Raw genomic sequence first — 288,358 nt, forward strand, 5'->3', positions numbered from 1 at the left:
TCAGTGAAATAGCTGAATCCGTGAGAACCAAAATTGAATAAGATCTGCAACAGAATTTCAGGGCAATGTTTGGAGAGTTTGAAAAGGAATCTAACTGATTTTGTACGACGATTTGCAACCATTGACGAGACATTAGTCCACCAGCCACCACTATATGCTAGAAACAAAACAGCAGTCGAAGAAGTGTATAGAAGCCGGGGACCTACTCGAAAAAAAAATCCAAATAAATTGTTTCTATTATATCTGCACGAAAGATTATGGCCCGTGTTTTTTTTTTTTGGGATGTGAAACGGATCGTGTTTTTTGATTATCTCAAAAAGGGTTAAACAGTAACCCGACAATACTACACTAACCTTCTTGATAAACTGGATACCAGAATTCGCGAAAAGAGTTCTGGTTCCCGAAACTAAAAACAATTGTATCTGGGAAACGATTAAGGGCCAATGAAAAAGTGAAAAGGACCATAAATGAATATTTTGAAAGTCCTCCAGACTCTCACTTCCGGGAAGCAATTTTACTGTTGGAGAAACGCTTAACTAAGTGTGTTGAGGTCCAAGCATGTTGTGTCGAAAAATAAAACCCTTTTTAACTGAAAAAAACACTATCTTGCATTGAAACACAAAGTTAGAGACTGTAAATAAAAATGTAAAATGTACATAATAGTGCACTTTTCTGTTTATGGGGAGCACATTTAATAAAAAAAAAGAATACTTTTTATTTAGATATTTAGAAATGTTCTAATAATTTGTGTGTAATTTGAATGTACTATCTGACAAGTTGAACCCTTTAAACTTTGTTATTTTCTTTTTTTTTTTAGAATGTAAACGGCTTCATTTTTTAAAACACACATAAACATCGTGTACAATTATTCCTACAGTGTGTATAATATAATGTATTAAAAAGCTGATTATAAAACACGACAAACACGACAACACCGATAATAATAAATCGACAAATCATTATCAGTGTTAGTTTAGAGAAGAGATCAAAAATGCAGCTAATAAGCTGAAATTTAACATCAAATACCAACAAGACGATTGACAAAGATGATCTGCGTCACAATTCGTATGTAATATTATTCATATGATCACGAGTCTTGCGCGGTGTAAATGTTGGCAAATGATGATTGAACGTCGACGATTGCTTACTGCTTCGATTGTTTCCATTGCATGGACGATGAGAGAATGATGTACTGTAGGGAACATTCGAACTGCGACCCCCGCCAAAACATCGCATTGCAGCACAAATCAGTGTGCACCAGCGCCATGATGAGAATGTGTAGAAGCCATGAGGATTATTTGATAGCAGATGATGTCGACTATTGTGCAGAGTTGAATTGTAATTCGAACGGAAACTACTATCACTGCTATCATTTCCACTGCTGTCATTGTTGCTATTGATCAAATTCATGCGAAAATAATTGCCATTGTAGTAGCGTGACTCATCGACATCATTATCAGCGGGAGCGCCGGTCTCATTATCGAAATTTCGATCAATCGAAACTGCTGGAGTGATAATCATGAATTGACTGTACTTAGTGCGATACGATCGATTTGTTCCATTGGAAACAGATGATGATCGATTTTTATTGACAGATGATGATGTTGCTACTCCGCTACTGAAACCGTTCAAAAGCGTTTGGTTGGTATCTACGGACGAAAAGGAAGTCGATGATGACAGGGACGCATCACCAGCAGAGGCGGCGGTGGCGGCAACTGTGTGTGGCGATTGTGATGTTGATGCTTGGACAGTGGGCGGCTGTGGTTGTTGTTTTTGTGTGGATGATGATTGTTGCTGCTGTTGCTGCTGCTGTGACTGTTGTTGATTTGCTGGTGATGAAGTTGGCGTCGAGCCGACAGATGGCATCCATCATCTTGATGATTCCTCGTTTCCGCTACTACTGTCTTCAGGTTTGACAATTTGATATGTTATCAAATATTCTGGATAAGCCTTTAAATATTTAACAACATAAACATTTTGTAAAAGTTAATTAATTTATATAGCTTACTTGTTCTCCACGGTATACTACATATTCCGCAAAGTGTAAGCCTCCAGCAGATGGACGACCTATGACAGAATGATGACCTGGTGGTGCGTGGGCCATTTTCATTGCACTATATTGAAGGAATGATTTCCCGAGAGCTACGCGACACAGAAGCAATTGTCTGCAAATGAAATAAAAAAATTTATAAGTTTATTCAGGAACTTCAATTTCACATTGTGTGTAAGATAATGGAATCAAAGCGAATAATATTCCATTGTGCCCAAAAAATATAATCGTGTTTTTCTAAAAACCAATTGATACTTTTCGTCATTATTTAATAATTAAATTTTAATGGTTTTAAATGATCTTTAGTCCAAATAACGAGCCCAGACACATTATTTAGAGTGAAAAAACTGTTTTTTTTCTCTGTTTATGTTTTTCTTCTTATTGATTTAAAAAGTTAAAGGTAACTAAAAAAAATAGAAATAGTTCGAAATTTTTGTGTGAACATTTTTCTTATTTTTTAGTTTGAGTACGAATTTTTCAAAAATGTTTTAAAACAGCTTTAAAAAAAAAGCAATTTGAAAGAAAAAGTTGTTGGCCCTAAGTAAGATTTCCATATTTAACCAAAATAAATAGTAAATTTTCTTACCTAAAAAGGTGCTATCATTTTAAATTTGACTAAGTTACAGCTGAGCTGTTTCATTGTTTAGTTTTGAAGTGAAATGTATATTTTATTACTATGTACTTAATTTTCGTTAAAATCGACTTTTGGATAAATTCGGGTTTTTAACGTCGTTGTGAGTGTAATCTTTTTGAAAGAAAAAGCCCCTTTTTTTAATCAAAATAACATTTATTTAAATCTTTTTTCTCATTTACCATCTAAGAATATATTTGTTTCGGTTAGAAAAGTTTCCATTTCTTTTTCATTGCATCTAATATACCCAAAAAAAAGCGGTCCCGGACATGGTCATAACTCAAAAACTGAAAATCAAATGGCTTAAAATCACATAAAAGTTAATTATTTTTGAGTATTTCTTTTCTTAACACTACATAATATACACAATACTCTTTATTAATTGGTACATCTCTTACAAAAAAATTAAGTTTTGTTATTTTTCATACATTGATAAAAGTTGTCCCAAGAAAAATGACGCATAATACCAACATTTATTAATGTATCAATATTTAAATCATCTAACGTACAAAAGGGTGCTGCAAGCAGTTTTTAAATATATTTTATATAGATTTGTCATTCTATTGTCATTTGTATTTTTACTCAGTATCTTATCTAAGTATGGCTGTAATAAACAATTTTATCAAAAAGTTAAAACAAAAACAAAAGAAAAAATTACTTATGGCCTAAGTGTTTCGGAGGTGCATAAAAGCATTTTTTTGTAGAAATCGGTCTCTGCCCCAAGAAATAAAGTTATATTTGATTTATTTAAGACCTACTATCTTAGTATAATAATATATCATTCACATTGATACTATTTCTAGACCTCTAAAGTCGTTTTGAACAGATCACCACTATTTCGAGGAACGTTTTTCTAGTACTAATTTTTGGGGTTTTACGATAAATTGAAAAATATACATTTTTGTGCTCTGCCCGTTCATGAAATTTGTATCATAAAACAAAGTTGATTTTTTAAGAATTCGGTCATCGAAATTTCCCACCTTCATGATTTTGACCCTTTCATTTCGCTACAAAATTAATTAACAGTTCCAATTTTTATAAAAAACTCAATTTCTTTTATTATTTGAGAACAACATCCGGAAAAAATTTTTGTGGCACTGGTTTGTTATTTTAAAAACTTTCTCTGTTATTGCAGTTTTCAAAAAAGTATAAAAGTTTTTCAAGTCGAAGTTCGAAGGAAAGATAATTACAATTTGAATTCAAACAGCGTTTTTCAAGGCAAATAAACACATATTTTCAAACTTTTATTGTTTTTTTTTTTGCTCTGAAAAAGACTGTTTTGGTGTTTTTTTTTAACTATTATTTGTATTGATATATCTTTGGCCCCGGATACTAAGAGGGTAAGTCACAAAATTGACCATTGTCAGTTTAGATAACGAGTTTCATCAATAAGCTAAAATAGGCTGGTTCACAAACGTTAGGGACTAAAAAGTTAGTCAAGATTCGGGTATCTAGTAGCTGATTTTTGGGAAGTTGACTGGAAAGTTAGTCAAGAAGAATGTCCCCAACTCGTTTTACACCTTTTTCTAAATTTCCGTTCCATAAATGTTGTTGACTAAATATTTAGTCTCTAATGTTTCCCGAATGTGCCCAATATAAAATAAATTATTTAAAATATCAAATTATTGTCATAAACAGAGTTAGACTAGTTTTAGACGTATTAAATTCCAGTACCACGTTGTGAATTGAGATTACACAACCAGTTTTGTAATTCATGAAAAGATTTTGCAAAAAGAAAACAAAGGTACATTCAAACAAGGGTTTATATACCGATTCTATTAACCTCACTTCTTTAAAACTCACCTTGGACATACGTAGCATGATTTATCTTTATGCGATGGACATCCAATACCTCCGCCGATTCCATAAACATACTGATTACTTTTAGAACTATGTTCAGCAAAATATATGCCAGCTCCAAACATACCGCCAATATAAGCGTGTCTTTCATCAAAACCCTTTTGAACAATGGCATTAATAAACGGACTTCCATGGAAGAGCATTCGTTCGTTGGCTTGCAAAGAGTTTTCTTCGGAAACTTCTTGTCGCCTATGCACATATCTTTCCCAAAGTTTACGATTCTGTACTTTTTGTACCTTTAAATACAAAATTTAAATGAAAAATCCTTTTTTCGAAAAGTTACAAGTATACCCTAATAATGTTGTATCGAAGGAAATACCCTCCAGCTTGTCCATTATCTCTATGCTCGCGAATAGTAGCCTGCATTTCCTCTTCGACCGCAACAAATTCCTTGTCGTCTGGAAGTAAGTCTACTAAAAGTGTTCCTGGATTCAAGTTATTTCCGATTCCTTAAAATAAAAAAAATATATACAATATCAAATAATATTATTATGTATGCGTTATTAAATCCCTTACCGGTTGTCGATCGAAGTTGAGCAATGCCCTTTAGAATTTTATGTCTAAATCCATAAGCAGAAACTCCTACTTGTTTTAAGTCTTCATGTCCCATCTCAGCCAAAATTTCCAACGTTATTTGTTCCCTCTCAAACAATTCAATCAAATGATCAAGTTGTTGGCTTGCCAGGAAACTAGCCACGTTCGTAATCGAATCTGGATCACTCACTTCCTCACACATATCTGCTTGTGCGTTTGATTCTGCTCCCTGAGCTGGACTCATTCGTGTCGACATTAACGGAACTGGTACACTCAGAGTCATCGAGGCGCCTGATGGCAGTGTTACAGTTTCAGTGGTTGGTGAGAGGACAGCACATGCAGGAGGGACACTACTTGGGGCAGGTGAAGGTGAATTGCTAATTAATGATGTTTGCGAAGTGCTCAGTGTGGAATTTGCAGCCAACGACGTTGTCATAGCGTCTTGAAGCAAGCACTTGACATCATCTGCAGTTGCCAGTTCTATCGGAGTTTGACCTTCCTGATTTTTCATATACGAATCTGCACCGTGAGCTAAAAGTAAAGCACAAAGTTGCGTTCGTCCTTTCTGAGCGGCTTCATGCAATGGTGTGAAGCCCCACTTATCAGTTGCATTCACTACAGTCTTATGTTTTATCAACAACGCAGCTATGTCTAGATGACCGTAGGAGGATGCATTGTGCAGAGGAATTAATCCTCCTTTATCTTGGGCATTTACATCGGCGCCATTTTCAAGCAAATATTCAGCCACTTCATAGTTATTATAACCTGCAGCCAAATGCAATGGAGTCGAGTTGCGTCCTTGTGCGTCACGGCAGTTTATAGTCTCGGGAGTAACTAGTCTTTGCACCCGCGCGAGGTTACCCTTTTTGGCAGCATCCAACAGAGCAGAATTACCACGTAGAAGCTCGGCAACATCATGGTCAGATTCTTTGACCAAATCTGAAGGCGTCGCTCCATCACGATTCTTTTTGCTCGGATCTGCGCCATGTTTCAAAAGCAATTTGACTATGTCGTATTTTCCTTTGGCAGCAGCTTCATGCAAAGGAGTAAACTTCCAAAGGTCTGCCACATTCACATTGGCGCCATGTTTAACTAGCAACTCGGTCACTTCGAAATGACCATAAGAGCATGCATTGTGCAGTGGAACTAGGCCGCCCTTGTCAGCGGCATGAACCTCAGCTCCATGCTCTAACAAGAATTCTACAACTGGAACTCGATTGAAGCCCGCAGCAAAATGCAAAGGTGTAGAATGTCGGCCATCCAAATCACGACAGTTGACTGTGTGTGGGTTGGCGAGAACGATTCTCCTAACGGTATCTAAATCACCAGCTTTAGCGGCTTCTAGCAAATGAGTTTCAGTGTCTGGAGGATCTTTTAAGATCTTCAATACACTTTCTGATGCTAATTGTGCAGCTGTATAGCCTTCTAACGAAATAATACTTGTGTCAATAGAATAAGATAACAACAAGCGACAAGCTTGCTCATCGCGAGCACTCTTGTGCAACGCTGTCTGTCCAAGGCCATCCAGAGCATTAACCTTGGCTCCATTTTTAAGCAACGTATCCATAACATCGTAATGCAAATGTTCGGCAGTCAGATGGAGTGGTGTAAGGAATGCTTTGTTCTTTTCGTTAAGCAGAGCTCCCTTGCGAATTAGAATCTCTGCAACCTAAAAAAAATATATATAAAATTTAGGCTTATTTAAAAAATAAAGTTTATATCAACTTACTTGTTTTCTTTTCGGGTCTACAGAAACTCCAGAAGCATGCAACGGTGTATCTCCAGAATAGGGATGCACAAAGTTTACTGTCTCCGAGGTGAGGAATTTCTTCAGCCTTGGAATATCGGCTTTTTTGCAGGCATCTAAAACACAGTGGCCTTTGTACTCGTCTAAAATTTAATAAGATTAGAAATACACAGCTGAAAAAATTACGATCTAACTTACGAGTTATACGATCTCTAAGCTCTCTTGTTGGAGCCGAGTCTATTGCTGATTTGTTATGGCAGTTTAAAAGTGTTGGATCGGCACCTTTACTTAGTAACAAGCTACAAACTTCTACTCTACTCTTGGATGCAGCCTCATGCAAAGGTGTGAAAGCCCATAAATCATTGGCATTTACATTGGCACCGGCTTTGATTAAAAGTTTGGTCACTTCAAAATGCCCATACGAACACGCATTATGGAGAGGCACTAAGCCTCCTTTATCTTTTGCATGCACATCTGCCCCATTGGCTAGTAGAATCTCAACTATTGCTATGCGATTGTAACCAGCTGCTAGATGTAATGGTGTCGAACGGCGTCCATCACTTGCATGGCAGTTCACATTTAATGGTGTCAGAAGAGCCAATAAACGATCTTCGGCTCCAGATCGGGCAGCTTCTAAGAGCTCATCTTTTCGATACTCTCCTGTTAATACTGGCCTTGTATTCTCGTCAGCCAGTTCCATTGGGGTTTTTTGTTCGGAATTGCGAATATTAGGATTGGCACCATGTTGTAACAATGCAATGCAGACATCTACTTTACCCTTACTTGCAGCTTCGTGTAATGGAGTGTAGTTCCAATTGTCTGTGGTGTTGGGACTAGCTCCGGCTTTTAAAAGTAAGCGTACAACTTCTGCATGACCAAAGGAGCAAGCATTATGGAGTGGATGAAGACCTCCTTCATCGCAAGCTTGAATGGATGCACCATTGTTGAGAAGGTATTCAACAACTTCTCGGCGACCATATCCTAGAATAACAAAATTAATTGAGTTTTTTTTTTTTTTTTGGTAAAAATAGATACCTAAAAGTTATGAAATAAAAAATGCGGAAATAAAAAAAAAAAAATCAAAACCATGCCTGTCTGCATAGTAAATATTGAGTTTCCTTTCTTTGTAAAAAAAAATAACATATCTAAAAAGTTCAAAAGTACGTGAAAAACTTTGGAGAAAGTAAAACACAAAGCTTGATCCGTTGAATATGTCTGAAACAGTAGAGCACCGAGTGTAAAAGTCTTATTTCATGAGTGTGTAAGGTAGCACCGAAACGTAGCAGTAATTGACTATTTGATGAATAGAATTGCTTATCTAAACATTGTAAAGAACAACCTGTAAGAAATTTCCAGAAATTTTGGAAGAAAAGGTTATAAGCTTTCAGGCAAGACGTTTTTACATTGAACAGGTCCATTTCTTCCTATGCAAGGAATAACGACTCTTCATTATTCAATTTTTAAATGTATGACTGTAGTATTTTTGAACCCCATCTTGTTGATAATATGATGCACTAAGTTAATTCGATTAAATACCCTGGATTGGATCTGGTAAATCATTTTGCAACTACTCCATCAATCAAAATTCGCAATTAAAATAAAAAATCCCAAAAAACGGGATTTAATCTTCATACAAAATCAAGGAGGGGACCCTTAATATTTGTTGTAACTGCATTTAAAATTCATATTATCTTAAAGAAAAAAATAATAAATGTTTTATTCTTAGCATTTCAAGACTAAAACTTAAAAAAAACATCTTTTGAAGATTACAACTGGTAGAAATTTTCCAAGTATCTTAAAATGTATGAGTTTTCTGGTAAACTTGTTAAACACTTTTTTGTTTATTATTATTTTCCTTATAAGGAAAAATTAATAAAAATCTATGTTAATCACACATTTGTCAAAGAAAATTGGCGTCAAATTAAAAAAATTATCCTGGTCAAGGAAAAATGAACAGCATCCATGCTTCCTAGTGGTTTCAGCATGAAACCACCTATTAATTATTTTTTTATTTTTTGTTGCAATAATTAAAAATTTGAAAATTAGTGCATGAGCTATTGCATTATGAGTACTACGACAACAAAAAATTTAATTACTTAAGGGGGGGAATCCCTCCAGACGACACCTTTTTCACTATTTTTTTATGAAAAACTGAAAGCACTTATTGAAATTTGGAAAAAGACAAGATATTACTGACATTATCAAGAATTGAAAAAAAAAATTTTTTAAATGAAAAAATAACAAAATGGCGGCTCTGGAGCCTTTCAAAGTTGACGCCTCCAGTTTGCGCCGTGCAATGTACAGGTCCAGGAAATCATCTTAAATCAAAAAGGAAATTTTTTCCGTTAGATGATATTAGTACGCATTGCATGAACCTAAATTTATTTTTTTTAAATGAAAAATAAAAATTAGAAATCAAAAAAACGAAAAAAAACATGTTTTTTTTACAAAGAAGTATAAAAAAAAATATTTACTGTACAAATTTTATTCAACTTTTAGGTTCATGTTGTGGCCAATGATTTAAGGAGTAATTTGCTTTAAATTTCAAGTCGATAGCTTCATTAGTTTTTGAGTTACATTGCACAGCGCGGAAAAAAACTAGTTTCGAAAAAAATGCGTTTAAAGTTTTCGTTTTCGTACTATGGTAGGTTCGGAGCGCATTGGTTTCGGGACTATATAGGCACTTTTGAGGCTTCATTTAAGGCTAAGACCACTGAAAATAGTTTCTTCGGTTGATAAATAAATTTATTACGCAAAAAAAAAAATGCAAAAATAAAAAATTCCGGAGGGATTTCCCCCCTTAACAAAAGTTTATATTTAGTTAAAAAAAATGCAGAATTTGTGAGGGTTTTCTCAATTTATTGTTCAGGTAGCCTTAAGCTTAGAGGTACAAAATAACGGTAACACTGAAAGAGAATGATTATAATGGTTCTAAAATCTATGGAATATGAAAACATGTTTTTAATTAGAAAATTTGCTTTTCCAATCTAAATACTAGTTTAATAAGAGTTTTTGGTAAAACACATTGGTTTTTAGGTGCATTTTTATCTTTTGGTTTTTTTTTTTACTAAAAAATGGACTTCACCTTTTGTAGTCTGAGCTCAAAACATTCCTTATACAATGCAATTACTAGTACAATCATTATTTTTTCGTTTTGGTGTGTAATTAGAAAATATCAAAACTTTTTCTCAAGATTTTTGTAATTTTTTCGTGAAAAAAATTAAAAAAAAGTTACTCCGGGAACAAAAGGTTAAAATGTATATCTGGCCAACCAAAAAAGATATCAACATTTTGTAAACGCACCTTCAAGGCAAAATATTTTCTCTAAAAATAAAGAGCTTTACTAAGTTATTACCATTATTATTAACATAGAAATTATCATTAACATGAGGAAAGGTGGACGAAAGTTATTGTTTTCTTAAATCTTCGGTAAAAGGTATCAACGTTGAATATAGATTGTTGCTGTAAAACAATTTTTCTCTTAGAATTTACCCAAAATCACCTTCTTAAATTTCCCTTATCTTATAGCGGAACACCCATTTTCGATTTTATTCTAAGTTTCGTTACCTATAAAAATTATGTTCTATTTTGTATTAATTTATGAATTACTTATATGTTAATTTCGTGTTTTGTGTTTTTAAATATTTTTTTTTTTTTTGAAATATTTCTATTTTTTTATGGTTCCACACAATATAATAAAAAAAAATGTATAAAAAAAAGTAATTTGATTACTGGATTACTTACTTACTTACTGAAGAAGGTATTGGATTTAGAAAGATTAAAACACAATTCCTAAGTTTTGGTTTTGATGAAAGCGATTTTTACTCAAACAAGTAAGCGAATAAAGCGATAAAAAATTCTATTTTCATTTAAAAAAAAAAACAACGAAAGAGTTTTTAAGCAATTTCTAACAATTTTTGAAGTTAAAAAAAAATCTATTATTTGATAATTTTTTTGGACAGTTCGTTGAATATACCTACAAAAACGGCATAATTTCATATATCGTCGCTGTAGTTCTAATACCTCGTAACCCAAAAAAGGCGATTTTGGACTAATGATGCAATTATATTGTTAAACAAAATCCGGATGTAATAGAAAAGACCCTGTTTGCCTAACCTCGATATTGTCAGAGCGTCGCTTAATCAAAACCAGATCATTTGTATTGATTCTCATACATTTCATACTTAGTTTTTTGCCTCTCCTGAAAAATAGACTTTTCTGGGTTACGAGGTATTAGAACTACAGCGACTATATACCGCGAAAATATGAATTTTTTGAAAAAAAAAAAACATTTTTTTAACATTTGGCAGTTTCATGTGAGAAATTTAACTGAGAGTAGATTTTCTTTCCCAGGAACCTTTCTCCCTATTGGGAATCTCCATCGGAATTTTGTTTTTAGGAAAGACATACCATCAACTTAACAAACCATGACCTTCGAACATATACTCGTACCTTCCAGAATTTTAGCAACTCTAATTTAGATTGTATTTGGTGAATAAGGTAAAACAATTAAAATGTTTAATAGTGCAATTTTTATATGAGGTGATGGGGAAGAGCGTTCTAAAAGATAAAACAATTTTTTAGAGACTATGCGAAGAATTTTAAGAGACAGATGCAATCCACTTGTTTTGTCAGATGCAACGAAAGTTGGGAGTATATTCTAAACGATCGAATTTTCTAGCCTTGTAAAGTTAAACACTTTTGAATAACACCGACAAAATTTATTCAAGATTCTTGTTTCTTAATTTTTAAAAATAAGAATAAAAATTAAAAAAATGCAAGCCAGAATTTTAAATCAAAATATAAAATAAGACACAGACATCAACCTTGCAAAAGTAAATAATAGCTCTCATATGCTATTAAAGGGTGATTTTTTAGTGTGATCAACCGATTCGATGTTTTTAGACTTTTTTAATTGGCAATTTTAAATCACCCGTCTACGCAGATAAGCCAGCGTCACTTGTACCCTTAGAAGAAAACTTTACACCTGTTATGAGTAAGATAACAGACAAGATGTTCTAAAAAGTGACTTAAAAATTGCATTTCTCCTATGCACACCTTCAAGCGTAGTCAGCAATTAAATTAAATAATCTTCAGGAAACAAATGGCCAACATGTATTTATCAACTCAAATAAATTGAAATGGGACCACACTGCAGCCACCAGCTTTCCAATACAAAAAGAATTATAAAAATTGGTTCACTCAGTCCAAAGTTATGAGGTAACAAACACAAAAAAAAAAGGAAAAATACAGACGAATTGAATACCTCCTCCTTTTTGGAAGCCGGTAAATTATACCTAATTTTTTTTATTTTTGAAAATTAAAAACAACACACTTTTTACTAAAAAATAAAAGGAAACAAATATTAAACAGTATATAGCAATATTTACCCGGGCAGGGAATTTCTAAAACAGAAACAAATGCCACTTTGAAAACAAATTAAAGTGCAACACTTTCCACAAAAATTGTAACAACTTTTTGTATTATCTACTCAATGTCATAGAAAGAACTGTCAACCAGTTAATGGTTATAACTTCTCGAAGCAAATTGATATTATCCATCATGACTCAACACAACGACTTCTGTAATTCCAAAAATAAAAAAAAAAATAATAAACCATTTTACTGAAAACAATTTCACTTTTACTTAAAATCTATAAAATATTCTTAGCTTTTGCTCCAAGTTATCATGTTGACAGTGAATAAAATCGAAACTTTTACACCAAATGCATGTAGAATAATAAACACTTTGTGTTAACTTAAGTAGGCCAGACGCTTGGTTGGTTCGCAATTAGCTGTGCTCTGTGCTTGTTGATTGTCTTTTACTGTCCACCATTGCAGCAATAGATTTCACTTAACGTCTTATATCTGTGAGAGATTTTTTCCTTTTAACATAGAACATATCCATACTTAACAAATCACACAAACTAACTAATTTGGTCAAATTATTTTGTGATCTTGTAAAAAAGTTTCATTCATGTGAGCAATGGATAATATTGATTTTTTTTTACACATGTTTTACACTTATAAGTTTAATGTGTTTTCATTTATAAATTTTTTCATAATATTCTCGCATTAAAGGGGTTTTTGGTACCCTTAAAATGTATTAAAGGCAGAGTGAGCTTTATGAAAGGAGAGAAGGGTTTAAGAGGAGGAGCCGATGCATATTTGTTTTGAAATTCGGAACATTTAAATGGGATAGAAACACTGAGGCGGGTAATGCATTCTACATTATCGAAGTACTACTAAAAAAAGAATTTCTATATTTGACGGCACGTGTTTCAGGGCAGGAATGCAGCTGGCTATTTCATTTGGAACATTTTCTTAAGTAAAATCTATAGAACAAAGACAGTCATGATACATTACGACAGTGCTCAATAGAAGAACTTAATTGTGTCTGTCTAAATAGTTTAAAAACTTCAGATTTAAAAAATTACAGTTAGATCAGAAGCGGTAACAAATGTCTCACATCTTCTTAGGAAACCTAATCATTTCGCATCGTTTTTAGCGAAATTTAATATGTGCTCATTCCACAGAAGGTGGTTTGTAATGGACATATTTAGGATCGAAAACTGAACATTTTCCTCGATGTAAGTTCCACTCATGAACAGTTACAAAGATCATTTTAACGATAGTAAGGAGCATTGTATTTTAAAAACATTAAATACTACGCGGTTTCTTACTCTCAATCGGCATTCAAGATAAGAATTTAATGATCTTATCATATTTCGCCGTTGAAGTTTCACATTGGAAAGACATGTGTTGGAATCCACAAACCAATGTGAAAAGCTGAGAATACTATAATCACTATTATCAGAGAGTAGATCAATAATTAAAATGTGGAAGAGAATCGGAGACAAAACGGAGCTCTGGGGCACACCAGCGTTTATATTATGGTCTTCAGACTTGAATCCATTCAATTGGATCTGTATTAAACCATTCGAAAAGATATTTCTTATCATACGAAGAAACTTGATGACAAAATCTATCAAAAGTCTTATGAAATATCAAGCGCAATAATCTTAACTTCTCTTAGACGATGTCAAGATTTGTTTCACTTTTCGGTGAGATAAAACATCAGATCACCAGTGGACGTATTGATACGAAAGCCGTTCATTAAGAATCTTTCATCAATATACTGGAATTAATCAGAGTTTCCATGACCTTGGAAAGAAGGGACGTAAGTGCAATTGGTCGGTAGTCAGAGGGGAAAAAATATTCGCCTTTTTAATGGAAAAACTGAAAGCTGTTTCAATATACTTGGGTAGAGCCCAGTCCTCTTGGATTTGCGTATGTCAAGGTCTTTCCGGACTCTTGCACTCAAACCATAGTAACCAGTTAAGGTTGCTGAGGAATTGAGACAGCCCCTGCTGGCTTTCTCTTATTGTCAAACAGTTTTCCTTTGTGTTTTTTTCATTAAATAAACTAATATGACACGAGAAATAAGCGGATAAGACATAATGGTCTGATGTGCAGTGTATTTATCAGAGTCAGAGGTAAGAAACAAATGTATTGTGTTTTCGGTTCAACTATTAACGTCCGAAATCCGAGTTGGCTTGTCAACATAGCTTCCTTCGGATGTTGTCTGGCCAGAATAGCGAAGCCACGAAGAATGACAACGCCCACAATGACGATTGCAGTCCGGGGGTAAAGGGAAACAATCCTTTGAATGTAGTCGGACAGCGCATCAATTTCGTTAGAAGTTAAACAATATGTAAATATGTGTTCCTTCAAGCATAAAAGGGTAAAAAATATTTTACTCCGGAGTAATTTTAGTTGGTACTCCATATTTATTTCAGTTTTTAGTCATGGACCTGCACGTACACTTAAATATTTGACATTTTGTTTAAGCATTGATTTTTTGTTGTTTATTTTGAGTTTTTTTTCATATGACACACACACAGTCAAAAATCATTTCCTTGCGTTCAACCCAGACCACATCTGAATGAGATCTAAATTTTGAGAAGTTCTGAATAGTCAGATACAAAGTTAGGTGGCATTTAGTACCTAACGTTTATTAATATTTAGTTACGATTTTCAGGTGGAAATTTTTATTTGAAAACTCTGATGGGTAACTTTTAGTTAGTTAGTTAGTTTGGATAGTTTGTTGAACCCGATCAATCTACTTTCATTGGGAAGGATTAGAAACGTTAGGGAAAAGTCTATTTTAGTCTTTATTTCATCGAACAAAGTTACAATGCTTTAGTGATTACTCGATAACAAAATAATAATAAAAATAAGATAATATACAAAATCAATAATGAAGAAAAAAAACAAAACATAAATAATAAATATAATATTAAACATTTCCACCACTAAGGTTTCTCAAAATAACGAGTAAATTATTTTTAAATGAAAATCTACCAAGACAAAATTCGATCATATCGCAAACAGAATTGGATTCTTTTAAACACCTGGTCAATGGTTCATTAGCAGCATAATTTGTTCTGTGGAATGGAATGTTAAACAAATTTTGGTTTCTAAGCATCCTCGCAGGAACATTGAAGTTAATTAAGCCCAAAATTTCCGAACAATTAATATGATTAGTTAAAACATCACGAATAAACATAACTCCAGAGAACTTTCTACGAATATTAAGAGGCAAGATTCCAAATAATTTACACCTTGTTTCATAGGAAGGCATATCAATGTACCAATGAAGCCTTTTTACTAATACCCTTGTAAATTTTTTAATTTTCTCAATTCTAAAAGAGTGAACTTCGTACAAAGGGCTTTAAATAGTATTGCAATATTCAAGAGTAGATCTAACAAACGCAAAAAAAAGACATTTCAATGTGTGAGGATCACAGAATTCCTTTGAATTGCGCAAGATAAATTCTAACATAGAATTACCTTTGACAACTAAAAAGTCTATGTGTTTTAAGAAATCAAGTTTTTGATCAAAAATTACCCCTAGATCTTTTTTTAAAGGTTACTATAGATAGAAAGGTATTATTCTAATATAGGAAAAATTAATTGATGTACGTTTTCGGCAAAACGTTATACTTTGACATTTAGCAATATTAAGGTGCAAGGAGTTAACCCAACACCAATTCGATAATTTTTGAAGATCTTCTTGCAGCAATATGCAATCATGTTCAGATTTTATACACCGAAAGATTTTCAAATCGTCTGCGTCATTAGACATCTAGAATTTAAAAAAAAACATTGGGAATGTCATTGATTAATAACAAGAAAAAAAGTGGACCGAGATGGCTTCCTTGTGGAACACCCGAGGTAACATTGATGAAAGAAAGTTATTAATACGAACAAACTGAATCCGACCCTTTAAATATGCCCGTTTCCAGTTCAGTAAATTAGAATGAAAACCAATTTTATTCAACTTCATAAGTAATATATCATGGTTCACCCTATCAAAAGCTTTGGAAAAGTCTGTGCATACAACATCGCATTGGAGACCTTTTTCAAGCCCGTTTAAAATGGTGTTTGAAAAAATTGTTAGGTTGGTGCTGGTAGATCTACCAGCAATAAACCCATGTTGACAGGGAGAGATAACATGTTTTACCATTGTACTTAGTTTTTCATAAACCAATTTTTCTCAAATTTTTTTGGAACGGTAGAGATCTTGCAAATAAGGTGGTAGTTTGAAACTTCCTGCCTATTTCCTGATTTATAAATTGGTGTAATGGTAGAACGCTTCCATGTACTTAAAAATTCACCACTTTCGAGAGATCGATTAAAAATTATTTGTAAAAGAACAGCAAATACTATTGAACATTTCACATACCTTCTCTTTAGAAAATTCATTGAAGTAATATTTTAGTCAAATGTTGGTTATGGGGTATCTGATTGGTTAGTCTAACGAAAAAAAAAAAAAAAAAACAATTTATTTATTGGAAAGTTGACTGAAAAGTTAGTCAAGAAGAATTTCAGTTACTCGTTTTACACAGCTTACTAAATTAGCTTTCAGAAAATATGGTTGACTAAATAGTTTGTCCCTAATGTTTCATGAACGGGTCCATTTGCGTTCCATCACTCCAGAAAAAAAGTCAAATTCGGAGTATACCTACTGCCCATAATCTCGTAAAGGCCCTAACTACATTTTTCTTAATTCTGGGGTCGAATCACGGCACACGATTACGATCAAACGTTAACGCTTTGACATATTGCTGTCTCTATTTAATCAGTAGAAAAAGATAGGGACACATAGTGACCATACGTTAACGAACGTATGCTGTAATCCGACCCCTGAGTTATAGAGGGAAACAGTAAATCTAATATCGCAATTTGCATATAAAAATGAAAAAAATCAAATGTATATTTTGAGTTTTCTGACGTATTTAACAAGACCTAGACTAAAACATTGCCCTAACTCCAAATATGCAAAAAAATCAAAATCGAAAGTTTTGTAGTTAGGGTCTTTACGAGATTATGGTACTCCTCAGTGGAGTGAATGAAAACGACATTTAGGCCCAATTTATTGACTCTCCATTAAACTTAAATCGCCATTAAAAAAGGGAATTTTAAAATTAAAAACAAAATTCGTTTAATTCAGTCTTTGTTAAGGATTTTTTTTTTAAGTTTGACATCATTAACTAATTGAACATTAAATTTAAAAGCCCTTTTAGTTAAAAAGCCAAATTCAACCTTTAGGCGAAGTAGATGAGAAAAATCTTAAATGAAGTGTTGTCTATTTAACCCTGATACGTCATACCCATAGAAAAAAATTTCTTGCGAGTCGTAGTCATTTTAAATTGTACCTTATTTGTGAAATAAGTACCTATGAATAAATACCTATGTCCCTACAAAAATATTCTATTCTGGACTATTATAAATACATAATTTTTGTTTTTGTTTTAATGATTTCTTAGCTTATTTCACGAACAAATTTTTTTCAAATAAAATAATAATGACATAATTACTGAAATGACATTTGACGCTAACGGAGAGTGAAAAAATAGAAATCCTTTTTAAAACCTCCATTTGCTCTAAAAAATTATTAGGGATTTTTGTAGTTGTAGTTCACATTGTTTGAATGTTTTCCACATGCACTGTGGCATATACTTACTATTTTCTTAAACCGCAAGAGTAGGTAGGGATCAAGTTCATACAATATGGCCATATTTCACATTATTTTAAAGTATTTTAATACAATACGAAACAACCTCGTTTATTTGCTTAAACTGATTTATGTTTGCGAACAAGGACTCTGGATATACGGCTTTGTTCAAATTTGCAACTGCAAATAAAAATTAAAAGTTTTTATAAAATATTAAATTTTGAAAAAAAAATCTTTTCGTACCATTTTTGTATACTTTTCTTTATTTTTAATTAAAACATTTTTGTTATCTAAAATTTAAACGATATTTATAAATAAAATGTTAAAATAAACTCAAAAGGTAAAAGGGCATATTTTGATCGCAAATGCAAGAAAATGTGGTTTTGGGATAGTTCCAATGATTTTTCTATTTCACCATTTGAAATAAAATACATATTTGGTTCTAAGATTCTAAAACTAGAAGAATGTAGCTTTTACATGCTTTTTATTTTGTCATGATATAGTCAAGCTATGCATTCGTACAAAAAAAAAGTTGAGATAACAATCAGACATGGGATTACTATAGCCCTGTTCCACTGGAGGTGGTAGTCTGCTAATAGTAGATTTTTTGTTTAATCTAGTACTATCATCTACCTACTCATGCTCTTCTTCCCGAGTGGATACGATTTGTATTGAATTCGTTGAAAGTGCGTTCCATTGAAAATCGCTAGTTAACTATTAGTAGTACTTTGCCACCTCCCAAAGGAACAGCTAAATGGATCTACCGAGTAACATCAAACTTGGTATGTAGCATTTTTTTGCAGAATCTCCATAGGGGTTTTTAGAACTAATTTTTTTTTTATCAAAAATAACGATACCTGTCATAAACCAATTTAGGAAATGTTTAATTTTCTCGAAAACGGTACCAGTGATTTTGTTTAAAAAAATTATATAATAGTTTTTGGGCAATCATGGACATTTCTTAAAATTATTATTAACCTACCGTAGAACCGTGCCAAACTACCAATTTAATTTCAACGAATTTTTTATACAAAAGCATTTATATAGTTTAGATATAAAACAGAAAGAAAATTTGGGAAAATAATAGTTTTTGGATTAGTAATTTCTACAAAATTGCATACCAATTTTATTTTTGAATTTTGTTTTTTTTAAATTTATAAGGTTCCAACGATTTTGAAATTTTTTTTTTTTCTAAAAATCTATCTAAGTAGAAAAAATCAAATCGAATTGGTACTTGTTTTGGAGCTATCACGAATTTTCCTTTGTTCCTTAAACTTTTTGGGCTAGTGTATAAAAACAACTCAGGTTAAAAGCTAATGCTCGGTTAAATTTTATGGTTATGAAACTAAAGTATTAAATTTAGCCGAGCTTTAGCCTTTAATCTGAGTATTAAATTGTTTATATTGGTTGATAGAAATATGTATAATTCAGTTAAATATTTAAGTGAACCTTTAATTTGATTACACTGGTCTGCAAAATTTAACTATTTTTTTCTCCTTCAAATAACTTTTTGATATTATGAAAGATTAGATTTTCTTAAATCTAAATCTGGTTTCAGAAAAATTCTATCAGGTACCATTTTTGTAAAAATGATTTTTGAAAAATGTGGGTAGTTTCTAAAAAATCATCCTTTTAGATTCATTTGAACTTGTATAAAATTAAAACTACTTGTCGCATTGAGCTCAAATTTGAAGTACTTATTCCTCATAATATGGCAGGACAAAAATTAAAAAATTACGATTTTTCAAAAAAGTAGTCACAAAAAAGTCTCTTTATAAGGGTGAAAATATTTTTTTTTTTCGGAATTGTGAATACAATATTCGAATTCCTCGGAATATTCTACATTAATTTCATGCTTGATTCTCTATAAAATATTGTGACCGAAAAAAGTTCTAGCGACATGAAAAAGCATAAACCAAATTCGCACCCGTGTGCCTATCACGTCAAAAAAAAAAGAGGTGTGCCTACAGAGGGATATGTAAAGAAAACCATAATAAAATACATTAAACAAAATTTTTACGTGTTTTGTAATTTTATATACTATTTTTCTAATTATAAATATCTTATTCACTAAACCGCCTTGTAATGCTTTTTTTTCTCCTAGAAACAAAAGTATACTTGTCTTATAGTATTTGATGTGATGAGTTAGAATCCGAAGTCAAAAAAAATTCTATCACGTCAGGATTCTGAGATATTCGCATTAAAGTATTTTGAAAATCTCAAAAAAAACTACTATATCTTAAAAATCAGAGCTGACCGAAATTTTTTGAGTTCGGACTCAAAATCAGCACATCAAAAACTATAAGAAAAGTATACTTTTGTTTCTAGGGAGAAAGATATATAATTTTTAGGTTATCAGTTTCTTTATGGTAAGATATGCCAAACCTACTAAACTTACTTAAATTAAGATATCTCGGAGAAGAAAAGAGATATTGAGAAGATTGAAACTGAATTTGAAAGAAAAAAATAAGTTCTTTTATAAACTATAACAATTTTAATTGAAAAAGATTACATTATGCCAAAATATTTCTTCGAAAACATCGAAAAAATGGGTTTTTGAGATTTTCCAACGGGAATATCTAAAAAACATGATGTGCTAGGTCAATTCTGACTTCGGATTCGGAATCAGTATAGAAAAATCTTCTAGAAAAGTATAGTTTTATGTAAAGGAGGATTTCCTTGCAGACCAGTGTTATTGGTAAGGCTCGTAGAAAATCAAATTTACTAATGATAAGCTTTGGTGAATTATAGTAATAATAGCCTAATAGTAAGTGAATGTACAGTGCGGTTTACATGGTTAGACGCACCAATTTTCGTTTACATAAATTTCATTTTTTTTGTGTGTGTGCAAGAATAACCAAAAAAATTGTATTTATTAGAATGGTTATTTAGTTCTTAATAGAAAAACAAAAAGAATTAGTGGGTGAGTGGAAGTTAACGGTACTTTTTAGTCCTTCTTGTCCTTGATGTAAGAAAAAGGGCAGCTTTTTTCGGTTCACATGATTAGACGCACACCTTAAATTAGTTAGTTTGGCGAGATCTATTGCACTGATTTGATTAAATTTGGAAGATTAAACATCAAGAAGTTAATTTTTAGTGATTTTCATTCAAAATCTGTTAACAAAATTTCTGAGCGCGAAAGAATAAGGGATAAATGACGCGTTGGATTCCAAAGGTCTTTCCATTAGCCCCATTGCCAAAAAAAAATAGGATGAAGTGACTATTTCGAGAGAAATTATTTAAAAACAGTGCCTCCTACGAAAAAAACTTCAAAGGAGGAACAATAGAAGCTTTAACACCCCAGGAAAAATGAAAATTTATGAAAAAAGCGTCGAAAACAGCTCTATCCCGAGCAAAATTAAAGAAAAAGCTAGGCTAACGGGAAGAACATCAACTTTTCGGTGATTTTTTTTTAATGCTGAACATCCTAGATTAAAATAATCAGTGCAATAGATCTCGCCAAACTAACTAATTTAAGGTGTGCGTCCAATCATGTGAACCGAAAAAAGCTGCCCTTTTTCTTACATCAAGGACAAGAAGGACTAAAAAGTACCGTTAACTTCCACTCACCCACTAATTCTTTTTGTTTTTCTATTAAGAACTAAATAACCATTCTAATAAATACAATTTTTTTGGTTATTCTTGCACACACACAAAAAAAAATGAAATTTATGTAAACGAAAATTGGTGCGTCTAACCAAGTGAACCGCACTGTACATATAAGCGTGGTCGAATGTTCGGTATTCGACCGAATCATTATTTGCAGCATCTCTAGTTGGTGCCGTTAAAAAATTTCAAATTTCCCTCCTTGGAATCAAAAATAAACAAAAAGTTTGAGCCAAAACGACTTATTGGTTTGAGCTCTTACCTCATTTAAATTATTACATTGAGTTTTTCTTAACGTTTTTCTTTTTTTCTTTAAGGGCCATTAGCTGAAACGAACCTTAAATAATTCATGTTGAACATAAATTTTAAGGCTCTATTTTAACTTCGGCGTAAACTGTCACATAAGGATTTATGTTGTAATTAAATGCTTAAGTTTCGATTCAGCAAAAAAAGACTCTAATTGTTACGCATTTCATAATATTCCAAAACAAAATATAATATAAAAAAATAGCAATCTCTGTGGGGATACGAACTCAGAAAGCAAAATTAAACAGCAATCACCTTGTCACCTACGCTAATAGGACTATTGAAACAAGGGTAACTTTCATGCCCTATAAGCTATAACGTGCCTAGGATATACAACAATAATATTTAATTTTGTTCAAATTCTCGTCGTTAATAAAAAATTTCTTGTTTTTAGTTTCGAGTTACTATGGATACATTTATAATGTCAACTAACTTTTCAATATTTTTGTTTGATATTTGTGTAATTTTGTATGTATGAGTAAAATTTCCTTATTTTATTTTTTCATTTATAGGATGTCGATGTGTCGATACGATTTATTTTTGTTTGATATTTGTTTTATGTTTTATGTGTGAGTAAAATTTCCTTATTTTTTTTTCTACTATAGGATGTCGACGTGTTGATACAATTTATTTTTATTTGATATTTGTTTTGTTACGTTTGTATTTGTGAAATTTCCTTTTTTAAAAACAAATTTTTGGAAAAATAATTTTCTAAGACAAGCCCCATTCTCTCTGGGGATTTTTTAGTACATCTGATTGCCGAAAAAAATAAAATTCTGTAGCGCTAGAAACTATCGGTGTCACTTCTATATATAATTATTCAATGGTTTTACGGCTCCAAAATACTTACGGGACTCTTATGTTTTTTGTATTGTTTTTCCTTCCTTCAAATCTTCAAATTTAAAAACATTTGATTTGACAAATATCTGCTTTTGACAGTTTTATTTTTCAAAAACTAAAAAAATCCCTAGGATATTTTTAATGGAGTTTTAAATTTAAAGTTTCCATTAATTGTAAAGACTTTAACTAATGTAGAGTGAATTAAATGAATTTTTAATGACGTATACTTTAGTTTAACGACGCTGTTAACTAAAACGATAAATTTCAAATTTTAATGGAGGCTCAATAAATTGGCCCTTAGTTAATTAGCTTAAGATCTCTTCGTAGCATTGCACTTGAACCACCACATTCATCCAAATTTATGTCGCTTCATAGCGAAAATAATAACATTTATTGCTTAAATTGCAAAATTAATAACGAGGTTGTATAAATCAAAGGCTATCTAGAAAGTCAAATGCTGTTAATTTCGTAATTAGACTTCAATACTTTAACCTTAGGTATTTGCTTTTTATTTTATTTACGAATGACCTTAAAAGACACAAAAATATTTTCTTTGTCACATTCGTTCATACCTACTTTGGAAAATTCATTGAAGTAATAATTTTTACAAGACAAAAAAAAAGAGAATGACTAACAATCAATTCAAAACAAATCAAGTGGAACAAATTAACTGGTCTTGATACTCATATTCCTGTAAAACCCCCTAAACTTATCTTCTTTTTTTTTCGATAAAAAAATAATTCTATTTTTAATTTTAATATACTTATAATATAATAGAAAGAAATCAAAAGATCAAAAAGACTACATGAAACCCTTTTGTCCATGTCATCAAAATAAAAAAAATATAAACAATATAAAAAAAAGAAAAAAAAAATACAAAATCTTACCAGCTGCAAAGTGCAATGGCGTGGACTTCCTTCCAGCCGTGTCTCTGGCATTAACAGTCTGCGAAGTGATCAATTTCTTCACTTTTGTTATGTCGCCCGTTTTGCAAGCTTCAAATAGCTCTCTGAGTGGATCATTTGCCATGGCAGCGTCCAAATTAACATTCAATATAGTCCGATTACGACTGGACATAATTTCTTCTTCTTCTTCCTGTTCTTTTTTGCAATTTAATTTAAATCTTTCTTTCTCTCTCCCTTAATTTTCTCAGTCCCTATTTATTATAGCCACACTATTTTTTGTGTGGCTGGTTAATAGTCTTTAATGCGTTTGGTGTAGCTACTAGCTACTTCCTCTATTTTGAGTGCAAAAACAAATGCAGTGTACACAACAATCAAGTACACATGAGCAAAAACAAAAAAAAAACACACAAACTACACGAATATTTTATATATTTTCAAAAGGCAGCACACAGTCGTCGAGAGTCGATTGAGGGGCGGTTTGGGTGGCAATGGGCGGGTGCTGAGCTGAGTGCAACCAGAGCGAAAGAAATTTTATAAAAATTGCATTTTTTTTCTATACTTTCGCACATCTATGATGAATCACACACGCATTTTTCTAATGAAGAAAAAAACTGAAAAAAAAAATTCTTTCCAAAAAAGAGAACAACTGGCCAACAGCAGCAACTACTTTGATGGTTCACATTGGAGTTGGCAACAACAGCACCAGCAACAGAAACAGTGTTGTAGTAAGGGAAGAGTATTTTTTCTTTGTGGCCATTACGTTATTTTTCACTCCATATCACTATATTTTTTTCTTATACGTTGGTTGGACATTTTTACAATGAAAAATGTAACAATTTTATTGTATTTGAACTCGTTAGGATTGTATTATTACACTTGTGATATATATATTTTTGGTAATAGAAATAAATATTTTGTAAAATAATTGGAATTGGAAAATTTTTCTAGAGATAAAAAATTTTCAAAGTAGAAATTTTTTTTATGGAACCTATGGAAGAAGAAAAAACCTTGGATATGTGTGCAAAGAAAACACTGATTTTTTGACATTTTGTTCTGTTCGTTTTTGTTATCAATGGTGAATATGGTGGAATCTGGAATGATGGAAATTGGTATTACTTTAAAGTGATGCCAAATTTCGATAGATTAATGGATTCACTTAATTTATAAAAAAAAAAAAAGAGTGTGTGTACACATGTACACGCGACTGAAGTTATACTTCTCATTCAGTATATGTAAATGAATTTCATTTGATATTTTTAATTTCTATTATTAAGTAATTAATCCACACTTAGTTTTTTTACATTTTTATCAAGCGAACAATAAATTAATTCTTTCATCCTCCTTGCGTCCATGTAGTTTTCCATTTATTCTGTGAAATTTACTCATGTTGTGCGGTTCAGAACGTACGGTATGGTTAACGAAAGTAAATGAATTGCGCATAAAATGTGCGATATGGTAATTTTATAAGAATTGTGTGTGCTTCAGCACTAGTAGTAGCAAAATGGAACTTGCAGGGTTGCTACAAAGCTCAAAAGTTAGCTGAGCTCAGCTCAAATTTTGAGCTAGCTCACATTTGAGCTATGTACCATAGCTCAGCTCATTTGAGCTGAGCTGAAAGTGAGCTGAGCTGATGGTTGAGCTGAGCTGTTGGGTGAGCTGAACTGTCGGTGAGCTGAGCTGTTGGGTGAGCTAAGGTAAAGTGAGCTGAGCTGAGCTGTGATGGGTGAGGGGATACATTGATTTTTATTTGGAAAGTATAATGAAATATGAAGATATTTTAAACTTTTATAAAACACCATAGCTTAAGATGTTTGGTTCTAGTTATTAATGGAATAAATATATTTCTATTTTTTTACTAAAAAATATTTCTTTTTTTATCATAAAAAAAATTCCGGTACAATCCGGTTTTTCGACTTTTTTCAAAATTCCGAGAAAATCGCGTTTGAAAGTTGGGGTAAATTTTTTTTTCGAAAAATCCCCGAATCTTTGAACGCTCCTGGAAGCTAAACCGCTTGAGAGCAATTTTTGGGAGTGATGCCAAATGATAGCTTGTGCCATGGGCCTACGCTTTGCAAATTATCAGATTTTTAAGAAATCGCCTTCCATGTTAAACCACCACATCATCATTGTATATATATTTCTATAGTACTATCATGAAGTCGAATTTAGTTTTTCTTCATGTCGCCACTTTTTTGAGGTGGCGCTCAGTGTGTTTTTTTCATACAAATTCTGCTTTTTTAAGTCACCACTAGAGTTCCTAAGATCGTTTTACTTCATGATAGTACTATGGAAATATATATACAATGCACATCATGCCTTTTTTTCCAGAATCGTGCCTATTTTTTTTTACTTTTAAGTTCTCCCGGTTTGAGAACGCGTGGACCTACAGGGATGGGAGCTATACCCATCCCATATCCATAGGTTAGAGTCCCCGCTACCTTTTGGCATCAAAAAAATTGTTTTCATTTTCTTCAAAATTCCGAGATATAGGCGTTCGAACGCTTTGATCTAGAGACAGGGGAGTGGTGCAATATGAAAGCTTATATTCTCAGGTACCCGATAGTGGTATAATCCGGTTTTTCGATTTTTTTCAAAATTCCGAGAAAATCGCCTTTGAAAGTTGGGGTAAAATTTTTTTTCGAAAAATCCCCGAATCTTTGAACGCTCCTAGAAGCTAAACCGCTTGAGAGCAATTTTTGGAAATGATGCCAAATGATAGCTTGTGTCATGGGCCTACGCTATGTGCCATGTCAGATTTTTAAAAAATCGCCTTCCATGTTAAACCGCCACATCATGCCTATTTTTTCAGAATCGTGCCTACTTTTTTTTTACTTTTAAGTTCTCCCGGTTTGAGAACGCGTGGACCTACAGGGATGAGAGTTGTACCCAAATGTAGGTTAGAGTCCCCGCTACCTTTTGGCATCAAAATTTTTTTTTTCATTTTCTTCAAAATTCCGAGATATAGGCGTTGGAAGTTGGGGGCGCTCACTTTCAGCTCAGCTCACTTTCAGCTCAGCTCAATTGAGCTGAGCTATGGTACCTAGCTCAAAAGTGAGCTAGCTCAAATTTGAGCTGAGCTGTGAGCTGAGCTGACATGGAAATTACCACATGCAACTTACCACACGCAACTTGCCACATACAACTTGCCACACGCAACTTGCCACATGCAGCTTGCCACATGCAACTTGCCACAAAAAACTTGCCACTTACAACTTGCCACATGAAACATGTAACTTGCAACGTGTTGTGTGTTTTATGTTTGCCGTACTGCGGCTTACTGCATTTTTAAATACTAAAGTACTGCCTACTCTAAAGGTGAAACGACAGCCCTGCTACGCGTCATAATCCCTTTGACATTCTTGTCAAAAAGTAAATTTTCATACTCACCCTCCCATAAGAAGTATAACTTCAAAAATTTATTGAGATGTTAAATGAGATTATGTATTTTGTAATTGATTTCATTTTGAATGTCAAATCATATACCTACCTAGAAAATTATTTTTATATTAGACATTTACTTTTTTTTTATTTGCGAAAAAAGGGCATGTGTGTGTGAATTGGGCTTTTAAGACAAACGTCAGTGTCGAAGAAAAGAAACAAAATAGAGAAAAAAAAAACTTTTGACATTTCAATTCCGTATAAGTATAATTGTATATGCTTGTGCATGCATGTGTTTATGTATTATGCATGTATGCGTTTTTTTCCTCCGAATTGATTTGATTTGATTGGTTGGTTTTTTCTTGTACTTCTTTAATAAACAGTTATGATAGAAAGGAAAAAGACAAAGACAGATTGCTTAAAAGCCCAATTCAGAGATAACCAAAAGAGATGAGAAACTTCTGACGTCATACGGGTTTGCCTACAAGCTCCGGCAGACATTTTTGGATAAGTATGTGTGAAAAATCGGATATTTTTGGCTAAGTATACGTAAAAACACTGTGATTACATTGTGTGTGTTTTTCACATTTATTCACGAATACAAAAGAAATTACAACAACACGAAATAAACAAATGGGGTTTGGGGGGTAAAACGTACGAAAGTTTCCCATCTCCTTTGTGTATCTCTGGCATAATTGGGTTAAATATTTAGCCGAAATAAAATTAAAATAAGTGTGCTGAATATAAAATTTATCTAGCATATTGGCGATTGGAGCATATACTAATACTACTAGCATCGTAGTTTCAACAACTTAGAACTAATTTAACAAGTCGGATGTTTACATTTTGTATTTCTAAAAATGGCGCCCGTGTCAAAAGTCTAAACAAAAAAAAAAAATTAAAATTTCGGATGCTAACTTCTTCCGTCCTGTTAAATTAGTTTTCGTTTTGACCACCGGTAGCGCATTTCAACTTTACCAATCGCCAATAGAGAAAATTTTTGGTTCAAAATTTAGTTGTGCTATTGCATATAAAAACTTCGTTTCGTTTCTGCTGCGTAGGCTTTTTACATGGTATAAAAAGAGAAGGTATATGATCATTAGAAAAAACTCTGTATCGAGAACTGTCAAAACTTAAAAATGGCTACTTAAGGTTTTGACAGCTGCCCATTGAAATTGTTGTTGTAAACAAATTTGTCTTGGAAATTGTTGTTGCTTTTCACTTTGCCAAATATTAAACGTCAAAACCTTATTACCCCATTTTGTAAGATGGCGGCTCTAATTATCATACCTTGTCTTTTTATACCATGGGCTTTTTACTTTCAATAGCGTTTACCGTTTAATAGCCTGTTTTTTCAAGAGCACAAATGAGAATATTTCACAAACTACTTCATTTCGAATGTCAAATCGTAAAAAAAAAATTAATTTGAAATTTGAACTGACCTAATTTGCTAAATTATCTCATTTGGGCTGTAGGCTGCAGTGATAACATGCTTTAATACGCAGTTGAAGCAAAACGAAATTTTCATATACAAATAGCAAAACGAAACCTTGAACACAAAATGATTTTAATCTCTAAATGAAGTACCATAATCCACTTGATTTTGCAATATTTTTTTTGGAAATTGTTCGAGTAGTTTAAAAATAAATTTTTTTTGTATACAAAAATTTTCGAAAATTTAATGAAATTTTAAAGGAATTATTTTCCACTTTTTTAAACAAAATTTCAAGTAAATTCATAAATCCGCTTTGCAAAAAACTGATTTGTCAAAAAAATATTTGAAATTGTATACAAAAATTTTCGAAAATTTAAAGAAATTTTAAAGGAATTATTTTCCACATTTTTAAACAAAATTTCAAATAAATTCATTAATGCCCTTTGCAAAAACTGATTTTGAAAAAAAAAAAAATATTTGAAATAGGTATTTCAAAATTGTATAAAAAGTCGAAAATTGATCTTTTTTTTGAAAATGTTTTCTTTATTTTTAAATTAAAGATAAAAATGTGTTTGTTCAAAGATTTTAGCTAAAATTGGTTAAGTGGTTAACGAGAAAGTCAGAAATCAAATGTCCATTTGAAATTAAGAAAATCGAAGAATTTGCAAATACGGTACAAGAGTGGGCCAAATAACAATATATGGGACACATAGACATCCGGGGTTTCCGAAAAAATAAACCGAGACAGACTATTAAAGTACGGGACAGTGCCGGGAAATCCGGGACGGATATGGTCACCGTATCCATAAGGCAAGATGAGTTTAGTGTCAAAAAAAGTACAAAAAGTGGATTTCACCAAAGTTGACTTAAAGAAAAAATGGAAGTACCTATATTGAGGAAAATTGAAGTAGGTAGATTTCAAAAAATATATTTTTCTACACAGAGAAAAATAGACCACATAAAATAGAATAAAAACTATAAGATTTCTCTATGGTTTTCATCCAAGAAATAAACCTTGTTAAAAACAATCGGGTTTTCCTTATTGTTTTAAAATCTGCAATTGTAGGGTTTTGCCAAGAAAAAAAAACGATGACCAGGTCGGGGATCGAACTGAAGACTTTAAATCATTAGTCGTGCACCATCTGAACCAACCTGGTATACAGATATTGATCGTGCCAAGTTAAAAACAAAAATTAAGTTTGGACTCAAATTTTAAGAAGATTTTCTCTATAAAAATAATAAGAATTCTCCTTAAAAAAAACCTTCTTATTAGTTGATTTTAATAAGATTTGCCTTATAAAACAATAAGGCAATCTGTTCGTTTTTAGGTGGTCATATTTATAAAACAAGATGTCGTATAGTTACAGATGGCAAGATGTCGAAGTGTGACAGTGCGAGTACAAGTTTCAAGTCGTGTGGGTACAAAAATGGGGACTTTTGTTTGAAAAGAATTAAACACTGTTGTTTGTTTAATTCTCTTTCAACAAAAGTATCTATTTTCGAGGAAAACCAGTGTCAAATCATACAATTATTTTTCAGGGTGTTGCTTCAAATAAAAGTAAGAAATTAAATAATTATTATTAATTGCTCAAATTTATTAACTAATTTTTCAGTGAACAGAGAGTGCATCAAAGCTGCCAAATTCCGCGAGCCCTTTGGCCTATCAGCATATTTCGTTCGAACCATTACTTTTGAGACATATTACGTATAAAAAACGATTCTTGATAAAAAAAATTCAATATATTTTTTAATTTTTAGTGTTTTTTTCTTTATATAATTTCCCCTCCCGTAAGCGGAGGGAGACATATCATCCCCCTCTCCCGGTAAAAAAAATGCATTGTATATAGTCCCATAGCCCCTCAAAACATCTGACTATTTATATAGTCACAAATAACTATTTAAATAGTTCATCTTTCTCCCTAGAAAAAAAGTATACTTTTCTGATGGATTTTAGTGTGCTGATATTGAATCTGAACTCAAAAAATTTCGGTCAGCTCTGGTTTTTGAGATATACCTACATTATGTAGTAGTATTTTTTGGGATTTTCTAAAAAAAAACTTGATTCTGTGATCCTTTAATGCGTACATATATCTCAAAATCCTGTCGTGACTCTGAAAATCAAAAACTATTAGAAAACTTTTCTAAGAAAAGTATACTTTTGATCCTAATAGGAGAAACAAATCTGAAGCTTTACAAGGCAGTTTATCGAATGGTTTATCACAAATAAGATATTTCTAAATAGAAAAATAGTATATTAAATTACAAAACACGTAAAAATTTTGTTTAATGTACATATTTGATTGTAGTTTTTTCATGTGGAGTTTACTAAAAACTGCAGGATCTCGATATTTTTGCTGTTTTTGTAAATTAGTATCTTAAAATGTGTTTAAACTTTTCTTAATAAATTTGGTGTCATGTGACAGATCATGTCATGAGAAATAAGTCCTCCAAATTTGAGCTTAATAAGAATAATAGTTTTACTTTTGTACAAGGTCAACCGAATCTAAAAGGGTTATTTTCTACAAACTATTCATATTTTTAAAAAATCATTTAAAAAAATGGTACGTTCTAGAATTTTTCTGAAACCAGATTTAGATTCAGGAAAGTCAAATACAGTTGAAACTCGATTATCCGGGATTCGATTAACCGGAACGCTCTATTATCCGTGATAAAAATATTTGACATTTTTTCTCGACAAGAAAGACAATGTATTTATTTAAACTCTATTGCCCGTTATAAACTCTACTCTATCCGTAAAATGAGAACAAGACCGAACATATTCCTTCACTTCAATTCAGCACATGCAAAAAGAAGTAACGGGATATCATGGTATAAAAAGAGAAGGTATGATCATTAGAAAAAACTCAGTATCGAGAACTGTCAAAACTTATGGCTACTTAAGGTTTTGACAGCCCAGCCCATTGAAATTGTTGTTGTAAACAAATTTGTCTTGGAAATTGTTGTTGCTTTTGACTTTGCCAAATGCCAAACGTCAAAACCTTATTACCCCATTTTGTAAGATGGCGGCTCTAAAAATCATACCTTGTCTTTTTATACCATGACGGGATATGTGTTGTTGTTTGTTTTTTTACGAGAATCTCATGTTAGTTTTAGTTTTTTTTTTTTAATTTTTTTAATAAAAACTTAAATGCACATACATCTTTCTTTTAGAAAAAAAAGTTCTATTATTCGGTATTTTCGATTATCCGTAATGGGCTCGGTCCCGACCATCCCGGTTAATCGAGTTTCAACTGTATTTCATAATTTCAAAAAATTATTTGAAGGAGAAAAAAAGATAAATTTTGCAGACCAGTGTTATTAAAATAATCACAAATAATAACTATTTTTTTACTACCTATTTAAAATAGTTAAAAATAACTATTTTTTTCTCTGTATGTAGATTTCGATATTTTGGTGTGAAGAAGGTAGTACATTTTAATTTCATTTGAAAAAAAGTAGGAGATCAATTAAGGTAAAGTGAAAAAAGGAGTAGATCTACTTCAGTTAAAGTAAAGTGGTACCACTGGTCCACATTTCTACAGCCAAATTTGGTAAAGTTTATTTGTATAAGGGTTGTGAAAAATAGTTTTTTGTAATGCATTTGTTTTCCATTACAAATTAGAAAAAAAAATATTTATTTATAATAACAAATGATTGCATTAAAAAAGAATATTTATTGTAACTGAAAAAAAATTGCATTAAAAAAAAATTTATTGCAACTGAAAAGTATTTGCATTAAAAAAGTATTTATTGCAAATAAAAAAAAATTGCATTGAAAAAAATGTTTTGCAACTGAAAAATATTTGAATTGAAAATAAAATTTTTATTGCAAAAAAAAAATTTTTTTTTAATTCAATGCAAAATGTTTGCATTGAATATTTTTTTTTTAATATTCGTCGAATTTCTTACAATCTTGGATATTGGACCATATTATATTATGGGTAATTGAAACAGGTTATGTAGGGGAGAGTGGGGCAGTTTTGAACACTTTTTGCTTTTGCAACTGCTAGAAAGATATTTATTCGATTTATTGATCTGTTAAGTTTACTTATATGAAGCAGTGATATTGAACTTCGATTTTAAATTATATCTGGTTATTTTAGCATATTATTTATATTTAATTTTAATTTTTAACCAATATTAGATCTTATGTTCAAAAGTGCCCCATGGAAGGGGCAGTTTTGAACATCAGTATTAATTTCGTTGTAGTGAATAAATAATACTTAACTTTTAATTAGTTTTTTAATAAGAACATACAAAAACTCCAAATTGATTATTATATCATATTCAATTAACCAACAAATAATAAAAACTCAGAAAATATAACATTAAAATTTAAACTATAGTTATCAGTTTATCACATTTATAAGTTCAAAAGAAAAACAAAAACCAAGAAAAATTCATTTAAAATACATATTAGAAAAATGGTATTCATACCATTTATGCTTCTCAGAGTAAAATAGATTTATTTTCAATATATATAGATATATTTCTGGACATTAAATCCAAATGTTAACTAAGCGGATTTTCTTCATGTACCAGGAGCATTAACTGGTGTAGGTAGCTTGACTTTAATTTCTATAACGCTTAAGCGGTATATAATCGAGTTCTCATCGAGAACAGTCTAGCAGAACTTGAAGAATTCAGGCATTTTTTTAAAACTTCAATTATGTTGTACATATTCCCATTTCTTCTTTAATTTTGCCCACAAATGCTAGTTTCATTATTTATTTTTATAAGAACATTACGATTTATTAAATAAAACACATTCAAGTGTCCTTAAAATGTCTGATACAAACTGCTCGGGGCGGTTTTGAACATGTTCAAAAGTGCCCCACCATACTTGTTCAAAACTGCCCCCACTGTGTCAACGACATAAAATGTTGAATAAATATTTAACATTAATATATTCATTCAAAAATTCACCGTCAATTAATTTAAAATTCATTAACCATTAACAAAAATTGTATTACGTTTTAAAATCACGTACCAATTTTTTTTTAAACTCTTACAACTAAAAAACTGAAATAATGCAAAACCACTATAAAAATCACCTTCCACCTATAAATCTGAAAGTCAGCCGAGATAACGATGGAAAGTCGTTGACATTTATGGATATCGTGTTGACGGGTTCAAATATCGAAATACTTCTAAAAAAGATTGATATACAAAAATTTTATATGCAGTGTTCAAATGTGCCCCGTGTTCAAAACTGCCCCACTCTCCCCTAGACAGTACACATAATAAGGTAATATCTTCTGAACGTTGTCAAAATTTGTTTGTCAAAAATGTAACAGCTGTAAACAGGAAAATGTCATTTGAAAAAATTATAAATTGAAAAATAACAAATTTTCTTAGTGGTGCGCTTGGTTTTTCAGTTTTTGTGCGTTTTTCCACGGTATTTTAAAACAATTAAGAATGCGACCAATTTCAGTTTGGAAGATATTAACTTTTTATGTGTACTGTGGGTTATGTATGGTCAAATAGAAAAAATCATAAGAAATTCGGTGAATATTACAAAAAAAAAATATTTAATGTACAAATTTTACATTGATTTTTTTTTTCAATGCAGAAAATTTTTTATTTGAAAATATTTTTAAGTTGCAATAACAAACTGTTTAATGCAATTTTTTTTTTACTTGCAACAAATATTTTTTTAATGCAAATACTTTTCAGTTGCAATAATTTTTTTTTGTATCCAATTTTTTTTCTTTTTTAATGCAAACATTTTTTATTTGAAATAAATAAAAAAAACTCTTCAGTTTAAATAAAAAAATCTTTTAATGCAAATTTTGTTCAGTAGCATTAAATATTTTTTTAATGCAATTTTTTTATTTGCAATAGTTGGTATTTTAACAACCCTGATTTCAAAAGTGGGCTTTTGTAATTTAATATCTTGCTTAGAACGTGAATTTCGAATACAAAATGTTTGTGGTATTAGCCCAGGGAAATTAGTAATTTAAATCGCATTTTTCGCGGGACAAAATTTTTTTCATGGAATGTGTTCGGGTGGTTGTCCTTATCATAAAAGTCAATTTGTTGGCATAATTGAGGGTTGGGAACAGCCGCCATCTTGGAAAAGAGATTGGTATCGTTTTTATTGAATAGCTCCATTGTTATTCATTTTAACAAAAAATGACAAAGGTAAGACTTATTAACAATAAAATTATCTAAGAAATGATATACAAAACAATTCCGTGAGTTGATTAAATAAAATTTTATAGTTGGTCAAAGTGCGGGTTTGTATCGCAAGGTTGGGACAAAATGACATTTTTTCATATATCTGACGAACTTTTGATTTGTTTGGATAATTCTTCAAGAATGGATTGTAGTACTTATAATTACCTATAAAATGAGCCCACAATCGTTATTGTCACCATCGTATTGTAGAAGTAATCTAACTCCGAATCTCTCCATGTACTAGTCAAAAGTAAGAAAAAAGCTGTTTTTTTGCAAGTAGGCCGAGAAAATTTTGGGAGTAGAGGTATAACCAAAATATAAGTACGCAGTTTTGCAGCCATACGCGTGTTAATGTCGATTTCAAAGGTCTGACAACTCTAATTTTGTGCTTTATACGGTTTTTGGGGGGTTAAATAACGTAAGTTTTCCAGTTAATGTGAATGGGATAAATTTATACTATTTGAAATTATAAATATACAAGCTGATGCTCTATTATTTTTCCTAAATCTGAACACCCCAATCTTGAGGATGTGACCAATAGAACTATATATAAGCCGTTTATACGATTATGTTTTAGAAACTTTTTTTGTTTAGATTTTTGTTTGTTTATTTGAATTGAAAAGCCTGATATGGTTAGTTAAAAAAGCTTATATCGTGAGTTCTATTAACCCCATAGCTGAGATTGAGGTGTCCAGATTTAGGAAAAATAATAGAGCATCAGCTTGTATATTTATAATTTCAAATAGTATAAATTTAGCCCATTCACATTAACTGGAAAACTTACGTTATTTAACCCCCCAAAAACCGTATAAAGCACAAAATTAGAGTTGTCAGACCTTTGAAATCGACATTAACACGCGTATGGCTGCAAAACTGCGTACTTATATTTTGGTTAAACCTCTACTCCCAAAATTTTCTCGGCCTACTAGCAAAAAAACAGCTTTTTTCTTACTTTTGACTAGTACATGGAGAGTTTCGGAGTTAGATTACTTCTACAATACGATGGTGACAATAACGATTGTGGGCTCATTTTATAGGTAATTATAAGTACTACAATTCATTCTTGAAGAATTATCCAAACAAATCAAAAGTTCGTCAGATATATGAAAAAATGTCATTTTGTCCCAACCTTGCGATACAAACCCGCACTTTGACCAACTATAAAATTTTATTTAATCAACTCACGGAATTGTTTTGTATATCATTTCTTAGATAATTTTATTGTTAATAAGTCTTACCATTGTCATTTTTTGTTAAAATGAATAACAATGGAGCTATTCAATAAAAACGATACCAATCTCTTTTCCAAGATGGCGGCTGTTCCCAACCTCCAATTATGCCAACAAATTGACTTTTATGATAAGGACAACCACCCGAACACATTTCATGAAAAAAATGTTGTCCCGCGAAAAATGCGATTTCATGCCCATATTTTGACTAATTTCCCTGAGCTATATTGCTATTTTCTGGAAAAACGCCTCTAACGATGTTGACAAAATTTTGCTCACGTCATATGAAAAAATGCGTTTTCGTAAAAAACATTTGTTAGTCTTTTCGAGTCTTTTCGTATATCAGCCAAATTCGCTTTATACAAAGATATTTCCTATAACCTTTCATTAACTGTTTCTAAAAAAGAGTTTCTCAAAGGTATAATGCACAAATTTCAAATGGAACTATTTTCTCATTTCTATTTTCAATGCGTTACATATTGCTCATATTGTTCTTCAGATGAAGAGGTAATACTTTTTTTTTGCCTATATTTGAAGGAGATTGGGACCTCCTTTTAATGAACAAAATAGAAATTCAAATGAAACACAAATAAGAACAAAACCGTATTTTTACAGCTTTTTTTTTGTATATATCAGTTGAGTTTACCTTTAATAACAACACAAAACAAGACAATCAGAAATGTATATATTCTCTATTAAGAGAAAGACCGAAAATACAAAAAACAAAAAGTTACGAAAGTGCTATTTTGTCATCACCTTAAAACTACCGATAGTTATAGAAAGGACGAATATTTTTCTCATTCACGGAATTCTTAATTTAAAGAAAACCAGTGTTTTCTTTAGCCGTTACTACTTACCTCTGTTATTTCTAATCCTGTTCCGCCTTATTAAAAAAATATTCATCGTTTCATAAACTTTTTTAGAGTGGTCGTTTCGGGTCTTATTCCATTCAGCATTGTAAAGTACTTAAAAATATTGTCCGCAAGGCCCGATTGTATAAAGCTGAATTTTCTAACTCCTCCCTTACATAACTAAACTATACGGTTTTGAAAAAGGCTAACCCAACAAAAAAAGAGCACGTATACGCCTAAAAAAAACTCTGGCCTAAGATGCTACTACAACACCCTTATCAAAATTAAAAAAACACTTGTACTCAACAATTGAGCAAATTATTTATCTTTTCGTCATCGTCATAGTTAATAAATAGTTAATAAATGAGCACAAAATTTTTAAATATTTCTTCGTGCATTTTATTACGTAATTATTTTAAAGTTACAAAACTGTTTTGTTTGTATAATTTTAGTCGCCAATCAAATTTAGTTTACAAAACAATAATTTCGATTAAAAACTTTCTTTTTTAATACATAGTATTCAAAAAGTTAAACAAAGCAAAAATAAATTAGATATCTAACCTCACTGGTATCTACTTCAAAAACAACAAAAAAAAAACGGAGGAATTTTTCTTTTTGATGATGGGTTTTCCACAAATATTAATTTCAAAAAAACTACAAAGCCATTCAAAAACTTTATACACCTAGATAAAAATACGATAAAACGATGCGAAGGGCAATGTGGATAGCTTGAGGGTGTCTTCCCTTATTTAAATTCAATATAAGGGTGCATGAGCCATGACCCGTACGCTTGAAACATTCCCTTATCCAGGCACTCCGATGCTGACTTGTTCAATTGTAAGTTATGAGCACGCACTTGACGGCGAATTTTCTACTAAACCTTTGTAATCTTTATTTTTTTTTTATTAATTCCATCTCTCAAACATTTTGACTTTTAACCATTATGGGTTTTTTTATTTTTCTAAAGGATGAATTTTTGATATTAGGTAGAAAACTTTTTTAACCAATCCTTGTGGGTTAAGGATGGAAATCTAAAATTGTATAGGTATTCTGCGATGGTATTTATGATGAATTCGGGTTGCTCTTGTTGTTCTATAATATTCATGATATTCCATCAGTTTGACTTTAGTTATAGTTATGTGATGTGCTTTGTATATAAAAGTAACCGAAATAATGTCAATCTAATATCTAAATATTTATACATTTCCATTACAATATAAAAGTTGGTCTGTGGCTAAGGAAAGGAGGTAAATTACGCGAGGGGGCGCCGCCGGGCGGGAAAGAGGAAACGGTTCCAAGCGAAACTTTTATGGCGCTCGTTCTTGCGGGCTTAAATATATTATTTTATGTTGTTGATGGTAATTCCTACTCACAAAAGATCTGTGGAATTTCAGGAATTTCAATTAATTCCCATAATTCCCCTTCCAAAGAGGGGAAGGTCTATGGCTTTTTACTGGGTACTGGCGCTGGCTTCTGGTTCTGGTGTGTATAAAGTTGGTGCTGTTCTGTTGGCATATTATAAACAGAACACAATTTATGTTTTTATACGTTGTGAACTTTCTATAGATGCGGCTGCCTCCTCAGGAAAAATACAGGACCTAGCACCATTACAATGTGCGCTCTCATTTTTTGGCAAGGATAACAGCTCTAACAGCACATCACATGGATGCTTTGGGCCACAGGGGTGGTTGGTGATTTCAATTATTTACACTTAGTTTACAAAATGTTACAACGTTGTTGGCAAAACGATTACGAACATAATTTATTGGCTAAGGATGAGAATGAAAATGACGCCAAGAATAGAAAGAGGAAGCTTATTTAAATTGCACTTGTGTGTTTGGTTCGGGGGATATAATGTATATTCATATAATACCTAACAAGAAATTAGCTTCTAGAAAAGTGAACGATTATATTGAGGGAGGGGTTGAGGTTTTGAAGTGCATCTTTGGAAAGAAAAGATTTAGTGTTGTCTTATTTATGTTAAATATAATTTAAAATAAAAAGAAAAGGTGCCTTTAACTAAAATATGCTGTAAATTAGAACATTGTGTAAATATAGAAAATAAGTCTCATAATTTAGCATGAAATCTTTCATTTAGTCTGTCTGTTTTTTTAATTAGCTAGACCCTAATTGTGAAATCGAAAAAAAAAACGTCAAAAGCAATGTCTTAAAAATGGTCCTAGTCTAAATATTTTTTAGGTCATGAAAGTTCAATGTTTGAAGGGTTTTATAGCTTTGCCGACGATAGAATCTAACTATGTATTTTTACCGGTTTTTCACAAAAGCATACAACAATTTTGTTTAATATGAAAATGAAAACGATTTTATATTTTTCAGCCATTGTTCATTTTTGTTAAAAAGACATCCTTTGTTTTTCGCAGGAAGCTGACATTTTCATATGATTTAATGCATTAAAAATGAGTAGGGGAAAGGTGCGAACAGTGAGACACCTTTTTTTTTAAATTGGTATATCTTAGAATGTCTTCAAGATAGCTTAACCAAACTTTGAAGTCAGTTTAAGACATATTTTATCTTAATGTTGCAAAAAAATTTGTAGTTAAAAAATGAATGAGAGCATCACATTGGACTAAATGTCTAAAATGTAGAAAAAGTCAAAGCGTCTCACTGTTTGCAAGGGGTGCGATCAGTGAGACAATCAAAGGTGAAACAAATTAACGAAACTGTCAAATAATTAGGTAATTGACAAGTATATAATTAATTAATTTATGTTACTCTAACCCATTTTTTTTTCAAAAAAAGCCAAAAAAAAAAACAAAAAAAAAAACTCTACGAAATCATATTGAAATCATGTTAAAATAAAAGATTTTTTTTTAAATATTTTGTTCTTTTTCGTCGGCTACAGGTCTGATTTGAATATATATTTTTATATATTATTTATATATTCAAATCAGACCTGTAGCCGACGAAAAAGAACAAAATATTTTAATAAAGAAAGGTCACGAAATAAGGAAGAATTGATTTTTTTTAAATATATGTCTCAATGTTTGCTTTTTAAAAATAATGTCTCACTGTTTACTTTTTGTCATTTTTCGGAAAAATATAAAATTACAAAAAACGGAAAGGAATTCTAAGTACATTGTTCGCACCTTTCCCGTTATCATAGAAGTATCATACGGGCTCAAAAAAGAGTAAATACAAAATTTTCAATATTGGAAAGAATTCAACTAACTGAGTTTGAATCGGTCAGTGTTAAGGCAACGTTAGGGAACTGAATTTTGGTCTTGTGTCTCATTTGAGTGGGAAATAGGTCCCAAAAATAAAAATTAGGTGTTATGTCCCTGCGCATGCAATGCAATTTTTGAAGGATACAACTTCAATTTGCTTAATCACAATACGTTTGGAAAGTTGAACAATGGACATGGAGGCAGAGTATGCAGACGATGTGACGAGCGATTTGCCCAACGCTGTTTGACAAAAACCGTGACTTACGCATACACAGGAAAATAATACAATCCTAAATAAAAAATAAAATGATACTTCATAATCGACTCTAGCGAGGTTGAAATTTTTCGGATTTCATACTAGTACTAGATTTCATACCTGTCAGAAACACACCTCATAGTATGAAATCGGAGAATTTTCCGCTCCGACGCCGAAGCGACGGATACCTCGCTAAGACCGTATATTTTACTAACGATTTAACTCCAGTTGTAAGATCAGCTGCATTCCATTGTTTTGAAAGAATTCATTTCTGTTAATCCTTTTGAGCCTAGCGTTACTCTCATAAAACATTATTTAAAAATTCTTAAAAAATATTCCATTAAATAATTTTTTAGGTTTTGATGAATTAATTGAAAGATACTAGATACTGTCTAGTTACTGGGATTAATACAAAAAGTTAGTCAAACATCATACTTTTAATTGTTTTTTTTTAATCGAAAAAGGGACTGAAATGCACATTTTTTTTGCTAAAAGTTTTTTTTATATGGTCATAATTTTGAAAAATATAAATATAAACAAAATATTTTCTCATTTGTTTGGTTTTTTTTGGTGGCCATCATAGACAGTGTGTGTATCTAACTTAAATGGAACATGAGAGATGAGAGTAACACATTAGTTTTGCTAATTATTATTTTGGAAAATAACTTTTTGCTAGAATAATGACTTCTAAGAAATAACAAAATGACACCAAGTGACCATGATTCACAAAGATTTATACTATATTTTCTGAAAATATCAAATTTTAATTTTTGGAACGATATAGGTTTTTTTGAAGCCAAAGTTGAGCATTTTCCAAAAACATAAATTTTCAAATTAAGTAAGTTTTTCTTAGAAGACATTTTTCTAGGGCAATGATAATTATTTCATGGTATCGGAAGGGTTCATACTTTAATTAAAAAAAAAAAATTAATCCTGGATTTGTATACCGTATTAACGCAGAGCGCAGGTGAAAATCGTAAAATTGAAGAAAAATTGTGAACATTTCAGATGGTAACCATTTTGTTTGTAATTGTTCTGGTTCAGTTTTATTTTTTTACATGAAATACACACCTTTCAAAAAAAAGTATCAACCATTTCAATGGTTGGTAAAAAGCTACAACCCGTTACGCACCAGTGTGAAATTGATCGAATTTTTTACTTCGGATGGGTACTGATCAGAAACTAAACAGTCAAAAAAATAAATCGTGGTGGTAGTACCTCAAAGATTAACCTCAATTTTTTTTTATTATAATTAAAAATCATGCCGCACACCATATTTGTTGATTTCATATGGAATGACTCTATTCGTACTTCTTAGTGGTAATGTGTTTGACACGATAATACTGAAAAAATAACAAAAAAAAATGTTTAAATATTGATATTAATAGTGTGGTTTCGAAAGGGTTAAGGAGACAGGGTATTTAATTTTATATATTAATTTTTTTAACCGAATTCATAAAATTGAGGAAGCTATGTGTATTTTTATACTTTACTTATGAATGTTTTATAGCAATGTTGTGGAAACTTTTAATCGCTTACCATATACAACCCACGTTTTCAATTCTCAGGTTTTCGAATTTTGTAAATATAATTTACGAGGCAACACTGCAGATTTGTTTTCAAGTTTGTTAATATTTTTGAAGTGAAAACTTCTTTAGTATCGTAGTGATTTGAAACAAGATGAAACGAAAACGCGACACGACTTCAACTTGTTATAACTTTTTTGTTTTAATAGATAGATGAATGAAATTTGTACTGTAAATAGGTAATTAAATAAATTATAACTGTACAAAACTTCAATTAATTTCATATTCAAAATTCGGAGATAACGGTAAAAAGATGTTCTTTTCCAACACACGTTATATCTTTTGATCTAGTGCACATACAAATTAGATTTAACTTTAATACGCTTGTTGATAACATAACCTTTTATTTGGTATATCACACATAACGTTACGTGCTCCACAAGTTACACAATCTTAAATTGAAAAAAATTTAAAAATACCTCAAAACACCTGTGGAGATCTGTTGGCGATGACCAGCCACCAGTGTAGGAAGTACCGTAATCTCAGTCTGGAAATTCGACATGGTTGACTTTAAAAAATTCTAACTTCTCTTGTTGACATCTTTGAAATAAGATTTATGAATCATTATACAAGGTGAAACAATAAGCTTTCACATGGTATAAAACTTTTCAGAGGTTGTCAAACAAAAAAATTGATTTAATAGCATGAGAACATAAAAATAAATGTTTTTTTTTGCTTTTTGGATGAAATTTCATCGAGTTTAAAAAATTCTAGCTCTGTTTGTAGATGTTTCATACACCTGATCGATATATACATTTTGAGCTAAGACAATAAGCTTTCAGATGGTATAACATTTTGTATAGGTTGTTAGAGAAAAAATGCATTTAATAGCGTGAGAAGACAAAAATACGTAATTTTTTCGCGTTTTTTGATGGAAATTGATCGAGTTCAAAAAATTCTAGCTCTTTTTGTAGATGTCTCATAGACCTAATCGATATATATATATTTTGAGCTTAGACAATAAGCTTTTAGATGATATAAAATTTATATAGGTTGTCATTTAAAAAAACATGGATTTGAAGGTGATAGAATAAAAGTAGGTAGATTTTTTCTATTTTTTTTTTTGCAAGAAAAATGATTTCTTAAGGTTTCACTTCTACCACGTGTGAATTGCACACATGATTTTTTTTTTATTTTACAGTTACCCCGTTTTCTTCGCTTCGCGTTTTTCCCTTCAAAGTGTTCAAAAGAAGTGAACAATTGAAATCCAATAAGTTGCAATTCAATTTTTTTTTAAATGTTTCAATTTCAATCAGTTTTTTAAAGGTCCAAAAGTGATTGTTATGGTTAAGCGTTAAAGGCTAGACTCAAAGCTAATAAATTAAGTTCTTTGACGATAGCTACCATAGTATGCGTGAAAAACGGACGCTTTTGGCTAAGTATACGTGAAAACACTGTGGTTACACTGTGTGTATTTTTCAAATTTTATTCTCGAATACAAAAGAAATTACAACAACACGAAATAAACAAATGGGTTTTGGGGGGTAAAACGTACGAAAGTTTCCCATCTCCTTTGTGTATCTTTGCTAATTACTTAACATAAAGCAAGAGGGTCATTCCTTATTTATGTTCATTACTCAAAAAAGACGAAAAAACGTCGGATGCATTTTAGGCAAAGCGCTTTTGATTCTGAACAAAATGCAATATTCCAATCTATCTTAACATGACTATGACTTATTTATTTTCTTAAGAACCTTTTCTTATAGGTCTTTACTTTTCCTACCCATTTTCGGAAATGTTGCTTAAACGGGACCTGAATTCTCCTTTCTTCAACGCAGGGCCGGTTTTAGGGGGGGGGGCAGCCTGGGCCGTCGCCCAGGGGCGCAAGAATTGAGGGGCGCCGCAGGCGCCCCGAACTTTTACAAAAGTTATATAAATAACGAAGTCTTTCCAATCGATGTTTTATTCATTTTTACTTTCACAAAGGCGCTCCAATTTTTTCTATTTTACATTTTCAACAGCGCTCGTTTTGTTTGTCCTAAACTTTTTGAAGAATGAAGGCGCCCCCCCAATTTTGGGTTAATTTGTTTGGCTTCCGGAAGGACAATGGTGTCCAAAATCTTCTTTGAAGAACAAGGCGCCCCAATTTTTTTGAAAGACTTAGGCAATCCTAATATTCACAGAAGGGAGACGGACAGAATCCCGAAATTAAAAATCCAGAAAGCCCAAAATCCAGAAAACCCTAAATCCCGGAAACCCAAAAACTCGAAACCCCAAAATTCCGAAAACCCAGAATCCCAAAATCCCGAAAAACCAAAATCCCGAAAACCCAAAATCCAGCCAAAAATTGACAGCTTCTCCATTTCTCATAAGAACTACGTTCGTGTGTGAGAATAAAAAAATAGGTCTGTTCGTTGTTCTCCCCTCCAGGGCACTCTAAATCATGTCAATTAACTGTCAAAAAAATCAGAGTTTCTCGGGTTTTAACTTTTCATCGAACACCTCAGAGCTTTAGTTTAGCGAACATCGAATTTATTATCTCTTGGACAACGAATTCGGAGCCACCCAGAGTGCCCTAGAGCTCGCAACGAGCAAACCTAATACTTCTAAATGTATGTCGTTTTCGATTGGCCGTCCGGAAGCGTCCGGAATCATTCAGAAGCCTGCTGCAAGTTTTTTTTTCTCCTAGTGAAAAAACAAAAAAAAATTATTTGATTTTTCACCAATACAGATATTAAATTTCAGAATTGAGTGGAAGCGATTCAAACTTTTTTATTGGGTTTCAGAATGAGTGAATCATTGAGTGATTCCAATCGAAAACGATATTAATGTACCTAGTTGAAAAAGTTTTTGAAAAATTATTGTTCAAATAAAACCAACTGTACCTAGTCTTTAAATGTGTTTTAACAAAAAAGTCAGATATAAAGGTAAACTTGTCAATTGAGCCTAAATGACATGATTATTTAATTTTTTTTTTTTTAGTTAACCTTATGTACTTTAATAAACTGCACATTGTTAATAAATGCATTAACAAGTATATGAGAGGTAAGACATAATCTGCTATTGCTTTTTTTCGTGATTTTAAAAAATTGTTTTAAAATGAATTTTTTTTGAGAGGCGCCACTTGCAATCTTGCCCAGGGGCGCCGGTAGTACTTAAGCCGGCACTGCTTCAACGAGTACCTAAATAGATTTTTTTTTCTAGATCTCTCATTAAAACATACAGCGTAGAATTTAATAATATAACTTGAACTAATATCTGTCCGGTCCGACGGCAAATAAACAACTCTTATTATCAATACGTTTGAAAGAAATCTGATTTGTAAAGCCTTCAGTATATTCTGGTTGAAAATTCGATTAGCAACGCTCAAAATTAAATACCGTGAAACCCTAATCGTAATCCACATTTATTCAACAAAAAAAAAAAGAGAAAAATCCACCTGCATTATTATCCTGGTAATTCTTGAATCAGCTTATAAACAAACCACCCCCAAAGATTAGACATGGATATCAATTGGCTTGGAACAAATTAATGTCAAACATATTGAAATTCATTCCGAATTACATGCCTCGTATTCGTAATATTACATTTTAGTAGCTAGCTACTACCCTTGTACACAAAATTACGTTGACAATATTAAGTACACATAAGGGTCAACATAAAAGCGGATCTAGGCATCCTAATATCAACCACTTCTTGTGGAAGGGTGAGTTAATTTGTTTTCCAATCGCAATTTTATTTATTCATTTACTTTTATTTCACAACCCCTGCACAAACAGCATCACTAGAAAAGAGCTGTGAACACGTGTTTGCTTTGTAATAAAATTGCTAGTTTACGATTTATGACCGTGAATTCACTTATTACTGGCGCTATGTCACTTCAAAGATCACAGACATTCCTCGGCTGGCGACAAACGGTTACACTCGTTTGTACTTTTGATTTTCAATATAAAGCCACTTAAACAAAATGAAATAACATTTTTTTGAAGCATTATAAAATGCTTATCATTTTGTTTTTTTTTGCTTTTTAATATTAATTTATGTATGTGTTTTGTATAAAGGATAAAACCTATACAATGCAAATCGAGAAAAAGGATACAGAAGGACGGTATATTTAAATGTACTTATTTGACTTCCGTCATTTTTCGGTACATTTTGAATTCATTAGTTGCAATAAGCCTATCATTGTCCTGCATCCACAAACGGATATCTGCCATGGTAACCTGGACATCCATGTCCAAATGTCCATCCACAGTATGTAGACATTGGTCAGATTGTCCAATGGTTTTTCTCCTACTTCTCATTTATATGTCCTCTTTTGCGAAACCGAAAGAACTTAATCCAATTTAGTCGGATTAAAAATTGATACATTTTAATTGTGTTGTTTGTTTAATGAACCGGGGTCAGACAGAAAAAATACATAAACCATCAAATGAATTCATCATACTCCTACACAATTTGCAAAACATACTGGCGTATATAAATTTAATTGGACAAAAGGTTTTAATTATTTATTTTGAGTAGATTTACATCTATATGTGTACATTGTACACTGTACAATGTATATCTACATACATGTTACAATGTAACATTGTTACATGTATGTTTGCAATATATCATTTTTGTCAAACGAACTGTTTAACGTTGTAAACGTTTTGTTTACGGAAATGGAAAAACTAAAATAGTGGTTTTCAGTATAAAAAAATGGTTTTCTTCATACCTTTCCTCTTCTTCGAAATCAAGTTATATATACTTTTTTTGAACAAAATTATGGGTGTTTCATTAGACAGAAAAATTAATTTTAAAATATACCGCATGCAATTATTGAAATTATTTTTTTTTGTTTTTAGCAGGCACAGTTAGTTAAACATTAAAAGACTGTGATGATCGAAAAACGCATTTTCATAGGAATGAACGATTCTTATTGCATTAAAATAATCTTGTCTCTATTTGGGACTATTTGGAAAATATTAATGATAACACTGTGCTACAAAATAAAAAAAAAAATACACCCGAGAAATTATGTAGTGTAGGCTGTTCGTATGGTCGAATAATGCATAAAAATATTTTTGTTATATTTTTGGAACCCTCCATTTTTTTTTTATTTACAAAAAACCATTTTTACAGACTTTACCATGTAATCTACCAATATCTCAATCATTTTTTTAACAATTCTCAACATGTTATATGTTTTTGGAAAGAGGATTTCCAGACCTTTTGAATGGTGTATAGAAATCTAATTTTTTATATAACAATGAATTGAATATGCATTTTAAATATACATGCTATGCTTATTTGTGAATAAAAATGTATGTTTTTTTAATTTTTTGGCATTAAACGTGTAAAAAGCGATTTTTGAAAAAGTCTGAAAAAAATGATTTTTTTAGCAAGCTAAATCTCTAAAATTATAACAACTAAAAATGTGAAAAATGCTCACTTGATAGCTACACTTATTAAATTTGAGCCTGTAAAGTTTTAAATTTTTTAAACGAATGGTTTGGCTGGAATTTAAAATTGATCGAACAAGGTCCAAGAAACCCCGTGTTATTCCCATAAGAAACTTCAACCGCTTGGCGGCACGGGTTAGAATTAAGTTAGAGATTTGAAACTTGGGGAATATTTTTTTTAGTTAATTTCCAACCATATAAGATCCTAGGAGCATAGAAATTCTTATTATTTTAAAATAACAAACCCTATTGTGCACCTTGCAATTCACATCATGAAAAGCCACATTTTCTATTTACGAAAAAGTAGCATAGATTCCTCAGTTTTGTGCCTAAATGTATATTCTTTCAGAATATAACTTTACTTTATTATTTTGTTTGTTTTATTTTGCAAAAAAAATTGGGTAAAGTTGAAAATATTGAGAAAAAAATCACTTTTTCAAGATTTATGGGATAAAAACCTACACTTAATTTGTATAAACAATAGACTTCTATACACTATTCAAAAGGTCTGGAAATCCTCTTTCCAAAAACATATTACATGTTGAGAATTGTTAAAAAAATGATTGAGATATTGGTAGATTACATCGTAAAGTCTGTATGGTTTTTTGTAAATAAAAAAAAAATGGAGGGTTCCAAAAATATAACAAAAATATTTGTATGCATTATTCGACCACACGAACAGCCTACACTATGTAATTCATCGGTTGTATTTTCAGTGTCGCACCGTGTAATTGGTACTCATTGTGACTTGAAATTTGATGCATTGTAAAATTTAGTTTTAAGGCATTTGATATTAAGGCTATACATATTTTATTTAGAGTCATTTTTTCTATTTTGAATCAACTCTGAGTTATGTAGTTCATTCTTTAAATTAATTTACTTCAAACTACTTCTAAAAATTTTGTCCATAAAAGGATGGATGCAGAAATGCCTTAAAACTGGCAAAAAGTTTGCTTTTTGGGATTAGAAACAAGGATCAAAAGAGTCTATAAAATAATAGGGTGGAAGTGGAAGGGTATTATTTCGCGAAATAGTAGGAGGGGGGGAAAATTACAACTATAGTGAAAAAATTATTTGTGGAATATATCTAATAATATGACACATGTTTTGAAGGTATTTTTTTGATGCTGAATCTAACGACATAAAAATAAAGTCAATACGATTACTCTAAGAAAAGTTATTGTCAATTAAAAACAAGAGTGCTTGTTTTTTTCTTCAACAGGTAAAATAGAGCCGAAATCCATGTGGGAAACATAATACACTTATGAAATTCGGGATGAAGGTTTTAGATAAAGCAGGGACAAGGGATCCATAAAGTTCTTAAAAATATTTTTGGTGGAAGGGTGTTTTTTGAGGGGTTGAGTTATGTGTGAGAAAGGTTTCATAACAACTGAAATAAATTTTGTTAGTTTTTTAAACCTGGTGAAAAAATTTCATTTGTTATAGGACGAACAATTTAAGGAGACCACAAAATTATCTTGAGTGAAAGGATGTTGTTTTAAGAAATGATGAAGTGCAGAATTAGTACGACGAAAACTGGGACAAAAATGACATTAGATTCAGCTTAAAAAAATACCTTAAAAACATGTGTCATATATGATTAGGTTTCTCAAACACCCTTTCAACCCATTTTTTTTTTAAGACTCTTTTGATAATTGGTTCTTATCCCAAAAGCAAACTTTTTGTCAAGTTTCATGAGGGTAACCTTTTTCTTTTTTTTATTTTTGTACTATTTTACCTGTAGGTACTACCTACCAATAGTTGAGTTAACATGTTCATTTGAGCTAGAAATATGAGTTGTAAACATTTTTTTTCTAAAATTCAGGTGTTATTTATTTTGTCTTATTTCTATAAAAATCTATATTTGCAAGTTCTTATAAAGATTGCAATTTCTTGAATCATATAAGCAAGGACGTGTAAATTTGTTTTAATTTTAAAGGAAACCAAGTAGGTATGTACTGATATTTTGTATGTTAAACATAACAAGTTACTTAACATTTTTCAAAAACAAAAAAAAAAAGGATTAAAATCTGGAGCATTCCTCTTTGTACCTACCCCTACAGATTTTCTAATTGATGGGAATTTCTTGAAAACAAAATACCTACGTAGAACAAAATGAAAGGAATTTGTGTAAAATTCAGCTCAAATGAGGTAATTATTTTAACCCTCGTCATTGCGAACAATTTCATTTACTTAACTAACAAAAGGGTTGGTTGATGGCACAGGCCATTTTCATAAGAATTGAGATGTATAAATTCGAGGTAGAGTTAATGTCAAGCTCAAGATGCTTAACACATCATGATCATAATGTTGTTAAGCACAAATTAAGAAAACTATTAGATGGCATATAGAAAATAGAAGATGTTGTGCCTACGTTGAAGTGGAACATTTATTGATTTATTCATTCATTTATTTACTCACCTGTTGTTATACATACATATATGGTAATTTATTAATTGTTATTTATTTGATTACTTGTTGTCTCTGTAAAATGTGCAATTTAGTTTTAATGAAAAAATATTATAAAATTCAGCTACAATAAAATATATACAATTTATTGAAGAAGAAATAATATAAAGAATTGTTTTAGGTAAATGAATTTAGACAGTGCGAGGCATATTTTTTACATGGGGAGTGAATTAAGAGAAGGCCTTATTTCAGTTTTTCATGTTTTACATTTTTTCAATGAAATTGAAAACTACACATGTTGCCTTCAATGGAAACTGCTAAAACGCCATATATTTCTTATTTACAAAATGGAAAATGAACCTTGAAAAACTGATTTTCATACAAGCCGGACATAATTTTCTCACAATTTTTTGCGATTTCTGAATAATTGTAATATGACCAAAATGGTAAAGCTAGTTTTCTCAAAAAGTCTCTAACGATTTTGATTTTAAAAATACGTTGACTTTCGCTATGTCCTGTTGGAATAAAATAAAATGCAGGACTGCGGTCTCACGTACTTTCTGTTATCGTAAAAGTAACTCTAATGTTAAAGCTTTTCATTGAACAAAATAAAGGAAAATATGATATTTTTAAGTATAAAAAAAAATAAAATCTGTTTTTATAATTAATTAAACATCATTTTAAATGATCTTTTACACGAAACCAAGTCATTTGATTTCTTGCATAAAAATGAATTTTAGAAAAAAATTTCGAAAATTTTAAATTTTAAAAAATTAATTTTTTATAGGTATACCTATGTATAAATTTTTTTTAACATTTTTCAAAAAATAAAAAAATGGTTTGTCATTTTTAAGAAAATTTTATAAAAACATAAAAACGAAGTTTCGATAAAATTGATTTTTCAAAAAAAAAATTAACTTTTCTATTTCCGTTATATGACAGGTACCGTCAGTTTTGGTCCTAAAAAAACTTTCAATTTGTCCTCTAGGGAATCACCCGAAACTGTTGACTACCAAGTTTGAAGAAAATCGCTCCATTAGTTTATGCTGCAGCTAAAAGTACTTACAGACGGACAGACAGATAGAACTGCCGGACCCACTTTTTTGGCACTCTCCATCATCGTAATGTAAAATTGTTATCTCGAGTTCGATTTTTTTTTTCGGAATTCTTAACTTGCCCTATAGTTACGGTGACCATATTTCTGGAAGTGGAACCCGGGACAGATAAAAAATTCGTTGGATCGTTTTGAAAATATTGATTTTTCAAAAAAATTAAATTTTTTTAAATGAGTTTTCATAATTTTTCTTTATTTTGATATCAAGATTTCCTAAAGTATTTTATGGGAGCGTTTTTGTTGAAATCATTTAAGTCGTTTACGAAGTCAGAAATCAAGAAAATGGTTTTATAATAATGTCTGTTAATAACTTCTAAAAAAATATATTTTTTTAATCAAAATCGGGAGAGCTGTTTTTTAACATATTAATTTTATTTTAAATGATTTTGAAATTTTATGATCTTTAACACAACTTTTAACATGTTCTTTATTCGAAAACATTTTACCTAGTGTAGCAACTGACAAACAGAAGCTGGAACTTCATAATTGACGAACATTAAAAAAAAACTAAAGCCTACTCTAGATGCTAAACGAAAACTCTCATACAAAACCAGCACAAAATGTTGCTTTTCGTTGCACAGTACGCAGCTTACGTAACGAAATTCTTACCTGTGCTAGAATATATGTGTCACTCCCATTTATTTGTCCAGGCAATTCTTCTTGCAGCGAAAGTTTTTTGACTTTGGAGACTTAAAACAATTTTCGTTTTGCTTCAGCTGCGTACTATGCTTAATGCTTTATCCGAAAAATTAGAAAAATTTTAATTTGCAGCCACTGTTTTCTTGTTTTCCGTACAAAGTATTTAAAATATTGAATACAAAAATCAGAGAATGTCCAAATACGGGACAATCACGGGACAAATAACAAAATACGGGACGCTTATACGTCCCGGGTTTCTTAAATAAAAACCAGGGACAAGCTGGAGAAATACGGGACAGTCCCGGGTAAACCGGGACGGATGGTCACCGTACCTATAGTACACATCGGAAATAAAAACTTTGTTTGAATTGTTACTAAGGGTACATGCCAAAGTACCTTCATCTTGATTTCTGACTGTGGTAATTGACGTGTTTTTTTTTTCAACGTAGTTGTCTTTTGTACAAAATTGCTTCGCTTACCTTAGTTTTGAAATTAGGGAAAAATTTAAAAAAAAAACTTTCAATTTTTTTTTGAAAACGGACCCATGAGTTTTTTTTAAGTTTTGTTTTTATGTGTCGATTAATATAAAAAAATTATAAATTTAAGAATACGGCTTCAATTTATTATTTTTTTTCTAAGAATTCTTTATTATACAAGATATTAAATGCAATGCTGTCCTTGAAGATCTAACATACTTATAAAGATACGTGTTTTATAAAATGAATTAAAAAATATATATGAATGTTTACATAAAAAGCATGACATTTTAAGCAACTTTTACCAGAATACCATATAAGGTTTTTTTCTCAGTCTAATAGAAACAAAGTTGGTTTAAGAACGAAAAGTAGTAGTTAGTTTTTACTTTGCCTATGTAGAATAAGGTTCACTGTATTTATTATTTATTTATTTATTAATAAATAATTAAATGAAGAAAAAATTTAAATTAATCAAATAAATGCAATTATATAAAAGGCAAGTAAAAACTAAGTTTCTCAATTTTTATAAAAATATAAAAAATATTATACACGTTGGATTTGAATTTTTTAAATAAAACCTATCTGAAAAAAAAAAAAAATATCTTGCAATCGTGGCAGCCCTACGACCTGCGACCTGAACACTCCTGGTAAGACAACCCTATGTAAATGTGTTCTCAATAAAGGTAAACATTGGGGAAATTCTATTAATTTTTTTTTTTTTATTAATTTTTCGATTAAAAATAAGTTTGAAAAAATTACGTATTTTTTTTTAATAAAATAAACGCGCACTAAAAGGGTTAATGTACCCTTAATATGGTGAACACAGTACAAGCATTAGGAAAATAGGGAGGGGTTTTAAAGGAGATTAAAAAAGTTAATACAAATTTTAAAGCTTTGAAAATTTGAATACAGCTTCTTTTTTTGTAAAAAACTACAGTCTAGAACAGAAATGACCAAACAAATTTGGTCATTTCCGTTTTTTAAATCATTTTAGTTTCAATTTCAAAGATTAAATTTTTTGTGAAAAAATCGATCTACAATTTGAAAGTCGATCTAATTACATTTATATAATTATTGGATTGTTGAGTGAAATTAGATTTACTCGTGTTTTTTTTTATGTTGGTTGCTTGATCAATGGATTCTTATTTGAAAGATAATTTAGTAGGTTTTCTTTTGGAATGTTGAAAATTAAATTCTTTTATGGGTAAGCGTTCGGGTAACTCGGGTTAATACATCTTGATTTTTTTTCAGTAGTCCCAATAATTTGCTTTTAATTTTGTTTAAACAATTTTTTGTTTTAAACACAATTTTGCTGTTTAATTCATGCTTGGGTCTCAAGAAAATATAAATCTCTTTCTAAAAAGATAAATTACTTTTGGGGCTGGACGAATGGAGAAATATCCTAAAATCTTGGTTTCAGAATTGTTTCGAGAAATTCTTACAAGACAGTTTTTTCGTAATAAATGTATATAAGATGCTGAAAAAAAGCAATTTAAGTGCCGGTTTGTTGACACTCGATTATCTTTTAATCAAGGATTATTCCATACAAAAATCCTTGATTAAAAGATAATCGAGTGTCAACAAACCGGCCCTAAGACTAACACAAGTAATAACTAACACAAGAATAACGGATTTTTTGAAAATGATAAATAACACGGTGTTACAAAAATGAGGTTTTAAAATATACGCGGGCGGAGACCTATCAGGTTTTGTTGAGCTAGTCGCACTGAATACGAAACGGTATTTGAAAATCCCCTAACACCCCCAAAATCTGGAGTTACGGGCAAAAAACGGTTTTTTGGACCTTCACCCATTGAAAAAATTCTAGCTTCGACAATTTTTTACCCATATTCGATTTTTTTACAGTTTCTGATAGAAGATAAATATACCTTTTTAACAATGTATAAAACATGTAACTCGGTTAAACCACTTAGAATTTATAAGATGTCAAAGTTCAAAAATTCAATTTTTTATGTCATTTGCCCAACTTCGGCATCAATTTAAAGTATATGTTTTCAAAACAACATGCTATTTAAAAAATATATTCTAAAACTATATCTATTTCCCAATCGATCGAGGTATTTTTTATGAAAATCACTTCAAAATTGGCTTAGAAAAAAAAATTTTTCGATTTCAACCCAGATACAGAAATTCGAACTTTTAGGTATAGAACAAAAATGTTGTTTCGGCACGTAGTAAGATAAGTTGGGCGCCAGGATTTGATTAAAGGTTTTTGTAGAGGAGCTCAATACAAACATTTTTTTCTTTGGGAGGGGGGTCTATCTCCCCCCGTTTAGGTGGGAGGGGCATTTTTCTAAAAAAAATTATCAAAATAAAAAAAAATTATTAAAAAACAACGGCAACACTTACAGTAATAAATGATACCATTTCCAAAAGGCAAAATTGTGCATTTGGTTCTAATTTCTAAATCAATATAATATTACCAATAGTTTTTGAAATAATCGATTTCAAAGTTAAAAATAGGCGAAAAAAAATTTGTAAAAACTCATTTTATACTATTTTTGTCCAGACTGTGAATTTTAGTAAATAAATTACTTAGACAGAAAACTGCCTCAATTAATTCCTTATCGAACAGTGAAAACTATATGTTTCTATGTCTTCTAGTTTTTGAGAAAATTGAAAAATAAAAACAAATAAAAACAAAAAATATTTTGAAAAAAGAAAAATCTGATAAAATAATTTTTCAATTTTCTCAAAAACTAGAAGACATAGAAACATATAGTTTTCACTGTTCGATAAGGAATTAATTGAGGCAGTTTTCTGTCTAAGTAATTTATTTACTAAAATTCACAGTCTGGACAAAAATAGTATAAAATGAGTTTTTACAAATTTTTTTTCGCCTATTTTTAACTTTGAAATCGATTATTTCAAAAACTATTGGTAATATTATATTGATTTAGAAATTAGAACCAAATGCACAATTTTGCCTTTTGGAAATGGTATCATTTATTACTGTAAGTGTTGCCGTTGTTTTTTAATAATTTTTTTTTATTTTGATAATTTTTTTTTAGAAAAATGCCCCTCCCACCTAAACGGGGGGAGATAGACCCCCCTCCCAAAGAAAAAAAATGTTTGTATTGAGCTCCTCTACAAAAACCTTTAATCAAATCCTGGCGCCCAACTTATCTTACTACGTGCCGAAACAACATTTTTGTTCTATACCTAAAAGTTCGAATTTCTGTATCTGGGTTGAAATCGAAAAATTTTTTTTTCTAAGCCAATTTTGAAGTGATTTTCATAAAAAATACCTCGATCGATTGGGAAATAGATATAGTTTTAGAATATATTTTTTAAATAGCATGTTGTTTTGAAAACATATACTTTAAATTGATGCCGAAGTTGGGCAAATGACAAAAAAAATTGAATTTTTGAACTTTGACATCTTATAAATTCTAAGTGGTTTAACCGAGTTACATGTTTTATACATTGTTAAAAAGGTATATTTATCTTCTATCAGAAACTGTAAAAAAATCGAAAATGGGTAACAAATTGTCGAAGCTAGAATTTTTTCAATGGGTGAAGGTCCAAAAAACCGTTTTTTGCCCGTAACTCCAGATTTTGGGGGTGTTAGGGGATTTTCAAATACCGTTTCGTATTCAGTGCGACTAGCTCTACAAAACCTGATAGGTCTCCGCCCGCGTATATTTTAAAACCTCATTTTTGTAACACCGTGTAATTGATAATGGTTTCTTCACTGGGTTCATAATCATATCCAACCTGTTATGATTTCGACATTTCTATATTTAATATCTTAAAAACCGCAAGGTAAAACATCATACAAAAATTTTAAAAGTGACTCCATTTTGTAAGTGCATGACAAAGTCATCATCTCAATATAGTTATGGGGGTGCAATACCATTCCATAACCAAAAACCCATCTACCCCGTGCTAGTGTATCTACTGCATAATAATGTTCCCGAGTAGACTGCTTTTTACACAGCTCTCTTTTGTCAAGGGGATTGATTTATCCCTGCTTCCTTCAACCATTTTGCCAAAATACCGAAAGTCAGACAGCCGGAGTATGCTTAAAGAGGACGGAATTTTTACGTTGTAATCCGTAAAAGAAACGCATGCGTTCATAATATTCTCTATCCCCCCACATCCCATCTTCCTCTCTTGTTATCTTTGGTCTTTGTAATCGTTTACATATACTCGAACATATTTGTATATTTTCCGCCCTTTTTATTCCATAATAAAATTATTATTATGTATTGAAGTTCAGTGGATTTAATATGTATATCAAAAAAACATTGGGTTGGGTGGATGTAATAATAATTTTGTGGTTTATATTTGGTTTTATGAAATATTAAACCAATAAAGATGGAAATCAAATTAAGTGCCCAATTGAAAGGGAGGTAGGTATACATGATTTATAGAATATATAAACAAAATTAAAAGAAGCATATAAATACATAAAGCTTAAAAAATAACATTGAAGGTAAAAATGGGAGTAGGAATTATGCTTTATATACCAAATAATTTGGCTCAAATAAATAAAAAACTCAATAGAGTAGGGAGCTCTCAAATAAGATGGTAATTATCTTTTAAAACAAGTGACTGTTTTTGGGGTATAACCTGTTAACAAACTTCTTATGACCATGAACTGGGGCCCTATTTTGTAAAACGATCATCGTTGAAAATACTTCGCTATCACAATAATCGTTTTATTTCAAAGATACTCTTTACTTTAAGCCGGCTATGTGAAGTTGGCACCCCCAAATGGTATTTTTTCTTCAAACCTGTCTGGTTCGATCACCCAAGGTTAGCCCAGGATAGTCCAAGGTTTTGTCTTTCGGTAGCCCTTCCTTAGTTTTAAAATTATAACGGAATTATTTTTTTTTCACCTCAAAAATCACATAAAATAATTTTTTTTTATTCAGTGTAAAAATTGTTGGTTTTTCACTGTGGTTCGTTTGCCCAACGTTACCCCAGGATAACCCAACTTTTTTTTCTATATTTCACTATTTTTTCAAAAGATACAACAAAAATCTTTTTTTTCATATCAGAAACCGAAAAAATTGTGATTTTTTTCCTGTGAAAAAAATCGTTAGTTTAAAATCGTGTTTTTTTTGCCCAAGGTTAGCCCAGGATAGCCCAACTTTTATTTTCGCCATCCTACGCTTGGTTTAAAAATTACAGAAGAATTAGTTTTTATTCACCACACAAAAAAGTACGTATACACCACAGTGACCGTTTTAAAATTTATAAGTCAGCTATTACACGAAGCCTCAAGAGTCTTGACTCTTTTTTCGAATTTTCTTTTGATAATCATTCTGTGAGGCACGTACTATTTATTACACGATGCCTCTTTCTTCTTGACTAAAATTTGACATTTTTCTATTTATTTGAAATTTGTTGTTGTTATCTTTATGGGTATTGCACCAAGAAGCAAAAAGAAATGAAAGGGAATGTTGAAAAAAGAAAAAGTGGAACAAGAAACGTCAAAAAAGAGTCTCAGAATTTCGACCCACGACTCTCCGGTCGGATAATTTTTTGTTTCATCTTTTTTCTCTTTAGCACTCATTATGTTTGAAAAGAGGCACGTCTCTTGAGGCTTCGTGTAATAGCTGATTAATTAAGAAAAATTAAATAAGACTGGTATTTGCATGGGGCCTCAAATGTTATTTATTTGACTTAGAATGTTTACTTGATTAAATGTAGTCCATATAACATCCCTATTAAGAAGCTAAAATCTTAAGTTGATTTGATTCATTTCACTTTAAAAACCACAACATACAAATATTTTTCAAGTATTAAATTCATTGATTTTTTTTTGGTTTGCCATATAAGCAACTAGAAAAGCTACATTCTTAGTAAAATCTATTCATACATTTTCCAAAAGAGAAATTAATATAAAATGGTATGAAGTGACTTTTTTTTCAGTGCACGAATAGAACTTTTTAGACCTTTTTAAACTAACTTTGGTAATTCCAACAAATTACATCACTTTTTTTTGTTGGCTCACCCTTAGTTCAAAAATTATGACAAAAAAAATTTTTTCAAACTACCAACCTCTTAAAAATCAAAATTTGTTTTTGAAAAATATTTGTACGTTGTGGTTTTTAAGGTGAATTGAAACAAATCAACTTAAAGTCGGCCTCATAAGGAAATCTCGTAACTCCCAAACTCAAAATTTTACAGGAAATACAAAAGAGGAGAGAAACAACAGAGAATTTAAGTCTATTTAGAGTTTTAGGAATGACTTCAAATTTTCTGGGTTACTCCGCTGACATATTTGCTAAAAAATGGCATTCAAAAGTCATTTCCGACACAAGTTGGAGTTACTGGAGTTACGAGGTTTCCTTTTAAGGCAGACGTTTATCTTCTTAATAGGAATGTATGGACTACATTCAATCAAGTACAAATTCTAAGTCAAATAAATAACATTTGAGGCGCAATGCAAATACCAGTGGATTTAATTTTTTTTAATTATAAATGATATATAAACAATATCAAAATCATTTAAAATAAATTTAAAATGTTTAAAACAGCTCTCACGATTTTAATTAAAAAAATATATTTTTAGAAGTTATTAACAGTACCTACTTATTATAAAACCGCTTTCTTGATTTCGTAAACGACTTGAATCACTTCAACGAAAATGCTCCTATAAAATCATTTAAGAAATCTTGTCATAAAAATAAGTAAAGGAAAAATTATGAAAACTCATTTTAAAAAATTTGTTTGTATTTATTTTTTTGGAAAATCAATGTTTTCAAAACGATCCAACAAATTTTTTATCTGTCCCGGGTTTCGCTTCAACAAATATGGTCACCGTAGATATGGGCTATCCTGGGCTAACCTTGGGCAAACAAACCACGGTTACTAACGATTTTTTCACAAGAAAACAATCTTTTCGGTTTCTGGTATGAAAAAAAGTTTTTTGTTGTATCTTTTGAAAAAATAGTGAAATAAAGAAAAATAAAGTTGGACTATCCTGGGCTAACGTTGGGTAAACAAACCAAATTAAACTTTTTTTGCAACGAGAACCTAAATATACTTTTCTAGTGGTTATATATTACCGTTATAAAATCAAAAAAAAAGGTTTTTTATAACGGTCATATTTCAATAACGGAGGCTAATAGTATTTTTCTGATTGCGGATTCGAGTTTAGAAACAAAAAAACTCAATTCTGTGACCAGTGACTTAAACTATAGATTAAGTTTAGTTTTTCTTTGGCTTATTAACTTAAACTTTAGATATCTCGAGCAATAAAAGAGATATCGTGAAAATTTAAACAGTTTTTGAAAGAAGAATATCTGTTCTTATAATCAACGTTACAAATTTGTTTATAATGAATTACCCCACATAAAAACAGAACTTCGAAAACAGCCAAAAGGACGTTTTTTAGCATTTTATAACGGTAATATTTCAAAAACGGAGGCCAATCAAATTTTTCTGACTTCATATTCGAGTTCAGCACATTAAAAACCTCTAGCAAAGTATAAATCTTGGTTCTTGTGCCATTGGTTCCAAGTATGCCATTTGATTTCTTGTATAAAAAAAAAAAGAATTTTTAGAAAAAAAAATTGAAAATCGTTAGAGTCGGTGTTTTAAGAACTAATTTTGTAACTATGAAAATTTTCTAACATTTTTCAAAAAAAAATTGCTATGCCATTTTAAAGAAAACATTATTTAACACATGAATTTGTTAAGATTCATCAAACCGTTTTCAAAAAATTAAATTTTTATGTAACGATTACTTCAACGTTTTTGTATAAAAATTTTAATTGAAGCCGCTCTAGTCGTTTACGAGAAATTCATGAATGAAAAAAACCGTTCTATTTCATAAGATGGTTCTTATGTGTATTAATACACACACAAATTTTAATCAAAATTCTTAGAGCCGTTTTTGAAAAAAAAGTAACTTTTCTATTTCCGTTATATATAACAGGTATCGTTAGTTTTGGTCCTAAAAAATAATTAAATTTGTCCTCTAGGGAATCACCCAAAACTGTTTACTACCAAGTTTGAAGAAAACCGCTCCAGTAGTTTAGGCTGTAGCTCGAGGATACATACAGACAGACAGACGAACAGACAGACAGAATTGCCGGACCCACTTTTTTGGCACTCTCCATCATCGTAATGTCATGTAAAATTGTTATCTCGAGTTTGATTTTTTTTTTCCGAATCCTAAACTTGCCCTATAGTGCTATAGTACCTATATCGCAAGTAAAAACGAGTTTGAAGTAAATCGACTCATCATGTAGCCCCTTATACATTAATTGCGGGACCCAATTTTTCGCATTCAATATTCATAATGTCATGTTTGATTTGATTTTGATTTGATTTTGATTTGAATTTTTTTACGGATGAACAACATGTTCTTGTAGGCACATAAAAGATTTAAATAAAAAATAAAGTTTTAAGAACGTAATCCATTTTTGTCGTAGTTCATAAATATCGTAATTAGAAAATAGTCAATAAAATAAACTGTTCTAACCTTTTCCACTATTATAAAATTATACACCTCAACTGTCAACTCAAATCGTCAACGCAAACTTAAAAATGCCACACAAATAGATACAAGCATTTCCTGATGCGATTGTTTCATAGTAATATCGTTAGATTTGATTGCTTTATTTCACTTTTCAATTTAAAACCATCCAGGAGGGTCCTTAATAAGTTTTCTATTTATAAGTATATATATTCAGCATGGCAACCATTTCTAAATGAATTTATTTATTTTGATGTTTCGCGAACCATCAAATTTCAATTAAAATCTCAAAATTGCTCCAGAAAAACAAATAATTTTCTAATTAGTTTGCTTTTTCAAATGCAAATATTATCTACATATACATATAGTTACGAACCTTTATCTAGTACATATTTTTAGAAAGTGGATATAAACGAAATACGCTTCACGTCAAACTGGAGAGCCATACCAATCCCCAGAATCATCTCTTCCCTTTTCAAATATTTTCAAATATTTTGTACATCAATCAAAGTTAGCCCAACATGCAAATGCAAATATGTGTTTTTCATTTGCATCCTCGAATAGGTGCGGGTAAGCACTACTATATGAGGTTCACCTCGAAGTGGGTTCCACTTTAGATTTACCCATATTCAAATAGGTAGATATATGTGTTTTTGGTAGGGTTTATGTTTCTAATGGTCACTTTCACAATGAATATCTTAACTAAGTTCTTAAATTTGAGCTTAAGAATCCAGTTCACATTGTTCTTTTAAACATTAATTTTTTTTAGGAAACATAATTATGTAGGTACTATTTTCGAAATAGTAACGAACTAATGAATACCAGAGTTATTCGGGTCAAAGTTATGAATATCCGAAGTTATGAAAAACCATAGCTATGAACGCCAAAGCTATAAATCGTGGTTTTTGGGTTGAGTTGAGACAAGAAAAAAAATTAATGGAATTAATGCGAAGCAAAACCCACTTCCAAATGATGACATAGGCATAAAATTCGGCATGAACTTTTTAAAGGCAGAAAAAACGTTGTGCAAAAAGTACGGAAACACCATGTTAAAATAATTGCAGATCTAAAAAAATTAGGTTAAAATATTTCGATGTTCATTGGCATCAAGAATACAAAAAAAGTCCATAAGTAGTAGGGTGTGTCAAAATGCTAAAGTATGGAATTTTCAAATGTAATAGCTTTTTAAAGTTGCATTACTCATCAAAAATAAATCCTGCGTTCACAGTTTTCATTTTAATAAATATCTTTGGCTAGCTCAAAATATAGGAAGAAAACGAAGAAATTTGAATTTTTAGAAATTTTTTTTAATTGCGCTGTTTGAATACAAAAACAAATATATTAAATATATATCTTTATAAGAAAAAACTTTTAAGCTTATATTTGTTGGAATTGAACACTTAGTAAAGAAGCTGCGAAATAATATGCGAAGAAAAAAAATCATTTTTTCATATAAAATCGTTTTTTTCCTAACAACTTCAACCGATTTGAGCGAGCCAAAGACGAACGATATTATAATTTTTTTTTCCATATTATTAAACCTTAGACCCTAATAAAACTTTTCACCACTATCAAAATTAGGGTACTTTTTTTCGGCCATACAAAAGTGACACACCCTAATAAGTAGGTATATTTTATAATTTTATCACTCTCAAAAGAATTCCAAAATTGAAAAAGAAGTGAGAAACAGGGACCCAGGAACTAAACACTAAACACAAACATTTTTATCTGATTCGAAACAGGCTATAAGCATAAAATTGGTTTTGGCTTAAACCTACATTGTGAAACTGGCCATTAGTAATTTTGCATTCATCTATTTTATAAATGAATTGGTGTTGAACTCTTGTTGGAAATTTGTTTAGGTTTAATGTTAAACAATGTGGGATATATGGTCTCTTATTGTATTCAACCATTGAAGGTATTTATAGTTTTGTTCTTCACTCGAAAGCAATATAGGTAGATACTATTTTAATTGCAAAACATAAATGAAAATTATTATTAATTCATTGCACAATGATTTGATTTGCATTTTTGAAGCCAATGAGAAGCGGTAAAACTCTGGATGTGTTTTGGTAAAATTTTTAATATTGTTTGTGGTTCTGTTTAGACAACTAATCGTAGAAATTAATTAAAATATTCTAAAAACTAGTTGTAGAGATAGCTCAAAAAGGTTTTTATATTTAAATATAATACTTTCCTAATTTTACATAGAAACATGGTACCTGTACTGTACCTCTATAGAAAAAGACATTAGTAGTTACTAGTTGAACCAAAAATTTAATTAATTCATTTAATTATTTTGTCTTTATTCCCAAACGTAGGTATTAACACTAGGTGCCTATGGATATGCAGAAATTTCAATAAAATGTTCTAGTTTTTTAATACTCCCACGCCTCTCCCCCCCCCCCCCCTCCCCAGATACCGCACGCGCACGGTCCATTTTCACCGAGTACGAAGTCATTTGCGGATGATTATCGTATCGGAACTTCTTAGTGTTTTTTGAAGGTAGTTGACCTATTTTCTTCGTTTTTAGGAGTTGTATTGTTTAATATGGTTACAAAAATAGTTGGACGCAAAAAAATATCCTCGAACTGCTTTTTGAGACCCGATCCATATCTAAACTACAGCCGTATCATCATCTAAAAATTTTTGGTAGCCGAACCACCGGCCACCGAAGCACAGCCGCACGCAGAGTCCGGTTGCAGTTTTCCGAAAAACAGCTAATGTTCAGCTGTGGTTCCCCGCGGGTGGCGGTAAAAAAAATATTATTTTATAAAAATTCAATTTCCATTTTTACCCGGCACATAATGACTCACATTATTTTCTTGCATAATAAAAGATCAACTCGAAACAAAACAGAAAGAACACTTGTTAAAAAAATTAAAATTTTGGACACCAAGTTGTGTTAAAGTTTAGTTATATTATTAGATTTCAGCCCGTAAAACTAGAAAAGAATACTAGAAAAGCGTATAAGAAGTTTCATATTTCGCGAGTTTTCTTATGGTTGTTGATTCACTAACAACTTTATAATCTCGCCAAATTTGTTTCGTAGTTTTTCATTTTGCATTAAATATCAATTTATTGCTTTGCTAAAATTTATTTCGCTTACCATTTATTGTCAAAAAAAAATCAATATTTAATGGTAATAAACTTTCATTTAGTAGCTCAGACTTATTGTGTACGAATGGGTCACTATGGTGTATGCGTAATATTTTTTTGTCTACAGAAAAACTTAAAAGATTTTTGCGTTTGAAATTTTGTTTGCACATGCCAAAAATGAGGCTATAAAACACCATATATTTTCTAATTTTTGATTTTCTATCTATGTAAAATAATGGAAAATCTATTTTTTTGGAAGTATTATTTTTGTAAAAAAAGTTATTTGAAAAGAAATCTGTCGAAAGACTATTTATTTTTAGGCGATTTTTATTTTTTATTTTTTGGTATGCAAGATTATATTTATAATGTATTTTAGAGATATTTTACAAATCAAACAATGGAAAAATATAAGGTAATACAAATTAACATACAAACACTAGATTTCTTGAAAACTATCATCTTAGTCCGGGGTAATGAATAATAAACTCATTATTTTTGTAGAATATTGTTCTTGCAGATCTTTTTGGTTGCTTAAAAGCTTTAATGAAGAAATAAGTGGATCCGATGAGGTTGAACTCACGCTGATACAAAGTTTTGGGCATTGATGGAGTGCAGATAATGTTTTTTGGTGACGTTAAAGAGTTAACGCGTTGACCGTGTAATCCCAGCTTTAGGCAAAGTTATTTTTAAGAACTTGTCTGTATAGTTATAACGTACGTTATCATATCTCCTAAGTAACTTCTAAGTTGAACTTATTTCTTTTTTTTTAAGCACCTGCATACATATTAATAAAAAGTCATTAAATTATGAAACATTACTTAGGCAGGAACCTATGCAATGCCCTGGCCTAGGGTACCTACATCTATAGCATATTTGCACTCATTTTGCATACAAAACAATATTTATATAAAGAATTCCAACAACAACAACAAAAAAACTCACTATACCTATACGAACAATAATGTACAAGTTTCCCTTTTTTGAAATGTAGAATGAAATGATATCTCTCTTAGTATGAGAAGAGAGCCCCAGAAAATATTTTGAAAAAAAAATCCATAAGCCCCCCTAACTTAAATGGCTGCCTTATGCACACCAACACAACAAAAAGCCATCATCATCCCAAGTTTGTATGCAAACATAAACGAGTGAAAAAGAGAACGAAAATCTGAAGTTGCGGTAAAATAATACTACTACAACTTTATTTTTTGAGGGAGGAAAAACCTCAATTCGAAATAAAACACACAATGAAATGAACAAAGAATTCTCCAACACCACTACAAAAAAAACAACCTCCCACAAGCAGGTTGATAAAGTCTATAATAATATGCTCTCATATTGGCCCCTTTCTTTCTTCTTGATGGGTTTCCGTTTCAGTGTCAAAACCAATACAAGCACAGAAACGCGCACAATCACGCCGCTGGCTGCCAGGCAGACATATTAGCCTCATCGCTCCTCTCATACTAACAGATCTCGTTTTGGAGAGCTAAATCAAGAGCTAAGCTAAGCACCCCTAATTTTTGTGGGTACATTAGCACTAATGATGATTGAAATGTGCGTGCCATACGAACACCACCCACTTCCCACTTCACATACTATGACGGGGTGTGTGTGTACCTCAGAAAGAGCAAGGGAGGAATGGTGGTTGATATTTTATTCTGCCAGGATTGTTGCTCCTTATTTGGGGGTGGATTGGTGGAAATGTGTCTACGGGATACATTTAATAGAACTATTGCCCAATATACTCTCCAAGGGAGTTTTGTAGGTTAAACCATTTTGTTTTCAACCCTAGTCCTTAAACGTACCACCAACATTACGAGCGCGAGCATAGAGCACTATTACCATCAGTACCTTTAGTGAGGGTGATTTTGTAAGTGGGTGTTGCATTGACTGCTGCGGAACCCGGTTTCATTGTTTAGTTGTGATTTTTTGGGCAATCGACGGAGATGGTTAAATTTAGAGATCCGAAATATTTTCCGTTCAGTTGCGGAAGGTGATGGTAGAGGTGTAGTATTGTGTGTTGGTGTAGTGTTTTTGTTAGAAAGGTATAACGACAAAGATGAAGATGACACAACAATGATGTGCTGCATATCAGTTTTTTTTTGTTTTTGTGTGAAATCATAAATACATAAGGAAAATATTTTTCTCCCTGTACATAAAGGATATTAATATTCATCTGTTTTGTCGCGATTTTCATTATTTCCGTTTCAGTCAACAAGCGGATTTGCTGATGTGAACACACGTTAACGGTCGTGAAATAAAATCGTGAATATAAATTAACTTTTATCTCTTTACCTTGAAAAAAATAAAAGTGATATAAGAGTGATTTGTGGAATATTTTTGAAAATAGTGTAAATTAAAACCGGAACAATAAAACTACATCAAAAGGATAGAAATAAGGATTTATATAAATCAGAAAAACATAATAAACAATTTTTTGGAATACTTAACAACCAAAAGGAGAAACACGTTATAGTTGGATAAACTGTATGTACCTACCTGCATAAATTTATTTTCTTGTAAAAGTCCAGCCTCCTCCTCCAGCTCCATTAGGATACAAAAATGTTATTTTTAATTTTATCATACCTATGGATTTTAACTAGGAATAGGCTGTAGTGAAAATGTCTATAAGGTTTGAATGAAAATTAGTTTATCCTGAGTTTCACGTGGAAATTTTTCCATTCGAAATATTTTTTGTGATTTTACCCCGAAGGGAATTTAAATTTTCCGCTAAACTAGTTTCTTATTTACCACCAAAGTTTTAGAGAGAAAAATTCTGTCGGATATATCGCATATTACCTGAAAATAGTTCCAAATCCGGGAGTTTTCCGAACAGGAACAACTTTTCGCCCGGAACTCATAATTGGGAAAAAGTGAAACTTTTTTTTTCGGGTGGAATCTTGTTCACGTGAAACTCACGATAGTTATATATATTACTGTGTTTGTCTTTATTTAACATATCACTTTATACATTGATCGAAACCTCTATGTTTAAAATTGGGAAAGAAAAAGGAACATTTTAAGAACTATCCTATTCTTCGACTTTTACAATGTCTGGTTTTATTGAGCAAAGAAGTTGCATCAAATTTTGCTTGCCAAAAACTGTTACCTTCTCTAATGAGGCTTTATCTAGAACACGATTACCTTATGAATGGTATTCAATTTTCAAAGAGGGTCGAGAAAAGCGATTAGTATAGAGGGCCGCTACACTGAGGGAAAAAATAAATTGAATTTGAAACGTCGTTGTTTCAAAGATGAACTACTTTGATTTATGTGACTTTAAGATACGAAACCATCAAAAATTAACCTTTTTTCCACGTTGATTTTTAAATGTTCATTGATTTCATGTTGTTTTATGGTGGCTTTTCTCTCAGTGTAGGAAAAAACAAGCAAGTCAATCAAATCCGAGAGTTGATGGTCAGAAATAGTCGAGGTCCTACTGAACACAAAGATCGCTGAAGACAATTTTGAAAAAACATATTGTGTCTGAGAAAAGTCAAACCTCGTTCAAAATTAGCTCAATTATATAGATTTATAGCCCCGCACACTATACAGTCTTTCTATTGGCCGATGGTTGAGTCGGGTTGTACTGTAAAAGTGCGCACAGTCAGCTGACTAAATAGTGGAAGTAAAGACTAAAGACCTAAAGTTCGAAGAATTTATAAGAAATTAGCAGAATTAAAAAGGCTTTAGAAATAGTTTTAAATTTACGATTCTTATTTGAAAGGATTTTATTTTTCTGTTTATTTATTGACACTGACTGGACGACAAGAAGATGGACATTTTGTTCAGTAAATGACTGCAAATGTTTTTTTAAAATTTCGAATAGGGTGCGTGTTCTAACATCAATTTGTTATTTAGATGAATTGCTTTTGTCCTCGTACACTATGGCGTATACGTGCTTTTTGGTATAATCCAGTCAAATAAGGGTTTAACCTCGGAATGAATGTTAGTAGAAATTTTTTTTGCTCAATATCTTCCTTTTGCCATTCTATAACATATCTCAAAAGTCTAGAAAAATCTCATGTCCGCTTGTCGCGATTTCAAGGTCAAATCGTGAAATGGAGATTTTCAAAATTAGCAAAAATAGGCTATGGTATTATATACACATATGATACATGATTTCAAGGTATTTTTTAATGCTGATTCCAAAAAATCTAAAATCAAGACAATCTGACGTCTCTGGAAAAAGTTATACCTGTTTTTCATCTGTCAACTCATATTATTATAACAGTTGCAAACTTACTGCCGAAAAACCCTTAAAAGTTATGGTAGATGAACCAAATTTTGCATGAAGATTTTAGAATCCATCATTATTAAAAATCAAAACAATCCATTACAAAAAATATATATACCTACGAAATAATTGTATTTTTTAATGGAGGGGCAAATTTTAGGATATGGACTAAAGAAGATTCTTGTTCATCTTAGGAATAAATGCTAATAGGCTAATTTTTTCATTTTAATCTTTGTTTGGATATTCTTTAACTACCCTCAAAAATCTAAAAAAATCTCATGTCCGCAAGTCCTAATTTTCTTGGTTTGAAAATAAGGTGCAGATTTTAAAAAATTAATAAGAAAAGTTTAAATTTTTATATGTATACCAACATAAGCGACATGATTTAAAGGTATTTTTTAACACTTATTCCAACAAAACTCACAAACAAGTCAACTTGACCATCCCTGAAAAGTAATGCACCTTATTCATGTTGATCTGACACAAATATCTAAAGTGTAGTTTTTCAATTTTTTAAAATCTGCACCTTATTTTCAAACCAAGAAAATTAGGACTTGCGGACATGAGATTTTTTTAGATTTTTGAGGGTAGTTAATGAATATCCAAACAAAGATTAAAATGAAAAAATTAGCCTATTAGCACTTATTCCTAAGATGAACAAGAATCTTCTTTAGTGCATATCCTAAAATTTGCCCCTCCATCAAAAAATACCATTATTTTGTAGGTATATATATTTTTTGTAATGGATTGTTTTGATTTTTAATAATGATGGATTCTAAAATCTTCATGCAAAATTTGGTTCATCTACCATAACTTTTAAGGGTTTTTCGGCAGTAAGTTTGCAACTGTTATAATAATATGAGTTGACAGATGAAAAACAGGTATAACTTTTTCCAGAGACGTCAGATTGTCTTGATTTTAGATTTTTTGGAATCAGCATTAAAAAATACCTTGAAATCATGTATCATATGTGTATATAATACCATAGCCTATTTTTGCTAATTTTGAAAATCTGCATTTCGCGATTTGACCTTGAAATCGCGACAAGCGGACATGAGATTTTTCTAGACTTTTGAGATATGTTATAGAATGGCAAAAGGAAGATATTGAGCAAAAAAAATTTCTACTAACATTCATTCCGAGATTTACCCCTTTTTTCTCCTTATTTGACTGTATTAGTAAGCTTTTTTTTAAATCGCATCTGTAAGACTATAAGAAAAGAAGACGGTTCTGGTCATATGGCACAATATTTTTAATGCTTCGTAGAACGAGACCCAAAATTACCACTCTTAAACAGTTTATAATACTCTTTATGAAAAAATGAAAATTTTTTGGGTAGGGATGAGTGGCATTAGAAGTAACAAGGATAAAAAGTAAAAGCTAAGATAAACAGACTTCCTCTTAGAATAAAGAATTCCGTGAAAGATAAAAATACGTTTTTTCCATTGCTGCCAGCAGATCTTCAATTTGAAATGAGACGATAGTAAAGGACGTTCTAAGAATGTGGGCAAGAAAAACACTTTTATAACAAAACAAACAACCTTGACCAAAAACTGTTCCAAGCACGAACAAAACAGGCAATACAAAATGTTAGTCTCAAAAGTACACCCTTTTAACAAAGATAATGAAATAAACGATTTTGGTTCTGAACTCTATCATATTCAAATTGTATACCTAAACATTTTTCAAAAGCAATATTCTTAAAAAATTGGTTGGTATTTTGAAACTTATAATTTAGTATTACGGCTACATAAACGCATCCTTATAGACGAGATTGTCGTGGAAATCGTTTAGTAATTTATTTTGGAAACAAAATTATCTAGGACAAGCCCCACTCTCTTTTGGAATTTTTTAAGTAGATACGCCTGATTTCCGAAAATAATAAATTCTAAGAAAAGCTATTTATTAAAATTTCCTTTTGCTTGACACCTCTACGATTTTTAAGACTCCAATATCTTCAAACCAAAATATATATATTTTTGACATTAAATATCACCACCTCAACAACGAATCACTTTACAAGAAAAATCAATGATATATTAAAAATTTCTATTTAATTTTTATTTATGTTTTTATGGTATTTCTAATAGTTCCTATGGCTTTAACTGAACGAAATTAAAGTGGGACCACATTGCAGCCACCAGCTTTCCAATACAAAAAGAATTATCAAAATTGGTTCACTCAGTCCAAAGTTATGAGGTAACAAACAAACAAAAAAATACAGGCGAATTGAATACCTCCTCCTTTTTGGAAGTCGGTAAAAAGAAATAAAGTTATATTGTTAGAAAATGTGTTTCATACATTTCAGATCAATGAAGAAAACATATAATGTTACGTTTTTTTATAAAATGTACCGCTATTTTTTTAGCTATGGCCGATCAAATTAAATTAAAGCTTAATTTTTTAAGTGAAAGGTATTTAAAATAAGTTTCAAAAACATACATTTTTTTTCATCGAACAGTTCGTCTGTACTATCTTCAGTAACTTATGTGATAAAATATAGCTGTTCTATTCTTTTTTTACAATTGTAAGTGACCTACTTCTTATAACTATAACACAATAATTTTAAATAGTGAGATAGTCTGATGGTAAAGCACTCGCTTAGGGACCCAAGATTTGTAGGATCGTTCTCAGTGCCCTCTAGTTTTTTTAATTAAAATCTCTTTACATAAAAATAAGAAGATTTTCCTCTTAAATTAAGTGTTTTTTTTTTTTTTTCAATAAACACATTCAAGAAAATTAGAAGATTTTTCTGCACAATTTAAGACGGAATTTTTCTTGGAAAAAATCATGCAGAAGTCCGCTTAATATAACACAGAATCCGCTTGTTTTTAAGTATGATCTTTTTCTCCGTGTAACAAAGAAAGTTGAAATACAAAAGTCGTCCAAAAACCGATTAGGTACCTTAGAATTTATTTGAACGGCTCAAAACTATGAGGTTTTTTTTTTTTTAAATAGTTGTACACTAAGGATAGCTTTTTTAATATTTGCGCTAACTATTCTTGAAAAGAAGGCTTAACTTACATGTTTTTGTGCATGTTACTGATTTTTTTCTTTAATTTGGCTGTATAAAAATAATCATAGACTTATGGCCCATATCTAGGCCCTGGTCAGAGCTTTTAAAATCTTTAAATTATGATAATTAACTATATTAAATTCATTACAAAATACTTACACCATTATTAAAATAATGTTTTTAATTGACTTCATTTAAATGTTTTTACTTAAGTGAAATAATTTTGCTTCCAACACCTCAACGTCTAAAGTATTCTTCATTCAAATCCTAACCTTAGTTTAGGTATTTTATATTTTAATTTATAATTTCCATTTAACTCCTTCTTTTTAACATGAAAGTTTCATTCTATTCACCATGTCATCGACTTTCCAGAGTAAATTTAAACCATTCATTGAGTGAAATACTATACAATATACCTTTTGCTTATACTTGTCAACTGGTAAAGCACAATATCAACTACCTCATGAACACAATATTATGTAATGCTATGAATGCGGCACAAAACCATTCACCTCATAATGTACAGCCTTATATGTGGACTGAAATATATCTACATACACTTAATACATTATGAATGGTAAATCTACCCTCTTTGAATAACTCACGTTTTAAATAGAAGGAAATGCTTAAAATTACTTAAAGTTGTCATCTAGACTAACACTCTGAATATCCTGGAATTAAATGACATTTTGTCTTATTTGAAAGGATCGAAGAATTTAATGAAAATGCCCTTAGTAAGTAAATCAAAAGCTAAAGAACTTCTATGATGGATTCAAACTAATTATATCCACTTCAAGAGTGCAGAGCTTCACGAAGTGCATTCCGTTGCACTTTCACAGAAAGTTTCACGTCAAATTAGATGGTCACCATCATCATGATTTAAGTCTAATGACTTCCTTTGAGTTTAAAAGGAGGGCATGCCCGACGGCCCGCGGAACAAACTGTGATGCAGTGAATATGAAGTTGATTCTTTTGAAGTTTCTGCTGTGTAAAACAATAAAACACTCTATATGCAAAGAAAGACTTTTCATTAAGGAAGAGCCTATTGAGTGCGTAAACCATTAAGAGTGGCATCAATTACACACAAGTAGTTGAAGTCTCCATTACCACCAAGTCGAATGATGAACCCAACACAGGTCTGTCTTTTGTTAGGAATTCTTCTTGCTTGCATTTTATGTTTCGTATGGATGCGCGCCGGTACTTTTTTGAACTCCACTTACATCTAATCCTTCATTCATATACATATGCTTAACAAACTAAATGACAATATTTTCTTTTCTTTTTATTGCAGAATCTGGAACAGGTGTTGACCGCAATTAAAAAATTTAAATCGCATCAGTCCGTATGAGTGAGTGAGCAGTGTAAGACAGAATAATATTATAATGCTGCAAAATCCTTCAAAATACCATCCGAATCCTTTATCGCACTTTTTGGCCTTACATAATCCTACGACAGTGCAAAATGCACAACAACAACACCAGCACCCACACATGACCCATAATCAGCATGTGATAAGCAATTCGCCGCACTTGGATACAAATACGTCCTTGGATGTTGGTAAATCCTTTACTATAGCAGCTATATTGGGATTACAGAAGAGTGCAATTGACAATAGCCGCAAGGACTATAACAGCGTCATGAATTTATCAATAAGCAATTCCAGTCATACGAATCACCTGCATCAGCCAAAAAATGTTCATTCGGAAAACAGTATGAATGTTCAAATGAATAATAGTGCAAGTGTACATAAATACGAGTGTGATACTATGAATTCAGTGAATAGTGTAGTTAATAGATATTTGCCACAGTCATCAGTTGCGGAAACGAATGAAGCAGTTCAAAATGGAGCAGGACACATGCGGCTGAATGCATTTGGTCATCATGCAGCTGCTGCGGCAGCTGCCTCTGTGGCTGCGGCGGCAGCAGCCGCTAATGCTCCATCCGCTCTGCAAAGTCTCCAGCAATTGCATCAACATCACGCTCAGCAACAAGCTAATTTAGGCTTTCAGCGGGAGAAAATGAAAAGTGGTAAGTTTCTTATATCAAAAATGACTAAGGTTTTAAAATTTGAGGGGTCATTCATTTACATACAGAATACATAGAACAAAAAACGATTTAAACGACAGAAAAAAATGTAAGATTTTCCCCTAATCAAATCTAAAGATCACGGGTGAAATCCTCTTTCATTGAAGAATAAATAACTATTGTACGAGAGCAAGAACTTTTTCTTTTCGTTCAATATTTTCGAAACACTCGTTTTACAACATCGGATAGGGTAAAGTATGAAAAGCAAGGTATAGACTAGACATTACTCTCAACTACATACGTTCATATTAATTTCCCAATTATTTTCTTTAAAAAAAAATACAACTTAGAAGTAACAGGCTATAATCCTTCTTAGAGGGAGGTCAACTCCTCAGGTATTTATAACCTGTCCTATCAGTTTGTATCAACCCAATTAATCCAGCCAAATAAGGGTTTAACCTCGGAATGAATGTTAGTAGACATTTTTTTTGCTCAATATCTTCCTATTGCCATTTTATAACATATCTCAAAAGTCTAGAAAAATCTCATGTCCGCTTGTAGCGATTTCAAGGTCAAATCGCGAAATGGAGATTTTCAAAATTAGCAAAAATAGGCTATGAGAATCTGAGAATTGCGAGTTGGAACGTTGGGAGTATGACAGGTCGAAGCTTCGAGCTGGAAGAGATGATGATAAGAAGGCGAGTAGACATCTTGTGTGTCCAAGAAACGAAATGGCGTAACACGGGAAATAGGGCTCGTTTCTTGGATACAAGGACAAAAAATTACAAGATGTTCTACTATGGAACGGAAAAGGGTAAGAACGGAATCGGAATCATCCTTACAAAAGACCTCTTAGGCAGCATATTATCCATTTCGAAATCCAGTGACCGTTTGATGTCCCTTAAATTGGTGATTAAAGGAAAGTTGTGGAATATTGTCACTGCATATGCTCCCCAAATTGGATGTGAGCAGGTGGAAAAAGATGCATTTTGGCTTGATTTTCACAACCTACTTAAGGACATCCCAAAGGAAGAGTTTTTGTTCGTGGGCGGAGATTTAAATGGACATGTCGGGAAAAGAAACGAAGACTATGAAGATTGCCATGGAGGCCTCGGATACGGCACTAGGAACTCTCCTGGTGAAAACATCCTGAGCTCGTGCAAAACATATGGTCTTATCGTACTAAATACCATGTTCATCAAACAAAGCCGACACCTGCTCACTTACAGCAGTGGTGGAAATGAGACCCAGATTGATTACCATTTGGTATCTAGTTTCATGAAACCTCGGGTCAAGGATTGTAAAGTGATACTGGGAGAAGCGATCGCCCACCAACACCGTCTCCTACTGACAGAATTTTTTATGGAGACAGTGAACGACAACAAACGGACAAAGACTTTTGGGAAGATCAAATGGTATAATCTGGATAAGGAAAAAGGCGAAGCTTTTATTTCGAATATGCAAAACTATCTGTATAACAACACCAACATTTTTCGAAATGAAGAGAGTACAGCACAAAGTATGTGGGACCTCCTACAGCGAACTTGCATAGAAAAAGCCAAAACACTGTTAGGGGTTTCAAAAGGACACAACCAACAAGGCAAAGAAACATGGTGGTGGAATGATGAAGCTAAAGCAGTTGTAAGTAAAAAGAAAATGGCTTTCAAAGCTTGGTCGAAGTGCCCCTCTAATAATACAGAGCAAAAGTCACGCCTCGAAGTGGAATACAGAAACTGCAAGAAAGAAGCGAAGAAGATATGTGCCCAAATTCAAGCCAAGAATACGGAAGACCTATATCGGGAGCTAGATGAAATTTCTACCCCGACTGCTGGTGCTATTCAAGAGCTACGACAAAACGTGAATAAGGGCGCAACCATTTTCAAAATAGCCGCTCAAAGAAGAAGAAATGCTCAGGAGATCTGTTCGCCGAAGTTTATTAACAATGCTCAAGGCCAACTACTTGTGGAAAACGACGAAATCCTCCACAGGTGGCGACAGTACTGTGACGAACTTCTAAATGAACAATTTCCAAGGCTACACTTTCCAATAGCTTCACCTAACTTAAGCGAAGTATCCGATGTCACAGTCGAAGAAGTTAGTGAGGCTGTAAAATACTCCAAAAAGGGAAAAGCTGTTGGGCCAGACGAAATACCCTCAGAGTTTTGGAAAAAGATGGGAGACATCGGGTCTAGATGGCTCATGGTTCTTGTTTCCAAGCTTATACGAGGTGATCGAATGCCTAATCAATGGAGGGAAAGTTACCTTCTTCCAATATACAAAGGAAAGGGTGATACTCGAAGCTGTGATAATTACCGTTCGATTAAGCTGATGTCACACACCATGAAGATCGTTGAGCGAGTCTTGGGTAGCCGACTGCGAAAAATAATAAGGCTATCTGATGACCAGTGCGGGTTTGTTGCGGGTAAATCAACCACAGATGCAATCCAGAGTATAAGAATCATTATGGAAAAACATCGAGATTCCTTGGAGGATTTGCATGTGGTATTGGTTGATTTTGAAAAAGCATTCGATCGACAACCACGAGATCTGATATGGGTGGCCCTCAGACAACGAGGAGTTCCGGAAACCTATGTGCGGATAATTATGGACATGTATGATGGAGCAGTAACTAAAGTAAGATGTGCAGCTGGAGTCACCGAAGAATTCGAAATCACAGTAGGTGTACACCAGGGAAGCGTCTTGAGTCCTCTGCTCTTTATTACCGTTCTTGATTACCTGCTTGAAGGCAAAGTGACGGACCCAAAAGTGCATCAGTTATTCTTTGCTGACGATGGAGCCATCATAAGTGAAGACCCGATATCCCTGCAACGAGCACTTGATGTATGGGTGGATGTTCTAGAAGGTAGTGGGTACCGCATAAGCGCGAAAAAGACAGAATACCTATGCTGCCCATTTTCTGATCCACACAGGCCTATTCCTGACATTTATTTGAATGGTGTAGTGCTTCCCAAGTGTGAAAAGTTTAAATATCTGGGGTCTATGATAAATAACGAAGGTACTTGTGATGACGATATCAATCATCGCGTAAGCGTAGGGTGGATGAAGTGGCGGGAAAATTCTGCCATCTTCTGTGATCGAAAAATGCCCCCTAAGCTGAAAGGAAGACTCTACACCGCAGTTGTGCGTCCAGCACTCACATACGGTTCACAATGTTGGACAATGTACAAAAAGTATGAGAGTAAAGGCCCCAACCCATAGAATCCGTTGCGTCCGTTCCGTCAATCCATCCGTTGAAGTTGAAGGATGGGACAGAAAGGGGTGACCCATAGAATACGTCGTATGACGGATTTCTTTTTGACAGCTCACTTCAAATTCCAAGGTGTGTTCGATATTTTATCGCTGAATGTGCACTAAGGAAGCTCTGATGGAAGAAATTTTTAACTATTATTGTTGTTCTTTTTTTTAATAAAATAAAATGCACGACTAGATTTCCTGTAGGTACATGCTCTTCAGTTAAAAACAATTTTTTATAACAAATTATGAGTTGTAGGTATGAATTTGGCATAGTAAAATTGAACTCTACAACAGAATTTGAGTATTTAATTGATATAATTTATTAGATATACCATTAAATGTTACTTTTATTAAATTTTCTTCACAAATATACAATTAAAGTTCACAATTCAAAAAATCGGAGAAGAAAAGAACACAGTTCTTAGTTCTGAAATTCCCCGGTGTGCACTCAGAAACAGAAAATCGAACTGATCTATTGTTGACAACCAATGTCAAAGGATACGACGGATGAAAAAGTAGAAAGTTGGGCTACTTCTTCCGTCGAATCCGTCCGTCTACGTCCGATCCGTCGCTTATGGGTCGCTTCCCATAAGAACGTGTGTATTTTATCGAGCTGTCAGTTGAAAACTTCGACGGAACGGACGCAACGGATTCTATGGGTTGGGCCCTTAAGTTAACGGCAGCTGAGATGAAGATGCTTCGTATGACAGCAGGAGTAACAAAGCTTGATAGAATTAGAAGTACGAAGATCCGAGGAAGCCTTCATGTTAAAAACACCATCTCCCAAAAAATTGAACACGACCGACTCAGTTGGTATTGCCATGTTCAAAGGAGAGATCCTGAGAACCCCGTCAAAAAAGCAATATCATACAACGTTCCAACACGAAATAGAAAGAAAGGTAGGCCTAAAAACTCCTGGTACAAGCAAATGCAAAACCACCAGCATTCAGTTGGCCTTAGAAATGGAACAATACAAAACCGGGAGGCTTGCCGCCGATTTCTGAGGTCAACCCGGCGAACCCCACAGGCGGATCACTAGTGTGAAGCAGTTACGTGGGATAGTTATGATCCCCTCGACATCGAGATCATAACAGCGCCGAGAAAAAGGAAGAAGCAAAAATAGGCTATGGTATTATATACACATATGATACATGATTTCAAGGTATTTTTTAATGCTGATTCCAAAAAATCTAAAATCAAGGCAATCTGACGTCTCTGAAAAAGTTATACCTGTTTTTCATCTGTCAACCCATATTATTATAACAGTTGCTAACTTACTACCGAAAAACCCTTAAAAGTTATGGTAGCGGAACCAAATTTTGCATGAAGGTTTTAAGATACATTATCATTCAGAATCAAAACAATGCAATGCAAAAAACATTCATATCTATGACAAAATGGTATTTTTTGAGAAAAGGGGAAATTTTGGGATGTGCACTAAAAAACATCCAGGTACAATCTTGGAATTAGTGCTAATAGGCTAATTTTTTGGTTTCTATGTTTGTTTGGATATTCTATAATTTATGTCAAAAATCTAAAAAAAATCTCATGTCCGCAAGTTCTAATTTTCCAGGTTAAACTAAGTTAGGTGCAGATTTAAAAAATATAATAAGAAAACTTTAGATTCTTATATGTATACCAACATAACCCATATCATTTCAAGGTATTTTTTAAAGCTGATTCCAACAAAACCCACAAACAAATCAATATGACCATCCCTGAAAAGTAATGTAGTTATTCATGTTGATCGGACACAAAAATCTGCACCTTATCTTCAAACCAAGAAAATTAAGACTTGCGGACATGAGATTTTTTTAGATTTTTGAGGGTAATAAAAGAATATCCAAACACAGATTAAAATGAAAAAATTAGCCTATTAGCACTTATTCCTAAGATGAACAAGAATCTTCTTTAGTGCATATCCTAAAATTTGCCCCACCTTCAAAAAATACCATTATTTCGTAGGTAGGGTAGAAGGGGGAGCATTTGCCAATGGGGTACCTTTGCCAGCCCAGGTTATTTTCCAAACCAAGAGAATATTAAATACCGAAAAATCATTTTCTGTTGTACATTTATGATTGAAAACTTCCCACAAAGTTTGACAGCTTTTGGCTGGACACGAAATAAATTAGACGCTTGTGTTAGTTTTTTAATGTTGAGAACCAAAATATGAAGGTACATAAGCGTCGTAAATTTTTAGTATTTGTCTTGTTAAATTACTTTTTCATACAAATATCTTTTGAAAATTATGTGTACTATGCTGTGTAGAAGTGATTTTTTTACTGTTTAACTTATAAAAAAGTTATAAGTAAATTTTTGAAAGATTAGCTTGTGGGGTGCATTTGCCATTTGTTTTTGGGTAGGTTTTGCTCTGGCGAATGCACCCCATGGGGTACATTTGCCAGAAGCTAGCTTCCTCAAAAGAGGATGACAGAATTCTAAAAAAATCAATCCCTTCTTCGTATTTTCAGCTAAAAAAAAGTTTTGTTTGTTATTATTGGTTTTATTTATATTAACTTTGATATTTAGGTAACTGGCAATCCCTCCCCACCCCCGTGGCAAAGCCTCCCACCTGGGGAGGCTTTGCCACATCACTTTTCGTTTTTTTGAAAAAATTATTAAAAATAGAAATAATTAATATATCAAGATGAAAAAAATATTTAAGTAAAGATAATTAAGTCAATAATAATATCAGATATAAAAAAATTAAAAGAAACGTAAGAACTTTGCGTTAAGTCAATTATCCTAAATCCTGGCAAATCCTCCCCCTTCTACCCTATATATATTTTTTGTAATGGATTGTTTTGATTTTGAATAATGATGGATTCTAAAATCTTCATGCAAAATTTGGTTCATCTACCATAACTTTTAAGGGTTTTTCGGCAGTAAGTTTGCAACTGTTATAATAATATGAGTTGACAGATGAAAAACAGGTATAACTTTTTCCAGAGACGTCAGATTGTCTTGATTTTAGATTTTTTGGAATCAGCATTAAAAAATACCTTGAAATCATGTATCATATGTGTATATAATACCATAGCCTATTTTTGCTAATTTTGAAAATCTCCATTTCGCGATTTGACCTTGAAATCGCGACAAGCGGACATGAGATTTTTCTAGACTTTTGAGATATGTTATAGAATGGCAAAAGGAAGATATTGAGCAAAAAAAAATTCTACTAACATTCATTCCGAGATTTACCCCTTTTTTCTCCTTATTTGACTGTATTAAATGTTTTTTTTCGCATATATGTATGTATGTAGGTACGTACATTAAACATTAATTTTTCGCACAAATTCACGGTTTAACCGCAATCTAGGATTTCTGTTTTTGTGAAATATAAGACAATACGACCGATATTCTTTCAGCGCTCATAAACTTGTTAAGTTTTCGAAGTTTATCTTATGAGTGAACAACTTAATATTCACTATTATTCCTTGATGAAGGCTTATAAAAGACGATTCGTTTTCTGTCTTAAATTTGGAAGCTTGTTTTTGCTTTTAATTTTTCAATACAAGTTTTTAATATTTTAAAAATTAGTAGAATTTAGAATTTACGAGTAGTACAGGTAAAATAGGCATTTAAAAACAAAAATTGTCACACTCATGAAACTTGGCAAAAAGTTTATTTTTGGGATAAGAACCAAGTACAAAAAAAAGTCTAAAAAAAAAAGTTGGGTGGAAGGGTGTTTTTTCGCGGAAAAGAGGGAGGGGTGAAGGTCAAAAATATACTGAAAAATATTGTTTGTCGAATATAATCATATGACACATGTTTTCAAGGTAAAAATAAAGTCAATACGATTGCTCTAAGAAAAGTTATTGTCAATTAAAAACAAGGGTGCTTGTTTTTTTACTTCAACAGGTAAAATATATCCGAAACCCATGTGAAAAACATGCTACACTGATAAAATTCGGGATGAAGGTTTTAGATAAAGCAGGGAAAAAGGATTCATTAAGTTCTTAAAATTATTTTTAGTGAAAGGGTGTTTTTTTGATGGGTTTAGTTGTGTGTGGAAAAGGTATCATAACAGCTAACTTACATTTTATTAATTTTTAAAACTTGGTGAAAAAGTTTTGGTTGGTATAAGAATCAAGAATTTTTAAAGTGTATAAAATTATCTTAAGTGAAAGGGTGTTTTTTTTAAAGATATGACGAAATTCGGAATTAGTACCACAAAAACTGGGAAAAAATTGTTACACCAATGAAAATTGGAAAAAATGTTTCGTTTATAACAGAAACCAAGAATCCAAACAGTCTATACAAATATTTTAGGTCAAAGGGTGTTTTTTTTGGAAATAGAGAAAATCCTATAAAAAGTGATAAGTCCTATAAAAAGATAAGTGATATAAAAATATCATGGTCAAAAGGATATTTTTTTTTGTGGAAACAAAAATGATGGATCACCCTAATGAAATTTGGTAAAAACATGCAATTTGGGATAGAAAGCAAGAATAAAGAGTTTTCATAAAAAAAAATTATATGAAAGGGTGTTTATTTCGAAGAGACAGCAAAATCTGTAATTTGTCGCAAAAAGCCAACTTAGAACAACTTAGACACTTAGTCTGTAGTTGAATAAATAAATAAATAAATAAATAAATAAATGCAAGTATTTATATAAATTCGATTAGGGTGTGTTAGCATCCAAGCCAAAGTTGTAATTCATATTATTTGCACGTTATCTACATACACTGTGGTGTATACGTACTTTTTTAACGCATATGAAATAGTAGGGGAAGAGAAGACAGTTGATAAAGCTAGAAAAATTAAATTGTTTTCCTTGTAACTAAAAAACCCGGTCTGTGTTACAACTTTCCCCATATGCGGGTTAAGTTGTAACAGGAGGGTAAGCTTTGTTTCACCTTTCTTAAATCATGTCACTATATTATACTTCGATTACTCCCAAATTAAATTTAAGTTATTTAATCCAACTTTTTATTCTTCTCAAAAGAAAGTCCTTTTACCTTGGATAGTTAAATAAACTCTTTTGGTTCTAAATTTTCCCATTTCCAAAATGTTCACACATAAAAACCCAATTTCCAAAACAAATCATCGACCCAATTTTTGTACCTATGTACATTTGTTTTTTTTTTTTTTTTTTTTTTAATTCACAAATGGGGTTTTGGAAGATTTAAAATTTAATATTAAACTCAAGAATGTCCAATGTACTATTTTGTACTGATATTTAAGCCAAATAATTATTTCCAAATTAAATATTATTTCCAAAATCGGGTGAGAATAGACTGAGAAAAAACAGGTAAGGCCACTTCAATCTGTTGAAAATTGACCGACGCAACTAGAAATTTTGCAATGGCGGAGGTCGAAAAAAAAATACTTTACATCAACGCCAACATTAAGATTTTGGAGGTTGTAATGAAATTTGTACTTACATTTCGTAGTCAGTGGAACAAGCCCTATAAAACCTGAAAGGGTCTGTCTGAGTATATTTTTTAGTGTTAAATAGAGTAATGGTTTAAAGATAAAATTAGAATTGGCTCACAATATTAACTGTTTATAAAAGTACATCGAACAAATTTTGGATGTTTTTCGTAACCGAGTAACATTGGAAAACTCAACCCAAATTCAAACACGTACCAAAATTTGTTCATAATTTTTGGGCCAACGAGACAAAAAACCTCAATATGCCTTCGTATATTAATACCCATAACTTCCGAATTACTCTAGATACGTCTCTTGTTTATGTTTTATAATCCATATTAAATCTTTAAAACGAATTTTTAAAGATTTTCTCGATTTTTGGACCTCAAATATCTATTCAACGATTAGATAAACGAAAAAAGTGTATACGGCCTTTTTTGTAGAGCGTTCAATTTCCTACAAGAATATGAAAAGAAATTTGCTAAAAAGTCAATTAATAAAAAAATTATTTTTTTTTAGTAGAAGCTTGATGTAAAAATGGAAAATTGCAAAGCGGAGGACCTTCCTATTAATATAAAGAGCTCATATTTGGTGTGTATATTCTAGAGGTGTTTAGCAATCGATTTTTCGGAGTACCAAATCAAAAAAAGAATTTCGATTTTTTTTTACCCACCCTAATAAATAATTATTATTTCTATCTTCGCAATCTATTATATTTAGCTTATTGACTATACTAAAGTTAAATACTATTCAAATTCTTAAAACAAGTACATTAATTCTCTCTGTCTCTAACACTATTTAAAACACTTGAATTTTCGTTTCCTTTCAGAAAGCATTGGCAAGAAGTCCACATTGAAAAACAAACGAGTGCGCACAATATTCACACCCGAACAACTAGAAAGACTAGAGGCCGAATTCGAACGACAACAGTACATGGTGGGGCCAGAGCGACTGTATTTGGCGCACACCCTTCAATTGACTGAAGCCCAAGTGAAAGTGTGGTTCCAAAATAGAAGGATAAAATGGAGAAAACATCATTTAGAAATCACCCAACAGCGGTTGGCACTCCTTCGGCAGACACAAATGCCTACGGGAAACGAGGATGAAATCAAAAATAATTGCGAGGAAATAAGACAAATAGGAAGCAATCGACAACCATCTGAATCTGATCTTTCGGTTTGCAATGATTCAATGGATGGTGAGAGTGTAGCTGAAGGAGATGATTCATAAACGAATAAGCTCTTTCACGCTACAATAATACTTCAAATAAAAAGCATTTTTCGGCATTGATAAGCACAATTTCAAATAAGCACAGGGTGTAATTTAATTTTAAATAGAAAAAAAAAACTATTAATTGTACATAAATGATATAAAATATAAGTTATAATTTAAAGGAATAGGATACTAATATACTTAATAAAAAAATAAATAGTTGCATTTCTTCTTATTTCATTACGACCGACACTTTTATTAATAAAAATAATTTGAAGCTTTTTCCAACAATCAAAACAAAATACTTGTAGTAAAATAAAATAATTAAATATAGAAATGACACCGAGAAAAAATCAGCTAGCAATGAGATGTAGCGCGCTACAGTCGCTTTACAGGATCTTGAAAATTAACAGACTTCTATGTTTTTGCACTTAGGTCTAAAAAGGTGGGGCCGATTTTGTTGCACCCGCGATCGCACTTTGAACCTTCCTAGTGACGATTTACTTATTTAATTTAAATTTTATTGCTAAATAAAAAATAAACAGGTTTAAATGTACCCTTTCAAGATATAGTTTAATTAAAATATCTTTGTATTTGTTTCTAAATAAACTTTGAATGAGTATAAATGTTGCACCCGCGATAATGGAACTGCCCATGTATGTATACAAATTTTGTAACATTTTTCAAAAAAAATTGGTATGCTATTTTAAAGAAATAATTTATTTACACTGAAAAACAAGATTTATAAATATTTCACTGACCCGTTTTTAAAAAATTGATTTAAAAAAAATGAAGTATTTTTTAAAAATCCAAAAATTAGTTTTTTTTTATTTTCTTAAATTTTGATATTACGATTACTCAAATGCTTTTATATAAAAATTTTCGTTGAAATCGAGAATCGTAAGTCGTGTACGAGATGTTCAGAAACAAAAAAAAAACTTCTATGGCAGGTTAATAACGGTTCATAAAATATTTTTTTGTTTGTAACATTACACCCAAAAATTTAAATCAAAATCTTTAGAGCCGTTTTTGAAAAAAAAATTACTTTTCTATTTCCGTTAGTTTTGGTCCTTAAATAAAATTTCAATTCCTACTCTAGGGAATCACCCAAAGCTGAAGTTTGAAGAAAATCGCCACAGTAGTTCAGGCAGTAGTTTAGAATTGCCAGACCTACTTTTTTGGCATTCTCCATCATCGTAATATCTGATTGTTATGTCGTGTTTGATTTTTTTTTTAGAATCCTAAGCTTAACCAATAGTACCTACATATATACAGGTTTGTATTTGTTTATTTTTTGGTTTTTGTAATATTAAAAAAAAAGCAGAATTTACGAGGCTGAAGAAATAATGTAAAATTTTTGATTCTTTTTAATGGATTTTGTTTTTCTATTTATTTATTAACACCTATAGGTACGACAAGAAGATGAACATTTTGTTTTGTGTTTATTGAATTTCGTTTAGGGTAGTGTGTAAACATCCAGGCCAATGTTGCAATTCACATTATTTGATCGTTGTCAACGTCCACTGTGGCGTGTACGTAATCTTTTTAAATGGATTTTTTTAAACCGCATATCAAAGACTAGTTGGGAGAAGACGGTTGATCAAGCTAAAAAATATAGGTGCATACAATCTGGCCATATGACAGATTATTTTAAAGTATTTTTTAATGTTGCATGGAATGATAACCGAAACGACCACTAAGTAGGCGTGAGTGGGATTAGAAGTTAAAGGAGTAAGAAGTAATCGCTGAAAAAAAAAAAAACAGTGCTCCTTTTAGAATAAGAATTGCGTTCGCATTTGGTCCATTTCCTTCAGTTGCAAATGAGACTTTAGTAAAGAAAAACAAAACAAATCAATCTTTTACCTTTTTTGTATTTTTGGTTTGGAGAAGAGATAGGTTTTGTCATGCATTTGAGTGTGTTCATGTGAGGAACGTCTGAATTTTGTTTTTTTTGTAAACTTAAGATTTTTAGTGCAAAGTTATAAGAAGTTAATTAGTTAAATTTATGTGGGTACTTCTTTTATTTTAAGTGGAGTGATTGAATATGATTCAATTTTAAATTCAAGTGACCTCAACTCCAAAGCGTTTCGCCAAGGTACGACAGCTTCTAACTGATTAGCCTACTTTCGTACCTGGGCCAAGATAATATGACAAATCTGAAAAAAAGATTTGTCTGGAAAATCAATTTATAGCTTAAAATACAGAATCTTCATAGCATGTTCCGAGGTGGGTTCATGTTCTCTACGATTGATGAACTTTCAAGCCATTTATGTCTCATTTTAATCGATGCTGGTTTTTTTCTCAATATATTTTTGGATAGGTATCTTATTTCATGGCAACATGGAAACAAAACAAAGTGGAAAATAAATGCTTATGTTGAGCTGCCCGGTACCCGAGGGAAAATTAAATGAGATTTGAGTTCCTATAGTAACTTTGTCTGCATTTTTTATATGTAATACTCCTGATCAAAACTGGGTTCGAATTACGGCATACGATTCCAATCATACGTTATCGTTTTGACTATTGCTGTCTCTATTTAATCATAAGAAAAAGATAAAGACATATAGCGTCAGAACGTATGCAATGATTCGACCCCTGTTCATACGCTCAAAGTACAAAAATGGGCAGTTTTCGGGATACCAAGAACAGAAAGTTTAAAAAATGGGATACTTTCATCTCATAATGGATGGAAAAAATGCTTTTATTGTTTGTGAATTTGTTGAATGTGTAAATCCAAATCCGAGATCTCTTGAATCCTTTTACTTAGGGTCAAGGACATTTTATCGTCGAATTTGGAAATATGTAAGAAACCTCAAAATAATCTGTAACTTGCTTTTGGAGTGACTTTAACAATCACCGAAGTCTATTCATGAATAATTTTGATCAGTAATACAATTTATTAATTTAAAGAGTTATAGATATTTTATGAAAATATCAAATAGTTATGTAGACCAATAACATCCAATGGAAAATTAAATATGTAAAAGAAATGTTTGAAAAGCTGAGGTTGCTGATGCGAATGAACCACAAAATTGCACTTTTCGCGTTTTGATCAAATAAGAACAACCTCCGTATTCTTCATTTGGTAATAAAAACATATATTTAGAGCAACTCTACAATAAACGGATCAATGTTTAAAAACTCAAATTACTCAAACTTCAAAAGCTTTTTTCTGGCAAACTATCATTCAAAACATTACCCCTTTTTACCCGACGGCAAAGAATTATCACACTGATGCAGTACACGAATTCTCGAAATGTCTGATATAAAAAAGATCTTCTCCCATGACAAGTACTAGCTACATACAATTTGTGATTTATCTTCGGTTTTGTTTGAGTTACAATTTTTCTGTTAAGTCCGCAAACACCTATGTTCTAAGGTATTTGAAAACACCAGCTTTGCCTTTGGGGAATATTTTCCTTCCACACAAAAAGTATTACATTGTTAATACAATAATTCCATTTTTGCTCTTTTTCTTTTAAATAAAAGATACTATTTTTCATGAAATGTTCCCGCATCTGATCAGGTTGGACATTTGTACAAATTTTACCCCTTCTCCTTTTGTAGTATATTTTTTTATTCGTAGCTTATAAGCCGAATACAATTTGACTGTATTAAAACCATAAAACAAATACAAAATAATAAACAATTGATTAAAAAATAAAACTGATCTTTACTATAAAATAATATTCGAAATTATACAAAAATTTTAAAATGATAAAATAAAATAAAAATTATTTATTCTCCGCACTTACAGCCGCTGTCTGAGGAGTTGCAATAATAATTTTCAAATTTTTATCTGGAAATTCAAATTCCAATTTGTCATTTATCTCATTGTTAGGTTTTAATGAATTCTGGAATGTTTCAATCATCCGCAGCACCAAATCATCTGTAATCATAACTTGTATCCAATAGCCCACAACTCCAAAAGGAAAATCCTTAGTTACCGCCGAACCTGTAACTGATTCTGCCACAAAAGTCAGAGCCAAATTTTGTGATTTAAATGTAAAATGTCTTCCATGTCGAATGCGATCTTTAATCGATAGTAGAAGGAACTTGGCTGCATAGGGAGCTAGTGTAATTTCAATTCCATCTAAAGGAATACAATTCGGAGCATTTGGCTGATAATCAACAGGGCATGATTTTTGCAATGAATTACAAATCGACATTGATTGTAAGAACTCATTGCCTTCTCTAATCGGATCACTTTGTGGCTTATTATTCTCATGCGATAGACATTGTTCGTTTAAGCTCTCCGAGTCTATCTCTTCTTTAAAGTTTTGCTTAGGGATTTCACGAAATGTGAAATCAGCATTAACTCCCGCCAAATCCGAACCCTGTTTTTCTAAATCATCAAGAAGACTTAACAAGGTTTCGGGAAACAGCTCAAAGACGCTTTGTGAACGACTCATATCGGTGACAAGGAAATCACCACCAGTTTTGGTGTCTTGCATTAAAAAGTTTAAAACCCCTTTACCATTCCAACGGGAAGCCTGTTCGATTTCTTCCTCGGTCACTCCAACAACCTGACAGAACTCAACTGTTCCAAATGGCGACTCCAGAGGACCAAGTTGAGCATCTTGTGCCATTAATATATTTTGAATAATGGAATTGGAGCCGTCTAAAGCTTTTCGCCAAGGTACATTGTCACCAGCATAAAATCTATTTCCAGTTTGGAAACAATACCTGGCTAAAGCTTGTAAAAGATTTGCTGGCCACGTTGGTGGACGATCTTGTTTTTCATCGCCAGAAGGGTTGGGAGTTTTCAAAAGACGAAAAGTCAACTCAAAACCAATTCCAGATGCACGAACTCCATCGACAGCAGGTTCGACAACATGGACACGACCATCGCCATGAAGATCACTCAAACCGAAGCTAATGTAGTGCCAGTGGGCGGGAATGCCTCGTTCGGGGTCACCTTTGTTTAGATACATGCTTATGTAGTCTAAAGGATCTTGACCACCGAGCCAGTATTTGAGGACAGTGGTTACTTGTAGTGGATTTGGTTGATCGGGGTAGACAGCCAGACAATGGTTGATTAGAGCTTTTAAACCGGGTGGAGGCTCAGCCCGAACAGTTGTAATAGGATTTGTAGTCATTTGTATTGTGGTATTATATTTAATAAACAGAAAATAAATTAATTAAATAAAAAATAAAATAAAATTTTGGAGCAAACCAAAATAAACGTAAACAAAATACAAAAGCAAAATGACAAAAGCAAAATGGATGCGTTCGAATTTTTATCCCAAGCTAGTCGAAAAGGTGCCTTCGCATTTTTAGCGTTAAGGGCCCTATTATACTAAAGCGATATAAGCGAAAATGAAGCGATTTTTGAATTTATACTTCCTTTGCAGCGTTGGAGTATGAAAATTCACTATACACACAATCATGTGTACTGTGATGAAAATTTACTTTTTTGACAAGAATGTCAAAAGGATTAACTATAGTTATCTTATTTCGTTTTCTATTGACGAATCTCAGAATGAGATTTGTGAATTTGACAGCTGATAGGGGGGGTGGGGGGGGTTGAAGAGGGGAAATAGTGGACAAATCTCAGATTTCATGATCTATTTGCGTCTTGAGATTCAAAAAAATGACAAAAAAATGAATCTGAGATTCAAGAATCTGATTCTGGATTTTTATCAAGATTCACGCATACAAACACACGCACTTTCACACACACTCCTCTGTTTGACATTTGTCTGAACATTTTTTGTTGTTGTTTTATTTTTTTATACGCACAGATTTCGCACACAATTACAAAACTAGATTTCATATTCTATTTGCAGTGGAAAATCTGAGAATTTTACACAAAAATCTCAAAAGTCAAGAGAAAACGACATTAGCAACATCTTGTTCTGATGATTGTAAAACTGTTTTGTTTGTTTTGAGCTGAAGAGAATGCGTCACTCGGTGACAGATGGTGGCAAATATGAGAAGTCGCTCATCGGCAACAGATTGCAGTCGCTTGTAGCTCAGAGATTAGCTCAAAATTTGAACTTTTTTCAACTTCGTAGCGCAACGAGTTTGACGTTTCTACGAGCTAGGGGCAGTTGTACAAATATTTAATCCGTCAATCCGTGGGTCAGTAACTTTTATCTTCTCAAATCGGTGTTAAAGGTGCAGTTTGGCACTGGTTCCAGGTCCATTTATGTTAAAATAACTTAAGTCATGCTTGAACCAGACTTGATCCACAGCTAATCCACCGAAATCGATGAGGTAAATTCCTGAACCGAGGCTGACCCCCGTTTGTACAACTGGCCCTTAAAGTTTAATTATTTTCATTTGCTAAAAAAAAACAAAAAACAATTTAAATAAAAACATAACTAGCACTGAAATTTAAGGATTTATTTCTATACGAATTTTTTTTAATATGTAATCTGACAGTCACACTGCATTTTCTTTGTTCACGATTTTGCAGAATGAATTTTTGACATCATACCTTTAACATATTTTAATGTTTGTCATTTTTCTCAAGTGATTCAGGAGAACTATTTGCTAAAAAAAATTAAATAAAAACGAGCACTGCCCTACGAACAATTTTGCTTCTATAATACTTTACAGGAGCAACAATTGCATTTGTAAAGCTTTATAGAACAAAAATTGTTTGTCGGGTGAACTTTTCATCGAAAGAAAAAACGACTTTTTAAAGCCTTTAGTGCCAGGAGTTTAACTCGCCGATTTCGGTGGATTAAGCCTAGTACGCAGATCGCGCTAAAATTTATCTTTCATACAAATTTCCTCCAAAGATAAATTTTAGCGAGGATTTTTAGCCAGGTAGTACGCAGTTCACGCGCTAAATTCGAATTCTCATCTACTACTTTTGCAAAAAGTCTCCACTCAATTTAGCTCGCGAAATAATGCTCAGCGCATTTTTTCACAGATAAATTTTGACATTTTTGTGGTTGTTGTTGTTGCTGCAAGGAATAAGAGGCAAAAAAAACCTTGGAATATATAAAAGAAGAGGAATAAAACAAAATGAGAACGTAAAAAAGGTATTCTGCAGGTAAAAAAAATATGTAATGTAATATTGAATGTAAGCTGGTATAAGTAAATGAAACTGTGATTCAGCCGTTATTTTTAAATTTAAATTTATCTTGGCTTTTAGCTAACACGTGTAGAGATAAAAATTGTCGAGATAAAATTTAGTTTAGCGCGATCTGCGTACTGGGCTTTAGCAGTGGATCAACTTTGGTTCAAGAATGGATACTTTTTGCAAAATAAAAATAATGATGCAGAAATCTTATTTTTTGGTTTAAAAACAAATAAAGCTAAAAAGATATAAACAATTTTTACTTTTCTAAATTTCCCACTTTTTAGCTCTTTGTAGTTATGTCCTTAACTACAACCGGCCATTTTTTGATAAAAGTCAAAAAGTGAAAATTTTCAAACTCATTTTGTGACTCCAACCACAAAATTAAAAATAATGATGCAGAAAGCTTATTTTTTCGTTTAAAAAACAATTTTTGTAGTTTTTTTCCAAAAACAAATTGCGCAAGAAAGAAAGAAAAAATTTTACTTATGTAAATTTCCCACTTTTGCACTTTTTAGGTCATCTGACGACCATTCCCAAATGATTATCCCAACAAAGAATGAACTTGCTCAATGCTTTTACTTGTGACTCATGTAAATGCTGATTGCAGAAATCTATAATTGGAAATTTCAAGTAGTAAACCGCAACCAACTTCACCCGTTTTGCCAACAAAACTGTCAAAATTCACTGCTTCTGTCAAATATACTGTCGTTTCGCAAAAAAGCTTTTACTTTTGTCTTTACCATAAAATATATTTGGCAAAAGAAAAACCAATTGGGTTGATTTTTCATTAAAAATTTAAATAATTTCTAAACTAAAAAATGGAACCCTATGATGTTGTAGTAAATCAACCTGTCGTAATTGATAATGTAAGTTAAAAAAAAACCCTACGTTATTTCTCTTAAAAATAAAATCTAGGTGGAGTTATTAAAGAAAAAAAAACCAAAACCGTTTACAAGAAAGGAAAAAAAGGTTTAACATCCACAAAAAATGACATCACCAAACGGTTTGCGTCTAACTATAAGCTAAAAAAATCTTTTTCATAAAATAGTATTTTTTATTAAGAAAATATAATTTTTTTTTATTTCCTTCGGGAGCTTACAATTTTGATAAAATTGAAACAAAAATGTAAATTTACTGCAAAAAGTTTCTACTTGCACCTTCCACTTTTCGTGACGTCTGTGCTCAATGAATAGATTACCGGAAAATGTTTGATGACGCATCGTGTTGGTCGCATTAAATTTGTTTCGTTGGGGTTCTCCTTTCGATCTCCACAATTCCCTTGAACTAGAAAGTCGAATTTTTGAAGCTTTTGGTAAGGGTCCCGATAGAAATCCCTTTGATTTTGACAATTAATATAAAAACTATCGATTTCTTCATCACGTTTGTAATCAACTATGGCCAAATTGATCTTTGGTGTAAAATCCAAAATTTTGTTACGTTGTTTTCGGGAGCTTTTGGATACCAAAAGCATATCCACCTGAGGAATGTTTGTCGTTTTTATCATATTTTTAATTTATTATTTTCTACGATCAAAGAAAAACAATTTATAATTTATTGAAATTTCACAGGGTTCTGGGGTAATTAAAGCTGGTTTTGCCGGTGAGCATATTCCGAAATGTCGCTTTCCAAATTAGTAAGTAATTGCACAAGTATGCGGACAGATGGTTAGTGAGTAGATTATGTAATTTTATTTGTTTTTTTTTTTAGTATCGGAAGACCTAAACATGTACGAGTTATGGCCGGTGCTCTTGAAGGTGATATATTTGTTGGGCCAAAAGCAGAAGAGCATCGAGGCCTGCTAAGCATAAGATATCCAATGGAACATGGTATTGTTACAGATTGGAATGATATGGAAAGAATTTGGAGCTATATTTATAGTAAAGTAAGTAAAATTAGAAGACAACATTTATCTCATTAAATAAAACGGTGTTACAAAAATGAGGTTTCAAAATATACGCGGGCGGAGACCTATCAGGTTTTGTAGAGCTAGTCGCACTGAATACGAAACGGAATTTGAAAATCCCCTAACACCCCCAAATTCTGAAGTTACGGGCAAAAAACGGTTTTTTGGACCTTCACCCATTGAACAAATTCTAGCTTCGACAATTTTTTACCCATTTTCGATTTTTTTACAGTTTCTGATAGAAGATAAATATATACTAATAATATATATTCACAGTCTAGACAAAAATAGTATAAAATGAGTTTAAAAAAATTTTTGTTCGCCTATTTTTATTTTTGAAATCGATTATTTCAAAAACTATTGGTTATGTTATATTGATTTAAAAATTAGAATCAAATGTACAATTTTTCCTTTCGGAAATGGTATCATTTATTACTGTAAGTGTTGCCGTTGTTTTTTTATATTTTTTTTTTATTTTGATAATTTTTTTTTAGAAAACTGACCGTCCCACCTAAACAGGGGGAGATAGACCCCCCTTCCAAAGAAAAAAATGTTTGTACTGAGCTCCTCTATAAAAACCCGTTATCAAATCCTGGCGCCAAGGTTATCCTACTACGTGCCGAAACAACATTTTTGTTCTATACCTTAAAGTTCGAATTTCTGTATCTGGGTTGAAATCGAAAATTTTTTTTTTTTCTAAGCCAATTTAGGAGTGATTTTCATAAAAAATAACTCGATTGATTGGGAAATAGATATACACTCCTGCTCAAATTTAACGCACATCCTATTTATTTTAAAGTTAAGTCCTGCTATTACTTTATGCCACAGCATCATGGTTATTTTCTCAAATGAGACAATAGTGATCTTAAATTAAAGTTATGGAATAATATGTTTGTCGGGAAGATTTGGGGAGAGATTTGCTGAAGTCTGTCTGTTAACCCGCGAGCCTTTTAAAGAAGAGTCATAAAATTTCATGGAGTTAAATCTGCTTTACAACACCTACGGAGTTAGCGAGCCTTTCTAGACCTAAGTTAAGTACCCAAAAATACTTGACTGATGCCCTCGAACAGCATATGGTTCCAATCACCCCTAGATTTGGTCCACAGTTTAGTCTGATGCACGATAATGCATGCTAGAATAGTTTGAGAATATCTTCAAGATTTTAATATTCCAGCTTCGGATTAACCACACAGAAATCTGGATTTGAATTCAATAGAACATGTGTAGGAAATATTGAAAAGATGCATTCGCGACCGAAATCCACCTCCAAGCAGTCTTGATCAACTGAAAACTTCAGTGAAAGAAGTGTTAAAACAAAACCTTCAAAAGTTAATTAGTGGAATGGACAAACGACTCCAGGTTGTCATATGCGCTAGAGGAGACTATACCAAGTATTGCATACAATTATGGGAAAGAACCGTCACCCGCTTCCATTCTTTTTAAATTTTTCTTCTTAAAAATAAAAATTATTTTATAATCAGTTTTCAGACCTTGAATTGTTAAATTTGGTTTATCTTTTTTTTGGTTGATAATACTGTTGCAGTTTAGCATTTTTTCGACTTGCTAACCAATAACAAAACAGAAAAAAATGCACCAAAGAATTTTAAAGCCTTTTAAAATAAGATGCAGGGGTATAACTTCAGACGAAAAATGTGTGCGTTAATTTTGAGCAGGAGTTTAGTTTATGAATATATTTTTTAAATAGCATGTTGTTTTGAAAACATATACTTTAAATTGATGCCGAAGTTGGGAAAATGACGAAAAAAATGGAATTTTTGAACTTTGACAGCTTATAAATTCTAAGTGGTTTAACCGAGTTACATGTTTTATACATTGTTAAAAAGGTATATTTATCTTCTATCAGAAACTGTAAAAATCGAAAATAAGTAAAAAATTGTCGAAGCTAGAATTTGTTCAATGGGTGAAGGTCCAAAAAACCGTTTTTTGCCCGTAACTTCAGATTTTGGGGGTGTTAGGGGATTTTCAAATACCGTTTCGTATTCAGTGCGACTAGCTCTATAAAACCTGATAGGTCTCCGCCCGCGTGTATTTTGAGTGTTACACCGTGTAATAAATAATCTATTTGTTTGAGATGCATAACGATAAAATTGAGAAAGGGCAAATTTGTATAGAACATGAACTCTACGTGGCCAGGAATAAATTCGTTATTTTTTTATCTAGATAATTCTTGCATATATTGTGCAGAAGTTTTGTCCTTGTGACGTACCTACTTCACAAACGGATAGTATGCATTTTTGCATTAAACACTTAAAATATCGATTGTCTCAATGTTGTAGCCTTAAAGTGTGAAATATAATGATCTATCATTTTTCCTAAGTCTGAAGACCTTCATCTTGAATATCCAACAAATAGAAACCAAAATAATATGCTTTTTAAAACAACAATTTCGAGTCTATATTTTGAGAGTTTTGCTATTAAATTTTTTGTTAGTTTGAATCATTTAAAAACTTGAACTTGCGTAGTTGGTGCCTTAAATGAGCTATATGAGTTCTATTGGTAAGAATAGAAGATTAATGACTTCAGGTTCAGAAAAAATTACAGAGTATCATATTTTATATGGAGGGCTCAAAGCTGAAGCGAACCAAATCACAAAAAGTGAATTCGGAGATATAACGAGTTAAAGTAAATACTCTAACATTGAATCTTATGACGAATGTTTTTCTCGAAAAGATAACAATTTGAAACGAATCACTTTTTGACCAAACTAATGAAATACCTAAATAGAGTTAAGCCTTGCGCAGATTTTGGCACCAGATTTGGATTTTATTTATTTTTTTTTACTTTGTCCGTTACCGGTTTGAGACCTCCATATATAAAATAAAAATATTGCAATATCTTTCCTTCATTCGCAAATACGTTTAAATTAAAAATAGCGGAGGAATTTAATTTGTAGCAAATAAGCGATATAATTTCAAATCTGGTCAGTCGTAGGGCCAGTTTTTTATTGCGGGGTTAAAGTTAATCCCCAGTTAACTCAAAAATGTTCATGAATTACTATTGGTTCACCTGAAAAATATTATAATATAATATGAGTTTGATAAATTATCGCTCCTTGAGTTTCATAACTGAAAGAGGGGTTCCTATTATTCCTGTAAACTCTTGTTTCTTTGATTGAAATTCCTAATAACGAAAACATTGAAGTAATTTGTGTAAAAATTAATCTCAAGCGGAAAAACATTTGTATTGGGTATTGTTATTTGCGTCATTTTGGGTGACAACATGGAGGCTCTTGATAGTTTATTGGTACTAGTTGATTTTAATCTCCCTAATCTTGATTAGACAACTTGATCTTATCGATCTATACGGGGTTGATCCCCGTGAAATAGCTAAAGCTGCAGCCAATGAACTTGGTGATAAAACGGACTTGAAATTCGGATTCAGCGGGTCCAAAAAATATAGAAAGATAGGTCTGGTTCCTGGTACATACAACTTTTTTTTTGTGTGCTGGCACTAGCGACATGTCGCTGTCATCCCCGGCACACAAAAAAAAAAGTTTCATGTACCAGGAACCAAACCTATCTTTTTATATGTTTTTGGACCCGCTGAATTTGAATTTCAAGTCCGTTTTGCCCGAACACCCTCCAATTTTGAGAAAAATGTAAAAAAAACTCCAAAAAAGTCATAAAAATTCAAACAAAATGCAGTCACAGCTCAAAACTAGAAGGTGACCGGGCCAAACGGACTTGAAATTCGGATTCAGCGTGGCCAAAAACATATAGAAAGATAGGTCTTGTTCCTGGTACATGACACTTTTTTTTTTGTGTGCCGGTGTAATTAGACTTTGTTGAGTTTGGCAAACCGTAATTTTGTTTAGTTTTGCAAAACCTCGTAGTATTTTTTTGAGTTTGGCAAAACCTCTATAAATTGTGTTTGGTTTTATTGATTTTTGAAAAAACCATTTTGAAAGAACGATCTTAAAAACTGTTAGTGTTTATACTTTTTTATTTCGTCATCTTGTGCGACTGGTCATCCAAAAAATTTTGATACTAATATATCATTTTTGGCGTTTAATATAAATTCGTAAAGACTCTAAAAACTTTATTAATGAATAATGTCGTTTTCTATTGACGAATCTCAGAATGAGATTTGTGAATTTGACAGCTGAAAGGGGGGGGTGAAGAGGGGAAATAGTGGACAAATCTCAGATTTCATGATCTATTTGCGTCCTGAGATTCAAAAAAATGACAAAAAAATGAATCTGAGATTCAAGAATCTGATTCTGGATTTTTATCAAGATTCACGCATACAAACACACGCACTTTCACATACACTTCTCTGTTTGACATTTGTCTGAACATTTATTGTTGTTTTATTTTTTTTATACGCACAGATTTCGCACACAATTACAAAACTAGATTTCATATTCTATTTGCAGTGGAAAATCTGAAAATTTTACACAAAAATCTCAAAAGTCAATAGAAAACGACATAAGTAACAATTGAATATTTATTTGATCTTTATTTTAAAGGAACAACTAGCCACATTCACAGAAGATCATCCTGTTTTGCTAACAGAAGCACCGTTAAATCCTCGAAGAAATCGCGAAAAGGCAGCTGAATTCTTTTTCGAAGGAATAAATGCTCCCGCCTTATTTGTATCTATGCAAGCAGTGCTCAGTTTGTATGTCATCTTCTACTTTTGAAAATTATAAATATTTTCTAAACTGTATCATTTATTTTCTAAAAGATACGCAACTGGACGAGTGACAGGTGTTGTTCTAGACTCAGGTGATGGTGTGACACATGCTGTTCCTATCTACGAAGGGTTCGCAATGCCCCACAGTATTATGCGTGTCGATATCGCTGGACGAGATGTAACACGTTATCTCAGAACACTTATTCGAAAAGAAGGATTCAATTTCCGTTCGACAGCAGAGTTCGAAATTGTTCGATCTATCAAAGAGAAAGTCTGCTATTTGGCCAGTAATCCACAAAAAGAAGAAAATATTGAAACCGAAAAGGCTGCTTACACATTACCCGATGGAAAGACACTTGAGGTAAATATGAAATTGAATTACGTGTATTTTTTCTATCTAACATTGCATTTCATTTTAGATTGGTCCTGCGCGATTTAGGGCTCCAGAAGTACTCTTTAGGCCAGATCTGCTCGGTGAAGAGTGTGAAGGTATCCAAGATGTACTTATGTATTCAATAGAGAAGTCAGACATGGATTTGCGAAAGATGCTTTATCAGAATATTGTTCTGTCTGGTGGTTCAACATTGTTCAAAGGCTTTGGTGATAGATTACTTTCGGAAATGAAAAAGCACACATCAAAGGACTTGAAGATTAGAGTAAGATTTATAATTTGTGTATGTTTGTTCTATTGTTTATGTGTTTTTTTTTTATAGATTGCTGCTCCTCAAGAGCGTCTTTATTCAACATGGATGGGTGGTTCCATTCTCGCTTCTTTAGATACATTCAAGAAAATGTGGATCTCGAAGCGAGAGTACGAAGAAGAAGGCCAACGAGCTGTGCACAGAAAGACTTTTTAGTTTGTTTAATTTAATTGTATTTATAATGTTCTACCAAGCCTGATTTAAATTTGTTTTTTTCGGCATTGATTACTTTGCAATCATACGTTTGACGTTGTAGAGGCATTGTTTTGCTAATTAAAAAAAAAATAAAAAATAATGGCAAGAAGGTAAAGTATCATTACAAAAACAAACTAGCTCTTTGTTAACTCAAGGCCATTTTAATCAAAATTTTTCGCATAATGTATTTATTATAGGACAAAATTAAAATCCCAATTTTTATATTCATTTTTGTTTTCTATATTTTTTGTCAATCAATACAAAATAAAGTCGAATAAATTTACTACTAATGCATTCATATTAAAAAAGTATTTCAAAATGAAAATCGCACAATATGGTAGATTTTGCATTTTTTCGTTCAAATGAAAAGTGTCATTTAAAAATCTAAATACATTCTAAAATACTCATTTTTTTAGTGAAATATAGGTTATTCTTTTGTATCGATTTGTGAACAGTTAATATTTTAATTCGAACAAAAAAAAAATTACATAGCAATTTAAGCCGAATCGAAAATAAATATATCCATATTCCAATGGTGATATTTATATGGATACCAGCTGATAATGTCAGAAACTTTTGCTATATCTTTTATCTGTGCCGTTATTGCAAAAAAAAAAAATAAATCGATACTTTATAACTGTTTTAATTTTGGTTTAAGCTTTGTTATGCGAATGTTCATTTAATTCTTAAAAATAAAAGACGAATTTCAAATAAATAAATATATTTATTCCAATAATAAATTGAGTTATTGATTTGTTAGTAGGTACTATGTATTTGTAAAATGGTTTCTTTCGTACTTCAGCTGAAGAGAATTGAGTTTCATGTGAACAAGATTCGACCCGAAAAATTGTTATTGCTTTTTTTCTCTATTTGGGCGAAAAATTGATCAATTTCGAAAAGTTTGATCGGGTAAAATGCGAGGTTTTTGTCAGTCTTTGTCATTGTGGGATATAGACCAGCGACAAAATAAATACCCAATTTTAGTCCTTTATAGACTGGCAGACCCCGAAAAGTTACATCCAAATTTAAAAGTAAGATCACCTATTAATATCGAGGTGTACCTTCGAAGTACTTTTTTTGATTTGTTCGAAATCGGAAAATTTTCTATCGAGGTAACCGTTCCGATCGATATATCGGGGAATCTTCCGATGAAATATAGCGCCCGTTAACGCATTGACATAAAAATGCATTCAACAAAATTTTTTTGACAGTTGTGCGGAAATTCTCCGACAGAAAATAGTTGCGGAATATTTTAAGAAAAGTGGAATCTTCACAGAAGTAAGTAAAATAAAATGCACGATTTGGAAGCTCTAAAAAATTAAAGTTGCTTATTAAAATGTTTAAGCTTTTTCTTAACCTCGCAAAAGAATTATTTTAATTTTTATTATTATTAATTTTACAAGAAATGAATATAGAAAAAAGTATTAGGTAAAAGTTGATTTTAAAATTACAAAAACACTTTTTTTAATGAATTAAATCTCCAAATAAAGTAAGCCATCTGATTTCTTATATAACAAAGAATTTTTGTTTTTAAAATTATTATTGGAGCTGTTTAAAAAAAAAATATTTTCTGTTTATACAAATTTTCGAAAATTTTTCAAAAAAAATTTGGTATGTCATTTAGAAGAAATTATTTTCCACATATTATTTCAAGTTAGTTCATTGATCCGAAAACGATCAATGCGTGGGAGTTATCTCCAATTTTCTAAAAAATTACTTAAAATATATAAAAAAACAACGGCAACACTTACACAACACCTGAAAAAGCTATCATTCATAACTTTTTGTTGTTTTTAATTTTTTTATAATTTTAAGTAATTTTTTAGTAAACTGCCCCTCCTGCTTAAACGGGAGGGGGGCGGTTGATAAAGACTCCCTTAGAGTGCCTCAGAGTTTTTCAATTCGAGATTATTTTTTATTTTAGAGATTTTGAACATTCGAATTTTGAAAAATAATAAAAAATTATACAAAAATGGGCAGGTTCAGAAACGTTAGGGACTAAATATTTAGGTAATTTCTCGGCCTCTGATTGGTCAACTGTCAAAAAAAATCCTTCCAATTTAGGTAATTTTATTGGAAAGCTGACTGGAAAGTTAGGCAAGAAAATTTTCCCTAAAAAATTAGGAAAGTTTTTTTTGTCAGAATGACAGATGATTGTTTTTAATTACAAAAGAATTAAATTTATTTGTGTGAAAAACGAGTAAAAAGTGCATTATCGGTTATAACTAATATAATTTTTTTATTAAAGTGAAGTGAAATTTATTGTCTGCCCCATGCAATCTTTTAAATTCTCAAGTAAATTTTGAAATTTGATAATAATGGCGTATCCAAACTAATTTAGTCAATTTACTCAAGTTTCCGTTCAGAAAATGACGTTACCTAAATATCTAGTCCCTAATATTTCCTGAACGTGCCCAATAACTTCATTTTGTAGCGCGACAAATGTTTTGATGTTTTGAAGTCTATTTAAATTTTGTATCCTAATTACTACATAGATATGTATATGAAAAGAAATTGAAAAACAAAATGATATTATTTAGCTATTCACTAATACAAATGGGACCATGGAACTCCCCATAAGCAGGGTTGTAAAAAATCATTTTTTAATGCATTTGTTTTCTATTACAAATTAAAAAAAATATTTATTGGAATAAAAAAAATTGCATTAAAAAAAATATTTATTGCAACTGAAAAAAATTTGCATTTAGAAAAAAATGTTATTGCAACTGAAAAATATTTGCATTAAAAAAACATGTTATTTGAATTGAAAATAAAATTTGTATTGAAAATAAAAATATTTTGCATTTAAAAAAAAAAATTTATCGCATATAAAAAAAAAATTAATGCAAAATGTGTGCATTAAGTATTTGTTTTCAATATTCGTCGAATTTTTTTTTTTGCTGCAGAAATTTGTTTATTTGCAATACAAAATTTATTTTCAATGCAAATATTTTTAAGTTGCAATAAAAAATTTTTTTTTTTAATGCTAATTTTTTTCAGTTGCAGTAAATATTTGTTTCTAATACAATTTTGTTTTATGTGCAGTAAATATTTTTTTTAAATTTCAATTGCATTTTTTTCAATTTATATTTTTGCAACCCGATCCATAAGAAAGATACGAAAACAGTTCTTTGATTAAACTCTGTTATTGCCCGAAGTTATATGGATTTATTCCGTCTCAACGGTGCTCTTTTAAATTTTTTGATATCGACTAAAGTTGTTTATTCTTATTGTTTAGTACTATATTATTTAACCATCACCCCAATTTTGTTTTGTAAAAGAAAAACATAATGTCATCAATCTTTTGATTATAAAATAAATTTAAGAAATGAGTCGTCATGGATGAATTGCTTAGCACAATTCTTTAACATTGAACTAAAATCAGAATATTGTTTAACACCACCTATATGATGAGTCAGTTGCTAGGTTTGGTTTGTGGATTTAATCAATAAAACTGGGTATAGAGTTTGCCGCTTTACAAAAATATCTGAATGAAGAAACTCAATTTCATTTAAATATACTCTTTTTGATGTTGATGTGTTTTTATTTCACTCTTCTTTTCATCATATTGTACCTATCTGACGATGACAGACGAACCGAGAACGAACTAGTCATTAATATTGCACATATCTACTGAAATTAAAGCTGAAATTTTAATTTTTTTTTTATGTATTCCTTCTATGTTTTGAGGCAGTGTGGTAGACTCAGACGGCAGTTTAATTCAGTATGTGTTGTTGTTAAGTTGTGTTGCGTGGATACCATAGCTTATTATCATTGGCAAAATATAATAACTTGAGAAATATGAAATATACCTAGGATTGCATTTGGAATAAATTATAAAAATACAAAGCTTCGTTTAAAAAACAAAATAGAAAACCAAGTTATAAACTCGAAAAGGCGTCTGCAATAGGAAATATGATGAACAATGAAACTGAGGTACAAACTGAGTTTTGAGTAGAATTTGAACAAAGCACAAATATGGAAAACAAAGAAGATTTTATAGCTTATGTTTGTTTTGATTTTTCTCTCTTATTGCTATATCTTCAAAAAATGCATAAATTGTGTATTATGAACTTAACAAACATTCAGGTTCCAAAGGTAAACTTCAATAACTTAAATTAAGGAGCAAAATTTAGCCATTTGCTTAAATATCTAGTTAAATGATGTGCAATTTGAATGCAATAATATGTTTAAATTAAATTTCATTTAGTTTAAAATTAGTTAACATTTCGATTCCTATAATAACAAACTTGACATTTAATTTCTATTATCATGAATTATTTATGTGGGAAGAAGATGAAGGAAATTAAACTAAAACAGTTGTTAAAATTTAGATACCAGTGACATAAGGGATGAAGCATGCAAATTGTTAATAATTCCTGTTCTATACAATACATCAACTACATTTGTAAATGAACTTGAGTATAGTTCAAGTTTGAAAATTTTAATCAAACTATTAAAATAATAGGTAAGCTGTTCTGAAACACAGATCTAAGTTTGAATTTTTAGATTAAATTTTTAATTCGTAAGCCAAAGGAATTTAGATGCTATTCCAAATTAAGAGCTTAACGTTGTTTACTTTGTTGTATTTATATGAAAAAAATAAATGAAAAGTGCATATTTATCTGATTAATTATCATTATTTGTGATGCAATAACGCTTTAGCTAAGGTTATATATTATTAAAAAATAAAATACACGACTGGATCGCATAAATACTCTTGCTATTATGGATTAAAAGTGGCTGAGAATTTTAAATCCTCTTAGGCATTTAATAATTTTAAGAAATGTTACGAGCATTTTCAGCATTATAAAGTACTTTAAAATAATTTGTCATTTGAAAAGATTACATGAACCTAAAATTTTCTAACTTGATGTTGATCAACCGTCATTTCCTTCCCTACTCTTGCATTTGCGGTTTTAAAACTAATAAAAAAAAAAGAGTACGTATACGCCACAGTGTATGAGCCTCATACACTGTGGCGTATGTATTCCTCATATGAGGAATACATGCAAATAATGTGAATTGAAATTTTGGCCCAGATACTAACACACCTAACCGAAATACTTAATAAATAAATTAATCAGAACAAAAAAATCCTTACAAATAATAAATTCAAAATTTAAAAATATCAGCCTTGTAAAGTCTTGGACGCGTTTGGACACGATTTGGACACGTTTCGGACGCGTTTTGGACAAGAGTCGGACGCGTTTTGGACGCGTTTGGGAAGCGTTTTGGAAGCGTTTTAAACGCATTTTGGACACGTTTCGGACGCGTTTTAGACGCGTTTCAGAAGCGTTTTGAACGAATTTTGGACACGTTTCGGACGGGAGACGGACAGAATCCCGAAATCCAAAATCCAGAAAGACCAAAATCCAGAAAACCTTAAATCCCGATAACCCAAAATTTTGGGTTTTCGGGATTTAGGGTTTTCGGGATTTTGGGTTTTCGGGATTTCGGTTTTCGGGATTTTGTCCCCAATCCAGAGAAAGAGTTTATGTAAAAAATAAATTATTTAAGTTTTGATGTAGCAAATGGCCCTAAAGTACCTAAATAAATAAATACCTTCTTGTGATAACCTTGAAAATTGAATCAGTAGTAAAATTATGTAGGTACCTACATGTCAAAATCTCACGTATACACCTCAGTGAACTGGAACACTGAAACCAACCTTCAATGTTGGTTATAATAAACAAATCGAAAATTTAATAAACGTGCTTCCATTTTTCGATAGGTTTTGGTATATTGCACATACATTTGAACTTGATTTAAAACTAAGCTTAACATAAACCTAACTTTTTTTTCTAGCACACACATAACTATTAACCTTTCGTCTACTTACATTTTTGGTTTATTATACTTAATTCTTTTTTTATTTTAGATGAAATCAATGGATGCTAATCGATATGCAACGAAGAAAACGATTGCTCAGGGTATGCTGGATATTGCGCTGCTCACAGCAAACGCATCACAGCTTAAATACATTCTCCAAGTAGGAGAGCAACATCAATTTTATAAATTAATGTTGATTTTGATAAGCTTATCAATATTTTTGCAGGTAGGTAATAAAACAAAACAAAAAATATTATAGTTTTGGTTTACTTTCTTACTTTTTATCTCTTTTTTAACTTATTGAAGTTAAATTTTATTATCGTTAAAAAATATGTAGATTTTATCTGGTGCTCTCAGTTTGTCCTTGAGTCTTTTACGAGATTGTCGTCTGCATAAGGCCGAATTTCATGCATCAGCAAACATTATCAATCATGTTCGAACTGCATTTGCATTTTTAACTGCAATGTTGAATTTGTTTATATCTGCTTTCGATTCAAAAATACCACCTTCCCAAGGGGATTATTTGAATAATTGAAAAAGTGCTGTTAAATTTGGTTTTGTAATTGTGATTGTATGCAAATGAGTTGAAAATAAACGAAGATGTGAATAAATGACATGAAATTCTTTTTTTTTTCTAGTAAATTGTTTAAAGGATGTTTTACGCTCTTAATTTCTTTGCAGCCGCAAGCAACTGCTTTTCATCTTCGTTTCATTTCATAATTCCTTTCCAAAATGGGCTTAACAAATTTTAAATATTGTTTCATTAAATTAAAGGCAAAATGTTTGTGTACCTCTAATTGGCCTTTTCCATAAATGTGATTAAGAAAACTGCAAAAGATTTAAAAGAAAAAAAATGTTCCTCTAAGTCGTGAGTAAAAATCCTGCGACTCACGGTTTAAACTGAATTCAAAATACGAAATGTAAGCAATTACAGGCCATTACTGACAAAAACTCTGAATTTTGAATTGAATTCACTGAAATAAGTTGAACTAGAACTTTAATATAAAAAAAAACCCTAAACGGGCAAAATGGCCTATTTAGCATTCGGTTAAAATGGCATTAAGTATCATTTTACCTACCATACTTTCACATTTTCGAGCTCTTTTCCCATTTGATTTGAAAAAGTGGTACTCATTTTTTTGGATGGGATCTATACTTAGGGTAAGCGGGGGTACATTTGACACCGGGGCACATTTGACTTTGCGTTTTTTGGTATGATCGTGCCCTCAATTAACAATTGTTTGGATGAAGAAAGAAGCTTAGTTTGATTTAAAGAAATTTTGCGAAATCTCACAGTCTTTCATTAACTTTTGTGTTTTTGTGTTTTTTGTATTTCTGATCTAATTTTTGACCACCGGTATGTAAGCGATTTCTGAACCTAATAAAAAAGTTTTTTTAAAAGTGAATCAATATTTTGATAGCACTATGCTTAAAGTTAAGTAAATTAAAACCAGTTTTGTAAAAAAAATAGTATTAGTTATTGAAAAAAAAAAAAGAAAAACAGTTATGAGGCTCCTTAGGGGCACCTTTGACTTTTGCAATGTGGGCACAGTTTTACGTTTATTTTGGGGAATTATATATTTACAAAATTATTTAAAAATAAATCGACATCGATTAATTTTGATTAAGATTTAAATGGAGAGATTTTTTGAAATATTTTATGGTTTTTTGTTTTTTCTTCTTCTTTTTAGAAAAAAAAAATGTTTTGATTTATTTTTTTCGTTATATTGTTTAGTAGATTGTTTAAAACCAAACATTTTTTTTTTCCAACTAAACAAACAATAGACGAGCAAGATCCGCTGATAGTTTTAAAAATATTATGCACACGATGCGGGGTTTAATCCACCATTGTCAAATGTACCCCTTTTAAAGTCAAATGTGCCCGGGGCACTTTTGACAAAATGACTTTTTTTAGAAAACATTATTTTTTTAAATGTTGTAATGTTGTAAAACAAAAAAAATTACTGTTAGTATTATTATTGAAGAGTCAATAAATCAAATACAAAACAAGACATTGGAAAACATTAACAGTTTTCGAAAATACAGACCTTTAAAAACTAGGTGTCAAATGTACCCCCTTCTCCCCTATGTACTTTACTACTATGTAAATATTTTATCTAAAAACTAGCCTTAAAAAACCATGAAACCGTTAATTTTAGGCCACCTTCACCTACTCTTCTGATCATTTGAAAAGTAGACTTGCACACATGAAAATAAGAAGATTTTCATTTTAAATTAGTAAGTGGATTGTTTTAAAATGGGCACATTCCAGAAATTAAGTACATAGATTTGACTGCTAAGGCCGTGTGTGAATTGGGTTATATATTTAACCCCTGTTAAATTTTTGTAACTATTGAGGTGAATACAAAATTTTCAGCTACAAAAAATTTAATGGGCTCTGGGACCCGGTTAAATTTTTATGTTCAGAGGTTAAATTTTTGACAGAATAATTAGCATTTTTTTTAATATACAGGGTGTCTCACAGTCACCGCCCCAAATGAAAACCATGGATTTCTAAGGTCATTTTAAGTCGAAAAACTTAAGAGGTAATTTTCTCGTTTTCGTCCCGTTTTCGAGTTACCACGGTTTTTATGATTTTTGCTCTCTTGTCCTTTAACTGGCCTTATCTTTGCCAAACTACGTTTGATTTGAAAGATTTTTTTTTACAACCAATCAAGAATTTACTACAGTTTAAGTTTGTCTCAAAACTTTTTTTCTGCGGACAACCGTTTCTCCACAATTTTGCATCAAACACAATTTTTTCGTTTTTTAAGTCGTTTTTTACACTTTCATATCATTTAAGTCAAAAAAACACGTTAATGAGTATTAATTTTTTGTGCTTTTTATTAAAGCCCAGTTTATTTTCATAAAAAAAATAAGTTTTATTTCATAAAAAAGGCTACTGAAAGTAATTAAAAAAAATAAACAAACTGAGTGAATTAAAAAAAAAAAATAATTTTTAAATAAAAAACTAATTTAAATGAATTAAAAACTTTTTCTGAGCTATTGTGGTTAAGAAAAGAACAAATAGATAAAGCTCAGAAAAAGTTTTTAATTCATTTAAATTAATTTTTTAATTAAAAATTATTTTTTTTTTCAATTCACTTAGTTTGTTTATTTTTTTTTTAATTACTTTCAGTAGCCTTTTTTATGAAATAAAACTTATTTTTTATGAAAATAAACTGGGCTTTAATAAAAAGCACAAAAAATCCATACTCATTAACGTGTTTTTTTGACTTAAATGATATGAAAGTGTAAAAAACGACTTAAAAAACGAAAAAATTGTGTTTGATGCAAAATTGTGGAGAAACGGTTGTCCGCAGAAAAAAAGTTTTGAGACAAACTTAAACTGTAGTAAATTCTTGATTGGTTGTAAAAAAAAATCTTTCAAATCAAACGTAGTTTGGCAAAGATAAGGCCAGTTAAAGGACAAGAGAGCAAAAATCATAAAAACCGTGGTAACTCGAAAACGGGACGAAAACGAGAAAATTACCTCTTAAGTTTTTCGGCTTAAAATGACCTCAGGAATCCATGGTTTTCATTTGGGGCGGTGACTGTGGGACACCCTGTATAATCAAAAACTAGAATAAAGAATGGAAATTGAGAAAGACATAAAACATATCAAGGGAAAAATGATATTCCTTGATATATTTCACTTTATTGATGATGAAGAAAATTGGAAATGCATGAGAATCAAAAATAAAATTCACAGAACAAAACTTGTGTAAAAATTTATAAAAAGTTTTTAACACCATTTATTCTATTCTTTTGTTTTGCAGCTTAAACAAATTATTTAGCCAAGTTCAAGTCGCAGAGCTAAAGAGCCTATAAAATTTTTGACAGCTGAAATTTTGTTTGCACCTCAATAGTGTCAAAAATTTAACAGAGCTTAAATATTTGAAACAATTCACACACGGCCTTAATTTACGACGGTGGCAAAAAACATGCAGAAATCCGCTTAATTTAATACACAATCCGCTTGTTTTTAGGTGGTCTTTTTTCCGAGTATAGATATCTTTTAAAATAGGAACTTATTTAATTACATTTACAGTTATGTAGACATTTAGGTATATGATTTATTTTATGTACATAACATATCAATTTATTTTCTTAAAGGATATGTATTAAACAAATAAAAACAATTCCTTTTTGTAGCTTCTAGTTGGTATTTTCTTTGTCATCATTGGAAGCTTGAACATCAACAGAAAAAACGATCAAACAGCAGCAATCATTATGAATGATGTTATATTAGTTACAATTTTTATAATATCAATTGTAAATGTAATTATTTCTGGTTTTGGAATGGAATATTCATCGCAACCCTTACGACTTCTTGATCGAACTGAAAAAGAGCCATGATAACAATTAATTTTAAATGAATAACAAACATGAACATTACTAAGAAAACTGTGCAAGAATAAAACTTAATTTTATTATACCTACATAATTAAGTTTCCTTAATTATAGGTAGGTATTGTTTATTTGTAACACTTTATATCTACAATAGAAAGGATCAAAGAGTATAATAGATTATTATTTATCTTTTTATCTCTAATAGCTCGTCGTTTGTCGTTTGAAAATGTACACCTTGTATAGTTAAATTTATAAAGCAAAGTTTTGTTTTCGTGAAGGTGTAAAAACTTAAAGAGTAAGAGTAATTATTTTTAGAAATTTATAAAATAGGTCTCAGTTTGAAAAATTGGTAATACAGGTTTCTTATAAATTTTTCAATAAACTTCTACAAAGCTTATCCACTGATCTACCCGCCAATATCGGTTAATTGAGCAGTCGATTATTAACTATCATATCTGAAGAGTGCACAATTTTTGAAATATGTTTTATTTAAATTATAAAAGAATCTTAAAGTTTCATTTTTTCAGTGCGGGGCTAGATTTAACCCTGACAGATTTGGTATATATTTTATAATGAATTGTTTCTTGAGTTAACTTGAGTCATATTCTAATTAACTCAAAGTTAACCTACCACTGAAGAACTGTACCTTTTGGAACCCCAACTCGCCTTTATATTATGGCACTTGATCCTACATCAGACCTAACTCTATGTTTATATGCTATTTAAGTAAATAATAAATTATTATAAACAATATTATACAAATGTAATAAAGTTATTATTTAAATGTTAACAAATGTTGTTTTATTTTTTACACACAGGTGACAGTTGGGTTACTTCTATTGATTCAATCATTGGTGTCTATTCATAAAACACCATTTCAGAGAAAGGCAGCAGATATTTTGAATCATTTAATTATTGCAGTTGTATTTTTAACGGTATTCTGTGATGTTCTAAAAATGAACTTTGGACTTGATCCTGCAGTTGCGTTTGTAAAGGATTCGAAGCCGTGAGATAATGTTATGCATCATATAGATCATACATTTATAAAAATAAAAATTATGTTCATATCTACAAACATATAAGTTTTTAAGTGTTCTGAAAGATTATTTTGTTTGCGAGACTGAGAATTAAAGATCAACTGGATTTAATATTTTAGATAAACAAAAAAAAAATTTCCTTGTGAAAACCTTAATTTAGAAAAAAAAAAACCATACCTACCACCTTTAAGAGCTGTAGATAGAAGAGATTTTGAAGATAAAGGATGTTTGGAAATAAATGATTAAGTATTTAAATTCAAGATTTACTTATTCATATCGAGCCTTCGCCATTTTGGGCCAGTTCATATCCTTTACTTTATGGGACATATTCATAGTCGTTTTTAGAGCCCATTTTATCTTAGACTGGGTTTTATCCAATGTTATTTGAATAGGATGAACTCCAGATCTCCAGTCTTTCTTAGTAGCAACTTAGATAGCGTCTATGAATATGGCCCTATACACATCCCGACAAACAATTTTGGCTCTATAAAGCTTTACAGATGCAAATGTTGCTTCTGTAAAGCATTATAGAAGCAAAATTGCTAGTAGGGATATGTGATGTGAATCAAATTCATTAAAAAGATGTTTAGTTAGAAATAATAGCTGTACCAGTCAAATTAGCAAAAATAGCTAAATTAATTAGGTAAAAGCAGAAAATTGGTGGAGACCTAAATTAAGGCATACCTACTATTGAACATACAGTAAAAGTCCTGACCTCTACCTCCAGGGCCGGATCGGCAATATTGATAAAAAGGGGCGCCAATTCATCATATCTCTGTTATTTGCAATCCGATCGCAAAGATGACAAAGTAAAAACTAAAGTTTACATTCTCTACAAAAAAAATCTTAATAATTTTTTTCATATCTTGAGTTGTTATTTTGTTATACAGCAGTAAACACAAATAATATTGGGTCGTATGCAATAAAAATGAGCTGAAGCTCTTATCACTTTTCAGTACATTTTCTTGAGATATATCTTATTTTTTTGAGATAGATCTAAAGAAAAGGTACTGAAAAGTGAGATAGTAGAAGATCCCGCCATAGGACGACCAGATAGTTTGACGAAACTAGAGTATTTGCAATTGCAATGTTTCAAGGTCTAAAAAACAATTTTTTGTCCTTAAATCCAGATTTGTTAGTTTGAAAAACAAAGTATGCAGTTTTAATATATTCAGTATGCCATACAAAACGGATTAGGTCATGAGAAAAGTTTTTTTAAATTTGTTTTTTTTTTGTTAAACAGTTTATTGGAATGTAAGATTGTGTAATTTTTCTACAAAACACGAGAAGCCAAAAAAAATAAGTTAAATCAAAAATTTGGCAGATACGTGTCAAGTTATTTTATTTTTGCTCTCTTACATAAATAACAGAAACATTAGGTGTGTTTTTTATTACCACCGGTCTTAACTGGACAAAAAAAACGCATCGGGGCTTTACCTGAAATCTTGGCAGCACTGTATATTGAATGTTCCGAAAACAGCAGACACAACAAAAATTTAGAGTTGTCATATTTTTCGCTTTCGTCATTTTCTTGTATTTTTCATATATGTTTTACAAAGAGATACAAAAATGTATGCTAGCAAAACTATTTTAATACATTTTGTCCTTCCAAACGTGAGTTTTCACGTTTTTAAACAAATTCTAAACAATTTATGAAAAAATTAGTTTGGTAGCACAGATTTAAAACTCTTCAAAAAGCTAAGCCCAGAGAAATCTCCGGGCTAAACAACTAAGCCCAAGGGGCTAAGGTGTTGTTGTATTTAACATGTAAATTGCTTAGCTCAGACTGCGTTTTTTTTGTCAAGTTAAGACCGGTTGTAATAAAAAACACACCTATTATTTCAAATATGTACTAGCAAAACTGAGCAATGCCATTATTTGAGTATTTTATTATTATTTTTTAATATGCTCTGGCAGCTCTCTACCAATTTATACCAAATCATTTATATTCGATCCCACAACCATTGGGGATTCACGTTAATTGAAATAAGCGACATCTGTATATTGAATTTTGAACTATTATCTATAAAATCATTGTATATATATTTCTATATATATATATACAATGATAAAATCATTGTATATATATTTCTATCAATCCATGAAAATACTTTAGCGACATCTTTTGGTAGATCTGCACTTCAATTTTCTGCATAATGTTCAAACATAAAATAAACTAGCGATCCCAGCGGTGGCGACGCAAAATAGAAAATTCTACTTCATAAGAGTACTATAAGAATATTTATACAATGATAAAATGTACGCAGTGACATCTGTGTTTTCATTACCAAACACTACATATCAGCCATAATGTGCTCAGGTTTAAAATAAATAAAATTATTTACGACCATAATATCATACAAAAAGCAATGGAAATGGCAAAAAATAAATAAATTTTACTTTATTAATTCAAATTTTCATTGCATTAATAATTTTTAATTTAAACAAATAACAACACAAACAAAAATAATTTGACTATTTTGAGCAAAAAAAACAAAAATACCTCCACCCGCAACATCCACACACAAAATCACAACCAACTTCACTCAAAATGAGCAAAATAAAAAAAAACTGACATAACCTCACAAAGTGCACACACAACACACACTCTCTCATTAAAATCGAAAAAGAAGGAACATAATTTTTTAAGGTGTCGCGTTTGTGTGGTTTTTTCCGTGTGAAACTTTTTTCGATTCCCCCAACAAAATAATCAAAAACAATTTTCATTGCTCTCTACAAAAATCTACAAATAAACTAAATCTAAATAACAAAAAAAAAGAATAACCACAAAAGAAATATACAAAATAAACTCGCATCGCAAAGTTGAAATTAAAAATAATAAAAAAAAAAATTATACCAATAAAATGCATATCTCAATATAAAACGTCCAAAAAAAACTAATACACACAAACAACAAAACACACACAACACAGAAGAGAAGAAGAATTTTTATTTTATTATTTTTTTTTTATTGTATTGTATACATATACACCTGCGTGCGTGAACGGAACGTGAAATGCAATGCAATGCATGAATATGAACAAAAAAAAAAATAATATAAAATTGTCTAAAACCGTGCTATTAAAATAAAGTTAAAAGTTTTAATACAATTTTTCTTTATTTATTATATTTATCTACTGTTAATTATAACAATTGAAAGTATTGATTGTTGGAGACGAACTTTTGACAAGCAAAAAAGAGGAGGATTTTTGATTTGGTTTTTTGACGACTCTCCCATTCTAACAAATTGAAATGTCTTTTTGCTGAGTGAGAGGAGACACGGGAGACTCCTTGCTTGCTGGTGCTTCAGCCGCTCGCTGCTGGCTGCTACCTTTACCTTTACTCTCGCTCGTCCGTCATCATCGCAAACCACAAAATATTAATTCATTCAAACTTTATTTGTTACTGATATCGCCGCTGTCACTCGGCCCTCGGCCCAATCATCAACAAAATAATGCACATTTAAAAGCAAATGATCATTGAATGGAATCGTTTGTTCGATTTCCATGTTGTTGTTTATTTGAAGATGATCTTAAACAGCATCAATTTATCGTCGTCATGCAATTTTGTTGATCATATAAATAATCTCGGTATCCAACTTGACCGAGAGAAGGGAAGAGAATGAGAATGAATCAAAATGAATAATAATTTATTAATGCTTGCAATCAGCTACTACAACCCGTCCACTGCATTTTATAATTTCGATTTCGATTTAATTTCCAATAACCACGAAGTAAAATCACCGAAAAAGCAGCAAGAAATCGAAAGAAATGTTAAAAAGAAATAATCAAAGGTGAGTAACGAAAATATGACTTATCCAAGATGTTTCCACTGTTTTTCCACACCTTTCTAAATCTTGCCAATTTACCATATAAATAATTTCATGTCCTTGTAGATTGTGGCCTTTATGATAACGATGGTTCTCATTGGTCTTTTTAGTCTGGGTCTGGTTTTTGGTCTTAAACCAAACTTGTCATTTTCATAAAATGCACTTTTTTTTATTCATATTGAAATCGACATCAACTTTTTGTGGTCGGTGTCGATGTCGGTTTCCCTGTGATGATGATGAGGATGACACACACCTCAAAGAATAAAAAAAAAAAAATATAAAGTTTGCATTGCGCTCGTGCATTCCTTTCGGGTTGTACAGAGAGTTTCGTGTTTTACTTTCATTTATAATTTTTTTTTATATTCATTACTGGTTTTTAGGAGACTGGGAGTTGCCGACAGTCGAAGACGATAAGTGGATTTTCTTGTAGGAGATGTATGAATTCACATTTATTCAAAAAAAGAAAATATTAACAAAATTTATTTGAATATTGTGACTTTAATCCATTCAACCATGTAATTTTAATCACTTGTTAATAAATAATAATAATCCATTCAAATTAAGTTGAGCTTCGTTACTTCGCTATATAAAAGATTTTGAAGTTCTTTTTTTTCAAGGTTATTTAGACTATATCTTGGAAAACAAATGCCATTAAAATAGTTTCTGATTATTTGTTGTAGGTACCTCCCTAAATACATATATTTCAGGAATATTTATTTCACTGTTTTATTTATTTAAATTTTAATAGGTAGGTAGGTAGGTATATTGCGCAGTAATAAACAAAAAAAAAACATTGTTGAGAGCTATAAATAAAAAATACAAATGTTTATTTGAATCTTAGAAAATCGTCATCATCTATTGTTGATATGAATGCGAATGTCACGAAAACACTCTATTTTGAGGGCGATTCCATCGTTTTGCATGCACGTTCAGGAAACGTTTGGGACTAAATGTTCAGTAAACGTCATTTTCTGAATGGAAAGTTAGGTAAACAATTAAATCGAGTTAGGAAGATTTTTTTTGCCTAACTTTCTAGTCAACTTTTTTGACAGCAGACCGATCAGAGACGCGAAACTTGACTAAATATTTAGTCCCTAACGTTTCTAAACCTGGGGGTCAATTCCCGATCTGTGAAACTGTGAAGTGATACGACTTCTAGGGATACGAAAACTTTTATTTATATAAACTATTTAGGAAATTTGAATCAGAATTGACTTAAATAGCTTTAAAGATTCTCAAACTGTTTTACAGTTTACATTATCATCGATTTGATTATCGTTTTCAAAATTACGGAATGACCCCCCAGGTTTTCATAATAAATTCGAATCTAGATTTATGAACAAATTAAAACAAACTTCAAAAATGTGATAAAAAAATTAAAACAAACTTCAAAAATTTTTCATATGAAAACTGAAATGATAAATTTTGTATCACTTCACAGTTTCATAGATCGGGAATTGACCCCCTGCCCATTGATTTTTGTTTGTAACTTTTTATAACTAAACAAAACATTTTTCATCTAGTATTTTGTCTTTTGACAACTTTATGGTTTTGATCATGATTAGGTTAGATTGTGATAACATTATATTGCAAGGAATTGCGTCACTATTTAACTATTGGGAACTTTTAATAAAGCGGTGAAGATTGAAGATGTCAGTGTTGATTAGTTGAAATGTTAAAGTATTTTTCCAAGTATAGTTTACTTTTGCTGGAAAGAGTACGATATGTGAAAGTGTTGGACTGTTTCTTTTTTCATCAATATAACTTATGCAAAAGTCGTTTGAGACTACGCCTAGTCTTTCGGCGTGTCTGCCTATGAGACAGTGTCCATTTGGCACCTATTATGGAGCTATAGGGTAGGCACTTTATTAAGCTGATGGGTACAAGAAGCATATTGGTCCATTGTGATCCCCTTATCTAAGAATGTCGCATAGATGTTCTTAAACTATTGGTTTAAATAGACTGGTTCATTTACACACCATCCTGTACTTTAATGAATTTCCTCATGTTTTCCTGTTTCCAAAGCGAAACATATACCGAGTTTCCTTTTCATTTGTTTTAAGATATACACTGTTAGAGATAACACTGTCGTTCTGGTCCTCCATGAGTTATTTTATGATTTTCTTTTGGGCAAGTCAATCGGGATATCTGACCTCATAACTAATTGGATGCTGCTACTCCTATTATTTGATGCTGACCCTTCTATATTGCTATGCCCAGGGAACCTACCAAAGTTTTACTTGGTTTCTGCATTTTAAAACCTTATAGTCTCACTGGCTAAGGCTTTGATAGAAGCCTGGCTGTTCACGAAAAATGTAATCTCAGCGAAGTTTAGTTTTTGCTGGTGTACCAGCCGCTTTTTCAATAGCATAAATCTCAGCCTGAAAGACACTAAAGTCGGCTGGGAGTTTGTTCCAGTTTCCGTTTTTGATCATAAGCGTACAAGGGGATATCCTGTTGACTGATAAGCGAGTTCGGATCCTATCCCTGTCTTTCGGGTATTAAAATAGAAAAGTTTTTATTGAAATCTAATAAGAGTGAGATGTAGTCAGTAGTCGATTACAGCTCGGAAAATATATTGTATGTTTGTATCAAAGACCTATGGCCATAGGTAATGTGCTTCGAGAAGCCCACTTATTTTAACCGAAGGGCACTTCTAAGTGCCGTGCATCTAATGAACACGTACAAGACCGCAATATCTTAAATATCTTTCTTTTCCAACTCATATTTTTACGAATCAATAGACATTTGGTTCTGATGAATTCATTGCCCACCTCCAGTTTTCAAGATATCAAAATAAGAACTCAAATGAGGAGTCGCAAAGTATCAATAACCCAACTTCGAAATCACAAGAGCGTCGTTTGTAGATATTTCCAATATATTGCGACACTGTAAGGTTGCTTTTAAACGAGTAGCTAAGTATGCTGTAGATGCATAGGGATATTAGATCTAGAAGTGTGTTGAGGGCGTCCGAAGGGCATTTTAATAAGTTTGTTTAAGTTTATCGCTTTGTCCAGTGCGGTCCACGATACTATCACCCCTTATGCAAGTACCCGTCTTATAAACGACATGTACAGTATTAGAGAAAAACCCATTTGTCACCAATGACTTTTTTGCATGAGCTGAGTGCCCTTTATTTCGTCACTTCACAGATCATGAGTCTTAGATATTCAGCTTGTTTGGATAGATTAAATCTTTTATCTTTAATTGTGGGGGGTTTGAAGTTCGGAATTTTGTATTTCTCCGTGTACATCCAATCCACATCAGCAGTTATTCGTCTGTTTGTATTTGCCTGAAACTCCAATTGCCACAACATCCGCGTAGGCTATAACCTTAAAACCTTCTCCCTCTAGGTCTAGTAGCAATTTATTGAATACCAAGCTCCATAAGAGAAGTGACGAGACTCCCGAGGGGTCACGTGTTTTGAAGTTTCCCAACTATGAACTGATAAGCATAATAATCATCATGTTCTTAAGCAGGTCCTCTTTTTTTTTTAAGATTGTGTAGAGAATTCATGGTTGCTGAATCCCTGACATTATTAAACGCACTCTATGTCTAAAAATGCGACCAAAGTGTATTCTTTATAGTTCGGGGAATATTCAATGGTGCTATCTAGAGAATGAAGAGCAGTGTCCCCCGATTTTCCCTTTGCGTAGGCATGTTGTGCATCACAGATCAGATAAGGTTCCATTTCGTGTCTTAGATGAACATCTATCATTCTTTCCAAATCTTTAACCAGAAAGCATGATAGACTTATAAGTCTATGTACATGAGAACATTTCCCCACTTTTAGTATAAAAACCACCTTAGCTTCTCTCCAGGCCCGCTCTGGACCAAGTGATTTGTATTGATCGAAGTTGTTTGTTGCCCATAGTAATCTATCCTTAGAGATAATACCCTTGCTTATTTAATAACATTTTCGAGATTGATGGTTCACGTCTCTAATTGAACTTGAGCTACATATTAGCTCAAGTTCAATTTGAGACGTGAATCAATTTTAACTACAAACAATTTAGCAAAAACTCTGTCCACCCCGTAAATGTGATTGAAAATAACCGATCGTATAGTCGGCAACTGTCGATCATAAAATCGCCTATTGTAATAGGGATTTTTCAATTCCCCGATCGTCTATAGGTTTTAGTTCTTCAATCCATAGGCTGAGGATTATAGAATATTACATCTATTTATACTTTTCACTTAGTTAAACCCGCAAAAAAGAACCATGTAAAAAAATGCTTCTGCTTAACATTGATGTTGCCTCCGAACATTATGTACATACATAAGGGCGTTCGTTATTTTTGAATCAAGTTCCTAAGTTTAAAAACTATTTCTGAATAATAAAAAAAATCCCCTAATTTTTTCAGATTTTTATTTTGACGCTAGATGGCGCCCCAAGAGGGTTAAAGTTTTTTCTCATTTGAAATAGGTATATGTTGACTTATTAGGCCATTTTTGTAGATATAGCCTAAATGTAAAAAACTTCAACCCTCTTGGGCCGCCATCTAGCGTCAAAATAAAAATCTGAAAAAATTAGGGGATTTTTTTTTTTATTATTTAGAAACAATTTTTCAACTTAGGAACTTGATTCCCGAAAAAAACCTAAATAACGAACGCCCTAATGTACATACGTTCATTTGGATGATGTTTAATTCTTGTAATAAAATAGAATTAAGCTACAATTTTGATTTTTGGGCATTCCATGAAAAATGGTAACTTTTTATAATAAGGAAAAAGAGTAATAGATGGGATTTATTGCAATGAAAAACTTTTTAGAGGCAAATAACTCTTTGTCAAGAGTTAACAAGTGTTTGCGAACTTAACTCCTAAATCGATATTCACCCAGCCAAACTTTTCATCTAGTTTTAAGTAAATATAAACGCTTAAACGTGGTTGACTTAATGTCGTTTACGTTACGCAACATATGTATCTAATTTATGGTAACTATATTTGTTAAACTGAGACTTCTAGACACTTCATTACATAGAAGGGATAATCTTAAATTATTTCTAAGTGTTCAAATCGATCTAAAAACTTTTACGGTACTTAAAATCTATTTCATACATAAAAAAACATGCCAAAATTTCATATACGTTCCAATGGAAAGCTCCTTTTGAGATTTGTTATTGATGTATCTTTCTCTTCGAATCACCGCTCCGATCCCAGGGTTATCTTGCATCGCCCCCTACTGCTTTTATGTTTGTCTCGTAATTTCATCTATGTTACAAATACAATATTTTATGTTTACAAAATGTAAACAAAATGTATTAATATAATATAATATGATCTAAAAAAAAAAAAAAAACAATCACAAATATGTATGCGACTTAAAATTTTTCAAGCATTCCTCAAATACTTTCAACGTTCGTCTGAATGATTAAAAATATTGTTCAAAAATGTTCTTTCATTTTTCTTAGGTCTGCAATAATTTACATTTATAACAATTTATTTCCGACATCTCATTTACCACTTAACTAAAAAAAATCCTTTTATCTTTCAGATTTTTAAAAGATTGCATTGACGAGATTGTTATTAACCAAACGAAGAGCACATCGTGACAACGAATCTACCTAATAAACAAACTTGCTTAAAAAAACGCAAAACAACAAAAAAAAATGTTCTCTCTACCCCGGAGCAAGAAATATTTCTTTCAATAACTCATCGAAAAAACGCGTAAAACACATAAAAAAGGCAAAGAATAATAAAAAAAAACGAAAAAGTGAAATTAAAAAAAAATATATAACTAATGTCACACATTAAAATATATTAACAAAAAAAAAAAAAAAACATACACACAATTTCATACAGCAAAAATAGTAAAAATAAATTAAAAAAAAAGAATGTGTTCTTGTTAATCTTATCTAAATCTATTAATATAGAAAAAAATATAAAAAAAGCAAAATAGATCATTAGTATGTCAACGAATATTATTTTTTTAAATTCCAATTTTTAATCATTAAATCAAAAGTTAAATGTGAATAAGTTTTAAGTGAAATTTTCTGATGCTTTATTAGTTATTTTTAAATTTAAATATCGTTAAATTTGTTTGTTAGAATATGCACTTATATAAAATCTAGAGGAACTCTGATTCGCTTCTTTAAATAATAATCAAAAAAACGTAGGAGTAGTTCAAGTAGAAAAAAAAGGAGCAATCGAAGTTAATTTGTTGATCCCGTTGTTTTTGTTGTTAAAAAATTTCAAATTTCGGTCCATAATTAATTAATAATTTGTTTATTTTCTCACGGTGAGTACAATATTATATTATACTTTTTTATAAAAAAAATTAAATACAAACAAATTATTTAAAAAAATATAATGATTTTTATACGTTTATACAGAAAATCTAATGTAATTAATTTAATTATTATTAATATATACATAATTATCATAATTATCAGAATATGAGGTTGGGGGAAGAAGTAAAGTATTGAATTCACACGTTTCTTTTATTGTTTACGTTTAGGTAGGATCTAAATATTAGTGAGACAATGGTCTCACTGCTCACTTTTCAATATTTTCGAAATTACTCAAAATCTAAACCGAATTCGAAAAATTGTAGTCATAATACATTTTGTAGGAAATGAAATTTTTCATTAAGTAATATAATTGTAATCTAAATCGTCACTACCTTATTTTGAACAAAGATAATAATCATAAAAAGTTTTTTTTTTTTAATTTAAAAAATTAAGTTAAAAACTATAATTTGAGGGATAAGAACATTTATGATCCAAATATCACCCTGTTTTTTTTTTTGTTGATACTTTTTGATTCTAATGTATTACAATTTGTATATGACAATTTTATGATTCATATTCGAAGTCGTGATGTTGATCAAATAAACATTACATTACAATGAATACAATTATAGATAATCTATAAACAGTACCTAAGTCCCTCGATTTAGTTCGGTCTAAAGCCTGAACTACATAGAAACACAAAGTGAAAAAAGTATAAAAAAGTTTCTAATTTTTCAATTTTTAAATGTCACATCAATAAAATTGTTTTTGTTATTTTGTACTTTTATTTACTTTTTATACTTTTTTTTGACTTTGTAGGTCTGTTTAATGAATTTGATCCGCACAGAAAAGAACAGAAAAGATCCGAAAAGCACAAGTTTTTGTGTTTCATGAAAAAAAACTTGCCCCAGCTTATTCTTTAATCTGTCATTTTATGTTTCATGAATTTGTTCAGCACAGAAAAGTTCAAGTTTTTCTGCTCCTACTTTTGAAGTAGAACAAGTGAGTGAAAAGTGTCAATTGTCAGCTGTTTGTTTGATTGGGCAGGTTCAGAAACGTTAGGCACTAAATATTTAGGTAATTTCTCGGTCTCTGATTGGTCAGCTGTCAAAAAAATCTTTCCAATTTAGGTAATTTTATTGGAAAGCTAACTGGAAAGTTAGGCAAGAAAATTTTCCCTAAAAATTTAGGAAAGTTTTTTTTGTCAACATGACAGCGGATTGTTTTGAATTAAAGAATTAATTTAACAAAATTAAATTTATTTGTGTGAAAAACGAGTAAAAAGTGCATTATCGGTTATAATTAATATTATTTATTCATTAAAGTTAAGTGAAATTTGTTGTCTTCCCCATGCGATCGGTAAAATACTTATGTAAGTAAATTTTGAAATTTGACAATAGCATCATATCCAAACTAATTTAGTCAATTTCCTCAAATTGCCGTTCAGAACATGACGTTTCCTAAATATCTAGTCCCTAATATTTCCTGAACGTGCCCATTGTGAAAAAATATGAGAAAATAAGATTTTTAAAAAGTGAATTTCTTAAGAGTTTTTGATTAATAACAAAAAAATACGGGATTATTTATAGTGCTAGTAAATCATTTATTTTATTAATAAAAAATTATTTCAAGAAATGATTTTGCAATTGATATAGACAACTGTCAATCATGTTTAATACGAAGTTGAACTTTTCTGTTCTTTCTTGTTCTGACAGTATTTACAAACTTGTGCTGCTCTGATCTGTTTGTCCTAGATTTTTTTCATTAAACAAACCTTGTGTTAATGTAGTTCTAGCTTAAATCGAAGGATTATATTATATGGTTTAACCAATGAAACATTAAAATTCTAAATGTTTTAGTTTAGGGAACAACAAAAATGTCTTTATAGAAAAAAATGCCACAAAATTTAATTTCTAGACAAAAGTAGTAATATAAAAAAAAAGCAACTTATTTGAGTGACTGATTAGAGTTTTGAATATTAAAACAAAAATAAAACTTGAGCATAAAATACTCAACAAAAGTGCAGTTAGCTTAAACTTGTGTTACTTAATTAATTTTGTTGATTTTGTATGGTTTTTCAAAGTTACTTAAACGGTCATGGGGGTGTATGTGGAACATTTTTTTACTAGGCAAGAAAAACTTTTTTTTTCCTGAGCAAATAACTGAACCAATTAGCCTTTGTGGACTATTTTAAAGTTTCATACAACAAAAGCATATTCCAACGAAGGCTTAACAATATTACAGTAAAAGGTATAAACGTATAAAGAATATAACATAAATCCAAACATTATTAGAAATAACTGAATATATACATATGAAGTTTTAATGTAAATTTCTCGTCAAAGATGATACCAAGATCCTTAACATCATGAAAGATTTCAATTTTAGGTTGACCCTGCTGATGAATGCCTTTGTAAAATCAGTGTAAACTGCATGATTTTTTTTATTTTCTTTTAAACAGTTTATTCGTAAATTCAACCAAATTTGAGACAGTAGATCTGCCCTTCCAAAACCCGTATTGGGAATTACACACTTGAGACAAGACCATATATAGGTTAGGTAAAAATGGCTGGCAGGAAAACAACTGACACACTTGACCACTTATTGGTCCGTTGTGATACCATGATTTTGAAAGGAACTTCATCATTATCAAACCAGTTGGAGCTTTTAATAAAGGTCGAAGATGTCAGTATTGACATCAATACTGACATTGTTGAAGATGTCAGTATTAGTTCACTAGTATCTAAAAAGAATTGCTCCAAGTGTAATTTACGTCTACTGGAAAGGGCAGGAAATGACCAGAGAATATGTTGGATTATTTCTTCTTCGTCAAAGCAACTTCTACAGAAGTCGTTTGAGACTACGCCTAGTCTTACGGTGTGCCTACCTATGAAGGTGTGTCGTGTTAGGACACCAATTACGGGGCTAATATGCAATCTGCTTAGAGAAAATAGATTTTTTGAACGTTTTGGATCTAGCCTAGGCCAGAATAATACAAAAAATTTTGTTGAATAGTTCTCTTAATGGAACATAAATTATGTCAGCACAACAACGCAAAACTTTGGGAATAAAGCTTAAAATATCAGACTTATAAGTGGGTTGTAATTCCTTAATAAGTTTACCTACATGAGCTAGATCAACTTTTAAGGTTGAATGTTCAATGATGGAGGGGACAGATTAAAGATACTCATAATTTACTTTACCAGTACAGCTAGAATTATACACTTAAGAAGCAAACATATTAGCGATTTTATTAGGTTCACAAGAAAATCTAATCAAAGTGCACTGTTGCAGGAAAACCTACACTTTTGAGTTAATAAAATTCTAACTCAATGATTTTTTGCGTGAGAGGTTACCGATTCATATTAATGTTAAACTTAGTTCTAGACATGGTAATGAATAAAACGATCATCTGCCAGCATGAATACAGAGACAAAGTGCATCAAAAGTACCATTTTTCTGAAAATTATTTTTTATATATTTCTCATAATAATGGATAGTAGATAAAATAATAGCTTTATAATGTACATATTTTGAAAGTAGTGGAAGTAACTCAAAAATATTAGCACTCAAATCTTCAAAACTTAATCCAATAATCTCTTTAAAGAATTTAAAGTGATTTATTTGTTTTAGGTTTAAAGAAAACAAAGAATCAATTAAAAAAAACTTCACAATCAGAGTTTATTAAAAGTGGTACTAATTTATTTTCATCTGTTTCTGACCAAATTAAATTCGTTAAGTTAAAATAACATAGAACACAGATGTTAAGCCTAGTATATACTTGTGAAGCAAGTTGTGAAGTGAATTCATACAATTTTTGTTTGTTTTCAAATTAATTTTTTTGGAAAAATATATAGGGAGAGTAGATTCACGATTGAAAGAGATTCCAGTAAATTTTGCACTTGAACTACTTCACGTCGTGAAGCAAAACTCTCCAATTTTTTTTTTCACCACGATAGTTCACAGGAACGTTCACGGGTGACCAAAAAAAAAATGTATGAATTCACTTCACGACTTGCTTCACCAAGTATGTACTAGGCTTTACAATTTTCACTTTAATTTAAGTTTCATATTTCATTCAGTTCATTTTTGTACATATATACATACATAAGTTCAAAACGATTGTTTTCGGGAATTGATGAACTTTTTTTCAAATTATTTTTCTTGCTTCGTTGGAAAATATCTTATGTGCTAAATTAAAAGATATGATATGAATATGATGTTCCTTTTTTTGAAGAAGAGCTTTTATTGGGTTTAGTCTAGCAAGTAAATTGACACTATCAAGAACCAATGCATTTTGAAGTAAGAGATGATGACGAAAATATTACCCAAAAATTCAGGATCGTCATTTCTTGTAAACACTGCAGAAAAACATATATCACAACTGTGGCATATTTAATTTTTATATGTAATTTATTTATACGTTAATATTCGATTTTATGTTTTATACCTTAAATATGTACATTGTACATACATATGTGTACCTGTACAGATTACATATGTACATTTTAAAAATTCTTACCGTATTGATATGAACAAGACTAAATGTTTTGTGTTTAGCGTATAATCCCAATATAAAATATTCCCTTATCCATCTGAATGAATCACATTGAATGCATTTATATTTCTCTTTGAGATCCAATCAAGCGTTCAAATACAATATGATTTGGAAAATATTATAAAAGAAATAACGGAACTATTTGTATGAAAGTTATGAAACAATTTTTTCTTTGAAAACTTGATATTTTTATATTGAAAGAAAGCCTTTTATGTTCCAATATAAATGCATGGTATGTGATAAACACATTCTTATTGCTGCTATAGAAATATTGCATGATTTGAAAAAGTTTTCGCAATCAAACAAACAAATCACTCGATTTTATGTTTTCATTTGTGTGTGTGAATGCAGCAAACAAAAGAAACATTTCATGTTTTTAAAAAGCCACTTGGTTCATTTCTTTTTCTATTTATGAAGGCACATTTAAGTTTTTGAAAAAGAAAAAGTATCCAAGTTTAAAAGGATTATTTTCTTTCTTTGAGGTGCAAAAACACCAGGTGTAAATGGAATTTCACATAAATGCATGCAAAGTAGATTTAGAAAATGTAATTTATACTTTTTTTGCTCTAATTTTATTTTCATTACTCTGCGTCTCAGTATCCTTTTTTAACTTCAAGAGTGTAAGTGTAAGTGTTACTCAAAAGTAAAATATCATATTCTGAGCTTTTCCTTTATTTAAAGCCAATTGCGTTCCCTGCTTTTTATTATTAAAAATTATAATACAATTATGTATTTGTGAGACCTGAACAACAAAACGCATAAACATCAAAATAAACTGAATTTCCTTGTCCGATGCTGAGTAAATAGTCACACTTATACTTCTTAATAATATATTAATCTAATAGGATATTGATTTTCTTATGTAAGGATCAAATCAAAAGATTCTTAAAACACTGAATAATTAGACTGTTAAGTTTTCAATATTTTCGTATAATTCGAAGCCGAATTCGAGAATTTTATTTAAAATCCGTTTTGTAGGAAATTACATTTTCCATGAAAATTGTGAATTTAAAGTAAATATGTAATTATGAACTGAAAATGAAATTAAATAAAATGCACGGCTGGGTCACACCAACTTGCTCTTAGAATTCAAATAAAAAATTAAATTTCGCTTTCAAAGGAAACAATGAAAAAAAAACAGCTTCTTAAATGAATTGCTCTAATAACAGTATCCAATTTAAAAGCTTTTAGTAAAATCCATTAAGAAACAAAAACAAAAAATAAAAAAAAAAAACAAACTTCAAAATTATTTTTTTATAAACATTTTTTTTTTTTTGAAAATAAAACATTAAATTAAATTGGAATGCCACTTTTTAACTTACACGTGACAAAAAAGGGTACAAAAATACACTCGGGCAGAAACCTATCATGTTGTGTAGAGCCTGTTGCACTGATTAAAAAAATAGTATGTACAAAATTCGTAACACTTCGTAAAATTTTCACAAATTTTGGATTTTACGATAACGTTTTCGCTTTAATTTTTTTCACGTATGAAAAAAATCGTCTAAACGTTAACGTTTGGGCGATAACAGAATAGTTGTCGTATTTTTGAACCAAAATCGTCTAATTCGTTTGTCCACCCAAAATTTTCGTTTGCAAAAATTTTAGAGCAAATTATTTTTTTTTTTATAGGAAGTCTGAAAATGAAAAATCGCATAAAACGCTGAAATGTTGAGATAGACGTATAAAACTGCAATCGTTCCTCGAGTTCTATATGCATACCAAATTTTATGGTTTTTCAACCATCCCTTTTAGTGGAGTAACTAAAGCTCAAAAATTGGCAATATTAGGGAACCCGGCCGAACAGCTTAGATTTTGATGATCTTTTTTTTCAAACGCCGGTAATTAAAAATACTTTAAAGTCTATAGATTAAAAATTGCCGGTGTTGCCGTTTTGATTTTTTAAATTTAATTGAAGACTTTTGTGAACAAAAACAAATTTTTTTCAAAATTTTTTCTTAAATTTCATAAATTAATTGATGCCAAAAGATTGTCTAGGAAATTTAAGGAAAAAAAATATATGGGAGTGAGAGACAATCTTCCATAGTTCAAGCGATAGATGCAATTTTCTTATTAATTGATTTCAAACACAAAAAAAAATATTTGAACACAACGGCAACACCTACAATATTCAAATATACATTTTTTAAAAGCTAGAAGCTTAGTCATATATGTAAAATTAAAACTAAGTTAATTGAATGAACGGCTTTTGAAAGAATGGTAATTGAACTCAGATTTTTGAAAAAAAAAATTATTGAAAAAATTTTAACATGTCGTTTTTTAAATTTGGTCGTAATATAAAATGCATATTATTTCTTCTTTTGGCCGCATTTATTATGATTTCAAATTATAAAAGGAAATGTCAATATGTATTACGGTTTATGAAAAAAATTAAAAAGTATTTCATTTTCGAAGAACTTTTTTTAATAAAAGTTTTGAAAAAAAATGTAACTTATTTTTTTTTTAAAGTTCAACATCTAAACATAAAATTATTTTTTATTCATTTAATAACCCTTACTGTTGAAAGTTAAATAGCAAAAATTTAAAGTTCCTATTTACCACAGTCTTTGAGAAAATTAATTATTTCAATGCAAAAATTCAGTTTTAATAAAAAAAAAAACCATTGAAATTGAAGTAATTCTTCATTTTTTTTCAAAAGTGTGATGTATTTTACCTTTTTTGCTTCGAAATTCAACTGATAATATTTATGGCCAAAAATTTTTTTTAAATAAATTCTTATTTTAGTAGAAAAAGTTTGGAAAAAAGTCATTTTAAATTTTTCTAATAACATTTTTTTTTTTTAATTCTGAGTTTGAGGACCATTTTTTCAAAAAGTCTTGATTAAATTTAGTGGATTTAAATTTAAGAGATAAGAATGAGCTTCTGGCTTTTTAAAAATGTATTTTAAAATATTGTGTAGGTGTTGCCGTTGTTTTCAAAATATTTTTTTTTTTATGTTTGAGGTCAGAATGTTAGAAAATTGCATTTATCGCTTAAACGATGGAAGATTGTCCCTTACTGCCTTTTATATATTTTCTTTAAATTACCTAGAGAATCTTTTGTCATCATTTGTTTTATGAAATTTAAGCAAAAAATGGTTTTGTTAAAAAAAAATTAATTTTAATTTTAAAAAACAATACGGCAACACCGGCAATTTTTAATCTATAGACTTTAAAGTATTTTTAATTACCTACGTTTGAAAAAAAAAAATCGTCAAAATCACAGCTGTTCGGCCGGGTTCCCTAATAATTTGCTTTAGTTACTCTACTATTTAGGAGATATTCAAAAAACAAATTTTGCTCTGAAAAATTGAAATTCCCCTAAAATAAATTTTTTTCAACAATTCGAAACCCAGATTTCTTTACGTATACCAAAAATCATCGTTTGTCCACCCTCCGTTAAGGGGATATATCAAAAAGTATTTTTTTTTAGCAACTCTCATTTAAAATGTCATTGTTTCTAAAATCCCCAAAAAATATTTTTTTTTTCAAAAATTCAAACGACCATGGTTTGTCCGCCTCGGGAAATAGATACACACCAAAAATCATCGTTTGTCCACCCTAAGTTTAGGAGATATTCAAAAAAAAATACGTATACACCACAGTGTACCTACTGAAAATTACAAAGTCCCTCAAATCCCAAAAAAATTACTGTCTTCAAAAATTCAAACGGAAATCGTTGGTACACCTAGAGTTCTATTAGTATACCAAAAATCGTCGTTTGTCCACGTTTAGAAGATATTCAAAAAATAATTTTGTTCTGAAAAATCACAACAAAAGTTACGCATACACCACAGTAAAAATTTCAAATTAAAATTACACAGTAAAACCAATTGCAATCGTTATAAACATACCAAATATCATCGCTTTTCAACTCTCAATTTAGGGATTTTGCACTGAAAAATTAATATTCCCCTAAAATCCCCAAAAATCAATTTTATTCAAAATTTCAAATTTCTGTCGTTTGTCCGCCTCGATTTCTATTGAAAAGTGAATTTTTTAGTACAAGTTTTGTACGGATTTTTTATTTGTATCCGCATTTATCGTGGATAAACGATTGTCGTTTGAATTTTTGGACAAAAAAAAATATTATTGGGGATTTTAGGGATCTTGAAATTTTCATTCCCGAAAAAGTTACGCATACACCACAGTGTGTAGGTATGCGTAACTTTTTCGGGAATTTTGAATTTTTTTCTGAATGTCTCCTAAGTCCTAAACGACAAACGATGATTTTTGGCATGTAAACTATTTCTTGAGACGTTTGAATTTTTGAAAAACAAAAAAAAATTTTTGGGGATTTTAGAAAAAATGCTATTTTGTATATTGCTATAAAAAAAATTCTTTTTGAAAAATATCCTAAACGGAGGGTGGACAAACGAAGATTTTTGAATACGTAAAAACTTGAGGTGGACAGACGACAGCAGTTTGAATTATTGAATAAAATTGATTTTTGAGGATTTTAGGGGAATTTCAATTTATCAGTGCAAAGTTTGTTTTTTTTTTTTTTTTTTTGAAAATCTGCAAAACGGAGAGTTGAAAAGCGATAAAATTTGGTATGTATATAACGATTGCAATTGGTTTTATACGTCTATCCCAAAATTTGACCGTTTAGACGATTTTTCATTTCAGACAAACGAAAATTTTGGATGGAAAAAAGAATTAGACAAGTTGGTTCAAAAATTTTGAGGTTGCAGTTCTGACTTCACGGAGCTGTTTCAGAGAGTTTGTTCGCTTAAGAAGTATATTTACCTCACATAGTACAGGTAAAATAGTACACTGATGGAAAAAATAAATTGAAGTTGAAACGTCTTTGTGTCAAAGATGAACAACTTTTATTTATGTGACTTTAAGATACGAAACCATCAAAAATGAACCTTTTTTCCACGTTGATTTTAAAATGTTCATCTTCAACGCAAAATCATTCCGAATAAAAGTTAAATCAATGTGGTTTTCATTGATATAACGTTGTTTTATGGTGGCTTTTCCCTCAGTGTAGGGAAGAGTGGGTACGAAAGTAACATATGGCGATTGTAACGCTGAATTTTAACAATGTACTGTATCTGTATACGTTCATTTTTAAATGCAGAGTTCTGCGCAATTAAGTTCCAAATAAAGTTCAAAATGCCAAATTTCTATAATAATTTTTTTTTTGTCCGTGGTGTGTTTTTCGTTAAATTTTTTTCCAATTACACGGTGTAACACTCAAAATATACGCGGGCGGAGACTTATCAGGTTTTGTAGAGCTAGTCGCACTGAATACGAAACGGTATTTGAAAATCCCCTAACACCCCCAAAATCTGGAGTTACGGGCAAAAAACGGTTTTTTGGACCTTCACCCATTGAAAAAATTCTAGCTTCGACAATTTTTTACCCATTTTCGATTTTTTTACAGTTTCTGATAGAAGATAAATATACTTTTTTAACAATGTATAAAACATGTAACTCGGTTAAACCACTTAGAATTTATAAGCTGTCAAAGTTCAAAAATTCAATTTTTTTTGTCATTTGCCCCACTTCGGCATCAATTTAAAGTATATGTTTTCAAAACAACATGCTATTTAAAAAATATATTCTAAAACTATATCTATTTCCCTATTGATCGAGGTATTTTTTATGAAAATCACTTCAAAATTGGCTTAGAAAAAAAAAATTTTCGATTTCAACCCAGATACAGAAATTGGAACTTTTAGGTATAGAACAAAAATGTTGTTTCGGCACGTAGTAGGATGAGTTGGGCGCCAGGATTTGATGAAAGGTTTTTGTAGAGGAGCTCAATACAAACATTTTTTTTCTTAAGGAGGGGGTCTATCTCCCCCCGTTTAGGTGGGAGGGGCATTTTTCTAAAAAAAAATTATCAAAATAAAAAAAAATTATTAAAAAACAACGGCAACACTTACAGTAATAAATGATACTATTTCCAAAAGGCAAAATTGTGCATTTGATTCTAATTTTTAAATTAATATAATATTCCCAATAGTTTTTGAAATAATCGATTTCAAAGTTAAAAATAGGGGAAAAAATTTTTTTTAAAACTCATTTTATACTATTTTTGTCCAGACTGTGAATCTTAGTAAATAAATTACTTAAACAGAAAATTGCCTCAATTGATTCCTTATCGAACCGTGAAAACTATATGTTTCTATGTCTTCTAGTTTTTGGGAAAATTGAAAAATTATTTTATCAGATTTTTCTTTTTTCAAAATATTTTTTGTTTTTATTTTTCAATTTTCTCAAAAACTAGAAGACATAGAAACATATAGTTTTCACGGTTCGATAAGAAATGAATTGAGGCAGTTTTCTGTTTAAGTAATTTATTTACTAAAATTCACAGTCTGGACAAAAATAGTATAAAATGAGTTTTAAAAAATTTTTTTTCCCCTTTTTTTAACTTTGAAATCGATTATTTCAAAAACTATTGAGAATATTATATTGATTTAAAAATTAGAATCAAATGCACAATTTTGCCTTTTGGAAATAGTATCATTTATTACTGTAAGTGTTGCCGTTGTTTTTTAATAATTTTTTTTTATTTTGATAATTTTTTTTTAGAAAAATGCCCCTCCCACCTAAACGGGGGGAGATAGACCCCCTCCTAAAGAAAAAAAATGTTTGTATTGAGCTCCTCTACAAAAACCTTTCATCAAATCCTGGCGCCCAAGCTATCCTACTACGTGCCGAAACAACATTTTTGTTCTATACCTAAAAGTTCCAATTTCTGTATCTGGGTTGAAATCCAAAAATTTTTTTTTTCTAAGCCAATTTTGAAGTGATTTTCATAAAAAATACCTCGATCAATTGGGAAATAGATATAGTTTTAGAATATATTTTTTAAATAGCATGTTGTTTTGAAAACATATACTTTAAATTGATGCCGAAGTTGGGCAAATGACAAAAAAAAATGAATTTTTGAACTTTGACAGCTTATAAATTCTAAGTGGTTTAACCGAGTTACATGTTTTATACATTGTTAAAAAGGTATATTTATCTTCTATCAGAAACTGTAAAAAAATCGAAAATGGGTACAAAATTGTCGAAGCTAGAATTTTTTCAATGGGTGAAGGTCCAAAAAACCGTTTTTTGCCCGTAACTCCAGATTTTGGGGGTGTTAGGGGATTTTCAAATACCGTTTCGTATTCAGTGCAACTAGCTCTACAAAACCTGATAGGTCTCCGCCCGCGTATATTTTAAAACCTCATTTTTGTAACACCGTGTTATCATTTTTTGATAAAAAAAAATGTAAAATATGTAAAAACATAGACATAAGCTAATTGTTTTCTGAAACTAATGGTGTTTGTGTTTTTATAATCGACACAATAGTTCCTTTTAATTTCTGTTTTTAATATACAAAAAAGAGATGTGCACGGTTGTAACATTTGTGTTGACGTTTGTAACATGTTAGGTATATTGCTGATTTTTGATTTTAAATTAAAAATTGAATCATGATTTTATGTATCATGTTTTTCACATGGGTTTTGATTAGGTTTATTTCACCTGTTGAAGTAAAAAAAAACAAGCACCCTTGTTTTTTATAGGCTATAACTTTTCTTAGAGCAATCGTATTGACTTTTTATTCAGCATCAAAAAATACCTTAAAACCATGTGTCAGTCATATGATTGTATTCGACAAGCAATTTTTTTGACTACATTTTTTACCTTCACGCGAAAAACAACCTTCCACCCAACTTTTTTTATAGACTTTTTTGATCTTTGGTTCTTATCCCAAAAGCAAACTTTTTGCCAAGTTTCATGAGTGTAATAATTTGTTTTTGTTTTTAAATGCCTATTTTACCTGTACCTTAGGGTGGGTCAAAAAAATCGAAATTCTTTTTTTTGATTTGGTACTCCGAAAAATCGATTGCTAGACACCTCTAGAATATACACACCAAATATGAACTTTTTATAATAAATTTTAAATTTTCCATTTTTGCATTAAGCTTCTACAAAAAAAAAAATTATTTTTTTTATAAATCGACTTTTTTGCAAATTTCTTTGCTTATTCTTGTAGGAAATTGAACGCTCTACAAAAAAGACTTCATTCCCTTTTTTCGTTTATCTAACCGTTTAGTAGATATTTGAGGTCCAAAAATCGAGAAAATCTTTAAAAAATCGTTTTTTGTTCTTAATTTTGTAGCAAATTGAAAAATTATAATAATCAAACGCGCATGACATATTCTTGTAGAAAACAGATTGCTCCACAAAAAAGGTCTTAATAATTTTTTTCAATAATCTAACCATTCTAAAGATATTCGAGGTCAAAGTTAAAAAAAAATATGAAAACATTTTTTACTTTTCAAAATTTTCTAATTCACTGAAAATTCAATATTTTCAAATTAGCAAGATTTTTTCTTGTAGGGACTTAAACGTTCTATAAAAAGTTCTTTGGCAGCAAATTAATTGCTTTAACCGTTAAGAAGATATTCGTATCCAAACCAATGCCCACTGATTTCAATAGTTTTCTTATGACAAGTATGCATTGCGATTTGAATACGATTATCTTCTAAACGGTTAAAGCAATTAATTTGCTGCCAAGGAACTTTTTATAGAACGTTTAAGTCCCTACAAGAAAACATCTTGCTAATTTGAAAATATTGAATTTTCAGTGAATTAGAAAATTTTGAAAAATAAAAAATGTTTTCATATTTTTTTTTAACTTTGACCTCGAATATCTTTAGAATGGTTAGATTATTGAAAAAAATTATTAAGACTTTTCTTGTGGAACAATCTGTTTTCTACAAGAATATGTCATGCGCGTTTGATTATTATAATTTTTCAATTTGTTACAAAATTAAGAACAAAAAACGAATTTTTAAAGATTTTCTCGATTTTTGGACCTCAAATATCTACTAAACGGTTAGATAATTCAAAAAAGTGTATTTAACCTTTTTTGTAGAGCGTTCAATTTTCTACAAGAATATGTAAAAAAATTGGCTAAAAAGTCAATTAATAAAAAAATTATTTTTTTTTGGTAGAAGCTTGATGTAAAAATTTAAAATTGAAAAGCGGAGGATCTTCCCATTAAGATAAAGAGCTCATATTTGGTGAGTATATTCTAGAGGTGTCTAGCAATCGAGTTTTCGAAGTACCAAATCAAAAAAACGAATTTCCATTTTTTTGACCCACCCTACTGTACCTACTATATTTAAAAAAAAAAACTCATCAAGAATTTCTATAGCAATGTTTGTATCAAACATATTGAATTTTTTCCGAAACTTTTTTGTCCAAAGCAGGCGAATCAGTCGCCATAAACCAACTCCAATCAATAGCATTGTATTCTACCTAAGAACAGTGCAGTGATTTCTGAAGCTATCAATCCATAGGATGAATTAAATAAAAAATTGAAGCAAATTGTCTCTAACCAAGTTATGAAACCACCTGAATTAATTGTACCCAATAACTTGATTTTGAATTTTACCCGCAAAAGCCAAGGAGGCTGAAGGATTCAGAGAAGTGAGTTTTATCAACAGCAAAACAATAATTCAGTTTATAAAAAGCTACGGAAAGAAATGCATTTATATAATGAGGAAGATAGTTGGGGATAGAATGCAACTCAGGGGCACACCGGCATTTATTTTAAGGTGTAAACATTAAAACACGCATTTTCGATAAGAGAGCTTGATGTCAAACTTACTCGCATTGCTTTAAAATATAACGACGGCAACCGCAAGGTTCGACCAGTCATCAACAGGCTTTCATACCTTTCTTTCTTGGCTTAGTTAATGCAATACAATGATTCGATAGTTGGAGATTGAAGAATATTAGTTCTTTTAGAGACTGACTGACAACATGCTGTTTCCCATTCAATTGGATTTTAACAAGAAGCAGATAATATCTACTTCCGAATATAAGAAAAATGTAGATTTTGAAAGTCCAAGAAACTTTTGGTTTCCAGTTATGAATAGAGCTTAAAGAGGCCTTTCTTTTGATGTACCACTCGATGGATTTGGAAGACTTTTTTTGAAAATGCCTTTTTTTAAGAAAGTGGTTAACCTTGATATTTTCTCGAAAATCTTGTATTTTTTTGTAATTTGTAATTAAGCCCCTCTCAGGCCCCTCTCATTGTGAACTCATATCTGTGGATCAAAACTTGCTTTGAGACCTTGCCTTGGTCCGAAAATATTTGCTTCCGAATGTTAGAAAAAAAAAAATATTTCGATTGCAAATATTTTTTCACCCAGACTTGAAAGAAACTTTTGGTTTTCAGTTACGAATAGAGCTTAAAGAGGCCTTTCACTTCATGTATCACTCGATGGATTTGGAGGACTTTTTTGAAAATGCATTATTTTTAGACAAGGGGTAAACCTTGATTTTTTATACAAAATCTTAAAAAAATAGATTAGAAGTCTTTTTACTAGAGATGCCGCGAACTATTCGGCCACTATTCGGTATACGGCCTATTTTTCTGGTATTCGGTATTCGGCCGAATAGTTTAACTATTCGGCCGAATACCGAATGGAGAAGAAAAAATACATAAATTATTATACCAAAATGTGTGTTTTATTAAAAAATTTTAATTTTAGTACTTATAGTTCCATTTTTTTCACTCGGAGTTGAACATAAACTTGAGAAGTGTTGCCATGAAAATGTTTTGAAAAATCTGCTGAAACGACGAAAAAAAATCTGCAATGCAGACTTTTTTTTTAAATTTGGGACACTCAATTTGAAAGTTTGCGAACAGGTGTCAGCAAAATTAATAACGAGAATATTTTTCCTCGCACAAATTGTTAAATTTTCTTAATAGTTGTATTGTTATCCATTTTCCTCTATAAAATTAAAATCGTACTGAATTTTTGTTACAATTTGCATTTGAGAAAATGAAATGTAAAAATCAAGAAGGAAATTTGTACAACGTTATGAACAAACTTGAAAATGCAAATAAATCTGCACTATTGGCAACACTGCCTCATATGTAATTCGATTTTAGATGTCTACCTTTGCAGTAGTAGGTAGTGTGTTCAGACATTATCTTAAAAGTAGTTCAGTTATTCATCGTTACAATACGATGTTGTTAAGCCACATCTATTCTTGAGACAAAGTATAAAATTTTTGAAATTACCAACGTTTTTTTCTGATTATCCTTGGCCTTATTCGGCGGCTGAATATTCGGTATTCGGCCAAATCGATGTTCGCGGCATCTCTACTTTTTACCTAAATGTGTAGACCTGCTCATTGTGAACTAATATCTGTAAATCAAAACTTGTTTCGAGAGCTTAATCCGAAAATACTTGCTTCCGAATGTTATAACAAAAATATTTCGATTGCAAATAATTTTTCAACCAGGCTAGACGTTCAAGAAACTTTTGGTTTTCCGTTATGAGAAGAGCTTAAAGATCCCTTCCTATTGATGTATAACTCCAAAATTTTAAAAACATAGTTTAACGGCAAAGCCGTTATCACAAATTTTTGGATTTAATTCAAGATTATCAATTTTTTTTTTAACATCTTTATTTCTCGCATCCTTTTTAGTTAAATCGAGAAATTATCTCGATAACTCTCTTACAGACACAGTTTTATTCAGAAATGTTTCAAGTGGAGAAAATTTAGGTTATAGACACTAGCGAATGTGCCGATCCACATTATTTTTGTTCCGGTTTGCGTGTTTCATGCGAGAAATTTCTCGATGCTAGAGTTATAGAACTTAGGTACTGACACAATTAAATGTTAGATATTTTGTGGGGTATAGCGTATAGGTCACAAAATATCTAATATTTAATTAAAATATAAAGGTCACTAAAATTAAATACATATCGTTACTCCCTACTTTCGAATGCTTTGTACTTTTCGTATATTTCGTATGTTTCGTGTGTTTCGTTACTTCCGTTAGTTTCGCATGCTTCGTATGTTTCGTACATGTCGTATATTTGATGTATTTGATACGTTTCGTATGTTTGGTATTTTAAGTATGTTTTATACGTTGGTATATTTTTTTTTTTTAAACCAAAAACAATTTGTATAATCTAAACTACATTTTAAGGCCATAAACATTAAAATTAGTTCCGGTGTTTTCATTTAATAAGAGTTTGAAGGTAGATATATTGAATTTTTTTCGATTATTTTTTAATAAAACGTTGAAACTTTTTTGAATTTTTTCCTAATTCGACAAAACTTTGGTAATTTATATTCGTTCAGTAATCTTATCACAATTCTTTAGAGACCTTTATTTCAAAAGTACATCGCGCAAATCTCAGAATATAAACACTTCAACACAACCATGTCGAACAATTTTTCATTTATTTTTTCTATTGAGTGTGATTTTCAAACCTCGTTTTCTCTGCTTTTTTTTTTAGTTGAAAATTTTGCACTGAAAATAAACAAATTTTTGAAAAACCAAAAAATTTGTGTATGTACATTCTTAAGCTACATTTCAAAACCATTAACACCAAGTTAATAAACACATTGAAAATACCAAAACGTCTCTATTGATATTTCTGTATAAATTATCGATAACACAAAGATTATTGAACCTTGGCACTACTGTTTTTATCGAGACAAAAATAAATTCCAGAGAATTATCTGGAGTTAGTATTCTGACTTCGGTAACGATGTCGGTACGAAATGCTAAATGCCACAAATTGAGAGTATTACTTCGTTTCATATCTCATATATCGGATGATTTAGTATTGAAATTGGAATGGGGTCGTTACTCGTATGTTTCGTTACTTCAGTACCCAGTAACGAAACATACGAGTAACGATACTGTTTAGATAGTAACGTTTCGTTACTCGTTACTGAAGTGAATACCCGCATTTTAGTAACGAATACATACGATTTGCTACAGCTCTAAAAGCTATCCCTTTTTAAATTTAAATAAATTAATTGCACAAAAATAGAGAGTGTCAAATTCGTATTAAGACTTGACCAATTCTACTCGGTTTGCAATAAGGCTTTTGTTTCAACATAACAACACTTAGTTTAAAAAACTTTTTCAAAAAAGGCAAAATGTTTTGCCAGTTTTGCTCCACAATGTTCATAATTTAAAACAAAAGTAAAATTCAGAATTATAATGAATATAAACTTTAGAGCATGAAGCGATTAGACTGAGTTAAAACTACTGTATGGTTATTATTTACAACTACTCCTTCTATTATTTACAACCACTACTGTTATTAGGTATTTACAATTAAAATTGAATTAAGGTATGTATGAACTGTACATGTACAATTGTACATTCCATAAAAAAAAATGTTCTTAGAATCGAATAGGATTATAATTTCTGCGACTCCATAAACTTATTTACCTGATCAAAATTAAAGCAATTTGGAATTAAAAAAAAAAAAACTTATTTTTTAAGCACAAATTTAAATCAAATTCCAATTGAGTTAATTTGGAATCAAACACAAATTTGTTTCAATCAAAGTGAACAAATTATGTAAGCTGTAAAAATGTTAAAGAAAATACAGTCGACTCCCTCTAAGTCGAACTTTCACGGGACTCGAAAATCGGTTCGAGTTAGAGAGAAATTCGAGTTAGAGGGATTTATTTAATATTTTTTCTTCAAAATTGTTCATTAAAAATGGTGAAAAAATTCGACTTAGAGGGAAATTCGACTTAGAGGGAGTTCGACTTAGAGGGAGTTCGACTTAGAGGGAGTCGACTGTAATAATTTTAAATGTTTCAAACTTAAATCATGAACAAATGGTTCTCCACTTGTTCGTTGCTATCACCGATACATTTTATTTTTTGATTTTTTTATGTTTGATAGTTTGTTTAACCAAACAATTTATTAAGCGTGAAGTATTTTTAGGACTTAAATAGGTTTTAGATTTAAATTAAAGGATAAATGTTTAAAGATAAATTAAAGATACAGTCTTTTTTTCATAAAGCAAGTACATACATATCGCAAATTATTAAAAATTCTCAAGTTATGTTCAACTCCGAGTGAAGAAAATGGACCTAAGTCACTCCTAAAAATGGCCTCAAATCTAGCTTTAAAATAATTATTATTTAAGGGGTAAAGTTTATTTGAAAGCGAAATTGCAGTAAATAAACTTCTTTATTGCTCCTCTAGTGATTTCATAAAAGAAACATAATTAAATCGTTATAAGAAAATTATTATGAAAGTTTTTCTTTAAACAAAGCAAAAAGTGACTTAGTCCACTTTCATAATCATGGGCACATTTAACACTTTAGCAATCGTTTATTGTTGAAGGACATACAAATATACTTTATAAACCACAAAAATAAATACTTTTGTTTATTCTTATAAATGTTGTTTGTTGATATATTTTACTATCTTATACGTACACCGTTACCCCAATAAAACAAGGCTAATATTATTCAATTGTGAATAATGTGTGAAATCATCTTGTAGATAAGTACCAATCTCATTTTCGGAAGACTAAAATTGATATAATTTATTAGCAGAAAATGAGTAAAGCCAGAACTATAATTGGATAAACGGTCGGAAGCTAATGTCAAATCAAATGTTGTTGTTTTCTTTGACTTTTTGATAAATTTTCATCCGTCGAGTGCGGTTACGAGCGCTGTTCCCCTCCGTTTCATTCTACGCTCCAGTCAATTATAGTTCTACCTTAATGAAAAAATCTAGTATCAAAAAGGGGCGGGTTGAAAAACACGTTTTTTTTTTACTTTCGTGAAAAGTACCTATCGAAAAAATATTATGTATTAAAGTTGTAGATAGTTAAAAGATCTACAACTCATCGGCGCAAAGCAAAATTGTCCTAAGTCCTTAACAAATCCTAGAATTTTTGTATGTATTTTCACATCATACAAAGTTCTAGGAATTATATAATAATATGTGTTTAGTATAAACAAATTTGGAAATATTTTAACAATTAACGGCAATATATCAATATTTTTAAATAAGTCTGCCGTCGGGATTTGTATACCTTTAAAAATTGCAAAAAATTATAGCATCGTCAGTTTTCAACCGATTTTTTGTTACTTATTTAAAAATAAAATATTTAGACCTTTTAAAGGATTTATTGGTGGAGTAACTAAAGCAAATTACTTCGAAGACAGAATTCCCGTAGAATGAAATCTAAGCATTGTCTGCTCGATCTGTAAGAAAGGAATCTTTTGAAATATACCAACTGCAAAGGAATCAGTCTCATCTCATCGCCTATAAAATCACTCTGCCGTAATTATCTGAACGTCTGATGTCTTTCGTCAACAATTTTATAGGTTTTTATTAGTGTGGCCTTAGACCATCAACAAAATATTCACATGACGCTAGATCTTAGAAAAACCCAGGAACATAAAATCGATACCGATTACTTATTCATTGGTTTCAAGGCCGTAGGACAGTATATACAGAGACGAGTTGAAAAAAGCCATGCAATCTCGCCAAGCACATCCGCCTGTACAGGTTGACAAATGACGATGGAGAATGCACGTTGCTCTGTCAGGCCCATTTCACACATACCCGGGAACCGGGTAAACGGCCCGGCTAGATACATTTTCTTATGGGCGCCTTTACACCAATAAATTGAAAACGAATGAAGAAAAACCGGCTACCCGGGCCGGTCGCCGGCTATGTGTGAAATGGGCCTCAGGGTCGGCAAAGACCTTACCGAAACCTTTGATGTCAAAAAAGATGATAAACCCTGTGCATGTGCACATGAGAGCGAACAAATAAAATTACGTATTTATATATGTACATAAAAAAGGACAAACCCAGAAATAATTCGCATAGAGCTCAAAATTGGTACAGAGCATTTAAATGTCGATTAAAGTAAAATGTCAAAAGTCCCCCAAAAGTCCCATGTGTGCATAAAAGGTTATTCATGTTTTAATGTCGAAAATGTTGGTTTTTCATAAATAACTTTGAAACGGGAGAAGCTATCAAAAAAAAGTATAGGTATGGATGACTTGTAGGTTTTCCTTAAAAAAAAATGTTATAACACTTTTTTTTCTCCGAAGTATCGTTTAGTAGATATCGTGATTTTAACATGTGTCAAATGTCGAAAATATCGGTTTTTTGCCTTTGAAAAAACTGGTAGATAATGTACCCATCTATATTAAAGTAGTCTTCCAAATAGAAAAAAAATGTTTTGATTTGGTATAAGAAAAGAAAAATAGCATTAGTTCCGATTAATTTTTTTCTATAAAAAAAAACAAAGTTTAAGTTTCAATCTCAATCCAAAATAGAATTAAAAAAAAAATAAAATTTTTAGTTTGAGTAAGAAACAAACACAAAATAAATAGGTCGTACTAAAACAACGACCAAAATTATAGCTTTTTATATGTACTCTCTTAATTACAATTGCTCAAAATTTGGAATATTTTAAGCTTTGTTTATTAAAAAAATAGTAACTAATACAGTAAAATAAGGAGAAAAAAGGGGTAAATCTCGGAATGAATGTTATTAGAAATTTTTTTTGCTCAATATCTTCCTTTTGCCATTCTATAACATATCTCAAAAGTCTAGAAAAATCTCATGTCCGCTTGTCGCAATTTCAAGGTCAAATCGCGAAATGGAGATTTTCAAAATTAGCAAAAATAGGCTATGGTATTATATACACATATGATACATGATTTCAAGGTATTTTTTAATGCTGATTCCAAAAAATCTAAAATCAAGGCAATCTGACGTCTCTGAAAAAAGTTATACCTGTTTTTCATCTGTCAACCCATATTATTATAACAGTTGCTAACTTACTACCGAAAAACCCTTAAAAGTAATGGTAGCGGAATCATATTGCAGTAAATAAACTTCTTTATTGCTCCTCTAGTGATTTCATAAAAGAAACATAATTAAATCGTTATAAGAAAATTATTATGAAAGTTTTTCTTTAAACAAAGCAAAAAGTGACTTAGTCCACTTTCATAATCATGGGCACATTTAACACTTTAGCAATCGTTTATTGTTGAAGGACATACAAATATACTTTATAAACCACAAAAATAAATACTTTTGTTTATTCTTATAAATGTTGTTTGTTGATATATTTTACTATCTTATACGTACACCGTTACCCCAATAAAACAAGGCTAATATTATTCAATTGTGAATAATGTGTGAAATCATCTTGTAGATAAGTACCAATCTCATTTTCGGAAGACTAAAATTGATATAATTTATTAGCAGAAAATGAGTAAAGCCAGAACTATAATTGGATAAACGGTCGGAAGCTAATGTCAAATCAAATATTGTTGTTTTCTTTGACTTTTTGATAAATTTTCATCCGTCGAGTGCGGTTACGAGCGCTGTTCCCCTCCGTTTCATTCTACGCTCCAGTCAATTATAGTTCTACCTTAATGAAAAAATCTAGTATCAAAAAGGGGCGGGTTGAAAAACACGTTTTTTTTTTACTTTCGTGAAAAGTACCTATCGAAAAAATATTATGTATTAAAGTTGTAGATAGTTAAAAGATCTACAACTCATCGGCGCAAAGCAAAATTGTCCTAAGTCCTTAACAAATCCTAGAATTTTTGTATGTATTTTCACATCATACAAAGTTCTAGGAATTATATAATAATATGTGTTTAGTATAAACAAATTTGGAAATATTTTAACAATTAACGGCAATATATCAATATTTTTAAATAAGTCTGCCGTCGGGATTTGTATACCTTTAAAAATTGCAAAAAATTATAGCATCGTCAGTTTTCAACCGATTTTTTGTTACTTATTTAAAAATAAAATATTTAGACCTTTTAAAGGATTTATTGGTGGAGTAACTAAAGCAAATTACTTCGAAGACAGAATTCCTGCAGAATGAAATCTAAGCATTGTCTGCTCGATCTGTAAGAAAGGAATCCTTTGAAATATACCAACTGCAAAGGAATCAGTCTCATCTCACATCGCCTATAAAATCACTCTGCCGTAATTATCTGAACGTCTGATGTCTTTCGTCAACAATTTTATAGGTTTTTATTAGTGTGGCCTTAGACCATCAACAAAATATTCACATGACGCTAGATCTTAGAAAAACCCAGGAACATCAAATTGATACCGATTACTTATTCATTGGTTTCAAGACCGTAGGACAGTATATACAGAGACGAGTTGAAAAAAGCCATGCATTCTCGCCAAGCACATCCGCCTGTACAGGTTGACAAATGACGATGGAGAATGCACGTTGCTCTGTCAGGTCCATTTCACACATAGCCGGGAACCGGGTAAACGGCCCGGCTAGATACACGTTCTTATGGGCGCCTTTACACGAATAAATTGAAAACGAATGAAGAAAAACCAGCTACCCGGGCCGGTCGCCGGCTATGTGTGAAATGGGTCTCAGGGTCGGCAAAGACCTTACCGAAACCTTTGATGTCAAAAAAGATGATAAACCCTGTGCATGTGCACATGAGAGCGAACAAATAAAATTACGTATTTATATATGTACATAAAAAAGGACAAACCCAGAAATAATTCGCATAGAGCTCAAAATTGGTACAGAGCATTTAAATGTCGATTAAAGTAAAATGTCAAAAGTCCCCCAAAAGTCCCATGTGTGCATAAAAGGTTATTCATGTTTTAATGTCGAAAATGTTGGTTTTTCATAAATAACTTTGAAACGGGAGAAGCTATCAAAAAAAAGTATAGGTATGGATGACTTGTAGGTTTTCCTTAAAAAAAAATGTTTTAACACTTTTTTTTCTCCGAAGTATCGTTTAGTAGATATCGTGATTTTAACATGTGTCAAATGTCGAAAATATCGGTTTTTTGCCTTTGAAAAAACTGGTAGATAATGTACCCATCTATATGTATAACTACGTTTTTTTTTTTTTTTGTTAAAGTAGTCTTCCAAATAGAAAAAAAATGTTTTGATTTGGTATAAGAAAAGAAAAATAGCATTAGTTCCGATTAATTTTTTTCTATAAAAAAAAAACAAAGTTTAAGTTTCAATCTCAATCCAAAATAGAATTAAAAAAAAAAAATAAAATTTTTAGTTTGAGTAAGAAACAAACACAAAATAAATAGGTCGTACTAAAACAACGACCAAAATTATAGCTTTTTATATGTACTCTCTTAATTACAATTGCTCAAAATTTGGAATATTTTAAGCTTTGTTCATTAAAAAAATAGTAACATTTATTTCATCCATTTAATTTTTTCAAATGTGATATTTTTTTTTCCACTAATTTATAAACGTTGAGCCGTTTATGTGGTGGTCCCACCCATTGTTAATGTGTGTATTTTATGTGTTATTAAAATGTAATTTCTTTTTTGAAAAGATTAAACAATTTTTACCTAGTTACTATTAAAACCATTTTTTTGTTAAAAAAAATACTTTAGAAATACAAACATATAATTTCATTTGTTCGTTCATTAGCTCATGTGCACAGTGATTTAGACATGTTATATGCGATTTTCTTAACATCATCCACAGCACCACCTTTCAAAAGTCCGCACTGCGAGGTGGTAAAAGAATTTGTCCACCTAGAATCCGCTATTAATACAGACAACCGCTGATACTTTGGTTGGAGAAGGCAATTGACCAGCAAAGTCTATCTCGAGCAACTTAAATGACCCTGCCCCTATACAAGACTCTTATCATCCCAGTTCTGCAAAATGGCGCAAAGGCATGGACTTTGAAGACGAAGACGGATGAAATATCCTTGGATTGTTTTGAGAAAAAAGTTCTTAGAGGGATTTTTGGTCCCATCTGCATTTAGAAAAATGAACTGTACGGACTGTAAAAGGAGAATAACCTATCCAAAAGAGTTAAGTGGCAGCTTAACTGAGATGGCTAAGTCATGTGGAGCGCGAGGATAACAATGCTCCGGTTTTCGACTCCAAGCCAGGGGGACGGGCGCAGAGGAGGAAGACCTCGTCTATAGTGGCTCACGCAGGTGAAAGAGAACCTCAATTAACTTGGCATGCGAAACTGGGTGAAGAAGCTTGTTGATTGAGGAACTCAAGGCACCATCCAGATTGTATTCTTTCTTTTGAAGATTGTTATTATTCCAAGTCATGCAGAAGTCAAACGTCTAAAATGCACATTAGCTATAAACACACAAAAATAATTGTTCCAAACACAACATCAACTACATCGAACTTGAAAATGTTTTTTTTTTGGTAAATCAAGGTCACCAAAAAGGAACTTTTCATTAGAAAATTCTGTTAACTCGTTTGTTTATTAACCCCAGCCGAATGAATGTTTTTTTTTACATTCATCAACATCATTAGGTACATATATAAAAAGTTGTACAAAACCTAGAAAAAAGTTCCTCATTTCTACCTATATTAACTTTCTCTTCCATATACATACCTACCTATACCAATTAACCCCCTTTAGGGTTCAAAAAGAAAAACTTTTTTAAAACAAAAAAACATTTTTTCCGCACTCTCTCGCAGAGGTCAAGTTTGTTTTCCCTGACTAGACGGACGGGACTCTATATTTTGTATCAAAAAATATATATATATTTCTATATAGTGTATAAAACCAACGAACTTTTTGATCTAACACAGATGTCTGAGTGCGCATATTTTACTCCACTTTATTCTTTCCTCAAGCGTTTTGTTTTTAATGACCAAAGGCATACAAATAATAAAAAAAAAACTATGTTGTTTGTATATAGTATACCTATTATTTTATGTAGTTCGAAATGGTATTTCTAGAATAATTGTTCTTTCAAAAAGACCCTGTATTTTTTTTTCTATTCCCTTTTTTTTTATTCATAATGACTTGCACTGGTTTTTCATTTTGTCTAAGTGTCGTTCGTTAATAAGAACGACAAGAGTACCGAAGAGAAAGAACGAAATAAAAAAAAATATTGTACGAATGAAAAAAGACTAACTCATGAATTCTCAGTGAGAGAGATTCACAAAGCATTATTTCTTCTAACAACCATAGCCATTAGTGTAATTCAAATCCCATTAAATCAACAGGACATGCAAAATGGCGCCGCACAATCACCAAACCAAGTAGTACTTCAAAGCAAAGCCCAAATCACTCCTTTCTCATTTTTTTTTTTTTTTCATTGCTGCTTGCACATCTCTCCCATCAGAGGCATCGTCAGCATACAGCCAGTCATGCCTCTTCATCTTCTTCAGCAACATCAAACGAATATCAGCAAACAAGTACCCACCACCACCATTACCACCCTTAAAAATAAAAACCCAGTGGCGGCGGTTCTAGCTGGCAAAGCATTCGTCCATATCCTTTCATAATACTCATGAAATTAACTCTTCCTCTCCTTTTATATTGTTAGGTATATAACCTAGCTTAGTTAAGGGATGATTTATATATATGAATGTAAACAACAAAAATCTTTGTATGTATTTTTTTTTTGCTGAACAAACGCTAAGCTATGAATGCATTTGTAAAAGTGCACTTGCGCTGTTTTGAGCGAGCCCTAACAACAACGCTCTGTAAAATGCGAGAGAACCTATCTCGCTTTCGCACAAAAGAATCGCTCACCAAAAAATTTTTCTGCCGGCTATATCTAGAGTTGGTTATTTCTTTTGCAAGTATTTTGCATCTTTAGCCGACAATGTTTGTATTCTTTCTCCAACCAACAAGGAACTATACATTTTAGCGAAAGAGAACAAAGGAGATCCTCCATGGTACCGCACGTGACAACAACAAAAATAATGCCACCACCGTCACCAATGCTGCTACCACAACGTCAAGCGGCGGACAAAATGGGACAGGGATTGACTTTCCAGCTTTGTGATGTGCGTCACCAAAGTCTCATTCATCTTTTATCATTTGTGATTGTCGGTCTCGGTTCTCGGTATCCTGAAGTCCTTAAAACATTTGCGGTTAGCACGAGTCCTTAAAAATTATAGGATCGAAGAATTTCTCACCATACACTCGTGAATACAATAGGATAGATAAAGTGATTTGTCGTCGTCATTTGTCATTGTCGTGTCGTCGTGCGTCGGTTCTTTTTCTTTTGTTTATGACATCTTCTTGTGACATATCCCTACCATATAACCTGTCCTGTTTAGTGCGTTATCGTGGGTGTGCTACTATATCATCGACAAGGACTTTTAACCGCTCGCTTACTTCACATTAACTTGTCACCATAAGTATATTGTGTTTAGTCCTCCTTGTTCTCGCACTATACACACACGGAGACTGGCAGAACTGCGGCGCTACGTGCGGTTAAGAGAAAAAATTTGAGCGCTCTACCGGGTGGTTAATCGTATTCAGGTGAGACTCACGTGTTGCTTAAAGACTGGGCCTTTCCTTATGTTAGCTTGTGAATTTTTTTTTTTTTTTTAAATATTCTCGCTGATGAGTTCCATGTCTATACAATATGTGTGGTATTATGGAACGTATATGGGGTTCGTGGTTAAGTGGTTTATATGAGAGACACAAATTGTTGCTGGTAGGTTACTACACACATTTATGTACAATTGTACAACAACGAGCTGAGCTACGACCGACGACGACGTCGTCGCATATATAAGAGAGCCAATTACTTGTACTGGGTGCTCCTATTTTCCAATTAAAATGATGCTAGAGATTATAGGTGCATTATATTGGCACACTTGAGTGCTAATCCGTATAGAAGAAGATCCTTATGTGGGATCATTTTTCGCTTACGGATGCAATATTATTCTTTTGTTATATAGAGATGTACGGTACCGTACGTTGTGTACTTATTAAGTGGTTTATTCTTTTTTTTTTTTTTTTTTTGGTTGTGTTGGATAATAATTGTGGATTTTTGTTTGTTTGATGAAACTACATTAATAAAATACCATAAACATGGTCTGTCAATCAACTGCCAAAATATATTACTTCATTTTCATTTTTCTCTTTACTCTCGTTGCCTTCTTCTTGTTATTTGAAAGGATTACAATTGAAGCGTAAAATATTGATAGAATTTTATTATTTGCTTTCTGTATTTGGCCTTTGGGTCTGGATTTTATATAGGTTTTTTTTTTTTCAGATCGAGTTTCTTTTGTGAAATATAAGATTTTTAGAGATAAATGTTGTTCGATGTTTGTTTTTTTTCTTGCAATTATAAAAAATTCAATCTATTCATAAATAAAAATGATGGAAATATTGGTTGGGCAAAAAGAGCTACTAATAAATGAATCGGCTGCAGTGCAGTCCTTTCGTTTTTTTTATATAAACCTTCTTATTGATTAAAGATGTTCAATATTCTTGAATGGCTTACCCAATATTTAATAAAAACCCTTGCAATAAAGAAGGTAGCTAATTATTGCAAAGAAACATTTTTTTTTTAGATTATACTTACTTGAACTCATATTTGTGCAATCACCTATAAATATTTACCAGATGCCACTCCGAGATGGATTTTCATTGAAGGATTGTAGTCGATGTGTTACACAAAACCCAGTCAATGCCATCCCATTCAGTTCAATGTATCTAATTTCTTGTCCATTTACCATTCAAAACAATCATAAACGTTGTCACTAATCAGAATCACTGGCAAAGTCCATTTCTGTTCACCATTCAGCAGTAAGCTAATGTTTTCTTATAGTCATAAATGAGTAATTTTATTCATTTGATTTTAGCACATTAATGTTTCATTTTCCAAGTTGATAATTTAGTTTGTACCTACCTAGATAGACAAACTTTTGAATCTTGGTCCTTCAATAATATATTTTTGCCGCCTCCGATTCAATGATCAAAATATCGTCGGTATTTCGTCTCCTCACGTAACTTCACTTTCTCTAAATGTTTTGTTTTCATCTAAAATTTTCATGAAAATAAGATACGAAAGCGTTTTCTTGAAAAAGACTAAGTTAATAGATATTGACTGCAGAAACGCTTAACTCATCGAGTTAAAGAAAAATTCAAATTGGAAGTGAAAGGGGGCAAGAAAAGCCATAGGTCCCGTCCGCATCCTAGCACGATGGGCGTGGTAAAGTGCATTGAGCATCTCATCATATTGCTAAAAGCCGGTATTGGTGTCAAATTATAGTTAATGACATTTCTTTCTCAAATTCAGAAGTTTTCCGGGTTAAAGGTTTTCAGTTTCGTAATGCAACCTGTTAAGATTAGAAGCGAGTCTTGTTGTTTGTAATGTTTGTCGATGAGTTTAACGAACTTTTTCGCTATAAAATAAAAATTTAAGTCATTAAAATTTAGATACAAAACGATATTTTTGAAAAAGCTTGATAGTTTCTGAAGAACGACCCACGGACCCACATTACATATATAATCCAGTTAAATAAGGGTTTAACCTCGGAATGAATGTTAGTAGAAATTTTTTTTGCTCAATATCTTCCTTTTGCCATTCTATAACATATCTCAAAAGTCTAGAAAAATCTCATGTCCGCTTGTCGCGATTTCAAGGTCATATCGCGAAATGGAGATTTTCAAAATTAGCAAAAATAGGCTATGGTAGTATATACACATATGATACATGATTTCAAGGTATTTTTTAATGTTGATTCCAAAAAATCTAAAATCAAGACAATCTGACGTCTCTGGAAAAAGTTATACCTGTTTTTCATCTGTCAACTCATATTATTATAAAAGTTGCAAACTTACTGCCGAAAAACCCTTAAAAGTTATGGTAGATGGACCAAATTTAGCATGAAGATTTTAGAATCCATCATTATTAAAAATCAAAACAATCCCTTACAAAAAATATATATACCTACGATATACCTAATGGTATTTTTTGATGGAGGGGCAAATTTTAGGATATGCACTAAAGAAGATTCTTGTTCATCTTAGGAATAAGTGCAAATAGCCTATTTTTTTTTTCATTTTAATCTTTGTTTGGATATTCTTTAACTACCCTCAAAAATCTAAAAAAATCTCATGTCCGCAAGTCCTAATTTTCTTGGTTTGAAAATAAGGTGCAGATTTTAAAAAATTGGAAAACTACACTTCAGATATTTGTGTCAGATCAACATGAATAAGGTGCATTACTTTTCAGGGATGGTCAGGTTGACTTGTTTGTGAGTTTTGTTGGAATTAGTGTTAAAAAATACCTTTAAATCATGTCGCTTATGTTGGTATACATACACTGAAAAAAAAATTGTACATAAAATTTATGAACGGCGTTCATTAACTTGAAATTAATGTACGGTTCACGGAATTAATGCACCATCCCTTAATTCAATGAACGATTCATTAAAAATAAAATTATGAACCTATGAACGTTCATTAATCTCGTTCATTAAAATCCGTTTTTGTCTGAAATTTTTTTTATGAACGGCTATTCATTGAATTAATGAACCTGTACATTAAGACAATGAATACCATTCATTAAAATCTATGAACGTTCATTAATTCAATGAATAGCCGTTCATAAAAAAATCTGTTCATTATCCCAATGAACCTGTTCGTTAAAACAATGAACGCCATTCATTAAAATCTATGAACCATTCATTAATTTAATGAACAGCCGTTCATAAATATCCGAGACACTTTTTGATAAAAGATAAATATCCGATACACGAACCTGTTCGTTAAAACAATGAACGCCATTCATTAAAATCAATGAACCATTCATTAATTCAATGAACAGCCGTTCATAAATATCCGATACACGAACCTGTTATCCGATACACTTTTTTGATAAAAGATTCTATGAACCTGTTCGTTAAAACAATGAACGCCATTCATTAAAATCTATGAACCATTCATTAATTCAATGAACAGCCGTTCATAAATATCCGAGAAAATTTTTGATAAAAGATTCTATGAACCTGTTCGTTAAAACAATGAACGCCATTCATTAAAATCTATGAACCATTCATTAATTCAATGAACAGCCGTTCATAAATATCCGAGAAAATTTTTGATAAAAGATTCTATGAACCTGTTCGTTAAAACAATGAACGCCATTCATTAGAATCAATACACATTCACTAATTCAATGTTTGTGAGATGTTTTATTTTGCAAAAGTCGCTATTACTTCTAAACGAAAGCGAAAATCAAAAAAACTTATTTAATATATTCTGTCGGAAATTAAAAAATCTACACCTTTTATATCTGACAATTTTTCAAAAAAAGCAAAAATAAAAAAGTTATGACGAAAAAAGTAAAAATTTCATGTCTTTTTGTTTGAGAGATGTTTTTTTTTCACAAAAGTCGCTATAACTTCTAAACGAAAGCGAAAATCAAAAAAACTTATTTAATATATTCTGTCGGAAATTAAAAAATCTACAACTTTTATATCAGCCAATTTTTCAAAAAAAGCAAAAATAAAAAAGTTATGACGAAAAAAGTAAAAATTTCAAGTCTTTTTGTTTGAGAGATGTTTTTTTTTCACAAAAGTCGCTATAACTTCTAAACGAAAGCGAAAATCAAAAAAACTTATTTAATATATTCTGTCGGAAATTAATACCATTCATTAAAATCTATGAACGTTCATTAATTCAATGAATAGCCGTTCATAAAAAAATCTGTTCATTATCCCAATGAACCTGTTCGTTAAAACAATGAACGCCATTCATTAAAATCTATGAACCATTCATTAATTTAATGAACAGCCGTTCATAAATATCCGAGACACTTTTTGATAAAAGATAAATATCCGATACACGAACCTGTTCGTTAAAACAATGAACGCCATTCATTAAAATCAATGAACCATTCATTAATTCAATGAACAGCCGTTCATAAATATCCGATACACGAACCTGTTATCCGATACACTTTTTTGATAAAAGATTCTATGAACCTGTTCGTTAAAACAATGAACGCCATTCATTAAAATCTATGAACCATTCATTAATTCAATGAACAGCCGTTCATAAATATCCGAGAAAATTTTTGATAAAAGATTCTATGAACCTGTTCGTTAAAACAATGAACGCCATTCATTAAAATCTATGAACCATTCATTAATTCAATGAACAGCCGTTCATAAATATCCGAGAAAATTTTTGATAAAAGATTCTATGAACCTGTTCGTTAAAACAATGAACGCCATTCATTAGAATCAATACACATTCACTAATTCAATGTTTGTGAGATGTTTTATTTTGCAAAAGTCGCTATTACTTCTAAACGAAAGCGAAAATCAAAAAAACTTATTTAATATATTCTGTCGGAAATTAAAAAATCTACACCTTTTATATCTGACAATTTTTCAAAAAAAGCAAAAATAAAAAAGTTATGACGAAAAAAGTAAAAATTTCATGTCTTTTTGTTTGAGAGATGTTTTTTTTTCACAAAAGTCGCTATAACTTCTAAACGAAAGCGAAAATCAAAAAAACTTATTTAATATATTCTGTCGGAAATTAAAAAATCTACAACTTTTATATCAGCCAATTTTTCAAAAAAAGCAAAAATAAAAAAGTTATGACGAAAAAAGTAAAAATTTCAAGTCTTTTTGTTTGAGAGATGTTTTTTTTTCACAAAAGTCGCTATAACTTCTAAACGAAAGCGAAAATCAAAAAAACTTATTTAATATATTCTGTCGGAAATTAAAAAATCTACAACTTTTATTTATGACAATTTTTCAAAAAAAGCAAAAATAAAAAAGTTATGACGAAAAAAATAAAAATTTCATGTCTTTTTGTTTGAGAGATGTTTTTTTTTTCACAAAAGTCGCTATAACTTCTAAACGAAAGCGAAAATCAAAAAAACTTATTTAATATATTCTGTCGGAAATTAAAAAATCTACAACTTTTATATCTGACAATTTTTCAAAAAAAGCAAAAATAAAAAAGTTATGACGAAAAAAGTAAAAATTTCATGTCTTTTTGTTTGAGAGATGTTTTTTTTTCACAAAAGTCGCTATAACTTCTAAACGAAAGCGGAAATCAAAAAAACTTATTTAATATATTCTGTCGGAAATTAAAAAATCTACAACTTTTATATCTGACAATTTTTCAAAAAAAGCTAAAATAAAAAAGTTATGACGAAAAAAGTAAAAATTTCATGTCTTTTTGTTTGCGAGATAGAAAATAGAAAAGATATGACGAAAAAAGAAAAAAATTCATGTCTTTTTGTTTGCGAGATGTTTTATTTCACAAAAGTCGCTACAACTTCTAAACGAAAGCGAAAATCAAAAAAACTTATTTAATAAATTCTGTCGGAAAATAAAAAATCTACATCTTTTATTTATGACAATTTTTCAAAAAAAGCAAAAATAGAAAAGATATGACGAAAAAAGTAAAAATTTCATGTCTTTTTGTTTGAGAGATGTTTTTTTTTCACAAAAGTCGCTATAACTTCTAAACGAAAGCGAAAATCAAAAAAACTTATTTAATATATTCTGTCGGAAATTAAAAAATCTACAACTTTTATATCTGACAATTTTTCAAAAAAAGCAAAAATAAAAAAGTTATGACGAAAAAAGTAAAAATTTCATGTCTTTTTGTTTGAGAGATGTTTTTTTTTCACAAAAGTCGCTATAACTTCTAAACGAAAGCGAAAATCAAAAAAACTTATTTAATATATTCTGTCGGAAAATAAAAAATCTACAACTTTTATATCTGACAATTTTTCAAAAAAAGCAAAAATAAAAAAGTTATGACGAAAAAAGTAAAAATTTCATGTCTTTTTGTTTGAGAGATGTTTTTTTTCACAAAAGTCGCTATAACTTCTAAACGAAAGCGAAAATCAAAAAAACTTATTTAATATATTCTGTCGGAAATTAAAAAATCTACAACTTTTATATCTGACAATTTTTCAAAAAAAGCTAAAATAAAAAAGTTATGACGAAAAAAGTAAAAATTTCATGTCTTTTTGTTTGCGAGATAGAAAATAGAAAAGATATGACGAAAAAAGAAAAAAATTCATGTCTTTTTGTTTGCGAGATGTTTTATTTCACAAAAGTCGCTACAACTTCTAAACGAAAGCGAAAATCAAAAAAACTTATTTAATAAATTCTGTCGGAAAATAAATAATCTACAACTTTTATATCTGACAATTTTTCAAAAAAAGCAAAAATAAAAGAGTAATGACGAAAAAAGTAAAAATTTCATGTCTTTGTTTGAGAGATGTTTTTTTTCACAAAAGTCGCTATAACTTCTAAACGAAAGCGAAAATCAAAAAAACTTATTTAATATATTCTGTCGGAAAATAAAAAATCTACAACTTTTATATCTGACAATTTTTCAAAAAAAGCAAAAATAAAAAAGTTATGACGAAAAAAGTAAAAATTTCATGTCTTTTTGTTTGAGAGATGTTTTTTTTTCACAAAAGTCGCTATAACTTCTAAACGAAAGCGAAAATCAAAAAAACTTATTTAATATATTCTGTCGGAAATTAAAAAATCTACAACTTTTATATCTGACAATTTTTCAAAAAAAGCAAAAATAAAAAAGTTATGACGAAAAAAGTAAAAATTTCATGTCTTTTTGTTTGAGAGATGTTTTTTTTTCACAAAAGTCGCTATAACTTCTAAACGAAAGCGAAAATCAAAAAAACTTATTTAATATATTCTGTCGGAAAATAAAAAATCTACAACTTTTATATCTGACAATTTTTCAAAAAAAGCAAAAATAAAAAAGTTATGACGAAAAAAGTAAAAATTTCATGTCTTTTTGTTTGAGAGATGTTTTTTTTCACAAAAGTCGCTATAACTTCTAAACGAAAGCGAAAATCAAAAAAACTTATTTAATATATTCTGTCGGAAATTAAAAAATCTACAACTTTTATATCTGACAATTTTTCAAAAAAAGCTAAAATAAAAAAGTTATGACGAAAAAAGTAAAAATTTCATGTCTTTTTGTTTGCGAGATAGAAAATAGAAAAGATATGACGAAAAAAGAAAAAAATTCATGTCTTTTTGTTTGCGAGATGTTTTATTTCACAAAAGTCGCTACAACTTCTAAACGAAAGCGAAAATCAAAAAAACTTATTTAATAAATTCTGTCGGAAAATAAAAAATCTACAACTTTTATATCTGACAATTTTTCAAAAAAAGCAAAAATAAAAGAGTTATGACGAAAAAAGTAAAAATTTCATGTCTTTGTTTGAGAGATGTTTTTTTTCACAAAAGTCGCTTTAACTTCTAAACGAAAGCGAAAATCAAAAAAACTTATTTAATATATTCTGTCGGAAATTAAAAAATCTACAACTTTTATATCTGACAATTTTTCAAAAAAAGCAAAAATAAAAAAGTTATGACGAAAAAAGTAAAAATTTCATGTCTTTTTGTTTGAGAGATGTTTTTTTTTCACAAAAGTCGCTATAACTTCTAAACGAAAGCGGAAATCAAAAAAACTTATTTAATATATTCTGTCGGAAATTAAAAAATCTACAACTTTTATATCTGACAATTTTTCAAAAAAAGCTAAAATAAAAAAGTTATGACGAAAAAAGTAAAAATTTCATGTCTTTTTGTTTGCGAGATAGAAAATAGAAAAGATATGACGAAAAAAGAAAAAAATTCATGTCTTTTTGTTTGCGAGATGTTTTATTTCACAAAAGTCGCTACAACTTCTAAACGAAAGCGAAAATCAAAAAAACTTATTTAATAAATTCTGTCGGAAAATAAAAAATCTACATCTTTTATTTATGACAATTTTTCAAAAAAAGCAAAAATAGAAAAGATATGACGAAAAAAGTAAAAATTTCATGTCTTTTTGTTTGAGAGATGTTTTTTTTTCACAAAAGTCGCTATAACTTCTAAACGAAAGCGAAAATCAAAAAAACTTATTTAATATATTCTGTCGGAAATTAAAAAATCTACAACTTTTATATCTGACAATTTTTCAAAAAAAGCAAAAATAAAAAAGTTATGACGAAAAAAGTAAAAATTTCATGTCTTTTTGTTTGAGAGATGTTTTTTTTTCACAAAAGTCGCTATAACTTCTAAACGAAAGCGAAAATCAAAAAAACTTATTTAATATATTCTGTCGGAAAATAAAAAATCTACAACTTTTATATCTGACAATTTTTCAAAAAAAGCAAAAATAAAAAAGTTATGACGAAAAAAGTAAAAATTTCATGTCTTTTTGTTTGAGAGATGTTTTTTTTCACAAAAGTCGCTATAACTTCTAAACGAAAGCGAAAATCAAAAAAACTTATTTAATATATTCTGTCGGAAATTAAAAAATCTACAACTTTTATATCTGACAATTTTTCAAAAAAAGCTAAAATAAAAAAGTTATGACGAAAAAAGTAAAAATTTCATGTCTTTTTGTTTGCGAGATAGAAAATAGAAAAGATATGACGAAAAAAGAAAAAAATTCATGTCTTTTTGTTTGCGAGATGTTTTATTTCACAAAAGTCGCTACAACTTCTAAACGAAAGCGAAAATCAAAAAAACTTATTTAATAAATTCTGTCGGAAAATAAAAAATCTACAACTTTTATATCTGACAATTTTTCAAAAAAAGCAAAAATAAAAGAGTAATGACGAAAAAAGTAAAAATTTCATGTCTTTGTTTGAGAGATGTTTTTTTTCACAAAAGTCGCTATAACTTCTAAACGAAAGCGAAAATCAAAAAAACTTATTTAATATATTCTGTCGGAAAATAAAAAATCTACAACTTTTATATCTGACAATTTTTCAAAAAAAGCAAAAATAAAAAAGTTATGACGAAAAAAGTAAAAATTTCATGTCTTTTTGTTTGAGAGATGTTTTTTTTTCACAAAAGTCGCTATAACTTCTAAACGAAAGCGAAAATCAAAAAAACTTATTTAATATATTCTGTCGGAAATTAAAAAATCTACAACTTTTATATCTGACAATTTTTCAAAAAAAGCAAAAATAAAAAAGTTATGACGAAAAAAGTAAAAATTTCATGTCTTTTTGTTTGAGAGATGTTTTTTTTTCACAAAAGTCGCTATAACTTCTAAACGAAAGCGAAAATCAAAAAAACTTATTTAATATATTCTGTCGGAAAATAAAAAATCTACAACTTTTATATCTGACAATTTTTCAAAAAAAGCAAAAATAAAAAAGTTATGACGAAAAAAGTAAAAATTTCATGTCTTTTTGTTTGAGAGATGTTTTTTTTCACAAAAGTCGCTATAACTTCTAAACGAAAGCGAAAATCAAAAAAACTTATTTAATATATTCTGTCGGAAATTAAAAAATCTACAACTTTTATATCTGACAATTTTTCAAAAAAAGCTAAAATAAAAAAGTTATGACGAAAAAAGTAAAAATTTCATGTCTTTTTGTTTGCGAGATAGAAAATAGAAAAGATATGACGAAAAAAGAAAAAAATTCATGTCTTTTTGTTTGCGAGATGTTTTATTTCACAAAAGTCGCTACAACTTCTAAACGAAAGCGAAAATCAAAAAAACTTATTTAATAAATTCTGTCGGAAAATAAAAAATCTACAACTTTTATATCTGACAATTTTTCAAAAAAAGCAAAAATAAAAGAGTTATGACGAAAAAAGTAAAAATTTCATGTCTTTGTTTGAGAGATGTTTTTTTTCACAAAAGTCGCTTTAACTTCTAAACGAAAGCGAAAATCAAAAAAACTTATTTAATAAATTCTGTCGGAAATTAAAAAATCTACATCTTTTATATATGACAATTTTTCAAAAAAAGCAAAAATAGAAAAGATATGACGAAAAAAGTAAAAATTTCATGTCTTTTTGTTTGAGAGATAGAAAATAGAAAAGATATGACTAAAAAAGAAAACAATTCATGTCTTTTTGTTTGCGAGATGTTTTATTTCACAAAAGTCGCTACAACTTCTAAACGAAAGCGAAAATCAAAAAAACTTATTTAATAAATTCTGTCGGAAATTAAAAAATCTACATCTTTTATATCTGACAATTTTTCAAAAAAAGCAAAAATAGAAAAGATATGACGAAAAAAGTAAAAATTTCATGTCTTTTTGTTTGAGAGATAGAAAATAGAAAAGATATGACGAAAAAAGAAAAAAATTCATGTCTTTTTGTTTGCGAGATGTTTTATTTCACAAAAGTCGCTACAACTTCTAAACGAAAGCGAAAATCAAAAAAACTTATTTAATAAATTCTGTCGGAAAATAAAAAATCTACATCTTTTATATATGACAATTTTTCAAAAAAAGCAAAAATAGAAAAGATATGACGAAAATAAAATAAATCTTTTTTTCTTTTAAAAAGGCGCCAAAACTTAATGAACCATTCATTATTTTAATGAACCATTCATTATTTCAATTATTCGTTAAGATTCATATTTAACGAATACATTTACTGTCGAAGTGAGCGTGTTCATGAATTTAATGAACGTGTTCATAGATTTAATGAACGTGTTCATAGATTTAATGAACGTGTTCATTGATTTAATGAACCGTTCATAAATTCAATGTATAGTTAATCAAAACTTAACGAAGGGCAACTTGCATGTTTTAGTAATCACACTTTTAAAAAGTGTATCAAATTATGGACAAGGTTTTCATATCATTTAAAGAATACATTTATTGTGGAAGTGAGCGTGTTCATGAATTTTATGAGTGTGTTCATAGATTTAGGAACGTGTTCATTGATTTAATGAACCGTTCATTAAAATTTAACGAAGGGCAACTTGCATGTTGCAGTGATCACACTTTTAAAAAGTGTATCAAATTATGAACAAGATTTTCATATCATTTAACTTTTTACTAAAGTAATAATTTTATTCAGTTTGCAGGTCTCAAAATAACCCTTTTTATGAGTATGAGAATAAAATGTTTTGAGACCACATTTGACAGGTGTCGAAATATCATTTTTTTTTAACCGAGTTGGGGAATCAAATAAGACGGGGCTTATTACCTTGTGTATTTTTTTGTGTTTGTACATATTAAGTAGTTTTGTGTTTTGTTCTCATTTTCAAAGTTTTCTTGCTCACACAAACATTTATCTCGGTTGAACAACCCTTCGTATCAATGTGAACAGTAGTTAACGACACAAGGAGATGTAAATGTTGTTGAATGTGAAAACCCCTTTAGTACTTATTTTTTGGTGTCGTTTCATCTGTTTGTGCTTTCAACATGAAAGAAAATTTTAAGTTATTTTTTTTTACTGTGATTGTCAATATTCTTACAATATCTATGATATTCGATTTTTGAAAACATATATTTACAAGATATTACCTTTTGTGTATTAACTGTGCTCTTTGCACATAGTTCACACTTAAATTTTAAAGAACGCGTAAAATAAAGTGGGAACACTACTTGTTGATACGTAGAACGAAAGAATTTCTTTCGTTAAATGATGTAGCCGGCGTCCCCAAGCCAACCCAAGCCATTCAGTTACAGTGTGAATGTCTGATCGATAAGAGGAGCTATTCAGCGGAGAGCTGAAGCAAAAATAAAAAGTAAGTATTTCATTAGATTACGTAGTATTTATTATTTAAAAGCATTTATTTATCAAAAGTACACATTTATTTTGTTAAATAATTTGTTTTTTATCATATATATAGGAGATTTGTTCGATTTCCCATTTGCCGCCGCCCGCCCGTCGCCTGCTGCCATCACGTCGTTTCATGCATCAAAAATTTAAGGTAAGTGTTTTCATCCCTAAAATGTGTTATAATTGTATTAATATATTTATATATATTTAGTGCTCTTCTTACACCACGTTGCCACCACCACGCTGCCGCCACATATTGTCTGCCTCCGGTGTCGTTGTCGTCATTTGCCACACCACGTTCCTTCCAGCCACCACGTTGTTCCCGCCAGCCACCACCATCATCACGCTAAAATAATTCCTGGTATGTATCTACTTTTTTATAATTTTTATTGATCATTTTATCTTATAAATATATACGTATGTATTAATATATTTATATGTAGTGCCATCACGTTGCCACCACCACGCTGCCGCCACATTATTGTCTGCCTCCGCTGTCGTCGTCATTTGCCACACCACGTTCTATCCAGCCACCACGTTGCTCCCGCCAGCCGCCACCAATCTTGCTAAAATAATTCCTGGTATGTACCTACTTTTTATGATTTATATTATATATATATATCGATACCTTCCCAGAAGAATGTATTTAACCCTTTGCTCCCGGAAAAAAATACAAATATCTTGAAAAAAAGTTTTGATATTTTCTAATTACACACTAATATGAAAAAATAATGATGGTACTAGTAATAACATTGTATAAGGAATGTTTTGAGCTGAGAGTACAAAAGGAGAAGTCCATTTTTTATTAAAAAAAAACTAACAAAGTAATTAATACGTGGTTTCATGCTGAAACCACTAGGAAGCAAAGGGTTAAACGACATTCTCAAAATTTGTATAAACTTAAAACAAACTTGCTGTTCATTTCAAAGAAATAGAACTACAATTACTGCCTAGAATCATTTTTATTAATATTTTAAAATTTGATTGCATTATAATCATTAACACTCTACCGCAAACAGGCCAAAAATTGACTTAGATGTTTTAAACTTGAATAAATTAACTTTTTCAATATGATTTTTCATAAAATATTTAAAAAAAATCCTAATAAATTATTTGAACTTCGGTTTAGTTTATTTTTCTTTTCTGAAAGCAGCGTATGCGGTAGAATATTAATAAAATTTGAATAGAATGACTTTTTAAGGACTTTTAAGTGTTGGTTTTGATCATTTATTGAGTTTAATATACTAAATTGAGAAAAAACGAAACTAGGATTGCCATCTACAATCATTTTCATTAGTATTTTGAAATAAACTTGCATATTATCATTGACACTCTACCGCAAACAGGCCAAAAGTTGATTTAGGACGATTTTGTTCACTATTGATCAACTTGAAGCAAACTCTCAAGTTGACAAACTTGAGAGTTGACTTTAACTCGAGAGTTAAAACAAAAGTTAAGAATCTATTTTGTTCACTATTTTTTTCTTAACTCTCGAGTTTAAAAAACAAAAGTTGGCCAACTTTCAGTTTTGAAAATATCCTTGGGATATTTGTGACAGTAACACAAAAACTGTCAGTTTATAATCATATATTGAATGTTTTACGTCAGTTAGAATTTTATAAAGGTTTGTTTTATATTTGGTCTTCAAAATGTCGAATTCTTTTTATTGTATGTGCGCCGTTTTTCAAGAATTAAAAATCCAAATCAAATCAATTTTGGCGTACGAATTCATTTGATAAAATTATATTTTTTGTGTGGCTGTTAATAATATACCTAAATGCGGAATAAATGAAGTGTATTGAATTGGATAGAAGTGAATAGTGAAATTATTCAAGCCTTTGCCCCATCGGGAGTGATCTTAAACATAAACTTAAAAAAAATTCAAGAAAAAAACTACAAAATCATATACTTCAAGATCCATAACACCAGAAAAAAAATGAGTTTTGTCTAAAATAGAATGCTTTAATTTAAAGGTTTTCATAAAAATACATAATAAAATATACAATACAATTATTCTTTCTCTGTTTTATGTTTTATTTTTTTAATGAATTTGTTCTTTATTCGTTAACACAATAACTGCCAAACAAAATTTTGACAGAAAAATTAAAAAAAAAATTATTTTGAAGCAAACTCTCAAGTTTGGTTGCTTAACTTCTACTTTTTTGGGAAGTTGAGAAAACTGGAAGTTGATAAACTCTCGAGTATAAAATCAAAAGTTAAAAACGTCAACTTTCAGTGAACAAAAGCAAATTGGGAAGTTGAAGATAAAAATCCTCAAGTTGTGTTCAACTTCGAGTGAACAAAATCGCCCTTAGATGTTTTAAACTTGAATAAATTAACTTTTTCAATATGATTTTTCATAAAATATTTTAAAAAAATCCTAAAAAATTATTTGAACTTCGTTTTTAGCTTATTTTTCTTTTCTGAAAGCAGCGTATGCGGTAGAGTATCAATAAAATTTGAATAGAATGACTTTTTATGCACTTTTAAGCGTTGGTTTTGATCGTTTATAGACTTTGATATACTAAATTGAGAAAAAATGAAACTAGGATTACCATCTACAATCATTTTCATTAGTATTTTGAAATAAACTTGCCTATTATCATTGACACTCTACCGCAAACAGGCCAAAAATTGACTTAGATGTTTTAAACTTGAATAAATTAACTTTTTCAATATGATTTTTCATAAAATATTTAAAAAAAATCCTAATAAATTATTTGAACTTCGGTTTAGTTTATTTTTCTCTTCTGAAAGCAGCGTATGCGGTAGAGTATTAATAAAATTTGAAAAGAATGACTTTTTTAGGCACTTTTAGGACTTTTAGGCACTTTGGGACCTAGAACATTTTTCAATACAAAAAATTTTGTTGGGGATGCCAAAAAAACCTATCTTATTTTGGGACTTAGAATATTTTTTAATGAAAAATTTTTTTTTGGGACTTAGAATATTTTTCAATGTTGGGGACTTAGAAAATTTTCGATGCCAAAAAAACTTAACTTAGTTTTGGGACTTAGAACATTTTTCAATACAAAAAATCTTGTTGGGGACTTTTCGATGCCAAAAAAACCTTAACTTATTTTGGGACTTAGAATATTTTTCAATGAAAATTTTTTTTGGGACTTAGAATATTTTTCAATGAAAAAATTTAGTTGGGGACTTTTTCGATGCCAAAAAAACCTATCTTTTTTGGGACTTAAATATTTTTTAATGAAAATTTTTTTTTTGGGACTTAGAATATTTTTCAATGTTGGGGACTTAGAAAATTTTCGATGCCAAAAAAACTTAACTTAGTTTTGGGACTTAGAACATTTTTCAATACAAAAAATCTTGTTGGGGACTTTTCGATGCCAAAAAAACTTAACTTAGTCTTGGGACTTAGAACATTTTTCAATACAAAAAATCTTGTTGGGGACTTTTCGATGCCAAAAAAACCTTAACTTATTTTGGGACTTGAATATTTTTCAATGAAAATTTTTTTTGGGACTTAGAATATTTTTCAATGAAAAAATTTAGTTGGGGACTTAGAAAATTTTCGATGCCAAAAAAACTTAACATACTATTGGGACTTAGAATTTTTTTCAATGAAAAATTTTTTTTTTGAAAATTTCTCTGTACTGATAACCGTGTCAATAAAAAAAATATACGACAGGTTCTAATCAAAATTAAAACATCAGATTCATCTGAAAGTTCGTGCTTAGTTTAAATATTTTTAAGTAGAACTTGTAATTATTATTTTTTACTATTCCAAGTGATTAGTAAAAATAAATTTATACTTAAAAATACACTATCATACATTTTAATATAGCTATGTATAAATATATAATTATTGTACCAAATTGTTGTTGAAAGCCTTACTGATTTTGGTATTTCTGTGGTTGGCTTTTTTTCAGACTGTAAAGATGCGGCATTACTTTGGGCTCTGCATGGATACTTTGTACCTTTCCAAAAAGTTATAAAAAAAGACACAGATGGTAGGAAACACGTTATACGACATACCATCAAGGACTCGCAGTATTCATTCGTTTGGATAGGCAACACAATTCAAGCTTAAGAAGACCATATTGCCTTCCTCAACAAAATGGGTGAGAATACCCACACACCAAATAAAAAATGTATGTATGTACAAATGCTCTAGTTTTGGTAAATGAGATCATAAAATTTCAATTCTTATATTATTTTGATTCAAATTTCCCTTAATTTCACTTTTTATAATTTGTTTCACTTTCTTATCTGAAGATAAATCTACAAAATAATGTAATAAAATTTTTCCTGCCATTCATTTGGTTTATTTGAACAATAAAAGAGTTAATATAAATATAAATATTTCTTTAATTTAACCTTTAAGATTTCAGAAAGGAGAAGATTAGAGATGAAAAACCGAATGTACAGGTTTGTAAAAATTGAAAACGGCGATTCACATTAATTTTTCTTTCTTTTTCACAGATCTCGACCTAATAAATTTAGAAAGCTAAGCTTCCATGACTAATTTATTTGTCAGTTGATTTTTTTAATTTCTTGACAGGAGATTAAAAATTCTTTGACAAAGAAATAAGACTATACGAAATTTAACTTTTTAAATTTATTGAAAACAGTGCCTACGTTCTATAACGCTTGCATGGAAATAAGTTGTAGAAAAACAATTTGAATCAAAATGAAATTTGTACAAGATTTCATTCGAATTCACAATGTTTTTCGAGCACTTATGACGGTGCAAGAGTTACGGAACGTAGGCCTGTGTTCATAAAATTAATGAACGCGTTCGTTAAATTAATGAACACGTTCGTAAAATTAATACGAACGTGTTCATTGATTTTACGAACGCGTTCATTAATTTTATGAACGGGTTTTTTTATTTTTATGAACGCGTTCATTAATTTAATGAACGGCGTTCATTAATTCTATGAACGGCGTTCATTAATTTTATGAACGGCGTTCATTAATTTTATGAACGGCGTTCATTAATTTTATGAAAGGCGTTCATTAATTTTATGAACGGCGTTCATTAATTCTATGAATGCGTTCATTAATTCTATGAACGCGTTCATTAATTTTAGGCAGGTTTTTTTTTTATTTTTATGAACGGTTCATTGATTCAATGAATGCGTTCATTAATTTAATGAACGCATTCATTAATTTTATGCACGATTTTTTTTATTTTTATGAACGGTTCATTATTTTAATGAACGTGTTCATTAATTCTATGAACGGATATTTTTATTTTTAAGAACGGTTCATTAGTTCTATGAATCCGTTCATTAATGTAATGAACGCATTTATTTTTTTTTATGAACGTATTCATTAAATCAATGAACACTGTTCATTGTTTTAATGAACGATTCATTAAAATATGTTCGAAATTTCAAGTTCGAAATTTTATGAATGAAATTATGTATGGTTCATAGAATTAATGAACGTTCATTGATTTTAATGAACGGCCGTTCATTATCTTAATGAACAGGATCATTGGACAAATAATAATGAACGATACATTAATAGAATGAATATATTCATTAATTCCATGTACCTTTTTGGTTCAGTGTATAAAAATTTAAACTTTTCTTATTAATTTTTTAAAATCTGCACCTTATTTTCAAACCAAGAAAATTAGGACTTGCGGACATGAGATTTTTTTAGATTTTTGAGGGTAGTTAAAGAATATCCAAACAAAGATTAAAATGAAAAAAATAGGCTATTTGCACTTATTCCTAAGATGAACAAGAATCTTCTTTAGTGCATATCCTAAAATTTGCCCCTCCATCAAAAAAATTAAGTTTAACCGACATCCTATCCTATCCAAGTATGGCTATAATAAAACTAATAAAAAAATTTTTTAAAAAAATCACTTACTGCCTAGTTATTTCCGAAATGTATTAAACGGTATTTTTTTTAAATAGAAATTGGTCTTTTAACACCGAAATAAGGAATTCGAAATAAGACTTGCAACATTGAAACCCATATTGAACCTCACTGAAAAATTGTATTTATTTTATTTTAAAAGCTTACTATTCTATTTTGTATTGCTTTTATTCAAATACATACTTTGCTTATTGAAGGTAGTAATAAGATTAGTCTATAGTTCGATAAATGAATTTTTGAAACCTTGTAGAAAAATGGTAGGACAAATGCACTTTTCAAGGTATCAGGAAAAACTCCACTTCACTTTGATCAAAAATGCCAGCCAAAACATCAGTTATAAGAGGTCCTACATTTTTCAAACAGATATTTGAAATAGAGTCTATTCTACAAGATAAGGATTTTAAGACCGGTTAAGGGCTCAAATACAAAACTTTGACTTTGAGATATTTCATATGAATTACAAAAATGACTACTGTTTGAGATGACAAATTGACTTGAAAATACTTAAACATTTTGTGAAATGGACGAAAAATAGTAATTACTCGTTCAAAATGTAGCAATTTCATTTTTATCAGAGATAACGTAATCATTGAAATTAAAACTAGATGGTAGTTTTTTTATCTGGAGACTTATTAAGAAGACTATAGACGATTTGACATTCATCTTTATAATACCTTTATCCTGTTTAAATTTATTCCTGTAAAACGTGCAAATAAGCATTTCTTTCTCTAACTCATCGCATCTTGTAGGTATTGAATTTATAACATTCCCATACTCAGAAAAAAAACAATATCATTTTAACATTTTAAATGTGTTTTATTATAATTAAAATGCCTAACAAAACAATATTTTTATTATAAGGACGATATTTAAATATCACATTTTTTATTTTTTTTTTTTTTGTATTTGATATTTTATTATCAATTTATCATATCAATCACTCATTCCAAATTATTCAAAAATATTAAATAAAATACACTTAATTAAGAAATTGCCCCTACCGCCTAAACGGGGGGAAATAGAAGTACACCCCTCCCATAGTAAAAATGATTGTATTGAACGCCTCTACAAAATGTCATTATCAATTCTTGTGGCCTAATATATATCGTACTCTCCCCAATTTAGATTTTATACTATAACGAAAGTACAATCATAACTTTTTCAAGTTTAGGGGTGTCTGGCAGGGAGTAGCAACCGTCATTAGTGTCTGGCAATGAATGACGAGATTTCTAAAGTTATCCTTATGAAAATATAAAAAAAAATTGAGCTTTATACTTTAACACGAAACTAACGGCCATATTATTCACTAGTTTAAAAAATACATCTGGATGTAAAATTGTCAAATGTCAAAAATAAATCCAAATCCAAAATAGTTATCCCGATTTTAACTATGAAAATAGTTAAAAAATGGTTAAAAATGACTATTTTTTTCCCTGTGTGATAGTGAATATTATGGATTTGGATTAATTTTTGACATTTCAATTTCTTTACATCCAGATGTATTTTTTAAACTAGTGAATAATATGGCCGTAATGTACTATTTTTTACACCTTAAGTACCGGTTACCTGCCAAGTAACCACAACCAACAACTAAAAAGTCCCTGGTCGTTCTTACCTGTATCTCCCCTATACACAGATAAACTTTCAGCTTTTATAAAATAACGAAGGTCTGGCCGTGTCGTGGGGTCTGAGTCTAGGACCCATTTTTAAATGAAGTTCACTTATATTTAATTTTTTTTTTTTTTTTTTTGGAAGAAAAAAAATGAGGGACTGTTTTTTCGGTCGACTTCGAATAATACGAATCAGATTGTTTTTGTACATACCTAACCTATTCAAGATTAGTTTTTCATTTTCTTGTTATGTAAAATAAATTGTTCGTATACATTACATACATAATATGCGCGCACTTACTACCCTAAAAAGTGTATTTAGCACTGTGCGAGCAAGAATTAGTATGGAAATAAAAAAATGTGATTAGTTTTATATGCATGAATTTATACAAGGAGGGAATAATACAGCTATTGGTATATCATTCGCATTTTGGTTGTATGGGCAAAAAGAATCTCTAACTCTTCAAAAAAATCGATTACCTATATTGTTTTGGATTTTTTTCATGATTGCAAATGGTTTGTATGATGCTGCATTGATTATTATTTTAAATAAAGCTATAAGATGGACTATGCGTGAAATTATATGATAATTACTGAATAAAACGCACTGCCAATTTTGAAATCTCTTTTGTAATTGCATTAGTCGGAAAAAACAAACAAAATTCGAAAGCAAGAACTTTGTTATGTAATTTTAATTAACTTTAATGTGCTGAATTAAAAATTGTTTACAGATTTAATCTACCACGTCTGGTGTTTGAGCTATAAAGAAATTTTCAATTAAGTTTTTTTTTTAATGCTTAATTAAAAATATACATTTTGTACATAAATACATAAAAACAAAAAAATTAGCAGTGAAAGTTAACCAAATAAAAATTCACAGGACAACGCATTTGAAAAGTTTTTGGATTGTTAAGATTTATGAATTTTTTTAACGCCATTAATTGCTTTACTTTGAATATGCGAGATACAACATACAACACTCCAATGTTATGATTTCATGCGTTCGATTTTTTTCTATGAAGAGTAGCATCTTAATAACTGTTTAAAAAAAAATATTGAATAATATTTATTATGCTATTGAGCTTTCGAAATCAAAAAAATTTTAATAGTCTATTAGTTAGATTAGGACTGAGTGAACTAGAATTAACATTTCTCTCTGTAAAGCCACAATTTTAGCTCCATTCTGCTACGTCAAGTGGCTACAATTTTCAAAAATCTAAAATATTCAACTAACTATATACTTGAAAAAATTATATCCGTACTGATCCGATTTTGAAGGCAATGTACAAATTAGTTTAACCAAGGCCTTGTGGGAATTGGATGAAATATTTAGACGATGATAAATTTTTGATTGAGGTGAAAAGATAAATTTTCAGCTGTCAAAAATTTACCCTGCTCTAAGAGTAGGCTATATATTTTTATTTTCAGAGGATACATTTTTAACAGTAGGTTTTGTGTCTTTTTTACCGACTTCCAAAAAGGAGAAGGTATTCAATTCGTCTGTATTTTTTTATTATTTTTTTTAATGTTTGTTACCTCATAACTTTGAACCAAAATAATAATTTTGTATCAAAAAGAAAACCAACTTCCACGGATGAAAACTGTGTTTTATGGATTTTCTAATAGTTTATATGGCCATAAAAAATTTAAATGGGACCACACTGCAGGCAGCAGCTTTCCAATACAAAAAGAATTATCAAAATTGGTTCACTCAGGCCAAAGTTATGAGGTAACAAACATAAAAAAAAATACAGACGAATTTAATACCTCCTCCTTTTTGGAAGTCGGTAATGATTATTTTTAATAAACTGCTAAAACTGAAAATTGAGAAAGTAATACGACATTATGATGTTTGTTAAGGGAAAATAAACATTTTTTAGTTCATTTCACTAAGTTTACAATGAAAAAAAAATTATAGTGAGTGGTAACCAAAAATTCGATTTCCCAAAAAAAACGAACCGAAGTTGCCCATCCGCAGCTGTCTAGCTGTCAGATAATAAAACAAAAAGCCGAATTTTATTCAAGATTATTTTTGAGTAGTTTTTACGCATAATTAATTTATTTTTGAAACGTTAGAAATAAAAATAAAAAACAATGAAATTGCTAAAAATAGATTTTCCTGATTTTACATTTTGTATATTCTTTTTTTTTGCATTTGTTCAAAGTTTGATTTTTTATTTTGGTTTTGCTTTCGGATAAGTTTTGACATGTTTTGTATGTTTTGGTATGTTCGTAGATTTGGTCAGTCGTCATGAAATTGAAGTTTTTATAGATTAGATTAGATTAGATTCTTCCTTTATTCATTAGATAAATTACAAGTTTTTTCTATTGGAAATACGGACATGACAATGCTGCCGTCTGCCGGAAGTTTTTATAGGTGGCCCGTTTATATGCAGGGTCGAAAGATCGAAATGGAAATTCGTATATGTGGAAGACTTTTGTTTTAATTTTGACAATAGGGGTCAAAATTTGTATAAATAACCTTTACTTAACTTTACTTAGCTACAACGGTCACTTTTGGCAAAAAGTGGAAAATTTACAAAAATTTACAAAAATTACACAAATTTTTGTTTTTTCTAGCGCCATTTATATTTGAAAAAAAAAAACTACAAAAATTGTTTTTGACATCAAGAAATAAGCTTTCTGCATCATTGTTTTTAATTTGTGGTCAGAAAAACTTAAAAATATTTAACTTATGTTGTTTTCTAACTATTGCTTTTGAAATTTTTGTGTAAAAATCCCAGATTTTTCCTATTAAATAGTAGATGAAATCTAGTTTTGTAATTGTTTACGAAATGTGTTCATATAAACTTAACTTTTTAAAATAAAACAATAACAAATGTTCAGCAAATGTCAAACAGAGAAGTGTGTTTGAAAGTGCGTGTGCTTGTACCTATGTATGTGTGATTCTTGATAAAAATCGAGATTCATATTTTTGATTCTCGAATCCATATTTTTGAATCTCAAGTTTCAAATAGATCTTGAAATCTGAGATTTTTCTTTTTCCTTACTTTACCTCTTTTAGCTGTCAGATTCACAAATTTGAAAAAAGTAAAAATTTTCTAACTCATTTTGTGACACTTTTTGCACCGCAAAATTAAAAGCAGTGATGCAGACAACTTACTTTTTGATGTCAAAAACAATTTTTGTAGTCTTTTTTTTTCAAATATAAATGGCGCTACAAAGAAAAAAAAATTACTTTTGTAAATTTCCCACTTTTTGCAAAAAGTGGCCGTTTTAGTTATACCTTTAAAGCAGAAACACAATCATGCTTTGCCGTCGATTTTGACAACTGCCAAAAGTTCAACCATACGAAATCTGTGTAACCTCACACAATGACGCTTTTTCTACGTACGCTTTTTTTGACAAACGTAAGGAAACGTAAGAAAGCGAGTAAAAGTTCAACCAGATTGAACTTTTGCTCGCTTTCTGACATTTATCAGACATAGTTACAGTCACCCACATAATTATTGGGCCAAATGTGAATAAAAAAAAATAAATTATTACAAAACGAGGTGTGTTTTTTGTTTCTCTATATAGATTTTGCACAAAAAAACGACATCGAGATATTTTAAATCAAAACAATTTACGTATTAAAAACAACAATAATTTAATGATGTTGTAGACTGAGTTTTATTGTTTGTTCTGTTTAAAAAAACAATTTATTTTGATTGGTTTTGTTTTTATAATTATAGGATTAAAGAATAAACAAATTTCTATGCATTTTCGGACGCATTAATATCCCTCTTCATTTTTCCACATTTTAAATCAATTTTTGTGGGTGACTGTGTTTTTTTTTTATTTGACAGCAGATTTTATGTTAAAATCAGCTGTTCAAAGTCAAAGTGACAGAAGCGCGCTTTGAGGATTTCTCAGCGTGATTGTGTTTCAGCTTTTAATCTCGCAAATAGAAAACGACATTGCAGAAGAAAAATATTAAACACCGTACAGGAACTATGTGCGACTCGTTCCTTGATTTTATTTCACTAAAAAGCATTTAAAGAGTAGAGTAGGTCAAGTTTTAATCAACGCAACGGTAAATATGTATATAAATGAAATGTAGAAATAATTTTATGTGTTTTAATGTGCGTTGCACTCTGCAAAAGCCTTCGAGACTCTTTGAGTTATCCGATTATCCGAAATTTTCTCCGATCGAGTATCGATACTCGAAAAAATGTCAATTTCTTATCCGCAGCTAGATTTAAGTTTTAGTTTTATCCGCAGCTGGGTGTTGTATTTGTAATATATGGAAGCTCCCACTGCAGATACGGATAGCTGTGCCAAAAACATTTATCATCGTTTAAATATTTAGCCCAATTCACACGGCCTTATTCAGATTGAAAAAAAAAAAAATTGAAAATAACACGGTTTTGGCTTTGGTCATATTGTAAAAGGAAAAGCACTTTCGGCCCGCGTGTACAGGGATGAGTTTGGTATCGAATGGAAGGTGGCGTTGAGCTTGTGATATATTTTTAAAATTATTCATGGGGAAGTCGAGATATTTGAGGTTGAAGTTGCTCATCTCAAAATCGAGATTTCAGCTGTTTTTTCAAACAATTGATCATAGACTGAGTAATTTATACGTAGAAAAATCGTATTGGTATCAAATTACATTGTTCATAAATCTGTATCAAAAATATTTTTTATTTTTAAACCAACTTATGTCGTTTTCGATTGGTTTAACTCAAGGATTCACTCATTCTGAAATCCAATAAAACACTTTGAACAGGTTCCACTCAGTTCTGAAAATTTATATCTGTGTTAGTGAATAGTCAAATAATTTTTTTTTGCTTTTCGACAAGGAAATTTAGTTTGACATTTAATTATGTATTTAAATATACATAAGTGATTTTGAGTGAATTCTGTTTTGAAATCAAAAAGAGAATTTCTCTTCTGAGAAGCGTTCTGCCTGTCATATTCGTGCGAATAAAACACTTTCAGAAGGCTTCTAAATGATTTCGGACTGCCAATCGAAAACGACATTAGAGATATTTAGTGCTTACTTCTCAAGAATTGATTTCTTTAGCGAGGCCTTTGACACGTCGAAATATCAAAATATTTAGTAAGGACTTTTTTCGCATTACTAGATAGCTTACTATGTTACCATCAATTCCATATATAATGCATTGTTGTCAATAAAACACAACAAAATACACATACAAAGACGCTGAAATAAACCATTTTACTAATAAAGACAGATTCTAGGATAACAAAAAAACAAGCCATTTATTTATATCCGAATACAGTGTTTATTAGTACATACCCGACTTCGAAAATATGTATGTCTATGTATGTATTAGACTGGGCCAAATAAATAAAATATTTTTTTTTTTGAAAGTTACTTCGAAAATCTTGTTCAGGATGATGAAAAAAAAATTTGGTGAAAATTTGAGCCGTTAAAAATAATTTTAAGAGGTCTATCATCGGTGTTTTTTATTTTTATACATGATATGATGTGTTACAACAGAACTGCTAGACGATCAAAGTAAAAAAAATTTCTGTTCATTTTTTCTTATATAAAATTAAATTTCCTACAAAAAAGATCTGATTGAAAATTTTCGTCAGACGAGCCGAATTCGAGTAATTAAGCTTTTTAAATCGAAGTGTTTTTTCAATTTGACTGTTTCGCTTTAGAATTTTGTGATGAGCAAATAAGTGAATAGAAAAATAAAACCACGACAGATTCTTATAGGAAATTTAATTCTCTACAAAAAAGGTCTCGTAGTAATTTTCCCTAAATTGAGTTCCGAAGAAGTTATTCACGATTTAAATCGAGAAAAAAAATTAAAAAATCAATTTTTAAATCGTGAATAACTTCTTCGGAACTCAATTTAGGGAAAATTACTAAGAGCCCAGTCTAGTATGTATGCGTGTTTTTATTGATAATTCACTGAACTAGTGACAGTGATAAATAGAAGAATGTTTTGAGGGAACCATTGCATTATTTGTGGAGCTAAACCTTGAAAGATCAATGAATTATCTTAGTTGCAATATAAGATCCTGAATAAAAAAGCTTTTCTACTAGGAATGTGATCATTGCATGCACGGAATTGATTTATGCAGTACTTATTGTACTTGGGATATTCCTTATGTTGTAAAGCGTGGAGAACTAATGAGACTATCGTGGTATCAAGGAAAAAACGAATTCAAGCGAAATTCATATCAAAGTTTGGAATAAAAGTTAACGTTATTAAGCAAGAAACTAGAACAACGAATGATGGCAATACTAAAAGAAAATTTTTCAGAAATCCAAATATGGCTACAGATATCACCAAAATAAACATGTGGATTGATAAACATATCTACTAGCGACTAGCGGTCATATTGGAAGTTATTTGCATCAATTTTTCAATAAATACCCAAAAAAATTAAGACTTATAATTCAAGAGTCAGCTAAGCTCGCGATATCGTTATATTCCTTGTATCACATGCCGGCAACTGTTCACAAAATTTTGCTTTACCGAGAAGAAGTAAAAGAAAGTAGATAGAAAGTGGATCACTTTCAGAAGTGACCCAAGAACGCAGGAATATTTATGGGGACACAAAAAAAGTTGTCAATCCCTGTTTCATTATCTACCTAGTTTCCTTTTTAGTATTTTTAAAACGAAAACAAAAATCAAGGTAGTTACCTACATTTCCTTTTATTCAGTTAAAAACTTTACCAAACTGTAGATAATGCCTTTCAATTATTATGAATGAGAAATAGTTGTAACCGTTTGCAATTAACAAAATCTGGGTGACCGCAATACGAATGCGCTTTTTTCCCATTTTTGTTAAAATCTAACACTTTATGCAAAACTACTAATCTTCAAAAACAATAATAAAAGCATACACTATTAAAAAAGAAACTTAGCCACCAAAGCGTTTTTTATTTAACAAAAAACAAAATAGAAAAAAAATTTTTTACAAAAGTTGGAAAAGAGTAAAATACGTATCACTTTCCGCCAACCGAATGGCTCAGTTCCTTTCTAAATTAAAGCACATAATGGCTTTGGATGGAAAGGAGCTATCTTCTGCCCACACCATCAGGCATTTGGCTTGGCATCTCCAACAATTTTTGTTCGTTTTGCTAGACTGTAGAAAGCCTTGTGTTTGTTACGCCATCATCGCTTTCATGTTTCCAGCCCCTTTTAGTTTCAGAAGGTTTTTGCATAGCTTTGTTTCCTTGATTATGCTTTAGACTCTATCTACTCATGTTTTATCTATTGTACTTGAACAATGGTCGCCCGTCGTTTATTACGTCAAAACGTAAAAGAAACTCAGGCCAGGCAAGGCAGGAGAAGGACGAGATGAGAAATAGTTGATGATGATGTTTTCATCAAGAAAAAAACATGAAAAATTCACTTGCATCCTTTTTGTGTTGTAAAAGACGCGCCCTCCTTCTGTTGAACGATTTAGTTTGCCGTTGTCATATCAGACTCTCTGTGTGCTTGAGTTTAAATACTTTTTTTTTTGTTGTAGGTACCTAGTTTTTTGAATTCGTCGATGTGTGTTGCTTTCTGGTTGTCCCTTTGCCTTCGCCGCTATTCGTTTGTGGGCATTCTCCTTTTTTGTGTGTGCACACAAAATGAAGCATTGTCCTTCTTTTGCTATATATACAGGATATAACATTGGTCGATTTCATCAACCAATCAAAAGCCATCTCAAAATGGCCGCGATTCGATTTCTTATTTGCGCATTGTTATATTTTGTTTTTGTTGCCGATTTTCTTTTACATTGCGTGTCGAGTTCTTTTTTATTTTTTTGTTTGTCTGTGAAATTGGGTTTTCAACTTTATTGTTATTATAATTTTAATGATTTAATATAGGATTTTATGTATGGAATTAATACCTAACGTTTTTTGTTGTTCGCTGTGCCCAACATACTTTCAAATTCCAGATTTAAGAAAATCCATTCATGTTTGTTACAATTATGAACCTATATAGGATGTAGGTTCTTTACTTTATGTAGGTTGTTATAGAAGTTAAAGAAGGGTTTCACATTTAATGAAGTAGATATTTCTCTTGAAAAGCACCGACAAAGTTAGAAAAATTCGGATTAAACATTAAGAACAATAGGTTAATAAAATAGGTGATTGATTCAAACTATCAAAGGAGCCCCAGAATTTAGTTATGCCCCGGGGCCCCGACAACTCAACGTACGCCTCTTTCCGAAACCAAAGAAAAGAAGAAGAAACAACAAGGCCCAAAAGGGCCCCTTTAATATAGAAAATAAGAACAAATAAAAAAGTACGTATTCGCCCTACTTTTTTTTTGGGCTCCTGACGTATCATTTTTTGGTCGCTAAGATTATTCAAGTAACATTATTTGGGGCCCTAAGACAATATTTAATTTATTTTTTTTTGGGCGCTTAGGTAATAATTTTTTTTATTTTTAAACGAAATATTATGTGGCTGATTACAAATTCTTGTGTCTGAAGTGATTCATGTCAAATATCTTATCTTTTTGCTTCGTTACTTTCGAGTAAAATCCAAGATCCTGAAAGCCCATTGTCATGAAAATCCATGATACCCAAAATCCCAAATGGGATCCCGAAATTCGGAAAAATTATACATTTATACCTATGTATGTACATAAAATGAAAAATTTGCGCAAATTTTATTCATTTCATTTATAATTTTTCCAGAAATCGATTTCGAAAAAATAATCCTAAGTGTAAAGTTAGGACGTTAAGGTTCAAAAAACAAAATTAATGTATAGTTCCGTTTATATCTCTTTGCACATAATTTCTTGTTTAGTTCAGTTAAGCAAGAAGTCAAATGCAGGGGATACGAAAAAAGTTGTGATGTCAGCTAAGTTTGGATGCAGCATTGAAGAGGGGTTTGTTTTGAGTATAAATCTTATTTTGCGTATTAATTGGTCTTGTGGGGTGTCCGCCATTTTGAAAAACGCTTAGGTCTCAATATCTCGAGAATGATTTGTTGCACAGAAAATTAGCAAGAACATTTCTGATGGGAAGTATTATTATTAGTCCGGGCGGCCACTGCAAAAACGCTCAACTCATCGAGCTAAAGAAAATTTCAAATGGGAAGTGAAAGAGGGCTATTAGTACGAAAACCACAGGTCTTCCCGTTCGCATCCTGGCACGATTGGCGTGGTAAAGTGCATTGTGCATCTCATAGAGTTAAAAGACAATATTGGTGTCAAATTAAAGGTGATATTGTCAGCTATCAAAATTCAGAGGTCTTCCGGGCGAAAGTCTGGCAGTTTTGTCATGCAGCCCGTTTTAAGGTTAGAAGCGATGAAAGTGAGTTTTTTCATAAAGTCTTGTTTTTTGGTATTTTGGTGGATGAGTTAAGGAGTTTTTTCACTATAAAATAAAAATATGAGTTATTAGCATTTAAATATAAAACGATGTTTTGGAAATTGCTTGATAGTTTATTAACAATGACCCAAAGTATATGCAAAACTACGAATAATTCACGAAAAAGTCTCAAATAATACGCTGCGCCCCTTACAACTTACCGAATTAAAAGTCGAATTCAATTTCAAATTAAAGCTAATAATGTCTTTTTTTGAAAACCAGAGGTCTTCCAAGCCACATCTTGACATTTCACCATCGAGCTTGGGTGAACGTTTTAAGTAAAAAACGCTCCTAACCTTAAAACAAGCTGCGTGACCTAACTTCCAATTGGCTTGGAAGACCTCTGGTTTTCAAAAAAAGACATTATTAGCTTTAATTTGAAATTGAATTCGACTTTTAATTCGGTAAGTTGTAAGGGGCGCAGCGTATTATTTGAGACTTTTTCGTGAATTATTCGTAGAAATTGAATTCGACTTTTAATTCGGTAAGTTGTAAGGGGCGCAGCGTATTATTTGAGACTTTTTCGTGAATTATTCGTAGTTTTGCATATACTTTGGGTCATTGTTAATAAACTATCAAGCAATTTCCAAAACATCGTTTTATATTTAAATGCTAATAACTCATATTTTTATTTTATAGTGAAAAAACTCCTTAACTCATCCACCAAAATACCAAAAAACAAGACTTTATGAAAAAACTCACTTTCATCGCTTCTAACCTTAAAACGGGCTGCATGACAAAACTGCCAGACTTTCGCCCGGAAGACCTCTGAATTTTGATAGCTGACAATATCACCTTTAATTTGACACCAATATTGTCTTTTAACTCTATGAGATGCACAATGCACTTTACCACGCCAATCGTGCCAGGATGCGAACGGGAAGACCTGTAGTTTTCGTAACTACTAATAGCCCTCTTTCACTTCCCATTTGAAATTTTCTTTAGCTCGATGAGTTGAGAGTTTCTGCAGTGGCCGCCTGCTCTATATCTTTTTTTCTCTTATAAATATTTTTTTGCGGGAGCAATATTTTCAGAGTTACAGCCATTTTGAAAAACGCTTAGGTCTCAATATCTCGAGAATGATTTGTTGCACAGAAAATTAGCAAGAACATTTCTGATGGGAAGTATTATTATCTTTTTTTCTCTTATAAATATTTTTTTGCGGGAGCAATATTTTCAGAGTTACAGCACCGCAAATGGTGGGTTTTTTATATGTTTTTAATAACCGTTAGAGTTTTGTAAAGTAATAATAGTAGTATAACTTTTATTTGCAAATTTTTTGTGCAACAAGTCGTTCTGAAGATATGTATTGAGACGTAAGCGTTTTTCAAAATGGCGGACACCCCAAAAGACCAATTAATACGCAAAATTAGATTTATACTCAAAACAACCCCCTCTTCATACTGCATCCAAACTTAGCTGACGTCACAGCTTTTTTTCCAGTCTCATTGTGCTTTCAGAAGTGTTGTGTTGCGATTGAATAAAGTCGCGATACGAGAGAAAAAAATGTACGCTAAAGGCAATAAACATTCACAAAAAAAAAAATTTAAAGGAATATCATAATATAAATTTATATTAACTACGACTGTAATTGTTATTATTTTATGTTTATTTCTATTGTTTCAATAGACGATTTTGAAGAGTTTTTTCCTTTTTTTTGTTTTACTTTCGAGATTGTGGGTTTTTGGGATGCAGAGTTTTCTGGATTCAGAATTTCCGGATTGTGTTCGTCTTCCCTTTTCTTTAAAACCCAAACGTTTCCTTATTTGATCAAGAAAAATTTGAAGCTTTTTAAATTTTAGAACCGATGCCTTTATAAAAGATGTAGGCAATTTTAATTGCAACAAATTTCGATTTTTATTTTTTTATGGAAAACATTTAAGATTTTTCAAATTCTGTTTTAACAATTTCGATAATTTGAACTTGATAAAATTTTTGTTAAAAGTTTTTGGCCTAGTTACAACGGAAGTTGAATCTGTGACTGCACAAACCAAAAATTTTTAGTTCACAAGGTTTTTGAGTTATAGATTTTACGCTAAATTAAGTCTGAAGTCAGCGGACAAAATCTCAAATAATGGTTACAAAAAATTAGGTTTGGCTGGCATCCAAATTTGTAGGAAATTTGGACGAGGAATTCAGGCTGGGATAGGCTAAAATAAAGATGTGGAAACACTAAGGAATTTTTGCAAAAAATGAGGTAACTGATTCTATAACTGAATAAGGAAAAAAGTGTGTAGGTCAGAAGGAGATTGAAAGTGTCTTGAATTTGCAGATAATACACCGGCAGTGTGACAAAAAACTAGAGCTTTTAGGTTGGGTTGAGATAAGTAAAAAATCCTGTAGGAGGAGGAGCCAATCCTCTCCGTTTAGTTGGGAGGGGCAATTTTCACTTTGACTTCGCTTGGAAATTGTTTACAAAATTACGGTTTTTTTGCCTTAAAGGCCGTGGGGCCCACGCATAATAAGAAAAATTCGAAGGTCTGTTTTCAGGCGTTATGGAAAAAATATAAATTCATACCGTGTCCTTTAATTGTATCCTCATACAACTCTGAATATTTAAAAAAAATAACAGAAGAAAGGTTACCTACAGTTTCCTTGATTTCGTCCAGCAAAACAAAAAATCAAGGAATTTTTATAAAAAAGGAGGTTTAGTTTATTTTTTAGCTCTCGAAACCGAAAAACATTTCCGCTTTCTGTTTTCTCATTTTGATAACTAGATAATTAAAAACAAAACTAACACAAATTCTGTAAAAAGGAAAAACTTTTCAAAAAATCTGATTTTTTAAATTGTACAAAATTCCACCTAGAATATAACTTTCTTTTATAGTCTGTTAGTATTTGATATGTTTATTAGAACCTTAAGAGATATGAAGGTCCCCAACTGAGGATTTATCTGTAATGATTTCGTCGTTTATGGGGAATTTAAGAAAACGCTACATATTCTCAACCATTTCAATAGAAATACTTTACGTAAAAACTTCGTTTACATACATATATTTTAATTTTTGGATAAAAAACAAGCCTTTGTAACTGCATTAATTTGTGTCGATATCTTATTTCAGTCATTAAATATCCAACATATAGATCTAGATGTTTCCATTATTCTTATGCCCATGCTAAATGTATGTTTCAAAGCCAAAATGAATAATGCCAACACACAAAAATTTTCAGACCGTTGTTTATCATTTCTTAATAAATTTAGGGTGTTGATTGCGAAATCAACATTAGTTCTTTTCTAAAAAGCATAGAAATTCTTACAATATTTTTTTGTTAATTTTTTTTTATTTAAAACATTTTTTTTTGTATTTTTATTTTACTTATTGAACCGAAATACATTACATTGGAAATAAATTTTTCCAGCAAAACTTTAAAAACGTTTGTAAAAAAATTCACAGGTCAAATCTAAAAAAATAGTATGAATTTACCCCCAAATGTGAAAAACTAAAATAATTTCGAAATTTTTAGGTTTACTGACCCCAAATACATTGAGTTAAATATAAATTTTTTTAGAAAATTTTAATATACATACGCTCAAAATAAGGAAAACTTAAAAATTAGTATGAATATTCCCCAAATATTAAATAATTAAATATTTCAAAAACTAGAGCTGTTAGAAAGAAACCAATATGATTTTTGAGCTTACTAAACTAAATCTATAAAATTTGATATAAATCTTTCTGGAAAATTTTAAAAAGTTGAAAATTGTTTGTCAGTGTTATTGAATAGGTCGATTGTATGATATTTAAGAAAACCGTCAGCAGATAAAATTTAAAAAGTTTATCATGGACAAGAATAATGAAAACAAAATTGTAGAACATTTTATTTTCTACCACTTTTATCTTAATTAATTTTTTTTTTCTATGAAAAAATTTTTCGAGTTATTTTAAAAATACTATTCCCTTATTCAGCTTAAACGTAATACCCTTTTTGAATATAAATTTTATGGTTAATCCAATATGAAGGTGTTTTTATGTGGTTTTGAGGGTTAGAAATCTAGCTGCGAAGTTAATTTTTGCGAATCCATAAAATTTTATAAAAAAGGTAATATCTTAAAATCGGTAAGTGTTATGTAAAACAAAATGAGAAAATATTATAACTGGATGTCTTACAAAAGAATACGGTTTTTAAATTTTCCGAAACGGTTTATTAGTTAGTCGTTTTGTTTATAATAAAAAAAAAAAAAAAACAGAGAGAGAGCGTTGTAAACAATTGGTCAAATCTTTCGAATCAATAAACCGATTATACTATTTTCTCATTTTGTTTAACATAACACTTACCGATTTTCAGATATTACCTTTATTACTATTTAGATACTGGTTAACTTAGTTAGATATCTATACTTTTCCACAAAAGACACCCCAATGTAAATTGTCAACTTTAAAGTTTTTCGGAAAAAAAAAATTAATGAAAAGAATCATATTATATCACGTTAAAATACCTATCTTTTTTAATATTTAAACACATTATCATACACTTTAATAAAATAATTTAAAAACTTACTATATAATTAAATATTTTTTATTTCTTTTCTTTCCAGGCCTTGTCTGAATGCCTTCCAAACTAAAAAAAAAACATATATTTGATAAAATCTTCCATGTCCATGAATTTTTAAAGTTCTAGACAAATTTTTTTTAATTGCAAATTAAGAATATTAAAAAACAATACAAAAAAAATCGTTGCTAATATTTATAATCATTACTGTCCAAACTTAAACAAAATCTTATAACGTATTATTTTGTTTATAAGCTGTATTAATCGTAAAGTAAATAATTAAATCTACGAACAAACTTATAAAGATAATCTTTGCCCAAGAATCGTTTGAACAAAACCAAATTATATAGATACATCTTAAATAGTAAAATATACTTTATTGATACAATACAATTCGGAAAATGAACAAAAGCATTTCTTAAATTAAATACAAAAAAAAAACAAGAACACACAAATCAAAAGTTATCATTTCCCATAAAAATAGTCGTTTTAACCGTCATATGAAGGAACAAGACCTTCTCAACTAGTTACAATATCAACGAAACTCTCCATCACTCATTTTAATTAACGTGTGATTGATCCGGCAGCTGTGCGTAGCAAAATCTGTTTAATTACAATTTGGCATGAGCCATACGCCAGGTTTGAAGAAATATGAAGATAATGAGTGTAGTGGGCCACGACCACCTGTTCCCGGAGAAGAAAGTCGAGTTAGAAAGGTTTGATTCAGAAAAATATTCAACTCGAAAGCCTTCCTTACGATATCATATTTCTTTTAGATGACCGAAGGGGTCTCGGAAAGCTCAAAAAATTCCCCGCCATCATATTTGAACTGGGCATTGCGACTGTCATATCTTCTTGAAGATAGAGATGGAGTTGAACTGTTCAAGAAGTACGTCGAAGAGGAGGCTCCTGCTTACAATGATCATTTGAATTTTTACTTTGCCTGTGAGGGATTGAAACAACAGACAGATCCAGAAAAGGTTAAGCAAATCATTGGAGCGATATACAGGTAAAATGAACAATTTTCAATTTTGAGAAATACAATATTGATTCTATTCCAATTTATAGATTTCTTCGAAAAAGTCAATTGTCAATTTCGGAAGATCTGAGACGCACTATCAAAGCTGGCCTCAAAAATGAAATTGCTCTTAGCCCGAAAATTTACGATCCTCTGCAACAAGATGTCGAAAAGACAATTAATGAACGCATTTATCCGACGTTTTTGGGCTCGGAAATGTACATTGAGTACATTCAGCAAATGTCCGCAGCTCAAGAACGTTTTAGTGGGGCTACATCGACAAGTGGAAGCAGTAGCAGTGCCAGCGGTGGTGGTGGAAATGGAAATTTCGGAGCTAGTGGCGGTTGCAGTTCAAAAAATCCAACTCTTATACCAATGGCTGCTTTAGCTCCAGGGACAAGTGGTAGTGGTGCAGTTGGTAGTTGCAGTGCCAGCGGAAGTGTTTACGGCCCTTCAACATCAGCTAGCTCAAGTGGTTCTGTAAGTGCAACTGATACTCTGCCGCGCAGCTCAACTCTTCCTACTTTACATGAAGACTCAGAGTTGTCGATAAGTGATGATTTTGAAAAGTTACGTGTTGAGGGCGGACGAATGTCGGCCGATATGCCGATGCGACTAACAAGAGATCTTCTATTGGCCACACAGAAAAGAAGACTGGAAATTCGACCTCCTGGGTAAGTTTTTTAAGACAAATTGTAGTTGTTTTTAATGTATGTGTTCTTGAAAGATATGTTAATTTTTAAAATATATTCCATTTTGTATATAGTTTATATATTTTGCTTACAAGAATATAACTAAATATTAATAATGTGTACCTTAATTTGATAAGCTTCACTGAGTGTTTTCATTTTTAAGTATTGATTAAAATTTTCTATTTAACTAGCTCACTATGTTCAAATAATAAGTACCATAATACATCAATATAATATATTATATTATATTGATGTGGTATATATTTTCAGTATTATAGTTGAATATTTGTAAATGCATTCAATATTGTATATAATTTTTTTTCAAATTTATTATTATACGAGTATTTAAATTATGATCAACAATTTATAAATTATTAATTTTGTATCTTCAAAAATTTATGTTTTTAGTTTTTTTTTAAATTTTTTATTGAATTTTGAAAAACTTAAAAAAAAATTACAGAAAGCAATACTTAGGGCTTTTTTCACATTGTTTGGCTAAGTTTGTAATTAGCTAATAATTTAATAGCTCACCTAGAGCATTTCGCTTAAAAGAAAATTAAGAATTTTAGTTATACCTAAAACTTTATGTGATAGTTTACGCAGAGAAGAGCAAAGTTCTTTCAGGCTGGGAAAATCATTGCGTAAGTTTTAAATCTGTTCTACACAACTGCATCATTTTACTAGCTACGTCCCTTCTTTCCAAGGTCATGGAAACACTGTTTAATTTTCAGCTTAAGAATTATCTTGAAGAACAGAAGCTTCTTACTGTCCGACAGTACTGATTTCGTAGCCATATGTTCACCGACACCGTCAACTGTTGGTCTGTCAACCGAACCGTTCAATCGACTCTTTTCCTTATTTTTAGTAATGATTTACTTTCTGAAACTTCTAATTCACTTAATTGCTAAGCTGATGATAGTACATTCAGCTTTTCTATTCGTTTGTAGATTCACACACATGTCCTTCTGATGTGAAACTTTAACGGCAAAATATGTTAAATTCATTGAATTCTTATCTCGAATGCATTGTCCAATGAGGAGTTAAAAATCGCTAAAAACTTCTAAACAGAATGCTGTTTTCTGTCGTTAAAACGAAACCCTCCCACTTTGTCAATATCCTTGAGTGGTACTTGCATCGAGGAGAGTGAACAGCTTTTAATCCTAGGTATGCCCATTACAAACCACCTTTTTAGGAATGAGCACATATTTGATGTCGCTAATAACTCTGCGAAATGCTTAGGTGTACTTCGAAGTTGTAAGAAATTCTGTTCCTCCTCTGATCTAAACAAAATTTATAAAGCTCGCATTTCCCAAACCTACAAAATAATTCCCATGTCTGAGCAGGTGCTCCTTAAGCTGGATCCACACTAGGTTGATCAACATGTTCAACATACGTTCCAAATCGATATACTGAACAGTTAAAAATTTCCAAATTATTTTAACTGATACAAATAGGACATAATATCTGGGTCCACACATCAATTGAACCAGTTTGTAACGGTTTAACTATTCATTATGTCGATTTGGAACGTTTGAACGTGTTGATCAACCTAGAGTGGATCCAGCTTAAGACCCACACGAGATATGAGGACAGCTTTTAAAATGATAGGTGACCATTTCAATGTTCAGAACTTTAAAACCAATATGCATCGGAATCTCCTTTTAAACCCTTCCCTCTTTTCACACTGTGTTTACTTAATTTTGAGCTCGAAACCATATTAAATCTATTTTTTATATTAAAAGTTAAAATAAATTTACTATGTATATTTTTTTAATGCTATAAGGCCTATTGCATTCCAACGATTTTTTATGTATACGTGTGTTACTGTGCTTTTTTTAAGGTTACCATCGATTTTCGTCGCACCCATTTCAAAATTCGGTTTTGTATGGAAATCTTAAAACTCAAATGGCGAGTGCTAAATCTTAATTTTAAGGGATAAAATTTTCAGGGAATTTTTTTGGCAATTTCCAACCGAATTTTGAAATGGGAGCAACGAAAATCGATGGTCGCCTTAAAAAAAAGCACCCTAACGTGTATTTTATTTATATAAATTTTTACACAAAATACCATATATGCGTTCCTTTTATGGCTTTTCTATTTTGCAAATAAGGAACGGTTCTCAAAGAAAACTTTTTCATGCAGCGATTAATGCTGACTTCTATATGAGTAGATTAAGGGCCATTTTTTTCACTCGGAGTTGAACATAACTTGAGGATTTTTATCCTCAACTTCCGAATTCGGTTTTATTCACTCCAAGTTGACGTTTTTAACTTTCGATTTTAAACTTGAGAGTTGATCAACTTCCAGTTTTCTCAACTAGAAGTTTGCCGACCAAACTTGAGAGTTTGCTTTAGATTTTTTTTTTTTCAATTTTTCTGTCAAAAAGTTGTTTGCAGTTATTGGGCAGGTTCAGAAACGTTAGGCACTAAATATTTAGGTAATTTCTCGGTCTCTGATTGGTCAGCTGTCAAAAAAAATCTTTCCAATTTAGGTAATTTTATTGGAAACCCTACTAACACTTTTGCTTCTATAATGCTTTACAGAAGCAACAATTGCATCTGTAAAGCTTTATAACACCAAAATTGTTTGTCGGGAAGCTAACTGGAAAGTTAGGCAAGAAAATTTTCCCTAAAAATTTAGGAAAGTTTTTTTTGTCAACATGACAGCAGATTGTTTTTAATTAAAAAATTAATTTAGCAAAATTAAATTTATTTGTGTGAGAAACAACTAAAAAGTGCATTATCGGTTATAAGTAATTTTATTTATTCATTAAAGTTAAGTGAAATTTGGTGTCTGCCCCACGCGATTTGTAAAATTCTCAAGTAAATTTCGAAATTTGACAAAAATGTTGTATCCAAACTGATTTAGTCAATTTACTCAAATTTCCGTTCAGAAAATGACGTTGCCTAAATATTTAGTCCCTAATATTTCCTGAACGTGCCCATTGTGTTAACGAATTAATATTTCAAAGCAAACAAAAATCGAACAAGCAAACAAAAACCGAAAAATTAAACACAAAATAGAATACAAATATGCCATCGATATGACAGATTCAATTTTTAATTTAAATAAATGACATTTTTTGTTTCATATAAATATCCCAGGGATATTTTTCAAACATGAAGTAGGCGTAGGCCAACTTTAGATCTTCAACTGGAGAGTTGAGAAAATAATTAGTGAATAAAAAGAAATTACAACTTGCGTTTCAACTCTCGAGTTAAAGTCAACTCTTAAGTTGGCAAACTCGAGAGTTTGCTTCAAGTTGAGCAATAGTTAAAAAAATGGCCCTAAGTTTATAACAATTTAAAAAAAGAAAATATTTTTTATCTCTCAAAAATCGATAGTAATCACTTTTCTCGCTCACTTCAAAGCCAACTAAAACTTTAAATCGCTTTATTCGCTCTAGTAAAAGTCGCTTTCATCGAAATTATAGCCCAAAGCAAACATTATCTACTTTTTGTAAGCTTTTAATCCTGCCTAAACGCAATATTTTCTTCAATAATATCACCGATGTATGTACATATGTAGGTATTTGTATCTGCACAAATATTATGTTTGATAGTTAAATATTAAATTCAAAATCATATAATCCATGTATGAATTTTTGTATGTAAATATATTTATGTATGTATGTATGTTTTTTCATATTTAATTTTTTTATTTGTCTCTCCAAATTTAATTTAATTTATTTTTCTACTTATGTTTTTTTTCTTATTAATTTATTTTTTATTTTTTCTCTTTCCTTTTTTATGTTTTTTTATATGTCTGTACACGAAAACAAAAATATTTGCAAAATAAAAATGCAATATTAACTGCACAACATTTACTACATCACATCACACCTGACTATAATGTATAACTGAATGCAACTTACTGTGTGTTGTTGTTGTTATTTATGTGTGCCAACAAAACATGTATAAATATTTATATATAATTGGAATTGCATGGACAAACTCATCCACTTATTCCTCTCCACAATAAAAAAAAATCAATCCCGATCAAAAATATTTTGATAAAATCCTGCATGTAGAGCCCATGGTTATGTGTATACAGCAAATCCAAGCACCTCTTATATGCCCAATTCGAGGGTAGACTCTGAAAGAGCAAGTGTAAGTTCCGGTGGACGAACCGATTCCGATACAATGTCGCTCTCCAGTTGTTCGATGTAAGTACTTTTTGCACAAACTTTAATATATTTTGTATAAACTTTTATAGATACATATTAAGTTATTTTAAGCAAGTGATGCAGTAGTTTAATATTTGTGTTAAGAACGTTTTTAAAAATATATTTGTTTTATACATTGTTAAAATTATAGGGATGGTCGTCCATACATCCAGAGAAGACACAACTCCTCGGAAAGTAAAGCAATACGACAAAGTGCTTTAGCCAATAAGGAAACCAATACTTTTCAAGTAAAATTTTATTTTGATTTAAATAGCAATTCGAAAAGATTTTTTAAATTTAATTTAATAAACTTTTAAGGTTATCCCGCGAACACAACGACTGCATTCGAATGAACATCGTCCACTAAAGACATCGGAACTAGTAGCATTGCTAATTCCAAAACTAGAGGAGGTGAAACGTAAACAAGACCTGGAAGATCGAGCTCGTCTTGAGGTAATAATATCACATATTTATTTTTGTTAACTTCGAGAAAGGGTACTAAAAACTGTTGTTCAAGTAATTAACAGCAAAACTGAGAAATCTTGCGAAAGTAGGCATAAAACATAATTTAGTTGGTAGAAATGTGGTTGCTATAAAAATTAAGCTCTAATGGAATTCAAGAAGTCTACAGCTAACTTGGTATGACCACAAAAATTTGTGTCTGATGAGTTTTTACCAGTGCTGGCAAAGTTTACATGTTTAACTCTAAACAGCCGACAGCGGTGACTAAGAGCGACCGCACACTACAGACTCCCAACCTGTTGATAGTTTAGTGATACATTTCAGTCTGGGTTGTTTTCTCAAACGATATGCTCTGAAATACTTAATTATTGAAAAAAAAAAAAAACATAATGGCAACTTTTTTTAAAAAGAACTGTGGATAAGGGCTTTAATTAATGATAAATGTCCATTCTCATTTTCAAAAACTCGAAAATATTTTGAAATGAAAAAAAAAAATGTTGTAATACTTGTTTTATCATTTTTAACCAATGGCAATTGCAATTTTCACAATCGGAAACATGCTATTCCATTTAACATTTGTTAAGAATTTATTCCTCCTTTAAGTAACATCACAACATGCCTTGAATTTGATGATATTAAAGATAAATTCAAGTTTTTGCAAGTGTAACCGTTGATTTTTAATAATCTGTTTTCCAAAATACATAAGTCATTGGCTAAGAAAACTGCCCCTGCCGCCTAAACACAATGGGGAATAGACTCCCTCCCATACACACCAATGCACTCACAAATTAAACTCAATTTAAATATGTATTTCATTGGGCAGGAAAAAAAATCAACTGCCGAAATTAAAAAGATACCAGTAGAAACCCCATTAAAGTTGTTTTATCTTTTTATTTTAATATCTTACTTAGAGCGCATTCCTTTTATATAAAAATTTCGAGATATTGCACACTTTTTATTAAAACAATTAAGTTTTACTTTTTGAAGAAGTTGAAATTGTTTATCGAAAATTCCTAATAACAGTTTACCTCTCATAGAAGCGTTTTTTTTTTTTTAATTTTTACTATAACTTCAAATAAATATTGTATTCAAAAGCATTTTGAATGTATATATAAATTTAAATACAAAAAAAATCAAAAACTTAATTTTCAAGAAGGCAAAGTTTTGGATTAAAAAAATATTTAAAAAAAAATAATTTTTCTCAAAACGGAATGTTTTTGCTTTAGCGTAAGCTGTTGATAAATAATTATCTACAACCAAATAACATACCAACTTTATTTAGTTTTTTCTTTCAAAAGTAATTTATTTGAATATATAATAAATTACTTTTTTGGAAACTATATGAGTTCTTTAATTAAATAAAAGATTAAGAATAAAATAAGAGGTCAGAACATTATAAATCTATCCACTCTAAAACAGTTAATCTTTCAACAATATCACATGATTAGCAATAATCATAACCTAGCAGGTTTTCGGTTATTAAATAACCCAAAGTTGTTAAATGCATATGAAGAAATCAATATTCCTCGTACAAATAATATGAATAAAAACATATTACTTGAACGATCTTCACTACATACATTTTTGAAACCATTAACAACTAAGGACATATTTGAGACAAAATTCTAAAACGCATTTATTCGTTGATCTTATTTTGTATTAAAACCAAATTGAACCAAAATTCATACATTTTTATTTGATATTTTTAAAAATTACTTTAAAATTACTTTAATTTTTAAAATTTAAGAAATTTGTATAAATTGATTTTTGTGTAAATTTAAAATAATATTTTTAATTTGCTTTATACCTGAACATGAGAAGAATTCTCAAAAACGTTTGTTAAATAAACAACATTTATATGCGTATAAGAAAATATTCTTTATCTTATATTTATTTAAGAAAAGTAATTTCTACAAAAATTTTGTTTTTACACAACTCCAAAGTTTTTTGTTTTTTTCTTAAAAAAACATCTTATATGGTTTTCCATTAGTTCAAAAAATCAATTTATTCTTTAATCTAGATCAAAAACCAATTTTGTTGAGAGATTAACGGCCGATTTCTTCACAGAGTCCTAGCGCTAGTACCGGTCCTAGTCCTAAAGTTAGTACTCAAATCGGTATCAACTCATTTCTTCACTCAAGTACTAAGCCCTAGAACTGTCAATTTAGGACCGAGTACTAGTTAGGACTCGGTACTAGCTAGCTCCTCAAAATCAGCTAGGACCTGGTTATTATACGAATCGTTAGTACTCAAATCGGTACCAAATGATTTCTTCACAAAAGTCCTAAGCCCTAGTACTGTCAAATTGGTACCGAGTATTAGTTAGGACTCGGTATTTGTTAGGACCTCAAAATCGGTAGTCTAGCGGTTAGGACTTGAATCAAAGTAATGAATTTCATTCTTTTTAAGAGATATCTTACAGATTTTTTAATTTCTTGTGTGCTGTTTCATGATTTTTTGGTGATTTTAATAATTTGAATGATTTTTAAAATTTACCAAGAAACACCTGAGAAATGCAATACCCGAACTTGAAGAATGAACAAAAGAACACTTCCTGATGAAAAAGTAACAAAAATGTATATCGAACTTTCTAAAAGTGAAAACCAAGTCAAGAAAGGTGGGCTTTGCGTAGACATTCTGCATTTGCATTTGTATTTCTAGAAATGCTGAAAGCTATTTACGAGCAAAGTTAAACTCATTTCTGGAAATGAGTAGCCTACGACTACTAAGTATGACCTTTCGGGGCCATTTTTTGGCTGCAACAATTTTTTAACCACAGTATCACAGATGAATATCCAACATCAATCTTCTAGTTTCAAACACAAAATATATGTTTGTTATATTTACAAATAGTTTTGAAGGCTATGTGCAAGCTAGTCTACAAGCCATGGTCAAATAATGCGATTTGCACCGATGACTAATATGAGACATAAACACATCAAAAAAATTAATGCGCCTTTAAAAACTGTTATTTTTATTGAAATATATATGTACATTTACACATCTATGTACATAAATGGAAACTGTTTTTTGTTATTTCTTAACATATGATTATTCTTCCTGTAGGCGACTGGTGGTCCATCCGTTTTTAGCCCAGATTATTGAAAAAATCTCTCGTCTCTTGTAGGTGATCTGGTTATTAGCTTTGCCAATTTGAACATTCCATTTTTGACTTTGACACTTATTGATTAAACTTTAATTTCTTTTCTTATTGGGTCTTTTATAATTTTTTTTTTATATTTTTTTTCAATGGTGATATTATTAATCTTATGTTTTTTGTCTATTTGTTTTGTTTTATTTCTTGAAATATCGAAATATAATAATTTCAAATAACAAAATATTGTCAAAATGACAGTTAGACCAGTTTTATACGAGTTTATTCTTAGGACCGCGTTGTGAACTTAGATCAGGTCCTATAAATGTGAAGAAATGCTCAGGTACTAACTTTTCGTTAGGACCGAGTACCAGAGCTAGGACCTGGTCTAGTTAGACCGGGTACTAGGCTGACTTAGTACTCATGTGAAGAAATTGGCCGTAAGGTCAAAAAATTAATAATAATACAACGGTATTTCAAATGTTTGCAAACAACTACACCCACATCTGGTGGTACAGCAGTAAATGTTATATAATAATGAAATGAATCATAACATGCTCCATAGCTTTCTTGAAAAAAATCCATCGTTAAAAAAGTGTTTTGGCTAAGTTTTCATTAATATATAACAATTACTGCTGTACTAACAGATATCGGTGTATTTGTATTTGCTTTAATATCTCAAAATAAAGTTTTTCAACTATGTATTTCATAAATATTAAACTTACTCTTAGTAAAAAATACATTTTAGGATGTATTATGATTTTCCCAAACTTTAGTAAACCAAATTTTATGTTTTTTAAGTTTTTTTTCTAGTTATGAACATATTTAAAAAGAAACACCATCAAGCGAAAAAATATATTTGAGCTTGAAAACAAATTGCTTTAATTGTAAACACTCATTTTTAATAGCGTTTCTCGGATGAATCCATTCCATCGAGTGATAGGCTTGCCAGTGATCGAGCATTCGCGCAAGCGATATGTGAAAAATTTGCCCTTGACGAAGACAACGATCAAGATATTCTTGATCAACATGTCTCGCGTGTCTGGAAAGATCAAACTCCACATCGATCTCCAGGTACAATGTCACCGTGTCCTCCATTACCAACAAGAAGGAGAACAACTCACGATTCAGGAATGTTAAGCGATGGTGCCATAAGTATAAGTATGTATAATTTTTGTTCTTTATTTATTATTTCCTTTTATCTTAACTTAAAACATTAAAATTAAAGGTGGGCATTCAATGAAACACTCAAAGTCAATGCCCGATCATAGTTCCTCCTCAAGGAAGCTAACCAATAAATGGCCTTCCATATATACTGATAGTGGAATTAGTCTAACCTCAGCCGATACTCTTATGAAGTACAAAGACGCCAGGTATGTTTTTTTTTTTTATTTTTGAAAAAATTATGTATTCGGTTTTTGTCAACATTGTTTTTAATTAAAAAAATAGCTTGAGACCTGGTTCAAGTACCGCCTCACAGTTAGAAGAGGCAAAAAGAAGACTGGAAGACGAGAACCGTCGGTCTCGTCGTTACTCACAACAACATCCTTTGCCAGCTATGCAGCAGCCTCAATCGATGAGCAGCAGTAGTAGTGGCAGTAGTAGTTTACATCATCCACCACCACCACCGTTGCCCGCTAAACCACAGGAAACAACAACCGTTGTCTTCTCGTTCTGTGATGAGGAATATCCATATCGATCTAAAATTCCTGGTACTCAGCCAACATTAAAACAATTTAAGGATTATCTGCCAAAAAAGGGAAACTTTAGGTTTGAAATAAATTGTTTTTGTTTTCAAAACTAGATCTTAATTTGTTTTTAAACTTAATTTCTGTTAGATTCTTCTTTAAAACCCATTGTGAGGATCCCGATAGTCCAGTAATCCAGGAGGAGATTGTTAATGACTCGGATATCTTGCCTTTGTTTGAAGGCAAAGTGATGGGTCTGGTCAAGCCATCCGATTAGATATTAAGTTTTATTTAGTCAGTTTTTTACACACATATAAATTTTAAACAAAAAAAAAAATACCAAGATTTAAACAAAAAACAAACACAAATTAATTTAACAACAACATGCAATTTATGTCAATGTATTAACAAATAATTAAAAAAAAAATAATAATAATAAAACAAACAAAACCGCAAAAATAACAAAAATTAAAAATAAAATAAAATGCAAAACATTAAACCATATAAAACAATATTTAGTGATAAAAACAAATTATTAACATAAAAAAGAAATTGTAAAAAGTTGTATTTTTTAAATTTTATAACAAAACAAAAAAAGAACAAGCCACAAATAAAACAACAAAAAAAAAATTACTAAAAACATTTTGTATTTTATAAAATGCAAAAAAGAAAAAAAAATTACAAAATGTATAAACAGTATACACACGAAGCAAAAAACACTCACTCGTAAATGCAAATATTTTTGCAGGCGAAATATAACATAATTATTTATTTTTAAAATTGTTTTGGCGCTTACCAAACAAAAAAAAAAATTCATAGAAAATAGAATACAAAAAAAGAAAACTAGATAACTCAGTACATTATAGCATAAACGATTTGTGGAGGAGAATCGAATGATGACATCTATTTTTATTTTATTTTTTTGTTATCTACTTAAAGAAAAAAGTGTAAAATGTGTTATTCTTTATTTAATTGGACTGAATATTTTTTTTAATATTATCGAATATCGTAAGCGATTATCAGCACCAGCGATGTTAGCATCAGAATAATTGAATCATAAAAATAAAAAAAAAATTCTCATGTTTTAAGAGATGCTGGTAAAAGCAATTAACCAACTGACATACAATTTTCTTACTAAGGAATCGATAACCAGCTAATGATAAATTAAGCAAAACAACCAGAGCATGTTTATTTTTTTTTTCTGAAGTTGTAAATTTGTCTCATCCAAATATTTCTCATTTTAAATTGCATACTCGTTTTAAATTGCAAGAATAGGTTCTTTAAATCATATACCCCATTAAAATATTTTTTTAATATGCTATTAAGTAGAGTTGTGGAAAACTAAATATGTCTCAGCAACATTTTTTTCATATAATTTTTGCAAAAATTTAAATTTTTAACTTAAGAATATAATTCACAACAAATATGATGGAATAAAATGCCTTCTAAACTACGGTCCATAAGTTGTCCAAATTACAAATTTTTGTTTGCTTATGTCTCTCAAGTGTGGAATGATTTGTTGCTCCACAGAACATTTTTCCTGAATTGTAACGGTTTTTGCAAAGTTTTTTTTTTTTTTATTGTAAACGTATTTGGTGCTTGACATGATTTAGATCAGCTTTTTGGAAAAACCTGAAACATACTGCAAATGAGCATCCTTTACTCACGAGTTTAATGAAAACTCTTTCCCACAGTTGATAAGAAAAACCTTCCCCAAAAATCAACCGATTTGTTGAGCCTTTTACTGGAAAGCCAGAAATAAAAACTGTTCTATTTTTTTCTTTTATTTTAGATATTATTAATAGCAGTACACATACAAGTTATAGTTAGAAATATAGGAAAATGGGCAATCACTGAAAACCTTAACTAACAAGTTTTATGAAAATTCCAAATTTACAGAACGCACTTTGTTCACATTCTCTATCATCGTTAACTCATGGTTGATTTGTTATCGCAATTAATAAGTGAAGACAGAACACTCATTTATTATTATTAAATTCAAATCCAATATCTCAATCAATTATTCTGATGATGGTATAAAATTAATGCAATGCACCATTTTTTTTTTTTTTTTTTTGTATTCCACTTTTTGTCAGAAAGGAGGGACGAATTTAATGTTTGATTAATTTTTCAATTTTGTCCAATATAAGTTAGTTTGAATTCAGATGTAGTCGTCTTATATTGAAAATATCATTAATAACTATGCACACATAAGAACATGCTTCATAAATTGTTAAATGTGCAAGTGGGGATGTGTCACCAGTATTGGAAGAAATTGGTAATGCATAGTAACTGAAGTATACTATTACTTAGTATAAAAAGAATCTCCGAAGGAAAGCAAAAATGCTAAATTAAACTTAAAATAACTTTATTTTAAGAATGGTTTTAATTTGCAAACTCTTCAAACAACTTTCATGTAAAACAAAAGAAACGCAAAAATTTTATTTGTTCAGTTCCATGGATAGCTTTGAGATAAAACTGCAAGTTTTGTGTTCACATTGTGAAATACTTTCCAGTGACGAGCTTTAAACCAGATTCAAAACCATTGAATCCGTTTTAAGGTGCTAAAGCAAGTGTTTTTCAGACGGTTCTCCCCCTAAATTGTATCTAAAAACAAATAAAAAATAGTACATTATAAAAAAATAAAATACACCAAGCCTTTATTGTTCCATTTTTTTTTATTTCTGTTCATAACTTTGTGTTTAGTTGTTTACCAATATAGTCTCTTATTTATTATTCTTTTTTTATAAATACATATATATTTTTGTGTTTCTGTTTTATTTTTTATTATATTTCATAGTTATTTAAAAAAGCAAGACGGACTGCCTGCAATAAGTTTTGTTAATAATATTGAAGTCCAATAATGTTAACAAAATGATATTCATTTTGAGAATAAAATCAAAACTTAAGTATAACTAATAAATTAAAATAAAAAAGAAAATGATTAAAAAATTATTTTAAAAACAAAAAGAAAAAAATTATTAATGTTATTTTTTTACAATTAACAAAAATCTTATTTTTTACTTTTCAAACCGAATTATGGGTAATTAATATTTTAATTATATTATATTATTATAATACATAAATAAAAATATATATTATATACATGAAACTGTGTCGTAAAGAAACAGATATCAAAAAAAGAAAACAAAAAATAAAAATAAAAATACATCTTTTTATTTATTTATATATACATTGATATTTTTTTAAGTCAAAAAAAAAGAGAAGAAAAAAGTGGACAAAACTTAAAATATATATACAATTTTATTATTTTTAATTTAAAAGGAAACAAATAGAATTAATGAAAAATTATATCAATAGTGCATTTTTTTAAACGAATTTCTTTCAGGATGAATATATGTGTTTATGTCATAGCCAATAGAAACACTTTATTACTTCACAGCTGTAGTGTTGCTTTAAATAATTACTTTTATTTACTCTAAAGCCTAATGTATTCACCCTTCATTATAATTAAAGTAGAGAATTGAATATCTGTCAAATCGCATACAAATTTAAAATTTCCTGTTTTAAATGGCGACGCTTTCGGACGGCCAAACGAAAACGACATAATATTTAATGGAGTACAAAAAATATGGGCATTAATCTCAATTAATTCATAGTCCATTAGTATGAGATTTCACAGGTTTATCATTTTTAATCGTGATTTTAAATTTGATGAAATGTAAATGAATTTGTGAGTTATGCTTATGTGGCGGTTACAAAAAGTGCTGAAGTATTTTTTTTATTGTTTAAGCCTGGTACGCTGCTCGCGCTAAATTTTAGCTGAGATAAAATTCCCATACAAGTTATCGATAACTTGTATGGGATCCATTTTATCTCTGCTAAAATTTTTCGATAATTTGTATGGGAGCTAAAATTTAGCGCGAGCTGCGTACCAGGCTTTAATCAAGTACAACTGAAACAGTGTAGACCCTCCTCAGTAGTGTAATAGTAGTTGAAGGAACGCAGCTAAAGTACAGCATCGTTTTTTACAAGATTAATTTATCAGTTTAGAAATTGAAAATTCAAACATTAGGGGTATTCACGATTCGATGCAAATGGTCTTGTATCGTTGTAAAAGTGCAAAAGTGTAACATTTTCTTAAAATAAAACAACCAAATATACAGATTACAAGTTTTTTTTTACACTTTTAAGCCTGGTACGCTGCTCGCGCTAAAATTTAGCTGAGATAAAATTCCCATACAAGTTATCGATAACTTGTATGGGATCCATTTTATCTCGGCTAAAAATTTTCGATAATTTGTATGGGAGCTAAAATTTAGCGCGAGCAGCGTACCAGGCTTTACACTTTTGCTATACCCTAACCCTATTGCAAAAATAAAATACAATGCTGCAAAATTTGTCTTCTGTAGTTGTAGTAGTAGAAAAACCAAATTACGGCATACAATTATACTAATGCCCACTTTTCAAAAATCGATTTTAGCCGCACGATATGTCGGTCGACCAGGATTTTTCTATGCGGATTGTCACTTAGTCGCCTGCGACTTACGTTCACACGAGTCGAAAAGCTTCGCCGCACGGCAAAAATCGACTCGTGAAAAGTCCCATTGTTTTATTTTATTTAACTTGCACAAACTAATTATTTTCTGGAGATACAGGATAGCGGCAAGAGTTATTGATGTAATTCAATAAATTTTCTCTGTTGAATGTTGTTCGTGGGTGGTGGTGGCGTCAGGCTGCAGCAGAAGATGATTTCTTACGAAAACACACAAAATTATTGATTAATAAAATTGCCGCGGATGCACACTTATGTCGTTTTCTATTGACTTTTGAGATTTTTGTGTAAAAATCTCAGATTTTCCACTGCAAATAGAATATGAAATCTAGTTTTGTAATTGTGTACGAAATCTGTGCGTATAAAATAAATAAAACAACAACAAATGTTCAGACAAATGTCAAACAGAGGATTGTGTGTGAAAGTGCGTGTGTTTGTATGCGTAAATCTTGATAAAAATTCAGATTTCTGATTCTCAGATTCATTTTTTTGAATCTTAAGACGCAAATAGATCATGAAATCTGATCTATTTGCGTCACCAGACGTTTCTCCTTCGATTTTGTGTTTAAGCCTGGTACGCTGCTCGCGCTAAATTTTAGCTCCCATACAAATTATCGAAAATTTTTAGCCGAGATAAAATGGATCCCATACAAGTTATCGATAACTTGTATGGGAATTTTATCTCAGCTAAAATTTAGCGCGAGCAGCGTACCAGGCTTGAAGGGTTATCATATATGTTTGTTGTTGATTTATGTTTTAACATTTCTCACGAAACTGTTCTGTTTTGTCCTGTTCTAATTATTTCCTCGTTGAACAGAACTTATTTCATCATTGAACAGAACTATTTTTTCCTTCCTCGTTGAACACAGCTTTTAGTTGATATGTCAAATATAAAGAAATCTACTACAATTAAAAAAAAAATGTTAAAACCCTTCAAGCAAGAAAACGGAGTCCAGAAAAGACAGTCCGACCTCCGACCGAGAAACGCGGGGTTGCACTCACACACTTGCAACTTTTTGTGTATGAACACAAAGTCGAACGAGAATCGTGGTGGAAAGTGAGAAATGGAAAAAAAAGTGAAACAGACATAGCCAACAAGAGCAAAAGCGTCATTTTGTTATGTTTCGTTGAAGTGTATAGTCGCGTCGCGTCGTGTCTCGTGTCGTTGTTATTATAATATTAGTATAATTATAAACAATATCAAATTATAAACAATATGGAAACAAAAAAAGGTATGTTGTATATATCGCTCAAAGTGTTTGGGTTAAAATGTTGTTTCTTCTTGTGTTGTAGATGTAATCTCTAATGATGAAGAAAAATCTAGAAGGTGAAACATGCGATTGGTAATCTAAAAAACACCAACAACAGCAGCAGCATCAAATGAAATAAAATGAAAAAAAATGTATTGTATTTTATATTGTATTTATTGTGAAAATTTCGTTTGCCAAAATAAAATAAAAAATAAAACAGTTTCAGTGAAAAAAAAAATAAATCTTGTTCTTTTTTTGGTCGCAAATGCGAAATGTCATCCCTTTCTTATTCCTCTTTCTGGTAGGTTTTCGCTGCTCCGGCTCAGGTCCGCCTTCGGCTCCGTTTTCTCGGAATGGAGATTTTCACCACACCAATACATATGCAATCGACTTCGCGGTGATTATAATTTCCATACTAATTTGAGCCGCCTTCGGACCAGTTTCTGATCCGAAGTCGGACTCAGCTCCGCCTCAGGCGGAACGGATTCGGACCGAGGTCGGACCTGTTTGCTTGAAGGGAAACAGCTGTCCCCCTTCAAGCAAGAAAACGGAGTCCAGAAAAGACAGTCCGACCTCCGACCGAGAAAAGCGGGGTTGCACTCACACACTTGCAACTTTTTGTGTATGAACACAAAGTCGAACGAGAATCGTGGTGGAAAGTGAGAAATGGAAAAAAAAAGTGAAACAGACATAGCCAACAAGAGCAAAAGCGTCATTTTGTTATGTTTCGTTGAAGTGTATAGTCGCGTCGCGTCGTGTCTCGTGTCGTTGTTATTATAATATTAGTATAATTATAAACAATATCAAATTATAAACAATATGGAAACAAAAAAAGGTATGTTGTATATATCGCTCAAAGTGTTTGGGTTAAAATGTTATTTCTTCTTGTTATGTAGATGTAATCTCTAATGATGAAGAAAAATCTAGAAGGTGAAACATGCGATTGGGTATCTAAAAAAACACCAAACACCAACAACAGCAGCAGCATCAAATGAAAAAAAAATGTATTGTATTTTATATTGTATTTATTGTAAAAATTTCGTTTGCCTAAATAAAATAAAAAATAAAACAGTTTCAGTGAAAAAAAAATAAATCTTGTTCTTTTTTTGGTCGCAAATGCGAAATGTCATCCCTTTCTTATTCCTCTTTCTGGTAGGTTTTCGCTGCTCCGGCTCAGGTCCGCCTTCGGCTCCGTTTTCTCGGAATGGAGATTTTCACCACACCAATACATATGCAATCGACTTCGCGGTGATTATAATTTCCATACTAATTTGAGCCGCCTTCGGACCAGTTTCTGATTCGAAGTCGGACTCAGCTCCGCCTCAGGCGGAGCGGATTCGGACCGAGGTCGGACCTGTTTGCTTGAAGGGCCCCTTCAAGCAAACAGGTCCGACCTCGGTCCGAATCCGCTCCGCCTGAGGCGGAGCTGAGTCCGACTTCGGATCAGAAACTGGTCCGAAGGCGGCTCAAATTAGTATGGAAATTATAATCACCGCGAAGTCGATTGCATATGTATTGGTGTGGTGAAAATCTCCATTCCGAGAAAACGGAGCCGAAGGCGGACCTGAGCCGGAGCAGCGAAAACCTACCAGAAAGAGGAATAAGAAAGGGATGACATTTCGCATTTGCGACCAAAAAAAGAACAAGATTTATTTTTTTTTTCACTGAAACTGTTTTATTTTTTATTTTATTTTGGCAAACGAAATTTTCACAATAAATACAATATAAAATACAATACATTTTTTTTCATTTTATTTCATTTGATGCTTCTGCTGTTGTTGGTGTTTTTTTAGATACTCAATCGCATGTTTCACCTTCTAGATTTTTCTTCATCATTAGAGATTACATCTACAACACAAGAAGAAACAACATTTTAACCCAAACACTTTGAGCGATATATACAACATACCTTTTTTTGTTTCCATATTGTTTATAATTTGATATTGTTTATAATTATACTAATATTATAATAACAACGACACGAGACACGACGCGACGCGACTATACACTTCAACGAAACATAACAAAATGACGCTTTTGCTCTTGTTGGCTATGTCTGTTTCACTTTTTTTTCCATTTCTCACTTTCCACCACGATTCTCGTTCGACTTTGTGTTCATACACAAAAAGTTGCAAGTGTGTGAGTGCAACCCAGCTTTTCTCGGTCGGAGGTCGGACTGTCTTTTCTGGACTCCGTTTTCTTGCTTGAAGGGTCGGCATTTTTGCTTGTCAAAAAAATAAATTGTGCAATTTTCGTAAGTAAAAATTATAAATTCATAAATAAAACCAAATTAATATCAATTCCAAACCTCAGCAAATCGTATAATTCACAAAATGGTTGATGCAAAATTAGAAGCCGTACCTCTTGTTGAAATAGACGAAGGAATCTTTAAATATGTCCTCATCCGAGTTTATGGCAAGGAACAAGCTGATGGAAGTGAGCCAAGTAAAAAGATTGTCCGAGGTTATAGCGACGCCGAATGGCACTGTAAGTAAAAATAGTGAGGCAGCTTAGCATTAAAAACAGAGCTCCATTGTGCACTTTGTGGTAAAAGCATTAAATTTACATCGTTTTGGTAGTACTCAACTCAACTCAAGAGTTACCACCTTGGCCTTGTATTCAAACTGGAAGGGTAGATACTAGTGATGGGAACTATCGATAGTTAGTAACTGAATAGGAACACCTATCGCTACATGTAAACTTATGCTAAAGCAGGACGCTTTAAAGAAAACCAACCTTAGATGGACTCAGAGTAATACTTCCCTAGCTACTAAACTAATACGGCCTTGTATAGACTTGAGACGTTAAAAGGGTTTGTTGAATTTAAACAGAATGCATATTAACTCCACCATAGTTGTTCTTACAGGACACTGCCTAATAGGTAGAAGACGCAAAAACAATGTGCGTCTTCTCTAACGATTTCTGCAGAAGTTGCATGGATCAAGAAGAAGAGGAAACTGTTCAATATCTTCTGTGCACCTGCCCTGCTCTCTCTATTAGAAGGAAACTCCATCTAGGAGAACACTTCTACAAGGACACTAGCTATTTAGAGAAAACGGACTTTAAAAGTCTACCACTATTCATTAGAAGCTCCGAGTGGTTCGGCTAGTGAGTTCCTAACTTACTAGTCATCTGTGGTATCACAATGGATCCATAAGGGTCTTAGTGTGTCGGGTAATTTGCCTGACAACCACTACTACCTAACCTAACCTAGTAACTGAATGATTTGAACTATCGAATAGTTCATTCCTTTATTCATTCGAATAAAAACTATCGAATAAACTATCGGATAAAAACTATCGAATAACAACTATCGAACCCAAAAAAATATTCGAATGCAAAAACTATCGTTTAAAACAACTATTCGAATGAAACAACTATCGAATAAAAAAAACTATTTAGGGCCAATTTTTCAATAGTCAGTTAAACAGTCAGTTAGTACTTATTCCTAAGGATAGAGAAAAAATCAAATTTTCAACAAGCAGATATAGCTTATTCCTAAGAATAAAACTATCTGCTTCTTTCAGAGACGAATAAAAATTATTCTAAGGAATAATCTCAACAAAAATATTGTGTCAGTTGTCAAAGCTGTTTTGAAAGAATTTTGAAAAAAATACAGTGAAACACAAGAAAACAAAAACAATCATGAATTAAAATGACGTCTTATTTTAAATATTTTTGAATTTGACAATTTTTGTTCGTTATTCTGTAGAATAATTTATTCTTGATTGAAAAACTCAATGTTTTTATCTGATTGTTTATGAGCCTTATAACTTTATTCGTCGAAGAGTTAACTGACTATTTATTAGAAGATTGAAAAATTGGCTCTTAAATGAAAAAAACTATCGAATAAAAAACTATCGAATGAAAAAACTATTCGAATGAAAATAGAAACTAAATGAATGAATGAATGATTTCAAACTATCGAATGAATGAATATTTTACAACTATAGATAGTTTGGTAGTTTTTATTCGATAGTTCCCATCACTACTAGATACATCAGTTTTTCTGTGTTGCACTCACTTTGTTGCCTATCACAGCATAGGTAATGAGACATTACACTGGTTAACAAGGGTTTTGTTGTCGAAGCAAAAATATACTTTTCTGAAGCTTTTCGGTGTGCTGAACTCGAATCCGAATTCAGAAAAAATTAATCACCTCCAGTTTTCGAAATATTACCATTATAAAATGCAAAAAAAAAAAAACTCATTTTGGCTGTTTTCGAGGTTATGTTTTTATGTGGGGTTATTCATTGTAAACAAATTTTTAACAGTGCACATATTTTGTTCTTCCAAAACCTGTTTAAATCCTTCCGATATCTCTTTTATTGCCCGAGATATCTTAAGTTTTAGTTAAGAAACCCAAGACAAACTTAATCTAGAACTTAAGTCACTAGTCACAATATGTTTGCCACAAGAACCAAAATATATACTTTTCTGAAGGTTTTAAGGTTGGTAAACTTGAATCCGAAGTCAGAAATATTCTATTAGCTTTTGTTTTTTTAAATATAACCGTTATAAAACAAACATTTTTTGCATTTTATAACGGTATTATTTCAAGAACGGAGGCTCATAGAATTTTTCTGACTTCGAATTCGAGTTTAGCAACCCTAAACTCAAAAAAAAAAGTTTAAATTTGGTTGACCAGTGCTGTTTTTGAGCCAAAGACTTACTTAAATTTAAAATATCTCGCTTGGTTAAAGAGATGACGGACAGATTTAAACATTTTTTGGAAGAATAAAACTAGTTCTTATAGGCACCGCTACAAATTTAGTGTTAATAAATTACTTCACATAAAAACAGAACCTCGAAAACAGCTAAAATGACGTTTTAAGCATTTTACAACGGTAATAAACTGGAGGTGATACATTTTTTCTGAGTTCGGATTCGAGTTCAGCACACCGACAACCTTGAGAAAAGTATAATTTTGTTCCAGCAACAAAAAAAGTTTAATTTTGTAAATCAGTGTTATTATTAATATGATACATGATTTCAAGGATTAACGCCCGATCGAAAAAAAATGAATACCAAAATTTTTCGACCACCATGTAAGAAGTTATTGGAATAGAAAAAAATAATAAAATATGCCCATGAAAACATTTTGGTCTAAAGGGTGTTTTTTTTTTTGTATTGAGGAAGGATTCTTTTGAAATAGTACAATTGCAACAAAATACAAATTATGTATTTACAATGAAATATTTTATTGTCATGACAAATTTCAAGAACCTGCTTTTATTTTTCATTGAATTTTCATACAAATTAAAGTTTTGAAGAAGTGAGATGCCTATACTCTGTCCGATAAAAATTGGCAGTACAGGCCTTATGGGAGAGCTTTTTTAAAATCAGTGGGACCTAACAGTTGCCAAACGAAAAATATGCCCCTGAAAAACACAAGAAAACCACAGACGCGCCATGGCATTGTTGTTGTAATTTCTTTACCAAGCGACGTACATCCCCCTATGACCGATCTGCCACACGATCTGTGGCAGAATGAAACTCAATCATCAATGTTGTTTTTTAAAAGTATTCACAATACATAAGAGTTACCATTGGTAAACTTCCTTCATAAACTACTCCCTTTTCTATTATTTTTCTGAAAGAGCTTTCACGATTAATGCTTTTTTCAAGCTTTTAAAATGAAAAAAAGCATATGTGTTGACCAGAGATGAGTATTTACTTCATATGTAGCAGATCTACTTCATTAATTTATTTTGATGTATTTGCTACGTAGCAACCTATTTCTACTTCGTTTGACAAATTTTTTCTAAGGAACAAAATTTCATTTAAGATGTGTCGTCTTGTTTCATTTTTTGATAATCGAAAAAGTCATTTAAAAAAATGTATTGTTAGTGCACTTTATTTGTGAATTAGCTTACTAGGCTCTGCAAGAATTTCACATCTTATACATCCAAATCAAAGACCCATCCAAGATATCAAATATTTTTCCACATAATGGCTGTGGGTCCGGTCATGCATTTTGCATAAAATAAAGTAGACAGCGGCATTTAAAAAACAATCTTTGCTCATGGAACTAAGTACTAAGACCAAGTTAATCTGACTTCCCTGAATGAAAATAGTTTTGCAATAAAAAACACTTTATAATTTGAAATCAAAAATCATTATAACAATTAAGGGGATGGCTTTTTGAGAAAAAAGTTCATATTTGTTATGTACGAGTGATACGCCTTCAAGCCATGTAGGCTTCATTTAAATCGGTGCTGGGCTTTTTTTTAAATATATTTATTTTTGGGCATTCTCCTTTGTTTTATATCTGCTACATATTTTCCAAATCTACTTCGTTTTTTTGGGCAATATGTTTCACTTTTCGGGCTTAGCATTCTCATCCCTGGTGTTGACGTGGTGTTGGGGCTGTTTGTTTTTTATTTTGTGTATGTAGGAAAACAGTTAATGTCAATATTTCAACACGTATTTCAACTTTTTAACAGGAAAAATTTGTTACGCATGCGTGGGGTTGGGCTGTTTCTAAATGAGTGAATTTTTGTTTGATATTGTGGAGTAAAGAGAAAAATTAATTTTTTTTATTCGTTTTTGTGAAATATTACCGCCAAGATGGTAACGCTGGTACCTTTTTGAAACATTTTTTCTGGATAGTACGGCATCGCTGTGTGAGCTTTTTGATGTGATAGACAAATCCAGAAGGCGTGAAGCAGAGTGAGATGCAAATGTCCTATCTTCCCTGTACTGCCAATTTTTATCGGACAGAGTATAAGTAAAAGTATAAAAATTAATTGTGCAATTTGTGATAATGGAATCAAGTTCACAGCATTGTTATTACAATATCTAACTATTGTTTTAAGATATTAGGCCACTTAATATTTTAACTTAAAGGGTGTTCATAACAATGCACAAAAAGGAACTAATTCTAGGTAAAATATTAGGTTGCCATTATCATAAAATGAGGATTATATATTGTTCTAACAATTCTATTAATTTCATCCCATTATCACAAGTTGCACAATTATTTTTCATACTTTTACTTATGCACCTCACTACTTCAAAACATTAATTTGTATGAAAATTCAGTGCAAAATAAAAGCAAGCTCTTTAAGTTTGTCATGAAAATTAAATATTCAATGGTAAAAATAGTTTTTTTTTATTGTTGATTCTCAAAGGATGTATAAAATTATACAGGGTGTCCGGTAAAAAAAATGAATAAGCCTGAAATTGCTGAAAGCTAAACTTATGACTAAAACAAAAAATTATGTACTAAAACAAAAAATTTCTATAGCAATTAGTTTAGAAAATATTAGCTTTTTTTTGTTTAGTGTATTTAAAATTTCATCATCTTTCGTTTTCGGTTCTCACAACCACGAATGAATGAATTTTATAAATTTCTTTTTTTTTAGAAATTTTCTACAATAATTGACTTAGGTTAGGTTAGGTAGAAATGAATGTTACACTTCGTCGGCACAAAGCCAAAACCGCGAATCTGAATTTTTTGACATTTTCACTTTAATGCGTCATGAACCTTGTTATCGGTTTCTCTATTCACTGCATCGACCCCAGTCCTCCATCTGTTGCCTTAAAGCCTAAAATATCAATTTTCGTTGCACGAGTTTCCATAAGATTGCATGAGTTTCCAAAACTTTAAAGCCGTTTTTCTCAAAACTACAGATTCGTGGTTTTGGCGTTGTGCCCACGACTTTTTCTTTGAAAAAATATTGAAATTCGTTTTTCCATGTAAATTGTAAAAAAAATATTTTATGAAAAATTTTAAACACCTGTTGTATAGAAAAAAGTCTATAGGAACTTAGCTGGCCAACTTTTTTAAAAATATGCGCGTCCAAAGGGCATTAATGAATGGTAATAGTTATTATCATAATCTGGAGTTTCTAGGAAGTTATTGGTACCAAAGTACAAAAAAAGCCTATTAATTTAATAAATTATTTTAACTGTATTATCTTAAGTTTTTTCAAATTGCTGACACAAATGCATGGATTCCATCAGTTTTTTTGATCAGTCATATTTTACAATAATTCTTTTAATACATTACCATAAAAAAAATGTTATTTATAACAGTTGAATAGTGGCTATAAAACAGTGATTTAACTTTTTTAATGGCAAAGTGGAAAAAAAAATATTTGTTTGCTCTGTTTAAACATGGGCATTTATACTTCCTAGAAACTCTAGATTATGATAAAAACTATTACCACTCAGTAATGCCCTTTGGACGCGCATATTTTAAAAAAAGTTGGCCACAGGTGTTTAAAATTTTTCATAAAATATTTTTTTTTACATTTTGCATCGAAAAACGAATTTCAATATTTTTTCAAAGAAAAAGTGTAACATGTATTAAAACAATTATTTGTGGACAATTTCTAAAAAAAAAAGAAATTTATAAAATTCATTCATTCGTGGTTGTGAGAAGCGAAAAGGAAAGATGATGAAATTTTAAATACACTAAACAAAAAAAAAACTAATATTTTCTAAACTAATTGCGATAGAAATTTTTTCTTTTTTGGTTTTAGTACAGTCATAAGTTTAGCTATCAGCAATTTCAGGCTTATCCATTTTTTAACGGACACCCCGTATATACACATACAGTTAAAAAAAATGCATACATTTTCCATGTGGTGCAATGATACCATTCTAAAAGTGTTCTTTCCAACTAAAAAAACATCCATTAACCCGTAATATTATGATGAGCATATTTTATTATTTTTTCTATGGTATATCAAACGTGCATGCCTCTGTAGGCACACCTCTTTTTTGCGAATTTGGTGTATACTTTTTCATGTCGCTAGAACTTTTTTCTGTCTCTCTATTTTAAAGAAAATCATATATGAAATTGATGTAGAATTTTCCGAGGAATTCGTATATTGTATTCACAATTTCAAAAAAGTTATTTTCACCCTTATAAAGACACATTTTTGTGAACCCGTGTGCCGACACAGGGATATTAAAATTGATTTTATTCGATCAGACGTTAAAAAAAATCATCGAAATCATGCATTATATTAGTAAAAATCTTTCATTCCGTATACATATGTGTAGAAAGTAAACAACAGTAATGCAACTCAAAAAAATTCTTGTATCTACCCTTCCGGTTGGAATCCAAGATGACCCAATATCTCAAAATAACTCTTATATTGATTGCTACAAACGATAAAAATTTTATGCTTTTATCACGAAGTGCACGGATTTGTTGCTAAGCCGACTCATTTAAACACAAAACATTTTTTTTTTTTTTGTATAATGAAATATAAATTTTATTAAGACTTGAGTTTAAGCATCTAAAGAGGATTGCAATCTCATTAATTTTGGTTGTACATGTGGATTTTTATTTACTGCTTCTAATGACAGTCTTATGCGTTTTGGAAAGGATATTAACAAACTAATTGAAAATTAAAAAAAAAAATGTTAATTTTCCCTGTGAATTTCAACTTTGATAGAGGTAGAGTTAGGAGAAGTTTGTTGTGTTTGAGAAGCGTCTTCTTCTTGAGTTTCATTTGCTTCTGGAGGAGCATTTGGTACATTTAGAGAAGTAGTATTTTCAGAAACCTTATTTTCTTTGTTGACTTTTGTTGTATTTATTCTATTTAATGGAATTTTTCTTGAAACCAAAACATCCAATAGTTTTTCTGAATTCCTTCGCGTACTGCTTGCATGATGGACGTCTTCTCCCACATAGCCAAGAACAAAGGGCAGTTTCAATGATAAGTCACCTCCTAGAGCGCTTAAGGTCAATTTAATCTTAATATAGTAAGTAACATAGATGGCAAAGACATTTCTCTCCTTCATTATGTTGTCTTGAAAAGTACTCGAAGCCAATTTATAATTATTCGTTGATAGAAAATCTGTTGTAACGTGAGCATGGGGAAGTTTCGATTCAACTGCTATCCAATTTTTGGTGGAACCTTAAAAATGTAAAAAAAATATTTAGTTTAAACAATTTTTACTTCTGTACAAATTCGAAAAAAAAAGGTATTTAAATTTTTTGTTGGAGTCAATTCATATTCAGCCCCATTACGACAGCCAAAATATTATAATAATAATAAGTTTTAGCTATATCCTTTTAACATATAAGTTCTTTTGAATTCTAATCACACGGCTAGGAGTAAAATCATAGGGAAGAATTTTTGTTGATGCACTGAATTGAAAAATAACATAATTCCATGGAGGCGTCCAGTTGCAGCTGGACATGTGACATTTCTGTAACAAACTAAAAAAAACCATACAAGGTATGTAAATTGCTTTTGACTTTATTAACTTAATTTTTAAATACTACTTTATAAAAATCGTGGTTAACTAACGAAGTACTTATTTGGTAATACTGAAATTATTGAAAATTGTAAGAATTTTTTCAATTAAAAAAATAAAGTCAAAGGAGAATGGGCAAATTTATATGGAACGTGGACGTTACGCGGCCAGGAATGAATTTGTTATTTTTTGATGTAATTAAGACCTACATACATTTGCAAAAGTTTTATCCTTGTGCCGTACTTTAGCAACTGATAAAATGCATTTTTGCATTTAACACTTTATGTAGATTGTCTTAATGTTGTAACTTTAATATGTATTTTAAGTGCAAAATATGATGCTCTGTCATTTTTCCTGAGCCTGAAGACCTTTATCATGAATATCCAACCACTAGAACCCAAACTATTTTAAAGATTAATGTCTTCAGACTCAGGGAAAATGAGGGAGCATCATTTTTTGTATTAAAAATAAAAATATAATTCAATTTGCCCTGCACACATTGAACGATGCATTAACAATACTAATATTGCAATATCTTGCATTCTTAACGCAATAGAACCAAACTTCCATAGTCAAAGTTTTTCCTAAGTTATAGTTCTTCCATTTGATACCAATTTTATTAATGGCGGCACAACGTCCAAAATGCCCATTCTCCTTTATATTGCAACTACTATGCAACAATATAAAAAATGTAATTTGCGTTCAAAAAGATATTCCAGATACGGGTATCCCAGATAGCCGTTTTTTTAATCGTTTGGGATATTGATTCTTTTCAAAAATCTATCTTGATTATTATGCTTATTTTACTTTTTAAGCAATAGTTATTAATTTTTTCCGTCAGGTATTCTTTCTCTGTATGTATGAATTCCTCTTGAACATTGCAAAAAGAATGAATTATGTTAAGTCGTATATGCACTAGCTTACCTATTGTTGGCATGATTTTATAAGTGTTGCTAAACGTATCATTTGACTTAATATGATTACTATCTACAATTTCGCCAACAATATTTTTAAATTTTCCATTGCTGAACATACAAACATCTACATGCTGCACTGCAACTATCTACAAATAAACACATTTAAAAAAACTTATTCATATATTCAATAATATAAAATCTTTAATTTACCCTAATTTTTCGTACAACTTTACGACTACTATTCCTTATATGAACTTTAACACACACAGCTTCACCATGCTTATAGGCGCATTTATCCAATGATGATTTTAAACTGACATTACCCTCAGTCCATAGAAAAAGCTTCTCAGTACAACTTTCTGGTCCCTGTTGATTATAACAAATAAAAAAAAATAATTTCGTTAGGCAATCAAAAATAGTATAAATCTAAGGTTTTTTTTTATATTTTTCAGCCGACATTTACGATCGAGCAAGTGCTTCCTGCAAAGGACTAGGTCTAGATACTGAATGTTTGGGTGGTGGACGTATTGAACATAACCCAGGAGCGAAATTAATCAAAGTTTATGGTTATTCACAAGTAAAACAATTAATACAAAAATATTATTAAACAAATTTAAATTCCTTCTATCCATTTTTCAAGGGATTTGGAAAAGCTGATCACGCAGAATCGAGGAATATTTTAAAAACAAAATACGCCGAATATAATATCGAGATTTCAGATGAAGGCTATTAAAAACCAAAAAAAAAAAAAATGTGATTTCGATAAAAAAAACACGTGTAAGATGAAATTAAACTAAATAAATGAAATATAAGTTAAACATTTTGTATAATTGATTTAAAATAAAAACAATTTATTAAATTGAAGATGAAACGTGTTTTAAATATTGCAAAAAAATGTATACGGTATAGGACATGAAATCGCATTTTTTGCATGACAAAATTTTTTGCGTGAACAGGCCTTAGTATTTAGGTAGGAAAATTAAGAAATTATTTTCGTCAGATTTTTGAGAAAAAATCAAGGTACCTGCCGAAAAAATGCATTTTAAAAAATTTTCTCCAAATTCATCAAGTCAGACATCTAAAGAAAGATCTCTTTAAACTCCAATCACAACTGAAAACAAACGGTCCTTTGAGGTTTGGTTGCTGAGTTATTTGAATCCAAATATTTTTTCTTACATTCAGAGGCAGATATCTAGGGGCCAAAGTCTCGAAACAAGTTTTGGTTTGCATATATGAGTTCGCAATGAACAGGCCTTTGTATTTAGGTAAGAAAATTAATAATTTTTTTTGCCGAAATTCATTTTAAAAAATTTCCTTTGCTGAGTTGTTGCAAACGCATCTAAATTTTTTTTTTCGATGAGTGCTCCCATTCTAAGATGGACATTTTGATGTGACGCTAGGGCGTATACGTACTTTTTTTTCTAGAATGTATGAAGCATAAGATCTACCTATGATGAATAACGTTTTACTCCAAGAAATCGTTTTTCATAAAAATGTGTTTTAAGTTTCTGATTGCGACTGGACCCATTTCAACAAAAAAAAATTTCAAAATTTTTTTAAAAGCATTCAGTAAATTATGTATTAACAAAATTTTCAAAAACAAATTTTTTTGTTTGTAAAAATAAATTTTGAGTCTTATTTTTATTTTGCAAAATCAATTTATCGAAACAAAAATTTTGAAATCTAGGGTCTAGGGGATTGAATTGTTGTGGATATGTCAGATATTATTAAGATAAACATGTATCTAATTGAGATTTTATTCTGTATAATTTTTCAAAAATTATTTACCTCTTCACCACCTTTGAAAAAATCGGACTTGAGTCGTTCTTCCGCATTATTTACATTACTCTTTTTTACAGCTTCTGAATTATTTATGGCTGTTGTGCTTTTGCTAGTCTCTTCTTGTTGTTTACTCCTACTACAAAGTCTTTGAATTTTCGGTGACAATCGAGTTCGAAAGCTTTGTTTGTTTTGACTCGATTTCCAACTTAAATTTGACTCTTGAATTGACTGAAAGTTTGTTGGAATCTTGTATATCACTCGAATTCCTAATTTCACTGTAGTTCTACCTTGTAATTTTTCATCTGCCAAATCCGCTGCAAAAAATCAAATTTTAACTCATCAAAAATTGTACAAAAAAAAGTGAGATAGATTTTGTTCATACACATAAATATTCGAACATCATAACTTGTTCCGATCGGATCACCACTGTATTTCTTTGCAGGTAAAAGTTGTACACTTGGGGCAGCAATAGTTCCAACATCTATTTGAAAGGGATGGGCACCAGCTCCTAGCCTATCGACCAAAGCTTGCTTGAAACGTAAGCATTAGTTTCGCAGAAATTCCCAGAACGGCTTGAATTCAAATTACCTGTAATACTGTCATTTCACCGGTGTAATTGATCCGTGGCCAAAGTTGTTTCAAAGCTACTACTAGTTCATTACAAAATTTAAGCCCCATTACTTCTTCATCTTCTCTACCATAACTGTGAAGAAAAATTGATTATTGAGTTAAGACTTTGTAAAGTTGACATATGAATACCGGAAAGTAAGAGTAAGTTGTCCGTAAATCTTCTGACTGGCAAGGTACTTCGGATCTACAACGATTACTCCTCTTAAAGGTTCAACAACTCCATCTGTAGATATCAGGTCTCTGCTGCCCATATAAAGCGTAAGTATTGAGTTCGATGATGTTTTCTTGTAAACTCTGGAAAGTTATAGAAATATAAAGAGCGTTGCTCATTTTTGTTTGCATATAAAATAATGTTTTATTAGTACATACAGATAAAATAGGAACTTAAAAAAAAAGTTGTTACACTCATGAAACTTGGCAAAAAGTTTGCTTTTGGGATAAAAATCAAGGATCAAAAAAGTTTATAAAAAGTTGGGTGGAAGGGTGTTTTTTTCGCGGACAAGAGGACAAGGTCAAAAATATAGTAAACTAAGGTCCATTTTCTTCACTCGGAGTTGAACAAAACTTGAGAATTTTTATATTAAAAATTCTCAAGTTATGTTCAACTCCGAGTGAAGAAAACGGACCTAAATTGTTTGTCGAATATCATCACATTTATGGCAAATGTTTTTTAGCTATATTTGTATGCTAAATCTAATGGCATACCTACAAATAAAGTCAATATGATTGCTCTAAGAAAAGTTAAATTGTTTGTCGAATATCATCACATTTATGGCAAATGTTTTTTAGCTATATTTGTATGCTAAATCTAATGGCATACCTACAAATAAAGTCAATATGATTGCTCTAAGAAAAGTTATTGCCGATTAAAAACTTGTGTTTTTACTTCAACAGGTAAATATTATCGAAACCCATGTGAAAAACAAGATACATTGATGAAATTCGGGGTGAAGGTTTTAGATACAGTAGGGACAAAGAATTCATTAAATCTCGTTTCTTATAAGAGTTAAGAATTCTACAAAATTATCTTGAATGAAAGAGTGTTTTTTTTAAAGAAATGATGAAATTTGGAATTAGTACCGCAAAAACTGGGAAAAAAGTGTTACACCAACGAAAATTGGTAAAAATGTTTTATTTATAACAGAAACAAAGAATCTAAGCAGTCAATACAAATATTTTAGGTGAAAGGGTGTTGTTTTCTGTGGAAGAGACAGTAAAATCTGTAAATGGTCCCAAAAATCCAATGATTCGTGTAAAACCTCTATGAACTTAAGTAAAAACGTTCAATTGTCATCGAAACAAAAAATAAAATGATTCATTGGCCTGACTTTGTTAAAAATTCTCTTTTTCTTTAACAACATTTTTAAATGCAATAAAAAGAATAAAAATCGGAAACTTTCTAAGTAAACCGAACTGGAGGGATGGATTAAATATAAACTAACAATGACAAGCCAAAAATTTAAGGTGCATCCTTATGGCCTTGTGTCCAATTTGGTGCATGTGTAATTTTTACAATACGGAACGAATGGGGGACCAAATACCATTAGACTTTGTTTATTCCATAGAACAATATTAAATACGTATTCATAAACTAACTTTTAATGGCCTAAAATAACAGTTCTTGTCAAATCAACGACCAACGAAAAAAACACAACAAAAAAAACACGGCAATGAATTTTAAACAAAACTGTTTGTCAAAGTATGAGCAATAAATTGACCTGTACTGATTTTTTTTGCATGTTAGGATAGAAACCAGTAGTTTAAGACCAAGTTTTCAGGTTCGAAAAAACTAATGTGCGTGCTAACTTTTTTAGCTTTTGGTTTTTAAAATGTGAAGAATGCATATTATGGAAAAATTTCCAAGAAACAGTTAAAGAAGATATAATTTAGTATAATTTGAACGTAGGTCTAAAATATGCTGAAAAAAATCACTCCAAAGGTTGGGTATTTTTCCTACAAAGTAGATTAGGCAAAGTTATATGTTATCTGGGCCATAAAAATACAACTCTGAGACTAGTATAAAATCAATCTAAAAGACACTACACCCTACAAAGTGTGAATTTTTTTTGAATATATAACACTGGTTAACAAGGGTTCTGTTGCCGAAACAAAAATATAATTTTCTGAAGGTTTTCGGTGTGCTGAATTCGAATCCGAAGTCAGAAAAAATTGATCAGCTTCCGTTTTTGAAATATTACCGTTAGAAAATGCAAAAAAACGTTTTTTTGACTACTTCGGACCTTATTCTTTAATATAAGGAAAGTTGTTAGAAGATATTTAGTAACGGTTTCTATAAAAACTATTTTCCGTCTTTCAAGAACTTTTCAAATCTTTTCGATATCTTTGTTATTGCCCGAGATATCTTAAAATGAAGTAAGTGGCTTTGGCTTCATATATCATAAAGGAGATAATGACGTTATATAATTTATGAAATATGCAAACAACTAAGGATATCTCGAGAAGTAAAAAAGATATCGGAAAGATTTAAACAGATTTAAAGGTGGAAAATAGTTATTATAAAAACCGTTACTAAATATGCTCAAACAATTTACCTTATATAAAAGAATAAGGAAGTATTGCATTTTCTAACGGTAATATTTCAAAAACAGGAGCTGATTAATTTTTTCTGACTACGGATTCGAGCACATCGAAAACCTTCAGAAAAGTATTTTTTTTGTTCCGGCAACAAAATAAAAGTTTAATTTTGTTAACCAGTGTAATCAATAAAATCAATCTTAAAGACTACACCATACAAAGTGTGAATTTTTTTTGAAAATCGTATAATATACATATTATGTGTGGTTTTAGAATTAGAATTATATTTAAAGTGCATTTTCCATTTTGTTTTATTAAAGAAAAACTATTTAATAGTCCAACACTTTTGTTTCTTATATTCAATTGAGAGTTTTGCTTCCAACTAATTAAATTCTTTACTTCTATCTGAACTTTGATTTTGTATTATTTAAAAGGTAAATGCAATTTGATTATTATATTTGATACCAAATATTGGACTTATGTACAGCTGTGTTCAAAATAATAGTAGTGCCTGCAACAAAATAACATTTGTTATATTTACGGTGCTTCTATGGTTAAAAATTTAATTTCTTTGATGTCAAAGTTTGTAACGGTCAATTACTAATAAATGTATCGTAATTTTAAAGTGGAAAAGAAGGTGCCAAATAATTTTTCAATGATTTTTGGTTGTTCTTTCGAATTTGACCTGTTCAAAATAATAGTAGTTAAAGTTATTTTTTAAGAATTTAAAAGCGCTTTATAACTTAGAATATTTATTTTTGGTTTAAAAGTAAGTACTCATATAATTTGAATAATTTTTCAACAAAAAACGATTTGTTTCGGTTTTAATCTATTTAAAGTTCGAAGAGCAAAACACTGCAGTTCGGATAACGGAAACTTATACGAAAGCTGCTTGAAGAAGGGAAAACCTACTTGGAAATTCAAGTTTATATTAGGATGCTCCCCTACAATGGTAGCCAATGCAATAAAGTCAACGAAAAACCCGAAACGCGCGGTAGAAGAAGAAAAAAGACCGCCGTAGATGACAGGAGTAATGTCCAGACGAGCAAAGTTGAGCTTTCTGCATCGTTGTTTCACATCCAGAAGGCTTTAAGCCTGGATTACAGTGCAGTGAAAATTCGGAGGCGAATGTTAGACACTAATTTGTACGCTTGAAGTCCACGAAAAGTTCCGCTGTTAACAAAGAAATATGTTTAAATTCTTAAATTTTCGACCCTCCATGTTTAACTGTTTCCGTCGTATACTTTGGAACATATTCCGTATTGGGTGGACGTCGGACTTATTCTGGAGATCCAGTACCACCAAAGGGGACAAATATGCTCTCATCAATAAACAATATGTTACGCCATTACTTTGCTGGCCAGTTTATGTGGTCTTTTACAAACTGGATACGCTTTTTAACATGTTTCGCTGAACTTTTCGTGGACTTCAAGCGTACAAATTAGTGTTTAACATTCGCCTCCGAATTTTCACTGCACTGTAATCCAGGCTTAAAGCCTTCTGGATGTGAAACAACGATGCAGAAGGCTCAACTTTGCTCGTCTGGACATTACTCCTGTCATCTACGGCGGTCTTTTTTCTTCTTCTACCGCGCGTTTCGGGTTTTTCGTTGACTTTATTGCATTGGCTACCATTGTAGGGGAGCATCCTAATATAAACTTGAATTTCCAAGTAGGTTTTCCCTTCTTCAAGCAGCTTTCGTATAAGTTTCCGTTATCCGAACTGCAGTGTTTTGCTCTTCGAACTTTAAATAGATTAAAACCGAAACAAATCGTTTTTTGTTGAAAAATTATTCAAATTATATGAGTACTTACTTTTAAACCAAAAATAAATATTCTAAGTTATAAACCGCTTTTAAATTCTTAAAAAATAACTTTAACTACTATTATTTTGAACAGGTCAAATTCGAAAGAACAACCAAAAATCATTGAAAAATTATTTGGCACCTTCTTTTCCACTTTAAAATTACGATACATTTATTAGTAATTGACCGTTACAAACTTTGACATCAAAGAAATTAAATTTTTAACCATAGAAGCACCGTAAATATAACAAGTGTTATTTTGTTGCAGGCACTACTATTATTTTGAACACAACTGTATATGTAGGTCTTAATGGAAAATACATTTTTAATATGTAGTATATATATATATAACCACACATAGGATTTTTAAAACAAACTTCACACTTGCATACGTTTACTCTTGTTTATTTGGTAAAAAAAAAACAGTAAAAAAGAGCAAGTACACGCCACAGTTCACTTGGACAACGTGCACTTGCACTCAATAAAAATTGAACAAAATCAAATCTTTTTTGTCGTCAGTGTTAGTTAATAAATAAAAAAGAACAAAATCTTTTCAAATAAAAATGAAAATTAACAACTTAACTGTCCAATGAGTCACATATGACTCAAAATATATTATGTTTTGTCCCAAGCCTACAGAGTCCCATGTATCATAATATATGATTCATATACATCTGTGGCAATAAGACAGAGTAGGTTATGTCGACTTAAGAAATTTTTGAAAATTTCATTTTCAATGTTATTTTTTTCAGGGTTTTTAATTTTAATTGAACTGAAATTTTGTCTCTACATTTAAGCGTAAATTATGGCTTAATTTCTGTGATTTTGTTTTTAAATTAAAACTTATATGTAATGAGTACATGCAGGTAAGAGTTGATTGGGTTTCAAATTTTTTTTTTTTTTTTGGACTTAAGCTACTCTGTCTTAATGCCACAGACATATTTGACTAAAAACAACTTCACTGTCCCCATACAATCTGATTAAAAGACCTCTCTACGTTCAATATTATTTTGTTTATTTGAAGTATTCATCACTCCAAGTGCCATGAGTCCCATTTGACTGAATATTTTCTGTATCGTGTTTCTAGAGTCCATAAGTCATATATGATATGATATGAAGTGTTTCTAAAAACGTGTTTCCTATATATGAAAATAGGGCTATAGAACATAATTTATTCATGAAAATTGGAAATATTTTTAAGCAAAAAAAGTTATTTTGAAGATTTTTTTTTTTAATTTTGGGAGAAGTTATATGTAAACATATGGAAGAATATTTTTTTAAGTACGATACATTATTAGGTTAAGGTTGGTACATAGCTAATAAGAAAATTAAAACACCATTAATAGTACAGGCGCGCGATTGAAAAAAAACAAATCTAGGCAAAATTGTAGAGGCATCAATACCTACTTGAATGCAGGATAATAAAAGAGGCTTGATTATGTGTTTTGTCTTGTATGGCTTTCCTCGGCCGCTTTGAAAAATACGTTTTGATCAATATCGCGAAAACGACTCATCTTATAGAAAATGTGCAAGGACGTTTTTGACAGTAAATTTAATTATCTTTCTTTTTTAAATTCACAATTTTCCTATAGAATGAATACTTTTTTAATAAGAGACCCAAATAATACGTGCTTTTCATTTTTTTACTTCCCAAGGCTGTAAGGGTTAAGAAGTGAGGGAAACATACATAATTTCCAAAAAAAAAATTGTTTCCCTTTTGTTTAATATTTTTTATCTCAATGTGTACATTTTTGCACTTCTTTTTTGTCAATCCGTATAAAAATAATAATCATAAGTAAATGAGACTAAAAAAATATAAGCAGCTTCGATAAGAACCTCATAAATTGAGCAACATAAACGAAAAAGATGTATTTTTTCGTATTCGAGTTGAATCAAGTTAACCTTCTCTGCCCTCTAAACCCAAAACAGAGTATTTTACAGAGAAATGTTAGACATATATTGCAAATAATTTTATGAGGAACAATTTTTATAATGTTCATATAGGTATGATTCATTTAACTTGTGGCGATGAAAATCAAATATCATGTCCATAAGTCGTAGACCCGATGAGATGAGAATAATCTGGGACGTATAAGGTTTTTGTAATTTTTTAAAATATTACAAAAACAAAAAAAAAATAATAGATACAAATTTAACACAAAGCGAAACCAATACCAACTAAAATAAACAGAATATAAATAGCATTTTTTTATTATATACAGGGTGTCCCAAAAGTAATGGATCAAACGAAATATGCTGATACACCAACTTAAGGGCTCTCAGAATTTGGTAACTTGTTCATTCCAAATCCTTACGGTTTTCGATTAAATGCAGTTTTTCTGAAATTTCGAAAAATCCCGACTTTGCAACAGTATTTTGCTTCCTCCGCTCATTATTGATTTTTGTTTTTTACAATTCTTTCACTAAAACATTGCCTTATAATAAGAAATAATTAATTAATCAAAATATTTTTTATTTCATACGCCGTTTTGTTACAAATTAATTAACAGTTTCATGTTTTATGAAAACTCAATTTCTTTCTTTTATTTCAGAGCAACACTCTGAAAAAAATTTGTATGGTGTGACCCTGGTTAATTATTTTGAAAACTTGCTGTGTTATTGCAGTTTTCAAAAATGTATACAAATTTCCAAAGTTGAAATAAGAACTAAAGATATTACAATTTAAAAGCAACAAAACAGGGCTTTTCAGAAAAAAATAACAAAGAAAAATAAACACTTTTCTCGACTGTTGTTTGTTTATTTCTTTTTGAATAAAAGCCTCGATTTTTGCTTGTTATTTTTCTCTGAAAACCTCTATTTTTTTGCATTCAAATTGTAATATCTTTCGTTCTAATTTCATCTTGGAAACTTTTATACATTTTTAAAAACTACAATAACAGGACAACTTTTTAAAATAATAAACCATTCTCACACCATACAAAATTTTTTTGCGGTGTTGCTCTCAAATAAAAGTAAGAAATTTATTTTTTATAAAACTTGAAACTGTTAATTAATTTGCAGCGAAATGGCGTATGGAATAAAAAATAGTTTGATCAATTAATTGTTCCTAACTATTTGGCAATGTTTTTGTGAAAGAATTTTAAAAAACAAAAATCAATAATGGGCGTAGTAAGCAAAATACTGTTGCAAAGTAGGGATTTTTTGAAATTTCACATGAATTGCATTAAATCAAAAACAGTAAGGATTTGGGATGAACAAGTTACCAAATTCTGAGAGCCCATAAGTAGGCCAATCAGCATATTTCGTTTGATCCATTACTTTTGGGACACCCTGTATAAAGTCATAATTTTGAGAAAAAGATATAAAAAATGTAAATCCAGAAAGGGTTTTGTGTTTTGGCTCAGAAGAAGTAGCATACATTATTGTTCTATAAAAAGTTATTTTCTCAGTTGTCCGACTTTTTTTGGTGGTCAATGGTCATAGGCGGTGTATGTTACTTACATGCATCATCAGAAAAACACATTAGTTTTGCTATTTATTATTTTGGAACATAACTTTTTGCTATTCATAATTCTTAGTTGTGATGTTTTTGACACGATAATACTGAAAAAAAATTTTTTAATATTGATTTTTCATAGATTGGGTTCGAAATGGTTAATGCATACAAAATGAGGCAATATAGAAGAATCATACGGGATGAAAAAGTTGTAATTGCTTACAGTATACATACATACATATAAAACAGAAAAAAAATTGTTTCGCGGGGCTTAGGGGCCACTAACCAATGGCTCAAGGGAGGTCATGAAGAGAAGAAGCCTGATAATGTAAATACAAATAGCTTCCTAATTTGTCTAACGGACAAGTGTCACCTAGAACACAAGAAATATAAATTATTTGCCTTTTTGGCCTGCTGCAAATTAAAATTTTTCGTTTTTCTTGTAATTTTCGTTTTTCTTGTGTTATTTGCTTCTATAAGTGTATCAAAGAATAAGAATTAATATTTGTAGAGATAATATAAATTTGAATTCTTTCATAGCTAGCAATTTTATTTTTTCACTCGTTCACTTAAATCGAGGTTTGTTGGTGAGATATGTAAGTGTACCCATGCGATTTGTTAAATTCATATGTCCCCATGTTATCAATTTTCTTTCTCACATCATTAATTTCTGTATTAACAGCTAAGACTTTCCTTTTGGAAATTAGCAAAAATTACACCCATTCCTAAAAACCCTCTGTCATCCATTGTTACCGATTTTCGCCTATGAGATGGATTACTTGGTTTTTTGCTTCGTTTTTAAAAGGCTTTTGATAGAAGTTGATCCACTACATACGAAATTGACTTTTGATGCAAATGTTTTCTTTCGGCGAAGACAAATCTTCTAAAAAAAAAAAAAAAAAACAGACAAAATATTATGGGTGTCGAAGTTACAGGGATTGAAAAATTTTATAATTTTTTTTTTCGGGCTGAGATAGTCATTTGCATTGCTCTAAATAAAAATGCCGGGCTCAAAAAGTTTTTTCATTGAAAACACCGGCGATAGAACGATAGGTCTGGTTCCTGGTACATACAACTTTTTTTTGTGTGCTGGCACTGTCGCTATCATCCTTGGCACACAAAAAAAAAAGTTTAATGTACCAGGAACCAGACCTATCTTTCTATATGTTTTTGGGCCCGCTGAATTTGAATTTTAAGTCCGTTTTGCCCGAACACCCTCCAGTTTTGAGAAAAATGCAAAAAACTCAAAAAAAAAGTCATAAAAATTAAAAAAAAATGCAGTCACTGCTCAAAACTGGAGGGTGACCTGGTCAAACGGACTTAAAATTCGGATTCAGCCTGCCCAAAAACATATGGTGGGAGAGTCTCTGAATTTGTTAGATGTAGTTTCGCAGGAATCAAAAAGGTCCAATACTATTTTGTCTTTCTATAAATTAAATTCCATTTGTAAGTTTTAGTGTCTCTATTCACCTGTATGCTAATGATGCTCAGAATTATTAAGGACAACCTACAGAGTCTTATTTAAGATCTTTTTGCTAGGATCAATGAAGACCGGTCAAAAATTTAGAACTGGGGTCGAACTTTCGCATACGTTCTTTAACGTATGGTTGCTATATGTCCCTATATTTTTCTACTGATTAAATAGAGAGAGCAATAGTCAAAACGTTAAAGTATGATCGTAATCGTTTGCGGTGATTCGACCCCTGATCTCTGACTAAGTGTCAAGTTAACGAAATCTCAAAAGGTATTGTTATAAAAAATATGATATATATGATGTAAATAAACAACTTCTAGTAATGCTAATTAATCACCAAATAAAGTTTGTAAATGCCATACCATAACCTCATATCAAGCTTTAATTCAAGATAAAATAAATGCAATTTTACGAATTTATGGAGGTCAGGTTTTGCTCTGTTGGTACAAACTTCAGACTTATCAAAACTCTATTTGTTACAATTTTCGACTTTGCGTTATGGATTCACGATCAGACATCGCCCTACACAAAATTCCAAGAAGTTGATATTATTGTTTGTTTTTTTTTTTTTTTGCTACAGATGATATGTAACGTATACACCACAGTTACCAAAATTTTCATATGGATTTATTTACTTTTTAATTGTCAAAAATACCTTCACAATAAGTGCGTAAAGGTTATCCGTTTAATTCGATTCATCAATATTCTGGGAAAATTGGCATAGGAAATATTGACTAGACTTGACAACTATCAAAATCGGTTAATGACAAATTAAGATTTTCCACCTCGATGATTGTGGTGTTTTCACAAAACTCTTACAAAATAATGCTACAGGCAATTTTTAAAGAACGTTTCATTTGCCTAGAGAGTTCAAAAATATAGGAATTCAACAACAGAAACTACACTCTAACTATAAAACTAAGTAAAAATATTTAATCAAAACTGTATGTACACAAAGCCAGCTTATCTTCATTGGACATATCAATGATAAAAACTGATTCAAATAAATGTTCATCCCAAAAAAACACAATTTTATATTCAAATCAATCAGTTTTTTTCTTGTCTCTCAATCCGGAAAAGATAATATTTCAGTTTTTCAATTATAATATAGGTATCTTTGTTGTTTTTCATTTCAATATCCTTTATTCAAAATACTCATTGAATGTTTTCGTTTTATCTACAGGGTGTCCCAAAAGTAATGGATCAAACAGAATATGCTGATAGGCCAACCTTAGGGCTCTCAGAATTTGGTAACTTGTTAATCCAAAATCCTAACGGTTTTCGATATAATGCAGTTTTTGTGAAATCTCGAAAAATCCCGACTTTGCAACAGTATTTTGCTTCCTCCGCTCATAATTGATTTTTGATTTTTACAACTCTTTCACTAACACATTGCCTAATAATAAGAAATAATTAATTAATCAAAATATTTTTTATTTCATACGCCATTTTGCTGCAAATTAATTAACAGTTCCATGTTTTATAAAAACTCAATTTCTTATTTTTATTTCAAAGCAAAACCCTGAAAAAAATTTGTATAGTGTGACTCTGGTTTATTATTTTGAAAACTTGCCGTGTTATTGCAGTTTTCAAAAATGTATAAAACTTTCCAAAGTTGAAGTTAGAACTAAAGATATTACAATTTAAAAGCAACAAAACAGGGCTTTTTAGAGAAAAATAACAAAGAAAAATAAACACATTTTTTCGACTGTTGTTTGTTTATTTCTTTTTGAATAAAAGCCTCGATTTTTGTTTGTTATTTTGCTCTGAAAACCTCTGTTTTTTTGTATTCAAATTGTAATATCTTTCGTTCTAATTTCAACTTTGGAAACTTTTATACGTTTTTGAAAACTGCAATAACACGGCAAGTTTTTAAAGTAATAAACCAGTGTCACACCATACAAACTTTTTCCGGTATGATGCTCTGAAATAAAACTACGAAATTGAGTTTTTATAAAACATGGAACTGTTAATTAATTTGCAGCAAAATGGCGTATGAAATAAAAAATATTTTGATTAATTAATTATTTCTTATTATTAGGCAATGTGTTAGTGAAAGAGTTGTAAAAATCAAAAATCAATTATGAGCGGAGGAAGCAAAATACTGTTGCAAAGTCGGGATTTTTCGAGATTTCACAAAAACTGCATTATATCGAAAACCGTTAGGATTTTGGATTAACAAGTTACCAAATTCTGAGAGCCCTAAGGTTGGCCCATCAGCATATTTCGTTTGATCCATTACTTTTGGGACACCCTGTATGTAGATTTAGAAAGGTACTTAGGCCGTGTGCGAATTGCGTTAAAATGTTGGTTAAAATTTCTACCACGATTAAAATTTGACGTTTGGTTAAAAAAGGGATCAAATTTATTTTTTTGCTGTGCGAATTGGGTTAAAATGTATTAAATGGGACTTTTTTCTTGGTACTACTTTGAATAAAATTCCCTCAAGATAAAACAAAATTACCCTCAAAAATGGTTTTTCTTATATTCAATTAACTATTTTTTTTTTAACAAAACCCAGTTGAAAATATATCAAGTTAAATATTCTAGTATGAAAATGTAAGAAATTCTCAATTTCACATACTTTTTTTTTATTTTATCGATAAATTCTCATTTCATTATGATCAAAAAGAAATTTATTAATTCAGTCTTCTAACACTAATTCGTAGTTCACCAGCTGCCAACAAAATAGAAATATAAAAAATAAAAAACAAACAAACAATTAGTAGATTTTCAATTTTTCAAGTTGAATATTAATTTGAGGAAGTACTTTGTATGTATTAATACTTTTAACATTTCTTAAAATATCAACGCATTATAACAAAAATAATTTCAAATCTATCTTGATCTTTCTATCTTGAGAAACGTCAAATTTTAACCACTAGTGTCAAAATTTTACCCTGCTCCGCAGCTGGGTAAATTTTAACCCATTTTATTCACCATGCTAGTGTCAAATTTTAACCAAACGTCATATTTTAACCAACATTTTAACGCAATTCGCACACGGCCTTAGTTACCAAAAAGTCCTTTCAGGGATTTTTTGGCTATGGAATACACGACTGTATCGCCTCATTCATAGTAGATTTGTTCCCTGTGCCATTCTAGTACCTACATATATAAATATTTCTTCAATTATTTTAAAATTTTATTTTCTATTTACCTACATTTTTTTTTTCTTATTATAGACTGAGAGCTGGGAGCAGATTAGATAAGGTGAACATTTCTTATGTTTTAAAATACACATGTTTGTAATGTGTTTAAATTTTTGAATCCGAATTAAAAATCCAAAAACATTCTAAAACATTTCGATTTCCACTACAAACAAGTAAACATAGGGTAAATTAGGGCATTATGGCATACCTAAGCACAAACTCAAATATCTTTACTACGGACTACAATTTTTACTTCAATCATTTTTTTTAATTAAATTTCATAAAAACGTAACATAAATAAATTATTTAAGAATAAAAATTCAAGCTCTTTAACAAAAAATAAATTAATTTAAAAATAGTCCAAAAAAAACCATATTGCCCTATGTACGGGCAATATGGCGAACACCATTTACTTCGGAACCCTTTACTTTTTTAACGTATATTCAGCATTTCTGAAATATAATTGTTAATAAGTTTCATAAAATTAACGTTAAATTGAGGTTATTTTCAAATTTAAAAAAATGCAGAGTTACTTTTGAAATTAGTTTTACATAAGGGCATTATGGCGCAGTCGGGTATAATATAGCGCCATAATGCCCTTATTGCATCTGCGCCATATTGCAAAATATACACATATTCACAAAACTCCAAAAACTAAACACAATTCTTACTTCAGTTAAAATATAACAAGTGATATAACCAAACCAAAACTGTACTCTGCGTTTCACTCTTTACAACAAACACGTGCACTGTATACTTACCGAGATACACACAAACAAAAACAAAGATTTATTATATTGGAACCCAGAACCGGTATTTTTTTTTTGTTTTCTTTTTTGTTTGGCACAAAAATAATAGCACTGACCTGCGATCGTCACAAGGCTAGTATTCGACGAAGGCCAAAGTTTCTGCATTGGTTTTATTTAAAAGTGAGTATTGGAAGTATGGTAGTTGAGAGGTGCGCCATAATGCCCGGTGCGCCATAATGCCCGAAGTTACCCTACCTACATACATGACTAAAGCACATGTTTTTTTACTACAATTTTCCAGACATCCCTTTGTTTTTGAATTAATTCGCATTCAATTTTACTGAACCTTTAATTTGATTTTTACGACTGACTAAAATTGAAAAAGCTCATGTCGTGTTAATAAAATCAAATACTTAACATATTGAAGTAAATACACCTTAAAATTTTGTAAAGATGAAAAAAGAGGGAAGAGTACAAGTAAATTTATATATACCTTAGGATAACAGACGTTTTAAATTAAATAAAAAAAAACACATCTGACGCACAGTGGTTTATTTATAGAAAGGGATAAATTGATCCCCCAATTTAAATAGAATATTTACACACTTCGTCAAAATGATGTTACTTTCTTTAAGATGAGGGCTTATTTTCCATGTGGGTGAACAAGACACCTTTGGAATTTTGTTCCCACCTCCTTTTTTTCTGCCACTTCCTTCCCCCAAAAAAAATTCAATACCATAGACAACTCTGGTTACAAGTAAAGGTAAAGGTATTGCATATAAATGGAGAAATTTAAGATGGTTCCTTGTGTCTCCTTTTTGGTGAATGTAAGCAATTTGTTTTTACTTCCTTTGGATATACAGGGTGTCCCGGAATGAGATAAGAAGATTTTGAGGGATGATTTTTTTGTATATTCTAAGAAAAAAATTGTTCTACAGTAACTCTCTATCTGTAAAGTTGATATCCTTTAGCCTTTACTCATGTTAATGCTAATAACTCCGTTAATACTTTTATCGAAGAAAATCGGTCCCAAAGTCAAAAATTATCATGGGTAAGAAAAAAATAATTCCGTTTAAATATTAATATCTGAGCAATTAAAAAAGATATTAACAATTTTTTAATGCAGGTACAAAGAATAGCATTTCTTCTAAAAATCAAGACATTAAGGAAGTTTTTATCATAAGTTTTAACGGAGTTATTAGCATTAACATGAGTAAAGGCATACCAAAGTAAGCGTTTTCTTAAATCATCGCTAAAGGGTATCAACTTTGCAGATAGAGAGTTACTGTAGAACAATTTTTTTCTTGGAATATACCCAAGAATCATCCCTCAAAATCTTCCTAACTCATCCCGGGACACCCTGTATATAGAATGAGTAGATATGAAAACAAAATTTCGAATTTATATTGGACTTGGCTATATCTATCTTTTAAAATTGTCCTAAAGTCAAGACTGGTCATTTAAGTCAAAAATCGAATAATTTTCAATTATGACTGTGTAGTAGACATCAAATCGAGGTCAGTCGATATATGACCTTCCTACGATGACTTAAAAATTGTTTTTTATTTCCTTTTTGACGTTAACGGTTTGAACTGATGCTTTTAATACCGGCTTGCAGAAAGGTAGAATTGCGGTAGACAAATTTGTCACATTCTCTCCATCCTGAATTGCGGTATTTCTCTTTATTTTCATAAAGCGTTTTTATTGTTAACCTTGAAAATCAATAATATATAGTTAAGGGCAAGAAACCACAAACACGAGGCACACAAAAATATATTTACAAGAATTCGTTTTGGATTTCAATATACATGAATCATTATCTTATCCGCCTCAAGACTACACTTCTCGACCTCTGAACACAACATAGACTAAATGTAGGAACCTTTGCTTAGGAAGGATATCTTTAATAACGTCAATAATGAATCAACATCTATACAAAAGCATTAAGCTCAGGTCGATGTTTTCATTTGACATGATTTCATGAATGAAATAACATAATGATGAGATTATTTTATGGCAAAGTATATGCATGTATTAAAATTTATAAGTTTTTATACATATATGTATTTGAAGGATTAAATATATATTGATTTATATTGATATTGTTATTTCAAAGTGGATGTGAAAAGGAAAAACTACCATTAGAATACTATATACATATGTGACGGGTACAAAGTCTTGCAAATAGTGTGTATGTGTATAAATAGGCTTTCGTTATTTAAGGGTTTTTCAAGAATCAAGCTCCTAAGTGGACAAACTATTTCAAAATAATAAAACAAAAATCCCCTAATATTTGCAGATTTTTATTTTGACGCTAGATGGCGCCCAGCGAGGGTAATTGTTTTCCATTTGAAAAAGGTACATACATATAATATGTTGATAATTCTTTGCCTCCGGGTACAAAGGGGTTAAGTCATAATTGATAGTTTGCCTGAAAATGTGAAGTTGAGCTAATCGATGAACTTTTGAGCATTGATCCTCTTATTTTTATAGAAAAGAGTTGTTCTAAATTTATGTTTTTGATACCAAATAAAAGAGAAAAAAGAGGTTATTCCTTTTTCATCGAAACCCGGAAAGTGCAATTTTGTGACTTAACCCCTTTGTACCCGGCGGCAAAGAATTATATGTTTTTAAACCGGGCTTTAGGTCAATGAAAACAAATATATTTTTGTCACGATGGACGTTTCGTTCATGTCTATGAACATCATCAGGTGATGGCAAAGGAATACTACTTGTTACATATATATTGCACTTTGTTTTCTTTTTTTTTTACTAAGTTGTTATGTTACTTTAATTTATTTAAAAAAAGTAACAAAAAACAGCAAAACTCAAAAAAAAAAAAAAAAAAACACAAAAAAATCATTTGGAAATCATTTTTAATTCATAGATTGTTTTACAGCTATAATATGTGTCAGTGTTTGCTTTTTTAGAATGTATCACTGTTTGCTTTTTGTTATTTCACGGAAAAGTATAAAAATTCAAAACACGACAAGGAATTCTAAAGTTATTTTATTATGAAATTCATTTATGTAAAAAAAAATTCTATCCATTTACTTGATTGTTATATGTTATTCAATTGAATGAGTTCTTATTTGAAAAAAATTGTTTTCCTGTTAATTTATTAACACTGATGAGAAGAAGATGAACATTTTATTCAATTATTGAGTGCTAGTGTTTATTTAATTTTGATTAGGATGTGCTAGCATCTTTTCCAGAGTTGATATTCACATTATGTGCACATTGACCATGTGCACTCTGGCGTATACGTACTCTTTTTTGTATTGTTCTTTTTACTGAATATATGCAGAAGTAGGGGAAGAGAGGACAAAAACGTTCTCATTTAACACCAAAAAGTTGTTCTTTTGTGTTCCGAGCACTATAGAAAGGTCTGGAAAGGTTTTTTTAATTCTTAATTCCATTGATAAACAAAACACTCAAACTTTATCTCCTTACATAATTTTCAAAGAGTTTTCGATTATGTTTTAACAGTTTTAGTGATTAGTGACAGGGATTTTCAAGCGTTTTGTTGTTTATTACATTTGAATGTAATCCATATTAAATAAAATGCACGACTGGGTCGCACGAACTTGCTCTTAGAGTTAAAGTTGCTTAAATTTTTAAGACTTTATATAGAAATTTGGAAAAAAAAATAAAATTCGTTTTTTAAAAATATAAAATAAAATCTAAAATTGAATTGCCCTCCAAAACAAGTATGCAGTTTTGATTGATATATTAACATGCATTTTTAGAAAAAAAATTTTCAAAATCGTTAGAGCCGTTTTTAAAAAAAATAATTTTTTATAAATAATTTTAATAAAATTGGTATGCCATTTTGTAGAAATCACTAATCAACATCTAAAAACAAAATTTCAAAAAAATTCAATGTCCTGTTTTCGAAAATTTGATTTTTCAAAAAAAAAATTTCAAATTTTTTTTAAAAATCCAAAAATTATTTTTTTGGAAATTTTATTTTTGGTTTATACTTAAATTATATATGTACATGCTTCTTCACAAAAAGTTTCGTTGAAATCGAATAATCAGTTTCGGAGATAATCGGATTTGAAAAAAACCGTTCTATGGCAGGTACCGTTAATAATGATTTTCAAAAAAAAATTTTTTCATTGGAAGATAAACCTTAGCTTAAAACTAACATTTGAATTTTTTAAACAAAATCGTTGGAGCCGTTTTCGAGATATTTCAATTTTACTTAAATCGGTATATGACATGTACCGTTATTTTTGGTCCAAAAAAATTAATTCCAAAAATCCCTCTGGAGAGTCGCCAAATAACGCTACATATAAAGTTTGACATTAATCGGTCCATCCGTTTAGGCTGTAGCTCCTTATACAGACAGACAGACAGACAGATAGACAGACTGACAGACAGACAGACAGACAGACAGACAGACAGACGGACTTCCAGGACCCACTTTTTTGGCATTGTCTACCATCGTAATGTCATGGAAAAATGTTATCTCAACTTTTTTTTTTTGTACGAATGCATAACTTGATATATAGTACCTATATCGCAAGTAAAAATACCTTAAGGTAATGTGCTATTACCTTTTATTTTACCAAAATTTTTTACCAGAATCGTTTTTTAAAGTTGTATCATTGAATAATTATAAGAAAGCACGTATACGCCACAGTGCACGTGAACAACATGCACATATTGTGTACTACTTTGGCCTTAGTTCCAACACACCCAAATCGATATTAAATAACACTTGGACTCAATAATTGAACAACAACTTCATCTTCTTTGTGGTCAATATGTTAATAAATAACAGAAAAAAAAATTATTTCTAATAAGAATAAAAAAATATAAATTTAAAAAAGGCGACTGTGGTGTCAATTCTCATTCATAGCGGATTTTTTCGCGGGGCTACTGCGATGTTTAATTATTCAATGATTTTAAAAAGAATTGTCCTCTCTCTTTCATTTTAAAGTTTTCTCGTAGTTGGAGATGAATATTTTTGTTGGAAAATTTCAGATTTGTAGATAGGAATATTTGAACTAAGTAGAACGCATCAAAATAAATGAATTAACTAATTTTATTACCGTAGCAATTTTATAATAAATAAATTTAAACCCCTAAAATTAATTATTGTTGTAAATATTAATACTCTTATCAACCCACACCAAAATTTTTCCAATGTTATTTGCTAATAAGAAGACTGTGGAGACGTCTAATCATGAATTCCAACGGTAGAGTACACAGGTAATTAAGTCTAAGCTCCTTAATTGAAAATAAATACACTAATCTCCAATAACATGACTGAGGGCGAGCAGCAGAGGCGCTTTTGTTCTTCTTTCCAGCTGTAATTCCTTTGTAATTTGCTAATATTTGACCCAAATGATTAAGCTAATATCATGCCGTTTCTTTTCTTTCTTCATGTATACCCGTCCTACCAAAAAATATCTACCCTTCAAAACAACACAATAAAACTTTTATTGAGTCACTTACTTTGCGTTAGCAATTTGATCCATTTTAATGACATCCCAATTCCCTCAATAAATTTGACGGAGAGGAGAGGACCAACAGCTCTAAGGAAACATTCACCTGAAAGTAAAGATGAAGATTTTGATGTGATGAAATTTCTTAATGATTTTTCGGATGATAAAGTGATAATGACACGTTTTCACCATAGCAACAATGTCGCGTGGTTGTGCTAGCAGATATACCTTTTGCGTAAGATTAACTACCCTTAGTCTCATCGGCCATTTCCTTGCAAAACAGTTTGTCTTTGTAGATATGTTTGTATGTATATATTTCTATGAATATTCTTATTTTCCCTTTTCAAAACCAAATGTAAAAGATTGCAAGCTTCTTCTCTGTATACGATGATGATTGTGATGACGGCGGCGAACTCACAACAATAGCATTTCACTAAGTGAAAATTGTGGTTGAACGTACAAGTCTTACATTTATAGGTATATACAATTCAATGAATATCATTCGGATGTTGTGTGATGATGAACCATAGTAGCAGGAAACAGGATGTAGATTTTACGTTAAAGCAATTTATTATTATCTACATCAGAATCTATTAGTATTCATGTCGTTTGGGGTATTGTGTTATATATTTCATTTACACATTTCTAGCATCAGGAAAATGCTTGTTTATAATACATATGTTACCTGAAATTAAATAATAATATAATTTTATAATGAAAGCAAATATTGAACATGAAAAAAAAAATAATATTAAATTGGACTAATTAAAAAGGAACAAAAGAGCTCCTTTGTGTAAATTAGCTATTCAAACAGGTCTCCTTCAAGATATTTTTGTTACCAAAATATGTCAAAACCGTAAGGACGTGGTAGCTACTTCAACACACAAATTTCAATTACTCTTAAGATCTAGTTATATGTGCGTTTGTGGTCTATTAACTAATACTGTCAAATGTGTATACATATACATCGTATGAAAATGTGTTCCAATACACTCAGAGAAATAATATTTAGTTTTTTAAGATATTTTAAAAATTCAATGGAAATTAACAAATATCGAACTATTTTTGATTAAAAACCTAAGTCAAAATAGTTGCTTGTTTTTGTGGTACCTAACTCAGTACTGAGCTGAGTAAACGTTTTACACTGTTAACTTAACAGCAACAAATGACTACTTTTATTTATTATAAATAATCCTTTGTTGTTGAAGTGTCAAAAATATGCAATTCTTAAAAAAAAATCCAAATACACCACAACTAACAAATTACTTTTGTATATCCTAAGGAATCATTTGCTTTAGTTGACAGTGCAAAATTTTACAGATCGAAATACTAATTTAAAACAAAAATGCGTTTTTTTTGTCGTAGATTTGTAATAAGAACTTAACTGTTTAAGTAGTCACACTACATGATAGTTAAAATTCATTAAATTTTAAAAGTCAAGTATATACCCAAAGCATGCTCCTAAGTTCAAAGTTTAAAATTTCTTAGTCAGTTTTCTTCGCGTGTGGTTCCTATTGTAGTAAATTTATATACCTACCTACATATGTACATATGTTTCAGCACATAAAAAATAAAATTACTAATAAACATTTTCTAAGAGTTGTGGAGGTTGTGCACATTAATGAGCAACCATGGAAATTCAAGTTAATTATACACCTCTACATTATTACATATTTCTAATAAAGACATTTTTATATTGAGACATTTTTGAAACCTAATTTTTATCAATGAAAAAAGTGTAGGTAGCTAGCAGGGGCATACATACTACATACCATTGGGACAGCCGCTGCTGTGCCCCAGGACCTTCGACCAACGCGTTGCGTCGGATGCAAAGACCTTACAGGAGATCAGCAGAAAAAAGTTCTGTTTAATAAATAAAATAACGAGACAAACAGATCTTATGTAACATTAGATAACATTAGCTTCCTAATTTATGACATTAATCACCGAGAACACAAGAAATACAAATTATTGTAAAATTGCTTGGGGTCCTGAACCATTATTGAAAAAATTAATTGTATTGGGCTTCAGAAAAATTAAATGGATTTTTTTAATGGTTAATATATAAAAATATAAATTAGCGTTATTAACATTATTTTGTATTATAAAACAGCACTTCAAGACAGTCCAGGCGATTTTTTGAGGACTTTACAAACAGGAACTCCAACAATAAATTAAGTGTTTTGAGGCTAACAGACATAATGCATTATGCATTTTCTATCATCTTACCTTTCAGAGGCTCAAGAAAATTGAAAGGATGTGCTGATAGTAAATAAATACTATTTCAAGAGTCCTCTGTTCGTTATCTGCAAGAAATTTTTTTTTCACGATCTACATATAAAGATAATGCCTATATTTTTTAAAATCTCACAACTGAAATTCCGAATTTTTAAACACACAAGTTTTCGAAATAAAAAAATATGTAAAGATACAATTCGATTAAAATGTTTATTTTTAAGTTTAAAAAAAATTAATACAGACTTAGGTACTTTATTTAATTTTTTTTATTTCGGTTAAAGTTTAAAAGTTAACCCAAGTAACAATTTCAAACCTCGGTTACAAAATAACCAAAGTTATAAAATAACTGCAAATAACCGCGGTCAAAAAGCGGCTATAAACGGGTTGTTAAAAGTCTGTGGTTAATTTTAGGTTAGAAAAAAAACCCAGTATTTTCGAAGGTTTGTTTTGGGTTAAAATTATACGTAAAATAAACTTTTTAGTCATAAATTAGTTTAAAAAATTCCATTTTTAAACTAAGGAAATATTTTGGCTATTTATTTACTTTTATTAAACCCAGGTTACATTCTTGTTATTTTTTCAACCCAATTTTTTTGGTTAAATTATAACCTCAGTTTGAAGTTGGTTTTAAAATAACCAAATTTCTTCAAAAGTTTCGGAAAAGTATTTAAATAACTCGTTTTTGACACAAAGTCATAAATAAGTTTTTAAATAACTTCTAGTTTTGTGTTTTAAGGGTTAAAAAATAACCAAATTTTGGCTCCAAGTTTGAAGTAAGTATTTTAATAACTTTTTTTTTCGCACAAAAAGTTTTTTTTTAAGTTAGAATTTAACCAAATCTGATCCCAAAGTTTTAAGTAAGTATTTTAATAACTCTTTTTTTACCCAAAAAGTTATTTATAGGTTATAAATTAACCAAATTTTATCTATAGTTTGAAACGAGTTTTTAAATTACTCACTTTAAGATGGAAGTTGTTTATTGGTTTAAAATTAACCCATTATAGAACCTAAGTTTAAGGTGAGTTTCTAATTAACTTCTTTATTTTTGTCTTTTATGGGCTAAAAAATAACCAAATTTTCATTACAAGTTTCAAGTAAGTATTTAAATAACTCCTTTTTTACACAAAAAGCTATTTATAGACTAGAAATTAACCAAATTTGACCTTAAGTTTGAAACGAGATTTTAAATTACTGACTTTTTACCATTAAAGTTGTTTATTGGTTTAAAATTAACCCATTATAAATCTTAAGTTCAAGGTGAGTTTCTAATTAACTTCTTTATTTTTGTCTTTTATGGGCTAAAAAATAACCAAATTTTCATTACAAGTTTCAAGTAAGTATTTAAATAACTCCTTTTTTACGCAAAAAGCTATTTATAGACTAGAAATTAACCAAATTTGACCTTAAGTTTGAAACGAGATTTTAAATTACTGACTTTTTACAATGAAAGTTGTTTATTGGTTTAAAATTAATCCATTATAAATCCTAAGCTTAAAGTAAGATTTTAAATAACTACTATAAGTACGTATAAGTTTTTAATCAACTCGTTATTTACCTTTTAACAACCCTGGCAATTTTTCAACTAAGTTCCAACCCAATTTCAACTAACCAACAACTCTCCACACATACACATTCACCATACTCGAGCGTCGCGCGTCGCCCATCATATTTTTGTCTCTCATTTTTCTCAGATCTCTCAGTATTCTTTTGTGGCTGGTGGTAGCAAGTTATTGTGCGAGAAAGTTTTTGTGAAAAAATATAAATTAAATAAAAAAAAATATCTGTCTGTGAAAAATTATTAAGAGGTAAGTTATTTGTTTATAATTTATTTTAAATATTGTTATTTGTTTATAATTTATTTTAACCCTTTGCTTCCTAGTGGTTTCAGCATGATACCACCTATTAATTACTTTGTTAGTTTTTTTTACTACAAAATGGACTTTTCCTTTTGTACTCTCAGCTCAAAACATTCCTTATACAATGTTATTACTAGTACAATCATTATTTTTTTCATTTTAGTGTGTTGTTAGAAAATATCAAAACTTTTTTTCAAGATATTTGTATTTTTTTCCGGGAGCGAAGGGTTAAATATTAAATATTGTTTAATAAATAACTTCAGAGTATAAAAAATAACTTCTGAGTTTGAAAAATATCTTCTGAGTTTGGAAAATAACTTCTGAGTTTGAAAAATATCTTTTGAGTTTGGAAAATAACTTCTGAGTTTGAAAAATATCTTCTGAGTTTAGAAAATAACTTCTGAGTTTGAAAAATATCTTCTGAGTTTAGAAAATAACTTCTGAGTTTGAAAAATATCTTCTGAGTTTAGAAAATAACTTCTGAGTTTGAAAAATATCTTCTGAGTTTGGAAAATAACTTCTGAGTTTGAAAAATAACTTGAGAGTAGGCATACAGATAACTTAGCGCGTCTTTTCATTTGTCTTTCTCATTCCGCGTTATTATTCCAAGCTTGACTGTTGATAAAATCACTATAATAAAAATGTATTCTATCATTAAAAATAAAATTTGTAGTAGAACTACTTTTAAAAGAAAAGTTAAAAAAATAATATTAGAAATGCGTGAAAAAGAAAGAATTAAAAATCTTGAACAAGTTTTTCTTAGCAAGAGGTTATTTGAAGTGCAGCAACACCTTTCGGAAAATGAAATAAGTGCTAATTGTGAACAAGGTTTTTCTAACACGAAATTTGAAGAGTTGCAACACCTATCGAATATTATTTCTGAACATGAAAGTGACAGTGAAAATTCTGGAAACAATTGTGTCGCTGTCTCAACTAATTTTGAAGCTATTCCAGAAAATTTAAAAAAAAACTTAGTATTATGGGCTATTCAGCATAACATATCGAATATTTGCTTGCGTGATTTGCTTAACATTTTGCATAATTCTCATCCTTATTTGCCATTAGACCCTCGAACATTATTACAAACTCGCGTTTCCCTTGAGAAAATTTTTATCGAAGTTCCACCTGGTAGATACTGGCATTTCGGTTTGGTTCGCGCTCTTACTAAGGTTTTTGAAAGTGTTCAGACATGTCAAACAGTAATATTCTTGGACTTTAATATTGATGGGATTCCTGTTAGCAAAAGTTCAAAGGGCCAATTTTGGCCTATTTTGTGTTCACCAGATGGTTTTCGTGTGCCGCCGCTAGTAATAGGTGTTTACTACGGAATGGCAAAACCTTCAAGTGTTAATGAATTTCTGCGATTATTTCTTGAGGAGGCTGTTAACATTGATGATTTGAACATTGGTTCCAAAAAAATAAGTTTTAAAATCAGGAATTTCATCTGTGACGCCCCCGCTCGTTCTTATTTAAAAGGAATCAAAGGGCATAATGGTTATTTTGCTTGTGAAAGATGTAATGTAGAAGGGGATTATAATTACAAATCTCACCAAATGTGTTTTCCAAACCTATCAAAATCACTTCGCACGAATGATTCTTTCCGGGCTGGGATACACGAAGATCATCATACGCAACCATCTCCATTAGAAAAACTTCCAATAGATATTATTATGAATTTTCCTCTAGATTACATGCACTTGTTGTGCTTAGGTGTCATGAAAAAATTGTTGGTTACATGGATTAAGAATAGAACCCTTAAAACAAAATTCTCGGCAAAAAACATTGAGAGAATCTCTAAGACCTTAGTATCACTACGAAAATATGTTCCATGCGACTTCAATAGAACACCTCGTGGACTTGATGTGATAAGCTTTTGGAAGGCCACTGAATTTCGTATGTTTTTGTTGTACTTAGGTCCGGTTGTTTTGCAAAATGAAACTCATGAAGAAGTATATGCCAATTTTATGGAACTACACTGTGCTGTTTCAATATGTTTGAGTAAAAATAAACAAGTTTTTGTTGATGTCGCACAGAGTCTGTTCAAATCATTCATATATAACTTTTCTAGTATCTATGGAGCTGAAAACATAAGTTATAACGTTCACAATTTATATCATGTCGTAGATGATGTTAAATACCATGGACCTTTAGATAATATAAGTGCTTTCAAATATGAAAATCGTTTACAATATTTAAAACGTCGAATAAGATCTGGAAACAGACCCCTGGAACAAATTGCAAATAGGATTATCGAAGATTTTGAGAATGTAGATCTAATTGATGTAGATGAAAACAAAACTCCTATGCTTTATATGAAAGATAGGAATAAAATATGCAAAATTAAACACTGTGTTGGAATCTATAGAGCAATTCAGCTTCAACATTTTGTTTTGAAGTCGTCACTTGCAGATAGTTACTTCTTAACAAACTCAGAAGAAATTGTTAGAATGGAGTTTGCAACATATCGACATGGCATCCCAGTTATCTATGGTTCAAGCTTAAAACAAAAACAAAATTTTTACGAAAAACCGTTCTATTCTAAATTTTTAAGCGTTTATAAATCAAATGAAGAAGAAAATTTGCCTAATTTTTATAACATAGAAAATATTTCCTCTAAATTTTTCAAAATAACTTTACCAAACACTGAATCTGTTTTTTTTCCATTAGTACATTGTTAATCAAAATGTATTGTGTTGTGGAGACGCTCGAAGATGAAGGGAAGTTCGTGACGGCAGTTCCCAAAAATTGGGTCATCGATGGAACGAAGCTATTATGGCCAAAGTCCAAGAAAGATTCCATTTGCGGTCGGAAAAATTGCATCACAGCATCGGATGATTGGCAAAGCATAGCATGCAAATTAATATTTGATGACATCGGTAAGATACAAGTTTAACTACATCTTTTTTATTTTATTTTTATTAAGTTCACTTAGACCACTTTTCTCCAAGTAAAATTTTATTCGTATCTAAACTTAAAGCAGTTTATCCTGGGGGCCTATTTTTGACAGCTTAGTTACGTTAATTTTGATACACTTTAGGTCCCCTTTCATATACTTAAAGTAATCGCGGTTATGGCCTTTCAATATTTTTATATTTGAATAACGCTTCATAATATTCTACACAATGAGATTTATTACAGAAATTAAAGTTTTTTAGACCGGTCTTTCTTATATAAACACATTACATTGTCATCGAGTGCAATTCAGCATCAGCCAATTTGCAAAACAATATCGCAAATTTCGCGAAGAACAATGGCGCCTTAAAACACGACTAGCAGGTGTTTTTGCGAGCGGGTGCAATAGCAAAACTCACAGCAACCCTTTTTCTCTTCGTTCACGACAGCGTGCGTGAACGAAAAGGCGTCACGGCGCGGCGCCCACGACTACAATCGACATGTTGATCTTGTGTGATCGATACAAGAGCAATAAAACAATAAAACATCGACCTTTTTTCACTTCACTTCGTTGACAAAATCAATAAGTGTACTGTACAACAATAAAACAATAAAACCGCGACCTTTTTTTTACGTCGTCCAAGACAGCGCGCTTGAACAAAGCGCCACCCGCGACCGACGGTCGACTTGTTGTTCTTGTGTGTTCGATACAAGATCAATAAGTGTACAGCGATAAAACAATAAAACAGCGACCTTTTTTTCGCGAAGAACAATGGCGCCTTAAAAAAAAATTTTCGACCAGCAGGTGTTTTTGCGAGCGGGTGCAATAACAAAACTCACAGCAACCCTTTTTCGCTTCGTTCACGAGAGCGCGCGTGAACGAAAAGGCGCCACCTACAACATTTAAATATACATTTTTAAAAAGCTAGAAACTTAGTCATATTTGTAAAATTAAAATTAAGTTAATTGAATTAAGAGCTTTTGAAAGAATGGTATCTGAACTCAGATTTTTGAAAAAAAAAAATTATTGAAGAAATTTTAAGATGTCGTTTTTTAAACTTTTTCGTAATATAAAATGCATTTATTTTCAAATTTTTCTGACCACATTTATTACGATTTGAAATTATAAAAGAAAATGTCAATATGTATTACGGTTTATGAAAAAAATTAAAAAGTATTTCATTTTCGAAGAACTTTTTTTAATAGAAGTTTTGAAAAAAAATTTTACTTATTTGTTTTTTAAAGTTCAACATCTAAATATAAAGTCATTTTTTCTTCAGTCAATAGCCCTTATTGTTGAAAGTTAAATAGCAAAAATTTAAAGTTCTTATTTACCAAAGTCTTTGAGAAAATTAATTATTTCAAAGCAAAAATTCAGTTTTTATAAAAAAAACCCATTGAAATTGAAATTTTTTTCAAAAACTCTTGATTAAATTTAGTGGATTTAAATTTAGGAGATAAGAATGAGCTTCTGGCTTTTTAAAAATGTATTTTAAAATATTGTAGGTGTTGCCGTTGTTTTCAAAATATTTTTTTTGTGTTTAAAGTCAGATTATGAGAAAATTGCATTTATCTCTTAAACGATGGAAGATTGTCCCTTACTCCCTTATATTTTTTTTCCTTAAATAACCTAGAGAATCTTTTGCTATCATTTGTTTTATGAAATTTAAGAAAAAAAATGGTTGTGTTCAAAAAAAATTAAATTGTAATTTTAAAAAACAATACGGTAACATCGGCAATTTTTAATCTATAGACTTTAAAGCATTTTTAATTGCCTACGTTTGAAAAAAAATCGTCAAAATCTGAGCTGTTCGGCCGGTCTTAAGCCGCTTCACCTTTTGAACAAATATTTTCTTGTATCCCTTTCATGCCACTTATATTTACGACAAAACATGTATTTCCTTTTAAGGTTCCTGGGAGGAAGCAGTTCAGAAGGAAAAGGATGCCGAGTATTTGTCTTCTTCTGAAGAAAATACGGAAGAAGTGACCATCGACACCAATTCTTCGGAATACATGACAGATATGAACAAATTGATGTCAACTTTGATTCCTAATTCTGGTAAGTTTAAAATGTATAAACATGGGAACAAAGTTACTAATTTTGTCATACTTACTTCTCATTTTCAAGACGTTTCCTCGTTCACCCCCCCAAATGAAGATGTTACCATCACTAATGTCATTTCCGACTTATACACGTTTGAAGGTAAAAAATGTATTTTAGCACTAGTACAATTTTCAAAGTCGTTTTTAAACTCCAGCTTATCTTAGACTGGGGTTTATCCAATGTTATTTGAATAGGATAAACCCCAGTCCCTCTTAGTAACAGCTGAGATAGCATATTAGTTCTTTCACTAACCGTATTACTTTTTTTTGTATATTACTATAACTCTTATTTTTAATTGTTTATAGGCCCCAGCACCAGTACCCAATTCAAGGAACTGTCGTCCAAAATAGACGAAATTTTGGAAAGACAGCGTTCCACTGAGGTGAAGGTGCAGGCCATGCAAGGAAGGCTGGAGGCATTCATGGCGAAGTCCGAAGTTTCGGTCAATTTGTTGGCGTCCAAAATTGCAAAAGAGAATGCAGAGGAAGTGGATGAGGAACTGCAACTGGATGAAATTTTCCCACTTACCTCTGTCCAACAAATTGAGGAAATCGAGGAAAAACTCCATCAAAATGCAGCATTCAAAAAAAAATTGGTAAGTACCAAAATATACGAAATATGCAATTTTCTCACAATCCGACTTCAAACACAAAAAAAATATTTATAAAACAACGGCAACACCTACAATATTTTAAAATACATTTTTACAAAGCCAGAAGCTTATCTTAAATTTAAATTCACTAAATTTAATTAAGAGTTTTTGAAAAAATGGTCCTCAAACTCAGAATTAAAAAAAAAATTTATTAAAAAAATTAAAAATGACTTTTTTCCAAACTTTTTCTAATAAATATTATCAGTTGAATTCCGAAGCAGAAAAGGTAATATATATCACACTTTTGAAAAAACAATTAAAAATAACTTCAATTTCAATTGGTTTTTTTTTTTGATAAAAACTGAATTTTTGCATCCAAATAATTAATTTTCTAAAAGACTTTGGTAAATAAGAACTTTAAATTTTTGCTATTTAACTTTCAACAGTAAGGGTTATTAAATAAATAAAAAATAATTTTATGTTTAGATGTTGAACTTTGAAAAAAAATAAGATACATTTTTTTTCAAAACTTTTATTAAAAAAAGTTCTTCGAAAATGAAATTCTTTTTAATTTTTTTCATAAACCGTAATACATATTGACATTTTCTTTTATAATTTCAAATCATAATAAATGCGGCCAAAAATATTTGAAAATAAATGCATTTTATATTACGAAAAAGTTTAAAAAACGACATCTTAAAACATATTTTTGTTTTCTTTCAGGTCCGTAAGTTGAGCTCCTATGGGGGGGCCAACGGAATGAAAACGATCCGCACTATTTGCAAGTGCATTTTTACGGATCCACTACTGGCAGAACATTCTTGGCTGGGGACTAATGCCAAAAAAAGTTTCAGCCAATACAAATTCCTGTATAAAGGCTTTTTGAAGCAAGCCCCATTTCGAATGGGAAAACCGTCCACGTAAGTTAAAAAATAAAATTATAATCAACATTTAAGTTAACATTTTTCTCATTACAGAAATACCAGTTCCAACACCAGCTCCTCTGCCTCTGACGGGCAATCCACAACATAATTAAGTTAAGCTATTTTTTATTTTTAGTTTTAGTTTTACTTTTACTTTAAGTTTTAGTTTTAGTTTTACTTCATTAAATAATGTTTCACTAAACTTAAATTTCAGCGTTCTTATTTCAAATATTAAATTTTCAGCTGGGAAGAATCTTATGGTTTGCAGCATGTTGGTAAGCAAACATTTTATAGGTTTTTTAAAATCTGTAAATAACCGGTTATAAAAAAGCTGTGAAGTAACGTTTATTACAGGTTTTATAAGAACCTGTACGAAGTTATTTACAGGTTTTATAGAAACCTATAGGTAAGCGGTTATAAAAAAAACCGTCAAATAACGTTTGTTATAGGTTTTATAAAAACCTGTACAACGTTTATTACAGGTTTTAAAAAAACTGGAAGAAAACGGTTATAAAAAAAACCGTTAAATAACGTTTATTACAGGTTTTATAGAAACCTATAGGTAAGCGGTTATAAAAAAAACCGTCAAATAACGTTTGTTATAGGTTTTATAAAAACCTGTACAACGTTTATTACAGGTTTTAAAAAAAACGGGAAGAAAACGGTTATAAAAAAACCGTCAAATAACGTTTATTAGAGGTTTTATAAAAACCTATAGGTAAGAGGTTATAAAAAAAACCGTAAATTAACGTTTAATACAGGTTTTAAAAGAACTTGTTATATTACAGGTTTCAAAAAAACCTGTAATAACGTTAATTACAGGTTTTATAATAACCGTAGTAAAACGGTTATAAAAAAAACCGTCAAACAACTCAGTACAGGTTTTTTTTAAACTGTATAATAACGGTTTGTAAACGGTTATAAAATAGCCGTAAATGGTTTATTTCAAGTTTTTCTTTGACTAAAAATAAACAGTTATTTAATAACCGTGAAAATTAGGTTTTTAAAAACCCAGTATTTGTAGAAAAAAGTGGGTTTTTTAAAAACCCGATTTAGACGAAGTTAAAAAATAACTGACCATTTTCGGTTGTGGAGACGTTTCTGGAACGTCTTAAATACGTTTATTTAACGAGTTTAGTAACTTATCCGTTAAATAACCAGAGTAAATATCCGGTTTATTTTCCGCTTTCTAACCACAAAATGTTATTTGGGAAGCAGCTGTATGTTCAAAAATCTTTACACAGAGAAAGTTATTCCGCTTTTTAATAAAATTTTCAAATTCCTTTAAATACATACATTATAAGATAATGATTTTGTGAGTTGCTTATTGAAATGGTTTTTATTTTAAATTATATATATTTCCTTAATTTTTACCAGGATTTAAGTATTTCTGATATTTTATCTTATTTTACAAAAAAAAATTAAAATATCGCGCTTGAGCGTACAATAAATTAAATAAAAAACTATTGGCTGAGTCCTTATATATCCTTATCCAATGAAGATTAAACTGGTTAACAAGGTTTTGGCCACAAGAACCAAAATATACTTTTCTGAAAGTTGTTGGTGTGCTGAACTCCAATCCAAAGTCAGAAAAGTTTTACTGGCCTCCGTTCTTGAGATATTACCGTTATAAATGCCAAAAAAAACGTCATTTTGACTGTTTTAAAGGTTAATGTTATGTGAGGTAATGCATTACAAACAAATTTGTTACGGTTCCTATGAGAACTTATTTTGGCCGTTAGTGGCTTTAAAATAAAAGTCAAATAGACTATATAGAAAGTAAGGTAAGGTTGTAAAGTCATTACAATATACTTGCAATCTTAGTGCCAGTTGTACAAACGTGGATTAGCCTTGGTTCAGGAATTTAACTCGCCGATTTCGACGGATTAGGTGCGGATCAACCTCGGTTCAAGCATGGATGTGGCTATTTTTACATTTATGGACCTTGAACCAGTGCTAAACCTCAGCTTTAGTACCGATTTCAATAGATAAAAGTTGCTGATCCACTTATTAAATATTTGCACAACTGGCCCTTATCTTATAAAAGTCATAACTCATAATTATCAAAAAAACAAAAATATATTCTGCAAACATAAAATTAGTATTTTTCAGAAATTCAGTTACCTGTGTACATATATAATTTAAACATTTGCCACATTCGCAAATATTTTTAATAATTATTCTAATTTTTTAATAACCCAAATAACCCAAATAACTTGAATTTGTTTTTATTTTTTCATAAAATATTGTTAAACACGAGCACACGTGTTTTAAAAGGAGCTATTTTTGTTTTAATTCCATCAGTTTAAAATATATTTTCTAGAAGTTTATACATATATTTCACTCGAAACTAGAAAAAAAAAAAAAAAAAACAAAATGCGTACTTTCTTCAGTGCTGGTTTAAGCACTACCGGCGCCCCTGGGCAAGATTGCAAGTGGCGCCTCTAAAAACAAAATCATTTTAAAACGAAAACCCAAAATCCCGAAAACCCAAAATCCAGAATGGGATCCCGAAAATTTTTTCGGGATTTCGGTTTCGAAAACAATCTTTAGTGTGTAATTAAGGTGTTAACTCATAAAAAACAATATAATTGTATGATTCCGTTAATTATCTTTTTTACTTGATTTCAAGTTCTTATTGCGCTTTCAACAGTCTTTTTTTGTGATTGAGTTAAGTTGGAAAAATCGTTGAACTAAAATCAAAAGAATTATGATGAGTTTTAATATTTAACTTATAATAATTGTATGTTTAAATTGTTATTTAATTGGTTTTAATTTTATGTTTCAGTTAAAATTTCAGTGAAACACAATTTTGAAGAGTTTTTTTTTTCTGTTTTATTTTCGGGTTTTTGGTTTTTCGGGATTCTGGGTTTTCGGGATTTTGGGTTTTCAGGATTCTGGGTTTTCGGGATTTTAGGTTTTCGGGATTTTGGGTTTTCTGCTTTTTGAGTTTTCGGGAATTAGGGTTTTCTGGATTTTGAGCTTTCTGGATTGTGGATTTCGGGATTCTGTCCGTCTCCATTCTGTTTCTTTATTCATTATTACAGTCTGGATATTCTCCATAATATATTTTATTCATCGGTCTATTCTTTTCCATATCCGGAAAAAATAAAGAAACACACTCGCTCTCCATATTACCAGCTATGATTTAGTGATTTATAAGTGTATAGGGGCGCCTTTGCAAAAATTAAATTGGTTGGAGGAATATTAAGATTGCTTTAGTTTTCCAAAAGAAATTGGGGCGCCTTGTTGTTCAAAGATGAACGAAGATTTTGGACACCAAACAAACTAACCCAAAATCGGGGGCGCCTTCATTCTTCAAAAAGTTTAGGACAAAAAATACGAGTGCCGTTGAAAAAGAAAAATAGAAAAAAAATTGGGGCGCCTTTGTGAAAGTAAAAATAAATAAAACATCAATTGGAAAGACTTCTTTACGCTATGATTTTAGGCAGTCTTGAGTGCTCATGCTTGAGCGGCGTATAACATAACAGATTCCGCATCTGTTAAAAAACATTAGGCCAAAGTTGCAATTCACATCATTTGCACGTTATCCACATGCACTGCGGCGTATACGTACTCTTTTTTTTGTATGTTTGTATCTTTTTTTGCCGCATGTTCAAGAGTAGGGGAGAAAAGATTCAGGTTAAAAAACGCTCTTAAATTATGTACTCCGAAATCAAAATTACCTAAGTTAAAAAATCCAACTTAACATTATTCTCAAAAGAACACAATTTAAATTTGTTTTAAAAAAAACAACAAAATTTCCAAAAAATTTATCGATCCAATTTAAAAAAAAATTAATATTTTTGAAAAATCCAAAAATGGTTTTATTTTTTTAATTTAAAATTTAATATCGGTTAAGTCACTTACGGATGAAAACGATCCAATATGAAAAAGAGACCAAAAAAGGAGGCCATATAGTTTTCAAAAAAAATTAAATGTTGGATTTCGACAGATTATTATCAATGTGCTTGTCTTAGGAAAAAAAAAACAAGTCGAAAACAACCAACAACTTTTTCCATCAAAATGTTTAGTTCTGCAAACCGAAATTAAGGATATTCTTTCTTAGTAATGTTTCTGTTAAAATAATTGTGGTTTGATGCACACGACGATAAAGCTATAGGATTCAAAGTCGCAGTCATTCAACATGAAATGCGACTTGAAAGTGAATGTTTATACAAACGGAAATGGTTCATTGTGGTTTTCTCTTTCCATTTGTAATTTTCTATTTCAATAAAAAAAAAAACAAGAAAACAAATTACTTTGGTTTGCAAAGGTGTTTGCCTTGACCACATTTACTCAAGGGGTAGTTGACTATAAAATATTTATATATGTATGTACATTAACAAATATTTAGGTAATAAGTGAAGTGAAAGGAATGCGAGAACAAAAGTCTGCTGTTGACATTTTATTTACTTACTCCTGAGAATTTCAGAACAGTATTTGACGTACAAAAAATAACTATGTATGTATGTTTACTTGTACATTTACAGTACAGGTATTTCTAGTTAAAGTTATAGTTTTTGTGAGATCAAACGTACTTGCTCTAATGGAAAAATGTAGCTGAATTGTTGTAAAAATAAAAACTGAATTGTTGGAATTTAATTTGGTTGCTCAATTATTGGCAACCGAAATATTTGTTTTCCTTACATTCAGAAGCAGATTTTTCGGTCTTGAAACAAGTTTTGCTTTACAGACACGAGTTCACAATGAACACGAACAGCCCTATAATTTTATGTTGTCTATAAGCTCTATTTAAAACTGCAAACCAAAAGTTTCTTCGAGGTCTGGTTGCTGAATTATTTGCAGTCGAAATATTGTTTTTTAAATTCAGGCGCAGATATTTTGGGATTAAAGTCTCGAAACAAGTTTTGGTTGACAGATACGAGTTCACAATGAGCAGGCCTTTATTTTTATGTAAAAAATACAAATTTATATTTTTTTCGGATTTTCGCGAACAAAATCAAGGTTACCCCTTGCCTAAAAAAAAATCATTTTCAAAAATTTTCTCCAATTCCATCGAGTGAGACATCAAAAGAGAGGTTTCCTTAAGGGCTATTCATAACTGCTAACCAAAAGTTTATTCGAGGTGTGGTTGCTGAAATATTTGCGATCGAAATATATTTTTTTTTCTTAAGCTGATATTTTCGGACCAAAGAACAGTGCTGCACTCTTTGGACAAAAAGAAATAAAATATGTGAGATTTTTGCAAAAGTAACGCTTACATCATATAGTATATTGGAGGTCTGGGTGCTGAAATATATTTTTTTTTTCTAAAGCTGGTATTTTCGGACCAAGGTTTCGAAACAAGTTTTGGTTAACAGATACGAGTTCACAATGTACAAAATACAAATTTAATTTTTTTTTCCGATTTTCGCGAAAAAATCAAGGTTAACCCCTTGCCTAAAAAAAAATTTCCTCCAAGTCCATCGAGTGAGATATCAAAAGAAAGGTCCCTTTAAGCTCTATTCATATCTAGAAACCAAAGGTTTTTTTTTAAGTCTGGTTGCTGAACTATTGTCAATCGAAATATTTTTTTTTTTGAAGCAGATTTTTTCGGGTCAAAAACTCGAAACAAGTTTTGTATATATGTAAAACGTTATCATGTCAAAAATTGATTTTTAACAAAGTTATTTTGCATTGTTTTTACTTGCGATATAGGTACTATATATCAAGTTATGCATTCGTAAAAAAAAAAAAGTTGAGATAACATTTTTCCATGACATTACGATGGTAGACAATGCCAAAAAAGTGGGTCCCGGAAGTCCGTCTGTCTGTCTGTCAGTCTGTCAGTCTGTCAGTCTGTCAGTCTGTCAGTCTGTCAGTCTGTCAGTCTGTCAGTCTGTCAGTCTGTCAGTCTGTCAGTCTGTCAGTCTGTCAGTCTGTCAGTCTGTCAGTCTGTCAGTCTGTCAGTCTGTCAGTCTGTCAGTCTGTCAGTCTGTCAGTCTGTCAGTCTGTCAGTCTGTCAGTCTGTCAGTCTGTCAGTCTGTCAGTCTGTCAGTCTGTCAGTCTGTCAGTCTGTCAGTCTGTCAGTCTGTCAGTCTGTCAGTCTGTCAGTCTGTCAGTCTGTCAGTCTGTCAGTCTGTCAGTCTGTCAGTCTGTCAGTCTGTCAGTCTGTCAGTCTGTCAGTCTGTCAGTCTGTCAGTCTGTCAGTCTGTCCGTCTGTCAGTCTGTCAGTCTGTCAGTCTGTCAGTCTGTCAGTCTGTCAGTCTGTCAGTCTGTCAGTCTGTCAGTCTGTCAGTCTGTCAGTCTGTCAGTCTGTCAGTCTGTCAGTCTGTCTGTCTGTCTGTCTGTATAAGGAGCTACAGCCTAAACGGATGGACCGATTGATGTCAAACCTGGTATGCAGCGTTATTTGGCGACTCTCCAGAGGGGTTTTTGGAATTAATTTTTTTGGACCAAAAATAACGGTACTTGTCATATACCGATTTTAGTAAAATTGAAATATCTCAAAAACGGCTCTAACGATTTTGTTTAAAAAATTCAAATGTTAGTTTAAAGTTAAGGTCTATCTTCTAATGAACAAATTTTTTTTTGAAAATCATTATTAACGGTACCTGCCATAGAATATAAGCCAAAAATAAAATTTTGAAAAAAATAATTTTTGGATTTTTAAAAAAATTTTGAAATTTTTTTTTTGAAAAATCAAATTTTCGAAAACGGGACATTTAATTTTTTTGAAATTTTGTTTTTAGATGTTGATTAGTGATTTCTACAAAATGGCATACCAATTTTATTTTTAAACTTTTTTTCCAAAAAATTATTTATAAAAAATTAGTTTTTTAAAAAACGGCTCTAACGATTTTGAAAAATTTTTTTTCTAAAAATGCATGTTAATATATCAATCAAAACTGCATACTTGTTTTGGAGGGCAATTTAATTTCAGATATTATTTTATTTGTTTTTAAAAAACGAATTTTATTTTTTTTTACAAATTTTTATATAAAAATTCTTAAAAATTTAAGCAACTTTAACTCTAAGAGCAAGTTCGTGCGACCCCAGTCGTGCATTTTATTTTTTTTAAGATTGCAACTTAATTGATTTTGTATTGAAATCTGTTAAGATATTTGCAACAAAATCAAGAAAACGTTTCTATATGGCAGGTACATTTATATTTTTTATTGCTGTTGAAGTTTTTTTTTATATAAAACTGCCTTTTGTCCGAATGATTTGGATCATTTTAATTCTTTTGCGTTTTTTTTTTTTACTTTCATTATTTCATTTAATTTATATCTTCATTTCTTCTGATCTCATATTTCATTATTTAAATTAATTTACATATGTATGTATGTACATTATGTTATGTATGTAGTTATGTAGGTATATTTTTTGAAGAAAAAAAATAATAAAATTATAGAATATGGAAATATGATTATGAAGAAATTGACTTCAAGGAACCGGTGTTCAGAGTATAAAAATATCTACCCATTTATTATTGAAAAATATTTGATTATAATATTTACGTGAGCATGTTTTCTCCCCAGGGTTCTATCTTTTATGGATGGTTTGCCTGATATGTTAAAACATACAGTGTATTGAATTTCATGTAAACCAACCATTGTTTTGTGATGTTATTTTTTTTCCTGGAAAACAAATTCAGGTGCAACACAAAGAGCAAGTATAATACGGATACAGATAAAGCTTCAAATATCATGTAGGAAGAATTCATGTACACATGTTTTTGTTTACAAATCTGTCAGTTTTCATCATGTATGCTTGTCTCACAAAATGAAAAATTATAAAACTGGGTTCAGCAAACGGAATTGAATATTTAAAGATTTACGGGAATAAATAGTAGAGACTTATTATCTACAAAAATAGAAATAGGTAAAATGCACCTTAAATTTGCACAAGATAGACTAGTTTAAAATGTTTTGTTTTGAAAAATAAATTAATTCATTAGGTTTAAGGCATGCATAACGGATGCAGGCTAGTCGAATTTGTTGCAATGCAAAATGTTTTGATAGCTTCCTCGTTTTGCGCATTTTTTTGTTTATTTAAATTTAAAAAGTTGAGTATTCAGGATTTTTAGAATTTTGAATTTTGGTAAAGGTTAATTTATATTATGTACATAAAAATAATTTCAAGTACCTTTCGTGCTGATAAATGGTAAATCAATTTACAAGCATGTAATTTGACGGTTTCGTCGTTTAAACTTCCATATCTCGAGGTCTAGATTTTTTTAAATTTTAATTTGTATGTGTGGCTTTCATATAAAATGTACCTACATATTTGCTAGTTAGGTCTTCTACTTCCTTTATAAAACAGAATTCAAAACTTTTAAAGCTATATGTTTGTAGTTTAGATGATACAATAAGGTGAATGTTTGATTATGTGATTAAATAAGATGAAACTACGCGGGTCACTGGAGCGTATGCGTAATTTTTTTTTGTAGAGTTGTAGAGTTTTCTCAGCGTAGAGTTGTAAAAAATATGTAACAATTTAAAAAACGATATCTGCCAATATGTCAAAAAAGAGCGTTTAAACAAAAAGTATACCTACCTAATATAAAATGTGAACTGCACTCGAGTACAAGAAAAGACTAGAGCGTGGTTTCTAAAAAAAAACTAAATTTTGTCTTTCTAAATCCGTTTAAACCTTCTTTTCTTTTTCGAGAAATCTTAAGTTGAAATCAACGTGTTGGGTATAGGTATATCATGTTTATTTGCTTTAAATAGCAAATCTCGAAAAGTTCTTTGCCAATTGCTTTCAAATTTTGACACAACGTTCCATTTAAAACAAATAACAAAACGATAAGAAATAACCTCGAAAACTGGTAAAAAGCGGCATTTTCGATTTTCTAACGGGATTTTCTCAAAAACGTGATGTGCTATAATTTTTTTGAATTCGGCTTCGAGCTCAGCAAAACCTGTAGAAAAGTATATCTTTATGTCTGTAACAAAAACCTTGTTGACCAGTGTAATCAGAAAATTAACTTTAAATGACCGTTTCATTTTACTGTTTTAAAGCACAGTACACATAAAAAGGTAATATCTTCCGAACTGACATTGGTCGCCAAATTGTCAAAACATGACAATTTGGCGACCAATGTCAGCTACTGTAATTCTTATTTCTTTTATTTATCTTCGAAAAACGCACAAAACCCGAAAAATCAAGCACACAACTAATTTTTTAACAATTATTCACCATTTTCCGCGAAGAAACACGAAGAAAATTTGTCATTTTTTAATTTATAATTTTTTCAAATGACATTTTATAAATTAAAACGAAAACAAATTTCCTGTTTACTGCGATTGAAATATAAAAATTAAAGGCCGACCTGACAGAATAGTGCCCATTTGAGACAAAAAAATTTTGACAATTCATTCCGTAATTTTGAAAACGATAATCGAATCGATGATAATTGTTTTACAGTTTGAGAATCTTTAAAGCTATTTTAAGTCAATTCTGATTCAATGTTTCCTAAATAGTTTATATAAATAAAAGTTTTCGTATCCTTAAAAGTCGTATTAGTCTAGGTGATTTAGTAGTTGCCTCTTACTAGGGTGTCCGAGGTTCGATTCCCGAAATAGAAATTGTTTCTTTTTTTTATTTTCTCAATAATCGTCAATAAATAAACGATAGCTAAATAGGTCTCTCTTTTGGAGAATTTATTCGTTTTTGGATGCAATATCTGATTTTTTAAAAGTGTTTATTAATTTACTCCAATCACGGATAATTTGCAAACTACACAAACAAAAAAAATATTAATGATTAATTTCTACAAATAACCATAATCAATGTTAGAGTAAATTATTTTAATATGTGTATCGAAAAACAATACGTTTTTTAATAGAAGATATAGCCGGAATGTATGTTGAACGGCGGCGAAAGTTTTGAAAAAATCTGTGAGAATTATTATCAAAATGGTCATGTACCTACACCTACATATTTGTTGGAAGACACAAAGGATTTGATTTGTCTCTAAGTTGCCTTCTTAATCGTATCGTACTTATATAATTTTTGAAAAATTTTCTTTTTTCAAAATTATTGCGTTTAAACGTCGAAAAATTTTGCTATAGCTGGATCAATATGAATTTTTTAATGACCCAAAAGTCAAAACTTACATACATTGATTATAATTTTGGAAAATGCATAAAGTGTTTTGTTACACATATTAAAATAATTTACTCTAACATTATGGTTATTCGTAGAAATTAATCATTAAACGAGACCTATTTAGCTATCTAGTGAGGCGGCTTAGCATTAAAAAAGAGTTCAATCGTGCACTTTGTGATAAAAGCATGAAATTTATATCGTTGGTAGTACTCCATATAAGAGTTATTTTAAGATATTGGGCCACCTTGTATTACATCCGGAAGGGTAGATACAAGACTTTTTCTGTGTTGCACTCGATTTGTTGCATATCATAGTATAGGCAATGAAACATTTGTATTAATATGATACATGATTTCGAGATATTTTCTAACGGCCGATCGAATAAAATCAATACCAAAATGTCTCGACCATCATGTAAAAAGTTATTGGACTCTTTATGAATTGTCTTTTACTCAAAGAGCAAGAGTCAGAATATTACCAAGTACTCCTTGAAAAAAAGTGGTAGGTTGATAAAATTTCGTGTGGACGTTTCATATACCATAGAAAAAAATAATAAAATATGTCCATCAAAAAATTTCAGGACAAAGGGTGTTTTTTTTAGCGAGAAAGAACACTTTTGAAGTGGTACCATTGCAGCACATGGAAAATTTTTGCATTTTTTTTGAACCGCATATATATTTTATACATCGTATGAGAATCAAAAATAATCAAAAAATGAATTATATTTACTATGGAACATTGAATTTTCATGCAACACTTAAATTGCTTCCTTTTATTTTTTATTAAATTTTCATACAAATTAATATTTTGAAGGAGTGAGATGCAAAAGTAAAAGTATGAAAAATAATTGTGCAGTTTGTGATAAAAGGATCAAATTGATAGGATTGTTAGTACAATACATAACCGTCATTTTAAGATATTGGGTCATTTAATATTTCACCTATGAGGATGTACATGAGCCATCTAATAATCACAAATTTCACAAAACTTCATTTAATTGCTTTCTGTGCATCGTTATAAACATCCTCATAGGTGAAATATTAAGTGGCCCAATATCTTAAAATGAGGGTTACATATTGTACTAACAATGCTATAAATTTGATCCTTTTATAACAAACTGCACAATTGAATCGTTTATTTTCAAAACATGATAAGTCCACTTTTTTTCAAAATTCGTTTTTTTAACTGAATATGTTCTTGGGGGATAACCACACCTGCCTTCAAAATATGAAGCATCTACTCAGTCTATATTCGATTTTACAGCTAAGCGAAAAAAAATTTTATTGTCAAAACATTATAAAAGTCCCGGACTTATCATCTTTTGAAAATAAACAGCAACTTTTTTATGAGTAATTGACTACACATAGAGAAGCTGACTACTGACTCAAAATCTTAAGTTGAAGGCGTCTTTCAAGTAAAATAACTACTCGAAACATTATATTCTATTCCCAAATGCAGTTGTTGGATAGACTGAGGCTTTAAAAAAATTGTATATTCATTTTAAAACTAATTTCACATTCGTTTATTTTCAAAGTATGATAAGTCCAAAATCGTTTTTATTTTTTATCTTTTAAGCAATCGGTCCAAAAAGTAAATACCAAACGATATTCTGTAGCTAGGTAAAAGTTCTACAAAATATATTTTTTATACATTTTGCAACACTTAGGTAACAAAAGAAAATAGAACGTTTTTTTCTTCTCCTGAAAAATTTGAAATCATGGACTTATCATGTTTTGAAAATAAATGATTCAATTATTTTTCATACTTTTACTTTTGCACCTTACTTCTCCAAAACATTTATTTGTACGAAAATTTAATAAAAAATAAAAGCAAGCAATTTAAGTTTTGCATGAAAATTCAATGTTCCATAGTAAATATAATTGATTTTTTGATTATTTTTGATTCTCATACTATGTACAACATTTATATGCAGTTGAAAAAAATGCATACATTTTCCATGTGGTGCAATGGTACCATTTCAAATGTGTTCTGTCCCGCTAAAAAAAAACACCCTTTGACCTGAAATTTTTTGATGGACATATTTTATTATTTTTTTCTATGGTATATGAAACGTCCACACGAAATTTTATCAACCTACCACTTTTTTTCAAGGAGTACCTACTTGGTAATATTCTGACTCTTGCTCTTTGAGTAAAAGACAATTCATAAAGAGTCCAATAACTTTTTACATGATGGTCGAGACATTTTGGTACTGATTTTATTCGATCGGCCGTTAGAAAATACCTCGAAATCATGTATCATATTAATACAAATGTTTCATTGCATATACTATGATATGCAACAAATCGAGTGCAACACAGAAAAAGTCTTGTATCTACCCTTCCGGATGGAATACAAGGTGGCCCAATATCTTAAAATAACTCTTATATTGAGTACTACCAACGATATAAATTTCATGCTTTTATCACAAAATGCACGATTTAGATGCTAAGCCGCCTCACTAATCGTTTATTTATTGACGATTATTGAGAAAATAAAAAAAAAAAAACAATTTCAATTTCGGGAATCGAACCTCAGACACCCGAGTAAAAGGCAACTACTAAATCACCTAGACTAATAAGACTTCTAAGGATACGAAAACTTTTATTTACATATATAAACTATTTAGGAAATATTGAATCAGAATTGACTTAAAATAGCTTTAAAGATTCTCAAACTGTAAAACGATTATCATCGATTCGATTATCGTTTTCAAAATTACGGAATGACCCCCCTTATTATGTGTAGGTACTGTGGTTTTAAAGTACTGTACTGTTTTTGAATAGTTAAGTAAAAAATTAAACTCATTATAGTTCGTCCAAAAATGACCTTGGTTATTTGAGTATACCAGGAAAACTTTTATAAAAACTCTCCCAAGGTGCCCTCCCTCTCCCCTATGTTTGCTTGAGCACTGATTGATAAAATTAAGAAAACGCTTACCATAAATTTCTAGTAAATTAAACTTTTTTAGACACAAGAAACAAAATTTACTTTTCTAAAGTTTTTAGGGTTGCTGAACTCGAGTCCGAGGTCAGAAGTTTTTGAAATATTAGATACCGTTATATAATGCAAAAATAAACGATATTTTGACGGTTTTTGAGGTTATTCTTCAATGTGTGGTAATTAATTCTACATAATTTTTAACAGTGTTTATAAGAAATGTTTTCTTCTTCCAAAAATTGTCACAAAAAAACATACTACGCATATTACTATATATGTACGAGTATACTATCTATGAGTTTGCCTACTTTCATATTTTACTATCCCAACCGTTTCAAAGGAAACCAAAAATACCTGAAACACACCGAAGCCCAAAACCAAAAGAAAAAAAAAAGCAATATTAATTAAAACCATTAAAATTCACTTTATAATTTTTGTTTTACGTTAAATTATAATTGCTGTTATTTTAATATCATTACTGACCAGAAATGATGTGCTTTTTGAAATAATGTTGTAAGATTTTAATTTGATGCATAGCCCAAAGGCATTAATCTAATTTTGAAAGTTTGTTTTATACCTTCCTTTGCATGTACATTATTTACATATTTAAATTTTTCAAACGACCCCTACAGAGTGAATTAAATATATCAAAAACAAGAAAAGTCTTTTCATGCGTCAACGTAATTCGACCAGAATCCTATAATATCTTTGTTTGTATTTTTAGCTTAAGGTTATATTTTGAATGGTAAATGGCTTTGTTGTGAGTTGAAAATATAAGGATTTTATAACCATTTTAAAATTACTCATTTCAAAATACCTAAGAGTTGTGTTTTTTTAGATGAACGAATTACCTTACATATCATAATATAAGATTTCATCATTTTCAATTTGGACCTATAACTCTTGGCCCATTCCCTATATTCCGCTATTCCGCGTAATGTATGCCTTAATAATTTTTAAAGACTAATATCACTTATAAAGTTTAAATCTTAAATTTCCTTAAAAACTTTTCAAACCAAAAGCTTAAGAATTCAAAGAAGTTATAAAATTTCGTATTAAAGTGTGTGTGCCTAACATATATGTATATGTTTATATTTGCAGAAACAGTAGAAAAAGGTAATGACTTTTTTTATGCTTTACAAAATGAACTTAAGACAACACAAAACACTTACATTTATTTGAGAACTTATAAGAAAACATCTGGCTCTGCAACGCAAGAACTCTGTTGTTGTTCATTAATAACTGAGTGGATATAAAACTAATTAGGTACATGCTTATACAATATTTATGTGTTGTCCTTAAGAGCTTGTGCAGCTAGGTATAATACTTTTCTTATGCGTCTCGAAAGTGATATGTTCACAATTTCTCCAATTTAAATATTTGTTTAAGATCTCTAAATTAATGTTAATGGTATTTTATGAGCTACCTTTATTACCGCCCACGTACTCGGACGAAGGTCAATGCATTTGGGATTATTGTGGACGTTTTATGAAATAACTCCTGAGGAACAAGTAAATAAATTATTAAGCTTTAAAATGAAAAGAAGAATGAAAAGAAATACATTCTTACAAAATTGAAAATTGGTAATTTAATTTCATTATTAAAATCTGAACAATATAAAGATTTGAAGAATTTATTTCAATAATTCGAGAGTGACTTGTCGCACAGAAAATTAGCAAGGACTTTCTTTAAATATTCGTGTTTCTGACTAAATTCTAAGTAAAAAGGGGGCACTAGAAGCATTAAAATTATTTCTTTAGTTTCGTTAAATAATAAAAATAGCTTTCGTTAAAAAAATTATCAAAAAACATTTGTTTTATCTGGGTTGGGGTCAAAATTCTGCCGGGGTCAAAATTCTTTTGTCAAAATTCTGCTTTCAAAATTCTGCTTTACAAAATTCTGCTTTCAAAATTTTGCTTTTCAAAATTCTGTTTTTCAAAATTCTGTTTTTCAAAATTCTGCTTTTCATAATTCTGCTTTTCAAAATTCTGCAAAAAATAAAAAAGGGTTTGGAAAATGTTAAAAAGCGCGCGCTTTTAAACATTTTCCAAACCCTTTTTTAATTTTTTGCAGAATACTGTAAAATCATCTTTTTGAAAAATTATCTGCTTATTTGATTACTTACCTACATAATTTGTCATTTTTTAAATGCAAATTAATTTTTGTTTTATAAATGAATAAATTTGAAAATATTAAGAAAAGGTTTTTAATATTAAACATTTCCGAAAATAACTAAAAATTTATTTATTTATCAAATAAAGATGAGTATTCAAAAATTTGAATAAGAAAAGGAATATACAACATTGGTTCCAATTAGTATACATATTTTATTTGAAAGAAAGTCAGTATATGCATTTCAAAAAATATTTGCGACACTTAAATAAAAAAATTTAGGAAAGTACCAATGTTGAATTACATTAATGAGGTGTATTTTTCTTTAGCCAGCGCATATGCTATTAAAAAAAAAACAGAATTAGCAGAATTTTTTTTGTTCAAATATAATGCTGGCAGAATTTTGAAAAGCAGAATTTTAAAAACCAGAATTTTGAAAAACAGAATAGAAAAAAAACAGAATTTTCGCTGAAAATGCAGAATTTTGAAGCCAGAATTTTGACCCGATCCCGTTTTATCTATAATAAATGGGGTGAGGCTATCCTGATGTTACAAAAAAAACGTCTATTTTATTGACCTTCAACCATAAGTTCCAAGAAAACACCGTTAACTTCAAGGAATCAAGTAAAACTTGTGAACATCGCTGACACATCAGGTAGTGTCTACTTGCTGCTTGCTTAGTTAAAATTACAATCTATTCGCATCTAAAAAGCACAAAAAAGATTATTTTTAAGAGAACTATGGTTGAGGCTATCCATGTGCTACGCACTGTATATGTACAAATTTTCGTTTTGGGGTGTTTCGACCCACAATGCCCCTCCCCAGGGTCCGGTTCACTAAAATATTGTGTTGTCATCCGAACTACATATATACATATGTACAAAGTTCGATGCAATAAATTGGAAGTGGGTCAAAATTAAGTTCCAAGATTTTATTACATTCTTAGTTTTTCAGTTACAAGTGAAGCTAATGAAAGCGTATTAAAAAAAAAATTAGCTTGCGATTTCCTTTTTTACCTTAAAATATGGCGTAAAATCTATGTTGCCCCTTAATCTGAAATTGATTCATATTCCTTTTAAGTTTTAGAAGTAATGAATTACAAAGAACATATAAGTGTCAACCTCCTAACGGCAGTAAAAGATACGTTTTGAAAGTTTGTGTAAAGCTTTTGGGGCCTGGATAACAGGAGACTGATCCGGCTCCGCTTTTCTTTCAACTATTTTCTTAATACCTACAAAATAAACAACATTTCTAGTTGAAACGAAAGTGTTTTTCTCTACATGATGCCTTACATTTAAAGTATGAACTTGTGCCGTTAGACATAATTGAAATTAAATTGATTTATGTACATATTAAAGCTTAGCACAGTTGGACAAAATAGTTGCTGTCAATCTGTGTAAATCATGTTTTAAGTTAATTTCCTTCCTTCAAGTATGTTTTAAGAAAAGGGTTGATTTTTGGAGGAAATTATCTAGGAATTGATGTAAAATCCTATTTTCACCATGAAATAATTTCTTGTACTTATGTATGTATCTTATGTACATGTAAGTTCTTATTAATGCTTATTTTTGTCTCCAATTCAAAGACAATCAAGACACATAAACACTTCTTTGAATAGCATATCTGCTTAAATTTAATTGAAAACATTCAAGTGACCTAGCTTTGCTTCGCTTGATACCAAATCCAATGACTAAAGGATTATCGAAACAAGCTTTAAATTTTAAATTAATAAATTTTGCACAACCATTTGTAGGCATTCAATTAAAGAAAAAAAAAAATAATTTTACAATGTCATCTTTTCTGATGCACCCTGTATTCCGAAATACTTAACTAAACTTTATATACATCAACTAACGTTTTGATCGTATGATCTTCCCTATGTAAAAAGCATACCGTTTCATGATTTTGTTATAAATATAGCTGTCGTATTGCTATCTTATGCTTTTTTTTTAATAAACTGTAATAGAGAAAATAACCACGTTGTTCATCTTTTTAATATTTTGCTCAAAAACTCTCCACAGTTTTATCAGAAGTGGGATCTGAACAATTAAATTAAACAAGTGTTTTAATTATTGTATAATTTGGTGCTTAAAGTATATTTATGTATAATTTGTGTTAAAAGCAAACTTAAAAAAAAATGTCGAAAAAGTTTGAGAGATTCGTGGAACAGGCAAAAGTTACCACACTTAAAGATATTCTGCGAGCTTTACAACTAAGTCCTAATGGTAATAAGGCAACGTTGAAGCTTCGTGTAGAAGACGCTGTTCAAGGCAGTTCTGAAGAAGCACTGGAAAATCTTATCAGAGAAGTCACATCAATAGAACCAATCGATGACGGAGAGGAAGACGATGATGAGCCGAATGACGATGAACCAGGTTTACTGAGCCCCGAAAACATTGATGAAGAACTCAATCGACTTCGAGATTTATGTAAGAAGAAAGAAGAGATCATTCTCTTGAAGCAAAAGTTAAGAGACCTGCAGTTGGAAGAAGCTGACACGAGTTCAAGACCACTTGGTGCACAAAATTTCAGAGACATGGAAGATTTGTTGTGTTCATTTAGCGGAGACGATAACTATCCCATAGATCGTTGGGTTGACCACTTCGACGAATATGCAGAAATCCTCCGCTTGGATGACCGCTCAAAATTCATATTTGGAAAAAGACTCCTGAGTGGTTCTGCGAAAATGTTTGCAAGAACCCAAAAACTGCGAAACTGGAATGAGCTAAAGAACTCACTTGTGAAAGAATTCATGTGTTTTGTGACCAAAGCTGACATATTCCGAGAATTGAGTTTGAGAAAGAGGCGACGAGACGAAACAGCGCAACAGTATGTATTGGCAATGCAAGAAATTGCATCCCATAACCCCATTGAAGAAGAGGATCTTATCCAGTTTATCATCAAAGGCATTGCCGATACTGAAGTCAATAAAAGTCTACTCTACAGCGCAAACAACATCGAGGAATTAAAGACCGCCCTTAGAAAATATGAAAAGTACAAGACCAACAGCCGAGACAATTTTCTAACGAGACCGGGTACATCTCAGCTTCATAATCGTAACAATGAACCCCAACAGAATCCGTTTCGATCAAAAGATCACCCTACTGGAAGTGAAACAAGTGCCGAACCTGCTTTAAATTCTTATCAAAGAAAAGAATTCACTTGCTTCAAATGCGGCTCTCAGGGCCACACCGCCAAATACTGTACGAGTAAAAGACCTGTTTTGACTCTGGAAGAAGAGAACACCGAAAACATCTGCGATAATAGCCCAGCAATTGTGATGACGACTGATAAGCAGAACAACAACACCAATGTAATCCATTCTCCACCAGACAACGACTTTGAGAGAGAAGTTGTTTACCATTTCGTTGAAGGTCAAGCTGAAATTTCCGTAAAACTCTCAACTTTATTGGACTCTGGCAGCCCAATCAGCTTTATTCAAGAAAAATTTGTGCCTTCGTTTGTCATAGCACCGTTGGAATCAAATAGCCGATCCTATTGCGGCGTAAACAGCAGTCCATTACATATTTTGGGAAGTGTTAATTCTTTTGTATATTTTGATCAATTTCCTACTAATTTGAATTTATTTGTAGTTCAGAATCAATCAATGAGTTATCCCGTTGTGCTTGGTAGGAACTTCATTGAGAAGATTGGCATGGTTTTGCAGAGATCAATTAAAATTGCTGGAAATGGAGACAATATTACTCCAATTAATCAAATCGAAGTCCAACATTGTCATGCTCCATGTTTATCTGTCGTCCCATCAGTGAAGTGTCAGTCAGTGCATGCAAGTTTGAAGTCTAAATCGTCCGTGAGTAAATGTTGTCAATTGCATGAACCTGTAAGTACGTCAGATACAATTAATGAAGATTTAGTGCATGAAATTTTAAACATTGATTATAGTTATGATAAGTCAGAATTAGACGTAAATATAAGTGAATACATACCAGCTCAAATTCGCAAGCGAGTGTTAGAAATTATAAAGCCAGCGTTTGAACAAAGAGATGATAATAGTTTTAAAAATAGCCAATTTAAAATGAAAATACTTTTGTCAAAGGATATACCGTTTCATTGTCCACCGCGCAGATTGCCTTATGCACATAAGATCGAGTTAGAAAAAATCCTTAATGATCTTTTACGTAGAGGGATAATTCGTGAGTCTTGTTCAGAGTACGCGTCACCTATTGTTCTCGTTCAAAAGAAAAATAAAGAGCTAAGACTTTGTCTAGACTTTCGAGAGCTTAACAAAATTTATTCTCGGCCTAACCGGATCATATCCGACCGTGGGACTTGCTTCACCTCAAAAGAGTTCTCTGAGTTCCTAGAACAAAATAATATTCAGCACATTGAGGTAGCAACTCACTCACCACAGTCGAACGGGCAGGTAGAGCGGCTGAATCGAGTAATCACCCCCATGTTAGCGAAGGAAAGCGAAGCTTTGTCTACAGGTGGTTGGGATAAACATCTTAGTAAAGTTGAGTTTGCAATTAATAACACTGTGAATAGGAGTTCTGGTTTTACACCAAGTTGCCTTTTATTTGGGAGAGATCAAAAGGGACCCATTTTCGATAAAATCAAAGAGTTTTTCAATTATAAAGTAGACTGTTTAGAAGAAAAAATAGATCAAGTAAGGGATCAGGCTCAATGCAATATAGAAAAAGAACAAGAACGTAGTAAAATTTATAATGACAAACGACACAAGAACCCTTCAAAGTATATCCCAGGAGATTATGTAATGGTCAAAAACATAGTTACTGTTCCAGGTGTAAATAAAAAGCTTCTAGCTAAGTATCGAGGACCGTACGAGATAAAAAGCGTGTTACCCAATGACAGGTATGCAATTGGCGATATTGAAGGTTTACAATCGACTCGTTTACCTTACAAAGGAGTAAGCTCGCCTAACAACATGAAGCTGTATGTGACACCAGATACAATCTTGAAGCATGACCATGAAAACAATTATACCAAACATTAACGGAATGAAATGTTAAACTTCAAATCGAATTTTCACCTGTCATAAACTCGGAATTTCCTACCGATGTTCAACGCTCTAAATTTTTAAATGTTTAATTTTATTTTACTTTAAATACATTAACAAATGTAATCGATTAATTTTCTTTTAAAAACTATTTATTAAATTTAATTAAATTTAATTTTGTTTGATATGAAATGATACAAAGTATGTAGATACGTACATATACATATAAATGACTTAAGAAAAAATCTATTATTGTACTCAATGTATATTCAAAAACAATTAACTACTGGTATTGCTAATGTAATCGGGACGATCACACAATCAGGATGGCCGATCTGTAGGCATTCAATTAAAGAAAAAAAAAAATAATTTTACAATGTCATCTTTTCTGATGCACCCTGTATTCCGAAATACTTAACTAAACTTTATATACATCAACTAACGTTTTGATCGTATGATCTTCCCTATGTAAAAAGCATACCGTTTCATGATTTTGTTATAAATATAGCTGTCGTATTGCTATCTGATGCTTTTTTTTTAATAAACTGTAATAGAGAAAATAACCACGTTGTTCATCTTTTTAATATTTTGCTCAAAAACTCTCCACACATTATATTTAACTTATGTATGTATTCAAATCTGATGTTTATGTTTGCCAGATTACCAAGTTCTATATACTTACATATATTTCGGTTAAATCTTAAAAGGTATCCGGCAACTTTATAAGAGTATCTATAGTTTCTACGTATTTACACGCACAGTAGGTATATTCTACTGCGTTAACATAAACTTCATAATATAAAACTTATGCATACATTGAACCTAAACAAACAAACAATACCAATCAACTGTAGGCATTTCTTATGGGAAATTCCTAAACAGTTATTTGATATTTTCTTTTGGCTTAGGAAAAGATTGAAAAAAAAAATATTTACCTTTTAATAAGCGAACATTTTCCTTTCTCAGCCGATTAAATTAAGTAAATAGGTAGTAAACATTGATTTTTCTTCGCTGTCATAAGCAGGAATATTGAATGGATATGGCACAATTTTGTCTTACGAGTATTTACGACTTCTTGTACAGTTATGGACATGAAAGTTTTGTAAAGTTTTTTAAAGATTAACATTTTCATAGATAATACGGAGGTTTCTGCTGCTGGCATCAAAGCAATGTGTTGAGTAAATTAACGATGATAATTTGCTTCTTTAAAGATTTAATATTAGTCGTGTTTTATTGGTAACTGTGTACCTACTAAGATTAATAAACATTTTACACTGCTTATATTTATTAAAGTAATCCTTTGTTGCTGAAGGTTCATAAATGTAAGAGTTTATATGCATGTAGGATTGTAGGTAGATAAAAAAATGTTTGGTAAACCACAACAAACGAATACTTTTGTTTATCCTTGGCAATCGTTTGTTGTTGTTTACATCAAGTCCTCACAAAATTCCTTTAATTCCCTTTTTATAGCGGTTTTTAAAAATAGAAAAGATGAGGTATGGGTGAGGATATTGTTTATCAAATTGAAAAAGGTATCTTTATGTTTGACAATCCAAGCATATGATAATAATAATTTAAAGGTACATAGGTACATTAAAAAAATTGCCAATTAATTTTGTTACCTTTTTATTGAAAATCCAAATGAATTTTTTAAGTGATTTCTAGGGTAACTTCGTTTCTCTCAAAATGATTATCCTTCCAAAATTTATTCAGTTATCGTGAATCTCTCCCGGAATCAATTTTTAAAGAATAAAACAAAATAAATGCTGTAGCAAATATTTATCCACACCCATTGATCAGAGGCGTATGTTAAGCTGCCGGGGCCCCGAGCAAAATATTTTTTTTTTCTTAATCAACTGAGACATCAAACATAAAAGTCTATTTGAAACAAGCATCGAAACAAATTTTTTTCTTAAATTTGGAGGATTACAAATCTATTTTTTTGGAATTTGGAACAAATTCAAGGGGACCACAAACAATAAAAAAATTATTTTAAAAATATTTGACCAAGCCCTTGCATCCAAATCTTTTTCCTTCCATTTTGAGGCAGATATCTGCGGACCAAAATTTCAAAAAAAAAAATTGGTTTACAGGCATAAGTTCACAGTGGAACTGGTCCATGCGTTGAGGTAAGAATATTACAATTATTTGTTTCAGATTTTCGAAACAAAAATGGCCCATATTTATGCATGCAAATGCAAATTGACCTTTATTTCCGACATATTTGAAAATAACTTTTTCAACTGAATTAAACATTTTTTTTAACTCATCTCTCCACTTAACAGAAATTGTCATCAAAATTCGAAGTGACGAAGTGCTATTCATAAAATTGGAAGCAATTCCAGTAAATCCCTTTCCTTTAAAAAAATTAATGTCTATTGGGAAGATAAGATCTTAAACTGGCAAAAGGATAATGCCCAAAAATTAAATGGAGAACAAACCCCAGAATCGATTAAAATGACACACACAACACACATGGTTTGAAAGGGATTCAATCGTTAATAAAAATTTCCAAAAAAACATCCCCGGAACTTGCTTTGACGATTCTTTATTTTTAAATTATAAACTGTTTTTTTTTTTATAAAATTTTTTTTTCATGGAAGTCAGATTGTCTTGAAATTAGTTTCATGAGATCCAGCATTGAAAAATACGCTAAGTTATTAAAAAAACAATCTATGCTTATATCTGTAAAATATACAACATACAATGAGGGTACATAATGCATATAATATCTTAATATATTTTTAAAATAAATTGACCCACCATTAAATGCCTTTAACAAGAACTTGGATTCGGTCACATGAAACATTCTCTTTAACCCTTTCGGACCCAGCGTTACTCTCATGTAACATTTTTTTTTAAATTCGTAAAAAATATTAAATTAAACAATTTTTAAGGTTTCGATGGCTTAATTGAGAGATAATAATGCCTAGTTACTGGATTATTACAAAAAGTTAGTCAAATATCATACCTTTAATTTTTTTTTATCGAAAAAGAGACTGAAATTCACATTTTTTTTTTTTTGCAAAAATTTTTTTTTTATATATGGTCATAATTTTGAAAAAAAGATATAAAAAATGTTAATGCAGAAAGTGTTTTTTTTTTTTTTTGCTTAGAAGAAGTAGCATACATTATAGTTTCATAAAAAGTTATTTTCTCAGTTCTCCGACTTTTTTTGGTGGTCATAAGCTGTGCATGTTACTTACATGTAACATGAGAATAACACACTAGTTTTGCTATTTATTATTTTGGGAAATTACTTTTTGCTATTCATAATTCTTAGTTGTGATGTTTTTGACCCGATAATACCGAAAAAACATTTTTTAATATTGATTTGTATAGCTTGGGCTCGAAAGGGTTAAATAAATAAATTCATTACATGACAAAATGTATGGAGTCTTGAAACCTTGAAAGTGATATAAATGATAAATGTGCGAACTTTTTCCTCACATGCTTCTTCCTTCCAATTACATTTCATTTTAAGTAAGACTAGATTTCCAATATTTTATTCATCGCCCAACTTCCCAAAATTTTGTATCGTATTAAGGATAAATCATTAAAACAATTTCATTGGATGTAACAGTAACATGTATTGTATCGAAGTACGATTATAAAAATGTTGATATATTTAATGTTGGGCACATTCTTTTATCAGACATCTTTGAGAAATTCTTTAGAGTTTGATTAAACGAAATGAAAAATCCTATTCAATTTGAGTTGAAAAAGTAAAGCAAGTACCTCTTGCAGTTCAAGACTTATAAACTTGAAATTGAGTAGGTATGGGCGTTTAAGGATAAGTTTTGCTCTTTTTTTTTATTTAGAGCCAATTTTTCAATCTTCTAATAAACAGTCAGTTAACTGTTCAAAGAATAAAGTTATTAGGCTCATAAACAATCAGATAAAAACATTGAATTTTTCAATCAAGAATAATTTATTCTACAGAATAACAAAAAAAAATTGTCAAATTCAAAAATATTTAAAATTAAACGTCATTTTTATTCATGATTGTTTTTGTTTTCTTGTGTTCCACTCTTAGAGGATATAACATATGGAGTGCTTGTGCTGTTAGTTCCGTGAAGCTTTTATAGAGGGCTCTAGTTTCTTTAAGTTTTTCGATGTGTGCATGCCTCCATTTTATTTTCATTAGATGGCTGTCATCAACAAGCGTGTTTATTTACAGCTGCGGAACCGAACTCGCACTGAAAAACGAAGGCAGCGACCCCTATCCATGTATATGGTGTTAAAATGTATTAGGTATAGGAACAAGCACTCCATATATTATATCCTCTAAGGTTCCACTGTATTTTTTTCAAAATTCTTCCAAACAGCTTTGACAACTGACACAATATTTTTATTGAGATTACTCCTTAGAATAATTTTTATTCGTCTCTGAAAGAAGCAGATAGTTTTATTCAGGAATAAGCTATATCTGCCTGTTAGAAAATTAATTTTTTCTCTATCCTTAGGAATAAGTACTAACTGACTATTGAAAAGTTGGCCCTTGAATAAATTATTTAAGATAAAAATAAAGTTGATAAAATAAAAAAAAATTTTAAATAAAATTGATTGAAGATGAAAACTCAACAAAATTATCTAGATTTTTTAAAGATAAGATGAAATTCACAATTGGTACCATACCAATTGGTCTACCCCAATTAAAATTGGTAATAATATTTTATATACAGAATCGACCAATTTTGGCTTGATATTATCAACTGAGGACCTTGCATGAAGCATGATTTTTCATCAACGCAGTTCCAAAAGCCGTAGTAATTAAGTAGGGTAGAAGGCACAGTACACATAATAAGGTAATATATTCCGAACGTTGTCAAAATTTGTTTGTCAAAAATGAGCACCAATCTGTCAGGTCGGCCTTTAATTATTATATTTCAATCGCAGTAAACAGGAAATTTGTTTTTGTTTTAATTTATAAAATGTCATTTAAAAATATTATAAATTGAAAAATAACAAATTTTCTTCGTGTTTCATCGCGGAAAATGGTAAATAATTGTTTAAAAATTAGTGGTGTGCGTGGTTTATCGGTTTTTGTGCGTTTTTCGTCGGTATTTTAAACAATTAAGAATTTGGTAGCTGACATTGGTCGCCAAAGTGTCATGTTTTGACAATCTGGCGACCAATGTCAGTTCGGAATATATTACCTTTTTATGTGTACTGTGGGTAGAAGGGGGAGGATTTGCCAGGATTTAGGAAAATTGACTTAACGCAAAGTTTTTACGTTTGTTTTAATTTTTTTTAAAACTCCCCAGGTGGGAGGCTTTGCCACGGAGGTGGGGACGTGTTGCCAGTTACCTAAATATCAAAGTTAATACAAATAAAACCAATAAGGGATTGATTTTTTAGGATTCTGCCATCCTCTTTTGAGGAAGCTCGCTTCTGGCAAATTTACCCCATGGGGTGCAAAACCCGATTAGAGCAAAACCTACCCAAAAACTAATGGCAAATGTACCCCTAAGCTAATCTTTCGAAAATGTACTTATAACTTTCTTATAAGTTAAACAGTAAAAAAAATCACTTCTACACAGCATAGTAGGTACACAATTTTCAAAAGATGAAAAAGTAATTTAACAATACAAATACTAAAAATTTGAGACGGTTATGTACCTTCATATTTTGGTTCTCAACATTAAAAAACGAACACATGCGTCTCATTTATTTCGTGTCCAGCCAAAAGCATTCAAACTTTGTGGAAAGTTTTCAATCATAAATGTGCAACAGAAAATGATTTTTCGGTATTAAATATTCTGTTGGTTTGGAAAAAAACCTGGACTGGCAAATGTACCCCATTAGCAAATGCTCCCCCTACTAATATTTTTTATTTATCCTAAAACTTGATTAAGAGCCGATTTTTCCATCTTCTAATAAACAGTCAGTTAAGTGTTCGACGAATAAATTTATTAGGCTCATAAACAATCGGATAACAACATTGAATTTTTCAATCAAAAATAATTTATTCTACAGAATAAAAAAAAAAAAATTGTCAAATTAAATAATATTCAAAACTAAACGTCTTTTTTATTTATAATTGTTTTTGTTTTCTTGTGTTCCTCTGTATTCTTTGTCAAAATTATTTCAAAGCAGCTTTGACAATTGACACAGTATTTTTATTGATATTATTCCTTAGAATAATTTGTATTCGTCTCTGAAAGAAGCAGATAGTTTTATTCATAGGAATAAGCTATATCTGCCTGTTGAAAAAATGATTTTTTCTCTATCAGGAGAATAAGTACTAACTGACTGTTTAACTGACTGTTGAAAAATTGGCCCTAAAAAAAAAAAAAAAACAAATACATATTTTAATAGTATGTATTTCATTTTAAAACATTCGTAAAATAACTAATTTTGCCAAGATTTTTTTTTTCATTTCCCAAAAAAAGCTAAATTTGGACTCACCCATTTTTTGGAGGAAGGTCCTCAATAACAAAAAAAAATTTTTGAACGAGAATTTGCAACAGTTTTTTGTGTAAAAAATAACAAATTCATATGAATATTACTCGCCAGACCGTTCAAACTAATGCCAAATATTGTCAATATCTTATTTAAATAAATTATAGAAAATATGAAGAGTATGATTTAATTACTTTGCGCCAAAAATTAACAACGATTTTTTTACGGGAATGAAAATTAAAAAAAAAATTTTTTTAAGAATCATGAAAAAATATTTAAAAACAACGGCAACACTTACAGTGCTAAATTTTATCATTGAATATTTGTAAATATATAGAAGTAACACTGCTATACAGGATTATAAAGGTATTACATAGCCCAACATCCCTGAAAAAGACTTTTTGGTACTAAATGACCAAAGCTTTAGTAAAAAAAAATGTTATCATTTATTTGTTTTGGTTTTGTTTTAGGTTAGGCCTGTATTTCTTTATTGTTTCTCTTTGTAATATCTTAAAAATAAGCAAAATTTTGGTATGCTTAGTTCTGCTTATTTTTAAATTTTCGATTATTAATTGAAAGGATTTTGTTTTTCTGTTTATTTATTAACACTGACGACAAGAAGATGAACATTTTATTCAATAATGGAGTTTCTACACTGAGGGAAAAGCCACCATAAAACAACGTAAAAACAATGAAAACCATATTGATTTAACTATTATTCCGAATGATTTTGCGTTGAAGATGAACATTTTAAAATCAACGAGGAAAAAAGGTTGATTTTTGATGGTTTCGTATCTTAAAGTCACATAAATCAAAATAGTTCATCTTTGAAACAAAAACGTTTCAACTTTAATTTATTTTTTCCCTCAGTGTATGTTTATTTAATGTCTATTTAGTCGGATTAGCATCTTGGCCACAATTGTAATTCACTTTATTTGAACGTTGACAAAGTGCACTGTGGCGTATACGTGTTCTTTTTTATTCGCTTTTTCTAAAACCACATATGCAAGAGTATGCGAGTTGGAGACGGTTGATCAAACTAGGTCCATGCAATCTGGCCATATGGCACATTTTTTTAAATTTATTTTATAATTCTGAATGCATTGAGAACCGAATCGGTAAGCAGGACTTGAAGTAACAGGGGTAAACAGTAGCAGCTAAAACAAAAGAATTCCGTGAAAGAAGAAAATATTGTTCAGTGGGGTTCGTTCACTAATATCAATTTATCTTAATTTATATTTAAACAAAAAACAGTGCATATTTTTTAAGAATAAAAACTTATTAGAGAATAGTTTTCTCTATTTTAATTGTTATATTTTTTTAATTTAAATTATTGTTTTCTTAAAAAAAGTGGTACTTTAAGCCCAACTCTTCCCAACAACAGCTAAAATATCAGCGAAAAACTGTTAAAAATATGGTACGACAGTGAAGTCTTTTTTAATTTTTCAAGTGGCAAAGTATTTTTTGAGGGAAATGAAAGGATTTGCAACTAGTACCAAAACACCTTCTGTGAAAAAAGATAACACAATTTGAATACCTTCCTTTTTAATATAAAACAAATATATTAAGCATTATAAAGAAATCCTGAAAAACTTTGAAAATTAAACTGTTAAAGCAAGAATGTGTCTGTATTTTTTTTTTTTTTGTATTTATTGACCTTGAAAAGATAAACCTTTATTACGAGACAAAACGAAAAATCACTATCATAAATTAATTTTATGTTTGTGAAACAAAATTAAAATAATTTCTATCAAAAACAGGAGAAAAATATTTTACTTCTATAAATTTTTGTTTTCTTTTGTTTTGCCACTATCTTCAACAAAGTTCAAGTTCACTCAACTGAAAATAAATATTAGGTATTTCCATCTCGTCGGCTACTTTGATATTCACAAATAACCGTCTATCCCTCTTTATGCGTGCACGAAAATTCTTATTAGAAAAAATATACTTTTAAATTTACTAAATCAACACAAAGCCTATAGTCATAAAGATATGAAGGTATATAGATATTTATTATCATCAAAAGGTATTTTCCATTATTATCTCACTTGCTGCGAAGATGATAAAACAAAGTTAAGGCATAACTTCGTTACTGAACTTACCACGTTTAAGAACACCAAGCTCTCTTCCTATGTGTCTATAGTCCTTACTTTGAAGAATTCAATGTAGCACCGTATCCTTTGCCAAATTTATAAAAAAAAAATCATTTATAGGGAGAAAATCATTTGCACCTTCCTCCTGACGATCCACAAGATAATCTAATTCCACAAAAAATGTACATTAAGTGTCCTTTGATGTCCCTTAACCCATAAATAAATTTTCACGTAGCTCATTTCCAACATGAATTATAATGTCCAACGAAAATCACTTTTATACAACAACAACTATTCTCGGGAGCAGTGCAAAAAGTTAATTCGATTCTGTACTATCAACAAGTAAACTTTTTTTTTGCACCTTGCTTGTAAATTATAGAACTACCGAACCAAGTATAAAGCAGTGACAATAAAAACATCCAACAACGAATGGTGCTTTCCGAACAGAGATAAATTACCATAAAAATACATCAAACTGTTGCTATAAGCCAAAATACTTTTGATATAGTTATAAGAAGAGTAAATTTTGTATGCTAAGTCTTTTTTTTGCTTTTTTTGACTAAATAAATAATTTTTCACTATAGTTCTAGAGATCCTTGCAGCCCAAAATCTACGAACACGCACGAATGAAGGACCAAAATCTTCGAGTGTAAATAATCGACTGATATCTTAAACCAAATACTAAATCAAAGTGGGTAGGTATACACATTCGTTTTATGTTCATTTTCGAGATAGCTGCGGTAATGGGATGTTGCCTATAAAAATTTATAAACAAAATATATACAAAAAGAGAAGATATATCTCTATTTTGAATAAGGGAAGATTTTTGTTGCGCATGTTTTCGAATTTTCGCTTGAGGACACTCGAAATTCACGCACAGGTGGTATTTTCTGATAATAATGAGTATAGCATAGCTCCTACAGGTGAAAGCTTGAAGATTTTTTTTTTTTGTTTTCAGAATTTATGGAATAATAAAAGAGTTAATGTTTTTATCTACTGAGAAATTTGATGATTTGTATGAAATTTTTTTCTAGAGAAAACAAAAGTGCTAACAGTAATGATAATGAAGAAAAGATTCAATAATAAATAAAATTAAAGAATTTTGTTGTTTTTAAAGCAATGCGACTTTAAGATTTGATACATTTTTCATTTCGATTTGAAATGATTTCGTTTTCAAATGACATGAATTATAATTTATAAATAAGTACCTACCAGCTTTTTTATCTGGAAAATAATTTAGTGATGTCTGCAATTCTGCTTTAAACACGGTTTTTGATTTTAACAGAAAAAGATTTTCCTTTTGAACTCAAAATCATTTTTTCTTCTTAAACACATTGAGAATAAAAGCAAAATTTAAACAACCACCCTCATTCTGTCCACTGTAGCTCAGTGGTTAGAAGTGTTGTTTAGAAACAAAAGTATTCGCCAAGAAAAGAGAGCGCAATAGAGAAAGTAAAAGCGTACAAATGAGTTTTTTAATCACAGTTTTCAAACAAAATGCTTCCAAAAATTGAAGTTAGAACGAAAGATAATTTGAATTCAACAAAGTTTTTCAGAGCAAAATCTAACAAAAATAAACACATTTATTCGAAAACCACATTGTTGTTTCTTATTTCTCTTTGATCGTAGGCCTCTATTTTGTTTGTGTTTTTTTTTTTTGCTCTGAAAAATCATGTTTTGTTGAATTCAAATTGTAATACCTATCTTTCGTTTGCATTTTAATGTTTTAACTGTTAAACTTATAAATGGTGATATTGATGCTTTTTTGTCTCACGTTAACTTCAATGTTACCCCATGACATTTAATATATTTTTCTGAACCTCTATGTATAACGCACTATCGTACCAACTACAAACAGAATAATATGTTTAAACTATAAAAAAAGCCAAGCCATAACTTAATTAATGAAAATTTTAATTTAAAAAACTAGGAGTGAATAAAAACAAGGCCGTATTTCCTTCTTATCAAATAATTCAGAAATCGTAAAAAACTGTGACAAAAATATCCGGTTTGTATGAAATTCAGTTTTTGAAGGGTCATTTTCTATGAGAAAAAATAAGGTGTTTTAGCAGTTTCAATTGTAGGCAACATGGTGTAGTTTTGGCTTAAAAAACTATTTCATTACCTAAAGAATGAAAACATGAAGAGTGTAAATACGGCATTTTGTTTCTTTTTAATCTTCAAATACTGGCTTTAAAAATATTTTTTTTTTATAATTTACATGAAAATTCTTGATAAATTAAATTATGTACGCTAGAATCTTAGCTTGATTCAATAAATAAATAAATAACAACTCTCCGGCCACGGTGGTGTATACGTAATATTTCTATTTTATTTTTTGTTATTGTCTTTTAATGCTAAAATCTATTCACGTTACACTCATATAACTTAAATTTTACAAAACTCGCAATAAATCAAGGTTTTTGATCAAATGAATCAGCACTAGTTTGAAAAAAAAAAAATATAATAAGTATTAAGGAATTTGAAATCAGGGGTCGAATTACAGCATACGATTACGATCATTCGTTAACGTTTTTACTATTTGTGTCTCTATTTATTTAGTAGAAAAAGATAGGGACACATAGCAACCATACGTTAACGAACGTATGCCGTAATTCGACCCCAGAGTTTTACTTAAATTACTCTGCTCCTTTTTTAGAGTTTTTTTGAACAACTGTAAAAACTCATTAAAATCTTACTTCCCCTTCCTTCTTTTTTTTTTGTTTCTATCGCAAATGGAACGTTGTTGCCAAATTTCATTAGGGCGGTTTGGTCAGTCAATTTTTTTTATTAAAAAAACACCCTTTAAACCGTGATATTCTCAAAGACACTTTAGATTCTTGCTTCCAATGTTATAAGCATCATAATTTTGTTTAAAAAGAAATAAGAGCATCGAATTTTAAAAAATAATTCACTTAGAGCCCCCGCACACTACAAACTTTCATTTGGGCGACAGTTATGTCGTTTTCGATTGGCCCTCCGGAAGCGTCTGGAATCATTCAGAAGCCTTCTGAAAGTGTTTTATTCACACGAATATGACAGCCAAAACGCTTCTCAGAAGAGAAATTCTCTTCTCGATTTAAAATCGGAATTCACTCAAAAAGCACTAACACATGAATATTTGAAAGTCAAATTAATCACTCAATCAATGTTTTTTTTTTATTTTTTGAAATAAATTATTGTTTTTCGAAATAAATTTTTTAATTAATTTTTAAATTTACTTAAAATATTTTGGAAGCCAACTTCACCATTAATTTTTTCAGCATTAACATTTTTGAACAATTTTAAAGATTTTTTTTGAAAGAAAAATAAATTAATATGAATATTTGACATTTGAAATTTCAAAGAAAAATACACAAACACAAAAAAAATGAATTGAGTGGAAGCGATTTAAACTGTTTTATTGGATTTCAGAATGAGTGAATTCTTGAGTGTTTCCAATCGAAAACGACATTAAGTTGGTCTCTTAATCAGAATGAAAATGTATGAGAGTGCGCACACTACAACGATTGAGTATCCGCCGATCAAAAAGTTTTTTTGATCGAAACAAAAGTTTGTTTTCCACACAATTGCCTTCAAACTAAAAACATTTCCTACCTAGCCGACTATTTAGTTGGCTGCCTGTGCGCACACTAGGAAGCCAACCCGACTAAACTATCGGCCGATAGAAAGTCTTAAGTGTGCTCAAAATTACATTAAAATTTTGAAAAAAAAATTGTTTTACATTTTTTTTTTTTATTCGAAATTTAAATTTTGAGAATCAATTTTTTTAAAATGGCTTTATTGAAAATAAAAGAAAAGGATTTTGGCTTTACAAAAAGGTGTAGGGTCAATGTGGGTAAATGTAAACAGGGGTAAATGAAAACATGGCTCATAACAAGCTTAAGTTAAATCTCTTTGATGCATACATAAGTACAAATCGCGGACGCATGTATCCTTTAACTTATACGTCAAGCTCATTGCTGTCAAGAGAGAATTCATTCGACGAGCGTGTTTTCCGTGAAAGATAATTTTTTAAAGTGCCATACAAGTCGTTAGTCTTTCAGAAAAATTAAATATTTTTGCAGATTTAAGGCTTGGCCACACCGGAGGGTACGCGGTAGAGGTACAGGTAACGGTACGGGTATTTGTATGGAAAAAATTCCAAACTGACACATCAACGTTCGGGTGTGGAATTTTTTTAATACAAATATCGTTGCCGCTACCCGTACCGCTACCGCGTACCCTCCGGTGTGGCCAAGCCTTCAATTAAGTCAGTATAATTTGCAAATACTTTTTTGTTTATAATTTTGATGTAGATTCTATGTGATACAAGCAAATTTTAAAATACAGGACATTTATGTCGATTTGCATGTGTTTACATTTACCCCAGAATATTTTTCATAATGGGTAAATGTAAACAACGTATTCTGGGGGTAAATATAAACATATATTTTTGCTGAAATTATTGGTTTTAATAAAAATAACGTATTTTAAGTCAATAACTATTGCTAAAGTGCCGCGGAGTCACATTTTAAAGTAGCCAACACCATCATTTTCAGTGGATGATGATGCAAAACCGGTCTTTGACGTAAAAAAAACAAAAAATATGACGTTCAGAGCTGCTCAGGATGCATATTGGGCGCCTATATAAAGAATCAAAGGAAGAAAACAAAAACTTTTATTGGAATTTGAAAAAGTTTTTGTCAAATACCTTCTTGAACGTGTTTCAAGTTGTTATCCATATGATAAAGAGAAAATTCTAAATTTTAAACCACCGTTTACATTTACCCCGAATTTGTAAAAAAACACAAACATGGTGGGGTATTTGTAAACATGCCATTTTTGACAGTAATGTAAACAATTTGGGAAATATTTGTTTATATTTATAAAGAAGAATTGCCATCATTTCATATTTGCATTTGAAGATACCATTCAAGTTGTTCCGTGAAAACATATAAAAATCTAAAGTCGAAAGAAAAAAAAGACATGAAATTGTTTACATTTACCCACATTGACCCTAGCACGTTATTGTAGATGTAAACGTTATTTTTTTTTTCAAACTAAGCCATTTTTAATGTCCCTCCCTACTAAACGAGGGGAAATAAACCCCCTTCCCTTCCCATACGATTTTTTTTTTCTTGTGTTTACCCAACATACATTGCTCCTGGATCACCCTGTATATTTATGACTTAAAGAGCAAACTTAAAAAAAATAGCATAATTTTTGACCCCACTTGGAAGATCAACTGATTCGTACAAACTACATATTTAAACAGGATTTTATACTGTCGTAAATTATAAAAACGAAGAACAATCACTTTTGATCTGTGGGACAAAATTCTGCATTGGCAAAGTACCCCGTTAATGAATTTCTTGATCTTGAAATAACAAAGGACGAACAACTGATACAACAAAATACAATGATACAACTTTTTGCTAAAGTATAATTTTTTTCTAATAGCGCAGTTTGTAGGTATGTATATAAATTGTTTTCTTAACCAAAAACTTAGCGCTCTGCACCATTTTGTAAGTTATCCAGCCGAAAAAACTACACTTTACAATAAACTTTTTTTTGCTACAAAAACAAAAAATATACTTTTCTGAAGGTCTTAAGGGTGCTAAACTCGAATCTTTAGTCAGAAGTGTTCTAATAGCAATCAATTGCAAAGATAAATTAAGAAAAAAATTAATCATAACAACTTTTGGACAAAAACAAAAGAGAGCATAGTTAGCTAAATTTAAATGATATGCCTTTTAAAATCCCTTCCTATCCCATCACCAATGTTCCTAAAATGTCAAAAGCCGAACGGGGTGAACTAAGAACTGGCGTTCAGACGTTGTCAAACATGAAAAAAGGATCTGCGCTGTTCTATTACAAGCACAGAAAGCTGTTTTATTATTGCATATTACCGTTATGAAATGCGAGAAACGTTACTTTGACTGTTTTTGATGTTATACCTACTCTAATGTGTTGCATTTTATAACGATTATTTCAAAGACAGAGGCTAATAGAATATTTCTGACTAGGGATTCGAGTTCAGCTCCCATAAGACCTTTAGAAAAGTATTTTGTTTTGTTTATTGTGGCAAGATCTTGTTGAACAATGTTATGGGTTTATAATTGAAACATAGTTTTTTTTAATTTTTAATTGTTTTTTATTGCATAAATAAAAATGAATTATGAATGTCAATGAAATCAATCTAAGCCGTTTTTCTATTGAGTCAATTTATGGTTATTTTTTTATTCACACAAATGTACATATTATCAGAAATACAAAACTAATTGATAACAAGATTAATGAAAAATTTTAAAATTATTTAACAAAAATTATTATGAAAAAAACTATCCGAAGAAATAACATCATGTACTTTAGCTCTATGACTTTCAAGGCTCTCCAACGTTCCCAGAACTTTCGAACATATTATACACGGAAACTGTTTTGGTGGAGCAACTACTTTCTTCGGAGGTTCTACTTCCACACCATCATCGCAATTCATATGTGTTTTTAAATGCATTTTAAGAGTGTACCTTTCCGTGAACCTCTTGCCACAAACTTCACAAGTATGCATTGGTCGATCTTCTCGATGCGTAATCATATGATGCCTAAATGTTTTCTTTGATTTAAAACTTTGCTGACATACATTGCATATTAAAGGTTGTTCTTCAGCGTCATGCACCAATTTGTGATTATAAAGAATGTTAGCTTGTGAAAATCGCAAACCACATTTTTCACATTGGAATTTCTTTTTATCCCAATGCAAATGCATGTGACGAATTACATTGGCACGGCGGGAATATCGTTTAGGGCAATAACGGCAATCATTTTCAGTTTTGCCTTCGTGGACATTCATGTGCAGTTCGAGGTATTCCTCGTCTTTGCGCAATGCTCCACATATTTTACATTTAACAGCCGTAGCATGGGACTCAAGATGATTCTTGAGTGATGTTTTGCTTTTTAAACTTTTGTCACAAATTGTGCAATCAAAAGAATGTGTTAAACGTTCGGATATGGATGATTCTGGATCGGAATCATTTTGATTATCGTTAGTATCATTATTAAACGAATTATTGCTATCAGATTCTTCAGTTTTTATATTTTGATTTTCTTCTTTTATATTTTGATCTTCCTCAAGTTCTTCATAATCGTTTTGATTGTCTTGAGTTTCATCCAAGACTTTTAAAGAATTTTCAAGCATTTTGGATAATTCTTTTTGGCAATTGAGGAGTCGAATCATTATTTGATCGTATTCTACTACTTTATCATAGCAGGGATTACAAATGCAAGAACTATCTTCAAAACAGTGATCTGTTTGTATGCATTTGGACAAATGCATGAGGATGCTTTTGATTGTTTTTTTGGAGTACTGAATGATGGTATCACCAATATTGTAGTAACCCAAATTTGAGTTTATTTGATGGGAGCATAGAATGCACTTTAACATTTTTAGTTAACAATTTTTGTATGCGAATTTTTTTGGTAGTTAGAAAATTATAATAATTTTATCGAAAACAAAATAAAGTTGATTACATTTTTTTTATAATTTTAATTTTGACGTTTAAATTGGTCGCGTTCAGAAGTTTGTTTCTGAATTTTCAGATTTGCGCGCGTTTTGGCTATTTATCTCACTTGGGCTCTAGTGAAAACATGCTATCCCTTCAAGCAAGAAAACTGAGTTGAACAAAGAAACTCCGACCTCAGACCGCGAAAATCGGGCTTGCACTCACACACTTGCAACTTTTTGTGTATGAACACAAAAGTCAAACGAGAATCGTGGTGAAAAAGTGCGAAAAGGAAAATTGACGAAGGAAAGACAAAGGGAACAGAAAAACAAAGCGTCAACTTAATTTTATTTTTTTTTCTTGCAGTGTTTGTGGGTGTGGCGTGTCGTGTCTCGCCTTGTTTAATATTAAATTATATATATTAAATATATAATATGGGATCATTTTAAGCCAAAAAAAGAATTCATCCATAAAATATGGGTGAGTGTGCTCGCGCAGTGATTTTTTAAATAATAAACTAATCATTTTGTGTTTTTCTTAGGAAATCTTCTTCGGCAACCTGACGCCACACCAGCACCCACATACATTCAACATCCACAATTTCTCGAAATACATCGAGTTCTCCTGCCGCTGGCCTTCACCAGAAAATAATAATAAATAAAAATTGTGTTTGTGAAAATAAAATAAAGAAAACAAAAAAAAATAAAACAGTTTAAAGGCTTGGCCACACCGGAGGGTACGCGGTAGCGGTACGGGTAGCGGCAACGATATTTGTATTAAAAAAATTCCACACCCGAACGTTGATGTGTCAGTTTGGAATTTTTTCCATACAAATACCCGTACCGTTTCCTGTACCTCTACCACGTACCCTCCGGTGTGGCCAAGCCTTAAGTGAAAAAAAAAACGTCATCCCTTTTTTTATTCCTCTTTCTGGTAGGTTTTCGCTGCTCCGACTCAGGTCCGCCTTCGGCTCCGTTTTCTTTGAATGGAGATTTTCACTACACCAATACATATGCAATCGACTTCGCGGTGATTATAATTTCCATACTAATTAGAGCCGCCTTCGGACCAGTTTCTGATCCGAAATCAGGAAAAAAGGTCGGACCTGTGTGCTTGAAGGGATTAGCCCTAAATCCCCTTCAAGCAAACAGGTCCGTCCTCAGTCCGAATCCGCTCGGCGGAGCTGAGTCCGACTTCGAGGCAGAAACTGGTCCGAAGGCGGCTCAAATTAGTATGGAAATTAGAATCACCACGGAGCCGATTTTATATGTTTTGGTTTTTTCACCTTTGACTTTGTGTTCATATACAAAAAGTTTCAAGTGCGTGAGTGCAACCCCGTCTTTCGCGGTCGGAGGTCGGAGTGTCTTTTCTGAACTCCGTTTTCTTTCTTGAAGGGTCGTATACAAAAAAAATTTAAATTTGAACTGACCTAAAAATACAAATAAAAAAATTCAAAAAAAAACATCAGAAAATAAGTATGTTCAACGAGAATTTTTCTAGATCAGAACAGGACAGCACAGTTTCGTGAGAAACGTCAGAACAAGTTAGAACAGTCATTTAAACGTCAGTTGTCAAAATAAAAAAAAAACAAACAAAATGTAAATTATATGATTTTTTTGTTTATCGTTTCTCGTTTATTTTTTCTATTTTTTTTGTAATTTTACTGCGAAAAATATAATTAAAAATTGTTTTTTAGTTATAAAAAACCACGAGCACCCGAGAAATATTCGCACAATTAAACCAAAACAAAAACAAAAAATGACAGCTTTGACTTTGACACTTCTCACGAATCTGTTTTAACCTGATCTGACTCAAAAGCATGAACAGAAAATCCTGTTCTAAACTGTTCTAGATTTGTCAATGAACAGCAAACTAGAACAGTTCAGCACAGAAAAAAAGTCAATGAACAGCAAAAAGCTGTACTTTTTTGCCTAGAACAGTACAGCACAGCGTCAGTGAACAGACTTAATAATTGACACTCATCATTTTAGTGGTGTTCAATGAGGATTTGTCTTAATCTGAACAGGACATGACAGCATAGTTCGTGAGAAACGTCAGGACAAGTAAGAACAGTCATTTAAACGTCAGTAGTTGTCAAAATAAAAAAAACTACAAATTGTAAATTGTGTGAATTTTTTGTTTCTCGTTTATATTTTCCTTTTTTTGTGTTTTTATTGTGAAAAATATGATTAAAAATATTTTTTTTAAATTATTCATGCATAAAAACCACGAAGACACGAGAAATATTCACACATCCAAGTCAAAACATAAAACAAAAAATGACAGCTTTGCTTTTGACAGTTCTCACAAATCTGTTCTTACCTGATCTTACTCAAAAGCAACAACAGAAAATCTTGTTCTAAACTGTTCCAGACAGCGTCAATAAACAGCAAACTAGAACACCTCAGAACAGAAAAACCTCACTGAACAGCAAAAACTTAACAGTCAGATAAAGTCATTGAACAAACATTTTATTTCATAAAACAGAAACGTCAAAAGAAAAATAAGTAAACAAATCCCTGAATAACTCGAAATACAACAAAATTTTATAATTTTGTGTTTATTAAATTAAAATGGAATCTAAAGATTTCCCAAAAATGTTGTTACGATGTTTATTGTGCTCCAAAATTAATGATCCCAACAAAGGATTCTATGAAATTGATAAAAAACATATGCCAAAATCCAATAAAACAATAAAATCGGTTCTAAAGCATTTGGCCAAATGCATTAAAGAAGACTTTAATTTCGATTACTATTCCACCGTTTGTGGTTTATGTTTTGAAAAACTAGCAAAGTACGATGAAACAATGGTTCAATTATTAACTCATCAAAAAGATCTAGGCCAAATGTTAGAAAAAGCTATTAAAAGATTAAATAATGGAACCGATATGGAATCTGTTGATGGTGAAGACAATAAATTTGATATAATTACCGAAGAGCATGATCATCATGATTCTGAATCTATTAAAGACGAAGTTGCTAGCGAATGTTCCATAAAAAGCGACGACGATGATCAATCTGATAGCAATGATATGAGTGAAGATTCAAAAAAGCTTTCATTTCAATGCACCAGTTGCGACGATACTTTTAAATCGAATAGAGCCTTGCAAATGCACCTTAAAGTCCATATAGATTTGGTAACATGTTCAGTTTGTGGAGTTGCTTGTAAGGACGAGGAATACCTCGAACTCCACATGAACATACACGAAGGCAAAACCGAAACCGAATGTCGATATTGTCCCAAAAAATACAGTCGTCGTTCGCACGTTATACGACACATGCAAATTCATTGGGATAAAAAGAAGTTTCAATGCGAAAAGTGTGGTTTACGTTTTTCGCAAACAAATCTTCTTTATAATCACAAAATGAATCATGAAGCTGAAGAGGATCCTTTAATTTGTCACGTTTGTCAGCAAGTGTTTAAAACGAAGAGAACATTTAAACATCATATGATCATTCATCAGGAGGATCGTCCAATGTATCCATGTGAGATTTGTGGCAAGGTTTTTACTCAGAAATATACTATTAAAGCGCATTTGAAAACGCACGCTGAGGGTTTTTTTGCATTGCCAAATACAAGTAGTAAGCAGAAGGTTTCAAAAAAAGATACGAAGAGATTTCCATGTATCATATGTGATAGAATTCTGACAACACAAGAACTTTTGGATGTGCATATGACTCAGGAACATGATGTTATTAATGATGAACTATTAATATCAAGTATTTTATAAGTTAGTTATAAGAAGTATTTTAAAACTTGTAATTTCAATTGATGTACTACATTGAATATCGAAATGACTTGAATTGCCAAACAAAAATTTTTACTTTTTTATTGAGTTTCGAAATAATCTAGATTTGAAAGTATACAAAGTTTATATTTCAGTTTTATCTTTCGTACCTACATCGGTAACAATTTTCTTCTAATATTCGTTTAGAAAAATAAAATATCAAATCCATTATTGTTGAAACCGTTCAGAATTTCAAGAGAACAAAAATGAAAGATAATAAACACTTTTTTTTAGAACAAGAAGTCAAATAATTAATCTTCATTTTATATAATTCTTTATATAATTCTGGACGGTAGTAATTGGTAAACTAAACATATTGTTTAACTGTGCCCATGATTATGAAAGTGGACTAAGTCACTTTTTGCATTGTTTGAAGAAAAACTTACATAATAATTTTCTTATAACGATTTAATTATATTTCTTTTATGAAATCACTAGAGGAGCAATAAAGAAGTTTATGTATTTACTGCAATTCCGCTTTTAAATAAACTTTACCCCTTAAATAATAATTATTTTTAGGCTAGATTTGATGCCATTTTTAGAAGTGACTTAGTCCACTTTTATAATTAAGGGCACAACTATAATTGATCTGATGAACTTTTGTTAATATTTATATGTTGTTGACGTGAAATCCGTCTTACAGCATAACATTTTTTTTTAATTAGTATTTTAAACTGAAAAAAGTACATCAACAATTATTTTTTTTTTCTCAACATTAAATACATGTTTCAAACATTTGTACGAAGAAATTGTTTTCCCATTAAGTAATAATTAATATTAAATTCATGTATATTAAGATTTACGTATGTATGTACGTATATATTTATATACAAATACAAATTGAAATAATATAATTTTTGTTTGAAAATAAAAAAAAAATAAATTGTTTGAAATGGAGTTTTTCTAAATATTTTATACAAAAAAGTTAAAATTACAAAATTAAATGACGCCAATATTTTCTAAGTTTCAAAACTTGTAAATTCAACTTTTCATGAATTAACAGCAACAACTTACAGATCTTCCTGCATAAGTTGTAAAAGCAAAGTAAGTTTTTAAAATTTTGTTTGTTCAGTTCTCTTTCACCCTGGAAACATTACATGACATACCTACTGTAAAATTCGATTATAACGACCACTCAACGGAGAAAAATTTTTCGTCGTTATAAGCGGATATCGCTATATTCGAACGAAAAAAAAATTTATATACATATTATTTCTTTTCGTCAACAGTAAACGTTTTCTTTTTTTTTAGATTTTATTCTAAAGCAGATTGATATTTCTCGAAATTGAAAGAATAAATCGTTTTATTACCTTTTATCAATTTAGTTCTCAATGGAAAATGACACATAATTGACTCAAATTTATATCAAAGTAAACTCAAGATGCATTCAAATAAAGCTAACTGTATCATGTTTAGAGCCTAGACAAGCAAGGAATTATCTTGGAAAAATTCTCTTGTATTTTGTTTTCGGTTATATCCGAACTTCATGACAAAATTACCCCATAAATGATCGTTATAACCAAAATCACTATGCGAATCATAACTGTACGTTAAAAAAAATTACTTTAGTTACATCCACTCTTTTCATATGTGGTGGTGGACATCAAAAATGCACCTATTGCATACTTATAAATGTTATATTTTGGGTTTTGCTAGATTTTGAGTTTTCAATGAAAAAAGTATGAAATCGTAACTTGTATACAAGCGAGTTTCATAATTAAATTGCAGTGATTGCAAAGCGAAGCAAGGTAGGTAACAGGGGCGTATGTTGTGCTGCCGGGGTAAACAACTTTTTTCTCTTTATCAAGTGAGTCTTAAAAAGAAAGGTCTAAGTTACATTCATATCTGAACACCAAAAGTTTCTTGGAGGTTCAGTTGCTGATTTAATTGCACCCAAGCTGTTTTTTCTTAAATTCAGATGTAAGTACATAGATACCTGCTGACTTAATCTCGAAACAAGTTATAGTTCACAGATCTGTTGGAGTTCACAGCCCTATATACATTAAGGTAAACAAAATTACAACATTTTTTGTCGGCTTTCGCAAAAAACTATAGGGTAGAAGGGCGAGCTTTTGCAAGGATTTATGAAAATTGGTCTTACACAGTTTTTTAGTTTGTTTTAATTTTTTGATAGCTGATATTTTCATTGACTTTATTATCTTCATTTTAATCTTTGTGTCATCTTAATATCATAGTGATTTTTATTTTTAATGATAGGTATATTAAAAATAAAATTAAAAGTGGTTTGGCAAAGCCTCGCTTGGTGGGATGATTTGCCACGGGGTGTGGTAGAAATTGCACTATTGCAGTTACTTTAATGTCAAAGTTAATAATTTGGATGATTTGCCACGGGGTGTTTTAGAAATTTCACTAATGCAGTTACTTAAATGTCAAACAATACAAATAAAATTAATAATCATAAACAAAAATTATTTTTAGCCGAAGATAAAAAAAAAAACAGATAGGCGGAGGTATCCCATTGGCAAATTGTCGCCATTCTACTCTACCCTATATAACTGAAAACTTGAGTTTTTTTTTCTTTCTCTTTTTTACATCCCGAAGCCCATATCTTTTAACCAGTCTCCAAATTGGTTAGGAATTAAAGATATAGCCCAGGGAAATTAGTAATTTAAATCGCATTCTTCGCGGGACAAAATTTTTTTCATGGAATGTGTTCGGGTGGTTGTCCTTATCATAAAAGTCAATTTGTTGGGAAAATTGGAGGTTGGGAACAGCCGCCATCTTGGAAAAGAGATTGGTAGCGTTTTTATTGAATAGCTCCATTGTTATTCATTTTAACAGAAAATGACAAAGGTAGGACTTATTAACAATAAAATTATCTAAACAATGATATACAAAACAATTCCGTGAGTTGATTAAATAAAATTTTATAGTTAGTCAAAGTGCGGGTTTGTATCGCAAGGTTGGGACAAAATGACATTTTTTCATATATCTGACGAACTTTTGATTTGTTTGGATAATTCTTCAAGAATGAATTATAGTACTTATAATTACCTATAAAATGAGCCCACAATCGTTATTGTAACCATCGTATTGTAGAAGTAATCTAACTCCGAAACTCTCCATGTACTAGTCAAAAGTGAGAAAAAAGCTAGTTTTTTGCTAGTAGGCCGAGAAAATTTTGGGAGTAGAGGTATAACCAAAATATAAGTACGCAGTTTTGCTGCCATACTCGTGTTAATGTCGATTTCAAAGGTCTGACAACTCTAATTTTGGGCTTTATACGGTTTTTGGGGGGTTAAATAACTTAAATTTTCCAGTTAACGTGAATGGGCTAAATTTGTACTATTTGAAATTATAAATATACAAGCTGATGCTCTATTATTTTTCCTAAATCTGGACACCTTAATCTCGGCTATGGGGTTAATAGAACTCACGATATAAGCTTTTTTAACTAACCATATCAGGCTTTTCAATTCAAATAAACAAACAAAAATCGAAACAAAAAAGCCTCTAAAACATAATCGTATAAACGGCTTATATCTTGAGTTCTATTCACATCCTCAAGATTGGGGTGTCTAGATTTAGGAAAAATAATAGGGAATCAGCTTGTATATTTATAATTTCAAATAGTATAAATTTAGCCCATTCACGTTAACTGGAAAACTTACGTTATTAAACCCCCCAAAAACCGTATAAAGCCCAAAATTAGAGTTGTCAGACCTTTGAAATCGACATTAACACGAGTATGGCAGCAAAACTGCGTACTTATATTTTGGTTATACCTCTACTCCCAAAATTTTCTCGGCCTACTAGCAAAAAACTAGCTTTTTTCTCACTTTTGACTAGTACATGGAGAGTTTCGGAGTTAGATTACTTCTACAATACGATGGTTACAATAACGATTGTGGGCTCATTTTATAGGTAATTATAAGTACTATAATTCATTCTTGAAGAATTATCCAAACAAATCAAAAGTTCGTCAGATATATGAAAAAATGTCATTTTGTCCCAACCTTGCGATACAAACCCGCACTTTGACTAACTATAAAATTTTATTTAATCAACTCACGGAATTGTTTTGTATATCATTGTTTAGATAATTTTATTGTTAATAAGTCCTACCTTTGTCATTTTCTGTTAAAATGAATAACAATGGAGCTATTCAATAAAAACGCTACCAATCTCTTTTCCAAGATGGCGGCTGTTCCCAACCTCCAATTTTCCCAACAAATTGACTTTTATGATAAGGACAACCACCCGAACACATTCCATGAAAAAAATTTTGTCCCGCGAAAAATGCGATTTCATGCCCATATTTTGACTAATTGCCCTGAGCTAATATGAGTTCAGAATCAACAGGCCTATGCATTCATTTGAAAAATTACAATTTTTTTTTTATTTACGAAAAAATCCCAGGGGTAGCCCTTGCCAAAAAAATAGATTTTTTTTTAAATTGGCTCCAAATGCATTGGATGAGAAAAAAAAGAACTCTTTCAGGTTTCAGCTTTATTGATAAGTAAAACCCAAGAGTTTCTATGGGATCTGGCTACTGAAAAATAATTTATGTATAATGTATATGAACATTTCTTTACTGCATAATTTCTCGTGGGCCCGTTCCTCGGCCACCCCAATAGTAAGTACGCCTCTGGTTGATATATCTTCATACTAAGATCCTTATTCTTTTATATTAAAACTTGAACTTTTTATTCCTTGATAGGAGTGTCCAAATTGGAGGTATAGGTAAGGAGCCAATTATAGCAATCATTAAAACAAATCATTGGATCAAGTTTTTTTTTTGAAAACAAATAGTCCGCAATAGATACAAATAGTTTAAAAATACCCGATGTTTACGTAGTCTAGTACCAATTTCTTATTGGAAGTTTTGAGATGTAAGATTTATATTTTCTTACAAGAAATTTCTTCCATCAGTTATGTTCGCGGTTGAACTTCTAATTTTAAAAAAATAACTCGATGAGGTAATCTGAATTGAGTTTAATGATTTTTTGGAGTTGAAAAATCAATAGAATAACGACGCCAACAAAGGTAACAATTACAATTTTCATTTAAGAAATAACCGGCAGATTTGTATATCTAAATTCACTGCAAAAATTCACTTTTAAAATCAAAACACTATTTTTTTGTAAAATTTGTTTCATCATCTTGTATTGTTGAACGATGGTAGCAAAATTATGTGTCTGTACATTTACTATTTTCGAAAAAATAAAAAAACAGGATAGTGTATCTTAAAAATTAGCTTATTCGTTCTCTTGTGAACGCAGACGACCATTGGGATTCGTCAAACGGATTGCCAATTGCTTTGCGCGCTCGACAATTTCCTTGCGTTTCTTTGAAGACACACCATGAGCGATCTCTCCACAGTACACACGATTTTGCATCATTAAGACTTCCAATTCCTTGACGTTGTGGACGAGGAATTTCTTGAAGCCAGTTGGGAGCATATGGCGGGTACGTTGGTTTGAACCGTAACCAATGCTTGGCATCAAGTATTGTCCCTTGAAACGACGACGGACTCTGTTGTCGATACCTTTTGGTTTACGCCATTTTGCCTGTAATTAAAACAGAGATTTACAAGACTTCCTTGTCGAGAGAAATAATTGAAAACTTACTGAAAGCTTGGCATATCGGTCCGACTGATGACGAATGAAGTGCTTTGTGCGCTTCTTTACAATTTTAGGCCTGTATGCTGGTCGAATAGTCATCTTGAAGCTGCAATATCAAAAAAATATATCCATTTGAGTTTCATTCATGTCAACACAAAAATTATAAAATGTTCTGAATTTCTCAAACATGTATCGCGTAAATTTTTTAAGTTTCACATTAATGAAATGATATAGCATTTTAATTTAAATGTATGTTTTTATAATATTTACGGATGTTTAAGAAATTTAGTGATTTTTAAGAGAAAATTACACACCGCTTTTTACAAAGTGCACGTCAAAAAAGAAAGAAATTTGAAGTTGGCTGCGATTGGTGTATTATGTTTTGACATTTCTCTTGATGGTACGACTTCACTTGCAAAATATTTGCTTCCGGTGTGTGTCTTGGATAAGCATGATTCACAATAGAAAAAATAAGAAATTCGGGGATTTAAGGTACCCAACCAACTTTTCTTGATTCTGAGAGTATAGGTAATGGGAGCTATTACAAATTAAAAAATTCCATGGAATTCCCGACTAACAAATTTGCTCCTATAAAGCTTTACAGGTGTTAATGTAGCTCCTGTAAAGCTTTATAGAAGGGATAATGTTTGTTGGGTTGCTCTCTTGTTTTAAATATTGAAACTAAAATGATTGTCAAAATCTTCTAAATTAAATGGTACCTACTCGCAATAAATTTTCTTGAAGAATTTCGTTTACGTTTCATAGGAAATTAATTCTTATTGTGATTCACGAATTCATGGGGTCGAAAACACGGCACACGATTACGATCATACGTTAACGTTTTGACTATTTCTGTCTGGATTTAATCAGTAGAAAAAAGGACACATAGCAACCATACGTTAACGAAAGTAGGTATGCCTTAATTCGACCCCAGCCTTGTACGCAGCAGAAGCGAAACGAAATTTTCCATACAAAAATTCGATAACGAAATCTTGAATGAAAAATTTCGTTTTTCAGTACGCAGCTATAGCGGAAAATCGGAGAGTTTTCACTCATTTGTCACTAACTTTTTACTGTCCTGTGCATTTTTCTCTACTCCAAGAGCAGTGTTGACGGTTTTTTCACTTTTGATTCATTTATTTCTTGCTTTAAAAATTATTTTCTGTTGATTTTTCTTGATTTTAAATTAATTTTGAATTTTTTTATTTTGACTTTGACAGAATACTCGATGATGTTTTTTCGTTAGCATTTTCGTTGATGACTTTGTAGGCTTTTTTTTGTTTCGCTTCAGCTGCGTCCTAGGCTTCCACAAAAAATGAAAAAAATATTTCCAGCATCCAAAATTCCCTGCAAATTGTTATCACCGCTCATCGTTTGCGCATGTCTCAAAAAGTGCGTCAAGGAGCAAGAAGAATTACTTTCCACGCGTGTTAGATAACACACACCTTTTCTTTTGAACTTTGTTATGACTGGGAAGACACATGCTTTTTGTCCTTCTACTTGAGTATGGATATATCATTCCATACCCTTTTGAGACTACTTTAATTTCTTTGCTGTTTAATTTATTAGCCAACCATTCACTCTAATTATTTATAGGCTGTTTATTTCATTTGAAATGTCTTAAAAAAGAACCGAAATTGTTATTTTGAGGTTCTTAATCTGATCTTCAAGATTGAGATCTTCAGACTCAAGAAAAATCACAGAGCATCACTTCTTAGAAAGTAAAAACAATCCGATTTGATCTTCATCAACATGCATCATACCACTGAGTAGTAAGTAGGCTGAATTAACAAACGTATCACTGCCTTAGCATCACAACTTTTTGTATGGAAAGAAAACACTACCTTAACTACAAAGCATCACGTTTTTGATGCACATTTTTGATGCGTTAATGAATTCAGCCGTATACTTCGAAATTGACCCTTTCTCGGGTACGTGAATGAGAGTAGAATTTGACTTGGCCTGGAGCACTCCGTGTAGTACTAAAATTACTCCAGAGTAATTTCTTTTCCACTTCAATGCAATTTCAAGTTTTTTAATTATTTGTATGCCAAATTTCGAAGCTTATTACATGTATTTCATCGAAATTGCCCAGTCGAAAAAGACAAAAATGAATGAAAACACTTTTCCAAAAATCGACATTATTCTACCGATTCATTCGAGAAACGGAAACCAGAGCGAACATTTTGGTTTTTCATTTCTTTTTAACGGTTTTCCCTACGATTTTTCTTTTCTTACAGAGTACCTACCTAAAAAAATGGACTCATCTAAATTATAATCGAATTCATGTTTATTTTTTATATTTATTATATTTAATAATCTTAAAAAATTATAAGTCAAAAATTGAAACTTTGAACATGATAAATTTGATTTTTGGATTTAATAATTTCAATTACGGGTATAGCGACAGATTATATTACATTAAATGCAACAATTCAAATTCTACGTTAATGTACGTCTCGACTTGATTCCACAACGCGTTTGGTTAAGGTATACCTATTGGTTATAAGCTATTTACAAACATATTGTGTTATTATGTTTTTTTTGTTGGCGGCAATTGTATATAATAATAAATAACAAAATCTAAAATAAATACATAGATCCTTACACTTTGATATTTTTACAATACAATTCTAATTATTTATCTCATTTTAAACTATATAATACACTGGCGAAAATATTATCACGTTATTAGATTTTCTATCATGTGATCAGTTCCTTTATTTTTTCATAGGCAGTGTTCATAACACCCCAACTCATAAACGACCTGAACGCATTGAAGCCACAACCTCGGAAAAAATATGATATTCTACCACCACGTTCGTGGTATATTCTTTGGCATACCGTCCACATTTTTTCCCGTTTGTGTCCCATTTCGCTTTGCATTGAGACTTTGATAACGTTCATTGGATAAAAGATTGTACTTAATGAAGCACCAATTACTGCGCCAGCAATAAACTCTTGCATTGTTCGAGACGCTAAAGAAGCCTGAAAAATAAAAAAAATATTTTATTATGATGATAGTAAGAATTGATAACATTTGTTAATAGAAATTGGGAGGTCTTAATTTTAATAATTGATTGTTTTTAATTAGTAAAAAAAAGAAAAGTAAAAAAATACGGGAATATTAAGAGTGCTAGAAAATCATTTATTTTAGTAAAAAAATCATTTCTAGAAATGTTTTTTGAATTTAAAATTTTGCAACTGATATACAACTACTCTATCTTGTTAAATACGAAGTTGAACTTTTCTGTTCTTTCTTGTTCTGACACAATTTACAAACTTTTGATGCTCTGATCTGTTCTGTCCTAGATTTTTTCATTAAACATACATAATATATACAGAAATGTTTATTTTGTGGATTTTTATGTATAAAAATTACAAATTTATTTTTTTCGGATTTTCGCGAAAAAATCAAGGTTAACCCCTTGTCTAAAAAAAAATACTTTTTCAAAAATTTCCTCCAAATCCATTGAGTGAGACATCAAAAGAAAGGTCTCTTTTAGCTCTATTCATATCTGCAAACCAAAAGTTTCTTCGAAGTCTGGTTGCTGAAATATTTGCGATCGAAATATTTTTTGTTTTTTTTTGTCTTCTTAAATCGATATTTTCAGATCACAGTCTCGAAACCAATTTTGGTTTACAGATACGAGTTCACAATGAACAGGTCTATCATTTCATGTAAAAAATTACAAATTTATTTTTTTCGGATTTTCCCGAAAAAATCAAGGTTAACCCCCTTGCCTAAATAAAATACTTTTTCAAAAATGTTCTCCAAATCCATTGAGTGGGACATCAAAAGAAAGGTCTCTTTAAGCTCTATTCATAACTGCAAACCAAAAGTTTCTTCGAAGTCAGGCTGAAATATTTGCGATCGAATTATTTTTTTTTCTTCTAAAGCTTATATTTTCAGATCACAGTCTCGAAACCAATTTTGGTTTACAGATATGAGTTCACAATGAACAGGCCTATCTTTTTATGTAAAAAATTACAAATTTATTTTTTTCGGATTTTCGCGAAAAAATAAAGGTTTCTTTTTCAAAAATTTCCTCCAAATCCATTGAGTGAGACATCAAAAGAAAGGTCTCTTTTACCTCTATTCATAACTGGAAACCAAAAGTTTCTTTGAAGTCTGCTTTCTGAAATATTTGCGATTGAAATATTTTTATTTTTTGTTTCTTCTTCTTAAGCTGATATTTGCGGATCAATGTCTCGAAACCAATTTTGGTTTACAGATACGAGTTCACAACGAACAGGCCTATCATTTCATGTAAAAAAATTACAAATTTATTTTTTTTCGGATCTTCGCGAAAAAATCAAGGTTAACCTCTTGACTAAAAGAAATACTTGTTCAAAAATTTCCTCCAAATCCATTGAGTAAGACATTACAGACATCTTCGATTTGGGCGCATTTTCCTACCATGGAAAGAGCCCATTGGTTAGGTGAACGGCAGAATGTATGCATTCTTCCATCTTAATTTACTTAAGAATACCATAGAACCATATTTCTCGCAAGTAAATTCACGCAATGACCACAAAATGCATCAAAAATAGAAAAAGTTTTGTGTCCGCACGAAAAAAACTACGTTTGCACCTGACCAGCTCAAAGTCAGAGTCTTAACATCTATGGAAGATGTCAAGGTGACGATTGTGCAAACAAAATCAAAAAGTTCAAACAATCTTTGGACTGGAATCAAAGAAGGATGGTATCCTACTGCACAAAGTAGATGCCAGACGTTAGTTGAAAGTTTGCCACAGAGAGCAAAAAAAACTATGAAAAATCGTGGTCAACTAACAAAGTATTAACTTGGCTATACTGAATTTATTAAAATTTGTAAGAATTTTTGATTAGAAATGATTTTTTTTACGCTTTTAGGAATATGCGCTATTTCTTTGTAGACAAATTATAATTTTTTATAAATTGAATTGAAATACTTTCTAATTATTTATGTTATGAATTTTCATAAGCTAATTTACATATGTCCTGAATTAAAAATTTTAATATTTAAGTTCATAGGTCCCAAATAAATTCAATTTTTGTAAGAATAATCGAAAGTGTGCTATTTCTTTGTACATGGCTGTACATATAAACAAGAAGTCCCTATATTAAATACTCCAATTTAACTTACATCGTTAGGAATTCGTGTATTAGCCTCCTCACGCAATACAAAAAAAGCTGCATTCGATGGTCCATTTCGTATTAATACCGGCACCATTCCTCTATACAACTCTAGGAACCCATGATTCGTCATCACATAACTAAAAGAATTAAAAAA

At 30.7% G+C, this 288,358-nt stretch overlaps 13 protein-coding genes and 2 long non-coding RNA genes across 18 annotated transcripts in view; 9 read left to right on the forward strand and 6 right to left on the reverse strand.

Annotated features, from left to right (window-relative positions):
- Nucleotides 1-247: 247 nt before the first annotated feature.
- Nucleotides 248-24,511, reverse strand: LOC129914079 (poly [ADP-ribose] polymerase tankyrase). Its single transcript, XM_055993131.1, has 8 exons — nt 23,481-24,511; nt 7,021-7,803; nt 6,805-6,965; nt 5,058-6,744; nt 4,833-4,990; nt 4,485-4,777; nt 2,009-2,165; nt 248-1,950 (listed from the first exon to the last, which is right to left on the reverse strand). Exons 1-8 carry the CDS (start codon nt 23,668-23,670, stop codon nt 1,870-1,872), a joined length of 3,510 nt encoding a protein of 1,169 aa, XP_055849106.1. The 5' UTR covers nt 23,671-24,511; the 3' UTR covers nt 248-1,869.
- Nucleotides 24,512-28,622: 4,111 nt separating this feature from the next.
- On the forward strand, nt 28,623-30,011 carry LOC129914097 (uncharacterized). The gene is made up of 4 exons (XR_008772138.1): nt 28,623-28,797; nt 28,872-29,218; nt 29,673-29,869; nt 29,925-30,011. It is a non-coding gene; the product is annotated as an uncharacterized LOC129914097 (long non-coding RNA).
- A 35,052-nt stretch (nt 30,012-65,063) lies between these two features.
- LOC129914089 (homeobox protein B-H2) lies at nt 65,064-82,475 on the forward strand. Its single transcript, XM_055993150.1, has 3 exons — nt 65,064-65,664; nt 71,722-72,458; nt 81,916-82,475. The coding sequence occupies exons 2-3, from the start codon at nt 71,813-71,815 to the stop codon at nt 82,314-82,316; spliced, it is 1,047 nt and encodes a 348-aa protein (XP_055849125.1). The 5' UTR covers nt 65,064-65,664; nt 71,722-71,812; the 3' UTR covers nt 82,317-82,475.
- Nucleotides 82,476-85,951: 3,476 nt separating this feature from the next.
- Nucleotides 85,952-87,526, reverse strand: LOC129914084 (suppressor of fused homolog). The gene has a single exon (XM_055993144.1). The coding sequence runs from the start codon at nt 87,395-87,397 to the stop codon at nt 86,033-86,035; it is 1,365 nt and encodes a 454-aa protein (XP_055849119.1). The 5' UTR covers nt 87,398-87,526; the 3' UTR covers nt 85,952-86,032.
- A 2,484-nt stretch (nt 87,527-90,010) lies between these two features.
- Nucleotides 90,011-97,073, forward strand: LOC129914087 (actin-related protein 1). Its single transcript, XM_055993148.1, has 7 exons — nt 90,011-90,200; nt 90,903-90,967; nt 91,042-91,216; nt 95,727-95,878; nt 95,945-96,254; nt 96,313-96,549; nt 96,607-97,073. The coding sequence occupies exons 1-7, from the start codon at nt 90,153-90,155 to the stop codon at nt 96,748-96,750; spliced, it is 1,131 nt and encodes a 376-aa protein (XP_055849123.1). The 5' UTR covers nt 90,011-90,152; the 3' UTR covers nt 96,751-97,073.
- Nucleotides 97,074-100,690: 3,617 nt separating this feature from the next.
- LOC129914094 (ninjurin-A) lies at nt 100,691-108,043 on the forward strand. 2 transcript variants are annotated; one of them, XM_055993155.1, is made up of 3 exons: nt 100,691-100,725; nt 102,671-102,847; nt 107,793-108,043. In XM_055993155.1, the coding sequence occupies exons 1-3, from the start codon at nt 100,705-100,707 to the stop codon at nt 107,982-107,984; spliced, it is 390 nt and encodes a 129-aa protein (XP_055849130.1). In that variant the 5' UTR covers nt 100,691-100,704; the 3' UTR covers nt 107,985-108,043. The 2 variants fall into 2 exon arrangements, with proteins under 2 accessions (XP_055849130.1, XP_055849129.1); XM_055993154.1 differs by lacking the exon at nt 107,793-108,043 and adding an exon at nt 106,777-106,998.
- A 2,560-nt stretch (nt 108,044-110,603) lies between these two features.
- On the forward strand, nt 110,604-190,453 carry LOC129914080 (axin). Of its 2 annotated transcripts, none has more exons than XM_055993133.1 (11): nt 110,604-111,804; nt 117,338-118,081; nt 178,021-178,690; nt 178,751-178,983; nt 179,043-179,666; nt 184,001-184,097; nt 184,168-184,302; nt 188,314-188,566; nt 188,634-188,778; nt 188,855-189,175; nt 189,244-190,453. In XM_055993133.1, exons 3-11 carry the CDS (start codon nt 178,598-178,600, stop codon nt 189,368-189,370), a joined length of 2,028 nt encoding a protein of 675 aa, XP_055849108.1. In that variant the 5' UTR covers nt 110,604-111,804; nt 117,338-118,081; nt 178,021-178,597; the 3' UTR covers nt 189,371-190,453. The 2 variants fall into 2 exon arrangements, with proteins under 2 accessions (XP_055849108.1, XP_055849107.1); XM_055993132.1 differs by lacking the exon at nt 110,604-111,804 and adding an exon at nt 183,715-183,849 and having other exon boundaries at nt 117,615-118,081; nt 189,244-190,452.
- A 4,089-nt stretch (nt 190,454-194,542) lies between these two features.
- LOC129914096 (uncharacterized) lies at nt 194,543-195,076 on the forward strand. The gene is made up of 2 exons (XR_008772136.1): nt 194,543-194,841; nt 194,903-195,076. It is a non-coding gene; the product is annotated as an uncharacterized LOC129914096 (long non-coding RNA).
- Nucleotides 195,077-204,084: 9,008 nt separating this feature from the next.
- Nucleotides 204,085-267,577, reverse strand: LOC129914082 (phosrestin-2-like). 2 transcript variants are annotated; one of them, XM_055993143.1, is made up of 11 exons: nt 266,238-266,861; nt 227,522-227,721; nt 227,265-227,469; nt 227,047-227,142; nt 208,539-208,703; nt 208,368-208,482; nt 208,162-208,309; nt 207,786-208,093; nt 206,208-206,363; nt 206,005-206,143; nt 204,085-204,737 (listed from the first exon to the last, which is right to left on the reverse strand). In XM_055993143.1, exons 4-11 carry the CDS (start codon nt 227,067-227,069, stop codon nt 204,241-204,243), a joined length of 1,551 nt encoding a protein of 516 aa, XP_055849118.1. In that variant the 5' UTR covers nt 227,070-227,142; nt 227,265-227,469; nt 227,522-227,721; nt 266,238-266,861; the 3' UTR covers nt 204,085-204,240. The 2 variants fall into 2 exon arrangements, with proteins under 2 accessions (XP_055849118.1, XP_055849117.1); XM_055993142.1 differs by lacking the exon at nt 266,238-266,861 and adding an exon at nt 267,441-267,577 and having other exon boundaries at nt 227,265-227,721.
- Nucleotides 233,814-237,750, forward strand: LOC129915098 (uncharacterized). The gene is made up of 6 exons (XM_055994559.1): nt 233,814-234,006; nt 235,932-236,081; nt 236,151-236,225; nt 236,432-236,721; nt 237,442-237,638; nt 237,696-237,750. Exons 1-6 carry the CDS (start codon nt 233,814-233,816, stop codon nt 237,748-237,750), a joined length of 960 nt encoding a protein of 319 aa, XP_055850534.1.
- A 4,814-nt stretch (nt 267,578-272,391) lies between the features above and the next one.
- Nucleotides 272,392-273,785, reverse strand: LOC129914088 (serendipity locus protein delta-like). The gene has a single exon (XM_055993149.1). The coding sequence runs from the start codon at nt 273,649-273,651 to the stop codon at nt 272,527-272,529; it is 1,125 nt and encodes a 374-aa protein (XP_055849124.1). The 5' UTR covers nt 273,652-273,785; the 3' UTR covers nt 272,392-272,526.
- A 2,264-nt stretch (nt 273,786-276,049) lies between these two features.
- Nucleotides 276,050-278,100, forward strand: LOC129914086 (serendipity locus protein delta-like). Its single transcript, XM_055993147.1, has one exon. The coding sequence runs from the start codon at nt 276,283-276,285 to the stop codon at nt 277,438-277,440; it is 1,158 nt and encodes a 385-aa protein (XP_055849122.1). The 5' UTR covers nt 276,050-276,282; the 3' UTR covers nt 277,441-278,100.
- A 335-nt stretch (nt 278,101-278,435) lies between these two features.
- The window catches only part of LOC129914081 (putative fatty acyl-CoA reductase CG5065), a 23,205-nt gene continuing 13,282 nt past the window's right edge, over nt 278,436-288,358 (forward strand). Inside the window, exon 1 of the mRNA XM_055993139.1 lies at nt 278,436-278,541. The gene's annotated coding sequence lies outside the window, so the exon portion shown is untranslated. The remainder of the gene's footprint in view (nt 278,542-288,358) is intronic.
- On the reverse strand, nt 282,608-283,462 carry LOC129914092 (60S ribosomal protein L32). Its single transcript, XM_055993153.1, has 3 exons — nt 283,397-283,462; nt 283,089-283,188; nt 282,608-283,028 (listed from the first exon to the last, which is right to left on the reverse strand). Exons 2-3 carry the CDS (start codon nt 283,179-283,181, stop codon nt 282,717-282,719), a joined length of 405 nt encoding a protein of 134 aa, XP_055849128.1. The 5' UTR covers nt 283,182-283,188; nt 283,397-283,462; the 3' UTR covers nt 282,608-282,716.
- Nucleotides 285,421-288,358, reverse strand: part of LOC129914090 (mitochondrial nicotinamide adenine dinucleotide transporter SLC25A51) — a 4,122-nt gene continuing 1,184 nt past the window's right edge. Inside the window, exons 3-4 of the mRNA XM_055993151.1 lie at nt 288,212-288,341; nt 285,421-286,070 (exon numbers count right to left, since the gene is read on the reverse strand). Coding sequence (XP_055849126.1) covers nt 285,786-286,070; nt 288,212-288,341 — 415 coding nt within the window. The 3' untranslated portion in view covers nt 285,421-285,785. The remainder of the gene's footprint in view (nt 286,071-288,211; nt 288,342-288,358) is intronic.

This window comes from Episyrphus balteatus, chromosome 3, assembly GCF_945859705.1.
Source record: "Episyrphus balteatus chromosome 3, idEpiBalt1.1, whole genome shotgun sequence".
NCBI lineage: Eukaryota > Metazoa > Arthropoda > Insecta > Diptera > Syrphidae > Episyrphus > Episyrphus balteatus.

Coding starts and splice junctions, on each gene's coding strand:
- LOC129914082 (XM_055993142.1), bottom strand. CDS start 227,069: ATGGATCAAATTGCTAACGCAAA. Junction 208,483..208,538: donor CAACTTACTCTTACTTTCCG/GTATTCATATGT, acceptor TTTTCTTCACAG/TTATGGTAGAGAAGATGAAG. Junction 204,738..206,004: donor TAAAATCATGCCAACAATAG/GTAAGCTAGTGC, acceptor TACATTTTTAAG/GTTCCACCAAAAATTGGATA.
- LOC129914080 (XM_055993132.1), top strand. CDS start 178,598: ATGAGCCATACGCCAGGTTTGAAGAAATATGAAGATAATGAGTGTAGT. Junction 184,098..184,167: donor AGGAAACCAATACTTTTCAA/GTAAAATTTTAT, acceptor TAAACTTTTAAG/GTTATCCCGCGAACACAACG. Junction 188,779..188,854: donor ATGAAGTACAAAGACGCCAG/GTATGTTTTTTT, acceptor TTAAAAAAATAG/CTTGAGACCTGGTTCAAGTA.
- LOC129914089 (XM_055993150.1), top strand. CDS start 71,813: ATGCTGCAAAATCCTTCAAAATACCATCCGAATCCTTTATCGCACTTT. Junction 72,459..81,915: donor GCGGGAGAAAATGAAAAGTG/GTAAGTTTCTTA, acceptor GTTTCCTTTCAG/AAAGCATTGGCAAGAAGTCC.
- LOC129914088 (XM_055993149.1), bottom strand. CDS start 273,651: ATGTTAAAGTGCATTCTATGCTCCCATCAAATAAACTCAAATTTGGGT.
- LOC129914079 (XM_055993131.1), bottom strand. CDS start 23,670: ATGTCCAGTCGTAATCGGACTATATTGAATGTTAATTTGGACGCTGCC. Junction 6,745..6,804: donor TAGACCCGAAAAGAAAACAA/GTAAGTTGATAT, acceptor TATTTTTTTTAG/GTTGCAGAGATTCTAATTCG. Junction 1,951..2,008: donor TAGTATACCGTGGAGAACAA/GTAAGCTATATA, acceptor AAATATTTAAAG/GCTTATCCAGAATATTTGAT.
- LOC129915098 (XM_055994559.1), top strand. CDS start 233,814: ATGTATTGTGTTGTGGAGACGCTCGAAGATGAAGGGAAGTTCGTGACG. Junction 236,226..236,431: donor CGACTTATACACGTTTGAAG/GTAAAAAATGTA, acceptor AATTGTTTATAG/GCCCCAGCACCAGTACCCAA. Junction 236,722..237,441: donor CAGCATTCAAAAAAAAATTG/GTAAGTACCAAA, acceptor GTTTTCTTTCAG/GTCCGTAAGTTGAGCTCCTA.
- LOC129914084 (XM_055993144.1), bottom strand. CDS start 87,397: ATGACTACAAATCCTATTACAACTGTTCGGGCTGAGCCTCCACCCGGT.
- LOC129914087 (XM_055993148.1), top strand. CDS start 90,153: ATGGAACCCTATGATGTTGTAGTAAATCAACCTGTCGTAATTGATAAT. Junction 91,217..95,726: donor GGAGCTATATTTATAGTAAA/GTAAGTAAAATT, acceptor TTTATTTTAAAG/GAACAACTAGCCACATTCAC. Junction 95,879..95,944: donor ATGCAAGCAGTGCTCAGTTT/GTATGTCATCTT, acceptor ATTTTCTAAAAG/ATACGCAACTGGACGAGTGA.
- LOC129914094 (XM_055993154.1), top strand. CDS start 100,705: ATGATGAACAATGAAACTGAG. Junction 100,726..102,670: donor TGATGAACAATGAAACTGAG/GTACAAACTGAG, acceptor TTTTTATTTTAG/ATGAAATCAATGGATGCTAA. Junction 102,848..106,776: donor GCTTATCAATATTTTTGCAG/GTAGGTAATAAA, acceptor TCCTTTTTGTAG/CTTCTAGTTGGTATTTTCTT.
- LOC129914092 (XM_055993153.1), bottom strand. CDS start 283,181: ATGACTATTCGACCAGCATACAGGCCTAAAATTGTAAAGAAGCGCACA. Junction 283,029..283,088: donor ACCGATATGCCAAGCTTTCA/GTAAGTTTTCAA, acceptor TTTTAATTACAG/GCAAAATGGCGTAAACCAAA.
- LOC129914086 (XM_055993147.1), top strand. CDS start 276,283: ATGGAATCTAAAGATTTCCCAAAAATGTTGTTACGATGTTTATTGTGC.